The 246432-nt window shown below is 46.0% G+C and overlaps 2 protein-coding genes and 6 long non-coding RNA genes across 12 annotated transcripts; 6 read left to right on the top strand and 2 right to left on the bottom strand.

Annotated features, from left to right (window-relative positions):
* Window positions 1-4527: 4527 nt before the first annotated feature.
* LOC135921435 (uncharacterized) lies at window positions 4528-11555 on the bottom strand. Its single transcript, XR_010570545.1, has 2 exons — window positions 11416-11555; window positions 4528-5339 (listed from the first exon to the last, which is right to left on the bottom strand). It is a non-coding gene; the product is annotated as an uncharacterized lncRNA (long non-coding RNA).
* Window positions 11556-25273: 13718 nt separating this feature from the next.
* Window positions 25274-170862, top strand: LOC135921438 (acetylcholinesterase-like). 2 transcript variants are annotated; one of them, XM_065455802.1, is made up of 4 exons: window positions 25274-25372; window positions 85832-86117; window positions 93401-94623; window positions 170694-170862. In XM_065455802.1, the coding sequence occupies exons 2-4, from the start codon at window positions 85851-85853 to the stop codon at window positions 170833-170835; spliced, it is 1632 nt and encodes a 543-aa protein (XP_065311874.1). In that variant the 5' UTR covers window positions 25274-25372; window positions 85832-85850; the 3' UTR covers window positions 170836-170862. The 2 variants fall into 2 exon arrangements, with proteins under 2 accessions (XP_065311874.1, XP_065311873.1); XM_065455801.2 differs by lacking the exon at window positions 170694-170862 and adding an exon at window positions 106737-106904.
* On the top strand, window positions 69206-83661 carry LOC135921434 (uncharacterized). The gene is made up of 4 exons (XR_010570544.2): window positions 69206-69546; window positions 71326-71412; window positions 77554-77767; window positions 83376-83661. It is a non-coding gene; the product is annotated as an uncharacterized lncRNA (long non-coding RNA).
* On the top strand, window positions 110513-112589 carry LOC135921445 (uncharacterized). The gene is made up of 3 exons (XR_010570548.2): window positions 110513-110605; window positions 111445-111583; window positions 112477-112589. It is a non-coding gene; the product is annotated as an uncharacterized lncRNA (long non-coding RNA).
* LOC135921436 (acetylcholinesterase-like) lies at window positions 137278-163178 on the bottom strand. 3 transcript variants are annotated; one of them, XM_065455798.1, is made up of 4 exons: window positions 163021-163178; window positions 155473-155774; window positions 151777-152990; window positions 137278-137542 (listed from the first exon to the last, which is right to left on the bottom strand). In XM_065455798.1, the coding sequence occupies exons 2-4, from the start codon at window positions 155731-155733 to the stop codon at window positions 137401-137403; spliced, it is 1617 nt and encodes a 538-aa protein (XP_065311870.1). In that variant the 5' UTR covers window positions 155734-155774; window positions 163021-163178; the 3' UTR covers window positions 137278-137400. The 3 variants fall into 3 exon arrangements, with proteins under 3 accessions (XP_065311870.1, XP_065311871.1, XP_070384088.1); XM_065455799.1 differs by having other exon boundaries at window positions 163026-163178; XM_070527987.1 differs by lacking the exon at window positions 163021-163178 and adding an exon at window positions 158337-158355.
* Window positions 170863-183674: 12812 nt separating the features above from the next.
* On the top strand, window positions 183675-196265 carry LOC135921457 (uncharacterized). The gene is made up of 4 exons (XR_010570550.2): window positions 183675-183870; window positions 185416-185457; window positions 188020-188224; window positions 190911-196265. It is a non-coding gene; the product is annotated as an uncharacterized lncRNA (long non-coding RNA).
* Window positions 196266-215819: 19554 nt separating this feature from the next.
* Window positions 215820-218874, top strand: LOC139050794 (uncharacterized). The gene is made up of 3 exons (XR_011509084.1): window positions 215820-215988; window positions 217467-217560; window positions 217675-218874. It is a non-coding gene; the product is annotated as an uncharacterized lncRNA (long non-coding RNA).
* A 4971-nt stretch (window positions 218875-223845) lies between these two features.
* On the top strand, window positions 223846-237192 carry LOC135921447 (uncharacterized). 2 transcript variants are annotated; one of them, XR_010570549.2, is made up of 3 exons: window positions 223846-223987; window positions 234137-234341; window positions 237016-237192. It is a non-coding gene; the product is annotated as an uncharacterized lncRNA (long non-coding RNA). The 2 variants fall into 2 exon arrangements; XR_011509166.1 differs by lacking the exon at window positions 223846-223987 and adding an exon at window positions 231502-231536.
* Window positions 237193-246432: the final 9240 nt, after the last annotated feature.

Genomic DNA, 246432 nt, shown 5'->3' with positions numbered 1-246432 from the left:
GCAGTGAAGAAGAAGGAGAAGTGAAGAAGAAACTAGAAATTGGTAAGAATCAGATGTATGCGTTAAGAGACAAAGCCGGCAATATCATTACTGATATGAATGAGATAGTTCAAGTGGCCGAGGAGTTCTATAGAGATTTATACAGTACCAGTGGCACCCACGACGATAATGGAAGAGAGAATAGTCTAGAGGAATTCGAAATCCCGCAGGTAACGCCGGAAGAAGTAAAACAAGCCTTGGGAGCTGTGCAAAAGGGGAAGACAGCTGGGGAGGATAAGGTAACAGCAGATTTGTTGAAGGATGGTGGGCAGATTGTTCTACAGGAACTGGCCACCCTGTATACGCAATGCCTCATGACCTCGAGCGTACCAGAATCTTGGAAGAACGCTAACATAATCCTAATCCATATGAAAGGGGATGCCAAAGACTGGAAAATTTATAGACCGATCAGCTTACTGTCAATTGCCTACAAACTATTTACTAAGGTAATCGCAAATAGAATCAGGAACACATTAGACTTCTGTGAACCAAAGGACCAGGCAGAATTCCGTAAAGGCTACTAAACAATAGACCATATTCGCCCTATCAATCAGGTGATAGAGAAATGTGCAGAAAGTAACCAACCCATATATATAGCTTTCATTGATTACGTGAAAGCCTTTGATTCTGTCGAAACCTCAGCAGGCATGGAGGAATTACGGAATCAGGGTGTAGACGAGGCGTATGTAAAAATACTGAAACATATCTATAGCGGCTCCACAGCCACCCTAGTTTTCCATAAAGAAAGCAACAAAATCCCAATAAAGAAAGCGTCAGGCCGGGAGATACGACCTCTCCAATGCTATTCACAGCGTGTTCCAGGGGGGTATTCAGAGACCTGGATTGGGAAGAATTGGGGATAACAGTTAATAGAGAATACCTTAGTAACTTGCTATTCGCTGGTGATATTGCCTTCCTTAGTAACTCAGGGGACCAACTGCAGTGCATGCTCACTGACTTGGAGAGGCAAAGCAGAAGAGTGGGTCTAAAAATTAATCTGCAGAACACTAATGTAATGTTTAACAGTCTCGGAAGATAACAGCAATTTACAATAGGTAGCGAGGCAGCGGAAGTGGTAAGGGAATACATCTACTTAGAGCAGGTAGTGACGGCGGATGCGGATCATGAGACAGAAATAATCAGAAGAATAAGAATGGGCTGGGGTGCGTTTATCAGGCATTCTCAGATCATGAACTGCAGGTTGCCGTTATCCCTCAAGAGAAAAGTGTATAATAGCTGTGTCTTACCAGTACTCACCTACAGGGCAGAAACCTGGAGGCTTACGAAAAGGTTTCTACATAAATTGAGGACGACGCAACGAGTTATGGAAAGAATAATGATGGGTGTAACGTTAAGGGATAAGAAAAGAGCAGATTGGGTGAGGGAACAAACGCGAGTTAATGACATCCTAGTTGAAATCAAGAAAAAGAAATGGGCATGGGCAGGACATGTAATGAGGAGCGAAGGTTACCGATGGTCATTGAGGGTTACGGACTGGATTCCAAAGGAAGGGAAGCGCAGCAGGGGGCGGCAAAAAGTTACGTGGGCTGATGAGATTAAGAAGTTTGCATGGACGACATGGCCACAATTAGTACATGACCGGGGTTGTTGGAGAAGTATGGGAGAGGCCTTTGCCCTGCAGTGGGCGTAACCAGGCTGATGATGATGATGATGTAAAAGCGCGCTTGAACTATCCGCGATAGAAGCGAAAATTTTTCACTCTAAGCAAGCACGTTTCGGCAACGCGTTTCGGAAGTTGGCACGCTTAAATTCTCGTACCAATATTATGCCACGAAGTGCACACTTTCAACATCCATTCACCCATGAAGTTCTCCACATGCATATCTCTGCATGCATATCCGGTGGCTGAAAACTAAGACAGACGTGAGGGATTTTTCTATCTTATATTTTTGGGGGTTCTCACTGTCAAGTCAGCGTGAAGTGTGCCAATAGGGTCAGTCTAAGCCCCTCTTGTGAATTTTACATGCCTAAATTCTCGCTTGATCCATGCGCGATAAACGGCGTATGCAGATCGCGACGGGTAGCACAATACAGCATTATTTCTCAGTGGTTCTAATATCGTAGTATCAGAATCTCCCGCGCGTATGCGGCCATGTACGCGCTTAGGTATGCGGGACATTTTTCGACGAATTTGAACAGCACCTAAAACGTGTATAAGAAAGAAAGGACAGGTCTCATCTCTTACCGGAAAACCAGAAGTAGCGTTCGCGCTGGGATACATCTATCAGCTTTAATGTTAGCTTCAGCATTCCTCTGACATCGGAAAAATCTTTTCAAAACCAGTCGTTAACGAGTTGGGAATGTCTTATGCGCCGCCGAAGGCCGAGCCATTGCGTGTGACAAAGGTGTACTGGCATATACATATACCGAAATATATACGGAAACATTCTGCAGGTTTGGACAGCGCTTACACGATGCCTCATTTAAGCTACAGCAAACGGTTCTGCGATCAGTCAGACATGGTTGGTACACTTGGCGCAGGAAAGTAATTGAAGCGCCTCTTACCCCCGCACTCGCGATGCAGCAGTTGCGAATACAGGCTCGAGATCTACGGCGACACGAAAGGAATCACGTGAACACCAATGTAAGTGCAAATGCAGAAGAAATAATGCGATCCAGAAAGGCTTTCGAAAATTCTAGAAGACACTAAAGTATAGCTGAGACGGTTTTACACAATACAAATCAATATTCATGAACGGCTATAATTCCTACACATACTTTAATACACTATGACACGTTGCATAACGCCGCAATCACCTTGACATCTCATTTGGCGATGACAGTGCTTCCCCATTCTGACTCGTACTACACTGTTCAATTGTTAATTTTCTGGGTTAATTTATTAATAAGTGCGGAACAGTGAACCGTAACGTTTGTCGCACACATTTGTTGCTGCAAACTGTAATGATCCAGTGTTGATGGTGACGAGTAGAGTATCAAATAACATTCGTTTGCCGATGAAAAATGTCCAAAGATGCATGATCGTTATCAAAGAGTGGTTCATTATGCCTTATTTCTAAATAGCGCTCGTAAAATTGGTTATTTCTCTTCATTTCATTTCATTTTATTACCTTAAAGACCCCATTCGGGGTATTACATACGGGGTGGTTAACATGTGAACATAGGAAAAGGCAGGTGTTACATTGAAATACAAGTTTCAACAGTTTCTAGAAATTGTGAATGACATGTGATGGCAGCGACATTAATGGGTAAGTCGTTCCAGGCCTTGGCAGCTCGAGGAAAAAATGATGATTGAAAAGTGACAGTTCGTGTTCGAGGAGGAGAAACTTGGAGTTGATGGCTGGTGCGCTGTGACATGCGTGAAGATGATGGCGTGACGTAAGGCGGGCGGCTTAGTGAGCTGTAAAAAAATTTGTGACAAGGAGAGAGCGTGGCGATGCGACGACGAAAAGCAAGAGATGCCAAGCTAGATTGTGCCTTTAAGTGTGAAACGCTGATGTTATATGAATATGAAGAATGGATGAATCTAGTCGCACGATTCTGAACCGACTCGAGTGCATTGATGATATATGTTTGATGAGGGTTCCAGATGGCGGCAGCATATTCCAGTTGTGGCCTGACAAATGATTTGTATGCGAGTAGTTTGACGTGCTGTGGAGCATGACGAAGATGACGCCTCATGAACCCAAGGGACTTGTTTGCTGACGAGATTACGTTAGTAGCATGCGCATTCCAGGAAAGGTCGTGGGACAGGGTTACGCGTACGTACTTATAGGTTAGAACTGATTCTAGTGGGACGTTTGCAATTGTGTAAGTAGACAGATAAGGATTACGACGGCGGGAAATTGAAATAAATTTGCACTTGTTAGGGTTCAAGGCCATTTGCCAATGGTTGCACCAGTCCTGCACATTATTAAGGTCATTCTGGAGAGATGCTTGGTCAGAGATGTTAGTCACAGTACGATAAATCACACAGTCGTAAGCGAACATACGAATAGGACAAGATACATGCAGCGGAAGATCGTTAATGTATATTAGGAAAAGAAGCGGTCCTAAGACTGAGCCTTGAGACAATAGACTATAGACAATAGTCAATAGACAAGACTATAGACAATAGTAACCCTTTTAAACAATTAGGTGTTGTGTGCATAGGGGGCAACCTTAGCTACGAAGCCAATCGCTTTCCTTGAAGTCTGTATATATTGTTAATGTTAGCTGTCGTTGTACTTCCCCATACCCAGATGCTCAGTTTAGTTGGGATAAAAACAAGCAGGTATAAAGTATTATTTTAACCGAAATCTAAAACAAGGAAACCCTTTCATTTTAAGCATGCCCATACACATTTTGGAAGACTGCTAAACAAATGTTAATTTTCAGTTTCCGTGACAGTACGGTCAAAATACTTTTCTAGTATTTTAACGGTGGCTATAGTTTGATTTGCCGCGCTAGGTATATGTAATATGTCGTCATAGAAACAACCTCTTCCCACCGATGGAAAAATATGTCTTTTCCAAACACGCAGAACGTTGGCTTTAATAGATTACGCACGCAATAGACGTAGCGCTTAATAAACACACATTTTACCTCGTTTTACGCAAACAATGACCGTTAGGGCTTATTACCAAATGTAGCAAAATTTGCGGAGGAAACGTGAATTCCGCATTTAAACGCTGCATCTAAAGGTGAATTATTTAAATTTTCACCATTACAATAACTCTTTTACTTGGCTTCCGGGAAAGTCAGAAGGTCTAATAACACACTTTTTCGGGTACTCTCTGCCTTTTAGATCTTATATTTTCAAGTGTTTTGTTTAGTAGTGACTCGTTACATTTATTGTACGTGACTTCAACCTTTAATCTGCGAGAATGCTATCGAAGAGTGGAATTTGAAGAGTTGATTTCTTCTAATGCTTATCTTTTATGTAATGCTTAAAAAGGCATAGCGCTGTGAAGTAATGACTCAAACTTTTCAACAGGTTCACTAATCAGCAATCCTTGCTAGATATACTGTCTGCAAAAAGTGTACCAAATAACTTTAAAAAGAGAGCTTCGAATTTGTCGTACAACTAATTTCATTCCAGAGATTTACAGGGCGGCTTTAAGCACAATGAGGTAAAGCGCCGGCAGTGATGTAAAACAGTAACCATTCGGTGATATTCTTCAACGCCTTGACAACCCTAGAGGTAAGATCGCCAGGATTCACACTGTTCTTTACGAAAGCCCATGATAGTGGTGGTGTTTCTGTAGTCGATGTACACAGAAACAGCACTGTCGATGGCATACTTGGGCCATGGAGTTTGCATTGCCAGCTCCGGTACCCTGCGAGAACGAGAGGTATGAAACACATTTTTCCATATTATTTAGATCAATTTCAAGTGGGAATAACTTATAAAATAATTTATTGCGTAAAGCCTGAGGTCATGCGTATTTCATATTTCTTGCTTTTTTTTCTTATTTAAGTCTTTAATAAGTACGTTTCATCACGCGCATCTGCATCGTAACAGGGCATGCGAGCCAAAAGGATCAAACAATATACTAAAAGAACGGAACGTTTCTTCTGTATTGTCATCATTTGTCCGCTTTGTGTACCGTAAAACGCGGAATATAGGTTAACCCCCCGCCCCCTTCCTAACCTTTGAATTCTTGAACCATAAAGGAGAAAAAATGGTATAAACCGGTAAAAAATAACGAGTATTAATACATGCGTGGGCTTTTTAAGTTCGACCTCTATTCCCGTTTTGACCGTACACTTTGCATTTTCTTTGTACTATTCACATGCACTAGCATGACCAGTCCCTGATATTTCGTCATTCTCCTCTAATCCTGGCAATACAGTTACTAGCTGCAGAAAATCAAAGAATGGGAGCAAGTCTGTGCGCGTTACTAACGAAGGCTTTTGGAAAAGTTTATTGTCACTAAGGCAGATACCAACTCAGTGACACGATGAAGGCGTTGCAGCCAAGAAAAACTTTCTTTTTGTTACCCCTACAATGAACGCGCCAATGACGTCGAACGAAAAGAGCATATAACGAGACACGCTGTTCGACGGCAGGATTTGAACACAGGAGGTCTAGTAGAAAAACCCGATAAGGAAACCATTAGGCCACTTGGCTTTCTTTTTCGTCTTTATTACCAGTGTTGGACTTCTTACGCTTCCAAATGCTCATCAGAGGCCAGACTCAAACACCTGTGGTAAATGAATGATATAATGTACGTTACCTGTGTCTACCTCAAAGGCGTTACGCTCTGATTAAATATCTCCTTACCAGAGCTAAAGGTTACACCCTGTTTACCCACTCAGGAAAGTTGTTTCCTTTACTAAATAAACCATCCCCTACATTCTAGAATGTGAATACGAACTTATTTTGCACCCGAGCCGAAATATTAGCACGCCATTTTGGAGTGCCGCGAAAAGTGGAGGCCCTTAGGTATATTTAAATCATAGGGAAGCCTATCATCTCTGTTTATTGCGAAATACCTGATGTTGTGTAGATACGGCATGAACGCATGCATCGACAAGTGGCATAAAACGCCTTGATGAATTTCTTGCTGGCAAGGAAGCGCATTGATTCGCTTGTTGCGTTTTTAATAGAGTGCCTCGACAGGCAATTAGTATCCATGATGTCTGCTAATAGGGTTGTTTGCATTCATACAAGTATATATTGCATCAAAATTTAGGAGATTGAAGGCCTATAAAGCAAAATAAATAAAGCCATAAAACGTATTAAGCGAGAAACACGAAGATTGGAATAATCAATGTAATGACCATCATTCCCATGGTGGCTGCACGGTCGCAGCGACAAAATTCGCTCTTGTAATTATTGTAGGAAACTCTATGGTCAAGAATGTTGTGACATGTCTATGTAATTGTCTACACCTCAGTGGTGCCCAACTGTCGTGAAATCGACGTTTTAGTGTAGCGAATAACGTTATTTGCCTGCTTCGGCTGTTTTGAATCTATCTATCTATCTATCTATCTATCTATCTATCTATCTATCTATCTATCTATCTATCTATCTATCTATCTATCTATCTATCTATCTATCTATCTATCTATCTATCTATCTATCTATCTATCTATCTATCTATCTATCTATCTGTTTGCCTATCTATGTGTCCTTTTACGCCGACCCAGTGGCCCAAATTGTGTGCCTGATTGTGCCACTAGGTATCCGATATGTGCTGCCGCTATGCCGTCGTGGTTGTTCGGTCATTTCAGCTTCGCGATCTTAATCGCGTCATGTTGTCATCCAGCCTACTACCCTGGCCTAGTAGCCGAAGTTTTCTATTTGTTTCGGCCAATGGGTAAGCGTTCGTGGTTGTTATGGCGTCGTAGTCCTTGCGTCACCGTCATTTAAACTTTGTCAACTTAGTCTCGTCATGCCATCGTCATCACGCAATGGTGCTCACACAGTCATCACCATGCCGTCGTCGTCGCACTGTCAATTTATTATTGTCATCACTAAAGTAATGTACTCCCATTGTCATTGCACCGTCCTCATACCACCTTTGTAGTTATATCGACGTCAATGTTTCTTCATCGTTGTATTGTTATGATTCTGTCGTCATTCAATCGTGATTAGGCCACCCTTGTGATGGCGTCATTGTCATACATATGCTTTCACGTCTCCATTGTGCGACTGTCCTGGTAATACAGCCGTGGTTGTGCCGTCTTCGACACTCCAGCTTCGCCATCCGACTCACGTCAGTTCATCATCATCATTACAACATCATCATGTCAGTTTTATGATACAGTCATCGTTAAGTCATTGTCATCATATATTCGTCGTCATACTATTGTCATTTCGTAGTCGTTACGGTATTCGTCGGCTTACAGTCATCGTCCCGCATTTATCGTACCATCAAGTGCGACTCCGCACCCGTGGTTCTGCCGGCATCATGTAACTTTGACATTCGACTCTCATCATGCCACCGCCATCACGCTATCGTTTCGCCATCATCATCCCTTGAGTATCCTGATCCCATTGTCATCATAAAGTCGTCACCATAAGAACTTCGACGCCATTCCGTGTTCGCAATTGTATTGTAATCGTGCTGTCGTTATTCAATCGTGGTTATGCCGCTGTTGTCATGTCATTATCCTCATTGCGTCATCGCCACACAGACGCTATCATACATCCCTTCTCATACAGTGGTCGTCCCGCCGTCTTGGTAGTGCCATTGTCTTTTGCGCTTCCTCATTCGGTTGCATTAATACTGTGGTCATCTCATCATGTTCGTCATGCAGTAGTCATCGCATTGGCCGAAGGTGATGGAATGGGAAAACAACCGCGTAGTTATATTGAGATGCAGGTTAAAAAACCCGAGGTGGTCGAAATCATTTTGCAGTCCTCCATTACGGCATGCCGACCGCTTTTTGGGCAGGCAATCTTCGAGTGCCGGCTTATGCGACCTTCACACCAGAAAGCGATGAAGACGCTACTGAGGTTCCTCCGGTCAAGCGACCTGCTTAAACAGACTGTGACATTCCTGCGTTCCCTTTTGTGTGTGTGTGTTTTTTTCATGTTTTTTTCTTCATTTCCCCTGAGACTCTTTCCATGTTTTACACTTTATTTCTTCTCTTTTTAGACCCATCTGTATCCCCTTAGCCATTCCTCAGTGCAGAGTAGCAAACTGGATATCTATGTTCAGGGTAAGTTCCCTGCCTTTTTCTTCTCTTTTACTTCTCTCTCTCTCATCACCGTCAACAGTCGTCATACCATCGTCGTCATAACGTTATCGTTTTACCATCGTCAGCATTTCACAAAAGTCTTGCCACCATCGTCACGCTTTCTATGCTGACTCATTCGCCCCGCTGGTATTTGTATAATATCTTGGACATTATGTATGTGCTTGTGGTAGTGATTCCACCATGGTCCTTCTGTCAGCATCATTCCTACTGCGTCATATGACTGTTGTTATGCCTTCATCGTGACTCCTTATGCGTCGACTCAGTAGCCCAATTTATATGATAGGTTGGACCACTAGGCAGCGCTTTTGAACGTGATGCCATCGTGGTCATTGCATCGTCAACATTCGAATTTTGTCATCGGCTCTGGTCCCGGCATCGTCGTCGCTACTGTGTCGTCACAAAGTCGCCATGCACTAGTTGTGATACGGTCGTCATGAGGCCATCGTGATCGTTCCGTTGTCATCACGTCTGCTTCTTAGTTTAACTTTGGCCATGCCGTCGCCGTTGCACCATCGTCGGAACACAGTCTTCACGATATAGTCGTCGCCACGCCACCGTCATAATACACTCGTCGTCCCTCTATGGTCCTGTAGCTTTTGTCATGTCATCGTAGTCGTTGGCTAGTCGTCTTACTGTCGTTGCTAAAGCATTTGTTGTTTTACCGTCGCCGTGATGTCGCCGTTATTGTTCCATCACCTTCATTTTACCTTCATCCTCCATCTCTCACTATGCTATTCTCGTCACCCCATCGTCGTCTCAGTCTCACTGTCCCGCCGTTGTTATCAAGCCGCCATTGTAACGTTATCGTTTTTTTTTACCATCGTCATCACTTCAGAGACGTCATCTCATTCTTTTAATGCTGCTGTCGTCTTACCACCTTCATCGATCCCTTGAGGTTATCCCTTCGTCGTCATTAAGTTGTATTCATAATATCACCATTAATTCGCGGTTATGAAACCGTCCCCATACAATCGTTGATGTTGCTACGTCGTTAAACAGTCTGTAATGCATCTGCTCTCACACCGTCGGCTCGATGTGAGCATGGGCGAGCCGTCATCGACATTAGAATTCGTATATGGTTACAATGAAAATATAAGTGGCTGATCTAATACGCACACTTAGCATACTGTATAACAGTCACCTGGTTCCGAAATGTTTTTTTTTTTTGTTATCACACATAGGATGGTCACAACTACAAAATTAATTCTGGCAGTGACTTAAGCCACGGCCAAAACCTTCATAGTGCAATCAATGAAATTTTTTGAATTTAGAGCAGTTACACAGAAACAGAGCTAATAGTTTTAAAGTGTCAAATAATGAACTGTTATGGAATATGACGGTAAAAGGCCATGCGCCTGAAACAAAGGTACTGTTTACCATATAAGCACATTCTTATATTTTTGCTTACTTTCCTAGGCATTGCATCAAAGTTTGCTTACGTGTAAATTTTGCAACATGGCTGTGTCGTATTAGCCCTTATCTTTTCACCTTTGGCTTACTGCAGCTTTATGCACATGCATAAAGCTACTGCTGCTACTACCTTCTATACTACCTACACTACTACCTTCAGCTGTAGGCCAAACACTACGCTGTCCAACATACATGCATTTTACAACACCGAACAGTAGACAAAGAATGAGCAACTCTTTTAAAAAGTGCAGTACTTTGGAGACACATTGATATATATCCGGAAAACAGAGATTTTCGCTAAAATGATAACTTAATCTAATTGGTACTGAGCATAATGCATCATGCAAGAAACTTGCATTTACCGGACACCACTATAGACACTGCGAGCTCTGCAGCTTCTCCACAATCTGGCACAATGTGCGCAAGCTGCCTGTAAACCCTGGAAGGGGTCTATGATACCTTAAGAAGCTCAGCAAACATGAGAAGGACACAAAATGAAGGTCAGAGAAGCAAAGCGAATTTTTAACCATTCCTCTCGATGTTGCTATGAATGTGAAGGTGCCAGGAAATGATGTATTTGAACTGCGTTTTTAATCATGCAATACTAGAGAGAACATTTAGGCAATAATATTGTGATAAAGAAGAATGACAGAAATCAACCTAATGAATATTTTTCTAAACTTGCACGAGGTTTTCGTCATTATGCTGATGCACACACCTGCATACCTATACTGTGAAGTCTTGTTTCAGTTTCTTATTTTATTGTTACATAGTAATTGACATCATACACCTGTCTTGAAATACATTACGTTGGGCTCCTTCAGTATTTTTTTTCTTACTGGAACACAGATGCCTATACAGGGCAAGCACTCAAATACATGCAAGACTGCCACGGGACTGGCCACTCGAGGGCGACACGTTTGTACAGCGCAAAAGACGAGGACTGAAGGAAGAACACAACACAGGAGCTGTCACACACAAACACACTCAAGGCACTTTGCGAGATTTTCAGGCTTCTTTCATGCTCTAAAAACACATTATGTAGCACATATTGAGCCACAGATAGCTGTACTGGGAAATTTTCACGTTGCTCTGCAATTTTATAATTGAGACTTTTTATCTAAATATATTTGAGAAGTTGATTATTTGATTAGGACCAATTAGGTAATTAGGCAAAATGCAGAAAATCCAAGTACTTCCAAGAGACAGAAAACAACATTACCTAGGTTCTCTGTAGCTAGGTGGCATATTCATATTTTTTTGTTTGCTAAAGTTACGTGGAACGCTGCATACCTCCTATGGAACAGGTGTCACACCAATCACTCTAAGCGATGCCGCTAAACTTGCCATTGCGCTCAAAACATACAGGGTAAAAAAAGCAAACTCTAGGTAAAAGCATACCAAGGCCTCTATTACTGAAAAGGGAAACTGACGGGAGGCGTACGATCTCCGGCTTTGAAGCTGATGCATGCTCACAGCTGGCAATGAAAGGGCCGCAGCAGCAGTCCTGAAATAAAACAGAAAACTTTGACACTACAATGATCACATAGAATACGAAAAAGCTGGTCACAAGTTTATCTTGGAGAACATCTGCTGCTACATTAAGTTTTGTATATTGGTCAGCTTATTGTTAAACTAAGCTTGCCACTATTTTATATCTTAATGGCTTTGCTCTTCCAAACTAAAACCTTTGCCCAACTCATGCACTTGTGCACTACTTAAGCTATGAGATGTTCACGGATCCCTTACTATAAATGGCTTCTAAGACAAATTATTTCACCAAAAGGATGCATAACTTATGAGTGTTACTGACATAAAATACCTAGGTAGTGCCTCTTTATAATAGACAATGGCGGACTTCAAGCAAATTTTTCTCACAGATACAGGTTGATCGGTCTGCCTTTTTTTTTCACCAGCGGCAGAAATTTTGTTATTAATACTCGTGCAATATAGGATGACGCTGTGATGTGTGATATGATCCTGAGTTGAAAAGCACAACTCTTTTGAGTGAAATTTGCACCTAGAATTGAAAACAAAATATCTGTACCCAATACGCAATGGCACAGCAGCAAAGTAATTAAACATTAAACAAGTGCAGGTATCCAGTGCACAGCGCCAGCTGTTGAATAACAACATTGCACAAGCATCGACTACATAGATATAGCGTAGTATGTGCACCGCAGGCGTAGTGGCGGCCTCAGCAAAGAACACAGCCATGGAGCGACGCACCCGTATGACCTATCGCCGGCAATGCTATCGTGTAAATTGATATATCTCGTCACGGCACGGGCACCGTTCTCTGCCCGCCGAGGTGCCGGCGCCACTGGTACTCACCTGCTCTGGCTGCCGAGGTTCAAGTGACGGCGTATCCAGTAATCTGAACCCAAGCAGGACACCTGTTACCGCCAAGCAGTACGCTAACTGTAAAGAGTTTCTTATATTCTGACCGGCAGCTCATGCGGCGTTGACCCCTAGTGCTGTTGGAAGCTCACCACACGCTTTTAATACCACAAACGCGCCGTCGACATTTCACGCCCGCAGATCAAAGTCGACGGGCGCAGGCTCTACATGCTACGCGCCGCAGTCGCGCACTGCCTGCACAATCAGCGACGTGGGCGCGAAGATACACAGGCGATAGCAAGGAGCGTACTGGCAAATCTGCATAATGCGCGCTAAGTGGGCGACCGACTGCACACAATCGCACGAGCTTGGAGATTGGCGCCACGTACGCGCCAGCTAGCAAATACCACGCACAAAGAAGCGCCGCCGGTTATCGTTCAAATGATCGCTGTACAAACACTCACACACGCGCACCGCAGTAAACCCTTAACGAGCCGCCACATTTTCAGGCCGCGGTTAGGTGACGAAGCATAGCTCACCTCGCACTGCACGTAACTGTTATGGTAGTGGCTTGCGCTTCGGGGAACATGTCGAATGCTCACATCCACCCAATTAAAGACGCGGCAAAGTCCGTCATCATGTAAAATCCTAATATTTAAGTACACTCCCCTGACTCTGTGCACTCAAGTCACCTCGATTACGACAAAGCTCGAAGAAACACAGTGATCGTGCAAATTGGTTCTGGACGGCGAACTGTCGCGCCATGTTGTAATGAGACCTTAAATAAGTCATATCAGTGCGTCTCCTCACTTAGAACACATGCACACTCATAGAACATGTAATAATCGTTCAAAGTCACTCACCGTGGAGTCTTGGGGGTTCAAAGCAGTGAGAAACATCAACCACGGTAGAAGAATGTGCTGTCGCTGGCAATGGCTGCTGCTTCGCGGCTTTCAACGCGCGCGCACGCACTCCGAAGGCTTGTTCTCCTCCGCGCGTTGTTCCGACTTTCGGCTTCCTGTGCAGCGCCACTACTCCGAACAGAAAAACAGCGCTGACACACATTGCACGGGATATTTCGAATCTGACTGCAGAAATAAACCTACTGAAATTGTCGCTGCGGCTTACTGCCTTGTTGGTCACGGCTGAGTTATTCTTTCCTCTATTTGGCTCGTCTTAGATATGGGTGTATTTCAACACTCCCAATTTCCCGATACGCCACCGTTATTCCTTGAAAACCCCCATTTTACAACCGCTATGCCCATTCAAATGGGGTCGGGGGTACAATAATGGTTCTACCTTGTTTTACTTCTTCTCGTGGGAGTACACATCTTAAGCCAGGGGGGAAAATGGCATATCAACTGTTAAAACGCCCATATGGGCTCATTTGTGTTTACTGTGTTTATCAGTAATATAGGGAGACGTGTACTGAAAAAAATTGAAGCAATAATTTCAGTGAACTAACAAGTTCAGCTGGGAAAAAGCACTAACATAAGAAAATACTAGATGACGAAAAAGAAACATACTATAACACTTCAAATTTTTGAGGGTAGAAGAAGAAAGACGAAAAATGAGCAAGTATACTTCCATGAGTCAATCAGGTGTAAAGCTAAAGACCGTCTCAGATTTAGCATTTCGCTTTCAATGGCAGATAAAAACTGGGTAAGTGACGTACTTTTATTGTGTAGAGGAGGTTAATTGCATTCTCTTATTTTATAATGCTTATGTCTGGCTGGACATGTTGGGCAGCTCGAGATGTATTCAGTTGCGTCAATATTTGCTTGATCACGCGTGAGTAAGTACATCAAATTTAAGCAAGCTGTTCTGGCCATGTGTTGCCGTGTTCGTATTCCAGCCGTTTCCACCAACACGGTAGGTGACTTGTATGGCCCATACCTGTTAAATATAAATCTAACTACCTTTCTCTATATACCATCAAGTGTATTAATGTCTCGTTTAGTGAACGGGATCTACATGATGCTTGCGTATTTTAGTATCAATCTAAGAAATACATTCTAAGCGAACAGTTTATTATCTATGGGAGCTTTTTGGAGAAGGCGTCGGATATAGAGAGTTTTTGAGCGTTGAAGAAGTGATGTGTTTAAGATGGGTGCTGTGCCTGAGGCGCTCAGTATTTCTGAATCCAACGTACTTATGTTCAGTGATTGCAGTATATTCAATGGTATTAATTTTAAAAGTAAATAATAATTTCTTCAGTTTCCTCGAAATAATGAGTAAGGCCGACTCTTAAGCATTTAGTGACATTTGCCCATCGGAGCACCATTTGTTTACGGATTGTAAAGCGCAGTGAAGGATAAGAGGATCTTCGTGCGAGTTAACTGCGTTATAACCAATGCAATCGTTTGCGAACAATTTAATGTGAACTTGTATATTTGCAGGCAGATTGTCGATAGAGATTAGAAACAGAACAGGATCCAAAACGCAGACCTGGGGAAGGCCAGACACCACTTCTGCTGTGTCTGATGACTGAATATCAAATTCTACGACCCCACTGCAACCTTATACATAATCACTTATCTAGTTAATTATGCGGCCATTACCTACCGTTGATACGAGTTTACAAATGAATTTCTGGTGGGATACTTCATCGAAGGCCCTCAAAAATCTATTAGCAAAGGGTCAATTAGGTTTTTTGAAATCGGTGCTGAGAGGCAGGTCGTGGATAATTTCAAAAAGCTGGGTCTCTGTTGATAATCCACGGGCAAAACCATGCTGAAAAGGCGTTAGGATGGATTCAGCTGCAAGGTAAGATGTTAAATGTTTAAGAATGATGTGTTCTAGAATTTCGGAAACTGCACATATTATAGAAATAGGCCTGAACTTGGTTACATCTGACTCGCTTCTTGACTTGTGTATTGCAGTCATTCTAGCTATTTTCCACCCTTTCGGCAGTCCACCAGTTCACGATGATATCTCGAATATTATAGATAAATAACCTACCAATGCATTGTGCGTATTTCTTGAGGAACAGGTTAGCAATACTGCAGGCCCTGAACATTTTTGAGATATAGATTATTTAGTAGATTAAGAACACCCGACTCAGTGACTGTAATAGATTTCATGTGCCTGCTAGCACATGCCTCTAGATGTGGAATATTGGGGTCATCATGTGTAAAGACTGATTTGCAATAGTCATTAAGGGCTTTTGTAGTAGCTAAGCTTTCACTTGGAATCGCTGCTTTTTCTCGGATTCACTTTGGATTAAGACAGTTCCAGAATTTCCATGGCGCTGTCGTTATCAAGTAATTGGGCTTATTGGTAAAGAAATTGTTTTAACTGTCTTTAAATTTAACTTCGGCTTGTTCATAGTATCGCCGCAACTGTTTTTTGCTGTTACATTAACTTTTTATTCAGTGATTTCCTTAGCCGCTTTACTTTCCTTTTTGCGAGGATGATGTCTCACGTTATGCAAGGGGTATGTTTTCTTATATTTTGCGTTTTAGTTGGTACAGAATCGCGGTTCAGTAACTTTTCAACATATGTGGAGGCCTAACATGTAATTTGGTTGAATGATGATTATTCAAATGCAAGACGGTCAATAATGCTGTTTTCGTCGCTAGTATGGAAGTCTATCGTTCCACTACAAGGCCACTATGGCAACCTTCGTTATGAGCTGGTATAAATGAGGTTAAAATCTTGTAGTCAGATATTCCGTCGGTTACCCCTATTTCTGCTTGTTCATATGTAAGCAATTGCTCAGAAAAATGAGGTAGAGTACGTTAGCCCTGAAACATTGAAGGCGTGTAGGCGTTTTTACCACTTGGCTCAGGTTCAATCTTACATAATTTCAAAAATTGTGCTGGCAGGGGCAGAGTGGTGTACCATTATTAACCAATTTAGGTCCCGGAAGTTAAAATCCCCATTCATGGTTAGTCTGCCTTCTTGCAGATGGCGGTGCATGTAATGGTATAATGAAAGTATAGTGTCGTCATCCGAGGAAGGACTTTGATAAACACATCCGACAACAATTGCGTAGCAGCTAAGCATCAGCTTGCAAAATATTGCCTCGACTTTCTGGTCATCCGGTTGTCAGCCAAAGTTTATTTTTGCATTTATTAATAGCGCAACTCGGCCATCTCGTGTCTTTCTTTGAGCAATATCGCATAATTCGGGAAAGTAACATCTACATCTAAGATATCAGGCGACCACCAAGTTTCCCTGATTGCCACAAATTCCGCTTCAAGGGAGATGAGCAAATATTCCAGGCAGTATTTTTCGTTGAAAATGCTGAGTCCATTAATGTTTACAAATGTAATCTCTCATACGCGCATGGACACTGTGTCCGTTCGTTGTCTTGGAGGTGTTCTTTTTTTTTGTGTAGGCATCGCTAGTAGAACAAGGTGCCTCAGGAGTTATGTCATTCTGTTCGCTGTCCCAGGCAAAGAGCTCTCAGTGGTTTGTCGTAGCTGATAAAGACCCTATCACCATCTTGCTTGATTTTCTCTGCGCAGTTTCACAATTTATGTCCCGCATTCCTTCCTCTTGAAAAGTCCTCACTGATGGAAAACTTCGAGCCTTTAGTTTGTAGCAGTTTTTAAGTACTCGTTTTTTTTCTCTGTAATCAAGTAGCTTTACTAAAATTGGTCTGACTTTCTTTTTTCAGTGGCTTTGCCTAGTCTGATGATTCTGTCGATGGCGAGAGACTCAGTTTTCGGGATATCGTTCATTATGTCAATGTTACCAGCAATGGTAAGGGAATTATGTTCCTCATTCTTCCCTTCTGCGGTACCATGTATAATGAGGTTATTTCTTCTAGGCCGATTTTTCAAGTCAGCTATTTTCAATCCGAGGGTGAAAACAAGGAGTTTTAGAGAGGTGATTTCATTCAGGTACAACAATATCTTGTTATGAAGAGCTGGTAGGTTTTCTAACTTTTTATCGTTGGATGCTAGCCTTTCTTCCATGATTTTTTTAATGTCCATTGCAATTGGTACAAGCTGCTTCAAAATTTGATTGGTATCAGGTTAGAGTTAGCTTCTAAGTGACTAGCAAGAAATAGTAACTTTTTGATAGGCGATCCTAGATCACGTGGCACAGAAAAATCAGCCATGGGCACGGCAGCGCAAGTACGCCAGGTCTACTAATCACACGGCACTCAGACAGTTGGCAGCTCGCGCTTTTTACGACACCGGTGATCGCTGGGTAATCGCGGAGGAGTTTGAATGGAGTTATAATGCGCCAAAAGGATTCTCGATTTCATTGGGCACAAGAGTACACCATCTCAGTGTCTCCAGAGGCCACCGATGGCACAAGAAAGTACCGGCCACCAGGTAGGCCGAGTATACCGTTTCAATCGTTGAGCAGTGTATGTAAGCATTTGCCGCATTTTTTTCTCACCTACAGTAGATAGACGGCTTAATGAAGTGCATGCCAGCTGTGCTGTCGTGCCCATAACTGTCCGATGGTTTCATGCGATTTTACAGCGAAGCTTTATATGGCTAGCCGATTTGTCAGTCCGTTCATCTGTCTGTCGGTCGCCTGTCCACCGAAAATTCCTCCGGTGCAGCCACATACGCATACGCAAAAAACAGAGAAAGAGAGGCGTACGACTAGCCAACGCCACCTAGACAGCACAGGGCCTGTTTACTAAAACTCATGACGCAACGCTAGCTGGCTCTATATCTTCATTGACAAGGCTGGCGTGATGAAAGTCTTGACTATAAATTCCTTGTTCCCTACTCGGCAGCGTCATTTGGATTCAATGACAGTCGGGCAAGGTAGCATGGCGCCGTAAATCGGAGTGAAAAGGCCTTGTGCTATCTAGGCTGCGTTTGATTAGCTGGGCCAGTAGTGACGTCGTTCCCCTCCGTCGCATGCGAGTGCTGTCGCAGCAGTTTCATTACGGCTCCGAAATGGGTAGGCCACGCGTCATACGTACTCCTGAGGAGCAGGCAGTTTCGATCAGCAAAGCCGCATGCAGAACGGGGAGCGAGCTCGTCTACGCCGTGCCGATGCTGCTGCCCGGGCACAAAAGCAGGCTCGTGCAGGCGAGCGCAAGCAGCCACTCCGTACCGAGGATCCGACCGCCTACCAAGCCGTCGATTAATGAACCGTCCCGATTAAACCAGTGAGTGAGTGAGTGAGTGAGTGAGTGAGTGAGTGAGTGAGTGAGTGAGTGAGTGAGTGAGTGAGTGAGTGAGTGAGTGAGTGAGTGAGTGAGTGAGTGAGTGAGTGAGTGAGTGAGTGAGTGAGTGAGTGAGTGAGTGAGTGAGTGAGTGAGTGAGTGAGTGAGTGAGTGAGTGAGTGAGCTTTATTTGGTCCACAATACACGCTAGTAAAGTCAAGCTTCACCTCGCTAGGCACACCAGGGCACCATCAGGTGAAACCTGACGGCCCTCTCACGGGCCTTCTGGACTGCCAGGATTTGAGAGGTCTGGTCCTGGGCCCTAGTGAGCTTCATCATATCCTCTTGGGTGAAAGGAGAAGTGGCAGACGCGTAGCTCCACAGGACATGCTCGAAGTCTGCATAACCACCACAAGGGGCATTCCGGGCTTGGGAACCCTTCGGGGTACATGGTGTGCAGTGCCGCGGGGATCGGGTAAGTGCTTGTTTTTAGAAGTCTGAAAGTGTCTGCCTGGGCCCTGCACAGCGAGGACTGCGGCAAAGGCAGGATTCTTCTTGATAGATAATTATGCTTACTCGTTGTACGAGCAGTGATAAACACCGGGGCCACACGTTGCAGATTCGCTGGTTAACCATCTGTACGGAATTCTTGGGCGGCGGCTTTTTTCTTAGCGTCCTGGGTCAACTGCGTTACCGTGGTGGCGCTGAGATCATCCTTGCTTGTCAGCAGCCAGAGTCGACACATGTGCAGCAGCCTGTTGGTCACAAGTTCAAGCGGTTCATTTACCACGCACCAGTCATAGTTGTTTTTATAAAAATATGGGGTTTTACGTGCCAAAACCACTTTCTAATTATGAGTCACGCCGTTGTGGAGGACTCAGGAAATATTGGCCACCCGGGGTTATTTAACGCGCACCTAAACCTAAGTACACGGGTGTCTTCGCATTTCGCCACCATGGAAATGCGGCCGCCGTGACCGGGATTCGATCCCGCAACCTCATGCTCAGCAGCCCAACACCATAGCCACTGAGAAACCACGGCGGGTAGTCATTGTTGTTGATTTGTTTGGTGCAGGACGGATGCGTCAGAAGAACCGATCCATCGTGCTCCACTGAGAAGGTTGAGAATGAAGTGCTGCACGAGATAGACGAACGGATTAACGAAGTGCAACCCAGGTGTACTGCGGTTCCGATGAACTCCCCAAAGGACGTAATTAACTCTCCAATTCATAAACGATACATTGTAATTTAGCGACGTAATATGGTAAACAATAAAAATGTATTAAACGTAAAAAAGCAGCAGTAAGTCTGACGTACAACATATACACAGGCAGGACAAGCGATAAAGCCTAAAGAAACATGGCACAGTATTAGACATACAACGAATCACCTTATTTTCTTTGCCTCTCAAGTTGCACAAAAACATTTTTAAGAAGTTTGCATATAGTGAACATGCGAAGCGATCATCAAAGGCGCAGATGAAAGGGCGTCACCTATAAGTATATCTGAAATTATCCAAATACCACTGAAAGCAGCACAGTTATAATGGCAGCTGTTCACTCAATTTAGTAAGTTATTGCAGAAGCTGCGAAACAACCATGTCAGTATTCCATTGTAAATAGTATGCACCAAAAATTTATTATGAAAGTGCATGATGTAACCTGATGCCTGACCTAACTACTTTACACGAGAGCACACATGACTGAATTTCCGGCTCAGATTACCGTTCAGGAAGTTAATGCTGGACACTCAACATTTCGAATGTCCATGGTTGCTCCACGTGTGCAACAGGAATATTAATCACCACACTAACTTCACACAGCATATATGTGTAAGCAGCACGGCTAGTTCACAGCCGTGACATGACTTGCTCACATTCGCTCGGAACTCCACCGCCGCATCCGCACATACCAATACGACAATATGTTTAGGCAGCATGCGCGTACGTTGCAGAGAAACAAGGTCGAGCAGGTGCTGAAAATGATTTCTAACGGAACCGAAAAAACCTGGTACTCCGCGCCAATCGCGATACCTTTCCACAACGCCGCCGATATTGTAGAAGGCTAAAGCAGAAGCGAGAGTAATGCTCGTTAAGGTGTTATGGTGGAGTGAGTTATGTTATGAGTTAGAGAGATAGTTCTGGTGCAGAGATCGATGCTTTCTCGTTCCCCTTGCAAATTTCCCGCATCATGCCAAGGATGCTGGAGTGAACGCAGATCTAGGAGCAGAGCGGGAGGCAACGAGCAGGCAGGGCGGAACCAGACCCCGTACGTATCGACTGAACGTCGCGGGTGCTGAGACGGCTGTTATCAGACGCTATATAAAGCTCGCGCGCGCTCGTGTGTGTGTGTGTGTGTGTGTGTGTGTGTGTGTGTGTGTGTGTGTGTGTGTGTGTGTGTGTATGTGTGTGTGTGTGTGTGTGTGTGTGTGTGTGTGTGTGTGTGTTTACGCGCGTTTATGCGTCTGGTTCCGTGCCGGATGTTTTAATGCGGAAGCACAATATGCCCCATTCCGCGATAATCCTTCCTTGCAGTCGGAGGCGTGACCGAATAATGATGGCACCAAAAATGGCCGACGACAAAGAGTAAAACCTCGTCTAAAATTACTCGAAGTGACGCTAGATTTATCAAGGAGATTCCTGCAAACTAAGTAAATTATTTCACTTCAAAAGAGCATTAGCTAGGTTTCGGTCTTAGTGGGAATCCAGCCCGGGCCTCCGGTCCGAGGTGCCAGACGAGCATGGCTCCCCCACTCGATGGCGGCTCCACTGGTTGACGAAATGTGTGCCTAGTGTGCCCTTCGCTGGGCACTTCACGGCGCAGCCAATGGGTAGGAGGTGGCGCCACGTCTAGAGTATGTAAAATGAGTGTATAAAATAAAAACCGTTACTCTCCAATTGAACGGCGTTGAGACATTTTTCAAGATACGAGTTCCTCGCGGGCAAGCGAGCGCATTGAGACGCTTGGCGCGTTTTCATTTGGCCTTACCAAGCGGCAATTAAAACGCAGGCGAGAATTTGCGCGGACAAGCAACGCGCAGAAGAAAGGACATTTCACCAAAGCGACGCTAATGATTTCGCCTTCCCACACCTAAGTAGTCTGAAAAGTCTCTAACGCATTTCTTTATTGCGACAGAAAATATCGACACACCACGCGCATTTGTGCCGTCGCCGTCATCGTGCTATTCCCCATAAAATCCAAGTGCGATAACATCGTCGTCGCGTGCCGTAGGCCACACGTACGAGTGGAAGCGTGTGAGGGTGAGCCCACGATGACACTTCCATTTCGCATGCTTGAGGGACGAAAGCACAAGGCACCTGGGGGAGGGGGTGGAAGGGGGTGTTTTACTTCGGCGGCTACTGCGTATGGCGCGGCAGTGGGGGCCCTATCTTGAAAGCGATCTGCAATGGGACAGGGTGCGCGTCGAGTACTGTATGCTTAATAGGCGCTGTCTTTCGCCGCAGCACGAAGGGCCATTCGCTCACTGCTGCTGCCGTGCTTCTTCCAGGGTTTTGACAGCAACTTTCCGCGGTCTTCGAGTAAGTCGTTTTCATATTTGCATGGCCCATGTGACATTTTGCTTGTTAATTTGGTCAGTGAATGTTTACAAGTTTATACTGCTCATTAAAAATACTATCCTTACTTCGTATGGGTGTCTAGTAATTTTCTATCGCTATCGATGCTTTGCCGTTCGGACGAAACCGACATTTTATGCGAAGCATATTGCTAGAGCTCAACCCCGCTCCTCAGGCGCGGCGGTGTCGCCTTCAAGGCTGACCACGTGACACCGTGACGTCACGACAGAGGAGAAACGGGGCTCCAACTCGCGCCGTCGCTCGCGGCGTCGCGGCGGTATATAAGCAGCTGTGCTGGCCTCTGCTAGACATTCACGAGGTGAGATGCCTCCTGGAGATAGAGCTGCTCGTTGGAATGAGAAGCGAAGGTTGCGGCGTGCTACAGAGACTGTTTCTAGGTGGCTTTGCTACGGCGCAGCGACTACGCGCCCCGCATCGGACGCGGTGAGCGTCGAGCAACGCAGCGTTCGGCGCGACAACGAAATGTGCGCCTGAGCAAGCGCCGCACGCCTGAGCCGACGCCGACGACACCGGCTTTTCTGCGACACGAGCTCCTTAACGCTGTCGCGTTAAAATAAAGGCTAGTATGCTTCGCATCCTGGGCTCAACCTTAGCTAAGCCACAGCTATTTTTTTCGAGTGCGTAGGTGATAGCACACGAAGGACTCCAGAGAGGAATAGTGCTGAATAAGAGCGGCTGAGGTATCTTTTTTTCTTAGACAGCACCGGACAACAGAAACAAAAACGGGTGAAATAGAGAAGCACTGTGGAAAATAAAAGCTTTTAGTGCAACTTCCACGACCTTGTCACACATTGGGAGCATGGATCATTTTTATAACGTGCTATTTTCACTGCACTGGTCAGGAACTTCATTGTGCATCTTTAAGATCTCTCCACCGGTGCTAGCATGTTCAGTTAGCAGCACTAGCCATGCTGCGTGCACATCCACGCTTGTGTGCAGCTAGTGTCGTGGTTAGTACTCCTGTTGCACCCGTGGAGCAACCACGGACATTCAGTTGTCTGTTGAGATGTGCTGCCTTCCAGTCTTCGTCGATTCTTGCATCGCTATATTGACACCTGCACGCGCATACATTTTACGGGTGACCGCTTTTCACCGTCTAAGAAGTGTTATGGCGCAGCACAGGACGCGCCTGCATGTTTCGGAAGTTTCTGAAATGTGATCGATGGCTCTATCCACTGTCTGTTGTCGCCGAACCTCGTGTAATCTGATTGTATTATCCGCGACGCGACTGGCGTAGAACTTTCTGGAAGACACGCGGGCACCACCGATTACTCTGGAAAGATCCATGGCTCATATATAAAAGCTGACGTGCTTGACCCGCTGATCAGATTTCCAATGACGGCCGACTGTGTTGACCGCTATCGTTGTGCTTTAATTGCAGCCTGTTTTTGTGGACACAGTTTCGCTCAGCAAAAGTTAGTTTCGTCATTCATATTATTGCCACTGAGTTCTTTGCCTTATTAGATTCGTCGGACGACCCCACCGCTGTTGCTAGTTGTAGGAGTTGTCGGATGATCTCGCCGCTGCCACCATTGGTAAGTGTTGGAGGTTGTAGGGAGGAACTCGGGAGGAACTAGGTGAACAGGGTTTATTTACATTATTTACATTTGAACATGGGATACATTTACACAGTCTAGCGTGACTCCCAAATGGAGCCCGCAAGACGAAGCATACAGCAAACGAGCACACAACTTACGAGTACATTGACGCGCACAGAGCACGACGACGAGCACACTCTAGCAGCCGACAACCGCTGTTTATAAGCACTCCGTTCGACGTCATCGTTCGACGTCATCGTAAACTACCCACCCTTTTGGAGGAGGAGCACTCACACACACGTGCCGCACAGGTTTCAGTGCTCTCTCCGAGGGTAGACGACCTCTGCAGCGCAGTCGTCGTGGTATCCATTGTCCTGCGTCCCCGTAGTCAGGTGGTCACGCCCGAACCTAGCCGGAGCCCCTAAATTGCAGAGCTGCCGCAGTCTGCAGTTCTCCAAAGGAAGTTCACTGTTGGTTAGCGCTGTCCTCGCTGGTTCTCTGAAGGGCGCCACCAACCCGGATCGATCGACGCACCTGCAGCGGGCTGAAATAGCTGCAGGCCCATCCTAACAGCCGTCACAATTACGTGACAATATCAATAAAAGAAAAGGTAAACATCTCACTATCATCTCAAATGTTCAGATGCTACTGTTCGTGCATTAAACACAACAATGAATAATTGAACGTATTCTTAGAAGAGGTCTTAAACAGAAGAAGAACAAGAAATAAGCGTTAAAGAACTTTAATATACTGCCATTTTCCTTCATGTCATTTCAATGAACAAAAATATTTAACAATAACGCGAATGGAACAAGATCTTCTCAATGTGTAGTGAGAACAACCAATCTGCAAAACTGAAATGCAAGATGCAGGTATTTGCATATGCATGAGCAATTACCGCATTTATTTATACTACCCCGCTGATCTTGCATCATGTTCGGCACACATTCATCTTGATGCACCACAACGAATATAGATTTGGAATATTTTTAATAATCCCTTTTTTTGTTTCTTATCTTGTTTTCAAGGTTTCAGTAAACGAAATATCGGCCTCCCTCTGAAGAAGCAAAACTTGTGTTCTCTTCAAGAATACTGGCCGAAAACAATTTAGAAGCGGCGTGACATCCGGGTCGAAGTGTACGGTAGTGTGGTCCTGTACCTTAGACGCGGAGCACGGAATGTGTTTCGAAACTCGTTATTTCTACCATTCAGGTGCATCTTAGTAATTTAGAAATATTGCCCCAAAGTGATCAAAGTGTAAAAATTAAGCCGCTAGACGTATTTTCTTTAACCAGTATTTTGAGGGTCACCTCAAAGTCTCCAGTGGAAATCCCACTTAGGTTCCCACAAACCTCTAGGCAACGGGCATGCCACGAGCGCCAAGTTTTATCGCTGGATAGATACTATGACATTCCGGCGAAACATGTTTAACGGTGGGAGCTCCACTCTCTCGCGCTATGGACGCAATAGCGGAAGGCGCCGTTTCTCTCTTTTCTAATCTTATATCACTTGAACCTCCTCGCACAAGCGGCTTGTGTTCCACGGCCACGTTTTGTAGTAGCATACTTATTATCAACCACCCGCAGCCCACGTGCTAGCTTTTTCTAAATATGTACATTTTGTTGTTCTTGCACTGTATAGCCAGCATTGTGGTTTGGGCATCGCGGACATCAGACGCTATCCTCGGACGACGGTGAGTAGTAGACGCCGGAGCGAGGGCGGCTCTGTCTCTCGGTCGGGCTGCTTTAGCACAGTTGCTGCTAAAGTTTAGGTCTGTCTTGTTTGGGCAGTATACGGTGAAACGGGAAATTACTGTGTGAATTGCTGTCGGTTGCTCTTGCCGTTTTCACTAAAGCAGTTCTGTTTTCTATTTTTACCCCATGAAATGTGAAAGAGAATTATGCCCTTATTGTCGCCAATATTATTTGTGCTGTAGGGCTCGAGTTGTGTTATTTTTGGCGAATTGTCCTTTGCCTCCTCTTCTGGACTTGTGGTGACTGCTGGGTGATGCTTGCCGACGAAGCAGCGCGAGTGAGCGCCAGCTCCTTTCTCCACGAAAGTATTGTTTCCTGCATAACGGATTCACTCATTTAAATCAGTTCTGCTGCTGTAGCTGTTCGGTGTGTGACTACCTGGTCATTCCTCCGGAATGGTTACGTTCCACTGTGGTGTTCAGATCATCACCTTCGTAGTCGTCGTGATCATTATCATCATCACCATTAAACATTTATGTCGGCTCAGGGAAGAAGGTCGCTCGTTACGATCTCCAATGGCCCCTGTCTTGCGCGAGCTCATTCCAAATTGCGCCTACAGATTTCTTCATTTCATCAGCCCACCCCCCCCATCCCCCCTTAGTTTTCTGCTGTCCTGACTACGCTTGTCTTCCATTTGCATCTATTCTGTCACTCTAGTGGGCATTGATTATCTGGCCTACGCGCTACAGTGCGCCCGCAGCTCCATTTTTCCTCTTATTGTCTTCAGGAATATTGGCTAGCCCCATTCGCTCTCTGATCCACATCCCTCTATTTCTCTCCTTTAACGTCACGCATACAATATCTTTTCGCTGTATCGATCTTTGCGGGTCCTTAACTTGTTCTCAAGCTTCTTTGTTAACGTCCAAGTTTATGTCCCTATGTTAGCACCGACAGCGCACAATGATTGTGCACTTTCTTTTTTAACGACGATGGTAAGCTTCCAGTCAGGATTTGCTAATACCTGCCATATTAACTCCAACCCCGCTTTATTTTCCGATAATATTCTTCTGCAGGCGTAATTTTTAGTTGCGGGGCCATAGCGCATCTACATTATCTACGCAGACATGTCTGTGCGAAAGTGAAACTGCGCTTGAGTCTTGATATGGCGAATTATTTACAAATTGCTATCTGCTGGCGTAGTGTAGTGGTAATGTACTCGGCTTGGGATCAATAGGTCAGATGATCAAATAGGGTGGTGGAATATTTGTCTTAATTTTATTGCTTTAAACCGCTCTTTCTAGCTCTACGTATCCAAAACGATATATGCGGCAGTCAGGCACCGCGTATTTCTAGCTCTAGAGCTGGTTCTCGCTCCAGTACCTAGCGCCTCCAAGTATGCCGTGCCTGCTCAATGCCCCAGCATCCTACGCGCGACACTGTGGCCCTAATCTGGCTTGACACTGGATACTGGGTTTTGCACTAGAGCGAACACGACCTAACACATCCACCAAATTATCTCAGGTTTATCTAGTGAGCGTGCAGGTGAAGAGTAGACCAGTGAGTTTTCCAGCAGGGTGGAACAGATATTTGTGTTAGTAGTTCATTTAAAGATAAGAACAGTGCGCAATGATGGCGGTAATCCTGCGTTTACCTTCAAAGTTTCAGTTTACAATTCCTGCACTGCTGAAAAGAAGAAGGGTCACGTATTTCATATCACAAAGACACATTTCGCCCACGTTATGCCTGCAAACTTTCCATAACTTTATGCACTCGCAAAAGGAGAACTAAAGTACAAGGCAAGGCTTTAGGCACATTGTAAAACAAGCAATGACAAATTCATGACGTTTATACAGGCCAAATACCATCATTCCGCCCCTTGGTCTACCGGAAAGCTCCGTGGAGTAGTGATTTATTCGCTACTCCACGGCGTAATCAACGAAAGTGAGTTGTGCATGTTCGGGTAAACGGATATAGCCGGTCCGATATGTACGCTCTTCTATTTTTGGTCTTCCCAATTATTCAACTGCTGAGTTCTAACCCTCAGCATACGCACTCATCATACCGTACCCACCCTAGTGAAATATTCGCTATGGTATCGGCTATAACTCCGAGGACACTGGATTGAATCCTGACCGCATTTCGATGGCGGTGAAATGCAAAAGCGCCCCCGTACCATACAACGGGTGCACGTTAAAAAACCCCAGGTGGTCACGATTATTACCGATTCCCTCACTATGGCCTGCCTCATAGTTAAGTCGTGGTTATAGTAAGTAAGGCCCCGGAATTTATGGTTTAAGTTATGGCCTTTATTATTCATTAATAATTATGAATTTATGACAGTTAGATATGGTAAGTTCGTTTACTGATACGAATGCGGGTGTCAAAAGCAGAACTTGCTTAGAGAAAGTGCAGAATCCACAAGGTTAAAGCCCATTCTAATTGTCGTAAACAAAGGATAAATTTTCTTTTCGGAGAGAACAACACAAAGAATTTGTGCCTCCGCGCAATTAACCGCGCATATGTCCTGCGACAGCACTGACCTCCACCACTTTGTTATGCTTACAATGCCTATAGCCAATTTTGGCCGCCTTTCTGTAGCTTTTGAACAAAACGTCGCCCTCGAGAAATAATTTTTTGAGGCAAACATTTTTTTAACCTTGAATTCGACACAATTCCGCTAATAGATGTGCCACATCGGTAGAAAAATATGGTCGCTCGCTAAATATTTGTCGCTAAAGCAACCGCAAAGTAGGTAAATCTAGCGGAAAAAATTGTTGAAATAGAAACATTGTGCCTCAGTGAAGCTTCGTGTCACCTGGATTGCGCCTTGCGCGTTAGGTCTGCATAATTTTTTTTGTGTGCTTGGAACAGTAACTACACCGATGATCCTTTTTTTCGAACTTCTGTATTAATAGGCATTCTCTCTAATATTTTCAATGGCTATGCTCGTTGTTCTGTGGAGCTATAACTAATATTTTTTTGATAGTCAATGAATTTGAAAAAGAGTGGTGCGCGTTCAGATTCTTGCGCGTTCAGTGTATTGGAAAAGTTACCGCTCATGTCCGTGTGCTACAGCCTAGTAGGGCTCTTATAAGCCTAGCGATGTTGCTGATTCAACTTTTAGCGCTCGTTCTTAAAGTCCAGCTTTCGTTGCCTCTTTCTTCGGATTTTCAGCGTTTGCCGTATTCCATGAGGCTTTGTGAGGTGGTTCAATGTATGTAGACAGTTTGTGCGAAGAGATCGGGAGATTCGAAAATCGACGTCAGAAAGCAAGCATCATTTCGTTTACTTGTATAAAGAAAAAAACAAAAGTGTCTCTCGTGGCCAGATTCGAACCAGTGCATTTGCCGGATGCTCTACACGTTAGGTCACCGACATTTGGATCAAATCTTCCTTTGCCTATCTTCCCGGGTTTGAGGTGGTTGCCGTCTGCTTGACCGGTCACTATCTCTGCGAATACGTTTGCGCCCATACATATATGCACGCAGCATGAAATGCATCAGATGCACCACAACAAGTTTATTACGTGGCTTAACAGGAACAGTTAGTATCTTTTAAAACAGAACAAAACGAGAAACAGAATTCTTTATGTGATATCAAATGTGATTGCCTAGAGGGCGATACTGTTCATATGCGGTTTAAGTAGACTGCTCTTACATAGCCCGACCATTTTATGTATTTGAAGTTAAACAGTAAACTTGTATCAACAAGCTCCATCGTAGAACCCGGATAATTACATGTTTGGTTGGCTGTAAGTACTGCAGTGGCTGATGGCCGAACTGATTAATTAATGTTTTGCTGCACAGCTAAACGTAAAACTTTTTAGCAGCTCACCCTGGAGCCAAACATTCATGCTCTACTGTAGAATAACGTGTTTCTCTAGGCAGTACGTTGCGACTAGCATAAGAAACGGGATGCAAAACGTACTCAGTGCCGGACTGCAGGAGGAAAGCACCTATACTTATGTTTGAGGCATGCGTGGGAAACAGGAATGGCGTCTTGATGTCAGGTGCTTGAAGTATCACACTAGCGGCGAGCTAGTCCTTGAGCACATTAAATGCTCTTCCTGCGTCGGTCTCAACATACTGCATGGCTTTGAGGTTTCTTTGTTAGGTCAGTAACGGGCTTGGTAATTGTGGCGTGGTTTGGAGTAAATTTCCTATAGTAGCCGGTTGAACCAAGAAAAGATTGTACAGCTTCCCTAGTATTTGGAAACATTGTACGCGCTTTGTAGACGATCACAAGGAAGAAGACAGGACAGGTGCGAAACGATGGGACATCCGCCTGTCCCGTCTTCTTCCTTGTGGTCGTGTACAAAGCGCATCCAATCTTTCCAAATAAAATAAACCAACTTGCCCAACAACGCATTCTGCTAAGCTTTCTTAATAGTTGGGTGCTTCGCGGCTGGAATCTTGTGCAGAATTTTTAGCATTGGTTTTACTTTCCCCTCTTCAATGCATATCCGACGAATGTAATAGTACGATGTCCGATCTCACACTTGTTCGGTGTCATTGTGAGGTTTACACTCCTGGTTCTCTCGAAGGCAAGTCGCAAGGCCTCCATGTGTTCTTGCCAGGTGGTGGTAGCGATTACGACGTCGTCAAAGTAGCGGTGCAAGTTCAGTAGGTATGCATTTTTTCCTCGAGCTGCCAAGGACTGGAACGACCTACCCTTCAATGTCGCTGCCATCACATGTCCTTCACGATTTCTAGAAACTGTTCAAACTTGTATTTCAATGTAACACCTGCCTTTACTTGTATCCACAAGTTAACCACCCCTTATGTAATACTCCGAATGGGGTCTTTAAGGTAATAAAATGAAATGAAATGAAATGAGAACTTACCTCACAAGGCGTGGAAAGATCGCTGAGGCCGCCTTAATGCCAAAATGCATATACTTGAAGTGGCAGAGCACCGACATGCTTGAATATGCCTTCTTACGCGGCTGTCAGAGGCCCTGGGGACCTTACAGTGGCCCTATGTGAAATCAAATTTCGAGGACTTCTGCTTTCCTGCAGCGTAAGCAAATATCAGTTCTCGGAATCGGCTCACTGTAAAAGCAACAACAACAATAATAAAAAAAATGTGCGGCGGAATGGTTATAGTAGGTTCGTAGAGCAACGCCATATACAGCAAGAACAGGGTTAACAAAAAAGATGACACATAACTAACACAGAAAAAGAGGGAAAAACGCATGACCAGACGGTTGTAACAGGTTTGTACAACAACGCTATATACAACAAAAATAGCATTTGTGGAAAAGATTACATGTGGTTTGAAAAACGACAGAACAAAAAAGATACAAAACCATGACAGAAGACAGATTTTTGCAGTAATGTGAATGTACCCATCACGAATCATCAGTAAACATGTCGAACGCGGTAAAAATGCATCACACGACGGAATGGTTGTAACAGCAGGTTCGTGGAGCAAACAACGTTACAAAGTAAGGGTTTACAAAAGAGCTTACAAAAAGGTGTGTACAGAAGATTTCACAAAAATGTGGCACCAATTGTTCATGAGCATCCCTTGTCTTAGATTAAATACATAAAATGAGACATCGGAAACCAGCGAATTGTTTGGGGCGAAGCGCGCGCATGTGTGTCTGCGTGCGAACAGCTATTCTGGTGATGTGGCACAACGGATGCGATAAAAAAGGAGCTCTTTTTTTTCTCGTTGGACATGTACTGTTGATTCGTCACGAGTGGAAACTCCTTACCTCAAGGCTGTGTATTGACAGTGCGTAAATGCATAGGGGAGCCCCTGTCCCCATTTACTTATTTAAACACAACGCCTTACCATATCATGCAGTCCGTGACGAAGGCCGGATGGCGACCGAAACGTATGAAACAACGCAATCATTTCTTTTCGCATGTTCTTCGTGAATGTACAAGTGTGTGTGTATATACATAACTCTCTCTCTCTCTCTCTCTCTCTCTCTCTCTATATATATATATATATATATATATATATATATATATATATATATATATATATATATATATATATATATATATATATATATATATACTTCTGGGCGCCTCGGATTCTACCGCACGCTATGGAGGACACAGGACAGGTATTACTGGCGACGCCTGACCGCCCACGTCGCCCGTTCCGTCAAGACATGCCGAGACTGTGAGCGACGCAAGGGACCACCGACAAGGCGAGCGGGATTACTGCAGCGAATCGAGCCTCGTTGCCGACCATTTCAGAAGATCGGGTTGAATTTGCTGGGACCCTTTCCGACGTCAACATCCAAAAATAAGTGGATCGTCGTGGCAACGGAGTACCTCGCCCTATTCGCTGAAACGAAAGCTCTTCCGAAAGGCAGCGCAGCCGAAGTGGCAAAATTATTCGTCGAGTACATCCTGCTGCTACATGGTACCCCAGAAGACCTGATCACCGACGGAGGAACAGCCTTTGCAGCAGAACTCACCCATGTCATCGTGCAATACAGCCAGACAAGCCACAGGAGAACTGCGTACCACACGCAGACTTACTGAGGTCTTACGGAGCGCCTGAACTAGAAAGACCCTTGCCGATGTGCTAGCAATGTACGTCCACGTCGAACACAAGGCATCGGATGCGGTCCTGACTTACGTAACCTTCGCTTATAACGCGGCAATGCATGAAAGAACTCAAATGGCGCCGTTCAAACTGGTTGACGGAAGAGACCCGACGACGAATCTCGACGCCATGCTGCCGTACGTTACCGACGAAGAGAACCTCGATGTCGTCGCCCATCTCCAGCACGCCGGAGAATCCCGACAGCTCGCCCGGCAGCGCATCAAGAATCAGCAGAGGACCGATAGCCAGCACTACAATCTTCGCGGACGATGCGCCAAATACAAGCCTGGTGACCGCGTTTGGGTTTGGATCCCGATATGCCGACGATGACTTAGCGAGAACCTTTTACGCCTCCATTTCGGACTATACAAGATAGGTGCACTCGACTATGAGGTCGTGCCAGACGGCATTTCGTTTTCAGGGCGGCGGTGCTCACGACCTGAAATAATCGCTGTTGTGTGAGTTGAGCCGTTCTATCAGCGCTAACGAACTTTGGAACATTGCATAGCTGAACTTTGAACTTTCTTTTTTTTGCACTGTATTATGTAGACTTTGTCTCTTTGTTGTTCTGTTTAATAAGTTTGCTTTTATTTTTTCTCTCTTATGTTGTGTCTACAGCATCCAGACGACGATTTTTGAGAGGGGGGCACTGACACGTGTACTTGCTTATCTTTTTCGGGTGACCGCTGTTCACCGTCTAACAAATGTTATGGCTTAGCGCGGGACTCATCCGCACTTATAGGATGTTTCTCGAATATTACCGAAGGTTGTACCTGTTGGCTGTTGTCACCGAAGCTTGTATATTGTGATTGCACAAACAACGCGAATTGTGTAGAAATTTCTGGAAGGTACGCGGGCACCAGCGTTTATTCTGGAAACTTCGATGCCCCATGCAAAAAACCGGGGCGCTTTGCCGTCACGTCAGATTTCGACGATCGCCGCTATCGCGATGCTTTGTGTGCAACTTGCTTTTGTGGGCACAAGTTGTCACGGTAAAAGATAGTTTGGTGATACACACAATGGTCATTGTATTATTCGCCGTCACTGCTACGTGACCACATTGTATGATGCCTTATACAGAATTTTATATGACTTGTTCATTTTAAGTGATACACCATTGTGACGCGGAGACTTTGATTACTTAAATAGACCGCCATTTTACTTTAACAACGAAATCCATAGCCTCACCAGGACTCCAAGCACTTTGAAAACTCTAGGCCAAGCGTAAATGTTTATGCATGCTAGCGTATGAAATCGCGGTTCGATAAGTCATCGTCTGGTCTGTCCTCGTGTAAGTTCCACAGGGAAGTCTGTCGGATAGCAAGAGTCATTATTATGGAATAAGGTAATACCCAAATCAGCTCGTACAATGTTTAAGCGTGTAAAGTATACGTGTTTGAAGCACTGTTCAGAATTAAATGGAAATATGTGGAGAAACAGTGTTCCAGGTAATCAGGATAAGCTTACTAGAACACCTTTCTACGTAACCATTACGTTTTCTCAAGCATGGAATGGAATGGCGACTGTCGCTGAAATGAAGCGAGACACCAGCGTTCGATTCTAATGATATGAAGGATATCTTTCATTTATTGCTTTCATTGTCCACTTCATTTAGTGTCCAGAGTCTTTCTTGTTTCACTTCTTACCCACTCCCATGAGCCTCCATAACTTCCGGGTCGCGAAACATTTTTCTTCTCATCATCCAAGGGGGTCAAGATGTTGCTCTGGTTTGCGAAAGGGTTTTCCTTTGGTTTTTAAGAGACGCAGTGGTCGTTTTCCCCTCTGCTCCAGCGTATACTTCCAGCCAGCATTCAGAAGAATCTAGGGGTGGTTGCAGAGGTTAAAATGATATCCCCTCATTCAACTGTCGTTTCTTGCTCTCTTGTGTTGCTTTGCTCTCTATGTACGTTTAGGTATTTTCTGTTCCACCTTTACTACCAATCCTTTATGAATCTTTGTGTGTTTCTCCACAGTACTTATTTGCTCACTTTTTTTCAATTCGGTACTATTTTTCAGCCTATGTTTTTCACCTATTATATCAGCTGATACTCTAGGCAAATGCTCATGCAGTTCACTGTACACATCGGTCAACACTCTCTTAATAAGGATTGATTAATTTCCGTTGTGATTGTTTGCATTCCTTACTTGACAACAGTGTCTACTAATCATTTTACTCATTGCTGATTGCATTCCTGTTCTCTTTCGAAAATATACATCAATTTGATTTGATGTCCGTGGCGTCCTCTTGGAGATTTCTTCCTCTAGTTCCCCCACCATACGCAACACTTTCATCACGCATGATTTTCTCAGAAATACTACCATGTAATAAACGAACGGTACATACAATATACAAGGTAAATGTCTCCAGAGATATGTAGATAAAAGTCTCAAAAATACAAACGATAGTGTCGCGTGGTGACAAAGTCTCTAGTAAAAACAGTCAACATAATGCCAACATAAACATCAAGAGCTTAAACAAAAGAGCCAACATAACGTAATTCACAAATACATGCATATATACAGCGACAATGAAATGAAAGGAACAATAAAAGCGTTATTAACGTCCAAGAATACCGCTGTCTTCAAGAAAAGTCTTTAGTGCACTTAAAGCGCTCTTCTGCAAAGACGTTGTTGGCCAAGGACCCAAAAGTCTCTTTAAACTGAAAGGTCTGCGGTGTAATTTATTTAGGGTTGATTTAAGTCGGCATCTTGGTGTGTCGTGACGTGGGCAATCTAGCAGGAGGTGATATATATATTCGTCTACAAATCCACAATCACATTCGGTGGTTTGCGCACCGTCAATTTTGTGTAAGAAATGCTTTGTGTAGGCAGTGCCTAGCATTAATCGATGAATAAGGGTTTCTACAGTTCTGTCTAATGATAATGAAAATTTGAATTCAGTGAACGGATCAATGTGGTATAAGTGCGAGCTTTTGCAATTCAATTTTTGGACTTCCAAAAATCGAATTGTCAGTAGACGGGATATTCAGGAAAAGAGACATATTCATTCTTTTCGTTTTATTGCCTGCACTGCGCGTATCTTCTGTACCCTCAGTCTTCTTTTTTGTCTTGATGTCCACTCCCATGCGTTTCAAACACGACATTTGAATGACGCCCGTGAAAAGATGATGACTGAATTAGTGACGACGACAGATTGACGAGGCCGAAGTGACGACGGTAGAACCACCACTACACAACGACCACAGCTACATGGCGATTACGCTAAGCCGACGCTGCATGATTACAAAGGTGTCACCATGGCATGTCATGAATGACGTCAAGAATGCTGTCATTAATGACAATAATAAAGGATTAAAAAGTGGGATGACCGCAATCTAGTGGCCACGACTGATTGAGGACGTCAGAGTAACTACCACTTCATAACCACGATCACCATATAACCAGGACGGGAGTGACGAGTGCATAGTGAAGAACGCGGAACGGTGATGGTGTAACCACGGCATGTCCAAGACGCAATGTTGACAGCAGCATGACGTTAACGGCATTCCGACGACTTCACGATGACCCGAAGTCAACAGAATTGTAATGGCGTGACAAGGACGAGCTGACGGAGAGCGCAAGTGAACAAAATACGACAAAGAAATGATAACGTTAGAATGACGACAACTTAGCCATGACATCCGGTATCTAGCATTCACTGTACCTGGACCGACGTTGGTTCTATACAAGCATTGTCGAAAGTTACCTATCAAGAAAATTCTCAGGCAAGGAGACACATTCTCTCCAATGCTATTCACTGCATGCTTAGAGGTATTCAAGTTTAGAGTAAGGATCAACAGCGAATATCTCAGCAACGCTCGGCTTGCAGATGTCATTGTCTCATTCTGAAGCACTGAGGACAAATTAGAACAAATGTTTGGTGACCTTTATCGGCAAAGTGCAAGAGTGGGTTTGAAGAATAGTGTGCAGAAGACAGACAATGTTCAGTAGCCTGGCTCAGGAAACAAGAATGCAGGATCGCCAGTGAGCCTTTTGAGTCTTTAGAGGAGTACGATTATCTAGGTGAACCACCCCCACTGGGCACTGATCAACAGAAGTAAACTTACAGAAGAACAAAAATGGATTGGAGTGCATACGGCAGGCGCTACGAAATCCTAATTAGGAGCTTGCCACTGTCGCGATAAAGAAAAGTCTACAATCAGTGGGTTCTACCATTGCTGACATATTCGGCAGAGAGTTGGAGGATTACAATGAAGCTCTCCAACAAGTTAAGGACCATGCAAACGACCATCGAACGGAAAATGTTAGGGGAGACGTTGAGACAGGAAGAGAGGGGTGTGGATCAGATAGTAAATTGGGTAGCCGATATTCTAGTTGACATTCAGAGAAAAAAATAGAGCTCGGCTGGCCATGTAACGCATAGGGTAGGTAACCGGCGGGCATAAGAGGTGCACAATTGGTACTAAGGGAAGGGAAATGCAGTCGATGACGTCAAAAAATGAGGTGAGGTGATGAAGTCAAGAAATTTGCAGGTGCAAGCTGGAATCAGCTAGCGCAAAACACGGGCAATTGGAGATCGCAGGGAGAATGGTTTCCGTTATGCATTGAACCTAAATGTAGGCTGCTGCTGCTGCTGATCATGATGATGATGATCATGATACACGGAAGAGTAAGGAACGATGTCAACAAAGAGAATGAGAGAAGCTTTATTCTAATGTTGGGTCTAGTCCGGAGCTTTTGCTTTCTGATTGGCATTGCCTACCAAGAAGGCAACGACGTGACAACAAAAGTTTGTTTGTCTCAAATCACGTCAATGCTTGCGCATTTGCACTGATACGAGACGCGCACATGCCAGCTCTCCCTCTGCCGCAATCTCTGCCAACACTTCTTGGGGACGAGTGAGGAGTAGTGGCCAGGCATCCTCGGCTTCAGCATCGCTTCTGTTTACTAATATCAGAAGCGTCCTTAACAGGTGCAACTCGCATCAGCAATCGACACGTGTTCCGCTAAAATAATCGCGCTAGCGGAAACATGGCTCCCTGCGCATGTCTGCGACGCTGATATCTTTTTTAATGCTCATCGCTTCTCATCCATCCTGTCGTTCTGATCGTAGCCACCAGAGAGGCGGCGGCGTGCTTCTCGCAATTTCCGATGATATACCTTCATCATGTATACCCGTGTAGAATGATCTAGAATCAGTATGGTCAGCAATAACATTTAATCATCAGAAAGTTGTAATAGGGACATGCTACCGTCCGCCTTCGTGGTCACCTAACTTTAGTAACGAACTTTATGACGCTGGTAACGTCGTTGCGACACGCTTTCCTTCATCACCGCTGTTCGTACTTGGCGATAATAATTTACCAAACACAACATGGAATACCGACCTCCCTTTAATATCCGCACTCTCATCTCAAGCTCGCGACTTTTTATGTGCGTTCCGTATTCTCACACGTGCAGATGTGAGCTCAGACAACTAGAATAGCAGCTCACACGGCGAGTACACTAGATTTAGCCCTCACTAATCGACCCGACATAGAATCACCTGTAACGTACCCGCCAGGAATTAGGGACCCCTTGCTTCTGCAGTTTGATATTAAACTAGACCGTCCGGGAACTAACAAGAAGAAAAAAATAATACGAGACTACTACAGAGCAAATTATCAGGCCATAACTAATGCACTGTCTGTTTTGTCAGCGTTTTCATTGAGAGCTTTGAACACCGTAGTGTACAAAATAATTGGCACGTGTTCACAGCTATGGTCACCCATCTAACGGAACAGTACATTCCTCAACGCACCATTGCAACTCGCACAAACTCTCCGTGGTGCAGTAACCACATCAAGTGTTTATCAAATAAAAAGAAGCGCCTCTACCGCACTGAAAAGCTTTCATCCACAATTGAACGCTGGACATCATATAGTGCGGCGTCAAACGCATATGTGCAATCGCTCAAGGACTCCAAAAAGCACTTCCATTCACATATTCTCCCTTCAATGCTTGCCACCAATGTTAAAAAGTTTTGTCGTTCAATTATTCTTTCGATTGAAAACAGCCTTGTCTTAACTGACTCTTCCGGAGTTCCAATTCCCTACGACCGTTCTGTCACCATACTACACCATACATTTTCAGAAAGTTCACAGCTACATCTAGCGAACATATGCCAAGTACACAGCACGTTAATTATGTTAACATGGCCTCAATAATTGCTACTCAATCCGGTATCAGCAAGCTTATTGATGGACTATCCATTCATTCGGCCACAGAAAGTGCAAGGCCGGGAAACACAAGATGTGCCTCGCTCAGTACCTCCGCGCCCGTCAAGGAATGAGGCGTCATCCAACGTGCGTCCAACCTCTTCGTCCAGCCTCTTCGTCCAACCTCTATTGAGTGGCCTTCGCTACCACAATGGGCTTCAGGTAGAGATACTCCTTCGGCGCTCCCCAAGAGCCGGGAGGGCAATGAAAGGCTCGGATATGAAAAGGTTATATACATGCTTAAAGAGCTAGCAAAGACTATGCGTATATTGCTCTCAGGACTGGCAACGCCAACTGCACTATCTATTGTGAAAGCGTTAAATGCTATGGAGGCGCTATTAGCGGCTCTAAAATAAGGGGGGGGGGAAGTCATGACTCTCACGGTAAAACACTGGACATTGGAACAGAAGATGCATCACTCTGTTATAATGCCATGGAATGCTCGAGGTCTATGCGGCCGCATGTCTGACTTTAGGCAACCGGTTTTCAAATACCGCTTCCGAGTGATCATGATATTCGAGCCAAATCTCACGTCGGAATTTCGCCTTTCAGGATACGTTAAGCTCCACTCACGTGAAGATGGACACAATAGCAAAGTGTTAATGTGTATACGCAGTGACATGAGGTTTGTTCGGCACACGATCACTCCACATGACAGCAATGAATATGCGTTTGTGACACTAAAACATAAAATACATGTATTTTCGGTCATCGGCGCCTGCATACCTACTAGACAAAGACTTGACCTCTCCTACCTATCCACTGTGTTATAAGGTTCCCCAGGCCCCCATTTTGTTTTTGGAGACTTCAATGCTCATCATGCTTATTGGGGAAGGGCCGCAATGAACTGTCGGAGTAGGAAATTCATGGACTTCATAGACACTGAAGGTATGACTGAGATCAACGATGGGCCTCCAACTTACATCCGCGGCACTACCTATGGAAGTTGCCTAAAGCTCACTATCGTATCTCAGAGCCTCCTGTCCTCAATCAGCTGGTGCGTGGACATAGAAACGCATGGGAGTGATCATATACCAACATATGTGCAGACGAACTAGTTTGTGCAATCAGCTGCATCTGCTGTAGGTTGCACTGATTGGCCCACATTCTCTACATCTGTCGAAGAGTATTGCGAAGACATCACTTCACCATCTGAAATAGAATACCTTATTGTATCTTCAGTGCAGAAGGTAACTAAGTCTATTAGTGCTCCTACATCCAGAACGGCGATTGATATAGAATATTAATGGTGCCGCGCGATCCGTTTAGAGCGGTAAGGAAGGTAAGGCGAACTTAATCGTCATTAAACCTTGTCTTATGTCTACGATCTCAACGAAAAATACGGCGTCACCTTTGAAAACTGGGAAACCAACAGTGGACGACCATCTGTTCGTCTCTGGATTTTCGAAAGCCACTTTCTAGGATCTGGGAAGTAGTACGAAGCCTTCGTGCCCCTCCTCAGCAAAAACATCCTTTCCGTGCTCTAGCACTTCACTAATCTCTGACGGAACTGCAGGTTGCCGAAGACTTCTGGAAGAAAGTCACCCGTACCAATATTTCAACATGTCCAACATTGGATCGGCCCATGCCACCTCGTAAAGATGCACGTGTTCACCTTCCGTTCACGATGCCGGAATTGGAAGCTGCACATGCTGCTTCGAGACGATCATGTACACCGCTCTGTGCCGCCTTGGTGTGGTAGGTCGGAAAGTCCTGCTGTCGTAGTATGAGGCCACGTGGTCCTCGAATGCAATCCCGAAGCAATGGAAAACCAGCCGTTTGGTTGCCCTCCTAAAGGCAGCAAAATCGCCTTACGAAATGACGTCTTACCAGCCAGTAGCTTTAGCTAGCTGTGTCGGTAAGGTGATAGAAAGGATGGTGCTCACTAGATTAAAATGGTTCATGGAAAAGAGTTAGCCCTATCCTGAAATGATGACCGGATTTAGACGTGGACGGTCTACAATAGAGGGGGTCATTCATCTCGTGTACACGATCGTACACGGAAAAAGGCGACACCGACTTGTAGGATCAGTTTCCTTAGACATAAATGAGCCTATGCCAAGGTACTGCATGAAGCCATTCTTCATTCCCTAAGTAATTTGGGCATCGGCGGCCATCTCTACAGGTGGATTGAAAATTACCTAGATGGTCGAACAGTCTTCATGTCCACGAATGATGACGAAACGAGAAGACTCATTGTGGTCCGTAGAGTGCCTCAAGGAGGCGTGCTCAGCCCGACTCTTTTCAATGTTGCCCTTATTGTCCTTGCGCAAATAATTCCTGATACAGTACGCATCAGTACCTACGTAGACGACATTTGCATATGGGCGTCTGCAAATTCGTGCAAGATTGCAGCGAGCTGTTTTTTTTTAACGTCTCAGTACCTGCAGTGCCAAGGACTGCAACTACCCCAGATAAGTGCGCTGCGATAGCGTTCACATGGAAGCTTATGTGTTGGTGTCCAATTATGATCAATGGCAATGTCATCCCACAGGTCACCCACCGCAGATTCCTGGGCGTTTCATTGACCGCGGTGTTTCATGGTCGAAGCAAGTGGTAATGCTAAAGAAAAAAATTAACTCAAAGTTTTTCGCTTTCTGGCCGGTGTGAAGAGGGGTCGATCTGAGAATTCGCTACTCCGGGTATACGTGCGAACCTTCTTGTCTGATCGCACGCTTCGGGTGCGGGTTGGGGGTGTGTGCCGCGCAGTGTGTTTTCTGGTGTTACGCAGGGCAGTGTTTTGAGCCCCTTTTTGTTTAATCTTGCCCTCGCGCGACTTCCGGACTACATCCCAAAAGCGATGCCGCACGGAGCACGGGTAGACATCTACGCTGACGACATCGCCCTCTTTGCGACTGGTCCTACTGAAGTCGGCTATCAGGTGCGTGCATCCGTCCAGACTGCAATCGACGCGGTGGACCAGTATACATGGGAAGCATCGGCCTCCAGCTGTTGGCGACCAGAACAGAGGTACTGCAGGTACACCCACGAGGCACGCGAGCACGTTCCGAAGCGCCCCCGCTGACTCTGCGCCGTTGCCCTCTCCCTTGGGGCAAGAGCGTCCGTTACATCGGCCTGCAGATCGACTGCCGCGTCAACTTCAATCCGGCTGTCTCCCACATCTGCAAGCAATCAAGGAAAGTCGCCAGCGCCGCGCGCTCTCTTCTCGCGTGTGGACACGGATGCACGCCGCAACTCGCACTGTGCGTGTACAACTGTGGCCACATCGAGGGCACTCTACGCCCTCCCCACCACCAACGCTCGACCGGCGAATCGGAATGCTATTGACATGTCGCACCGTACTGCGGTGCAAGAATTATACGGCCTCCCTCGCTCCTCCCAAGTAGGCGCGACACTCGCGGAAGTGGAGCAAAAGGATAGACAGTTAGGCGAGTTGGTACGGTGCCATGGTCTTGGCTTGTAGCGCGAAGTGGACACGGACACTGTCCTGTCCTGTCTGCTCCTTTCTGTGACCGTGTCCACTTCGCGCTACAAGCCAAGGCCATGTCGCGGAATTGGGCAACTGGCCGCCATCCCTTCGTGCACGAAAGCAGGCGCTCCCCCATATTGAGCGCCTGCAGCGCTCATCACAGGGCCAGCGGCTTGTCTGCAGACCCCACTCCCTGACGAACTCGGGTATGGGCAAGCGCGCCACCCAGTTCTCAAAGCTCATCGGGTCGTCGCCACAATTCGTCTCCCTGCCGTACTACTCCAGACTGTTCGACGTGAACATGGCGATGCCTGGCGTCGCATCAAAGCGCCGAACTGTGGTGTGCGCCATGAGATAGGTGACCGCCTCCCTATTGCACGAGCGACTGGCAGGACGACTACTCGTCTACACCGATGGCTCGGTGTCACCAGACGGGTCTGGCGCTGCAGCTTGCACGGCACCGGACATCTCGGAAACGCACCAGTGCAGACTGACTGCGCTTTGCCGTGTCGTCGACATTGGCCGAACTCGCCGCCATCGGATCTCGCTGCCGACTGCCTTTTAGAACATCCGAACATTGTGTCAGCGCCCATTCTCACTGACTCTCGTGCGGCACTTTGCTTGCTAGCCAGGGACTACGCCGGAGTACCCCTTGTTGTTCGAGTTGGCTGCAAGCTGCGACACATCGTCAATCAAGGCTGCGACCTGGCGCTCCAATGGATACCCGCACACAACGGATTACCAGGCAACGAGGAGGCTGACTCCCTCGCCAAGGCGGCGCACGGTGAGCACTTCCCCTCACCCACTTGGCGACGAGCTTCGACGCGGCCAAGACAGCGGTTCTGCGCAGCCTCACTGCGCAACAGCCCGATCGGCACGTCGCGGCGGGAACGTCCCCGCGCCTGCTCCCGCGTGCGGGCCTCTCTCGGACTGACTGCGCCTTCCTTCTCCGCTTGCGCATCGGCTGCTACAAAACAGCGGCGCGCACACACAGGCTCACGGGAACCGGCAGCCCCGTGCGTGGTAGCTGCGACGGCGTGGAGACACTCGAGCATCTTCTGCGTCACTGCCCGGCCTTCGGGACCGAGAGGGAAGCTCTGTACACCTTCCACCGCCGATAGGGCTTGCCATCCACCACCCTGCAGTGCCTACTGCAGTGCCTACTCTTCCCTAATGCTCACAGTTCCATCACCAAGCGTGCATTTTCGGCATTGATGGAATTCTGTGAAGCAACACACCTCAGAGCGTGGCTGTAGGCCCCGCAAACGCTTCGATACATTGTCATTTTTCTATTCCGGTCTCTCTCTCCTTTTTACTTCAGCTCTGTATATCCTTCATCTTTTGCTCCCCATACCCCTTCCCCGTGCAGTGCTGTTGAGGTGTCCTCCTGTGAGAGACAGTTACGAGACTGCACTTATATCTTCCTTTTCTCTTTAAAAATCACTTCACACACATACTGTGAGTTGTGCAATGCGAATGAGACTATAGGCCATGTGCTTTGTGACTGCCCTAAGTACGTGGAAGAGGCTCGAAAGTTGAACAACGACCTTACGTGTCTCGACAACCCACCGTTGTCGAGGACGTTATTTTAGGCCCTTGGCAGGACGCTCAGTCGAGTTTCTAGGTCATCCAGGCGTTACTGAACTTTTTATAAAGAACGGGCCTGGACTGTAGGCATTCAGCATGCCAAATTGCTCGCCATATATTTTACATACTCCTGTCGTCATCGTCACCCATCATGCGCCTCTTTGTTCCCTTTTTCTCTCCCTCTTCCCCTTCCCCTAACGCAGAGTAGCTGGCTAGAGGAATATACCTCAGGCCGACGTCTCAGCATGTCGTATCATTAAACTTCTCTCTTTCTCTTTCTCTCTCTCTAACTCAAAATTCTTGAAAACACTTCAGATTATTCTTCTATCGTACTATCCAAACTTTTCCAGCAATCCCTTGATCATGGTACGCTACCTAATGAATGGAAAATAGGCAAGGCGATTCCAGTGTATAAATCCGGCAGCAAAGCATCCCCTAATCATTATCATCCAATCTCTCTCACCAGTACGTGCTGTAAAATGTTCGAACATATTATTTTTACCAACCTGGTCAATTTCATTGAATTCAAGTAATTTGTTACGTCAGCACAAAACGGTTTTCGGAAATCTTACTTCTGTGAAACCCAATTAATATCGTTTGCACATGCACTACACCATATTGTTCCCCAATCATCACTAACCGATTGTATATTCTTGGATTATTATAAAGCATTCGACAAGGTGTTTAACAAACTATTGCTTCACAAACTAAAACAACTTAACATTGACTGTAACCTTCTGAAATGGATTGAGTGTTTTCTTCTCAACCGCTCGCAATTTGTTTGTGCTAACGGCATTGACTCCGATTTTACAGAGGTCTACTCAGGTGCTCCTCAGGGCTCCGTGCTTGGACCCCTATTGTTCCTAATTTACATTAATGATCTTCCCTTGCTTATCAACTCCCATATCCATCTGTTCTCTGATGATTGCGTCATTTTCAGAGAAATTTCCAGTGGTAACGATATTGAATTACTTCGGTCGGACCTCACCACAATAGGAAACTGGTGCAATGAATGGTTCATGGAGCTGTGTGGCGGTCCCACTCCGGCGGCACGAGCCCGCCGTTTTCAGTACTTTTGGAGCAACCGTGCCGTATCTTCGACTTAGTATATAAAGTTGTCGTACGTACATTCCATAAAAAAGCTTAATTCTTGTATATTCCAACTATATATAATACAAAGAAATTGATTATCGTGATTTAGAAATAAATGTTCAAGAACAATCATGAGATACATGGTTTTCGCGAACTGTGTCTCAGTTGTGACCATATTTAGAAGAAAGGACCGCATCTACTGCATTGCGACTTGCTCTGTAGCTTTAGGACATATTTATCTATTTCCTAGACGCAGCAAAATAATGTTGAGTTTTTACTTTTTGGACAATTTGCTTTTGAAGATTGCCAAATATCGCAATTTCTGTTGTAAACAGCCCGGCAACTACACGCTCAAAGATGCTAAATTTTGGGTAAATTAGAGTTCAAGGAATTTACATTTAGGACCCAAAATTTCATTTATTTACCTTTATAAGTTGTCCTAATATTGAGACCGAAATTAGGCAATATTTAGCATTCTGGTCCTACTTATGCCCATTTTTTCGTGAAGGTACTAAAGCTATGAAGCTGCCGTTTTGGATAAGACATTTAGAAGCCTGAATTAACAATCCCAGCGTATACTTTTTCAATAAAGCAAAAAGAAACGCTGTACGGAACGCATGAATTTTACGATTTCTTTTTTCCACTGGTAACATCGATAAAGTCGACGCAATCTTCAAACCATACCACAATCTAAGGGCTCATATCTCAAACATTAGCAGCTATGGTCATTTGTTATTGTAATATGCTATAATCACAGCGACAAACTGCAAATAAAAGAAGTAATTTATACTATTCTTGCACTTGCATGCAAAATTTTCGCCTAGCGCCATCTATACGACTGTCACAAAAGTGCTGGACCGGGAAGATCACAGTTTCTCCGAATGTGGCGGGCCAAAACATTTTACCTCAGGAACGAACGCTTTAGACTTTTCCGCCGAAGGATTCCTGAGGTGAAATCTTATAAGGGTTCCGAAAGAGAAACGGTTCCCTTCGCACAATCTAAAGTTATGACAACGGCGTCTTTTTAATTTATATAAAGGAATGCACGCAAGGCGGCGCCTTGAAGTTTCCTCCAGCGGTGCGAGTGACCAACGAACTGAACAAGACATGGCAGCGCCGGCGTTTGCGTCGCGCTAGCGTATATCTCTGGCGCGCGCAATGCTATCGGTGATATGCGGCCGTTTCTCAGCCAGCCGAATTGGGCTGAGTTAGGCTAGATGCCTTCATTTCAGTTTCTTAGGCAAAACGTCAAGTTTGTGTAACATTACGAACGCAGGCGCCGGCGCTGCCATCTCTTGTTCGTTTCGCTGGTTACTCGCACCGCGGGAGGAAACGTTAAGGCGCCGCCTTGCGTGCATTTCTTTTTATAAATTAGAAAGAGGCCGTTGTCATAACTTGCGAATGTACGAAAAGGCATTAATCTTGATTACAACGCAAATGCAGCAGTGAAAAGTGGACACTATTGCCGAAAGTTTGCTATGTTCAACCAATATTATTTCGCATAAATGCGTTCTTTTAAAAAATTATGGCCCCAAACACAAATGCCAACACCACCCGAGAGCGATGCAAATACTATGAGCACGCGTTATGCACAAAAGATTTTCGTGGCGCCAAACGACGGGGAAAATGTGGCGATACGCATTCCTCTCGGCTGCCATTACATATGGCTGCTCATTAGCATAATTCGCGTGGCTCGACGCAGCAAAACTTTTGGCAGAAAATCTCAGCAATGGCGGCCCAGTGCAACGTCACGCATCGTCACAATGACGTTTACGAAACAGCCTTTCCTGTGACGCTCCTCACGAGATATTCCTTCAGCCAATCAGCAAGCTGGCATGGCGCATATCTTGGATCGCCACCACATATTCGCGCAATTGCAGCTGCATTGCATTGGCTTCTGCACGTACGCTATCGCTCACATTCTTTTTGAAGCGCTAACATCACAATATATCTGCCAAGGACCATAACAATGTATTAGTCCATAATATTTGCAGCTCCACGTCACGTGACGTGGAGCTGCAAAATGGCCGCAAGAACACGGCCAAATGACCATTCCGAAAAACGAACGCTGCGGAGATCGTATTTATCGATTACGACATCTTTTGGCAGACCATTCAAACCTGATGTGCAATTTCGCCTTTCAGTGTACTATTTTAACACTTCACTAAAATGACATTTCGCAAAACATCCGTTTCCCGGTACAAATTTCATGGCACGTGAGCTCTCCACAGCCAATCAGAGAGCCAACATGGCGGATAATGGCGGCCATGCAGCCGCCATGCGGGTCGAGAATAGCACCCCTAGAACCTGTGCTCATCACCACTGGTCGGTCGCGTACGTTGCCTCGAGGTAGAAAACAAGCGCGTTGGCACCAACGTACGATTACTCATTCTGTTTACCGGTTACACGCATCCTAGCTAATGAAGCAGACGACGACTTGTACACAGCAGACGACGGAAGCAAGAAGCGTTTTAGATGGAATAATCGTACGCTTTGATCTAGCTGCTTTAATTTAACTGGGGAGGAAAACTGCTTTGCTTTATCAGGAACGTTAGGTTAGATGCCTTCATTTCAGTTTCTTAGGCAAAACGTCAAGTTTGTGTCACATTACGAAAGCAAAACGGGGCTATCAGCGTCATTTTGAACGCGTCGCGTCAACGTCACGCCTCGAACAAAAATGGTGGAATGTCCAGAATAGCGGCCCGGGTTCGCATTTGGAACCGTTCTAAGATTGCACCCCTTGAGCCCCCCCCCCCCCCCAACAACGCCTGTCAATCATCCTGAATAGTTAGGGAACCACTCCCAGAAGCATAGCCAAGGCCGCGAGACACGCTGTTGTTTCCTGCTTTCTTTGGGCTAGCACGTGCATAGCAGCCACGGCGGAAGCCCGTGCCAGCCAAGCATGAGAGCCGCTTGTGTGGCCGAAGAAGGGAGGAGGCCTCACCTATGGTGCGCTAAAAGGTCTCCATGAAACTTCTGTTCAGTCGTCGACATTGTAGATGGCACGATTACAGTAGCACAATAGAGGAATCTTCCGCTTATCTTTTTTTCTTTTGCTGACACAACGCAGTGGAATGTAGTTGTATTGACACGTGTACTTGTTTAGCTTTCACCTGTTACAGCTTTTCACCGGGCGCAGGACGTGCCTGCATGTATCGTAAATTTCTCGAACGTTATGGATGCTTCTATCCGTTGTCTGTTGTCACCGACGCTTATGTAATGTGATTGTATGAGCGATGCGAAAAGTACGCATGGTCTAGTACTCAGCGCGCAGTAAGACGAGACTGTAGAGAACAAATTGCACCCCATCCACACCACGTGGTTTCACCCATTGGCCTGGGCCGTGATTATGTAGCGATGCCTTTCCGATGATAATGCCTTTTCGGGCTTTTCGCGCTTTGTCAGTGGTTAGAGCGATGGTCCGCTCACGTTATCAACGGGATCAGCCGGACGTGAGCGGTGGATAAGACTAGCATAGAATAAAGGATAACGCAATGTTGTGATCGGCATTTCGATCCTCCTGGCGCGCCTGGTACTACGAGCGGGAGCTGCGCCGACTGAGCAGCCAAGGCCTCTTCAATGGGCACCGATGAGCTGCCCCCTTTCGAGCCGGTGGACGGGCTGTTGTGATCGGTCGTTCACTCCGCGACACCCCTCGGCCACGGCTCGCACAATTATGGTGAAAGGGCCGACATCCTCGGACAAAATGGTTATCGACACGGATGAATTGTGACCAGCACGGGAATACTTTTCATGAGAGGTTTCAGAAATTAGCAATGACACGGCTGTCACCTCTCAGCAGCACAAACAGGCGTGTTCAAGCCAGAGACGCGCTCAGTACGATGATACTCGAACGTGTGTCCAACAGAATGTCTTCAGCATATTTTCTGAAAAAAAATATTATTGACTCGTGTGACGCGCGTGTCCGCCGCTGAAGTCAAGGTCGCCGGTTCTACACCAGGCCGTACTGGCTGCATTTTCATGGCGACGATCTGCAAAATTACCCTTGTTTGAAGCATTGTGAACTCTGGGTGACATAACAAAGGAAGCAGATGTGAAATATGCGCGAATCATATTCTACTAAGATTGTGGAGCCGGTGGCCAGTTTCATGCCTGCTCATCTGAAATTGGGCAAGAACACCGCCAAACGACCTAGCCTTTTATATACATATATAAATATTGTCACGAAAAGACAATTGAAGATGTACCCGGCGTCGGCGAGACAGACAGTTGTCCAAGATGGCGTACACAAAGGCTCAAGCTGGCGTCCTCAGCCTCTGCTTCTTCTTCTTCAGCGCCCACCTCTTGCCGAGCGCGCGTTCAAGTCACTTCTTTTTCAGCGCTGGCGCGTGACACCTAGCGGCATTATCCCCCCCGCCAAAAGAAAAGCATCGACCCGATGCTTACGAAACTACGATGCCTACTGAAAAAGTGGCAGTGTGGAAGTTGTATGAGATCAGGTTGGCGCCGCCTTAACGCGCGAAATACGGTTTGAGGCGAACAACATGCACTATCTCTGAGTGGTGCTGTCGACGCCGAGTCGACGCGGCACCGTCGGGAATGACCTCATAGTTCACTTCACTGATGCGGCGTATCACTTTGTAGGGTCCAAAGTATCTACTCAGCAGCTTCTCAGACAACCCCTGGCGACGAGTTGGAGTCCACACCCAAACTTGGTCACCTGGCTGGTACTCGACTTGCCGATGTCGAAGGTTGTAGCGTCGCGCGTCTGCACTCTGCTGCGTCGTGATGTCTATGCGCGCGAGTTGACGAGCTTCCTCTGCGTGTTGAGTAAGTTGCTCGGCGTCGGAAGTAAGTGATGCGTCGGTGTCGTGCGGGAGCATTGCGTCTAGCGTGGTCTGGACTTCGCGCCCGTGGAGAAGACGGAACGATGTGAAGCGTGTTGTTTCCTGAATGGCGGTGTTGTACGCGAATGTAACGTACGGCAGGACTTGATCCCATGTTTTATGGTGGACGTCTACATACATAGACAGCATGTCAGCGATGGTTTTGTTTAGCCGTTCCGTCAGTCCGTTGGTCTGCGGATGATAGGCAGTGGCCTTGCGATGCTGCGTGCAGCTCAGCTCGAATATGTCCTCTATCAGCTGGGCCGTAAAGGCAGTTCCTCTGTCGGTGATGACATGTAATGGGGCACCATGTCTTAGGACTATCTGATCGATAAAGAACTGGGCAACTTCGTAGGCGGTGGCACGTTGGACAGCTTTCGTCTCGGCGTAGCGTGTTAGATAGTCTGTGGCGACTATAATCCACTTGTTGCCGCTGGCTGACAAGGGAAAGGTCCCAGAAGATCCACACCGATTTGATCAAACGGTGCGCTAGGTGGTGCGATGGGTTGAAGTAACCCCCCGGGCTTCAAAGATGGCGATTTCCTGCGTTGACACGCACGGCAGCTTTGCACGTAACGCTTCACCGTGGTAGAAAGTCGGGGCCAGTAGTACGTCTGGCGTACTCTTGCAAGAGTGCGGGAAAATCCCAAGTGTCCAGACGTGGGCTCATCATGGCAGGCTAGGAGAATGTCATCACGGAGGGTGGCAGGTACGACCAATAGATACTCTTTGTCGCTGGCACTCGAGTTTTTCTTGTAGAGGACACCCTTTCGGAGGCAGAAGGTCGAGAGACTGCGAGAAAGGTGTCGTGGAATTGTAACATTCTTGCCTTCTAGGTGATCGATGAGAGGGCGTATATCGGCGTCCTCGCGCTGTCGTGTGATCAGGTCAGATGCTGTGAGGGCCCCAAGGAATGCGCCATCTTCGTTCATGCCCTTATCGCAAGTTTTGACGGGAGCGCGCGACAACGCGTCGGCATCTTCGTGTTTGTGGCCCGATTTGTAGACGATGGTAACATCGAACTCCTGCAGACGGAGACTCCATCGAGCAAGTCGCCCGGACGGGTCTCGTAGGTTGGCTAGCCAACACAAGGAATGGTGGTCTGTCACCACCTTGAAAGGGCGACCGTAGAGATAAGGCCGAAATTTCATGATGGCCCACACAACCGCTAGACACTCTTTCTCGGAAGTGGAGTAGTTAATTTCGGCACGTGAAAGGGTGCGACTGGCGTAAGCGATCACTCGCTCGATGCCTTCCTGGTGTTGAACGAGAACAGCGCCAAGACCGATGTTGCTTGCGTCGGTATGCACCTCGGTGTCAGCGTCCTCGTCAAAGTGAGCGAGCACGGGTGATTCCTGCAGGCGCTGCCGTAACTCGGTAAAAGCTGCGTCCTGCTCGTCCGTCCAAACGAAGGGTGTGTCGTCTCGCGTGAGCCGTGTGAGTGGTTCGGCGATCCGGGAGAAATTTGCGATGAAGCGACGATAGTACGCACACAGACCGAGAAAGCGGCGTACTGCTTTCTTGTCACGAGGAGTCGGAAAAGCAGCAACAGCGGATGTGTTGTCTGGGTCAGGCTGGACACCGTCGGCGTTCACGACATGACCGAGAAACTTCAACTCTTCGTAACCGAAGTGACACTTTTCTGGCTTTAGTGTGAGATTAGCGGAGCGGAGCGCCTCAAGTACCGCCTCTAAACGCTTCAGATGTTCTTCGAAGGTAGCCGCAAACACGACGACGTCATCTAAGTATACTAAACAACTGTGCCACTTCAGACCCGTAAGAACAGTGTCCATCATTCTCTGGAATGTGGCCGGTGCAGAACACAGGCCGAATGGAAGTACTTTAAATTCGTACAGTCCATCCGGGGTAACAAAGGCAGTTTTTTCGCGATCTCGTTCGTCCACTTCGATTTGCCAATATCCACTCTTCAAATCTATTGATGAAAAATACTTGGTTCGCAGCCGATCCAACGAATCATCGATCCGCGGAAGCGGATAAACGTCTTTTTTTTGTGACGTTATTCAACTTTCTATAACCAACACAGAACCTAAGCGTTCCGTCTTTCTTTTTGACAAGGACCACCGGCGACGACCAAGGGCTTTGGGATGGTTGTATGACGTCATCGTGAAGCATTTCTTGCACTTGTGCATTAATCACGTTGCGCTCTTTCGCCGATACGCGATAAGGCAGTTGTCGTATGGGACGAGAATCGTCATACGTGATTATTCGGTGTCTCGTGATGGGCGTCTGGCGTACCTTACAAGTAGATGCGAAGCACTCCTTGAACCGAAATAGCAACTCGCGCAGCGCTTTTTGCTTGTCCTCCGAAAGGCCTGAATTGATGTCGATGTTGCTGAGCGTCTGAGCTGGGTTGTTCTTTGTCATAGACGCAAAGCATTCAGCAACGTCTGCTATGGGCACAGCAAAAGCGATAGTAGTACGGCGAAACAGATGCCGATGTTCCTGGCTGAAGTTCGTCACGAGGAGCGCAGAATGTCCACCTCGAAGCATAATGAGACTGCGGGCTGCACATACATCGTGAGTCAGCATAAGGGAGGTATTGCCCTCTGCAAGAGCTTCGCCGTCCCCCAGATCATCGCATACGACCGCTACCAGGACACTTGCGCGTGGTGGTAAAGTTACACTGTCGGCGTAAACCCGAAGCGCGTTACGTCGGCAATTGTCGCGGCTGTTCGCTGCTCTCTCTGTCGAAAAAGTCACTGTGCGTGCCCGGAGGTCTATAACGGCAACATACGCGCGCAGAAAGTCGACGCCCAAGATGAGGTCCCGAGAACAATCGCGGAGTATAAGGCAGCTGGCTGGAAACGTGGACCCACGAATTTGTACTCTGACCGTGCACATGCCCAACGGTGTTACGGTATGCCCGCCAGCAGTACGAATTTGCGTTCCAGACCAAGGCGTGATAACTTTTCTAAGTTCCGTCGCTAGTTTGCCGCACAAGATCGAGTAGTCGGCACCCGTATCCAATAACGCACTAACGTGGCGGCCGTCGAGCACAACAGGTATGTCTAGCGAGAGTCTGTCACTGAGTTCGGCTGCTGTCGTCGCTGAATCGTGCTGAATAGACCGTGCTCGCGTCGATGGGAGGTCTTCGGAAGGGCGATTATCAGCGGCCTCGCCCCCGAAGGTCGCTGCTCTTAGTTTTCCCGGCGAGGGCTTGGCGATCGTCCCTGCGCTGCCATTGGAAGGCTTCTAGGAGCTGGGGAAGATCGCCTGGGGGACGGCGAGCGCGACTGCCGCCGCGGGAACAGTGGCATACCCTGCTGGTTCAAGTACTCTTCAATCGCCCTAGGCCTTTCGCCATATCTGGGCCTTGGTGAATTCGCGGCGAAACCTTGCAGTCCAAGGCGGCGGTGTGGGCATTCGCGGTATACGTGACCGGCTTCTCCACAGTGATAGCACAGAGGCCCTCTGTCCGGGGTACGCCAGATGTCAGATTTCCTTTCGAGCGGGCGCCGATCCTCCATACGTTGGATCGGTTGCATTGATGGGAGCGGCGGGACGTATGATGCGGCGTAAGACGTGGCGGGGATGAAATGGGTCGGAGCGCGGACAGGGACTCGCCCCAAAACCTCCGCATACGACGGCCGTTGCAACTGTGCTGTCACAGGCGGCGCATTGTTGCTTGCGACGGGACCTCGGATCGCTTGCTGCACTTCACTTCTCACGAGGGCAGAAATGGAACCCAGCGTGGGCTGAGGTGGGCAGCTGAGCCGTTGAAGCTCCTCACGAACCACAGAGCGGATAAGGTCTCGGAGAACGTCCAGGTTTTCAAAGGCAACCGCGTCCGTCAGTGAAGCAGCATTCGCGTGTCTGTCATACGTAGCTGAGCGCTGGTCCGAAGGTGAATCAGCGTTCATTTGCCTTTCATAGAACGCTGAGCGATGGTGCAGCATCTTTTCCATCGTGGTGGCTTCGGTTAAGAATTCACCCACGGCCTTGGGCGGGCTTCGAACCAGGCCAGCAAATAGCTGTTCTTTAACTCCCCGCATTAGATGGCGCAGCTTCTTTTCCTCTGACATGTTAGGGTCCACCCGACGGAAGAGGCGCGTCATATCCTCTACGTACGACGTCACGCTCTCATTCGGCAGATGAATGCGGGATTGGAGCGCCCGTTCGGCTCGTTCGCGGCGATCAGGATTTGTGTATGTCTCCAGCAAGGCATGGCGGAACTCGAGCCACGATTTCAGGAGCCCGTCTCGGTTCTCGTACCAAGTGCGAGCACCGTCCTCCAAGCTGAAGTACACGTTTCTCAGCTTCGCCTCGTCACTCCATTGGTTTATCTCTGCAACGCGCTCAAACTGGGCTAACCAGTCTTCAACATCCTCGAAGACATCCCCGTGAAACACTTTCGGCACTCTGAGATTCTGGAGCAGGTACGGAGTTGCCGTTGTGGCCGTACCTTGCATAATGGTCGATGGAGACGTCGATGTTTCTTCCATACTGGTCCGTGGGGGCGTCGATGTTGTTGCGGAGATGTGATCAAGCTCCGGAGGTAATCCTCGGATTCTCCTGCTGGCCCGGTGAACAGGGGTGTCCACTAGTATAGGGCTGGTACTCCTGCTAGCAGGAGGAGTTTGTGGCATCGGATGAACCGTACCCAGCACCTCCACCAGTTTTGTCACGAAAAGACAATTGAAGATGTACCCGGCGTCGGCGAGACAGACAGTTGTCCAAGATGGCGTACACAAAGACTCAAGCTGGCGTCCGCAGCCTCTGCTTCTTCTTCTTCTTCAGCGCCCACCTTTAGCCGAGCGCGCGTTCAAGTCACTTCTTTTTCAGCGCTGGCGCGTGACACCTAGTGGCATTATATATATATATATATATATATATATATATATATATAATGTGTGTGTGTTTGTGCGTGAGTGTGTGCGTAATATTGCTGTGATGACAGTGTGCAGTATACTATGGGTTTTTTGCTGTACGTACGCTCTTTCCTTTGTCCTTCGTTTGGACACATAAATTGTAATAGATGACCTCAAGGTCTAGTTCCCGAAGCGAGAGAAAGAAAATTAAAAGAGAATGCTGTCAAAGGTTCCACCCTGTCGTGTTTTAGATAATGGGGTGCTGCCTATCTTGACGCACGTTTCTAATCGATACCTTGTTTTTTGTCATTTGCGCATGTGCGCCCTGGCAGTGTTTCGGTATTAAAATCGCCCCGACTATGCACTGCTGAAGTGGGGATCGCACACGCCCTACGATTTGATTTGTGACTACAAACGAACCTAACAGACGATTTGCAAATATGTGGGAGTTGGTGGCTTTACAACGCCCTACCTTCTCAAGAAAACTCACAACAGTCGACCATTCCGAAAAACGAACGCCGCGGAGATCGTATTTATCGATTACGCCATCTTTTGGCAGACTATTCAAACCTGATGTGCGATTTCTTTCAGTGTACTATTCTAACACTTCACTAAAAGTCGAGCGTGAACTTATTGCACAAAGTTTCGCATATTGCATTGTCATAATAAGTAACGTCAAGGAGAGAACATGTGACGAAGCGCGCAAAGAAGAGCAGCTCATATTTTGATAATGATGAATACATAATTAAGCATCAGTTTAGTACGATTATGAGCAATATGAAAGGGAACACAGAACGGGTAGAAAACACCCTCAGACCCAGCTATGTGGGTGATACGCAGCGGCCGCCGTCGGAAACAAAGTCGAAATGGGGACGCTGTTCTAACAGCTGTTTGCACTCCAACTGTTCGCCCTCCCGCCGTGCGTCTGCAAAGTGCGGAACTTTGCATCGCCAGCAAGCGGCGATAACACTGTTAGATATTGCGCCACTGATAACTTTTCGCGCCGAATCGTTAAAAAAGGTAGCACTGTTCCTGACTTCGATATTGATTTATGGTAGATCTTGTAAATCAGGAAAAGTGGTCTTCAAGGTTGAGTTCAAAATACGTTGATTGGCGCTTGCCGAATATTAAAGAGATATTGAAGAAAATGAATTAAGGCAATAGCGTCGTCGCAGCTTACGCTCGTCCTTTGTTTTGTTCCTTGGTGGCCTAATAACGCGTCATGCCACCATCGACTTGAACGACGGCCTCCATTCTTTGGGGCAGAGACGCGTAGACAGCAACGATGAATGCGGTATCACGATGAAGTCGCTTCCACTCATGTTCTATTGCATCCCATAGTTGGTCGGAGTCCGCCAATTCTAGGGACCTCTTCGAAAGGTTCACTTTCATACGGCCCCAAACGTGCTCCATAATGTTCATGTCGGCACCCTTCGCGCACCACTGAAGTTGAATTACCCATCGCTATTCCAAAAGGCGCGCCACGTATTTCGACGTGTGAACGGGAGACAAGTCCTGCTGGAAAAAATAACACCTATCCAAGTGCGGCCTGTTCAACACATAGGGGATCATCTGGTGCTCGAGCAGAGTGGAATACGCCGCACTGGTGAACCTCCCATCAATTCTCACCAGTGGTCCTAGGCCTTCGTGGGAGATCACCCCCCAGACGTTCACAGACACGCATCCGCTGGCGGCCACCTCCTGGATATTCTGCGGACTAAGTCGTGTGTTTGCGGTCCGCCACACTCTCTTTCGTTGGTCCCAGCGGCTCGAGAACGTGGACTCATCAGAGAAAACTGCATACTTCCACTCGCTCTCGCTCCAGCTGCGGTGTTCAGTAGCAAACCTCAGGCGAGCTGCTTTGTTGGCTGCGGTGAGCAGAGGTTTCTGTACGGCGATGAGACTTCGCAGTCCTGCTTCTCTAAGCCTTCGTCGTACCTTGCTGTCGCTCAAGTTGTCCAAGCCAAGAGCACCTCGAACGTCCTTTGCACTTAGAAATGGTTTGTCGCTGACGGCAGCCACGATGCAAAGGTCTTGGTCGTTCATTGTTGATCGCGGTCATCTGCGGTGCGGCGCATCGTTTATGAGTGCTTCGTCTCGGTAAGCCTGGATAATCCTGTTGACCGTTTCAAATGGGCGGCCTGTCACGAGGGCAATATTGCGCTGCGTATAACCCCTTTTAGACATTTCTATTATATCTTCCCGCTCTTTAAGAGGCACTCGAGGCATCTTGAGGCTGCAAAATCAGAGTTGATTGCTCTGCGTGGGCCTCTACAGTGTGCTACGTGAATTTTTCTGAACGAACTTCATGCAACAAAGTCCTTCGTCTCGGTAAGCCTGGATAATCCTGTTGACCGTTTGAAATGGGCGGCCTGTCACGAGGGCAATATTGCGCTGCGTATAACCTCTTTTAGACATTTCTATTATATCTTCCCGCTCTTTAAGAGGCACTCGAGGTATCTTGAGGCTGCAAAATCAGAGTTGATTGCTCTGCGTGGGCCACTACAGTGTGCTACGTGAATTTTTTTGAACGAACTTCGTGCAACAAAGTCCTTCGTCTCGGTAAGCCTGGATAATGCTGTTGACCGTTTCAAATGGGCGGCCTGTCACGAGGGCAATATTGCGCTGCGTATAACCTCTTTTAGACATTTCTATTATATCTTCCCGCTCTTTAAGAGGCACTCGACGCATCTTGAGGCTGCAAATTCAGAGTTGATTGCTCTGCGTGGGCCACTACAGTGTGCTACGTGAATTTTTCTGAACGAACTTCGTGCAACAAAGTCCTTCGTCTCGGTAAGCCTGGATAATCCTGTTGACCGTTTCAAATGGGCGGCCTGTCACGAGGGCAATATTGCGCTGCGTATAACCTCTTTTAGACATTTCTATTATATCTTCCCGCTCTTTAAGAGGCACTCGAGGCATCTTGAGGCTGCAAAATCAGAGTTGATTGCTCTGCGTGGGCCACTACAGTGTGCTATGTGAATTTTTCTGAACGAACTTCGTGCAACAAAGTCGCACGAGAGACAGTTTATCAAAGTTCTTTTTTAAAAGTTTTATTTATTTTATTCCTCTGTCGTCATTGGTTCGAGCGCCGCCGCTGCTCGAGGTGCCACTGAAGACCACGTGCGTCGATTCAAATAATAAATCGGTTTGAAATACAGGGCAAACTTCGTGTAAGAGTTCTATCAAGCGGTTGAGCTATGAAAAAAAAAAGAACGAAAGGAAAATGAATCGGTGTGAGTCACTGGCGACGATTACCGTCTTATCGGCTGTCGGACGATCCATGACGTAAGCTGCTCCTTTGTAGAAATGCCAGCGTGGTGGCAGTGCGAACAGTTAGCGGAAGAGCGCCCTCCTTGCCCTCTTTGATTTTCACAGCACCATCGGCGTATCGCTCCGAATCTGTTTCGAGGCTGTTTGCCACACGTTCCTGTGTTCCCTTTCATATTTGTCATGATAGTACATACAGTATGCAGACGAGGGTCCCGAAATGAACGGACGAGAAAGATGAAAAAGGAGCCTCGTGGCCAGCTTTATTGCGAATGCCCCGTCTATTTGTTCCTTCTCGCTAGCTCATACCCCCCTGCTCCCGATACATGTAAATAATGACGGGAACCGAAATATAGCCTTATTAGTTATAGTGTCTCGTTCATGTATTGTTTTGCACAATACCATACGTATCGAGAAAGTGTGACAAAGAACATCGTAACGTGCTTCCGTTATCTTCACTTTTCTGTACCTCAATCTATTGTAGCGAGTTTTTACGACTTTGAAGTAAGTTAGGAATGAAATAGAGTGAAAACCTTACATGCATCACATATCAGTAAAGAAGACGAACGCCTGCTTTAGCAAAGCCTTCAAATAAAGAAAGGGAAGAAAGCAGCAATAGCGAAATTTGCTCTAGAAGAATGCGCCTTTTTGACGAGATACCTTCAAATTTTCGACGTGTACGAGAACAGCACCCTCTCGGCAGACGAAAGCGCACGTGCGCACTTTTGTCCATGGCCTGCATGTCGCGCGCAACAAGACAGCGCTGGCCACGCAATGCGAGAGTGCGCTGAGTTATCACTTTCCCTCCTCTCTACTATTTACCCTATGCTCCTGCTGGCCGATGTACAGCTGTCAGCCATGCGGATTGTCAGGCCAGCAAAACTTCCCTCAGCCTTTTCTTCTCGCAGCCACGAATAAAATCCACGCCTTGTCATCTGCACATGGTAAGTGCGTCGGGACGGCCAGGCCAACGGTCGCAAATGCAAGGAAAGGAGAAAAAGAACATAGGACACGGATGCATTCGTCCTTCCGGTAATGTCTCATTGTCGCGGAGACACTGAGGTCGACAGACTACCCTTGTTTTCTTCTGTGTCGTGTTCCTTCACGCTACTGAGTTTCCTAAATAGACACTAATCAAGTGGCGCTGCAAAGGCAACCTCCAATTAGCTTCATGGTGTGAAGGAATTTGTCATACTATTGTTCCGTTGTATTCCACGAAGTAGCGACGGTGAAGAAAACAGTCGCAAAACTGCGAATGACGAAACGGACTTTATTGGGCGAACCTGTGCCCACAAAACCAAGGGCGCTATAACGTAAAACTATTCCAAACTTTTCTATTCCAATTCTGCTATCAGCCCTGCACGATTGGTCAAAAACTTTTTTCGACCACTCCCACTTCACCTGTCTGTCACGCGACTTCGCGAAAACCGCGATACCTCCCCATCTGATATGATGTGTACACACTGATTAGGCATGATTTGACACAAAAAAGAAAAACAGTTATTTCTTATTCGACCCCTTTTCGCCGTTAGCCCTCGGCTATTGGTAAGGAGTTTTCGGGCTGCACCCACTTCACCTGCCTGTCACCCACCTGCCGGAGAGCATGGGTGTATTTGCGAATAATAAAACTTCTTGCGTGGCCGTGTAAAGTTTTCGAGCACTTTCGGCACGTTTACCCCCTCATTCTGCCAACTCTTCTTTGCTGAGGGTCCCTTTTAGCGTCATTCTTAAGCTTTCGTTGCATGCCGCCACGATTTTCGACCAGCCACCGCAAGCTAAGTAAGGGAAAGCCGACCAATCGTAGACGCCGGCACCACCCTCTTCATCCGGTTATCGACTTTCAGTGCAGTGGCTCGGCCCCATCGAATCCCTCTTGAGCGTTCTCCTCGCCTCTTGTCAGCCAATTCGATACGACAAGCCGCTCAGTGTAGGCAATGTTATTCGTTTTTCAAGCAAACAAAAGTGACCTCCTATGAACGATGAGAGCGTTTGATTGGTCTGTTCAGACAACCCTGCGGGTGACCGCCCGGTGCTTGCGTTGGCGGTTACGCAAATTTGACGTCAGGAGATTGGAATAGAAACATATTGGAATATTTTTACGTTATAGGGCCCCAAGTTGCACTCGAAGCACAATAATAGCAGCGAACACAGTGGGCGATCGTAGAAATCTGACCAGCGGCGAAACGCGTCGGCTTTTATACATGAGTCATCGAAGGTTCAAGATTAATTCGTGCTTCCCGCGTGTCTTCCAGTAAGTATTAGACAATTTGTGTCACTCATACAATCACATTTCATAAGCTTCGCTGACAACAGACGACGGATGAAAGCATCGACAACGTTCCAGAAACTTCCGATACATGCAGGCGTGTCCTGCTCCGAGCGAACGCTGCGCTGCATCGGAAAAGAGCCTCCCTTCAATCATGACTCAGTGGCGTCGGTTGGTGGGGGAATATGAACTACTCGCAAGATGGGTGCCGTAGTACCCCCACCTTAACAAATGCAAAGTCGTGCGTGTGTCTAGGAAAACCTCTACCATACTGTCGTACTACATTGACATGTCATTCGAATCAGTTTCTTATATTTACATCAAATTTAACCACAGCTCGTCTCTTCATACTGAGAACACAATTGAAAACGCTAATCGCATGCTTGGCTACCTACGTGGGAACTTTTTCAACGTGCCTACTAGGTTGAAACATTTGTTATACAAAACTTTATCACGACCCAAACTACGCCAAATACGAATACGCCACTCCGGTGTGGGACACTGTTCAAGAAAACCTAATCACTGACCTCGATATGGTTCAAAATAACACTCTACGTTTTATTCTTGCTAACTACAACTGCAAAGCGAGTATAACTAACGTGAAATCTAATATTTGCCTCCCATCGCTGGCATCTCGCAGAAAAGTGTCTCGTATTGCCCTCTTCCACAAGCTGTACTTCATCATAAACCATGAGATCACCTCATCCTCCATCCAATTTATGTATCCCGTCGCATTGATCATCAGTACAAATTCAGTACAGTACAAATACAAATCAGTACATGCAACACTAAAAGTTTCTCACATTCATTCCTGCCGCGAACCTCACGTGACTGGAACCATCTTCCTGATGAAGTTGTAGGCCTTACTAATTATGAACAGTTCCGTGAAGCCGTAGCTAATATGCTACACGCGTGTGATATTTGATTGCTTGATTGATTGTTTGATTGTTGATTGCGTCAGTGGCATTTCTCACAAGCAGCTACGTATCTTCGAACGGAGCGAGCGAGCCCTGGCCAAAAGAAGCGCCGGCGGATCCGGTCGTAGGTACGTGACACACCCAGGTGACCGGCACTGGGGAGGTCGTGAAGTTCGTGGAGAACAGCCGAGTGAAGGTGTTTAGGGATCACAAGGAGTAATGCAGGGCCGTCGGGGTGAACGTCATGGTGGAAGATTACGCCATTTTGAAGTGTGAATAACCGAAGGGAACTGTCGACAAGTGATGATTCCAGGCGGTCAATGATGATATGCAAGAACGGGTCATGGCGCTGCTCGTCGGCGACATGGAGCAGTGGAAAAACAAAGAGAACACAGGCGTCGGTGTCAGTATCAGACGCTGAGGTCGCCTCTTCGACTGGGTAGCGAGAGAGGCAATCTGCGTCCTGGTGTTGGGGTCCCGACTTGTAAGTCACTGTGTAATGATATTCTTGTAGTCGGAGTGCCCAACGACCGAGCCGGCCAGTGGGATCCTTGAGCGACGAAAGCCAACGGAGCGCATGATGGTCCGTGATTGCTGAGAGGGCTTGCCATATAAATATGGACGTAACTGTGAAACAGCCCAGACGAGAGCAAGACATTCGCGCTGCGTAATCAAATGGTTGCACTCTGCAGTTGTCAGGAGCCGCCTTGCGTAGGCTATAAGGCGGTCGTGTCCGTGTGGGCGTTTCGATAAGACGGCGCCGATCCCATAACCACTGGCATGGTTTCGGACCTCCGTAGGTGCGGACAGGTCAAAGTGGGCCAAGACCGGTGGATTGCTGAGAATCGTGATAAGGCGTGAAAATGCGGCAGCCTGAGGGGAACCCCAAGTAAAAGGCACGTCTTTCTTCAGAAGTTCAGTGAGTGGTCAAGCGACTGCCGCGAAATCTTTGACCAACCATCGGAAATAAGAACAGAGCCCCACAACACTCCGGACGTCTTTGACAGACTGATTTACAGGAAAAGCCGTTGCTGCTTGAAACATTTTCTGGTCGGTTTGTACTACGGAAGCATAGACGAGATGGCCTAGCACTGTAATCTGTCGGCACCCAAAGTGGCCCTATGAGGAGTTTACAGGAGCCCAGCTTTGGGGAAGACGTCAAAGATAGCTGCGATGCGCTCAAGGTGCGTCTCAAATGTAGGAGAGAACACAAGGACAACGACGAGGTAACAAAGGCATGTTGACCCTTCGAAACCTTGAAGCAGGGAGTCGGTCATCCGTTCGAACGTCGCGGGGGCATTCCATAAACCGAACGGCATAACCTTTAATTGGTAGAGGGCATCTGAAGTGACGAAAGCGGCCTTTTCTTCGTCTTGCTCATCGACGGAAATCTGCCAATAACCACATCGAAGGTCGACTGACGAAAAGTATTCGGCCCCGTGAAGACAATAAAGAGCGCCGTCGATTTATGGTAAAGGGTAAACGTCATTTTTGGTAATTCGGTTTCGGTTGCGGTAATCAACGCAGAAATGTCACGTGCCATCTTTCTTTTTTACGAGCATGACCGGCGACGCCCAAGGACTCGACGAGGGCTCAACAGTGCCTCTGGAGAGCATCTTGTTTACTTCCTGCTGAATAACTTGCCGCTCTGCCGTGGACACGCGATATAGTCAGTGGTGAATTGGAACGACATCACCATTGTTTATCCCATGCTTAGAAAGGGACGTCTGACAACGTGGTTGATTGTCAGTGTCAACTTTGTCTTGGTAGGAAACCAAAAGGCGAATTAGGGAGGCTGCTTAATCAGCAGCGAGGTCCGGCGCGACCATGGGACGTAATGGGCCATTGAGGTTCAAGGCATCCTGCGGGTAATTAGGAGGATCTGGAGACTCGTCGGCTGCAAAAGCGGTGACGTGGTCGTCTGTCACAGACCGGAACATGACGACCGCTGTGCCTTCAGGTAACACTTGCTTCGTCGAGGCAAAATTAATAACCGGAACACACATCTGTTTAGCGGCAAGGGTTACAACGGAGTGTGGCACAGGGATGTCGCGCACCAGGAGGACATCATGAATGGGTGCGACGACATAGTCGCGATCAGGCACGGTTGCCGTTGAGGCCAATTCGATGAAGGTTAGGGCTTAAGGAGGTAAGCGAACAAACACGATAGGGCTGAGGGTGTTCGGTTGTTCGGGGCGAACGTCTTAAGGAAGAGGAAGCTCAAGACATAGCGTACCGGTGGAACAGTCAATGAGGGCAGAATGCGTCATCAGAAAGTCGAGCCCGAAGATTAGGTCATGAGGGCAACTGGTCAGCATGGTGAACAGGACTGGAACTTGGAGGGCAGCAATTCCTATGCGAGCAGTGCACATACCCCTAACGGCTACAGTGACTCCATTGGTGACGCGTACAGCTCGAGTGACGGCAGGCGTAAGAACTTTTTTGAGGCAGCGACATAGATTAGCGCTCATTATTGTTACTTGGGCTCCAGTATCAATTAATGTCGTCTACGGAACACCATCTACCTCTACTTCAATCAGGTTCGTGTTGGTGAGGAGCGTCAACGGAGGATTCGGGCCGGACGAACGTGATGCAGCACTTCCTCCAAGATCTACATGGCCTAGTTTTCCGTCTGGCTTGGTCCATAATTGGTCGACGACGAATAGCGACATGGCTGGGGTGACGCGGAGCGATGGCGCTAAGGTGACGGCGAGCGAGCAGGACTACTGACATTGACGGATACGTCAGAAGTAGGCGGCATACGGCGAGGAAAGTAACGGCGCGGGTCGGCATATGGACGAGGAGACGGGGAAAAGGAGCTTGAATACGGCGACGTTCAGGTGTTGCGGTAATGGCGAACGACGTGGCCAATGCAGAGACAATGGAATCAAATGAGCCTGTCGTCCGGAGTTCTCCTCTAGGCAGGGTTGAGGTATATGACAGGGGGGAATACAGATCGCCGTGAGGCGGAGCAGCCGGCACCGGAAGGGCATCAGGGCGGCAGACGGAGCAGGCAGCAGGGAAACCTAGGTTTGCAAATTCTTTTCAATTCATTTGCAATTCTTTTGCAAATTCATTTTCAAATGAGGGAGGTCGCTGGAGTTGGTTTGTCAATGGTGGTTTCAAGTGGGCGTGAATGGAACAGCGCAAGACTCGCGGCGAACAATACGTGGGATGTGCTCAATTAAAGGTGGTGAAGCGGTCAGGTCGGCGCAAGACGACATGGTAGCCGTGTTAGGGAGCCGGGAGAACTGTGAAATGACGTGGCGGCATTCATTGACAATGACGTCGATGGTGGACACACTGTTGAAGACCAACGAGTTGAAGGCGTCATCCGTGATCCCTTTAAGTACGTGGCCGACTTTGTCAACCTCAGCCATTTTCTCGTCGACTTTCCGGCAAAGAGCGAGCACGTCTCATATGTACCAGACACGATTCAGTGGAAAACTGAACTCGGATAGTAAGCTCTTTTCTAGCAGCCAGCTGCCGACCGGTGGGATTTCCAAAGAGGTCGACGAGCTTCTTCAAAGCCTCTCAGCTAGAGATCTCGTCCTCGTGTGTGCGGAACCAGACACGAGGAGTTCCACCCAAGTGGAATAGGAGATTGGCTAGCATAATGGTAGGGTCCCAGCGGTTGGTTTACCTATTACACTCATATAAGTTGAGCGTGTCCTCAACGTCGACATTATCTTGGCCGGAGAATATGCCAAGATCGCGGGGATATGTAACCGTAACCTACCTTGTTGTCGGGGTCGCAGGATTAGAGGGAGTCGAGATGTCGTCAATGGAAGCCATTGCGGAAAGCGAAAGAGTGCGGCCGCTGCGGAGCTCCGTGGTGAGGACGGGGAACGGCACCCTCCACCACAATATTACGCGAAGGACGAGTCAGTTAGACGAGCAACTACTTACAGCTTATATTTACAACAGCGGTCGCAGCACTGACAGGTTAGATTCACAGCGCGAGCCCAGTTCAAACAATCAAATATCACACGCGTGTAGCAATATTTTATGTACAAGGGCCATATAAACACTCATGTAACCAACTGCGTCTGTCTTCTTCATGTTTTTGTATTTACCACTCCCCCTCTGTAATACCCTTGGCCCTGAGGGGTATAATAAAATGAAAAAAAATTAAATATGACATGCCACCGCTGGCCGCCTTATTTCGCACTATATCTCACACTGTTCTGCACTACACCAGAAACGGCAATCTTGCGAGGAAGCGGCTGACACAATAGTCTTTGGCATAGTGATCCAAGTTCCACGCGTATACTTGGCTCATACCAGAAGTCAGTAGCCTAAATCTAGGGAGAACAGTCAAGAAAATCATTTCATTAAAATTATGCAGATCTTACGCACCGTGGGAATTGACGCTATGCGAAGCATTTTGCAGGTACCTGTCTACCCAGCATGGCTCGAGGTTCAGTAGATCGTTACTATGCGGAACAACGTGCTCCTAATGACAGCAGTTGTGTGTGCAACACAAGCTTGTGCCTAACAACACTACCGGATTTTGAGATCTTCATACCTGCTGGACGGGCATGTGCTAGACAAACATGGTTTGAGGCGTCATCTTTGTCATGTTACGATTTATGAAATGATAGGTTAAATTAATTGTTCTTGTTCGGCAAAAACCATCATCTCAACATGTGGAAAGCCGTACTGGGGGACTACGTATTAATTTTGACCTTCTGGGATAATTTACCGTGCACCAAATTCTTAATCGACGAGCTTTTTAACATAAATGTGTTTTGCATTTCTCCCCATCGAAAGGCGGCCACCGCGTCAACATCGAGGTTAGCACGCACCGCCACAGCCACTAAGAAACAGCGGCGGGTCGTCATAGGATGTTAATCTATGTCTATGTCACATGGTTTTAACGCGATAGCGTTAAGGAGCTCGTGTCGCAGAAAAGCCGGTGTCGTCGGCGTCGGTGTCGGGTGTCGGCGTCGGTGTCGGCGTTTGTGGCGTTGACCGTGAGCGATAAATCACGGCAGGCGCTTCATAAATAAAAAGCAACTTCCAAGATTGGCCCGGTGGGAATCGAACCAGGGTCTCCGGAGTGTGAGACGGAGACGCTACCACTCAGCCACGAGTTCGATGCTTCCAAGCGGTGCAAACGCGCCTCTAGTGAATGCGGTGTTGCCTTCGAAACGAGCCGTGGAAAGTTATACTGCGGTGTATATCGGTAATTATGAACATGTAACGTACAGAAGTCACAATTACACGAGTTGCGAAGTGCGTTTCCGCTGCATTTCTTCTGCGCTTTCCGCACACGCAGAGCCATCTTGCGGCAAACACAGAAGACCCCCCTCCTCTCAATGTACGGCGCTGCCCCGACAGGAGGCGCGCCGCGCGCGCATTGGGACCGCTGCCAGGCGCGTCGCGGGACTCCCTCTCCCCTGACGACGCTTCGCCGTGCTCCCGGTTTAGATAACGATCTATCTCTCTGCCCGTGCCGATCACGACGTTTGGCTGGCGCAGATCGTTTCCCCTCCGAGACACCGAGTTCTTTGGTTCGTTCCGTTCGCTCAGGCGCACGTTTCGTTGCCACGCCGAACGCTGCGTTGCTCGACGCTCACCGCGTGATAGGTGGGCGCTAAGTCCGATGCGGGGCGCATCGTAAGTGATCGCTGTGCCGTAGCGCATTGTCGACCCCTTGGCGGGTCGACGGGAACGCTGTCGCGTCCCACTCTTGAAGGCGAAGCTTAAGCGTCCTCCAATTTTTCACAATTACTTTCGTACTCCTGCGAGGAAAAGACAAAACCTCCCTATTGAAAATCCCAGCATTGCCCATCATGAATTTTATGCTGGGCATGATGGAAAATGTGCTGGGCATGATGGAAGACATGGTGGTTATGGTGGAATTCATCGTGGGTATAATGGGTGGATGGTGGGTACAGTGGTAGATGGTGGGATGTATTGGTGGGATACATACTGGGTGACTTGTCTCAATGGTGGGCGGGCTGGGTGAATGGTGGGTGTAGTGGGTGGATGGTGGGATGACTACTGGGTGACCTGTGTAAATGGTGGGTGAATGCTGGGCGTGCTGGGAGGATGGTGGGTACATACTGGGTGAACTGTGGGAATGGTGGGTGAATGATGGATGTGCTGGGTGAATACTGCATGTACATACTGGGTGAAATGTAAATGGTGTGCATGCTGGGTGAATGGTGCGTGTACTCGGTGGTTCGTGAAACACATAGTGAAGAAAAATTTTGCTTTATAGTACGATTTCTACAGCTTGATTGCTATGATATTTCAACCACACTAGAGGCATTTTACTGTCAAGCAGGAACAGGGCACTTATTGAAGAAGGCAAAGAAGACAAAATTAGTCACAATGTGACGTCATGTCCCACTTTGAAAACACAACCTGATGAATATTTATTTAAAAATTGAGAGACCTCTTTAAGAAAATGTAAATTTCTTAGTAAAAAAAGTATAAAAAAATATTTCCTCAACCGGGATTCGAACTTGGGACCTTAGGATCACGAGCCTAGCATCTTACCACTGCACCACGACTGTGGTAAGAAGCCTAGCAACTTACCACTGCACCACGACGCTGTTACGTTTTAGCGTGCATTTTGGCTATGTCAACAGTAAAAATCGCGGTCTGCGTTTCTGTTTACATTTGTATTTTAAAAGCCAAGATGCGGGTTCCCTCCACCGCGTCAGCTGCCGCATCTCTAGAAGAGCACAAGTGTTGTTACCATCGACAGGTAGTACATCGTGGAGTGATAGAACATCGCTTTTGCTGTACGATATGCATATTGAATAAGAAATTCGGAAATAGACAACGGTGACCGGGGGCATAGTTAGGGTTGTTACTGCTAATTTCGACAGTTGTCTCTCGCTCTTTACACTTTTGAGCGCGCACATAATTCGTGTGCTCAACGCAAAATAGTTACATAAACATTCGTGGATGAGTCTTCATTCTGACAGCATACTGGCTTCTCACGGCAGCGCTGTACCAGATTAATGAGACTCGAGCGAGACAGGTTTTCACGCAACTTTGTGGAACAACCGAAAACTTCTTTTCCGCTTCGCATAAGCTTGTGCAATAATTCTGGGAAATTAACTAATGTGACAGTGTATATAAGTCCACAGGCTTGTGTGCCACATCTTACCAAATAAAACAAAACGGATACGCAGCCATTCCCGCAGATGGTATGATTTTGATCAGCGGCCGATTTTGAGGAGGCGGGTAGGTGCCGCGTCGTCACGGCACAATTATAACAATTGGCCACGTCGACTTTAATACCGGTGTCGGTGCTATGAGCATTGCCGGCTTGAGAGAAGCACGGTTGAATACCGCGCAAGAGAAAAGTACAGTGCACACCACCGATGCGAAACTGACAAACAATTTTAAAGGGCAGCGACGGAAAGCGCTTCTGTTGCGACTTCAGGACTCTTGGCCGTCGCGAACGGATGTTTCTGTTGCGACGTCAGAATTGCTGTCGTAATGTCAGAGTCGCTGTCATGATAGAAAGCTGTTGTTCCGACTTCAGAACTCTTGTTGTCGCGACAGAACGTTTCTGTTGCGACTTCAGAGATCTTGGTCTTCGCGACAGAATGCTTCTGTTGCAACATCAGACTTTCTGTCGTAACGTCAGGAATGTCTGTCAACTACGGAAACGTGAGGAACTTCTGTCGTACAACAGAAATTTCTCTAGTTGCGACATGAATTCCTGTTGTCTTTTTCAACTGGTACCTTGTGGATTCTATCGCAGACGCAAGTAAATCACAAAGCTAATGAAGAAACACTGAATAAAACCGTGCATAAGCAGCCGCGTCTATCCGCTGGAATGCACGGTAGCACTTGGCTGCGAACATATTGTACACCGCCGCACATTTCTGGCACCCACCACATAGGACACATTCACGCGGCAGAGACATGCGGCTTTTTCCAGGAATATTCGTGGGCCGCACGATAAATACAGAAGGCATGGACGACAGGAGCGCAATACGCACACATTCACCACACCAACACGAAAGCAATGCGGGTGACACGGGTGTAACCCGCGCCAACCGAGTGCTTAATCCTCGTAGATTTGATGCTTTCTGACTGAATAAGTTACAACGCGCACGGAAACATCGCACACTGGACGTGTACCTCCGAGATCATGTCAACAATTTCTAATGCTACAGTAGAGGGTGACGAAAGCAACAAGTCGTTTAAAACGAAGTGACGGCGCAGGTAGCACGGGTCAATGCACGGGCAGTAGCGCAAGGCGTCGTGGGTGGGCATGGATGGGCTTCAAAACAGCTGAAAGTAGGCGGCAAACTTTCCGGAAGGGAGCAAAGACTTGGCTCGCCAGCATCGACCAGGCACGGCGGACCGCACAAGCCAGTGGAGTTCTGGGCTAGGGGCTCCACCCCCTCGCTTTCCACACCGTTTTTTTTTCTTTTTTACTAAACCTTTTTATACATATTTCTTCAAATTACAGCCCAGAGAAGGCGTCCTAAGAATGGCATACGCGAATCTCGAAGGCCATCTTTTTACTGCCCGCATGCGGCGGAAGCTCCTGGAAATCGAAAATACGTCATAGAATTTCTTTCTGCGCTAAAGTATAGCGGATAATATAAACTGTGCGATGGTTGTTTATGTATTGCAACATTTATATGCAGTTCGGTGCAACAAGGCACAAAGCGAGTGTGTGCTGGTTATTATTTTAGTCATCGCGGAGGCCAACCAAACTCCCAAGTTCACAGATGGCGCCACCCACCATCCCATTTCAAAGTCGTTGCTTATAGTATCCATCCACCAGTCTTGTTCCCTTGTTTACATGTGTTGTCGGTCGTACGAGTTGCTACGATGTGTTTGTTTGATCGTGTTTTTGCGTTTGGTGTAATGAATTGTGACTTAGTTCGCGTGCACAAAAGTGCCAGAAGATAGCTTGTGTCTCGCTGCAAACTCGCGGTATGCGTGGTGCGCCAGGCAAACGTGGACCAACGATTTTCATGCCATGGAGTGCGTTCCCTTTGTCCGTGGTGGTTGTGGAGAGTTCGGTGGACGCCGCAAAGAAATGATGCGCATTATTAGCGTTCCGAAGGTCGTCCACTACGCAACTGCACGTATGCGGGAATAACTTTGCAGCTCCGGCAACTTGGAGGGCGCTTTTCGACCGCATCGTACCATTTAAAAGGTGAGTACAGGCATGCTGTGCTTGCTTCTCGTGTGTGCCTAGAGTGCCTTGCGGGCGCAAGAAATCGAACTCCCACGACGACATTGACTGTGCCGATGCTTGCTGAGCGTTGGTTGACATAATTTGCTTGCGCAAGTTTATTGGCTTAATGCTAAATTTAAAGTCTTGGTGAGCGCTTCCTTCCGATGAGAGGGATTAGGTTCGGCAACAGTCCTCATTTGCGCGAGCTGCCACTTTTCTGCTGAAGTTGGATAATAAAGACTCATCTGCCTCTTTACCTATTCTTACTGCAATGACGTTTCCTCTCTTACTTATGCTTCGAGGTTGTAAATGTCTGTCTAAGCGGCTGTTGGTTTGTGAGCAGTTATTGGGAAAAAGTATAAACACCATGCAAGTGATCTTTCGCGCGACAGCGACGCGATGTAGATGGCTGTCGCGCTCGCTCGTTCCCTACAAGTCGTACCCCATGCGAGCGGTCTTGCGCGCGACAGAGACGCGATGTAGATGGCTGTCGCGCTAGCTCGTTCCCTACAAGTCGTACCCCATGCGAGCGGTCTTGCGCGCGACAGAGACGCGATGTAGATGGCTGTCGCGCTAGCTCGTTCCCTACAAGTCGTACCCCATGCGAGCGGTCTTGCGCGCGACAGAGACGCGATGTAGATGGCTGTCGCGCTAGCTCGTTCCCTACAAGTCGTACCCCATGCGAGCGGTCTTGCGCGCGACAGAGACGCGATGTAGATGGCTGTCGCGCTCGCTCATTCCCTACAAGTCGTACCCCATGCGAGCGGTCTTGCGCACTACAGAGACGCGATGTAGATGGCTGTCACGCTCGCTCGTTCCCTACAAGTCGTACCCCATGCGAGCGGTCTTGCGCGCGACAGAGACGCGATGTAGATGGCTGTCGCGCTCGCTCGTTCCCTACAAGTCGTACCCCATGCGAGCGGTCTTGCGCGCGACAGAGACGCGATGTAGATGGCTGTCGCGCTAGCTCATTCCCTACAAGTCGTACCCTATGCGAGCGACGACATTGAGAGCCGTATCCCCGGTGTTGCCGCTATGAGGGCAGCAAATACGCGCCAAAAGTGTGCATTATTAATTTAGTTTGCTGTGTTTTACTCAAAGGAGCAGCGTAAAACATTTCTTTAAAGTCTTGCAGTAGGTTCTTAACCTTGCACGTATGAAAATAGTCGTTTGCTTGTTCCGTGCAACAAGCGGTAGTACTCGCCTGATGTAGTACATCCAGTTCCGGCTTCGCGCTATTGTCTGTTCGCTCATAGCACTTCTGGGCGACGAGCGACGAATTCTAGATTTCCAGAACCAGGCGACAAAGAACGAGCGATATGTTCGCGCGACGGCCCGTTTTCTCGCTCAAAGCCGTCGCGCGTCGCCGTTGCGCATAAAATCTCCCTCATAGGGTTCGGGCAAAAAAATTTAAGCAATTGCGGCTTGCTACTACTACAGCTTACGTTTTGAGACAAGGTGTTTTGACATAACTAGAGATTACAAGGGAAAGTTGCTTAACCGATAGAAAAAAATGAATTGTTACGTAAACAAACATTTGTTTGTAATGTACTGTAGCTGTAGGTCTTAAAAATTTTATTGTCATGAAGAGGTCCCTATTATCACAACATTCATCAGTAACTTTGACCTTGTGCTTTGTTCCCACCCTGCAGTGGTGCAAACATTGTTTTTGTGACTTTTTCTGTGCTCCTTGCATGTGTTCACAATGACTTCTTTAAAGTGCCACTGCTATAAGTTAACACAGAACCTATCTTGCAGTGGCAAGGCCGTGACCAACAACAGTGTCCACGTCAGGGAGGAGCTATGGCTGCAGCAGCACTGTGTGTAATCGGATGGTCTGGTCAGGTATGACTGAAGTGTAAGTGTTTGCAAAAGTAGGATCTCGGTATCATTCGTCAATAAGTTTATGGACATATTACTCAGCAGTGCTTACTAAATAGGCTAAATATCTGCTCAACTTTATTCAACTTGCTGCTTATTTGTGTTTGTATACATTATGTACACATTACCTTGTTCACTTTAAAGCTAGATCTAACATGTCTGAGGTATATTTTTTCTTGCATCAATCACTTCGCTGTGCGTTACATGTTATTTTGCTTAGTACACATTATATCTACCTCTTTTTATTTTGTTTTATTGATTTGAAACTTTCCTGTGTTATACCTTTTATATCCACTTTTTTTTTTCGTTTAGGCTACACGCTTGTGCAGTTTCTGCACACATAAGGATTAAAAGTGTAATGGGCCAAATATGTCACAGGTCTAAGTATGCAGCATGCTTACCATTGTTTAACATTGGTATTACAATTATTGTGAGGGTTACTTGCACGAACAAGACTAATTGAAAAAAGTTGGACAAGACAGTGCACTAGATTTCAACTTACAAGCTTTATTCAGAAAACACGCAATGAGGCCCCACCTTATGCTCAAAAATATCTGCAGACAGATGCATAAATAAATGTGCCACATGGGAGGAAACCAAATGCACAACAAAGCCAATACCGCCCACCACAACAAGCCATTACAAAGCACTCAGCAGGTTCTTCTCAAGGTACAACAAACACTCCTTTATCAGTGAGTTCCAGTGAAGCAGTGCTTACACATTCATCAACAGCCTTTGAAATGCCAAACACCAAATATTTCCTTATCTAACTGCCTGCCAAACCATCTGAACACTTGCTTGTTTTGAAAACACAGGTAGCATTTACGAGCACATCTTCGGCAGTGGTCAGCCAAACGGGCAGTGCCTGCTAGAGCGTTTACAGCGTTCCGGTGCTCCCTAAGCCTCTCATTCAAGAACCTGCCCTTTTGTCCAATACAGCACGTTCTACAGGGAAGTGAAATCCTGTATACCACCCCCACATTGCAGTTAAAAAAGTGGATGACATGCTCCTTAGTGCATGTACCCTGATTCCCGGCGTTGCTTACCAACCTGCACATTCTTGCGAGCTCTAGTGGTGCTGAAGAAAACACCTACACTGCACTTGTTTGCCACGTTGTTTAGGTGGTGGGACACCCCATGTACAGATGGCACAGCCACAGGGCGCCCACTGGGACGTGCATTATTGCACCGAGCAGCTGCCAGATCTGTTTTTACCTCTTTAATGAGGCTCCCACTAATTGACACCAAGGTGTTATCGAGATACCCGGCCCTACATAAATGGCTCGCTTATTGCTGAGCGCTGCAGGAAACCTGGTGCACAAGATTTAACCAGAACAGCTCTCGGGCAGCTAGGAGCTATGCATCCTTTAACATGGAATATGCCAAACGGTAGTCGAGCAAGGGCTTCTTTTTCCTAAGAGAGTATATATAATAAAGGAAAGTATGATTTAAAATTATACGAATATCGAATGATTGCAGGCGATCATCTTCTGGCAACTCATGTGTGAACTTGAGTCCTACTGAACACTGTTCGAAAACACCCACAATGTTTTCAACAGCAAAGCCAGCACAACAAGAAAGTCATTGGCACTACCACATTGCCCACTAGATGTGCAGTAACGCATGTCCCAGTGGTAGCCGTGCAGTGCTGCCATACGTACACAGGGTGTCTCACCGTCTAGAAGAAAGGTGGCGAACAAGTTTGGTGTAGGCATTTTTTCAGCACCGCTAACGCTCACAAGAATATGCAAGTTGGTAAACATTGCCGGGCGTCAAGGTACATGCACTAAGGAGCATGTCACCTGCTTTGTTAACTGAAATGTAGTGGTGGTATACTACATTTCACTTCCCTGTGGAAAGTGGTATATTGAACAAACAGGTGCCTGAATGAGTGGCTTGGGGAGTACCGGAACGCTGTAAATGCTCTCACAGGCGCTGGCTACTTGGCTGATCACTGTTAAAGTACCCATAAATGCTCCCCATGTTTTCATAACACACCAGTGCTCAGTCAGTTTGCCAGGCAGTTATATAGGGAAATGTTTGGGGTGTTTTGCATTTCGAAAGCTGCTGATCAATGCATAAGCACTCCATCACTGGTACCAGCTGATAAATAAGTGTTGTGTCTTCAGAAAAATCTGGTGAATGCTTTGTAATGGCTTCTTGTGGATGCTTATCAGCTTCTATGTGCATTTCGTTATCCCCCTATGTGGCACATTCGTTTATGCATCTGTCTCCACATTAACTGAGCATGCGGTGGCCTGTTTGCGTGTTTCTTCTGAATAAAGCTTGTCAGTTGAAGTCTACCGCTTTGGCTAGTCCGACCTTTATTCCATACACCTTGTTTGTGCTAGTAACTATGTCACAGGAGCTGTGTCAACGCCAACTAGCCCAACCTTCTCCATTAATTTCACAATTATTTCTCAAGTTCCCAGAACAATGGACACGAGCTTGAATTTCTTTAAATGGTACATGAAGGCCAGTATTCACTGTGCTGTAAGTACTACAGCAGTGAGGAGTTTTCTAGTAAGCTTGCTTTCTTTACATTTTTTTATATTCTTCTTAAGCTATACCCATTCATGCAAGTAGGCATTGTGGCAGAGTCTGTGTCCAGTTGCATCGTTTCCGACTTTGTCTATACTGCATAGACCACATAGTTGGTACGTAGTTCAGTCTATTGATGCACTATCATTAAATAAGCATGCAGTTTTGCACATGCAAGATTGCCTGCTCGCTATTGCTAAAGCATTTGCTGGTTATTGCTATGTTGCTCATCAAGTGAACTTGATTTCAACAGCACCACACACAACATCTGCTTGGCAGTGGTGTAATTTTAATAGTGATTATCAGCCAACAAGCTCTAAGTCTACAGCTGTCCAGAAATAATTCTATTACTTTGGGTCTCTCCACATATTTGGTTAGCACAGTGGGCAGTTTTCTATTTATTCTGCTTGGTGCTGTTCAGGTGAGAATATTTTCAACTAGCAAGTACAAAGTGTAATGCTGTCAAACGCCTTTGATTACTGGGCAGATGAATTGAAAGCATTGTACGTAACCCAAAAAGTATTTTTCACAAAATACTAGTGTCATGAACAAGCATCATATGCACTGCAACTCATGGCTTTATGTTGGTATGCAGGTATTTCAAGTTAAGGGTGCTTGTGCATGTATTTTCCACATATTAGCTAATGCTTTAGCTATATGAAACTGCCTATGTTCTGGCTGCTGAAGTCAAACTTGTGGTTGATGAACCTGCTTGTTTTTGCTGTGCACTTACATTTCTGTTGTTTCTTAAGGGTTGTAGCCATGTGACAACTGATGTATTGCAGCAATGTCAAAGGTAGCTTCCACCCATTATTGCTACAGTGTGCCAACAGACACCTGTCGCCGTATTTGTGCATTTTCTGAGAACCAGCTGTATCCTCCAGGTGAAATTTGTAGTGTCGTTTTGAGTTTGCCAGTGAGTTCATATAACTCTTGAGGACAAAATTTACACAGTGAAGGAAGGGAGACCATACAACATGATCAGTGATGACTGAATATTTTGATAGAAGGAATAAAATTAACACTGAATGTGTGCTTATATTGTGCACAAGTTCCTTCAGAAGGAAAATGTGAGTTGTAATACAAAGGTGAAAAATCACAATAAACAGTATTTGCGTAAAAAAAGGTGAATAGTCAGACTAATTTCTATCCCTTGTCATCTAGAAAGGACGCCTTTTTTCATGCATTCATAATGGGGGCTTGCTGACACGTCTTGTGGTATGCCTCTCTGATTTCTCTTGTCAATTTTTCACCGTGGGTGGAAATAGATAAACTAATTTAATCTGGCCTCAAGCCCTATCGCGGCAATGCACGGCCAAGTCAGACGAGCATGCCGGTCTTCTCAGTAAAATGTGGTGATTTCTTTGGTACATATTTAGTTCCTGGCCTGTCAGCTTCCTAACATTAGAATGCAGTACACTGCCCCTAACACGCACTAGACATATTTCGTAGTATGTTTAACCAAGCGTACCTCGCTTGCCTGCTCGCTTTTCTCAGTTCACCTGTGGATTGTGCTGCATACCTGCCTACTTCATTTTTTTCGCTCGAAATATGTGTGCATAGCATTCCACAAGCGCATTGAGAAAGGCGTCCAGACAAGGGAGATTTGTATAAATTACCACTAAATGTCTTGTGTCCGTCATTAGTAGTGTAGTCTATGCCTCTGTTCATGTGTATGTTTGGTCAAATGTACAGGGTCGTCAACTCTTGGCACGAACACGACTCAGCGTGACCACGCCCCGCGGAGTGCCAGCGTGCATGGCGCAGGGGGGATGTGGAGCTTCGTGTCATCTGCTAAAGTGCGGGAGCACGCCATGCTTTAGCGGATGACACACGACATGAAGTCCCACCTCTAAGCCCCTGTGCGCCTGCGCCGCTTAGCTCCGTTGCACAGCCATGCCATGCGCGCTGGCAATCCGCGGAGTTCGGCCACTCTGCACCATCTTCGTACTAAGAATGGACGGTCTTGTACATGGGGCAGACTGGCCGGTGTATAAGCATGTGCCCAGGAGAGCACCATTATTCACTCAAGGGACAAGCATGCTCATCCCACTTGACAATGCATTGACACAACTGGTGATGTACGCCAGATTTAGATTGTTCATCTCTTTTGTTTACTTAAGGCAACCGATTGATCAACAATATCACTGAGGCATACCATTTAAAAAAGAGGGACATCTGTCAGCCAGTACTCATTATGATTGCATTACAAAGAGGAATACTCTCTAAATGACACAGAATAGTGATCACTCTGTGCTTATTTGTTCTATTTTTATGCAAGTACTGTTTATCATGATTTTATACATTTGTATTGCAACTTGTGCCCTTTGTTTTAAAAGATCGCTTGTGCAGTGCAAGGGCACACGCAGTATAAATATTATCTTTAATTTTTGCATCAAAATTAATGTTGAATTGGTAGTTTTCGTGTCTTGTTGTCTTCTTTCTGTCCCTTGTGTCACTCAAAAGGTAAACATTAACGTACACCAACTTTCTTAATTACTTGCCCGTCAGTGTTGATAAACATGAAATGTTGTTTTCAGCCAGAATATTCTTACCATTTCTCATTTCCGGTCAGCATAGTGCTAATCCTTTGGCTTTTTATAAAGCGTGCTAATATGTACTTCTGATTAATGCAAAACTTAGTTCTAGTTGGTGGTAGCTGAACTTGGACATCATGACAAGTGCAAGGGCACACACACACACAAAGAGACACAGTCTGAACGGGCGCTAGACATCAACTGAAGGGCTTAATGACAAAAAGCAGCAACGCACATATTGCGCAAAAACCTACAAAAAGATGTAGAAGGTGCAATTGTCCCTAAAGAGAATTCCGCTGCCGCTGTACTAGCGCTGTACTGTTACAACAAACATTTCAAACCTGGTCGCAGTAAAAGGAGCGTGCACACCAAGTTCTGAAGTTTGAAGTTGTGACGGGACTTGGCGCATTCATTGCTGCAGTTTAGTCATGACGAAAATATAACTGCTGAGATCAGTGAGTGGTGCGAGTGGTTTTCAGAGCCCACAAAAGAGTTCACTTGTTTTCAACCATGCAAGGGTAATCATACTTTCAAGGCATGTCTCCAGAGTTCTTTAGAACAAGGCCATGTAGTGTGTGATGGTGGTGGATTTTGGAGACTGGCGCGCGTAGGTCTCTAGGTAACATGTGCTGCACTGTTCTCCGTGTGACACTGCAATCTTGGAGGCCTTGACGTCACTCGTTCTTGCACTGTTCTCTGCATGGCGGTGTGCCTATTTGAATCAATTGTTTCGCTTTCTCTGTTAATTTCATTATTGAAAGGTTAGACTGTACGAGATATCAGTGTTTGCTGCCCTTAAAATGGAAAAATTTTATTAGTTTATACCTTTACACAAAAATGAATTTCTTGGTGAGGTTGGGTTTAACCCCAGTTTCTTTTAAAACTTGTTCGAGGGGCAGAAATTGGAAATTATAGAGTTGCATCAGAAATTGACGGACCTAATTAACCTATATCATATTGTTTTATACAAGTGCGTTTTAGTGTTAAGAATACTGCTCAGGAAAAAAACACTTCATATCTATTGCAGGTACAGATTGGTGTGGGATTTGTGATGCCACTCGACAAGTGGCATTACATATTCAAGTCTGCTTCCGACGGAAAGTGCCCATTAGAGGTGGCATGGCACCTGTGGACACCAGTGCAAGCAGGTGAAAGCAGCCTGACTAGACAGGCCTGCCGAACAATGTGCCGCGCATCTGGGAAGCTTCCGGCAACACCGGAGAAAGTGGCTGCTTTGAAAAGTAAGTCAACAGTCACCTCATTTAAGAAACATAACTGCATATCTGCAAGTTATCTGAATGAGTTAGCATTACATGATGTATACAGAGCGACAAGAAATGCCAAAGCAAGAATGAGGCAAGTGCCTATATATTATATCTTTTTCTTCTGCTGTATATGCACTGTGTCTCGACACACAATTTGAATGTCTCTGTGCGTATGAAAAGCAGCACAAGATAATTTCGGGATATGGGTTTCCTGCGAAAACCGCCCACAAAGCTTCCCCCATAATCAGTTTCAATTAAAAACAATCAAGAAAGTCGGGTGGCTACACGAGCGGTTAATTTTGACAGGACCTTAACAGCTTGCATTCACCTGCTGCTCATTGTCTTAACAGAAGTGAACATTTAAGCACCTCATTGTCTTTGAAATTTCTAATGTAGACTTGGCATGCGTTATTGTAGCTTTTCACGCTTCAGCTTTCATTTCACTTTTTTGAAATAATGCTTCCCAAGAAAATTGGGTTCCGACACAGCTTGGCAAATTGTATGGTCTAAAAGAAGCTTTTTAAACCACTGCCTTCTTAAGTGTTGACTGTGGTCACCTGATGTGCTGCTTTACAATCTGCAGCGTTCACAGCCATGCAATTTCAAAACACTATTCTCATTATTGGGATGTAAAGTTATAAACAGGGATAAAGTGCCTCAGAAAGGGTAGCCAACGTTTCGTTAGGAAGACCTATCTTCTCAAAGGCTGCCTCGTCATCCCCGGCATGTTAGTTTTAAAGTGTTAGTGGAGTGACGTCACATGCAGTTGTCGAGAGTGGCTGGTTGTAAAGGGAGAGACTTGAAGGAGAATGAGCGCAGTCACCTGATGTCTGTAAGCATGATTCCTAAGACGTATGAACAATAGTGGGAGTGGGAAGGCGGGGAGAAAAGGAGAAAAAAAGACACCAAGAGGGAAAGAAAGAACAAGAAAAGAAAAAGAAGGGCAAAGGAAGGTGTTGGGGAAGCAAGAGGTTAGGGAGCATTCAGGGGTGTCTTTGGCAGCATGTTCTTGTGGCTTTAAAGGAGCCGGTGAGGCGGTCAGTGCTCGAGTAACAAAAACAACCCGAAAAGACATTAGTTGAAAGAATGACTTGAGTAGCATAGCAGCAATGCGTCGGATAATTTAGAAGGAGTTAAGATGGCAACAAGGAGTCCGGAATGCAGTGCATAGGGCAGCTGGAAGGCAGCGGCATGGTCTTTCTAGGGACGTTAGTCCCAGTAGCTCAACGTACGTGTCGTCACAGCGGTACACAGAAGTGGCGATACCCTGTGTGGCTGAGGCACCGAAGAAGGTATCCTGGCGCCTGGGACTTTGGAGTGTGTTGGTGAGGGTGTTTCGAAAAAATATAATAAAGAACAGACAAATATAGGGGTGAACTGAAACTGGAATAACAAATAAGAGGGTGGCATGAGCAAAAGCGGGCGGAAGCAGATGTACATGGGAAAACATATTTATGCGAACATATTCATGGGGATTCTACAGACTTCCTATTGCGCTGCACTGACAGGCCCCACACATACCTACGATACATAGATGACATATTCATAATATGGTGACATGGTCAAGACAGCCTAGATAAATATGTAGGATTTCTAAATTCTTTTCACCCAACAATAAAATTCACATCAAAATCTTCAATGGAGCGCATAAACATTCTGGACACAACAATATACATTGACACTGGGACACTAATGACAATGCTGTATGGAAACCTTTGACAAACAACAGTACCTAGAATATACAAGCCACCATCAAGCCACATTGCAAAGAAGGCATCTTTAAAGGCCAAGCACATGGCTACGTCACATGTGTGTTGAAAACCAAGACTACAAGATAGACTTGATCACCTTAAAGAAACCCTATCAAACGGGAACCACCCAAAGAGTGCCCTTCAGAAAGTCTGCACCAATGCAACCAAACCTGACTGAGCCGAGGTGCTCAAGCCCCACCCTAGGATCACAAGAACAGCGCCTCTTCTTACTACTAAATTCTCAAACACACTCCCAAACGTGAACAACATCCTCAATAAATACTACCCAATTCTCGCCAGCAACCAGAAACAAGATTTTTCCCGCCCTGCCCAGAGTAGTCTTGAGATGCAACACTATAATATTAAGGATATTCTTGTACGTGCCAAACTAAAAACAACAACGAAGTTGGGAACCAGTCCCTGTGGCTGCCCGGGTGCTCTACATGCAAACACATTTAATCTACTACTACAGTAATAAGTACAGCATCAAATTACTTAAACAAGGTAATTTCGAGTTTCATCTGCACATCAAGCAATGTAGTCTACTGTCTAGAATGTGCCACTTGTAGCAAATAATACATAGGTGAGACAGGACAAAAAATTCATAAAAGACTGAACGGTCATCGCGCAGATACAAAACAATTTACCTAAAGCAGTAGCCAGCCACTTCAATGAACATGTCATATGTGAAAAAGCAAGGCTCTATAGACTACAAATTTCCGCTCACCTCGCTAGAGGAAATATATGGAATCATACCTCACACACAAGTTTAAATGCCTACATCCAGTGGAAATCAATTTAACACATAGCAACTTAGAATCTTCAAAAACTTTAAAGCTGTAACTTAAATCGGAAAGCCTCATGTCATCAACCAAGGCACAAAACACATTGTGCCACCACCTAAACTTAATTCTTAACCTCACCTATTCCACCGTTTCTAATTTTTACCTGCTTACTACTCAATTTATTATATTCTTTCATGTTTTAATGTTTATATCAACTGTATGACCCCTTTTCCCATGTACACCTGCCTCCGCCCGCTTTTGCTCATGTAACCCTCCAATTTGTTATTCCACTTTCAGTTCCCCCCTTTTGTCTGTTTTCTATCATATTTTTTTAACACCCTCACCACCACAATCCAAAATCCCAGATGCCAGGATACCTTTTTCTGCGCATCAGTCACACAGGGTATCACCAGCTCTATATACCACTGTGACGACACCTGCGTTGAGCTACTGAGGCTGACATCCCTAAAACACCATGCTTCTTCCTGCCAGCTACCACATGCATTGCATCCCAGACTCCTTGTCGCCATCTTAATTTCTTACGCGTTGCTGCTACGCTACTCAAGTCATTCTTTCAACTGATGTCTTTTGGGGTGTTTTTTGTTACTCGCACACTGACCGCCTGACCAGTTCTAAAACGGCAGAAACATGCCGCCAATGACACTCCTGAATGCTCCCTAACCCCTCACTTCCTTAACACGCTCCCATGCCCGTCTTTTTCTTGTCTTTCTTTTTTTGCCTCTTGGCATGTCTTTTTTTTCTCCTTTTCTTTCGTTTCTTTTCTCGCCGCCTTCCTATCCTCACGGTCTTGTGCGCTCGTCTTAGGAACCATGCTTACAGACGTCAGACGACAGCGCTCATTCTCTTTAAAGTCTCTCCCTTTACAACCAGCTGCCACTGACAACAACTGCACGTGACGTCACCCTACTAGTCCTTTAAAACTAACATGCCAAGGCTGACCAGGCCAATTTTGACGAAGATAGCTCCTATCGAAACGTTGGCCAGCCATTCTGAGGCACCTCATCCGTGTTTATAACCTTCATACCACAGTGTGCTATTCCATCTGTCAGCCGCTTTCTTGATTTTAGAAGTTCTGATTATTGAAGTTTGTAAGACATGGCCTATCAGCACTTTCGGCATACTTTCAGTGATCTCATTTTATTTAAGCATAAGATTGAGGAAAGAACTGCTACACAAAGAAAGCACCTCGTACATTATTCGCATGTACGCTCTGATCTGCATAGCTGATCTTGTTCTACGCAAAGCATCCTAAAATTTTCATGCCTCTCTTCGGTGCCAAGAAAAGCAAGGTGCTGGGCATCTTGCGGAATTCCAGCGATTGCCGCCAGGCTGGATTAGAAAGGACTGTATAGTGTGGCTGTAACTGGCATTCTTCTGCCAAGATGCAATTGTTTTATGGATCAAAGTACCAGGTACTCTTGTAGTCGCATCAACACTCTGCTGAAGATTTCATTTCCTACAGAAATATGCTTTTTTTTAAACAGACGAGCATGAAAGATTGCCCTGTATTACGTTAACATGCTTCTTTAGGCTTTTTTACATTGAAGATGTAGGTTAGCTTAGCAAAGTAGCAATATGGAGATTGAAAAGTAGAAAAAAAATGGCAGATCCCATGCCCTGTGAGAATCGATGTACACGAAGCACACATTGTTTGCATTGATTGACAATAATTAACGGTGATGTTAGTAGCAAGTTTGTAATTTTTTCAGCGTTTAGTCCAATACGAAAGTGGCGAGTTGATGTTAAGCTTTACCTTGCATGCACCACTTCTGTTTGTCTGCATAGTCCGCAGAACACACAGAGAGATGTGTTTGCTTGAGGTGTTGTTGCGAGTCATTGTTCATAATCTCTGAGAGGGAATTGAGCGTTGTCATTGCCTCACATGACGCAGCGCATCATGGCAGAAATATTAAACTTTAATTGAATTATGAGGCTGTGCATACTTCAATTAGGTATTGTAATTGTATGTATACATAAGTTCGCGGTCTGCACTACATTTCACTGCATAGCGAAGACGCTCCTGTTCTGTGTGACACTTCTTTCAAGTCTGGGTGTCCTCGACGTCGAGTGCACGCCTTGCTGACGCGTGTTAATGGGCTCCTTCTACATACATGGCCAACACACTGTTGAGATTCCAGCTCAAAGCGCTCTCTTCAGACTAAGGACGATTCTAATGTTTACACTATCACAGCCCAGCGTCTGCATTTTTCTCGCATAGAAATTAAAACCAGCACAGTACGTGCAATACACCCTAACGGTGAAATGCTGGGGCAGCAGCGCCGGTCAGGATGTGCAGAGGTGAGCGCCATCTGGTAATGTTGCAAGAAATCCAACGGCATGCATGACAAGACCATAGCAGCTGCAGCGCCCGTAATGTTGGGAGAAGAGGCAAAAAAAGCTTCACTTTAAAACATTAGTTGCCATCATTTGCAGCTAAATAAAGCTTGCAAGCCAGCCATTATACAGCTTTTACATGAAATCTTTTATGCCTATATGGCAAATGCTAAAGTTACGACTTCCTCACCAACCGCATGAGCAACAAGTAAAGCTAACAAATGATAGAATGGACAAACCAGACAGCTTGCACCTTGCAGCTCTCCTGCATGCGTTAGAGACAGTGTAGCCAAATTGTGGTTCTCCGAATTTGACAGGAATTTGGGTGGTCGAAGAGCAGACAAATTATGCAAAATCAGAAGCCAAATATCCACCCCATGAGGCTTTGAGTACAGCTCCCATGTGTCTAAATTTTGCAGTTAAGCCAACCTCCAGATGAGAAGAGGCGTGGCTTTGGCAAAAAACATACAAAAATTCCATGTAAATCTGCAAAACAATGTGATGCATGTGTATGCATTCTCACTGCAAATAAACCTGTGCTGGCTTGCGCCCTGGGTTTGTGTGTGACATTTGCTGCATTTTGTTATCTGAAACTTTTTTTGAAGTGATAAGAGCAGATTTTCTTCATTCACTTATTGCTGGAAATCATTGGAAAAACAATTTACTTATATATTTATTGCACTCTCCTTTTAGACTGCCTGGAGAAATACATCAGTGACCATCCAATGATGCCACCTACACCACATCCAGAGAACCACCTTGCTTCCCTGCGAAAGCACCTTTGGAGCTTTCTTTTACACAAGCAGGACGCCAGGGCAAGCGAGTGGAAAAGTAAATACAGTACAAGTCCAGTGATGCTTTTTCAATAAAGTGTGATGATATGCTACGTAGTATGGTGCTTTACAGATTGATTCGTTATGGCATGAAAATAGCCGCATCTTGGCAACATGTATATACAGACTGTACACTTCATAAGACTCAACATCACATATAAAGATAGCCCGTCATGAGCTTCCGTATAGCAATGGCTGCTCCTTCAATTCATCACACAACTTGCCTTTGACGTGCTGCGCCCACGATGATATCCAACCAAGTGCCCACCGTGCCACCCATCACCCACCGTGCCACCCATCACCCACCGTGCCACCCATCACCCACCGTGCCGCCCAGCACCCGCTGTGCCCAGCAACCAGCATGCTGCCCAGCACCCACCATGCCACCCGTCACCCGGCATGCCACCCAGCACCCACCGTGCCACCCGTCACCCGGCATGCCACCCATCACCATAATCCACCATGATGATGGATGATGGATTCCACTATGCCCAGCATCGGGCAAATTTTCAATAGGGCTGTTCGACCTGGGCCGACCATTAAGGTGGTACAATGTCTCACAGCTTCCACGTAGCGTTAGCTGTTCCGAGGAAAGGACTGGAGCATGTGGGTCGATCGCGAAGTTGCACTTCCATGTAACACATCGTCTCAAAGCCTTGGCTGGCGCGAGGGACGAATGCGAGTAGCTGGCACGTGACGCACCCGCCAAGCATATAAAGGAGTCTGGTTTTCTTTGGAACGATGAATGTGCGCCTGCGACTGCGGCCTATTGATCAGAGCATTGTACTTCTGTGCTGGAGGGCAGACGTTTGATTCCACCGTCGGCCTTGCATTTCCTTTAATGGAAGAGACCTGGAACTAAGCAAGGAACGAACCGACCTACCAACCTATCATAAAGAGCCTTGAATGAGGCAAAAAAAAATACTTTGCTTTAACGTAACACTGTAGGGTAACGTCACGGCGCCTCACATAGCGTACCGTAGGCCTTGTATTTATTCGGAAAGGCAAAGGCCAAGCGGTGAGCGAAGTGGCGGCCACGGACAAGTTTGGTTTTGGTTTCAGAGGATGAGCCATGAATCGAGCGGCAGTAGCCGGTCGGTGCGGAAAGCGCGTTGCATTCGCGGCTCGCGACTCTAACTACAAACCACAGTCTCCTAGATAACTTCTGTGCCTGTCGGATGACCGAAAAACGGCCGTCGTTTGTGGAAATGCCACATACTTAGGGTGAAAATGAGCATATTGGGGGTAGTGGCAACACTCACCAGGCGCTAGGCGACCAGGGCATGGCGTTACCGCAGAGTAGCGGCAGCAGACCACCAAAGTTATTTGCACTCTTCACATAATAATGATATTGAGTAGCGGTTTCGGGTGGCTCAAGTGCCGTGCCTGTGTGGGGTGACCTACCCGGAGACCTCAACGTAAGTGGCGCATCTCTGTAGAAATTCAAACAGCGGCTGGTATTTATTGATTCGCTATAGCTTCGCTAATAATTCGGCAATCAGATGTATGCTGCTGCTCTTTTATAGATGCACATGCTTTTTGTTGTCAGCAGCGAGCACCAAAAACGTAAGTATGCTCGATAAAACCCTACGTGATCGGCGCCACAGCCATAGTTCCAACTACGGCCGCTTTCCATTGGTTCACCCATCATCGGGCAGGAACAGAGGTTATATAGGAGGCTGTGTACAGGCATGTACACGACGCTGATGATGATGGCACGTGATGTAAGGCGTGGTGTTGAAAATGACAACAGAAAGGATTCCTTCCACTAGCCGCACTAACCATGACAAGAGCCTGGTTGAATCAGAATTGTCTTAAAATGATATTGGAGCACCAACTCCCTCTAGTGACACCTGTGATAACAGCGCTTACTCGCATCCAACTTTTTAAAATAAAAAAGGGCTACACTGTATACTAACCAAAGAAAGCATGGCTGAGGTGGTTTCAGATACTTTTCCTGTGCCAAAACGGCCCAAGTAATCGAAAATGCGGGCCATATGAAATCAGCGACGCCACATTGACGTGTCGAAGCTGAGTTGCCACCGAAAGATTTTGCAAGTGAGACGTCTCGCGTCGGGTCTCTCGACTAGAATTCAACTTTGCTCAGTCAAATGAATACTGGAAATTTTAGAAATAATAGAAATACTAGAAATGAATAATAGAAATACTAGAAAAGGAGGATATTTCGCAAACATAACCTGACCAAGTGTCGCTCTCAGTGTCCCTTTAAAAGCAGGGCAATCAATCGACCAATGTAACAAATTATCACTGTGTTTATTCGCGTAATTTATTTTCACGAAATCTTTTTACGTGCAGGTAAGCAGAGTCTAGAGCAATGGCATTCAAAGCAGCGTTGTTGGCGCTCCTTGCCCTTACGGCCCTTCTGAGTGCCATGGCTGAAGACACGCACGTCGAGAGGCAGACAACGGAGGGCCGTGTTCGTGGCAAGGTTGTGCGCAGCCTTGGCAAGATTGTGGAGGAGTACCGCGGCATCCCTTTCGCCGAGCCTCCCGTAGGCACGCTCAGGTTCCGTCCTCCACAACCAAAGGCACCGTGGGAAGGAACGTTAGATGCCACTGCAGGATCTACAGCGTGCCCTCAGGTACGTGTATAGAAGACTGCTATAATGTGCGACAGGGGCAGGTGGCTTAATATTGTTACGTGTGGAAAGACACGCGTAACAGGAAATCATGCAGCAAATCAAAAACTGACAAAAGGGGCACGTGCTTAGTATTGTCACATTGTAGTGTAGATGAAGGCTGCAGTCGCAAAAAACTGTTAATGACGAAACTGACTTTTTATTGGACGAACCTGTGCCCACAAAAGAAACCTACACTCAAAGCAGAACAATAGCGGCGAACACAGTCGGCGATCGTCGAAAATCTGATGAGTGGGTCAAGCGCGTCGGCTTTTATACATGAGTAATCGAAAGTACCAGAGAAACGGCTGGTGCCCGCGTGTCTTCCGGAAATTACTACACAATTCGCGTAGCGCATACATGCAATCAGATTACACAAAGTTCGGTGACACCAGACAACGGATAGACCCATCGATAACATTCCAGAAACTTCCAATACACACAGGTGCGCACTGCGCCAAGCAATGACATTTGTTGGACGATGAAACGCGGTCACCCCATCAAGATGAACAAGTACACGTTTCAGTACTTCATACCGCGGGAGCTCAATAGTAATAGAACAAGGAACGTCGCTTGAGCCAGCATCTCAACAAACGGACTTGATTTCATCAGAGCAGCAAGTGCTTTCTTTAGCCTTTATGTGCTCCCAGCTCGCAATCCCCCGCCATCAGTGCAGGAGGAGTAGGAGTAGAAAAGGCTTGTCTGACACACGCATATTGCACTCTCCTATTGAGTACAGGGGGAGTTAACTACGCGGACGTTAACGCTAAGGAAAGCAGTTGCTGCATTGACGTAATCAAGTCCTTGGAGGAAATGTTGGCCCCAGCGACATACCGTGTTCAACAAACTCTTGATCACTTCGACCTCATACCTCCTGGTCAGCTACTGTTTTGTTTGCATTCCGTGAGAGTCAAATTCATAGTAAACATTTAAATGATAATGCAGAAGAAAAACAACATGCATAGTAGACTTTTGCGTCCTTGTGGCGTCACAGCTTAAGTTTCAACGAGGAGTTTCTTTTTTGCAAAAAGTTCTATTGAACATTTTGGCGGCCCCTATTTAGACAACACACTCTAACGCTCTAACCCAAGGCACTGTGCGCTATTTTCTTTAAGTTTAAACTCAATCTGGCTTTTTGTTCTCCCTGGACGCCAGTAAAACATGGGCATAACGCTTGTAAATGCCGCATCATTCACACATACTTACTAAGCTTAGCATACGCATCAGACGTGCCAAAAGAGCTACAAATTTTAGATTGGTCCACCGCCAGAGTCTGTCTCAACTATGTTGTGTGGAGAACTTATAGGTCGATTAAAACGCATGCCAATAATTAACTTTTCATTTTATAGGGTAATACAGAAACAACGCCGTCAACTCACGAAGCTGGCCTTCCTTCTACGGAAACCTGAATAAAAGCGCTTGACATCAGACGCACCAGAAGACAATGACGCCATTCGTTTTCGTATTTCGTGGGCTTTCTACCGAGTCCAGCAACATTACCCTCATAAATGATAACGCGCGAAGAGAGTATTTCTTTAGGTGTTGCTAAAGACGAATACAGTCTGCGTCATTTCCAATCATGCCAACCTGCTTAAATGACCACTAAAAATTTGCTCGAATACATTTACGTACCTTGAAAACTCATCGAACATTAAAATTTAATCTGCCTGACTCCTGATGAAAACAAGCAATATATCGCTGCTGTAAGATGGATAGCCTGGCTAAAGTGTAACATTTATTATGAGAACCTTTAAAGCGCAATAAAGACATGGCAAACCACACGACAAGGCTTTCACTCCAAATGAAAGGATGTATTGAAGAAGCATCACAACTATGCACATATAAGTCAGCGCACATACCAAACAAGGCACGGAATGAAAATAAAAACGATACACCGATACTTACACGCTAAAGACCCGAAAGCACAAATATGAAAATACATATGTGCCAACATTCGTGAAATGTTAGCACCACAAAGGGATGGCTTGACGCAAGCATCCCCTCTTTTCCTAATATGGAAGGCCTATGATAATTCTCGCGTGATTTGGTTAAAAAGCTTTAAACACAATCTCTGTCCCACATAAAACGGGAACGCTCCCACGCCCTCCGAAATGGACAACAAATGCCACATCCCAGATTATTTTATGACGTCTGATGATGTTTTATACGTACGGGGATACAATGACCAAATAAGCCTACGCGAACCTTGTGACAGCTAAACCGCATAGGTAAAGGTTATGCGTGGCTCTGCAGTCGCAAACACGAGAGACTAGCGGCGCCGGGGGAAGGCCAGTCAAATAGTGCCAAGTTGCAAACACGACACACGAGTGCCGGCGACGCGTCCCTAAGGTTTCCGCCAAATGGTTGTTTCGCATGGCGCGATTTTCAGTCAGCGACACAGCGAATTCCGTCGCTCAGCTACCGCCGCAACGTGGTGGGTTCTCCGCGGCCGGATTCCAACAAGTTGGTCATGCCGTCGCCGTGTCTCAGCGATCGGCGCGATGTGAGAAGGGCAATGTGGGAGGAAACAAAGCGCCGTCAAAATAGGCACTCTCCTGTTTTACGGCGCGTTGTTAGCTCTGTGGAGCAATGTCGCTCGCCTGTTTTCGTTATGTTTTAATAGGGCGTACCCCCCAGCGCCTGCGGCTCAGGAGCTTCATAGGCATTTTACGGCGTCTTACGCCTACACGATTCGTTTAAAAGAAGAAGCTGCGCGCTATCATGGTCGGGAGCGGACGCTACCTCAACATACGGCACGTGCCCACTTGATCGTCACCGTCGTCAACCTCCTCACCGCTACAAATTGTGCCAGCTGCTTGTACTTGCACACTCAATAGTAGCATGTTCTTCTGCAAAAGCAAATACTCCTCCAGGAAAGAAGTTGTGGCTTCCATAGTAACAACAAAACTAGAGTGTGCTAAATGAATCCACCCCACCGACGCTGCACGAGCCGCACGCTCATACTTGCGGTGTTGTGCAATGTCTCACTCACCGCATCTGCAGGCTACAGTGAAGTCTCAACGCTATTAAACATTAAAATATGGTGTACTTATTTTATTATAGACGAATAATAGAAAAAAAATCTAATATAGGACTAGTTTCCATGTTGCTTTTATTCAATGGTACAGGCATGGATAGTTCGTGAGCAAGGGGCAACATTGCACCTCGCTGCGACGGAAATCGCGCTGTCGCAGACGCATGTGAAAGCTGTCAGCGAAAATCGATTTGCGACGTGCGCGGCAGAATGATTTTTTTCGTCCCAATTGCGCCATGTGAGACAACCTAAAGGCGTCCACTACGGGGTCCGCGATACGCGTGGCCAACTCCGTAGTAGACGCCGCGGTTGTCTGAACGCTGTATGGAGCGGCGTGCGATGCGGACATCAATGCACCCTAGCAGCAGCCGGAGGAGAACCCCCCTCCTCCCTCGCCTCACGCCCTGGCCTCGCGTGCCACAGGAGGGGGCATGCATCCGGGTTGCGTTCCTCGCTCGCGTACGCACCGCTGCTTCTCCCCCGCTAGGCTCCATCCACTCTCGCCGCGTCGCTGTGCTGCGCAATGCTATTTTTATGCTTTGCTTTCACTCTCGTAGCTCTCTCTCTCCCCTAACTCGGGTAAGCTGCGGACGTCAAGAGAAACCCAGCGAGGCTCTAACAGCTCCACTGTAATAGAGTGCATGAAATATATTCGAGAAATTCTTCGCTGTGTACAGTAGTAAAGCTATGGAACTTTCTATGATCGCGGGAAAAATACATTGAAACAGGACGTCAATATTAAGTGCAGCTCCTAAGCGCTTCACTTTATAAGTTATCCTGCGTAGGTACGGAGTAACTGCAAATTTTGTTTTACGATCATCTCTAAGGCTGCGCACCTTTCTCTGGGTGCCTTTCAATTTCTTAATAAATTTAGCACCGTTTAATGTGGTAACAGCCTGCGCATAGCTAGCTCGCTGTGACTTGTCGACCTGTGATTGTAAGGCCATTTCGGTTAGGGGTTCGCACAATTTTTTCTACCTTGAACCACCACTGATGTGCACGATTCCTATTTTCGCCAGTTTAAAGGGCACTTAACTGTAAACAAGAATAGCATTAACATAGCTGAGTAGTTGATGCAAGCAGAGATGATGCGCGTTAAAGGGCTATCTTGGTTCGATGAACTGTAACTAATAATCATAGAGCAAATAAAAAATTATTTAACTTTATGCCTTGTCTCTCAATTTTTCTTCAAATGTGTGCGACATCACGTTAGGCATTAGTCACGTTACGGCGCAATACAGAAATTATCTACATATCTAAATGCATCTTCAACAAGCTCAGAAAAATTGGCTTCCTACTCCGTACCAAGCTTGTTCTGAAATATGTCGCTCCACATGGGAGTTACAAATGGTCTGTGCATTTAAATAAAGATAGAAGAAATTGGGAAGGTGAAATTATAATATTTGATACCACATGAGATGCTTTCAAGCGATATGTTTATTAAATTCTACCCTACTGAAGCCAATCGACCCAAAGTGCATTGAACCATGAGTGCAAACCGACTAAGTAATGGATATGTCACAGTGGATCAGATCCATGTAGTAAATCGAGTAATTAAGAAACCTGGGGTGTGGTACTGCTCCTAGTTGATATCACAGAATACAGAACGGCGTTCGATTCAGTAAGGATACAATCAGTCACCGCGGCCCTGTCTATAGTCAAGGAGTACGGGAATCACATGTAAATATCCTTGTGAATGTGTATAAATATTACTCAACTACCTCAATTCTTCACAAAGAAGCGGAAAAATACTACATAAGAAAGGGGTCAGGCTGGCACATGCAGACAACTTCTACAATGTTATTCACTGCATGCTTAGGAGCTTTAGGGTGGTTAGAGTGGGAACAGTTAGGAGTGAGGTTAAAAGGAGACCATATCTTCCGCGTACAGTCTGCAAATGACAGTCTCTTTTTCCACCATTGCAATAAATGACTAGCAAGAAATTATTGAGTGCTTTAGGTGATAAAGTTTAAGAGTACGTTTGAAAACAGTTTTCAAACATGCTGACTACAATTGAGAATTGTAGAGCACGAGAACTTGTGATTAACACTCAATCTCTAAAATATATCCACAAGTAACATTTACAATACAAATTACTCACAGGTGAGCGGGGCAACAGGAAATAAGTTTACAAAAGAATGCTGATGGGACAGACCGCTTAGGGCAGGCATTAACAAATCATGACCGCAAGCCTGCAATCAATGCATTCTACCGGCACTAAGGAATAGGAAAAAACTGGGGATCAGTCAACGAGTGATTCAACGTAAAATGTAGGCATATCGTTAAGAGATAGCAAGACAGCGGTGTTGATTAAAGAGCGAACTTTCGTAACCTATATTGTAGTTCATTTTAAGAAAAAGAAATGGAGATGGCTTGATCATATGTGATACACAATACAGATGAGGGATGGTCTACTACAATTACAAAGTAAGCGCCTAGAGAAAGCAAGTAAAGGCAAGTACAGCACGTTACTAAGTGTTGAGAAGAAGTCAGGAAATTTGCAGGCGTGACCTAATGTCGATTGCGCTAAAGAGGGTAATTGGAGATCGCCGGGAGAAGTCTCCACCTTGAACTAAGCATAAGTAGGCTGACGATGATGATGATTCTGCTCTAAATACCTTCTTGTTTCACGCCTCTAATCTGCTTGTAAAATGTCCAAAGGGCAAATAGGATGCGAGTAATTTTGTCGCGGTAGATGTTCGCCGTTACGGGCATAACTGATGAAATTTGTACAGGTGCCCTTAACTTTATTCCAGCGTCAGTGCCAGATAAATATGAAAACTCGCTGCAAGCATTACATTAAATTAGATGTAATTAGAAATTACATTAAATTAAATAGTAAAATGGATAACCGCGTACCTCCGGAGCAGAACCCTATACGTAGAAGTGGAACACACTAAATCAAAGCCGTTGAACATAACGTCTGGCGTCCCTCAGGGGTCTGTGTTAGGGCCTGTACTATTTTTAGTATATATTAATGACATTTCCTCAGCAATTGACGAAGGTATCATGGTGCGACTTTTCGCCGACGATTGCTTACTATACAAAGAAATTAATAGCACAGAAGATCAGAAATTACTCAGTGACGCTCTTAGGGCTATAGAAAAATGGTGTGACAAATGGAAAATGAAAATAAATGAGAGTAAAACTGTTGTATTGCGCATAACGAATAAAATAAATCATATTTTTGATTTTATTTACACAGTGAATTCTTCGGTGCTTTCCACGGTTGACGTGCTGAAATACTTAGGCATACATATATCCGCGAATTTAAGCTGGTCCAACCATGTTACAAAAATATGCCAAACTGCGGAAAGGAAGCTTTGGTTCTTACGACGGAAATTGCAGTTAGCCTCACAGTCAGTAAAACTAACAGCTTATTTGACGTACGTTCGACCCACGTTAGAATATGCCAGCATAATCTGGGACCCTTATCAGTCAGGGCTATTTGAGAGCCTGGAAAGAGTTCAACGTCGAGCAGCAAGGTTTATCCTATCGCGTTATTGTCGCACAGATCCAGTCTCCGAAATGCTCGGATTGCTGCACTTGCCTACGCTCGCTGAACGCAGGTGCATAGCTAGGTTAAAGTTCCTTTTTCTTCTCACTAAGAACACAATCAACATTAATAGCGAACAGTATTTGATAGCACGACAAGGTAGAACACTACGGAAAAGCAAATATAATACTTTTCAAATACCTCAGATACACATTAACGCCTACGCATTTTCCTTCTTCCCAAGAACCATTAAAGAATAGAATGAGTTAGCGGTGTTAACGCGAGAAAGCATCAGTGCGGAAGAATTCGAGAAAAACTTCAGGCAACTTTGAAGGAAGCACGCACGTATTCGCGTTTTTTTTTCTTCTTTTTCTTTGGGAGGGGAGAGTGTATGAACTCGTTTATTAACACTGCGTTTATAGTCATATTTATCCGAGTATATGTATTATATTTCGCTTACGTATCTTCTTTGTTCACTTATGTTCTCCTATTAAAACACTATTCATGTACTGCCTTCATGTACTGTACTAATTGCCGAAATACTGCTACTAACTTGGTTTTTTCTTGTTTGTTTTTTTGCTATATGTATAATTGTAATACCATGTATTGTACTGATTGTCCAAGTGCTGCTTTGACCCACCCTGTAACGGCCGACAGGCCAACAGTATTCGTAAATAAATAAAATTACACCTCGGTGCCTACGTTTTTGGTGTGCAGGTAACCTATCCGGGCTTCGGCATGGACCACCTCAACATTACGGAGGACTGCCTTCATCTCAACGTATGGGTCCCCGAACTGGCCAGGAACGCCAGTTCGAGTCGACCGGTCTTGATCTGGATCCACGGAGGGGGCTTCGCGTTCGGCAGCGCCAATGAGGCGAACTACAGCGGAGCCGTGTTGACTGCGTTCGCGGAGGTCCTCGTCGTGTCCATGAATTACCGCCTAAGCATCCTCGGCTTCCTCAACGCGAACTCTCCAGATGCGCCGGGGAACGTTGGTCTTCTAGACCAGGTCATGGCGTTGCAGTGGGTGCGGCGCAACATCGAATTTTTCGGGGGTGACCCACAGCAAGTCACGTTGTTCGGAGAGAGTGCGGGGTCATGGAGCGTGCACGCACACATCATGTCGCCCATGAGCGAGGGTCTCTTCAAGAGAGCACTCTTGATGAGTGGCACTATGTACAGCATCGACACGTGGGACACGGTACATGAGAGCATGGTCAAGGGTGACAAGGTGGCTGGCATCGTCGGCTGCTCCGAGGGTGGTGCAATCAACCTGTTTTCAAATCCTGAGGACGTCATAAGTTGCCTCCGCAACAAGTCCACAGATGAGCTCGTTGCCGCGGCTGGACAGAGCACGGCCCCCAAACTTATGGCTTTCTTTCCAACCTATCACGACGCCTTCCTCCCGAGGAATCCAATTGAGGCACTGAAGCGCGGTTTTTTCACGCCTGTCGATGTCATGGCGGGAGTCACTTCCGACGAAGCGGCTATCTTGTTCCTGTTCCCGCCGGTGCCTGACTTCATAATTGAAGACCTTGTTTCGGTGTCTCCAAATAGAATCACTGAGTCTCTTGAAGCCTGTTTGTCACGTTTGTGGAAGCAAGACACACCAGACGTGCTACGCATGTACGTTGACGACGCTCCGCAAGGTGACAACAACGCTCTGAAGAGGCAGTACGTCGACTTCTCGTCGGACAGGGTGTTCAACTGTCCGTTACGGTTCATGGCAGACAAGCACAGCGAACGGGGAGGAAAAGTGTTCGCCTACGTCTTCGCCCACAAGTCGGCGACAGTACCGCTGCCTGGCTGGATGGGGACGCCCCATGCCTTCGAAATATCGTTCGTTTTCGGAGAGAAGTACGCCGCGGAGCCAGCATCGCGGGACGGCCGCATGAGTGAGGCCTTCATGCGGATGGTGGCCACCTTCTCTGAAGAAGGGTTTGTTACGTTTTCTCACCTTCGCTTGACTAAGAACCAATCTATGTTTAGTGTGAGCATGTCCGGAGGCATATATTCAACTGAAATATAAGGTATTTGTTTTCACTTACCGAAAGTGCACAGGAATGAAGTAATCATGAACACCGTCATGGCGCATGCACTCCCCATTACGTTGACCGCTTTGAGTTCCGCAAAGTGCACCTAAATGTCAAAACGCAAATTTTGCACTCCGAACACCTTCGTACTGCGGCTGACAGGAGTGGGAAGGAAACCTGTGATCTCGTTTTCAGACGATATAATGCATTTTCGTCTCGTGTGTTTGTAAACATTATAACTAAGTTTCAACAACTCGAGTAAAACAAGAATAAACAGAGATACGAATAACTGAGAGAAAGCGCTGCCAAAATACTGACTTTTTCTTTGAAGCACGCCAGCTGTTATATTTATTGCTCAGAATATGCATTGGTACAGCCCCCCCCCCCCCCGATACGTATAGACCGTTTCATCGGGCGAGGAGGATAGGGCGCGCGGAGAGCTTTTCACCCCCTCTGGCTTGGGCGATCCGGCGCGGCGCTGCTTGAAAGTATTGCTGTCGCGCGCTGCGGAACGATTTTGGAGCGTTTTAGATCGTACTTTGCGAAATTTACGCCATGTCCGTTCATATAAGGTCGTCAGGGAACCCTTTCGGTGCATCGGTAACTACAGTAGGCGGTAATATCTCTTGGGGGCGCAAAAATGTGACGCGTTTTATCAGCCGCGGTGTACGCACATTATCACTCGCGGTGTGTGTATGTGTTGTGAACTATTTTACCTATATCGTTTTTAATTCAACAAAGGAAACCGGTGTCTCTGTATTAGCAGCATGAAATGGTAAATCTGCTCACTATCGAATCGCTTGACGTAGGGAGTAAAACATAAAGCATAAGAGCGCATGCTCGTGCACGGCCAACCTTAGGCAACCACGAAACATCTAAGCGGCAGGCGCTATCAAATATTTGTGATTCACCGGCATCGTTCTCGCGCATTTCAAGTCTAGTAGGCTTCAAATTACCATATGTCTACGCTAGCCTTCCGGCATGAGGCCGATGGCGCTGCTCAACACAGCGATCACTGCGGTTGGTGAACCAGCACGATACATATGTAAGCTGTGCGCTGCGGCATTGCCTTTTTGGCCTGCATACAGCCATAATATATGAGAGGGATCGCATAAAAAGAATGCGATGCCTATTTTTGAGGACAAAATTTCCGTAATACGTGTGAGTGCGTCGTAGAGAACGGAACGAACACAACCGAAATAAAAATTCGGTTATCATCTTCTTTCTCGAAAAAGCAAAAGAAAACGGGCTAAAGCTGCAATAGGACCTCGCATAGTCACGCCGCACAGCGTTTATAAATACATAACTGCTGATGCCGTATGCTTGTGCCATGCGGCATATAGAACAAAGATATATGTAATCCATTACCTACCACTGCTTAGGACGCTCGCGCAGTTCGTAAACAGACCATTTGCTGGACAAGCCTAATTCAGACTGTAAGGTATGCTGCTATTACTTGCCAAAACTATTTTATTCAGGGGCGGAAACCTCATCCATCGAACCAAGTATTCACGCTATGTAACCTGCAGCGAACAGTTTGAACGCTTGTCAAAGTATAACATCACAGCTCCTATCGTAGCACAACGGTACCCACGTTGTTACAATCGTCGCGTATGTTTCATGGCTCCTAAACCGCAGCTTATAAATAGAGGGTAAGGTCAGATTCATGATTGGAACAATCAGAAATACGCAAGTGATCTCCGGGGCTGATTGTAAGCTCAGATATGCGCGCACACATCGCGCTGCGTGTTCCGTCCACCTCAACGCCAGCAGAAGTTCCGGCCATGATGCCTTAAACCACTTCAGCACGTCTCACAGAACCGTTTACCACGTAGAATACGCGCGTCATATTAAACAGACCGCTAGACCGCGAGAACAAACGCCAGAACCTACCGCCGAGCGTATACCTGCCATGCAAACGACCGCTTTCACCCAAGCCAGTATGACGCTGCTCCTAGGCGGCGCCACTGCGTTCACAATATGGCGGCGCCTACGAAAAAACGGTCTATACGTTATACAGTCATAGCCTGCTATACAAAAAATGGCATTTCTCTTTGTGACAGAGCGCTAGAGGCGCGCTTGCACAGCTATGTCCAAACTTTCTAATATAAAAGGCCTCCGTTATTTCGACTCCCCTCTTAGTTTTTCTGCTCCCTAGGAACGCATGTGTGTGTGTGTGTGTGTGTGTGTGTGTGTGTGTGTGTGTGTGTGTGTGTGTGTGTGTGTATGTATGTATGTATGTATGTATGTATGTATGTATGTATGTATGTATGTATGTATGTTTCGATATTCTCATACATGGGGTGCATGAGTGCGTTTTTCCGGCTCGCATACCAATCCGCAAGGCAAGATAGTGTAATCGTTCTTGCCATCCACGACAGTTACTGCGATACTGTTTGACTCTGTAGTTAATAAAAGATCTAAAAGTGAATTTCCACATGTTGAAGCAGACAGCACTTGGTCTAATTCAAATGACGACAGTACGTCACAAAAATCTTGTCATTCACGCTTAAGCTACCTACAGACCTGCATGGCTTACATTAAATAGCTGGATAATTGAAATACACAGCTAAAATATTGACGAAGTTGGGTACTTGTTTTGGATGAAAGTTCAGGTACTCAAAGTTCCTCAGATGAATCAGGTGGGCCATAGCAGACGCGAATTACACAGGTGACGCGCGAGGACAACCATAGGGCTGCCCACAAAATTTCGAGGCACGAATGAATATGAAAATTTTAAGTTTTCTTAATGTTTTTTACTGCCAGTTAGCGCACCGTCACCTCACAACTTCACCCTATATTTTCAGCATAGTGTAAATTGACGACATAATGACAACTCGCAGTCTACACTATCTGGTGATAGCCAGATTTCTGCGTCTAAAACTGTATCTGCTGAAGATGATTCAACGTAGCAACACAGCTTATCTGGCTTATGATACAGACAACGGAAGGCTGACACAAGAATTGACAGAGAAGAGTCCTGGCTTTCGTGTTTTCGTCGCTGGGTTTTAGAGGGTGCAGGGTGCTTCGAAAAAGCCGCTACCCTGCTTATGGTACGGCCGAGGGAGTATGTTTTGTTCTCTGGGACAATCTTTTGAAATACAAGCTTGGCTTTGTAGCCACACTTTCACTCAGTACAAGCTAAGTCTCTTAGCTTCTGCCTTATAAGTTACATCCTGGTCGAAAAGTCCTCTTCAGTCTACACACCTGGGAATTTTAGGTTTGCCAGTTTAGGTGCATTTATCAGTGTGGTACTTTTGTCATTGAACTGGAGGAACTTCACAATGATCGACCGAGGGTAATCTGGCATTTGCGTCCCTATTCTATAGACACACTCAATTTCTTAACTCCGTCACAACAACTTCCGTGTCCTTCCATGGCTCTGAAGATTGCTTAAGGATTCCTTTTAAAATAAGGTTAATGCGACGCATTCTGTTATTGAGGTCTTCGAATACTAAGCTTTACTATATGTAGCACTTCACTAATAAGCACATGTATTTAATTTTGCATCCCCTGTACCCGTAAAACAGTCCCAGCTGCCTAGGAAAAATATATTCAGCATTACCGCTCAGCTGTACGAAATATTTTACATCAGTTTGCTTTCTTTTATTGATTTTCTTCCTTCTTTACGGTCGAGGTATGATTCAACACTTGGAATGGAATCAGGAATAGACCACGGCTATATTGTGATACCTCTGTAAATGGGTAATATAAGGCGTAAAGGGGAGGGGGGCTTATATAATAAACATTGACCCATCCATTGGCAGTGGGCGTTCCGGACAAACAAAGATAAATATTCGACCACTCAAAAGAGCGCAATGTCGGGCTATCTCTTTGTTAAATACCATGTGACTGTCACAAGCCCACATAATGATTTCATAGCTTGTGCGAGTAGCTGGAAGGCGTGTGTTTGGGGTTGAGGGCTTGCGCTATACCATACATGTAGTATGAGGACTTCGTTCACAATCAATGCTCGTTTATTTCCGCTTTTCGGCGTTGCCACTATTACATTCAACCGTCGTATTGGCGCACGGTCAAACTTAGGCTTATTATGCAGCTTAAAGCTTCGAGCATAATCACCATTGCATGGTGTTATGAAAGGGTCTCATACAAACTCAATAGCTTGAACTGAAACGGCAGCTCCGGCCTTCCACAAAACAAGCCACTCCTTTTCGGCCTTAAATGAAAGCGTACGGAGATCATTACTCTTGCACGTTGGCATAAGATCCACTACAAAAATCAATTAATAACTTCCCAATGCAGCCACCCAGATATGACAAGCCACGCTAGGTCACCGACTGCGGAGCGGCTCTTTAACTTTCCCCCAGGTCGTCAATTTCCTTTCCAGACATGTTAATGGCTAGTTCTTCAGCACTGATGTCGGCCATCTTGGCTATATTCAAGCTAGGTGACTTAGATTGCGCAATTTGACCAAGAACAGCGGTCAATTCGTTTCCGCGGCAAATGAGTCCAACTCTGCCGAATATTCCCTCTTCAGCAGATAAGAAACACTTTTCTGCAGTACGATGGCTGGCGCTTTTTCAGTAAATTGTATTGTATTAGGCAAAGTTCGTAAAGCTACTTCCCCGAGTGCGACTCCTTCAGGCGACTGATCTTATTTGAACCTCCTGTAGTATATGAACAGTGAACTTGTTCTCGAGCCACAGCAAGTGTTGTTCATCCTCATCACAGATGCGTGCCATGTATCGGCTTCATAGGAAATGTCATGGACGTGAAAACGTTCATCAATCTTTTTCCTTTAGTGGCTGCTAGTGCATGCTTCTGGATTAACATACATGGCACGCTCTCCAGTTGAGCGATGCTGCTTATAAATTCGCCTTATAATGCGATGTAATTAGATATTTTTGCACACTAGCAGCATGATTAGTTCGTGGTATGATCACTAGGTCCATACCTATAGATTGAAGAGAACGATGACGAAATTTCCTATCAGTAATTTTATAGCGAAGCTGTTAAGGGCTACTTTCTCCAGTATCGTGTCGGTCTTTAGAAAAAAAAACTATCTTCATGATTTGCTCCGGCATCGTCGTCTTCTTCCACAGCTGGCTCATTAGTGCCCGTCGGCGATACTACGCAAACGCGCTCGTGCCACTGCTACCGCGTTCGTCGTAGTGATTAAATAGTTATTTACCAAGAACACAAACACGTAACCCAAAATTGAGAAATATTTGGGAATAATTGAGATGTAATAACAATGATAGCAATACGAAGAAGAAGAACATAATTGAGAAATAATGAACCGTCGGGATTTACCCAGTAATAAACACCGGGGCCGCACGCTTAAGCTTCTCTTGTTAACAACCTGTACGGAGTACTTGGGCTGATCGTTCTTTAGGTGTTTCTCAATTAATTCACTGAATAAACAGAACACAATATATACATTCAATCGTGCAAGGTGACTGCAAAAAAAAAAACATCGAGGCTTGCCGATCAAGATTAGACTGTTATTTGCGGCATACTGGCTGGCGTTTACTGTGGAAAACCAATATGCATAGATCACTTTGCGGCAGACAAGGAATTGCTCTTGATTTCCTAATTGCAGTGCATTTTTTCCGCGTGTGTTTAAACAGTAAGCGTGCACTTATTTCTTCAGCCAGCAGTGTTTTCATTTTAAATCACTTGTATCCACTGAATAAGATTATTTTTGTTCAGCCGTGGGGGAAGCATCTCTGCTGCAGAATGTTCTCGACTTCGTCATGGCGCCTTCCATGGTGCTGTTCCGTGCACTGTACAGCACCTCCTAGGAGGTGCGTAGTTCCTGTACGGAAGAAACGGACATGGTTTGACGCCTTTTGAGTCACGTCGTAAATAAAAACCCGAAAACAAGCCGAAAACTTCCTAAACGATTGCGATGCTTCCTAATGCGAAATTTCAACGCAGCTCCATACATGTTTTCATTTCGCATCTGCCACAGGCCATCTGTCTCACGCGGCAGGTTGCGAACGGAGCGAAGTGTGGCACCGCTGCCTTGCTAATCGGTAGATCGCGAGTGCGAGCGCGTGGGTGACGCGCGGGCGCAATTCACAGCAGCCGCCGCCGACAGACCTCCCAGACGATCCGCGCAACTATGGCGCTTTTCATCTCACTCTTTCTACAGAGCATCCTCTTCCGCTTTCAGCCTCATGGTTCCGCTGCACCTCCTCCTCCGAATTCCTCCTCGCGTCTTTCGTCCCCCTCTGCGTACCGCGTTCGCTTTGTTCTGTCGCTGTGCTCCTCTGCTCGGTTACAAGAGGCGACGGCGACGTCCGTGCTATGTCAGGGAGTCAGACATTTATCTCCAATATAATTACTGTGCACACATTTTACGTAAAGGAAGGCTTTTCTGGGCAACGACAAAACAACATAAAGAGGGAGGTAGGAAGGCAATTGTTGTTGACGACAAACTTCGTGTTGAGAGTACCCTGTAATACTGGGATGTTTTATCAAACGCGTGTAGGGACGCGTCACAAGACAGAAGCACTGATCAAGGCAGATAGCGTGTAGGGGAACACCAACTTCGGTTACTTTGCTTTAACGCACGAAGCGCAGTTAGGAAAATCGACAAACTGGAACACATTTTGCTCACACATGACGGACAAATATGTGTGATAACTGAGTCTTAGTTGTATGATGCCATTATCAAGGCGCGATCGTAACACCTGGTTATCAATTTTACTAAAGGAGTTTCCTACAATAACTACTAGAGGGAACTATGGCGCTGTAGCCGTTGAGCCACCATGGGGATGATGGGTAATATACGCATTTGTCTGATCTTCCTGTTTGTTATTTCCTACGTCCTTGTGGCTTTCTTTGTTACACTTTATCTCATGACTGTCTATACGTTTCTAAGTGCCGAAGACTGCAAACACGTTCAATCGCTGCTTATTGCAGTAGTTCGGCCTGTAATAGTAGACAAATCGAAAGACGCCAAGCGTCCGAATGCGCCGGCTTGTCCGCGAGAATCTCACAAGGGCGTTTTATGCCACTTCTCAATGTATACTTTCGTGCCGTGATGGTCGGAACAGCGGTCTCCTGTGGTAAAGGTCCACTGTTCAAATCAAATCCTGCCGTCGTACAATTTGGTTATCTTTATTTAACTTAATTATTTATGACACGGTATTTTGGCAAGAAACGACGCGTTTACAATGTCAAGAAGCCTTGAGAAGCCAGAAGGATGAAGTTTAGGCAAATCCATGTACTACACTTCATTCATATGCTGGCTGAATTACCGTGCTTGTGGCTGCCGTAGACGCTGGCGCCAAAGTTCCCTCTAGTAATTAGTGTATGAAACTCTATGGCTTTACCGTTGTGACCACAAATCTCTTTGCGGTGGTGTCACCGTCGTTACAAAGCATGTCTATGAACTCTCAGTTGCTGAGCGATTTCTTCCGCATGAGTGTTTGCTTTCAAACTTTCAGTTTTTGGTGCTTCATTATTTCTGTGTGTGCTGTATCGAAGACCTGAGGCTGATGACTACTATCTTTTTCTACGATTACCTTTTGCAGCTCAGTAAGAACTTAATATTACTGGCTGACTTCAATGTTCCAGCAATTGACTAGAATGCGATTAATTATGGATTCTCTAATCCATATGGGAGAGTTTTAGGCATATTTTTTTCACTTAGCCCTGACCAAATGGTCAAGGAATCCACACGCGGGACTTGAATACTACTTGTATTTGTAACGGAATTGTTTGCTGGAGGGTCGGTTCCAATTTACCCTTATATTTCAGACCCCAAACTAATATTTTGTGTGGGATGGACAAGGCAGGTAAGCTATTAGGAAGAAGTCAACTACGGCAGTGACATTAGTCCACCAGAATGCGTTGCGATAGATTGTTTGCACATGCATATTTCCACAAATTAGAGCGATGTTGAGAGTGCCTAGCGCCACTTTCGCAACTGCAGATTTCTGTACTAAAACAAGGTTCGACCTAACAAACTACATGTTCGCAGCAGCACGCCCCGCCACACCGCACCACACCGCACTACGCCATACTGTGCACTAGTACGTATGGACGTTGCCCGGCTAGAATAAGAAAACCGGGTGATGGTGGCACAACCGGCAGCGACAGACGCCAGGGATACAGAGCGCACCGACCAGATAGAAGATGAAATGCGCCTGACGAAGGCACCACGCAGCGTGGCGCCATCTCTCGAGGAGACGCAAAACGCGCGCGCAGGCTGGTTTGTCTCAGCGCCAAAAATAGAGACAGAGAGAGAGAGAGAACCTCTTTATTACAAAAACAGAGAATTTTGCCGGCCCGCATGCAACCGTGGGCATGCTGAAAAGATGACAGTGAAGTATGTGGTGCCCTCTATGTGCCTTTTGAACGTCGCTATTGGAAATGACAAATAATTCTTCAGCGTACCAAAAGTTACTGCTTCAGTGATATTGTGAACAAGCGTTAGAGAGAACTCGGAAGCAATATCTTTTCTAACTTGTTTTCGCAGAAACTCACGCATATAATGCGGTATTGTACAAAGGGGCAGAGCCAAGCATTGGGGAATAAAAATTTAGGAGGGGCTAAGTGAAGCCGGAAATTGGCATTGCTGCGGCATTATATCGGGTCAATTCTCCTATCTTGTTTACCATCATCATCAGCAGCAGCAGCCTGGTTCCGCCCACTGCAGGGCAAAGGTCTCTCCCATACTTCTCCAACTACCCCGGTCATGTATTCATTGCCATGTCGTCCCTGCAAACTTCTTAGTCTCATCCGCCCACCTAACTTTCTGCCGCCCCCTGCTACGCTTCCCTTCACTTGGAATCCAGTCCGTAACGCTTATTGACGATCGGTTATATTCCCTCCTCATTACATGTCCTGCCACTGCCCGTTTTTTTCTTGATTTCAACTAAGATGTCATTAACTCGCGTTTGTTCCCTCACCCAATCTGCTCCTTTCTTATCCCTTAACGTTACACCCATCATTCTTCTTTCCATAGCTCGTTGCGTCATCCTCAATTTAAGTAGAACCCTTTTCTTAAGCCTCCTGGTTTCTGCTTGTTCTGTTCTGCTCCACATTTCTCTTGTTTACATTTCTCGTGAAACCACGCCACGCTGCGCGCAACCGGGCTGCTCGGAAGCGCGCGCTCCGCAGCCGTACTAAACAAAAGGATGCAATTGCGACGTCTCATTGCATTACCGTTGCCGAAATCATGTTGAAGGAAGTTCATCATGAACTTAAGAAATTGGCCGTGAGCTCGAATCGGCTGCTTTTACCAGCTTTAAGGAAAAGAAACATGCTTTTTAAGGTCAGCCAACCGAACTGTTCTCATCAACTGCAGGTACCGGCTGCTTCCCAGTTCTCCCGTGTTTTAAAAAGAGGTTGCCTTAATCACTGCCTTTTACTTGCTTTCTTTTACATGGGCTTACTGGGGCTCTCAGACGGACTTGCAAGCTAGGCGTGTGGCGATACGAAAAAAAAAATGTACGCATTCTCACTGCACTGCAAGAACGCACTGGAGACACGTACGACATACCGACCCATTTGCGACCCATTCATAGTTTATAAGCACCAACACGTATTCTCGCTGTGACTTTAGGAATTGTCGTGCTTTATTGAACAAATTTCGGGTGGCCGCGCATCACCACGACAGCACGCCGGCGTAGAGGCACAATGCCATTTCTTACTCCGCGTTTCGATTCATTGACTGCGGCCTGAGGTGTCTTCTTCCAACGGTAAGTGAAGCTTCACGGAACCAAAGCTTTGCAATGGCCGGTGCAGCGTGCAGAACAGTTTACGCGCGTAAAACGGGTCTACGTGCGACCATGGAACAGCTGTTTGATGTGTTCTCAGGAGAACGTTCTCCGGAGCCTCCTTACTCTTGCAGCGTATCCGCTAATCTTCACTTCGCTGCTCTTCTCGCGTGCACAGATAAGATACGCCTGCAGCAGGGAAGATTTGTCCCCAAATCAAAACAGCTGCTTCTTTCCGATATTTCCGGATGAAGCGTCGACTGGCCAGCGCCCGGTGCCGATGGCATCAAAATGCACATATTCTGCTCAACGCTCTCTCAGCACGTATATCGTGTTAAACCTGTGCAGGTGTGCGTGAACCTCGAACTCACTCTGCTTAAAATACTATGTGCTGTCACTAGTACTGCGAGAAACAAGCAACAGTTAAGCAACATATGTTTTAATTTGCGCAAACGCAAGTTACTGAACACTATATAATCCCATGCACCATGCGGGGTAAAAAGCAGGAATCACTGACCTGCAAGGCGTTCATTGTATAGATTCTGAAACGCATCGGTTTCGGTTTGCGCTTGCATGTTAGAATGATTCCGCCTAAAGGGGCAAAATTTCTCGCGGATAATCCTTCTTCCGTTCCTTTTGCCGTGGCGCGGTACATTGCCTAAAGTGTTGCATGCGCGTTCATTTCACGAGCTTTAATATTAGTCCCTCGTGTCCCACGTGGGCGCAGCAACATCCGGGAGAGCATGGTCCTGATGACACAGCGCAACAAAACACGGAGGCGAACGCAAACCTGCTCAAACGGCGCCTTTTGCCGCGGTACGAAACCTACGGAGCAACACGTGCGGGCGCGCAGAATCATAACAAAGCCGCCATCGTGGCCCCAAAGCGTGGCCGCGACAGCAAAAGAAACAAAAGAAGAGCAAAAAAAAAAAGAGACGAACCTAATACGTCATTTTCTACACACGTTTCTCCTAGCGCGCGGAGAGGGTAGGGCCTCTCCTCAGTTTTGCTTCCTCCATGGAGGCCAGAGACCACATATTGTCAAGTTTTGACTCGTTGCCCGGATGATCTTGTTTTGTTCTTGAAACTCAGGATCACTTGAAGGTCGCCGACAACGAGGGCTACAAGCGTTTCACGCTTAAAAATATTTTCCCCCAGTATAGAGAGAGCACATAGAAAAGCAGTTAGGTTTATTGGCGGCAAGTACAGGAGACATGATTCGCTGACACACCTTAATAAACTAAATGGCGTAGCAGCGTTACTAAAACTCAAGAAAAATCAATTGCCTACCGTTTGTACATCAATTTTATTTTCTAGTCAAATCTCACTGGATTTACAGAGTGTGTAAAACAAAACCGGACCTGTTCATTGGCACCCACTTTTGCTCAAATTATAGCATTCCTACAACAGTGAATGATTGGAACTCCCTGCCAGTAAGTCTTTTTGAGTGCTATAAATTTGCTGACCAGCTCGATAACATTATTTTGTTATTGTGTACACTACGCTCCGGCAGAATGTGATCGTAATTTGGGTTACTTATTGTACTTATTTATGCTGCTTTATTTTTTGTAGTATAATTGTCTCTGTTAATTTGTATCTTCAGTTCTCTATGATATGTATTGTGTACAATCGTACTTTACCAATTTCTGCTGCAAGGTTTACTCATTCTCATGTACTGTTGCTTGCGATGTTTGAATTATTTGGTTGCGTTCATTCTAGGGTTACAGAAGAGCTGCAGTATTTTTGAATAAATAAAACTTTAAAAAACTCGCCATCCTGGCCCTGAAAATGTGGATGTCCAGCGAAGCTGTTGAAAACCACCAGTGCAACTGCTGAGGGTTGTGTGCAATGCTTTATGGCTTTAGTGTGATGGTTGCAGTGCTATTTTAAAGTAATGGTAGGAATGGGAGTAATCCTAATTCCGAAGGCACGCCTCCACCAATGGCGGTGCCGCAACAACATTGAAATCAGTTGCTAGGCTGCTCATTTTATATACGAAAGGCTGGGGACATCATTCCCCACGTTGCAAGCTAGCGTCGCTGCGACAGCTTGCGCAGGAGTAATCTTCATCAGGCAACGGATACGGGGAGCGTCACGTGCTTCGCATTGCTATCTTAAGCGCCTTGTCATGAATTATGTGGTTCGGATGCTTCTTTTCACCTTGTTCTTCATTGAAACATATGTTGTTCTTTGTGTTGTATGAGTGATCCCAAAGAATGTATGCGCCGTTCGCTGCACTTTGCTTTGCCTTGCCCTTTCTCTTATTGTTATTTTTTTACGTAAATAAGTTGCCGTGACAAGGACAATATCTCTCGTCTTCTAGGGTTCCAGAATTACCAAACAACCAGCAATGGCCACCGTACACGCAGAGTTCTCCCATTATGATGGTGATGGACCACGATACCTTCAACCACACGCAGGATTTCCGTGCAAGTCACTGCGAGCGATGGAGGCCACTGTTCTAAAAGAAATTAAAGAAGTGGTTTACTTATTTATGTGTATTATTATTGATCAAACCTACATTCTATGACGATAGTGGTTAAGTTGGCAAATTTGCTAGTCTTTTTCCCCTCTGGAAGAAGTAAAATTCGCTTGTTCATAAATAATTTCTGCACCATTAGAAGGGCTCAGTTTCAGAGCTAATAGCAACGACAACGCATATAGTCTCCTTACAAGTATTGCAACAGTTCAGTATGAATTTTCATTCCCCTGAATTTTTCTTTGGAGCATACACTAGATTGAATTTGCTGTAGGACGCGATGGAATACTGTTGCGGAAGAAAACGACAAATCTCAAAAGTGCGATTGTCACGCACCCGGTTGTGCAAATGAAAGCTACATGGTTTTTTCTTAAAGAAATCTTCACAGCCGAACGAATACGGGCCCTTGTCCGGCAATCGAACTTGCGATGAACGCGCTTACGGGCTGGTCACTCTAACCTCTGAGCTAACCAGGAGGCTAACAGATCGCGAAGCGACGCCTAATTAAACTTGAATTCGAAGCGCTGGGACAACAAATATATCCAATCAATTCTTCTAACATCCGCAAGGTGGATGAATTTTCATTAAAGGAAATAATTTTCCTCCATCCACTTCGAGTTGCGGAATAATTCTGTGCTGCTTCGGCACAGTGTTAGCCTGCTGGTTAGCAGATCGTCGGGTAGCTTCGGTCTGTAATTGTTTCATTAAATGGTATTTGACCTCTCTAGATTTCGTCTCTAACGCTTGCGAAGTTTGATGTAGGTGGCGCTTCAGAATTGGGAAATATTCCATGGGAACAAAGGTATTCGAAGAAGGCGCCTCTAGGACTGGACATGTGGGGAAATAGGAGTGTAAATGTACAAATGTAATAGTGTAGAGCACGTTGTAATAAAATCAGATGTTCTTAAGCATGCTGCTCTCCCATGGACAAAAAGGTGCTGATATCGCGTACGGGGATCACCTTGAACCAGTGGTGGTAGGTGGCACTTACGCCGAAATGTCCTAAAAACAGCTGAATTTGGTAGCCATCTACAGGAAAAGTAAGTGTGCACATAAAATAACTAGGGACTGAATAACAGGGATGGCAGTCATCTATTCATGAAACGGTGGTGTCATGGAATAGTACAGTAAGTTGAACAGTTCTGTAATCGCTGAAGAAGAAACGAGAAAGGTAGGGTGTGTTAATAAACGAATCACTTAGCACTTCTAGTTAAGAACAGATGAAAAAAAATTACCGACGATTACGTTACTTCCTAATGCGAAATTTGAGCGCAGCAAATAAGCTGTTTCACCTTTTCGATAGATTGAGGCAAAGAAATCGAGCAACACATGTATGCGCTATCACAGAATTTTTATTTTTTATTTTTCACACGTATTCCTTTAACAAAGACTCCACTAACAGTTCTTGACAGTCATGAAGGAAGCTTTGTGGTCAGAGAAATAGACTGATATATGTTCGACTTGGTACACCAATGCTTGATCCTCAAAGATGTTCTCGGCGGCGGCGATGAGCTTCTGCTTCAGCCTCGCTTACTGTTGGTTGCTCTCGACGGCGGCGATGAGCCTCCGCTTCGGCGGCGCGAACTGCAGGGTCTTCTCGGCGGCGGCGATGAGCTTCTGCTTCAGCCTCGCTTACTGCTGGTTGCTCTCGACGGCGGCGATGAGCCTCCGCTTCGGCGGCGCGAACGGCAGGGTCTTCTCGGCGGCGGCGATGAGCTTCTGCTTCAGCCTCGCTTACTGCTGGTTGCTCTCGACGGCGGCGATGAGCCTCCGCTTCGGCGGCGCGAACGGCAGGGTCTTCTCGGCGGCGGCGCTTAGCCTCTGCTTCGGCGACGCGTACTCCTGGATCATCTCGAAGGCGGCGACGGTAAGCTTCTGCTTCGGCGGCACGCACCTCTGGATTCTGACGGCGACGGCGCTGGGCCTCTGCTCTGGCAGCTCGTTTAGCAGCAGCAGCAGCAGCAGCAGACGGAGGACTTCCATCGGTCGTCTCGCTCATGGCTCAGAAAGAACTGGCAGATAATTTCGCAGTGGCGAACGGTAGCGGCAATTTCGGCTCGGGCGGTGCACATATACAGATCCGCCGCCACCGATCTGGCTCTCTGATTGCCACCGCACAGGGCGAACGGCAGCGGCAATTTCGGCTCGGGCGGTGCACATATACAGATCCGCCGCCACCGATCTGGCTCTCTGATTGCCACCGCACAGGGGTTGCATTGGAGGAGGAGCGAAGAAAGGAATTAAGTTCGAGCCGGCGCTTTGACAACCGGAGACTCGCAGGAAGAGGGGGGAGGGGGGCGGCGTGTACACCCAGCGGCAAACGATGGGGGCAGAAGCGCGCGCAGCAAGCGGACAACACGATAAAGGGAGGAGGGAAGAGATAGCAGCGACTGACTGATGCCGCTGACGCCGATAGTGAGTCAACCCCAGCTGTGGAGTTGGTTTCAGGGACAACGCCGCCGATGCCGACACAAACAATATGATACCCTCGCTTCCGCAGAGCTAAGAACCAGGTCTAGCCGTGGGAAGGTGGTCACGTATTCGTCGACGTGTTGGGGCCTACAAGAAATAACCGGCGCGTCGGCAACTGAAGAGCACCCTATCCGCCACACAAGAACAGGGGGGGGGGGGACCCTTTCCTCCTCTTTCTGCATGGCGGCGACGGTGTTCTATGCAGTCACGTTATCTTGACTCTCTAGCGGCGTCAGCGGCATCCAGCGGTATCAGTCGGTCGCTGCTAGCGCTGGGGGGATGAAAGGGGGACGGAGCTGGTTACGAGGCCGACGACAACGCCGACGACGACGCGAAATCCAGGAATGGACGCCAAAGAGCTGCGCTCTAAAAGCACTAGAAAAACGTACCAGGGGCCGTATTCTGTAGCGGTTCCTTTGGGAACCGGTTCCTTTCGGCTGTTGCCATTGGTCGGCGCTTCGATGTCGTCATCCCTGGTGGGCGGGACGACAAATTTTGATGACGTCACACAGGTTGCCACTCTTCTGGAAAGGAACCGGTTCCCTGCTAGGAGCGGAACCGCGGAGAAGTGGTTCGTTTGAGAGTCGCGCGCGGGGGCGAGCATGATGACGAGAGTTGCTAGGGCAACCGCGGCTGCCGGCTAATCTCGCGCCAGCTGACGAGCCGGCACCTAGACGAGACGAGACAGAGACGGCAATGGCGGCTCCCTTGGTTGTGCTGCTGGCGAGTGCCGAAAGACAACGACGCGACGAGAGGCAACGACGCGACGCGTTCGGCATGGCCGAAGAAGAGTTTCGAAGGCATTTTAGTCTCTCCAAAGACATAGTGCGACGTCTTTGCGATGAGCTGGAAGGAGATCTCGGACCTCAAAGATTGCGTGGTGTCGACACTACGATGAAAGTGCTGTGCGCGCTGCGGTTTTTTGCCACCGGGAGCTTTCAACAGTGCGTCGGGAATGAAGAAGCGATTGCACTGTCGTAGCCTTCGGTCAGCCGGATCATTACAGCCGTCGCCAAGGCCATTACGGTTGTGGGCAAGGAAAAAGGATGGGTTAGATTCCCATCCACGGCGCAACAGAAAGCCGCCGTCAAGGAAGGCTTTCTTAGCCGTGGAAAAATTCCAGGAGTTCTAGGATGTGTGGACGGGAGCTGATAGCCATCGTTCGCCCTAAGAAGCTCGGCCACGGCGAAACGGAATCGTACTGGAGCCGTAAAGGGTATTACACCCTCAACTGCATGGTCGTGAGTATTGTTCATTGACAAATATTTTCGATATGTGTTTGCGCGAGTGCACGTTGTAAAAAACTTCGTTTCGTTATTTTTCATCAATTGCCGGCAATACTTGCGTTCCTATTAGAGAAAGTAGCGTTTGTGTTGTATGTGTAATGACGACTTTGATCTTTGCATAGAACACGGCCGCACTTTTTCAGTGCTCTCCAATCACAGTTGAATAGCCTTTTCGATGCTACAATGTAAACACATTACGCGCGACTTAAACCGGAATAGACGCCGTAGCAGTGAAGGGAGTCTTCGTCTGCGAGCGATCCTAACAGAAGACGAGCCCTTGTGATTCTTATTTGACGTAAAACTAAAGCATTGTGACCAACAGACTGTAAACGCGAAAAGGAGCATCCCATCAATGAAAATGGTGTGAGGGAGAATGAGAATGTGTGGACACCCATTTGCTCTAGCTGTCAATACGGCACATGCTGTTTCCGCGTTCTTTCGCTTGTAATAGGCCCTTTGTCTGAAAAAAAAAAAACATAGGTTCACTCTTTAGCAGAATCTTATACAATATGGACGGAAGAAACCAAAGGAATTATTTTCCGCATTGTGTTGTTACCGCACACCATACATGAGCATGTGAACACATGCCAACATTGCATTTGTAGGTTAAGATGACACTGTTATCATGCTGATCATTAGTTCAACTGCCTACTGCGTATGTTGATATCTCCTTTTCTGTAATTGTGTTCACTGACTGAACAGTAACTGTTTGGCAAGTAGTGTTGTAAGCAAAAGGTTGTGCCACATATTTGTTGCAGTGGCACTGACACCTTCTCTTTGCTTTCCCTTATGAGGTGTGCGACGCGAAGCTGAATATCCTGGAAATTGACCCACGGTTTCCGGGATCGTGCCACGATTCATTCGTCTGGAGGCATTCTACATTTCGCCGCCGCCTCACTCGTGGCCTGTTACTTCATGGAGAAGTCTTGCTTGGTAAGTGCACCTGAAGTAGCAGTGCTTCTCTCACATGTAAAACATACACAGTCAAATAGTTTTGCATCCTAGCAAACTTTAAGAAAGCGTGATTTGCTAGAAATGTGTTGTGAATGCAGCGGTACCTAATGAACCTGCAGCGACTATCGAGAGAAACAAGTCTCTCTTAAAAGGCAGATATTTGTACCAGCATGTATACAACAGCTGACATGTTATGCTGTTTATTTATTAATTTCAATACACTGAATGCCAAGTGGAGCGCTACAGGCAGGGGTGGAATTCTACAGAACACGTCGAAATGGCAGTTTTCAAGTATGGTGGAAAAGGGTTGGTGACAATGGACTCGGGGACCTGGTCCCTGGTCACTGTCCTTGGAACAAAGGAATTTTTTTTTGTTGCAGCGACATGTGGTGCTGGAGTGATTAGAAAGGATCAAACGGGTAGCTCGATTTTGGGTACCTTCATGAGAAGAGGTACGAAAGGTAGAGCAAGGATCCCAGATACTGGCAGCATATTCGAGAGTAGACATTAGAAGTGTTTTATAAAATAACACTTCTGAAGAGAGAAGAGCTAATAAGTTTTAGTGGAAGATGTACATTTAGGGAGGGGCAAATGGGATGAACGGAGCAGAAAACCACGAGTATGAAATAAATATTACATGTCCAACTTAACCTGAGATAGAGATTTGCAGCCAAGACAACAGGTGAAATAGGGCTTTTCTTTAAAATGAGTTGAACTTTCTTTACAACTTTCCGGGAAGGTCAATGTTTGATAGATATTGCAACAATAAATCCAAGACCCGCTACTGTTGTAAAAGGGCCCTGGCGTAGACTGTGTTCTTGCATTGCGCCTTAATGTATCCATTTCGTTCACTAACATGCAACACTTTACAGGGGACTCTGGGTACCGGCTAGCGCCATGGATCATGACTCCTGTGCCTGGTCACCCAAATCGCCTCACGGCAGAGGGGCGCTATAATGAGGCACACGCATCAATGCGAAATGCCTTTGAGCGGTGCATAGGAGTCGTCAAGAGCCGCTTCCGATGCCTGCAGATGTGTCGGGTGCTCCACTACTCGCCTCAGAAAGCAGCCACTATTGTTGCAGCTTGTGCAGCGCTGCATAACCTCTGCCTTGCAGCAGGCGTGCCTCTGCCAGACGACCCAGATGATGACGGTGCACATGACGACAGCGCACAGCGGCCAGCCCAGGCGCACCCTGTACAGCCTTCTCGAGCTTTGTTTCAATGAGGCCGTGCGGTGGGCGAATCCATAGTTGGTGTGTTTCGGCTGCCCAGAAATCTGCGCATTGCCTACCTGCAAAGTGTGCGCCGGCGCATTCGCTGACAAATGAGGCGGAGACATGTGCTGGTGGAACATGTTTTATTTTTCTTTTCATGAAGTAAATAGGCCGTGCACTTCAACATAACACATTGCGTGTGCTCACATGTGGCTAATCGTAGTATGCTGCATACTGCGGTAGTGAAAAGCACATGATTTGTCTATTTCGAGCATGACAGATACACATGCAGTGACAAATAGCCATGTGCCATTATGTTACTCCTTTGCTTTGTTCACTGTGCTTTTGAATACTGTCTTGCCAGGGAATTTTCTTTAAATAAAGGTTATTTCCAAAGTGAATGGCAACCAATCTTGCATAGTTGAATATTGCTTTGCGATGCCTATTTTACTGTGCAGTATGCATTGTTCCAAAGCTGAAGGTGTCTGTTCATGTGTGACACACAAGCACAGCACAAGTTGCACAGCAACTGAAATGTCGTTCAAAGCAATCTGTATAGCACATATTGAAACATATAGCAACAAACGAGACATGCCAAGCACTTTTTGGAGCAGGATTTCTTTAAATAGCAGACACTCATGCTTACTACTGCTTTGTTTAAACTCAAGAGTTGCTTCAACATTGCATTTCTTGCACGCATGATTTCACATAATGCTCATAATTGCTGCTTAACAAGGTGCAACTACGCTATAACACATTATAAACAAAATCATGACAATGAAACATTTCTTTATTTTATTCACTGGGTACCTGCTTCGCCATTCAGGCATTACAGCAGGGAGGGTACAACTCATATAAATGAACACTCAAAATTACATTAATAAAGCATGGAAGAAATCATCATTTGAACAAATACAGTGTCAGGTGGTAGAGTATTTCAATCTCTTATAGTACGAACATAGAAAGAGTAGCGGAAAGCGTCGCTTTTAACCTTCTATTGCATGGCGTCCCATATTTGGCACATACCAGTTACCATTCTTTTTCGCGTGTGTGAGATTCCCAGTTGAGAATGTGATACCATCAGAGTAAATCTCATAGTTATGCGCACTTATTATGGGCAAGTGCTGCCATCTCTTGAGCGATACGCAAAACAGAGGTGAAGTAGATTTTGGGATGCAACGTGAAACTTGGAGGGGGCAAACACGAGCAATTGGTTTTTTTTTCTCTGAAAATTTCGACCGCAGAAGCATAGAAAAATTATTTTGGCATATTTTATGGTCTCGTCAATTCAAGGCAGTTACTAGTTTTCTCAATTTTGCCTGCAACTACAGCAGAGAAACCGAAATCGGTGTGTGCCATATTTGGCACAGTATGAAACTGAAATACAAAATATGGTAACGTGCTGCCATCTGTTCAATAGCCCGAAGTTGCAGGTCACTCTATCACAAGATGGAATTTTGACGATCGGTACGGTAAGGGCGAATTGTCTACCAAACAGCCGCCTGAAAAGCGAAAAGGAACTGAAATGTAAAGGACGTGGTGCTTCAGAGGCACTCACAAACGCGATACATGACGTGGAGTTATCGTGTGTGCGTTGATACGATAACTGCGCAGTGACATTTCTGCCGAGCTTTGTTGGGAGAGATCCAGTCCAAAAGACTAAGCGCTGGTTTACCTCCGCCAAGATGTATCGCGAAATTGATTGCCCCAGTGTAGTAAAGGTCCATAACAGGCACATGGGTGGTGTTGACGTGCTGCACTCACTGTTAGGACTTTACTGCATACATATCAGAGGTCGAAGAAATGGCACGTTCGAATTTTTACGCCTATGCTAGACTTATTGGTAGTAACAGCATGGGTCTTGTACAGGAGGGTGCAGGAGCAGCTTAGGAGGAGACAAGTACTACCGCTGGCTCATTTAAAAGCAGAAATTGCAGAATGCCTTACCTCGCATAACAAGTGCCTACCCAACTAGCGACCAGGAAGGACTTCTAGTCAGGACATCGAATTCCAGGTTCAAGTCAAAAAAGCACAGGGACCAGCGGCCGCAATGCCACCCAAAGACGACCGATCTGACGAAGTCGGCCACTGGCCAAATTGAATTTGACGAGAAGAAACAATGTAAGCGGCCACCTTGCACAAACAAGTCGTTGGTAAGATAGAGGAAGTGCAACATTCATCTGTGCCTGAACGCAGCAAACAACTGTTTCATTTCATTCCCCACATCGCACTAAAAAGACCACCGTCCCTGAAGGTTTGTTTTCCGCCCATGGCAGCAAGAGCGCTCAGCCATCTTCATGGTGTGCCATATTTGGCACAAAGCTTTATCTTTATTATTACAGTCGTGTTTGCTCATTCAATCAATAATGAAAGCTGAAAAAATGACTTTTCATAATTCATACAATAGAGCGTCAAAAGGAATTTCACATATTTTTAATTTGTCATCTCGCCTTTGAGAAACATGTGGGCGGCTGAAAATACAATTACCTGGCTATCCCCGCATTAGAGTGGTATATGTTATGAAGAAATTTTAATCTGAGGTTTCGGCGACGGTGTTCGAGAAGATGCCAATTTAATGCCTTTTTGCTTTCTGTCATGCTAAGCATCCTGTCATAATTGCCAAGGACAAACCGAACTGCCCTGTTCTGCACTTTTTCTCGTTTATCTACAAGTTCTGTAGTATATGGATCCCAGCAAACACACGCATACTCTAGTGTACTGCGCACATGTGTGAAATACAGTTGCTCCCTAAGTTTCTGTGGCAAGCTACTAAAGATACGTTTCAAGAAACCTAATGCTCCGACAGCCTTGTTCCTAACATGAGTAACGTGTCTGTTCCACCTTAGATCAGCAGAAAAAAATACACCTAAGTATTTATATTCTCACACTTGTTCAAGAGTAGCATTATTTATAGTGTTACGATTGCTGTCATATGAGTGCTTCCCGGTAAAGGTGACGTGGACACTCTTTTGCTCATTCAGTGACATTTTCCATTTTTCACACCATGTGGCAATCAAATCCAAATCATATTGTAGTGCTTGTTGGTCAGATTCGCTGTTGATGACCTTATATACTATACAGTCATCTGCAAACATTCTAAATATTTATTTATTTACGTGTACCTTACAGGCCTTCGAGAAGGCATAGTCATAGTGTAAGGGGGAAATACGGTAACATATTAGTATGGAATCGGGAAAGAAATAAACATCAGCATAATGAAAGGAGTGCACACAGAACATGGAAAATTAATACATTAGCAAATACAATATGTAGAGCAATAACAATAAATGGTAAACAACAACATAATAGCATAATAACATTGTAAACGTTTTTACATGTTATACAGTAGTAAGTATTGTAAAAAAATTGGGAGCGCTGAAATTCTTTAACTTGTAGAAAAAAATGCAAGTAAATTACAAAAGACATGACGTGTTTAGACGATTGAAACGGCATATTGATTGCTTAGCAGATTGCGAAATGCAGTGTGTTTAGATTGGCATGCAATGGTATCTGGTAGTGCGTTCCATAAACGGACCGCACAGGGCAAAGTTGAAAAATTAAAAGCGTTGTGTGTTGCCATAAATTCGGGTGTAGCTGAACTGATTGTTCAGTCGTTGTGACGTCGAGGATGCTTCTTTCAGGTTTGATAAGGTTAGGCCAACTGTGTGAACAAATCTGTGAAATAATAATCGTACAGAAGATGATATATTGTTCGGCAAGTCGTTAATGTAAATTAAAAAGAGAAGAGGCCCAAGTAAACTGCCTTGAGGTACACCAGAGGTGACGTCAAAGAGGCCAGAGGAAAAGTTAGCAACAACAGTGAACTGTTCGCGATTAGTAAGAAAATTACGAATCCATGATAGGGTTAGTGAGTTGAGTTTAATTGCTGAGAGCTTTGATATCGGGTGACTATGGGCTACACGATCGAATGCTTTCGAGAAATCCAAAAAGATGCAGTCAATTTGTTTATTACTGTTCATATGAGAGTGCAAGTCTGACGTGAATTCTAGTAGTTCGGTTTCGCAAGAAAATCCTTTTTGGAAACCATGCTGTAAATGATGATGTAATGCCTGAAGTGGTGCCATGAATGTGACTTCTGGGGAACCCCAGAAGTCACAGGTACGTATTCAGAGGAACATCCGTTGAGAGCCACAGACATCTGTCTTGAGCGAAGATACTCGGCAATACATGCGATAACCTTCTCATCCAATTTGTAAAGTAAAAGTTTAGCGATCAGTAGACTATGCGTAACGACGTCAAAAGCTTTTTTGAAATACAGAAATATACAATGAACAATTTGTTTCTTGTCGACTGCTGAGACTAGCTCATGAGTGAATGCAACCAATTGTGTCGTACACGAAAAACCCTGCCGAAACCCATGCTGACTAGGATGAAGAAGGTTATTGTTATCAAGATGAGACATGATGCAGGTATACACATGTGCCATAACCTTACATACATAAAATGCTAGTTAAGGATACTGGTCCGTAATTCTCAACTCTGTTCCTCTGTCCACTCTTATGAATTGGCACCACTCGCGCTAGTTTCCAATCACCAGGAACAACGCTGTTATTTAAGAAATTTTAAAATAAGCGACAGAAGTACAAAGATGCCCGAGCAATTTATAAGGAATGATGTAGGGATATCATCCGGACCACACACTTTTGTTCGTTTCAAACTCTGTATTAATCACTCGATGCTCGTCACACTAAATACAACCTCAGACATTTCGCCGGCTCCGACCGGAAAATCAACTCTATTAACCACCCTAATGTTTGAATGAGTAGACTGAAATACTGATGAAAGGTATTAAACAAAAATGTCGACCTTACTTGACGCAAGCGATAGTAAATAGCTTGACGATTTCCGCTCAAGCTCGGGCCATCTTCTGAGCGGCAACACGAGCGCGCGACCACACATCAGCCATAACGGCGGTGACTGAGCGAATCGCGACAGCACGTCGACTTGGCGTTGACCTATTGAAACCCATGCGCCTGATGTTCACCTCTTCGTCGGGCTCAAAGAACGGCGGGCAGACTCCGATGGCGCTCGCCCGCCCTCGCGGTCCGGGCAGGCTGCTTCCTCCGGTTCCTCTGTGATTAACACGTTTGTTAGAAAATGGTGCGCAAAAGCTCCGTCAACGAGTGTGCTTACCTGGCTGCATCACGGCGGGCGTTATACACGTCTTTCTTCCACACGCCGCGCCATTGGGCTGCAGTTTTCACTGCCGGGCCCTCAGCGTTCAGCAAGGCAATCACTTGCTGCGAGAACTCCTCCTTGCGCGCCGCCGTCAGCTGTTGACCCAGCACACACGACGCCTTCGCAAGGTAGGGGTGCTCTTCAACAAATGACACGAGTATATCGCGTTGCCTCGCTGAAGCATGAGGACCCAGCAGCCTAACCTTCTGCGAGGACATCGTTTTTGATCCGGGGCGCGCAAACTGGCAAGTCCAAAACGTAAACAAAGCGAGGCAACTTGTTTGCATAGCGTATGGCACACCACCTAGCGACTAAATAAGAAAACAACACAAATAAACTTACAACTCCCAGTAGCGGTCTGCGCCGCAAGCTCACATTTATTACTGAAAATGTATTTGCAAGTGTTCTGTAGAAACCAATGTTTTTTTATCAAACCAGCAACATCCTTTAATTGCTATACCGTCCCCCAAGTACAAACAAAAATGATGACGTGATCTTCCGGCAGACCGCCGCTCGTTGATTGGTTCCCCTCACGCCGCCCCGTTCCACTCTTTCTCCGAGTTACGTAATCCCGACGTAACAGCCAAAAGGAACCGGTTCCCAAAGGAACCGTTACAGAATACGGCCCCAGGCTAAATTTTATAGACGAAGAGATAACAAGCACAGCAGCTAGCATTTGGAAGACAACAGAAAGTAAGAAAAACTCGATAGTTCCGGCCTACATGCAAGATGATCACTGATGTTATGAGCAATTATTGTATACGCTTTTTTGTATTGGCGAGATTCCCCTTTTTTTCTGCTACGCGGAACCACATAGATTTCACTTCCATCGACAGGAAGGCAAGATAGGTGAAAACCACCAAGAACTTTGACAGCCGCTAAGTCGCACTATGTTTCAAATGCCGAACAGTGATAAACACAAAAATCTTTGTTTTAGCATCTAAGAGTTGCACATATGATTTCCGGTTTAGGAGCGAATAAGAAGCAAAAGAAAAGTCATATAATACTTGGATGAATTGCGCCTTCTTTGTTTACAATTAAAATGACGTTTCTTGAAGAAAAACTGCCAGATCCTTCAAAAACATGCTGAAGCAATATTTTGCAGGAAGCGTGCGGTTTCTATCGTTTTCAATAAGCACAACCGTTTTTTTTTCTCTGACAAGAGGCTAACCCAGGCATTCACAAATGCACTTCGGCTCGACCCTCCACTAAAAATGCTCTTTGAGGGCGCTTATTCACTTCACAAATCGGCCTCCACGGGAAATGCAACTTGAGTGAAGGAAAGCTCTAGCGACTTACTCGAGAGTCTCAACGACTACCCGCCTCTACATTGAATCGCTCTTCGTGTGCAGTTAGTGCGTAAAAATCGCTGCCTTGTGATCTGTCGCTCGCTTCGTCTGCTTTTTCAGATGGACGCCAGTTGCCTTCTCAGCTTTTCTTTGGTTAAAGATGCTGCGCATTTCCGAGGACAGTGTTTTACGGACCGATGCGACCCTCTGGAACGCTTTGTCACCGCAGAAATTCTACTGCTGCGCCGAGACAGATTGGTCATCCTGTCATGAAGACCATGGTCTATTCCGTTCATGAACCACTTGGTGACGTGTACACGAATATTCTTTGCGCGAGTGCTCCGAAACTGATATAGGTGCTAGTGCTTTCACCTGTTTCTTGCCGATGAAAACATAGTCTCTCAAATGCGACTAAGCATCTGGTAGCCATCTAATAAAATCAAAGCTATTAAAAACGTTACATTTCTCGTAGTGCTTTAGGCGTCAGAATGTTGAATTCCGAGCTTCGAGCACTCCGAAGCCACCTTTTGTGACTTTTTTTAAGTTCCAGTTGTCTGTGCTATTACAGGAATACATCCCCCCCTGCCCCCCCCCCCCAAAAAAAAAGAAAGAACAAGTATACTACACAATTATGTCTACTTAGGGAAATATAATTAGGAACACAGAATCTGTGCAGGCATGGTTTTTGGAAGTCTACAAGAAAGTGTAATAATAAACGTAACCAAAGCCCTTCAGCTCACTTCCGGCAACACATAGGGAGATATAAAAGGATATGCGTGCCTCGCAAGACAGTCCCGAAAAAATTATATGCCACAGTATAGTCAAAACGAGAAGAAAGTGGGTTAACCGAGGGGCCCGATTTTTATTAGTCATATCATAAGAAGCCAACAAACACTGACACCAAGTACAACATAGGGGAAATTACTTGGGCTTAGCTCAATTGGTAGAGCATCGCACGCGAAATGCGAAGGTCGTGGGTTCAGTCCCCACCTGCGGCAAGTTGTTTTTTCATCCACTTTAATTTCCATTAATTTATCGTTTCTTTATTTCATTTACTAAGCACAAGTATCTTCCCCTATGTTGTACTTGGTGTCAGTGTTTGTTGGCTTCTTATGATATGACTAATAGACAAGAACGGCACCGAGAGCGGCGCTGCTGCGCCGGCGTTGAGAGCGCCGCATGCGGAGCAAAATTCTATTAGCCGGTGGTACCCCTCTCCCATCTCTCGTTCGCGCCGCCTTGATTGCCTCCTGCACTGCGCGTGTTTGCGCACGTTTCGCGCCGCGCGCGGTGTGTGCGCGTGGACATTTCTTTCGAAGGGCGGTGTACAGTCTCTCTCACATTTAGGGGAAAACTCGAAGCGCAGCAGCTCGCGCAGATGCTCGAGGGGCGGGATCTTGAACGGCGTCGTCTGCTACGGCGGCGCACGCTGGCCGCATTGTCGAGAAACGTTCTACTGTCAGGTGCAGGGCGCTGATCACATCGTTACTGCGTGAAAGGAGCCGGTATTCTTTGCTAAGCGTTGCGCGACGCCCACTGATACGCCTCGAATGTAAGTTCATCGCCGCATGGCAGTCATAGACGACGTACTGATTCCATACATTCTTGAGGGCCCGTTTCTGGAAGGCGACTATATATTCTAACACGATAGGACGCCGATCCACACTGCTCGTGCTGTGCAAGAACTGCTAGAAGAGCGCGCAGTCACTCTCTTGGAGCGGCCGCCTCAATCCCCGGGCGCCAACATCATTTAAAATGTCTGGGGCTCGTTGAAAGTATCGCTGGCGCAACATCCCCTCTATCAGTCGCCCGAGGATAGGCTTCGATCCACCATCGTCAGTGACTGAGACGTGCAGCGAATGAACACATCCCTGATCAAGTCATTCTACACTTCACTGCCTTCCAGGATGAGCGCTGTCATCGCTGCCGCTGGGGACATGACGAGATACTAACTGAAGTTCCGAGCGTGACGTGTCCAATTCCCCACCGGCGGGCAGGGTCTGTCTGGTGTAGCGAATGATTATCGAGAAAAATCACTTCCAGCTCATTGTCTGAATCTAAAACGTTCATTTAATCGTGTCCGTTTGTTTCACCGTGTTCGACTCCCATTGTTGAGTGCTTTGTTTTCCTTTCGAGTCAAACAAAGACTGAGCACGTTGCGCGCACATCTTGGTGCGTTTTGTCGCTGCTCATTACGGTAGCACACACAGTGAAGAAATATACGTGCACACGCTCAGTACTCCGGCCCTTCGAAAGAACAAATGAACCAATATTGTCAAAAGAAGTTTGTGGAACTCCATTATCGCCAATGAAGGATCAGAGTGTGGCGACGCACAATGTTTAGTAAAGAATATCAGCTCAGTTCCCGCAGTACCGATGAAATCGGTGCACTGCCCCTGACAGTACCACGCTTCCTGAAAATGCGGCCAGCGCGCGCCGCCGTAGCAGACGACGCAGATCACGACACTGCCCCTCAGGCCTGTGCGCCTGCTCGAGCTGCTGCCGCCGCACGACTCATTGCTTGCCGCATCGCGACGCAATACGTTCCGAGTTTTCCCCCTAGTGTGAAACAAGCTGCACACGCTATATTTGCCTTTAAGAAGATCGGTACGCTTCACGAATATTTTTATGGCTGCAATGCGGCGAAAGGGCAGCGTCTGCTTAACCATGTAAGGGACGCTGAACAGGTAATTGGAAACGACATCGTATGTGCCGCCGGAAAAATCGTCAGCACATACGATGCGGCACATACATACAGCACCAACGAGCTAAAGTCATTTTTGCAGTTTCTCACATTAGGTTTGCTACAAATCCGTGTTGTCTCTGATGGCGACAACGGACTTCTATCGATACTGTGCGGAAATAAACAAGATATAGCGCTGCATAGCACAAGTACGACATGCGCACACAACTTTAACTACATATAGAAACCATCATACACTCAGGAGGGATCAATGAACGAGCTCGCTTCGTTTGCCAGATGTTTACTTCGCTCGGCGCACCGCAGTAATCCATGTCTGTCGTCTGCTTCTTTCGTACCATTTTCTTGTGAATCGGCAGAATTTCACTGGTGGCATCAACCTTTTCATGTTTACATTGCTGTCGTGACAGTTAACAACACAATAATAATTTCCGGTCATCCGAAGAGGTGCCGTCGCAAACAAGAGACGTTTCGCGCGCAGCGCGAACTGAACGCGGGCGCGACCGTGAAGGGAAGCGGCGACGGAAACCCCCGCTGGAGATGAAATCGCTCCGCCAGGGGAGAAACGAGCGCTATATAATCGTCTATAAAAATCGGGCCCCTCGGTTAATCCCCTTTCTTCTCGTTATTACATAACGAGGGTCTCGAATCCGGCAACATTGTTGCCTTCAGGTAGCATATGTGGGTTTATTGACCAGTTGCCTTCACCCTAAAAGATCACGTTCTCGTGACGCCTGCGGCAAAAAAGACGTTCCACGTCCACCGCCAAGGTCTGTGAATGGTGGCACTGGTTAACACTCCGAGGGTTCTACTAGGACACATAAATACACAAGAGAGTAGATGGGAAAACGGCGCCGCGGTAGCTCAATTGGTAGAGCATCGCACGCGAAATGCGAAGGTTGTGGGTTCGGTCCCCACCTGCGGCAAATTGTTTTTTCATCCACTTTAATTTCCATTAATTTGTCGTTTCCTTATTTCATTTACTAAGCACAAGTAATTTCCCCTATGTTGTACTTGGTATCAGTGTTTGTTGGCTTCTTAGCATAGACAAAAGGAATATATACAAGTAGGGATACATACAGTCAGGCATATATGCAATATCCTCCAAATATAAACTCAGAGGTGGCTCCTTAAACTGATTAAATTGAAGAAGGGCCCAATTCTAAATATACGATTCAAGCAGACCGACTGAAAGTTATGAATATGACACCTACTGCAAAGGTGTTGTACATTATCATATCTGCGAGCATGTGCACTTTATATTTTGGAAGGATCCTGCAGACAAAAAAATTCATGTTTCAGCACACATTATTTTCAAAGCTTTCTCTCAGTACCTGCATTGTTGGTCACGTACAAACTTTATAGACCTATATTTAACTTGACGTGCTGCACACAAAGCAGCAGTCAACTTTACACACCAGATACTAACATTGCTTCTAGTTCGCAGAGCGCTTTCTCAGTACTTTTGCTGCTGCCGATTTAGCCTGCATGATGTATTTATATGAACAATTTTCCCTAAAGCAAAACCTCCTATAATGTATTCGTTAGACATTTACAGTTGCTGATAAAAAAAATTACCGACGATTACGTTACTTCCTAATGCGAAATTTGAGCGCAGCAAATAAGCTGTTTCACCTTTTCGATAGATTGAGGCAAAGAAATCGAGCAACACATGTATGCGCTATTACAGAATTTTTTTTTATTTTTCACACGTATTCCTTTAACAAAGACTCCACTAACAGTTCTTGACAGTCATGAAGGAAGCTTTGTGGTCGGAGAAATAGACTGATATATGTTCGACTTGGTACACCAATGCTTGATTCTCAAAGACGAGATCTATACAAGTGCCTCGCGAGGTTGTCACAGCCGTGGGACGCGTTACGAGCGAGAGGAACGGGATGTTCTCCCGCATAAGTGTTAGGAAATTGCTGTTTGTCTTTATGTCAACATTAAAGTCCCCCACTACTAACATCGGTGTGGATCGATGGACGGTTAATGCGAGTTGCAGGAAGTGCACAACGTCTTTCGTGAGTGCGGTAGCGGACTCACGAAAGCGATATCAGTCGGTCGCTGCTAGCGCTGGGGGGATGAAAGGGGGGCGGAGCTGGTTACGAGGCCGACGATAACGCCGACGACGACGCGAAACCCAGGAACGGACGCCAAAGAGCCATTTGTGTAGCCAGCCCTCCTCCACAGTCTCTCCTCCTCCCTTCCATCATCCTCCCTCGCCCGGAGAGCCGACAGCGCGCATGCGCGGCGGCGGAGCAGATTCGTCGGCGAGCTGGTTACGAGGCCGACGACAACGCCGACGACGACGCCGACGACGACGCGAAACCCAGGAACGGACGCCAAAGAGCCATTTGTGTAGCCAGCCCTCCTCCACAGTCTCTCCTCCTCCCTTCCATCATCCTCCCTCGCCCGGAGAGCCGACAGCGCGCATGCGCGGCGGCGGAGCAGCAGATTCGTCGGCGAGCTGGTTACGAGGCCGACGACAACGACGACGACGACGACGCGAAACCCAGGAACGGACGCCAAAGAGCTGCGCTCTAAAAGCAGCAAAAATACCATTACAATTAATTTTTGCGTGCATTTTACCAATCAACCCATGTCTTAACTGGTTTAAAAGATCTTGGCCTACTTATCTTCGTTCTCATTCTAATGCGACATTCGTAAAATTGTGGAATGAGCTCAAATTTGAAAATTCTGGAAAAATTCAGGAGAGTTGTTCTGTATGAATTATGTCAACAACAACTACAACTCCCGTAGGTGGCAGTGATCGCTTTGTCCACGCCTTGTCCCAGCGTGCAGATCCTATGATTTTCCGTACTGTTCAGGCTGCAGGGTCATATATGGTGTAGAGATGCCTCTGGCTCACGAAAATCATGAAATCCCTATGCAATGATAAATGTTCAATCTATTGTAATCCCTGCTGAAACTGCCAAGTGAACTTGTCATATCATCACAAGAGCACGTTACATTCTGAAAAGTTTCGTACAACAATCCTAGGCCTACATGAAGCTGCATATGGTTGTACAAATATCTGATATATATATATATATATATATATATATATAAATATATATGTATATATATATATATATATATATATATATATATATATATATATATATATATATATATATATATATATAACAGCTAGTTATTTACATATAAATAGACGTCCAGCACAATTGATCTACTATCAAAAACATCACACAAACGCACACTTGTATAAAGCGAAAAGTGAATTACACTATAAAGAAAATGCCTTAGCACATGAAAAGCGTTCCGAAACCTAATTTGCTTATGCTGTGGAACAAAGCACTGTCCCAGATGACGATACGCTCAAAATGCAACAGACCACCTGAATTTCTAGAGATTTAATAAAAGCGGTTTTTTTCGTTTAAAATCAAACATTGCTGTGGTAATCTTGGCTTCTCTACAAAATCGGAAACCTTTAGAAATACTCGAAAACGCGCAGCAAACCATAGCAGGGTATAGAGCGTTGTCAGACACTTTTTAAATAGAAGAATTTGCATACAAGCTAAAAATCTGGCCATGCGCTAGGCAAAGCAATCGGGTGCCATCACGCGCAGCCATTAGCTGGGACGACGACACATCTACATACTTCTAGAAATGTCTATGCGATTTCTTGCTGGGAGATTATGTACAAAAACTGTAAATTTCCCTGCTTGAATCTTTGTGCCCATTCATATGGAGTAGTCAGGTGTGCTAGCATGATTCGTAGAAAAAAAGCAAACAAATGCTAGATAAAGCTCTTGGCAACATGAACACGTCTAAGAGCAATTTTCATGAAATTGTTCGCTAAATCTGCAGTGTGACATGAAGAACGAACATTCGAAAAGCACATTTACCATTTTAGTCACTTTATAAATCATCTTGTGATCCTTATAACAGCGCACACTCACCGAACTATAGACTACACGAATGCGTGCAAGCGCCGGGCTTATCTTTCCAGGCGTAATATGCTCGGCAAGTGCTCCTTCGCGTCGGAGGTGCCGGGACATCGACTGCACCGACGGTCCTTTCGGCGTAAACATTGTTGAACGGATCAACTACTGAACGTGATAGGACAACTTTCAGCAAATGCTTCCGTGCACTGTGATCCGATGCGAGATTGCCCGAGCCGAGAACAAAGGAACCACGAACGGGCCATCACTACAATAATCGACATCGGCGCACCACACGAGAAATACTACGAGCTACATTACGCTCTTCCAAGAATTTTGCGATAATTTAAGCACCAAAAGCACCTTCTATCGGCACAGCGTACACACGATAAACTGCCACATCTGCCGGAATTAATACAGCACGCTCACGTAGAAGCTATAGACGGGAAAATAATATACTCTGTAATTTCACCGGTGATGTCCTTGTGGCAGTGACTCCTGGGACTCGATTACTTCTCTCCACCTTGCGGATTTCCGCGGAACTACTACGTCAAACACTTACCTTTGCTTCGTGTGTTGTCGACAAATTCGACTTCGCCCTGCCATCTACTAGCCGCCTGGTTAGCTGAGATGGTAGAGCGGCTGCCCCGGAAAGGCGGTGGTCCCAGGTTCGAGTCCCAGACCAGGACGAATTTTTCTTCAACCCTGAGGCTTTTTTTTTTCGAGGAACCCGTATCGGTTTCCTTTGTAGCAATTGCTACGAACGGGCTTGTTCTTGTGTGTCGTTCTGCGTGTGCGTGCTGTTCAGGAGTAGTGCCCTCCACGTATCGGACGATGTTGCTATGGTGCCTTGATTTGCTTTGTTCTGAACGTGTCTGTGCTCAATGTAAGAATGTCCGTGCTAAAAATAAATTAAATTATGAGGTTTCACGTGCCAAAACCACGATCCAATTATCAGGCCCGCCGTAGTGGAGGACTCCGGAAATTTGGACCACTTGGGGTTCTTTAACGTGCACCTAAATCTAAGCACAGTTGTTCCTTTGTCAGAGGGTCTTTTTTAAAGCTTTTGTGTGCTAAACAAGCCAAATTTTAGACCTGTTTCTGTGTCGGAGGGCCCAGTTTGAACCTGTTTGCGTGTGAACCTCACCCCAGATTAGAGCTATTTTTGTGTCAGAGGGTCCAGTCTAAACGTGTTTGCGTGCAAAACCGGACTCCGTTCAGACCTCCCTGGGTGCACACAGGTCCTGTTTATAACTGTTTCTTGCCGAGCAGGTCTATGTTAACCCTGTTTTATTCCTGCATAGCCCTGTTTGAATTTAAACAAAATTTTCCAATAGGACATTGTATTTTTTACAAATTTGCGCACGCAGAGAGTCAAAATAACGAGATAATATGGGCTTTTCTGAGCTTTTATTCGTCGCCGGAAGCCGCAACCCCATCGCAGTGCCTCCTTGCAGACGGCTTTAGCGGCGTTCCCATACTTTCGCTCGATGATCTCTTTTTAACTGTCTACGTCGACTGTCTCCGATGCCGGCCTGTACTGGGACGCACCTCACATCATCGCTGAGAGACAACACAAATGACCGTCACCTCAAAAGGGTCTGCACTCGAGCTTGTTGGTACCGTTGCATGACTAAACCAGCAGTAGCCTGTCATCTCTTGTTTAGCTTTTCACGCCAAGAGACTATCACCCACAAAACTTTCTCCACACAGTCTGCCGACTGCAAGAACTTGAACTAGAACTTGAACTTGAGCTTGAAGAGCCGCTACTGGCTATTTGTCACAATATCCGATAGCCTCATTCACTCCACCTCTTGAAAATGTTGCTACGGACCAGTATTCCCGCTGTTCAATGACGGAGAAGCCAATGGGGAGAAGACGACGGTTATGATTAGCGGCTACTGATGTTACTGGTTACTGATGTGTAAATACACTTTTGTATAGCATCTCGTCAGCATCCTCCCACGTAACAATATTGCAACTAATGTAGGTGCCAAGGCCGTTGCTTTCGAGCTATCTATGTTGCTTACTCACTATATATTTTTATCCCTTATTCTAAGTTCAAAGCATTAGGGTGAGCTATCGGAAAAAAATCACATTTATCTGTAGGCAACATCGACCGTTCGTGAGCAGCACATTTAAAGGCACTAATTATGCATTACTAGTGCATTCACTTAATTTATTCTCCCGCAGCCCTCTCGCTAGGAACGTACTTTGCTTCCAACAGCGCTCCCGCATTGCTGAAAATCCGAAAGTGGCCACCGAACACCACCAGCGCACCTATTATGATGCTGATAGAATACCGCCGCTTCAACAAGACGCAGGAGTTCCGCGCCAGTCGCTGCGAAAGGTGCATGCCATTCTACTAACGGATAAAAAAATGGCTTGCCAATGTTCCCGCATTGTAATGAATCAAACATGAGGCACTTCTAACCGATGAAACATCGACGAGCAAGGTTAGTATCTTTTAATTGAAATCAAGCTTCCTTTTATCACAATGACGAGGGTAGACTAAAGATAACTGACTCACCCGCCATGGCGACGTAGTGGCTATGGCGGTGCGCTGCTAAGCCCAAGGTACCAGGATCAAACCCCTACCCGCAGCGGTTGTACTTCGAAGAGGGCTAAATACAAAAACACCTCTGTATCGTCTATTCAGTGCACGTCAAAAAACGCAAGTCGGTCAAAATAATCCGCAGTTGCTTACTACGACGTGCCGAATAATGACGTTACAGTTTTGCCAAGTGAAAACGCGGAATTCAGTTTTGCTTTTTTGTGTGTGGAAAAGAGGGGCGGGGGTACAGCTGGGACTTTTGTCACGAGGTGAATTCGATACTCCTTGATACATGGAAAAGAAAGGGGCCATAAGGGGCTTCGTCACAGAACATCATGACCATTAAGAATACATGAGCAAGGTATCATCATCACCACGATCATCATCATCAGCCTACTTTAAATCCGCTGCAGGACGAAGGCCTATCCCTGCGATCTCCAATTACCCCTCTCCTTCGCCAACCGATTTCAAGTAGCGCCTGCAAATTTTGTAATTATGTCATCCCACCTAGTCGTCTGCGGTCCTCGGCTGCGTCTTCTATCTCTTAGCACCCATTCTGTAACCCGAATGGTCCACCGGTTATCTAACCTACGCATTACATGACATGCCCAGCTTCATTTTTTCCTGTTAATGTCAATTATAATATCGGCTATCCCGTTTTCTCTCTGATCCACAACGCTATTTTCCTTTCTCTTAACGTTACGCCTAACATTCTTCGTTGCTTCGCTCTTTGCGCGCTCCTTAACTTGTTCCCGAGATTCTTTTCAGACTCCAAGTCTGTCTCTTATGTTAGCACCGGTAGTATGCACTCATTAAACACCTTCTTTAGGATGTGAAAATCTCTTCCGTATGCAACCCATTTTTATTCTTCTGTGTATTTCCTTCTGGTCACCAAGGTTTCCTGTGAGTTATTCACCTAGGTAAACGGTGTGTCCCTTCCCAGACCCTAGAGGCTGGCCGGCCATCCTGAACTCTTGTTGCTTTGCCAGGGTATTGATCATTATCTTTATTTTTCGCATAATGATCTTCAACTCTACTCTTACACTCTCTCTGTTAAGATCCTGAATCTTTTGTCGTAACTTGTCCCCAGTGTGGCTGAACAGGACAAAGTGATCTGCAAACCGAAGGCCGCTGAGATATTCGCTGTTGATCCTTACTATTAAGCCTTCCCCAGTTTAATAGCTTGAATACTTCTTCCAACCATGCAGTGAATAGCATTGGATCGATTGTGTCTCCTTGTCTGTCCTCTTTTTTATAGCTATTTTCCTACTTTTCTTGTCGACAATTAAGGTAGCCGTGGAATCTCTGTAGATGTTTTCCAAGATATTTATGTATCCGGTCTGTACTCCTTGATTGCGTAATGCCTATAATACTGATGGCACCTGTACTGAATCAAATGCTTTTTCGTAATCTATGAATGCTATACAGATAGGTTGAGCCTACTCTGCAGATTTTTCGATTACCTGATTGATCACATGGATGTGATCCATTGTAGAGTATCCCTTAGTGAAGCCAGCCTGTTATCGTGGTTGACTGATTTGCAGGGTTGCCCTTATTCTATTGAAAATTATCTTGTTTAATATTTTATACAATGCATGTAAGCTAATTGGCCTATTATTGTTCACTTCTTTAACATCGCCCTTTTTGTTGATTAGTATAATGTTGGCATTCTTCCAGTTCTCTTCGACCCTTGAAGTCATGAGACAGTTCGTATAGAGGGGCGCCAGCTTTTCAAGCATGATTTCTCTTCCATCTTCGATTATATCGGCTGTTATTCCATGTTCTCTAGCCGCTTTTTAGTGTTTCATGTCTTGCAAGGCCCTCCTAATTTCATCGTTAGTTATAGAAGGAATCTCTATAACCTGTTCATTACTGCTTCGAATGGAGGTGTCGTACACATGTATACATGTACAGCAGGTATGCAGGTACCGTACATATGTACAGCACCCAGAGCTACGTAGCTCTGGGTGCTGTACATGTGTGCATGGAATTCTTCTGCTGCTTTTACAATATGTTCGAAATTCCTGATGAAATAACCCTGCTTATCTTTCAGTGCATACATCTTGGCTTGTCCTGGGCCAAGTTTTCTTCTGCTTGATTTCATGCTGCGTCAATTTGTAGTCCTTCGTCAATTTTTCTAGTGTTATAATTTCTAATATGCCTTAGTTTCTCCTCGTTGATCAGTTTTGCCAGTCCAGTGAATTCTATCTCTTGAGTTGGACACTTTCATTCGATGTCATTTCTTCCTTAGGTCCTTTATTACTTGAACGAGCTTACCTATTGGTTATCCTGATGCGTTACCATCCATTTCAATTGCTGCTTCTGAAGGCAGCCCAGTTACGGCTTATTTCATTGCCTGTATGTCGTCGTCATCTCTCCTGTTCTAAGGCTGCATATTTGTTACCAAGTACCCGCCTGAATTGATCTGCTTTCACCTTTATTGCGTCTAGGTTGTCCTGTTCCTTGTCGACCAATTTTAATCTTTCACTCTTCAAATTAAGGTACATCCTACACCTAACCTATGATCACTGCACTTTACTCTAACACTTCTACATCCTGCACTACATCTACATCCTACATCCTGCAGAAATAATGAAATCAATTTCAGTTCTTGTTTCACCATTAGGGCTTTTTCAGGTCCACTTTCTGTTGCTACGCTTCCTGAAGAAGGTGATCATTATCCGCAGCTTATTGCCTTCCGTGAATTTCACCAGGATTTCTCCTCTAGTGTTCCTAGAATCAGCGCCGTAGCTGCCAAATGCTTGTTCACGAGCCTCCTTTTTCTCGACTTTTGCATTGAAGTACTAGAGTATACTGAGTTTTCACTTATTTTATCGCTAATTTAACATTTTCATAAAATATATCTATTCCGTCATCATCATGACTGTTGGTTGGAGCGTAGGCTTGTACCAGCTTTAATTTATACCTGTTAATAAGTTTTGTTACCATTACCGCTAGCCTCTCTTTAATTCTGCAGAATTCGTAGATGTTCCACCTTATGTCCTTATGGATCAGTTATCCTACTCCGCAGTGCTTCTTATCAAGAATTCCTCTATAGTAGAGGACGTGTCCATTAGTAATCACTATATAAGCGATGTGATCTTTTGGTTCAATAAGGTGTATGATATCCCAAACAGTGCCTGATAGTTCCTCAAATAGTCCTGCTAAGCTAGGTTCACTCGAAAGATTTCGTGTGGTAAACATTGCCATGGTCAGTTTCTATGGGCGACCTGTCCGGCTCCAGACTCTTAATACCCTCTGCTGCGTTACAGGTCTGACCGCCGCCATGTTGAGGTGCTCCGCAGCTGCTGGGTATTCAAGCCCATTGTTTCATCGAAGGAGTCATGAGGGAGGTAGTGGGCAAATACTGCACCAGGGAGGTGAATTCCTGTTCTGGTGAAGTAGTGCTTTTTGTAGAAGCTTAGTGGGCCTTTGTAATTTGGTTGTACCTGGATTAGTATAGCCCCACCGGCTATCTCCATTTTTAGCGGTGTCAGACGCCCCTGCAGGCCTGGAGATCTAGTGCACTAGACGAGGTAAATTCGAGCTTACGACCTTGAGATCAAAAAAAAAAAAACCCGAAGGTTCGAACTTCTGACTTTTGCCCCCTCTGAGCAAGCACGTTTCGACAACGCGCTTCGGAACTTGCTGCGGTTAAATTCTCGTACCATTATTAGGTCATGAATTGCACAGTGCCAACGTACATTCATGCATGAAGTTCTCCAATTACGTCCGTGAGACAGGTATAAGGAAACTAGCAAGTGTTTAAGCTTACCAAGGGGACAACATCATCTCTGCATGTATATCCGGCGGATGAATACTTAGACAGATGTTAGAGATTTTTCCATGTTATATTTTTGGGGGTTCTCACTGTAAAGTCAGCGCGAAGTGTGTCAGTAGTGTTAGTCAAAGCCCCTCTCGTGAATATTACATGATTAATACTCGATTGGTTCAAGCGCCATAGACGGCGTTTGCTGATCGCGACAGGTAGCACAATACAGCATTATTTCTCAGTGGTTCTAATATCATAGTATCAGAATTTCTCGTGCGTGTGCGGCCATGAACATGCTTAGGTATACGAGACATTTTTCGACGAATTTGAACAGCACTTAAATCGTGTGTAGGAAAAAAAAACAGGTCTCATATCCTACCGTAAAACCACAAGTAGCGTACGCACGGAGGTGCATCCATCAGCTTTAAAGCGGCTTCAGCATTCCTCTGACATCGGAGAAATCTTTTCAAAACCGGTAGTTAACGGGTCGGGAATGTCTTATGCACCGCCGAAGGCCGAGCCATTGGGTGTGACAAAGGTGTACTGGCATATACATATACCGAAACATATACGGAAACATTCTGCAGGTTTGGACAGCGCTTACACGATGCCTCATTTAAGCTACAGCAAACGGTTCTGCAATCAGTCAGCCATGGTTTGTACACTTCGCGCAGGGAAAGTAATTGACGCGTCTCTTACCCCCGCACTCGCGATGAAGCAGTTGCGAATACAGGCTCGAGATCTCCGGCGACACGAAAGGAAACACGTGAACACCAATGTAAGTGCAAATGCAGAAGAAATAATGCGACCCAGAAACGCTTTCGAAAATTCTAGAAGACACTAAAGTATAGCTGAGACGGTTTTACACAATACAAATCAATATTCATGAATGGCTATAATTCCTACACATACTTTAATACAGTATGACACGTTGCATAACGCCGCAATCACCTTGACATCTCATTTGGCGATGACAGTGCTTCCCCATTCTGACTCGTACTACACTGTTCAATTGTTAATTTTCTGGGTTAATTTATTAATAAGTGTGGAACAGTGAACCGTAACGTTTGTCGCCCACATTTGTTGCTGCAAACTGTAATGATCGAGTGTTGACGGTGAAGAGTAGAGTAACAAATAGCATTCGTTTCCAGGTGAAAAATGCCCAAAGATGCATGATCGTTATCAAAGAGTGGTTCATTATGCCTTATTTCTAGATAACGCTCGTAAAATTGGTTATGTTAGACAATAGTAACCCTTTTAAACAATTAGGTGTTGTGTGCATAGGGGGCAACCTTAGCTACGAAGCCAATCGCTTTCCTTGAAGTCGGTATATATTGTTAGTGTTAGCTGTCGTTGTACTTCCCCATACCCAGATGCACAGTTTAGTTGGGATAAAAACAAGCAGGCATAAAGTATTATTTTAACCGAAACTTAAAACAAGGAAACCCTTTCATTTTAAGCATGCCCATACACATTTTGGAAGACTGCTAAACAAATGTTAATTTTCAGTTTCCGTGACAGTACGGTTAAAATAATTTGCTAGTATTTTAACGGTCGCTTTGGTTTCATTTGCCGCGCTACGCATCTGTAATATTTCGTCAAAAAAACAATCTCTTTCCGTGGATGGAAAAATATGTCTTTTCCAAACACGCAGAATGTTGGCTTTAATAGATTACGCACGCAATAGACGTAGCGCTTGATAAACACACATTTTACCTCGTTTCGCGCAAACAATGACAGTTAGGGCTTACTACCAAAAGTAGCAAAATATGCGGAGGAAACGTTAATTCCGCATTTAAACGCTGCATTTAAAGCTGAATTATTTAAACTTTCGCCATTAAAATAACTCTTTCACTTCGCTTCCGGGAAACTCAGAAGCTCTATTAACACACTTTTTCGGGAACTCTCTGCCTTTTAGGTCTCATATTTTCAAGTGTTTGGTGTTCGTAGTGACTCGCTACACTTATTGTACGCGACTTCAACCTTTAATCTGCGAGAATGCTATCGAAGAGTGGAACATGAAGAGTTGATTTCTTCTAATGCTTATCATTTCATCATCATCATCATCAGCCTGGTTACGCCCACTGCAGGGCAAAGGCCTCTCCCATATTTCTCCAACAACCCCGGTCATGTACTAATTGCGGCCATGCCGTCCCTGCAAACTTCTTAATCTCATCCGCCCATCTAACTTTCTGCCGCCCGCTGCTACGCTTCCCTTACCTTGGAATTCAGTCCGTAACCCTTAATGACCATCGGTTATCTTCCCTCCTCATTACATGTCCTGCCCATGCCCATTTCTTTTTCTTGATTTCAACTAAGATATCATTAATTCGCGTTTGTTCCCTCACCCAATCTGCTCTTTTCTTATCCCTTAACGTTACACCTATCATTCTTCTTTCTATAGCTCGTTGCGTCGTCCTCAATTTGAGTAGAACCCTTTTCGTAAGCCTCCAGGTTTCTGCCCCGTAGGTGAGTACTGTTAAGACGCAGCTATTATACACTTTTCTCTTGAGGGATAATGGCAACCTGCTGTTCATGATCTGAGAATGCCTGCCAAACGCACCCCAGCCCATTCTTATTCTTCTGATTATTTCTGTCTCATGATCCGGATCCGCAGTCACTACCTGCCCTAAGTAGATGTATTCCCTTACGACTTCCAGTGCCTCGCTGCCTATTGTAAACTTCTCTTCTCTTCCGAGACTGTTAAACGTTACTTTAGTTTTCTGCAGATTAATTTTTAGACCCACTCTTCTGCTTTGCCTCTCCAGGTCAGTGAGCATGCATTGCAGTTGGTCCCCTGAGTTACTAAGCAAGGCAATATCATCAGCGAATCGCAAGTTACTAAGGTATTCTCCATTAACTTTTATCCCCAATTCATCCCAATCCAAGTCTCTGAATACCTCCTGTAAACACGCTGTGAATAGCATTGGAGAGATCGTATCTCCCTGTCTGACGCCTTTCTTTATTGGGATTTTGTTGCTTTCTTTATGGAGGAGTACGGTGGCTGTGGAGCCGCTATAGATATCTTTCAGTATTTTTACATACGGCTCGTCTACACCCTGATTCCGTAATGCCTCCATGACTGCTGAGGTCTCGACAGAATCAAATGCTTTCTCGTAATCAATGAAAGCTATATATAAGGGTTGGTTATATTCCGCACATTTCTCTATCAGCTGATTGATAGTGTGAATATGATCTATTGTTGAGTAGCCTTTACGGAATCCTGCCTGGTCCTTTGCTTGACAGAAGTCTAAGGTGTTCCTGATTCTATTTGCGATAACCTTTGTAAATAGTTTGTAGGCAACGGACAGTAAGCTGATCGGTCTATAATTTTTCAAGTCTTTGGCGTCCCCTTCTTATAGATTAGGATTATGTTAGCATTTTTCCAAGATTCGGGTACGGTCGAAGTCATGAGGCATTGCGTATACAGGGTGGCCAGTTTCTCTAGAACAATCTGCCCACCATCCTTCAACAAATCTGCTGTTACCTGATCCTACCCAGCTGCCTTCCCCCTTTGCATATCTCCCAAGGCTTTCTTTACTTCTTCCGGCGTTACCTGTGGGATCTCGAATTCCTCTAGACTATTTTCTCTTCCATTATCGTCGTGGGTGGCACTGGTACTGTATAAATCTCTATAGAACTCCTCAGCCACTTGTACTATCTCATCCATATTAGTAATGATATTGCCGGCTTTGTCTCTTAACGCATACATCTGATTCTTGCCAATTCCTAGTTTCTTCTTCACTGCTTTTAGGCTTTCTCCGTTCCTGAGAGCATGTTCAATTCTATCCATATTATACTTCCTTATGTCAGCTGTCTTACGCTTGTTGATTAACTTCCAAAGTTCTGCCAGTTCGATTCTAGCTGTAGGGTTAGAGGCTTTCATACATTGGCGTTTCTTGATCGGATCTTTCGTCTCCTGCGATAGTTTACTGGTATCCTGCCTAACGGAGTTACCACCGACTTCCATTGCACACTCCTTAATGATGTCCACAAGATTGTCGTTCATTGCTTCAACACTAAGGTCCTCTTTCTGAGTTAAAGCCGAATACCTGTTCTGTAGCTTGATCTGGAATTGCTCTATTTTCCCTCTTACCGCTAACTCATTGATCGGCTTCTTATGTACCAGTTTCTTCTGTTCCCTTCTCAGGTCTCGGCTAATTCGAGTTCTTACCATCCTGTGGTCACTGCAGCGCACGTTGCCGAGCACGTCCACATCTTTTATGATGCCAGGGTTAGCGCAGAGTATAAAGTCTATTTCATATCTAGTCTCGCCGTTCGGGCCCCTCCACGTCCACTTTCGGCTATCCCGCTTGCGGAAGAAGGTATTCATTATCCTCATATTATTCTGTTCCGCAAACTCTACTAATAACTCCCCCCTGATATTCCTATTGCCTATGCCATATTCCCCCACTGCCTTGTCTCCAGCCTGCTTTTTGCCTACCTTGGCATTAAAGTCACCCATTAGTATAGTGTATTTAGTTTTCACTCTACCCATCGCAGATTCCACGTCTTCATAGAAGCTTTCGACTTCCTGGTCATCATGACTGGATGTAGGGGCGTAGACCTGTACAATCTTCATTTTGTACCTCTTATTAAGTTTCACAACAAGACCTGCCGCCCTCTCGTTAATGCTATAGAATTCCTGTATGTTACCAGCTATATTCTTATTAATCAGGAATCCGACGCCTAGTTCCCTTCTCTCCGCTAAGCCCCGGTAGCACAAGACGTGCCCGCTTTTTAGCACTGTATATGCTTCTTTTGGCCTCCTAACTTCACTGAGCCCTATTATATCCCATTTACTGCCCTCTAATTCCTCCAATAGCACTGCTAGACTCGCCTCACTAGATAACGTTCTAGCGTTAAACGTTGCCAGGTTCATATTCCAATTGCGGCCTGTAAGCTTAAAAAGGCAGAGCGCTGTGAAGTAATGACTCCAACTTTTCAACAGGTTCACTAATCAGCAATCCCTGCTAGATATACCGTCTGCATGAAGTGTACAAAAATCCCTTTAAAAAGAGAACTTCCAATTTCTCGTTCAAATAATTTCATTCCAGAGATTTACCGGGCGTCTTTAAACACAATGAGGTAAAGTGCCAGCAGTGATGTAAAACAGTAACCAATCGGTGATGTTCTTCAACGTCTTGGCAACCTTAGAGGCAAGATCTCCAGGATTCACACTGTTCTTTGCGAAAGCCCTTGATAGTGGTGATGTTTCTGTAGTCGATGTACACAGAAACAGGACTGTCGATGGCATACTTCGGCCATGGAGTTTGCATAGGTAGCTCCGGTACCCTGTGAGAACGAGAGGTTTGAAATACATTTTTCCATATTATTTATATCAATCTCGACTTGTAATAACTTCTAAACTAATTTATTACGTAAAGCCTGAGGTCATGAGTATTTCATATTTCTTTATTTTTATTGTTGTTTTTGATAAATACGTTCCATCACGCGCATCTGCATCGTAACAGGCCATGTCAGCCAAAAGGAACAAACACTATACTAAAAGAAAAAGAGCGTTTCTTCTGTATTGTATTATTTATCCGCTTTGTGTACCATATAAAGCGGAATATAGGTCAACCTCCCCCCCCACCCACCACTTGAATTCTTAAACCATGAAGGAGAGAAAATGGTAAAAACCGGTAAAAAATAACCAGTATAAAGACGGGCGTGGGCTTTTTAAGTTCGACCTGTATTCCCATTTTTGCGGTACACTTTGCATTTTTTTTTACTATTCACATGCACTAGCATGGCCAGTCCCTAATATTTCGTCATTCTCCTCTAATCCTGGCAATGCAGTTACTACCTGCAGAAAATCAAAGAATGGGAGCATGTTTGTGCGCGTTACTAACGAAGGCTTTTGGGAAAGTTTATTGTCTCTAAGGCAGATCTCAACTCACTGAGACGATGAAGGCGTTGCAGCCAACAAGAACTTTCTTTTTATCACCCCTACAATGAACAGACCAATGACGTCGAACGAAAAGAGCAAATAACGAGACACGCAGTTCGACGGCAGGATTTGAACACACGACGTAGTACAAAAACCCGATAATGAAACCATTAGTCCACGGACGCTTTTTTTTTTCGTCTTCATTACCAGTGTTGGACTTCTTACGGTTCCAAATTCTCATCAGTGGTCATACACAAGCAACTGTGTTAAATGGAGGATACAATGTAAATTACGTGCGTCTGCCTCAGAGGCGGTATGCTGTCATTAAATATCTCTTTACTAGAGCTAAAGTTTACACCCTGTTTACCCACCCAGAAAAGTATTTTAGTTGTTTCTGTTACTAAATAAACCGTGCCACATATTCTATAAAGTAAATACGAACTGGTGTTGCAGCCTGGTCGCAATATTAGCGCGCCATTTTAGAGCGCCGCAGACAGTGTAGGCCCTTAAGTGTATTTAAATCACAGGGAAGCCTATCATCTTTGTTTATTGCGAAATACGTCATGTTGTGTAGATACGGCAAGGACGCATGCATCGACAAGTGGCATAAAACGCATTTATGAATTGGTTGCTGGCAAGGAAGCGCGTTGATACGTTTGGTGCGTTTTGAATAGAGTGCCTCAACAGGCAATTAGTATTGATGATGCCTGCTCATAGGGTCTTTCGCATTTATACAAGTATATATTGCATCAAAGTTTAGCAGACTGAAGGCCTATAAAGCAAAATAAATAAAGCCATAAAGACGTCTTAAGCGACAAACACGAAGATTGAAATAATCCATGTAATGTCCATCATTCCCCTGGTGGCTGAAAGGTCGCAGCGAAAAAATTCGTTCTAGTAATTATAGCAGAAAACCCTATCGTCCAGACTAGTGCGACACTTCTATGTCATTGTTTATTAAGCAACGCGTCTCGGATTTTGTTATCCTGACTCCGGCTTAGTGTGCCACTGCGTTGCTTGCATGCTAATCACAATACGATCGGCAGTGGTCGTAGGATGGGTTCTTCAGCAATTTTAATGCGTTACCATTCTTAGTCTCGCAATGACCAGCACGGATGTTAAACAAGTTCACTGAAGCAATCCGTTGTGTTCCTAAATTTGTCAAGGCTACTCGCATTGCCGTCGACAGTGATCGCTTGTGAAGGGCGGCCGTAATTTTATTCCTTCATCACAATACTTATTCGCTATTCAGAATTCTGAATAACCTAGATTCCCGCACTTAATGCACAAGCACACTCAAATCAGTTTCTAGGAGCTTTGGTTCTTTCAAGAAAAAAACTCAACTATGTTAAAGAAAAGAATATAATCCAACAAACCTACTAGAAGGCAAACGATAATTGATTTAACAGCCCAATGACGAAGCAACGTGGCACGGCCGCACAAATCCAAATAAGAAACACAATGATATTTTGTTCGTCTAGTGACAGACCTGGCAAGCTACTGCTGACGGGATCATCATCATCATCATCATCATCAGCAGCAGCAGCAGCAGCAGCAGCAGCAGCAGCAGCAGCAGCAGCAGCAGCAGCAGCCTGCTTACTCCCAGGAGGAGGAGGAGGAGGAGGAGCAACATTTATTAAAAAGAAAGGACAAGCAGGTGTTTTTCTGCTTGTGCGGGAGGCGTCCTTAGTCCAGGGCTCCTGCGGCTCTTGCTGTCTCCCGGGCCCGCCGCACCAGTTGCTGCTGGTTACGAGGGTCCGAACTAGTCAGCACGGCCTCCCACTGCTCGGGTGTGGGGTTGGGTATTTGCGGGGCCGCCTTCACGTTGGAGCACGCCCATGTGGTGTGACATAGGGAGGCGTATTCATTACAAAGGGGACATTTGTATGAATATAGTGTAGGGTGTATTGCGTGTAGTCTGCTTAAATGGGGGTATGTGTTGGTTTGTAGTTGTCGCCATGTTACGGCATCTTCACGTGAGAGGGTCTTGTGTGGAGGCGGGTATTGTCGTCTGTTCAATCTGTGGTGTTGTAGTATGGCGTTGTATTGTAAAGGTACGGGCTCCATGGATGCGGCCGTATCCCTCTCTTGTGGTGCCCGGGAGGCATGAGCTCGGGCTACAGCATGCGCACGCTGATTTCCACGGAGGGACTCGTGTCCTGGGGTGCTATGCAGGATGCGCCGAGTTTGGCGAAACTCGGAATTTTCACGAGCTCTGGCGACACCCCAAGATGAAAGCACGAATGGTACCGAGACACAGTTTATCTTTCGACAAGCCTCCAGTTTCATTGGTTTATCTAGATTCACTCTGGCTGGCTATCATTCCTTGGGCGTTGCCTTCTGGGCAGTCGACAAACTGGGGCTCACGTGATCATACCATCGGTGCATGGTCGTGCCTTCTTTCACTTGTTTGTCGTTCCACCGAGTGCATTACATGCACAAGCGAGTTATAAAACAAACGCATTTAGTACGATATTATTAGTTAGGTTGACGTGGTTTAGAAGCATTTTAAAGCTTACAACATGTACACTGAATGTGCATTAGACTAATTTGTAAGTTAGTACGCTTCGCATTATACCAGGAGGGAACGCTGTGGTGGCGTCATCACATCGATTCACCAAGCGAGCATGGCGGCTAAGCATTGGAGGCGCCCAGTGTAAACAAACTCGTACAACGAGCTTGCAGTGCGCGACGTAGTGATCAGGCTCGACGATGACCACTATTTCTTGGATATTTCTGTTCCTCCGTGAGCAATCTTTCCGTGCACCCCAAAAGACTGCTAATAGCTTCGGCTATTTTACAGATCGCAACGCGCACCTACTATTCACGGCGCAGTGCTGAAGAAACAACTTGTCCGGTGCCGCTTCTGCGAGTGCGCTGAGTTCCTCCACTCTGCGTGACTGCGAGCCTCACGAATATTACATAGTGTGTACAAAAGGAAGGCGGCCTATATAGCTACGATGCGACAAGGAGGTGGTACCGACGATCGATCTCGCTACCAACACAGTGAATAAGACATCGACAAGCTGCAGATAAGTATGGTTCTACTGTTTCATATTTAGCATAAAAAGAGTGCACGGATTAAGTCACTTTCGTAGTAACGAACTGAATGCCCAGCAGTTTAAAGAAGGCAGTGAGAACCAGTGAGTGTTCGTGCTCTTACATGCAAGTGGGCCCGCGAAAATATGGAGAAGATGAAGGTGACCTTCACTAACTTGGTGAGATAACAGAAATTCATGAGTGACATTAAGCCCGCAAAATTTACGGAAGAGTATCTTTATCCAGTGAAATATCAATAGCAGGTACTGATATAAAGCAGGAAACTCATACAAAAATTTCATGGGTTGAACAGCACATGGAAGGCATTACCGAATCGTTTTCGCCACGTTACCGATATCCATGAAAAAAAGTCTAGAATCATTGCATTCTACCGGTTATGCAATGTGGGACATAAACCTGGAGGTTAACAAAGAAACTTGATATGTCAAGGACTGTGCAGAAAGTGAAGTAACAAAAATTGTTGGAGATAGCATTAAGGCAGGAAGACAGTGGTGTAGTAAACCATGGCAACTGATATGCTAGTTGAGATTAAGAAAAAAAAAGGAATCGGCAGGCAGGCCATGCGCGTATTCGAGCACTTGTTGCCCATTCATAACAGGTGATTACATAAGCGTGACAGAATGGATGTCAAGGAGAGAGAACTACAGCCGAGGATGGTAGAAAATTGCATAATGGGACAAAAATATGATGTTTGTAGGCGTAGGATGCAATCAGCTCGTATAAGACAGGATTGTAGGGTGAGGCATTTGTTTTGCAGCGAACAAAAATAGGTGTGTGGTGCTGACAGTAGAGACTCGTGAAGGTGCGGGGCCACCTCAGCTGCTGGCACACTAATCAACATGACAATTGGCTCTGAAAAAGAAAACCCCAGTTATGAAAAATAAAGCAACGTTGTCCCAACCCATTGTTTTATTATGCATACTACACTAGAGGCTTCCACAGTTAAGGGCACTTAGTACTAATAGTGCAACGAGCATTTTTCTTTGTAAATAATGGTTTGTATGCGGCTGATTCATTCCAATACACTTTTTTGCAGCAAAAGATTCTGCTGCTGGAGGCACTCAACCGCCTGGTGGCAGTAGGCAAGCGCCAGGCACGTGCTCTTGAGAGTGTGGCAGAGGTCCAGAGGGCTGCTCTGCAACAGTAGTATCGGTGCCCTCACTGCTCTCCTGTCGAGCCTACAGAAGGCACCTTATAAAGGAGCTTTCAGTTTAATATTTTGTTTATTATTCAAGAACATGAATAAAATTATTGCAGTAAACATTGTGCTGTGCATATTAGGAGACTTGCAACATGCACTTCGTGTCACTTCAAAATATGCAAAAACGTAAGCCAACCTGTGCCACTCTTGGACCATGTAAATAAGAAGTACACTAATGCAGCATACACGTCATTGTGCTGTTTGTTCTTTTTATGTGCAAGAATACAGCGTGTGTTGATTAGCCACAAGATGAACGATGTGTGTAATTCACTATAAAGACAGGAAACAGAAGGAGCCTAATAATGCTATCACCTACAGACTGTGCATATGACTGCAACACTCCCCGATTCAAATGTGCCATTACATGCCTGTTCGATACCACATATTCTTTAACATTGTCTTGTAATTGCATGTACTATATTTCACACATCTTAAGCTCTTGCACAGCACACTTCTGGTGTATCCATTTCATAGGCCAAATAATTGTACACTTTGTCCTTTTGTGTCTTATGAAAAGCAGCATCCTTTACAGTCCGCTAAAACTTCAGAAGACAGGAGAGGCCCCGCCCAGATGACCAAAGCGCAGCAGCCGATTGCCTCCACGTCTAAAGAAACAGTCCCTCTTCAACGAGCAGGTTGGAGAGGGACTATCTGTCCGGCGGCACGATGTCAATCTAGAGTGCGTGCCCATTGGTGCAGAGGCTTGTGTTCACCTGCCTTAAAGTGCAGATTCCGCAGCCTCCTAAAGTTGTATCTGACTATAGAAACACGTAATGCCTTGCACCAGTTGCATAGACTTCTGCTACTTGATAGCACACAATGATTAGGAGCAGAAATCTATAAAAGCATCCAAGCAAAGCTGGCTGGCCACACTTCCATTATGAAGGGCTGCAAAAAGGTCTCGCCAAATATTCCCATGACGTCCTTGAAAAAGAGGTGGTGTTTGGCACTTCTTTAGAATCAAGAACAGATTACAGTGAACGTTGTGTAGCATATCAAAACAAACTGAGCTTGGTTATCTGCAAAGCATGTAATGGGAGGTTGTGCTTCACATAGGAAACAAACTTCTCTGTCCAGTACAATTTTGAGGCCGGTATGGCACCTATTATGTCAACAGTGTCGATATACAAATTACACTTTTCACAGGCCATTGATTTCACCATTATTTTTGTATCATGGTTCTTTGAATCAGTGCTTGTATTACATGAGCAGGTGGATTTGAAAGCAAAGCTTTGTTTGCAAACCTTCCGACTTCCGTAATTGTTTGGCAAGGCACTGGCATGTTGTCGAATAGCTCACACTTCCTCGGTCCTGCACCAAAGAAGCCCAATGCTCTATTTGAAGTTAGATCGCACAACAATTCAACGGCACACAAAGTAGAGTAACACACACAGCAAAGCATTCTGCTGTGTGTATGTCTCTTCTGTGTGTCCCGTCGAATTGTTGTGCAATTAAACTTCAAGCTTCTATACCAATACACCGTCTTCAACGTCACCAATGTTCTAGTTATTAGGCCACAATGGTGCACATCTTTGAAATTTCCCAACACAAATTAGCTCTCCAAAAAACCACAAATGTTAAATTTTGCAGCAGAGGTGTATGTATGCACGTGTCATATTCTTTACCACTAAACTCACAGGAATCAAAGGGGCAAGCATTAACCAGCCTTGCTGCTGCCGTTACCATTATCATCATGACACCAATGGAAAGACAGTGCCACGTTTCGGTAAAGGGAGTGCCAGAGGGAAAGGTGTGACAGCGAGGGCTTACAATAAAAACGGTTACGAGACATGTTCAATGCCAATATATGCTGCATGTCGCTCAGCCTACTCTGGCATTGCGGCAAGCGTTACTCGTTTGAGCATATCACGTTTTGTGTAATCATTGCTCTAAAGCTGTACAAATGGGCTATTTGCTCTGCAATTTTATTTTTATCATGGTGGGTTAAAGACCCACTTTTCATAGGCATCTGCACCACATTTCTTCCGATATCCTTGGTGGTTCATGACATCTTCACGTACAGAGAGTTCTGCAGAGCATTGGATGTGCATTTTTTACTCCTTAAGAATTGGAGCCCCATTATGAGACTAAAATATACAATTTATCCATCCAGAATAACGCCGCCCCTCCAAAAAAAGAAAATACACTGAAACTCTGCCACATGCATCGACAGAGAACAGAGCAAAAATCTGAAGTATTTTCTTCATGCAAGCCAACACGCTACGATCCTCAATGCATTTTCATTTCGCCACAAATGCATAGGCACAACCGGCTTGGCGCAACATCCACATCTCGCGCTGCAACAAATTCTGCAATGCCTCGCTGTTTCATAGTGCGGCCGATAGATTACGCATGACCAAAATTCAGCATTGTGCATACTAAGTAACTTTACCAATGAAGAACCCCAAGTTTTTTATGGTATTAGGATTCATAGGTTACTTCACACAATTTCTGATATCCATTTATCTATTTATACTTGACTTCTTTCCCAGGAAAGTGAGCCATTTGGAAGGCACCCTAACAGACAAGTAGAACAATCGGCAAAAAGTCATCAACCAGCGAAAAAGTCAGTATCATAAGCAGCCGCATGTGAGATGTCGCTAACACAAAATTTAAGTCGGCTAATCAGAAGTCACAAATTTGGCAATATGGAGTGTCTAAACATTGCTTCAATGTTAATCACAGTAACGCTGACATTCAATGCGCCTTAATTCCTACGTACGCTCCGTCGACACACCCGACTACGTTCGTAATGTTCCCACGAAGTAGGAAGCATTATTTTATATATGCCCGCTCAGCCGCAATATTCTGGAAAGCTAGCCGCCGCTTACGCACTGCCGCATCGATAAGCGCGTCAGACACATCTCTGACGCAGTTGCTAACAGTAGTTTGATGGCGTCCAATGTAACGCTCGGCGCCGCCGCTTCCCTGAAAACTCCCAGTTCCGTAGAAATGTAGGGCACAGATGACTTGCTCTACCACGGTGAGCGAATGAAGCCCGCCACGCTGTCTCCGCAGACGAGAGTCTTCGCCTAGCTCGTCACGCTAAGGGACTTAACGTCACGCGAATGAAGCCCGCCACGCTGTCTCCGCAGACGAGAGTCTTCGCCTAGCTCGTCACACAGCCAGCGCACTGATGTCTTCGAGAGGCGAAAATGACGCTGAAACTCCCCGTCGGTCATGTAGGTGAACGGGTCCGGACGGTCATACTGACGCTTGCTGCCGCTGGATGCAATGAAACAGGCTGCTGCTGCCGCCGCCATGTTCCCGAGTTGAACTCGGAGGGGGTTTCGCGACGTACGAGTTTAGCACGACTTCACCTGTCAATCAAAACCAGAGGTCACGCCCCGCGCGAGGCGTGCAACTCTTGTGCGCGCACCCACTACAGTTAAGCCACGCGCAACTTATCTTCCGGCAACAGCGACGCGGTGTCGAGCTGAGAAGCATCAACAATCTTAACTGCCGACATAAAACACGCACAACACACTGTCATCGGTGATGTACTGAGCACCACTATCAAAAACAAAGCGTTGACTGTCGCTGGCTTATGCACACATCTTCTCGGGCTGAGATGGCCGCACAACACGGTTTCATTGCCTGCATTGTGGCGCGTAGCGCACAGTAAATAATTATCGGCACGTCACTGTAGCTGCTTGCAAGGCGTCGATGCACCGAGGGGGACGACGATGCTGAGGAGTGCGTATTGCAGCAGTCGTTTGAGATGCCTGCTGTGTCATCGGTGATGAAACGGAGCCACAGCGTCGTAAACACGATCAGCGTCCGAGAAGCGCTCGCTATTCTAGGTCCAGTGCAATGGCATTTCTTCATCACAAGCACTGCGCACTCAACAGTTCCAACACCTCTCTCCGTTCGAAATCTGATTTCATAACTGCACACAAGAGCCCTCACCTGCCAAAATGCGAGTGCTGCGGTGTCGTTACGATATCCATCAGCGATCGCTGCTGGCTCCAGCAGACGTAATCCGCAAGCACCTTCGACTACACAACACACTGGTATACTGCGTACATGCGCTCAGAGGCACGTTCACTGGGCAAGCGATGACAAGCGATGAATTGTGTCGCTGGGGAAGCACGCACTTTTCACAATGTATCGCAGAGGCTTCCCGCACAAAGATAAACTGGTACATTTTCACTGAACTGCGTCACTACGCACTCTAAAATAACCTACCGCCATGTTGCAGCGACAGCCGTTTTGTCGTTTTTAGTTGGTAAAGCGGGGGCCTTAATAGCCTAGTGAAGCGCCTGCGATGAACAGCTGCACCACGGCGCTGCGTTTCTATTCCCCTAATAGAGAAAGAGTGTCCATGACCCTCCATGGATCATGACCGACTTTATAGAGAATAGCACTGCAGCGCCCCTAGGCGACTTATCACCGTATAAATGCTCTCGTGCGTGCGACCTGATTCCATGTACCGCTTCTAAGCTTTCGCCTCACTGTTGCCACTCGCGGCAAGAAGTGCAAAATTTAATAATTTGCTCGATCTCCGTTTATCATCACAAATTTCTAGCGCTGAAAACGAAAAACAGATACTTAAAGAAATAAAAATGTTCATTATTTTATTTGTTGTATTTTAACGTATTCGTTTGAGTGAAAGTGTAGGTGCACAAATGCGCCGCATGTACCCTGTTCGCATTCGATGGTGAAAAGACAGATAGTGCTCGAAAGAGGAGGCACGCCCTTGACGCGCCCGGGAAAGGCGTGGCAAGCGGCTCACGGCAAGTGTGCAGACAGACAGCGGGACAGTCACGGTATCGCTAAGTTGTGATAATCCGTTGACAACAATACGCGGCGCTGGCGCGTTTCGTTGTGCAGCCTTCTGCGCTTGAAACGTGGAAGCAGCGTGGCACGCAGGGTGCGCTCATGTTGTCATACGCGGCTTTTTGTGTACATATTTTTTTGCCTGCACCTTCGGCGCGTTCCGCGCTATCTCCGTTCACTGACTGCCGTCGAGCAAACTCGGGTAAAACTCGGGTGACGAGAAACTCGGCGCATCCTGCATGGCACCCCTGGAGTCCACACTATTTCAACGTCCGGGAATTGGGAGGCTTGCTTGAGGAGTCGGTGGGCGATTGAAGATATTCTGCCTCTCGCGTAGCTACGGCAAGCTGCCTGGGAGTCAGTAATAATTGTGACGTACTCGTTGGTTGGACTAGAGGTGATGGCCAACGCGATGGCTGTCTCCTCCGCTACGAGGGCGCTGGCAGTGCGGACCGTCATCGAGACCACCTCTTGTAGGTTATTGTCGACAACGCTGGCCGTCATGGCTGCTTTTTGGGGGTACTGCGCGGCATCTGTGTATAGTGTGGTGGGGAGACTGCCATATTTTGTCTGTAGAGTTTTTGCGCGAGCTTGGCGACGATCGGCATGATGTTCCGGGTGCCTGCTTCTGGGGATAGGGGCTACCTTGATGTGTTCCCGGAAGTTGAGGGCCTGATGAATTGCTTGTTCGTGGCCTTTGCCGTGTGTGGGGTAGCCTAGGCGCGCTAGGACTGTTCTTCCTGTTGGTGTAAGGGCTAGTCGTTCTCGTTGGCTTGTGAGGTGGGCGTCTATAATTTCTCTTATATTATTATGGACTCCTAGGGCTTCAAGCTTGAGTGTCGCTGTTCCCGGTGGTAGGCCGAGCGCTTGCTTGTAGGCTTTCCGAAGAATTACGTCTAATTGATCTAGTTCCTTGGGAGTGAGGGGCAAGTACGGGGCAGCGTAGGCAATGCGGCTGTTTATCAGGGCCTGGACGAGCTGTATAATGTCTTCTTTCAGTCCGTATTGTTTGGTTTTGATACGGCTGACCATTCGTATGATTTGGAAGGTGGTCTGCTTGAGACGTTGGATGGTGTATGCGCCTCCGCCGTCTTGTTGTATGTGGAGTCCCAGAATGCGGACGCGGTTTACTGTGGGTATTTCTTTGTCGTCGAGGGTGAGTGTGATGCGGGATAGTTCATTGAGTTTTCTTCGTGATTTCTGTCGAACGACTAACAGTTCTGACTTCTCGGGGGAGCACCGGAGAACACTTGTGTTTGCATATTGCTGGACGACGTCCGTCACTTGTTGAAGGGCGTCTTGTTTCTCTCCTTCGGAACCAGTGGTGGTCCAGATAGTGATGTCATCGGCGTATATTGCATGCCTGATTCCTGGTATTGCGTTGAGTTTGTCAGGTAATTTCATCATAGCAATATTGAAAAGGGTGGGTGATAGAACAGCACCTTGTGGGGTTCCTTTGTTGCGAGTAGGTAACGTCGGGGTTCTGAGTGCGCCAATGCCTATTGTGGCCGTGCGGTTGCTTAGAAAGGCGCGTATATAATTGTAAGTATTACGACCACAGTTCGTGAGGCTTAGGTTTGTAAGGATGGTATGATGAGCCACATTGTCGAAAGCGCCCTTGAGATCGAGTGCTAAAATCGCTCCGGTGTTGTGCGGTGAGATGTGTTCAAGGACTTGTTCCTTCAGCTGAAGAAGGATGTCGTGGGTAGAAAGGTGGGGCCGGAATCCGAACATTGTTTCGGGAAAGAGGTCGCTGGATTCTAGGTAAGGTTGAAGCCGGTTCAGAATGACATGTTCCAGAAGCTTGCCTAGGCATGAAGTCAGTGAGATTGGTATCATATTTTCTAAGCTGGAGAGTTTGCCTGGCTTCGGAATGAGTATGATGTCCGCGTGCTTCCAGTCTGCTGGTACCGTACCCGCTTCCCAGTGATGATTAAAGAGGTCAGTAAGAGATTGAATGGTGCCATCATCCAGATTGCGCAAGAGCTTGTTATTTATTTTGTCCTTGCCTGGGGTGGTGTTTCGTGTGAGTGCATGGAGTGCTTGTTTAACCACAGTGATAGTGATCGGCTTGTCGAGGTCGTAATGGTCGCTCCCGCTGTAGGTTGGAGGTTGTCCTTGTGGGGGTTCGAAATCGCCTATGTACCACGCCCGCAACTCCTCCAGGATTTCGTCATCAGAACCCAACTTCTCCAACTCCTCCAACTACTCCGGTCATGTACTAATTGTAGCCATGGTTTCCCTGCAAACTTCTTAATCTCATCCGCCCACCTAACTTTCTTCCGCCCCCTGCTACGCTTCCCTTCCCTTGGAATCCAGTCCGTAACCCTTAATGACCATCGGTTATCTTCCCTCCTCATTACATGTCCTGCCCATGCCCATTTCTTTTTCTTGATTTCAACTAAGATGTAATTAACTCGCGTTTCTTCCCTGACCCAATCTGCTCTTTTCTTATCCCTTAACGTTACACCCATCATTCTGCTTTCCATAGTTCGTTGCGTCGCCCGCAATTTAAGTAGAACCCTCTTCGCAAGCCACCAAGTTTCTGCCCCGTAGGTGAGTATTGGTAAGACACATCTATTATACACTTTTCTCTGGAGGGATAATGGCAACCTGCTGTTGATGATTTGAGAATGCCTGCCAAACGCACCGCAGCCCATTCTTATTCTGCTGATTATTTCCGCGGTCACTACCTGCCCTAAGTATATTTATTCCCTTACCACTTCCAGTGCCTCGTTACCTATCGTAAACAGCTGTTCACTTTTGAGAATGTTAAACATTACTTTAGTTTTCTGCGGATTAATTTTTTAGACCAACCTTTCTGCTTAGCCGCTCCAATCAGTGAGCATGCATTGCAATTGGTCCCCTGAGTTCGAGGCAATATCATCAGCGAATCGCTAACTACTAAGGTATTCTCTATTAACTCTTATCCCTAATTCTTCCCAATCCAGGTCTCTGAATAACTCCTGTAAACACGATGTGACTAGCATTGGAGAGATCGTATATCCCTGCCTGACGCCTTTCTTTCCCTGCCTGACGCCTTCCTTTGGGCTGATGGGATAGGGCGAAAGTAAAAAAGACAAGAACACGACAAATAAGAGAGCCACAAAGAAAACAGTCAGAGAGGAGAATAAGAATGGTTTGGAATGGGAATAAAAAGAAAGGTGTTTGCCAGCGTTTCGGGCCCTCTACTAAAGACATCGGCTTCGGAGCTTGTAGCCTTCTATTCGTACGACGCACCTTTTCGGAGGAGGTTCCTTACCCCTGTTCAGAAATGCATCTTATGTGGAATACCGCGCTTGACTTGATTTCAATGACCCCTGTTGTGAACGCACCAAAGGAAACGCAATGAGCGTCTTGGGCGAGTTCATACCTGCCGTCGTTTATATCAAGTAAAGCATGAGCTTCAGCTTAAGATGCATTTCTGAATACGGGGCTAAGTCTCGCTTGCCTGCTTTCAAAAAGGTAGCTTCCCAACTACATCAGAAGTGGAAGCCACAGTGACGGGGCCGGAGGTGAATTCGGACGTCCTCAACGTTATCAACAGTACCACTACTAGAGCCCAGGCAACGTTCCGCTGCTTATGGCACCACAGTAGGGGTCCCGTTGTGTTTTGGTACCGACGCAGAATTTTGGTTTGTGTGCACCTTTAGGACTATCTCGTTTGAGAGCACCAAATTTTTTTAAAGATTGTTTAATATAATGTCATCTTTGCCGCAGCAAATGCACCGGTCTGCATCGGTACCGATAACCTTTTTCAGGGACTATTCATAAGAGCATTCAAGACCGCTAATTCAAAGGTATCATCTGGATGTTTGCAGTGTCATTTGTGCTTGGTCACAGTACGGGATATAATGCTGTGCTGCAAGTCTTGAACACATAGTTCTTGTTTACCGCTGTTATTCTTGCGACAAATACGGCTCGGTATTTATCTCGCGATGTCACGAAGAATCATATACAGTCCCGCACCGTAGAAATTGGAAGCAATTTTTTTGTAAATACATTAGATGTTCTTGGATGAGCTTGCACCTATGCATCGCTTTAGGAAGGAGTTCCGATTGGTTAACCTCGCAGACTAGTCATCGAGTGGACTTAATGCGAATAAGCCTTTCTGACATACTAGCACCACTTAATTTTCATCACCTCCTGGAAAAATTTGCCCCGGAGGTTCCTCACATACGTGAATGGCGAATTTCAATTGTCTGCATGCACAGTGGTGAGCTAGCAGGAACTAAACCCTTGTTAACGCACAAAATTTCCCCAAGCAGATACGTAATACGTCATCATGCATCAGATATCTAGTTCTTCCCTCTATTTCATGTTTCACTTATTTGCCTATAACCGTTATTGTTACTGCACCTCATTTTATGCTTCTACATTCGCAGTTCTCGTGTATTTAATAACAAGATGTATAACTTTATTATCCTGTATTATGCGGTGGGACTTCTCTCTGTGTACGGCTTTAGTATGTCAATATGTTTAAAACACAGATAAAACACATTTACAAGTACAGTTACTACCACTACCACATTGCCGACATACTCCACGAAGCTACAAATGCTGAAAATGGGAAACCGAAGATAACACCTCACTCACCCTGTCTCAGCGAAGGTCTTCAGCGCCGTAAGCACAACTTCAGACACATCAGCATCTTCAGCATCGAAGCGGTCCTGGTCAATAAGAGGAACACCGAAGATGTAGTTCATGTCGAAAGCGTGCGGCGTCCCCATCCAAGAAGGAAGAGGGTTCTTTGATGACTTGTGGCCAAAGACGTACGCGTATACGTTCTGACCACGCTCCACATGTTTCTCTGCCGTGAAGTGCATCGGGCAGACGAGTGCAGAGTCAGAAATGTAGTCAACATAGCCGCGCCTCAAAGACGCTTTGTCCTGGGCATCAGCTGTGTACTTTTCCAGCATTTCCGGAAAGTCCATCTTTAGCCACGAAAATATGCCCTCGTGCAGCGAGTGCTTAAACATTTTATCTTCCAAACCTTCCACCTCGTCCGGCAGGAGCTCGCTTCTAAGAGGATACATGAGCGCTAGCACTCCTTCGTCCTCGGTGACTCCAAGGACGATGTCGGCGGCATTGAAGAATCCCTTGCTGATTGCCACGGTAGGCACCTTCGGCAGGAATTCATTGTGGTAGGTTGGCAAGAACGTAAATATCTTGGGCGCCAGTGCTTCGCTTGCCGCCAGTAGGATTTCGTCGTCGCTCTTGGTTCTCAAGCAGTCGATCACAGCCTCAGGGTGGGAAGCCAAGCTACGATCTCCACCCGAACAGCCTACAACTGCGGCAACAGTATCACCTTTGATGATGCTCTCGTGTGCGCCATCAAAGAAATCTACAGCGTGCATAGTTCCGCTCATCATGTACACCCTTTGGAAAAGACCGCGGCTCATGGGAGACAGCACGTGCGCGTGGGCACTCATTCCTCCAGCACTTTCTCCAAGTATAGTCACTCTAGACGGGTCTCCACCGAACTCGCGGATGTTCTCTTGGATCCACTTGAGAGCCAAGTTCTGATCTAAAAGACCCATGTTTCCAGGCGCTTCTGGGCTGTTGGCGTCCAGGAAACCCAGAAGTCCAAGGCGGTAATTAACCGAGACCACAACGAGGCCAGTCTTGGCAGCAAGGGTTGCCCCGGTGTAGTTGTCGTAGCTCGCGCAGCCCTGCGTAAAGCCGCCTCCGTGAATCCACACAACTACTGGCGCAACGTCTTCGTAACGTGCAACTTGGCTCCAGACGTTCAGGTGCAGGCAGTCTTCTGTATATTCAACCTCACCGGCCATGAAGTTGCTCAGCACAACCTGCAAAGAGAGACAGTAGTCATATATGGATTAATTTTGGGGACGCACTAAAAACGTAGCTACTATTAGCGACGTACCACATACCATGACAATGTGGCACTATGCCCCGAACACCTGCAGTAACGTACCCAACCGAATACCAGGCACCAAAATTCACGCATTGCCTCAGCGTGGTTTTTCGGCCAGCTTTTTATTAAAGTTTAGTTTTGCCACCCAAACATTTAGGCATTGAGAAATAATAGGCTCAAACGCAAAGTTCCCAAATTGTGCAAATAGCCCCCCTGCGTCTTATGAAAGAATTCATGTAGCATTCTCATTTTCATAAAGTTACGAGGATTAATTAACAGGCTGATTGACTAGCGATATGTAGGAGGGCGAATAGTTTTAGACAAAAGAGTTACAAACGAACCATAGGGAGAAACGATTAAACCTGTTCTAATTCTAACACAACGCTATCGTGGTGCTGCACTGTGCAACGTGTCATATCTGAAACAACAACGAGGTGTGCCTGATAACCAGGAGCATTAATCGGCCCACAGTTTTCGTGTTCACACTTCGAGTTCTATTCTTTTTAATTTGTTTTGTGCATACTGCCACAACACCATGGTAAAAACAGCGAACTATAGATGTTTGACTTGATAACTTATTCGTGTACTGTGCACTCAAACTTTTTAAGATCGCACGACCTACGGAAGCATTCAAATCTGCAGCTGTAGTTTCTGTAGCTACTGGCAGGCGGCGAAACGAGCTTATGCTTGCTAGAGTTACTGTGTGCATGCATAGTCACTATGAAAGCAGCATTGCGCGCAGGTCCGCCATCTTGCTGCCGACGCAGGTTTATTAGGTAGCGAATTGACTTCTCTTGAAACCCGCCATAATAGCTCAGTGGCTATTGTATTGGGCTGCTGAAAATGAGGTCGCGGGATCGAATCCCGGCCACGGCGGCCACATTTCGATGTAGGCGAAAACAGCCATCTGCTTAGAGTTAGGTGCACGTTAAAGAATTCAGTTGATCAAAATTTTCGGACTCCTCCACTACGGCGTGCCTCATAATCAGGAAGTGGCTTTGGCGCGTAAAACCCCATGACTCATCTCCTCTTGAATGCAGGAGACGGGGCGGCTCAGCGGCCGAGTGTGCTTGCTCGTTCATTCCGCGTGGTTCGCAGCAACAACATTTACACTTCAAAGAAATAAGGGCGACACGAAGAAACAACGAGTTTAGACAACATTCATTCTATATGTTGTTCACTGCTAGTCACTATTGGCAGAATTTTTTTTATATATATTTAAGAAAACTAGATAAAGTAGGTTCTACAAATCACTCGCTCCACGTCGTTTTTGACACAACGCTTTCAAAGATAAAAAAAAAGTAAACTGCGCAAACTGCCGTTTCGGATAAAACAAGTGCTGCAAATTATCTGTGCTACTTAAAGGGACACTAAAGCAAAAAATTATTTCTTCTGCATCAGTAAATTACCTTTCTACAACACCAAAAACACCACTCTTACAACGATAACACGTTTGGTAAGCCAGAAAAAGCGCAAGAACGAAATACGGGTAGTGACGCCTACTAAAGTTTCCGCACAGGGTGGCTGTGACGTAATGGATTTTTATGGCATCTTCTAGGGCCTACTAATTATATATAGCGGTACAGATAGACCACATTGTGTTCTAATGGAACCAAATATTAAACATGGCATGTTTCGGGAACCTTTACTCAGCCAACGCGGCCCAAATGCTGTGTATGTCGTCTTCGCAGTCCTTGTCTTTCGCGCTGTACATTATTTTTGATCGCGAAAACACACTTTGGATTCCCTGACGTCACGCTGACGTACCGGCGCTGGGGTTTCGGCGCCAAATTCAAACACTGGTACTTGGACCTTCATTTTCTCATCTAATAACCAAAAATATGTTTTTAAATGACGGCCTGCAGGGTTCTGAAACAATTCTTCATTAGTCTAAACTGATTTATTGCTTCGCTTTAGTGGCCCTTTAAGGAAAATTCCCTCAGATCGAAATGGGTCTGGCGTAATAGAAGCTGGATATGGCACCAAATTTTCATACCTGGTAGATCAACGGACCAAGAGTGTATATATATATATATATATATATATATATATATATATATATATATATATATATATATATATATATATATATATATATATATATATATATATATATATATATATATATATATATATATATATATACACACACACCCGGACATTGGCCTCTTACGCTTCAGTTTTTTCACCGCCTAAACAGCTGTTCAGCTGTTACATAGCGCTAGAGGAGTCATATATGTCCTAAATGTTATCACCGATTCTTATCTAAATATATCGCCAGTGAGATTTATACAGACTCTATATTATCAGATTTCGTGCGCGACAGAACAGAAGTGATCACCATTGGTAGAAGCCTCCGCGCTTCAGTTTAGATAAGTAGGCTGATGGAGATGGCGGAAAGAGGGTGTTTGTACCTGCGGGCAGGCGGTCCTCCTGCTCGTTGCATCCAGGATTCCGTCCCAAGGCTTCGCCGGTTGGGGTGGGAGGAATCGAAGTCGGCCCACGGGTGGCTGCGCGAATGGGATACCGCGGTACTCTTCGACTTTTCGCCCCAACAGCTCCAGCCGGTTTCCTCCGACTCTCCCTAGGCGAGTCGCTCTCTCCACATCGTACGCACGGCCGCAGCTTGCCGCCGCAGCCAACAGCAGCAACACGTAACACCGTGCCACGCACATTTCGCCGAAGGTCTGTTCTTTATGGAGTGCGCCGTGGCCACCTGCAGAAAATTAAAGTAATGTTTAATAGTCTCGGAAGAGAACAGCAATTTACAATAGGCAGCGAGGCACTGGAAGTCGTAAGGGAATACACCTACTTGGGGCAGGTAGTGACGGCGGATCCGGATCATGAGACGGAAATAATCAGGAGAATAAGAATGGGCTGGGGTGCGTTTGGCAGGCATTCTCAGATCATGAACAGCAGGTTTCCATTATCCCTCAAGAGAAAAGTATATAATAGCTGTGTCTTACCAGTACTCACCTACGGGGCAGAAACCTGGAGGCTTACGAAAAGAGTTCTACTCAAATTGAGGACGACGCAACGAGCTATGGAAAGAAGAATTATAGGTGTAACGTTAAGGGATAAGGAAAGGGCAGATTGGGTCAGGGAACAAACGCGAGTTAATGACATCTTAGTTGAAATCAAGAAAAAGAAATGGGCATGGGCAGGACATGTAATGAGGAGGGAAGATAACCGATGGTCATTAAGGGTTACGGACTGGATCCCAAGGGAAGGGAAGCGTAGCAGAGGGCGGCAGAAAGTTAGGTGGGCGGATGAGATTAAGAAGTTTGCAGGAACGGCGTGGCCACAATTAGTACATGACCGGGGTTGTTGGAGAAATATGGGAGAGGCCTTTGCCCTGCAGTGGGCGTAACCAGGCTGATGATGATGATAATGGTGATGATGATAGTGAGAAGGTCACGCGATAGGGTCGACACGTCGCGGTTGTACTGCCGTGTTCGCTGCTGCAGTGTCTTTTCCAGTGATGTGGCTTCCGCGAGAAACTCTGCAACGGTATTCGGTGGGTTGTGTATTAGGCCACCGAATCACTCTTGCTTGACACAGCGCATCAAGTTCCTGAGCTTTTCTTTTGGCATGGACGGATTCCCCCGTCGGAAAAGTCGGTACATATCTTCAACAAACATTGCGACGCTTTCGTTCGGCCTCTGTACTGTCGCCTAAATTGCAGATTCAGCTTGCTCCTTGGGATCGAGGCTGGCGTATGTGCCGATTAGCTGCCGTCGCAATTCGTCCCATGTTGATATGGCCGCCTCACGGTTCTCAAACCATGTCCGCGCATAGTCTTCGAGGGCGAAGTAAGCGTTGCGTAGTTTGCGCTGAGGAGTCCAGCCGTTGTGTTCTGCGACACGCTCAAAGTGATTGAGCCAGTCCTCTATATCCTCGAAGGTGTCCCCATGGAAGGACGTGGGGATTCGCGGCTGGTTGAGGACGACCTCGGTCGGCGCGGTCGAGGAAGAAGATGAAACCGACGTACTCTTCCTTCTTACTTATTAGGGTAGCGGGTAGTGCTCAGGTGGCAGTCCTTGAAGTCGGCGGCTTGTCCGTACGTGCACAGGAGTCAGCTCGACCGGACTTCGTACTGGGCTTGTAGACTGTGTTCGATCTGGGAGTGGTAGCATGTTTGCCGCACCTCCACCAGAAAAATGTGACGTGTATTGGACATGGATTGTTACAAAATAGACGTTTCTCTTTGACGGCGGGCCAGAAGAAAAGCGTGCAGCTTACGCACGTCATCCTCTCTCATGGCGCCGACCTTTGACAGCACCATCCTGCGGTGCGGGAGCCCCACAAAGGCATGCCCAATGGTTCCATGCTAAAATCGCAGCGCGTTGAAGCAGACCTTGTGTTTTTTTCACGTGCTTGTAATGAAAAAATACGTTGCATAGACCTCATTTCGAAAATTCGCGTTACAGTTCCGCGGGAAATATGTCAGTCACAGAATTATTTTTGTTGCGTCCTCATGTGATAGCAAATATAGCTGAATCTTACTTCTTTGAGCATCAAAAGCGACACATTCCCACACAGACTATTGCAACTAACGTATGTATACCCACAAGACAAGGACTGTTGCCGCTAATAAATATAGTGCCCCATGCGCATCGTCAAGAAGAGCAATATTGCCATAATTTCAAAAGAGAGGCAATTATATCATCTGATGTAATCAAAGACAATGCCTCAAAATATCACCACAACTAAGAAGTTTTCGACACAAACAAAGCTCATGTATCGATGTATTGATTTGAAGGTTATCGGTAGTTTAAGGAAAATGAACCACTTGTCTGCAGAATGATGAACACTTCATTTTGACTCCCATCTTTAGATGTTGCTTATTCTTTGTTTATGATTTGCACATGTTCGTCCATGCTCCTAAGATATTTTCAGTGGCCTCTTAGACTAGCGTTCAGACCATCGTATGCCTTCGTGCCCTGTAAATATAGACAGTGGTCATCAGTGCTTGCTAGGATTACAGTTTGTTTGCCTTGAAGCGTGGAGTACCCGTTGCCACGCAAAGGCGCCAACGTCTACTGTAATATCATGTAATTTTGAAAAAAATAAAAAGAGCAACCGGCCATTTCTTTAAAACAGTATTACCCAAATAAGCAATTCCTTTAAAAATGAATGATTGTCGTAGCGTTACAAAAAAGTCGCTGTTTCGCCACAGAAACGAAGGATTGATTGCGACAGCAAATTATGAAACAGCTATACGGGGTAAGGTTAGCTGTTTCGTCAGCTGAACAGTTGTAAACATTCGCTAACTTACTAAATGACGAGCACGGTTTCAGCGCACATGAAACCACGAGATATTTCGTCTCGGCTCGTCTTCGGACCCGTCGCTGATTACCTCCTAGAACCCACACGGCCGTGCTCAGTGAAACCATTTGCAGCCGCGGCAGCAGTACAAGCGCAGACACGCGCTACGCTGACCCCCCTCCCCCATTCCTAGCCTGCGCACGCTTCCCCCCCCCCTCCCCCTCCCCCTTACGCGCGCCACAAGTCAGCGCTCACTCTCCCCGCCGTCCTCCGTTGCGCGCGCTAAACAGGCACCGGCACGCCAAGCCCCCATCCTATTCTGCTATGCCTCGCATGCTTTCCCTAGCATATACAGCATGCGGTGCGCGGCCGCGATGTTGTCGCACTTGGAGTTTGAACGGGACGTCACGGCGACGTCGACTGTTTGCCTGAACTGCCCATGTAATTCGCAACTAAAGCATATATCAATATATTCTAGCGAAAACAAGCCTAAATTTATGTTGCAACAAAGTGCCTGCTTTCGAGGAAAGATGCTTTGTGGAACTCTAGCAAATCAAGTACCCGCCGAGGTAACTTGGTTTCTGTAGCATTGCACTGCTAAGCACGATGTCGTGGGTTCATTGTTGAACCAGACGGCCGTATTCAGGAGGGGCCAGAATGGGAAAAAAGCGTGTACCGCGCACTGTGGGCAGGTTAAAGAACCCCGGGTGGTCAAAATGTATTTGCACAACCCCACTATGACGTGCCTCATGGTCAAATTGTGGTTCGTGCACGTAAAAGACAAGAAATATTAAAGAAAGTTGGGATGAACTATGTTACTGTCATCCCTTTGATTTATATTGAATACTTTTATAATATGGCAGAAAATGTAGAATGTGTTTGCTCCAGTAGGAGGAGAATTCATTGCCTTTCCAACCGTCTATGTTACTCGAGCCATTCGAAGAATAAACATGGTATTTCAATAGACTCGTGTGCAAGTTAGGTCCTGGACTTACAGTTCAGCTACTTTCTGGGAACTACCTTATATATTGTTGAAACCATTGCTTTCACTTTAAGTTGATTGTTAGCTTCTTATTTATCACACCACTACGTATTTACATAAATATCGTAAAGCATTGCGCCCGTTATTACGCAAAATATAAAAAGAAATGGATCTCTTTCATCTGACTTGTTTCAATCCAGAATTGTGCCTAATGCAACGCAAGCTGCAAGTAGTTGGTCAAATGCACTATGCGCGCACGATGAATTGAGTGGCTAATGTTACATCCTGCGCAGTTGTTCTTTCTTTATTAGAACATAAAACACACAAATCAAATGTTTTATCAGCCCGCCAATCCAATGATGAGTTATTCAATCATTCTGTGAAACATACGGACACCCGTGATTTTATGCCTAGATACAGGCGTAAATATTGCCAAAGGAGCGACAACTATACGTTAAAAGTAGTGGAGCAACTGAAAACTCAGAACTGTATTTATCTGATTATGCACATGCACATATATGTAAATGTTTTCGCCCGTGCCTATCTTGCCCGATATGACCGTTGTACTATCCAGACGCCAGAAGAGCAAGTGCACTACAATAGCTCGTTGAGATATCACTTATCGCTCTTTTTGGTCAAAGTCTCGAGTGAACCGACAGAAAAGAAATGGTAAACACACTCGAGCAAGCAAATCACGTGGCAGTGCTGTGAACTTTCAATGTGTTTTCAAAGCACGAAAACAGCATGAACTCACAGTTACCGGACATGTTCGACAGGGCGTCGCCGTAGACAATAGCCTTGTTGTTATTAAGGGTAACTTACTATCACTGTTTTCTTCGTCCAACCTTGGCACGAGGGCAAATGTCTTTGCTTTTATCGCGAAAACTAAATCAGGAAAGAAACAATTTATGGTTACTCAAAGGGAATCTCATTACTTTTCGAAGCGAGATCACGATGCCATAGTACACGCACCTATAAAGCGAGATATTAGAAGGAAGAGGAAGCATGTGCTTGCTACTGTAAAGCTAGGGAAAGGATGGAGCGTGTTTCATTAGAATGTGAAGATATCTTCCCTGTGGTCAAATTAGGCACCACTGGCCTCCTTGAGGCCCTTGGGTTCAGCGAGAGCAGGGTAAAAGTAAACATGTCCGCAGTAGAGGTTAGTTAGAGGCGACTGCAAGATTGGTGGAAAAGAAGTAGGGAAACGACGAAAAGCGGAGACTTGCAAAAACAAAGTTCACAATAGGGGGTCAGGTAATGTGGTTATGGGAATTCATTGTGGGTGGGTGTTTTTCTTTTTCTTTTTTGCCTAGATAGGATATTAGGCAGTAAGGAGAGATAGGATATTAGGAGGTTGGTGGCGCAACCCACCGCCCCGTTCCAAAGGGGACGCCTCTAATACCATCCGTCCATCCATCCATCCATCCATCCATCCATCCATCCATGCATCAATTCATCCATCCATCCATCCATCTATCGATCCTGAAAGTGCTCCTTGGTACTTTCCCCGGTACGTGATTCTCTTCACTTTCAGGTGCCTTCCTCGTTCGCTTGCTTCGTGGCTTCAGAGGGACAACACCGATTTGAACAGCTGGCCAGGTATACTTGCGTGTGAAAGCGAATCAAAATTGTGCACGAATGGCGACGCAGCACGTGAATATTCAGTCTTTCAAAAAGAGATGTCCTCAGAAAGCGGAGGAGAGCGTTGACGTCTGTTGTGCCGAGGACGGCTCGAGCCAGTGTCTGAATTCTCCGCTACGACAACGGGCAATCGTTCGCTGATTTTTACACAGTCGAGAGTGTTTTCGGTGCGCACTGTATGGCAGGCAGGCAACGAAAATATGCCTGATCGCCTCCTCACATGTCAGTTGTCTTAAGCAGGCTGAAGGGAAGTACAGATGTGAAGACAGCGCAGTGGCCATGTTACGAAGGTCCTTTCCGTCTGCGTCTTGGAAGTCGCAAGCATGCATGTTTCAAATACTCCGAGGATGCGGATACCTCTTGCAATCATAAGCCGAGTGCACCTTTCTCGCTGCCTTCCTGTGTACCTGCCACGACCATAGCATCGCTCACACGCCCATTTCTTTGGCGTATATGTCACTTGCCACAGCACACTTAGATGTGGAATACCGGCCCCATTTTGCAGCACTCATGCGCAAGAGAATAATTTCAGACCTACTGTATCAATATAAAGTATTTATATGACATATGCGTCATCAGTGTGTATAGTCCTGTCGAAAAAATATGGCTTTATATCCCTGTTATCCCTGTTATCAACAAGCCCTGTTATCACGTTCGAAGATGTTAGTACCCGGTGTGAATTATTTTGTGTGCTTACAGCGCAAAGCTAGTTCTGTGTTTACTATAAAGTATTGTTGAGTAACGTTAATGTTTAATTCCGGAACTTCACGTGCCAAGATCACGATCTCATATTGAGGCAGGCAGGATTCTTTTCTACACCTTTGGTTCTTTAACGTGCAACTATATCTATGTGCACCACCTTCTTGCATCTGGGATTTGGGTATCTTGTAGCCACATTTAGAAAGGGTCGGTTAGGTGACTTGTAGATGCCGTATGAGAGCGACTATGGTCAGAAATTATACTTAGTCGTACCGAGAAGACGTAGTCATAGTCAACAACTTCGACCATGTCTATCCTGTTGTTTTCAACTGATTATTATTCACTCACTGACGTCTGACGTTTTTTTTTTACTGACCAATTTTAGTGTACTCTGTAAATGTACAACCCTGCCCCCCCCCCTCTTTCTGTAGTAGGCTAAGCAGGGGAATTTAAGAGAATAATAAATTACTTTGCTTTAGTGAAAACGAGTGTAAGGAGTCCTAAAAGGGGTCGACGATGCAGTCGCCCCCTCCCATACCATCGCTAAGTGCGTTCTAGTTTATCTGGCACACCCTCCAGCACATGGCGACCAGAGCCCGAGGCGTTTCCTACAACAGTCTAGCAATATAAGGAACTAGTAAAAGTTATGCAGCGGTGGATATGGCATACACGGCAAAAAGAATTGTTCAGTTAGAAAGACGAAACCGCCTAAGTGGCGGAACAATGAAATAAAGCCAGCTAAAGAAGAGCGTAAGCAGGCATCAAGGAATTACCGAGAAGCCAATGAAGTCGGAGTTTCTAAAACTGCGCTTTTGCCCGAAAAGTTGGCCCCGAAGAAGAAGCATCGATTGCAATAGCAAATTGGTGGACAGGTGTACGAATGATAGTACTTTTATCGCTCGTATAAGCCTGTAAACATAGGCATGCTATACTCGCTCACACCTTTCTGTGGCTATAAAGGAAAATTGGCACGGGCACGTGGCTGCTGTACATGCGTTAACGAACCAAATAGTCGGGCAAGGATTTGACAGTGGGTTTGGTTGCTCGGAACAAACGTTGAATCGACGCAGCTTCCACGTGCGACCGGTTCGCGCTACCCCAGACGCGGAAGGGAAAAGCCACAAAATACTTAAGCCCTTATATTTAGTTGTGTGCTCTGTCCTAGGTAAGTGTTCCTTATAAGGTGCTTGTGTTTTGTCTTCCTTAGCCTAAACTAGCGTCGATTAAGGCGCGTTATTCTCTTTTCAGAAGCGCTCTCACTTGTGCTGCGCTTTGCCTGCACATCTTTCCGTTCATAGCTGGAGAACGTTGTCCGCGAGTACAACTAAATTAACAAGCTCGCTGACACGCGCACAAGCCAACATGAACATACCTTACCCGATGACCGCTGAAAGTCGCCGTCTAAACGATGCAGTGAAGAAACGCGGCAGCTGCAGCGAGCAAATTGAGCTTCGTGCAGCCGCACGCATCAACGCGAACTAGGCCTTGAACACACAGCGCAGCGCGGACACTGCACCCGTCGCAGGTCGCTTTCAAGATGGCCGGCCGGGGGTGCGCGGCCGCCTGGACCCCCCCCCCCCCTCCCCTCCCCCCTTTCCCCCCCGAAGCGTTGCGCGCGATGGAAGGCGGCGCGATTCGTCCCCGCTTTCCGACGTTGCGTGCGCGCGATTGAGCCGTGTCGCCAACTCAGCGTCGCAAGCTTTCACTCGCACATACAGCACACGGCGCGTGGTGAAGATTTTATCGCGCGCGGAATTTATGCGGACGCTCACGGCGACGCCTACGGCAGAAATGCGTCTGGGGTGTCCAATTAATTGCTAAAGCAATAAAAGTTGGGATTACACAAAAAGTGGTACTCCTTAAATTGAGTAACTAACGAGAAAATAAAGGGCTGGAACTCGTGGCCGAAAAAATTGAATGCACAGGTGAACGTTGGATGCGCAACATTCGCAACAGAGACAAAGGCGCACCCAAAAAAAAATTTACCGATGATTACGATACTTCCTAATGTGCAATTTGAGTGTAGTTCTAGGCGTGTTTTCATTTCGCGTGTCAATATTTGAAATATGATTATATAGGTACACGGCTTATATTAGGAAGAGTACACTGTGAGTAGCGTGGGAGGCGCGGACTATCTGTTTCGTGCAGCATATTGCAAACGGAGCGAAATGCGGTGCGATTGCCTCCCCAGTCGCTAGATCGCGAGATGCACCGCGTGGGTGACGCGTGGTCTCGATTTGCAGTAGACACCGCAGACAGGCCTCTGCTTATGCAGCGCTTTCTTTCCGTACAGAACACGCGCGCTACTCTGCCGCCATATTGTAGCCATCGCCGCTGCACAGCGCGTTTGCGCGGCAATAAGCACGGTGTCTAGCAAGTTGACATTTCCAAATTCCGTGAGTTTTCCAGGTTTTCCCTGAGGTCGTTTGCAAAATCCCCTGAATGAGACAGTTGTTTTATGTGTATTACTGGCTGACACCATGCTGTCGGTGCTGTTACTCTCTAGTAAGGTTGTTGAAACAAGAAATTACTCAATCCAGTTTGAATAGTAAGGAGTCATATAATTTTTTTTCAAAAACGGAAGAAAGGTGTTACCTAAATGCACGGCGAATAAAATATATTCGGAAAAAATGTAAAACCTATTCCAAATCGAGTCGAGCATTATTAAATAGGAATGAAAAGGAGATGCATGCATAGGCAAATATTTTCCAATATGAGCTATTTCTGCCTACTGATAGCAAGCTCATCGGTATGAGGCCTGAACTTTCTCACAACTAACATTCTATCTCAAAAGCTGGAAGGTCAACCTCAACTCTCCTGACATACTCTCAACCCGTACACAACAAATCAGTGCTCGGTTTAACAGCTTTTAAAGAGTTTATTTTGGCTTGGATGAGGGGCACCTGCATCTCGGCATGAGCCAGCACGTTGTTTTTTGAGCTCAAGCTTCTTCAAAAAAGAGACGGTATGCTTCCTTCCCCGTTCATTCCTCAATACGACGGTCACTTCTGTTTTCTTCTTCCTTCCGCCACGCGTTCGCTCCATGGAGCTTTTGAAGCATCCTCTTGGTCAGTTGTACAATCAACGTCCGATTTTTTGCACTCTCTAGGGGTCGCGAAAACGTCCGAAAAATCCGACAGTGCGAAAAAAAAAATGAACGGATCTGTTTAACTGCCTTGAAGGCTCGAACTGCCAGAAGCACGTCCAAAAAAGCTCTTAAAGCCTGCCGGTACACTGAATAGGCATATCGTGCTGTGACAGGAGATAGGGACGCAGGCTTGTATAATTAAGGAATACGTATTGTGTCCCGTGACAATTACCTCTTCCCCCGCTTGTTAAGCTCACGCGATACGTTGCGTACGCGTCACCACGTACCACTCCTGTATTGAGGCGAAGCTTACTTTCGGAAACGGGCACTTTTGAAAGAATGCTTTGTGCTTTCCGAGCAGTCGACGCGAATCGCGTGCATTACAAAGGCGGAGTCATTGCCCTTACTGAGAGCGGCAAATTCTTTCATAAAAAACACGGAACCACACGGCAAGAACCTTAACTCAAATATCCTTCAAATATCCTTTATAGCGCTGCTCTTTAAGAGCCAGTTCCTTGCGTTGAGCGTCGGAGTACCTCGGCGGTACGCCGCGAGGCTGCAGTTAACGCGAGGAGGCAAGTGGAGGAGGATGATACAGTGAAAGCGTGAGGCGGAAAGCAGAAGAAGAACGGAGGGTGACGGCCTGCGCATGCGATGAGTTGCCGGCGGCCACGGCATTCGCAACCGCGTGGGCGATCTCACCTACGATTTCGGAGCGGGAGGAAAGGGTGGATCGGACAGGTGGGCGTGTGATGGGGAGGGCTTCGCTCGTCCGCGGCTTTCGCTGCTGAGTTCAGTTCGCGTACCAGCATGTGTGACGGGGATCATTGCTTCAGCAAGGGGCGATGGTGGGCGGCTACGAGTAAGGTCCAGTGTTATGCTCCTTTGGGTGTTGTCACTGGTGACACACTGGCACGACGAAAGGCTGCTCTCGTCGTTGGTGCAACGTATGCGTGAGAAAAAAAAATCGTAGTCAGGGAGCCTACGAACCAGGAAAACCGAGAATTCTCCGGGAATTTGAATAGTCTGCAATTAATCAGGCAAAACTCAGGAAATTTGTGCTTCTATCAGGGAAATTTAACTGTAACTTTATTGAAAGGGAAAGAGTCACGTCAATGCTGGCTCCATTAACAGAGGAATCGCTACGAAATGTCACTGACTCCGTATAATCGGCTAGAGCTGTTGCCAGAGTACAGGTGACGACCGATTTTCCAGACGACCAAGTTTTCGGACATGCCCACTATTTCGCACGGCTTCGCGGCACCAACATGCACCCCATAAAGTCTGTGTATAAGAATGCCTGAAATTTAGGAAGCAAGAACACTTCGCCGTCCGATATTCCGGACTTTCAGCTCTGTCGGCAGGTTCGAAGTGGCATTAATAAAACCCACGACCGCCGCCATTTTTATTTTGTCGCCGCCTCGAACCGGCGCTCTCGCACGCAGATCCGCTGGCAGCCGTAGCTACCACCGCGGCTACGCAAGACGTAGCTGCTTCTATGTTGCTAAATCTTCCTCTTAAGAGGAAGCTTTAGCACGGGTGTTCCTATCTTAATACATATAAAAGGAGAATTCGCTTTTCTCGGCAACCACTGTACCAAATTTGACGAGGTTTGTTGCATTTAAGAGAAGAACTTAAAATCTAGTGATTGTTGTTTGGAAATTTTTGATTTAGGTTGTGAACTTTTCAGCAAAAATTGGTGAAAATCAAAGATTTTCAGAAAACGGAACTATCAAGTTCATAACTTTGTAACTCATCAAGGAGAAATGACAATACAAGTCTGTAAAATGAATCTAATAGTACATCCAAAGCGGACAAAATTTATATGTTACACATGAATCTCAAAAAATTTAATAACATGGAAATACAGCTTTTGCAGAACCCTCGTAAACAACGTAACAAATTCACCTATCATGTAAAATGACACAACGAATTCGTCTGCTTTCAATGATCTAATGGATGCCGTTCACAGAACCGCGATGTCTGTTCTTGATGCAGAGGTATAAATTTTTAAACCTCGTGCTCCCTTTTTTTTTCAAACTTCCGAATTTTTGAAAATTCTTTTAACAAAATTTGGGCCCTAAATCGAAATTCGGCTTCAAGCAGTCACTAAAATTTAGCATTCTCTCTCAAAAGCACCAAATTTCATTAAAATCGGTCCAGGAGTGATCTCAGAAAAAACGTTTTTGCGTTTTACATGTATTTGAATAGGCCGCGTCGGAGTTGGGCCCGAGCTAAAGCTTCTTCTTAACATACAATTGTAACTCTGGGGAGACAAACGATTAGTCTAACTAGAGTTCGCGTATGCACGGGTAAGGAAGTAACAGTGTAAACAAACTAAATAAAAACAATAATACTCAGAAAAAACTCTTTCCCTGTGGTGAAGGCATCTTATTGTGATGAGGGCTTCGTGAGCATATGACAAAATTTGTAGCGGTGCTTGAAAAATGTAGTGATATCGGCCAGTGAATTTCACGGTCCAATAACACGAGAGAAGAACAACGATATTGAAACTAATTTGATACATAAATTAGAATATCTCGTGATAGGCATATTTTTGGGTTATTAGTAGCTCCAACCATAAAAGCTTCACAGAAAAGGAGCAACAGATCTCCTGAATTTAAAGTGACGAAAAAGGCTTGTGATTAGAATACTCACCATTTTTTTGCTTCAACAGGAAAATAAAGAACGCCTACTTTTGAGCGCCATTTCTAAACTTGTAATTTTTGTAGGCGTAGCAATGCATTCATCCTTACTACTGTCAAGGCTAACGAAGAGTCGACTGTTCAACTTACGATCCTTCTCCGTGTGCGCAGCAACACTGGTCGTAACGCCCATTATCGGCATGTTACCGGGCCGAAATACTAAAGAGGGCACTGAATTTTAACATTTCACGTGTACTTCCGTCAAAGCCTTTTTCTTGATTTTCCTGAGCATACTGTCCATACGTAGCCCGCAAAACTCAGTTTTATTTATTATATCCTTGTTGTGGCGGCCACATTTAGATCAGGGGAAAATGCAAAAATGCTTTTGAATGTTGATTTATGGGCACCTTAAAGAAGCCTCAGATGGTCAAAATTAACCCCAACACCAACCTACGGAGTGCTTTATAATAAGATCGTGTGTTTGGCTTCCCAAACGAAAGCACAGTTTATTTCGATTCGATTCAGTTTCACTCTCTATTGTAATTCGCCGTGGTGGCGTTGTCTTCTTAACCGCAAGGTTCGTTGTCCGATTCCCAGTTTTGGCAACGACAATCCGGGCCAGAATGCAGAAACACTCGTTAGGCGTGTTGTGGGTGCGCGGTAAAAGAACTTGTATAGTTTAAATAATGCGGAACCCACCGCTACGGCGTCGCACATAGCCCACTGTGCAGTTTGAGGAAGTTAACAACGTCATTCAATAAGCATTTATTACGAACTACGCTTTTGAGCGAGTGAAGCTATCATTCTGAAAACTACACTCTATATTGAACCGATACCGTTCCTGCATAGTCTCAGGAAAACCTCAACATGAAAGCTGAGTTTAGTACACCCTAAAATTTTAGGTCTACGGAATAGTCCTCCTGAGATTCTCTCTGATATGGTAACTTTTTTTTTCAATTACGCCTAGCTACATTTTTACCTAAGCGCAGTTCTTTAGCGCAGTTCCTTCTCAAGCTCACAAACAGTATTTTTAAACCCAGCATTTTGTTCTCGTGGGCCTCGTAGCATTGCCTATATCTGTGTCTGAAGAAATGATTACAGTCAGCGCGAAACTGGCTAAGCGTACTGCGGGTGAAAAATTTGCTGTAAAAAGCGAAATAGCTCCTGGATCAATTGCGCACTCACCTTCTTTGCAGCAGGAACGACAAATTGTCGCCAAACGGCCAGAATGCCGTCGAGGGAGCCCTGTGGCTTTCGGCCTGCGCTGGTAGGTTAGCATGATTCCGCCGAAGGGGGCAAAATTTCCCCGGATAATCCTTCGTCCGTTCCTATTGCCGTGGCGCGGTACATTGCCTACAGCGTTGCGTGCGCGTTCATTTCACGAGCTTTTGTCCCTCCTGTCCCACCTGGCCACAGCAACATACGGGAGAGCATGGTCCAGATGACCCAGCGCAACAAAACATGGAGAAGAACGCAAACCTGCCCACACGGCGCCTTTGCTACGGTACGAAACCTACGGAGCACACGTGCGGGCGCGCAGAATCATAACAAAGCTGCCATTGTGTCCAAAAAGCGTGGCCGCTACAGCAAGAGAAACAAAAGAACAGCAAAAAAAGGGGAACGTACTACGCCATTTTCTCCACACTTTTCTCCAAGCGCGCGGGGAGGGTAGGGCCTCTCCTCAGTTTTCCTTCCTCCAGGGAGGCCAAAGAACACATATTATCAAGTTTTGTCTGGTTGCCCGGATGACCTTGTTTTGTTCTTGAAACTCAAGGCCACTTGAAGGTCGCCGACAACGAGAGTTACAAGTGATTCATGCTTAAAAAGATTTTGCCCCAGTAGAGAGACCCCACAGAAAACCAGTTAGGTTTATTAGCGGCAAGTACAGGAGACATTCCAGCAAACTGATTTGTGTATATATATTGCGTGCTTCCGCCATTAAAGCATCAGTTGTCAGTAAGCGCTCGTCCGTGTCTCTTCTTCCCGTGTCGTCTGTTTGGCGCTATAGTACTTCAACAGGAGACATGATTCGCTGACACACCTTAATAAACTAAATGGCATAGCAGCGTTACTAAAACGCAAAAAAAAATCAATTGCCTACCGTTTGTAAATCAATTTTATTTTCTAGAGAAATCTCACTGAATTTACAGAGTGTGTAAAACAATACCCGAGATATTCATTGGCACTCACATTTGCTCTAACTATAGCATTCCTACAACAGTGAATGATTGGAACTCCCTGCCAGTAAGCCTTTTTGAGTCCTAAAAATTCGCTGACCAGCTCGATAACATTATTTTGTTATTGTGTACACTACGCTCCGGCAGAATGTGATCGTAATTTGGGTTACTTACTGAACATATTTATGCTGCTTTATTCTTTGTAGTATACTTGTCTCTGTCAACTTGTATCTTAAGTTCTCTATGATATGTATTGTGTACAATGGTATTTTACCAATTTCTGCTGCCAGGTTTACTCATTCTCATGTACTGTTGCTTGTGATGTTTTAATTATTTGGTTGCGTTCATTCTAGGGTCAAAGAAGGCCTGCAGTATTTGTGAGTAAATAAAACTAAAAAATTCGCCATCCTGGCACTGCAAATGTGGATGTCCAGCGAAGCTGTTGAAAAGCACCAGTGCAACTGCTGATGGTTGTGTGTAGTGCTTTATGGCTTTAGAGTAATGGTTGTAGTGCTATTTTAAAGTAATTGTAGGAATGGGAGTAATCGTAATTCCGAAGGGACGCCTCCACCAATGGCGGTGCCGCAACAACTTCGAAATAAGTTGCTAGGCTGCTCATTTTATATACGAAAGGCTAGGGACGTCACACCCACGTCGCAAGCTAGCGTCGCTGCGGCAGCTTGCGCAGCAGTAATCTTTATCAGGAAACGTATACGGGGAGCGCCACGTGCTTGGCGTTGCTATCATAAGCGCGTTGTCATGAATTATGTGGTTCGGATGCTTGTTTTGAGCTTGCTCTTTATTGAAACATATGCTGTTCTTTGTGTTGTACGAGTCATTCCAAAGAATGTGTGCACCATTCGCTGCACTTTGCTGAGTGCTTGTAAGATCTGCCTTACGGGGGTATGAGCCATTACATTTTCGCTTGCTTACGGGGGTATGAGCCATTGATGGTGACAGTTTCCTGTCGACGGCTGCGAAGGAATCTCGGAATCGTAGCCATATACATGTTCACTGAAACCAAAAATACACCGATACCATGGACTGCTCACATTACAAGCCTTGTCATTTTTCTTATCGTTATTTTTTGCGTAAATAAGTTGCCGCGACATGGGCAATATCTCTCTTCTCTCAGGGTTCCCGAATTACCGAACAACCGGCAATGGCCACCGTACACGCAGAGTTCACCCATCATGGTGGCGATGAACCACGATACCTTCAACCAGACGCAGGATTTCCGTGCAAGTCACTGCGAGCGATGGAGGCCACTGTTCTAAAAGAAATTAAAGATGGGTTCACTTATCCATGTGTATTATCACTGATCAAACCTACATTCTATGACGATATTGGTTAATTTAGCGAATTTGCTAGTCTTTTTCCCTACTGGAAAAAGTAAAGTTCGCTTGTTCATAAATAAGTTATGTACCTTTAGAAGTGTTTAGTTTTAGAGCTAATGGCAGCGACAGCGCACAGTCTCCGTACAGGTATTGCAACAGTTCAATGTGGATTTTCCTTCCCCTGAGTTTCTTTTTTTTTTTAGCATACACTTAATTGAATTGGCTGTCGGACGCAATGGAGCACTGTTGCGGAAGAAAACTAGAAGTTTCAAAAGTGCGATTGTCACGCACCACGCTGCACAAATGAAATCGACATGATTTTGTCTTAAAGAAATCTTCGCAACCGAACAAAAACGGACGCTTGTCCGGCAGTCAAACTCTCGACGAACGCGCTTACGGGCTGGTCACTTTAACCTCTCAGCTAACCAGAAGGCTAATTGATCGCATAGCGAAGCCGAATTAAACGACTACTCGAAGCACTTTGACAACAACTATATCAGATGAATTCTTCGAACATCCGCAATGTGGCTGAGTTTTCATGAAAGGAAATGATTTTCCTCCATCCGCTTCGAGTTGAATAATTCTCTACTGCTTTGACACAGTGTTAGCCTCCTGGTTAGCAGATTCAGTCTGTTAGCAGGTTAGCAGCTTCGGTCTGTAATGATTTCACTAAATTGTATTTGACCTCCCTAGATTTCGTCTCTGACGCTTGCGAAGTTTATGTAGGTGACGCTTCAGAATCGTCAAGTATTCCGTGCGAACAAACGTATTCGAAGAAGGCGCCTCTAGGACCGGACATGGGGGGAAAGAGGAGGAGCGTCAATGTAGCAGTGCAATAGTGTAGGCTACGTTGTAATAAAATCAGATGTTCTTAAACATGCTACTGTCCCATGGACAAGAAGGTGATGAGATCGCGTACGGGGATCACCTTGAACCAGTGGTGGTCTGTGGCACTTAAGCCGAAATGTCCTAAAAAATAGCTGAATTTGGTGGCCATCAACAGGAAAATAAGTGTGCACATAAAATAACCTGGGACTAAATAACAGCGATGGCAGTCGTCTATTCATGAAACGGTGGTGTTAAAGAATAGTACAGTAAGTTGAATAATTCTGTAATCGCTGAGGAAGAAAATAGAAAGGTAGGTTGCGTTAATAAATGCATCACATAGAACGTTGGTTTAAGAACAGATGAATAAAGTAAACGAAAAACGTACCAGGCTAAATTTTATAGACGAACAGGTAGGAAGCATAGCAGCTAGCATTCGGAAGACAACAGAAAGTAAAAAAAAAGCAATAGTTGCGGCCTAGATGCAAGATGATCACTGGTGTTATAGCAATTACGAAGAAGATGCAGCGCTATATATAAAAGGAAATATAGCTGCTTCATTCGACGGCTTTGCCGAGCAACCTGGGAGAAGGGAAGAAATTCAACTGATGCTAAAATTAAATTTCTCTACCACAACAGCCGGCTTGCTCCGGCATGCTGCCAGCATGGTTACCCAAAATGCTGAAACGGCCGAGGAAGTGGCCATCACCCTGGCCACTCTTGACCCAGCCTGTCACACCATACTGAATGATTCTCGCGCAGCAATCAACAACTACATCAAGGGTCGTATTTCTCAGCAATCACTCCGTATCTTACAACAAGCTGCGCATTCGTCTGAAAATCAAATCTCCTTCGTCTGGATCCCAGCACACGCCGGCGTTGTCCACCCGCACCTCACCAACCTCAACGAGGCTACACACTCCGTAGCACGAGGACTAGTCAACCGTGCCCGAGACGGTGCAGATTCCCCTGCAGGATGCGACCTCCTTACAAGATACAACGACCTTGTGAAGTCATTTTACCTCGCAAGAAGAACCTTCCCCACCCCTCACCGCAAGTTAAACAGAGCACAGGCAACCGCCCTTCGCGTGTTACAGGCCAACGGATACCCCTCCCTCACACGCTATCACACCATATACCCCGAAATCTACCCGAGCCAGACGTGCAAGGTCTGTAAAACTCAATCAGCAACACTCCCCCACATGCTACGGAAGTGCAAACATCAATACCAACATCACACCACCACAGCGCTGGCCGTACACCATGCTCTTCATGCCTGTGGACCCAGTGTCCAATCTGCGACTCCTAAACAGGCAAGTCCTTTCTGCGTTTCTTGAGGGAATCGCGCCAAACGAGATAAAGGACGTGAGAATAAACTCACGGAAGAATGCCCTAGCAGTAGATGTTCTACGCCGTAGTGCACTGCAAAGCCTACGGCACCTAACGGAGATCGACAAAGTACAAGTTCTATCCATGATACCTACAGGCTGCAATGGCACTGTCGGCGTCATTTATGATATCGATATTTCTATACCAACCGACGACTTACCTATATTAATAAAGCCAACTACAGAAGGCACTCTTATCACGCACATCACGAGACTTGGCAACACACGTTGCCTGAAGCTGTGGTTTGAGAGAGACAGCCTTCCCTCACACGTCAATGTTGGCCACGTCCGCCATCCAGTCCGCCCATACGTACCGAAGCCCCTGCAGTGCTACAAATGCTGCAAGATGGGACACGTAAAAGGTGTCTGTAGGAATAACCTCGTGTGCCCATGGTGCGGTGAATCCCATTCAGCAGATGCCTGCCGCGCAACTGTGTTGAAGTGCCCTAACTGCCATGGTACTCATGAGGCCTCATCCAATGATTGCCCGCGGGTGAGGAACGAGCGAGCAGTGCTCAAACGTATGGTACGGGACCATTCAACACACAGAGAGGCTGCCGCTACTCTCAGGTGACGACGACATCGCCATCGAAGAGCATCACGAAGAGTAACATCGACTGAAAGACATACACCATCATCTTCCAGCAAAGCGGCTACCGTATCAACGCCGACTTCCACAAAGACAGACACTGCGAAAACAAAGAAAGGGGCAAGACTCGCACCTCCTGAAGAGTGGTCAACACTTCCGCGAGCACAACCTGCATCGGAGTCACATCAAATTGCGCCGCCCTCAATGACCTCACGAACCAAAGATGCGACGACGACTGAGGATCGCCGAGTCATAGTGATGCTGAAGTCACTTATGGACGCCATGCGCATTCTACTGAGCAGCATGAAAACCCCGTCGGCACAGAGCGCACTGCAGGTGCTGGACACTTGAGTCCGGTGCTTGCGGCTCTAGAGCAAAACCACCGCCCGAAAACTGCCGTCGTTTCAAGAGGAGGTGCCAAATGGCTTAAGTCACGCATGTCCGACTTCAGACAGTTTGTATTTACGCACCAATTCCCCATTATCGTGATTTGCGAGCCCAACCTGTCAGCTCCCATCAGACTGTCCGGGTATGAGTGCTTTATGTCTTCTGCCCACGGAGAGTGCAGCAAGGTCGTTGTGTTTATACGCCGTGACTTGACTTATGTACAACACACAGTGCCTCCTGACGAAGCAAATCAATACGTTTGCTTAACAGTAAAGAAGAAAAAGCTCTCGTTCGCAATTCTTGGAGCCTATTTATCTCCAACAAGCCGTCTAGATTGTGAGCGCTTACGGGGAATGTTGACATCGACTCCACAGCCGATGGGGGCTCACTGGGGACTTTAACGCCCACCATTACCTATGGGGAAGCTCCAGAGTGAACTCTAGAGGCAGAACGTTGGTGTCCTTTGCCTATGAACTAGAATTTTGCCTGTCAAACGATGGAAGCCTTACTTATCTGCGTGTATCAGCGTATAGTAGCTGCTTGGACCTTACCTTCGTTTCACGCTCGCTTTCGAAAAGAGTGCACTGGTTTTCGGATTTAGAAACGCGGGGTAGCGACCACATCCCCACCTATTTGAAGATCGAAGGTTTGACTAGCTCCAAGTCCTCCAGAACCGTCCAGTGCACCGATTGGCCTAAATACAAAATAATAATGGAAGACTGTTGTCGTGACGGCACCTCCTATAACCTAGAGGGCGCGGTAAAAGATGCCATACAAACAACCACGCATTTGCTTTCGAAGAGTTCTTCCCGCGCCGATTTCGACATCGAACTAGCGAAACTTCGAGCAATTCGCCGTCTTTCGCACGAAGCAATCCGCACGAAGTCCAATTATGATTTGAGATTAGCTAGACGAGCACAAAAGAAAATACAGCGTCACATAAACAAGCTGGCTTCGCGACAATGGGTATCCTTTTGCGAGTCCCTGGATCCGCGAAAACCTTTGTCGCTTATATGGAGGACTGTTCGTGGCCTTCGCACAACCTTTGGTCAGCGCCACCCGTTTAAATCTCTGGCACTGCATCTACAATGTAGAGATATTGACGTCGCTGAATCTTTCTGCAGAAAGATTGCTGGCGAAGCAAATTCCGATGGAATGGGTACGGGAACGCTCGACCACCCACCGTTCTCACGTGACCCCCGCATGGAATGCCCCTTTTCTATGGAAGAACTAGAAGCTGCACTGGCTTTGTGCAGGCGTTCTTCAGCGCCAGGACCTGACGGCATTACATACCGTGCCCTGTGTAAGCTAGAAGACCAAGCTCGGAAGGCACTCTTGCTCCTGTACAACTCCTGGCAGACGGGTACGGTTCCGCAAGAATGGAAGTCAACTCACCTCATTCCACTTGTGAAAGCTGGCAAGTTGCCTTTGGACATTTCCTCATACCGTCCGATAGCACTTGTAAGCTGTGTCGGAAAAACAATGGAAAGAATGATTTTAACACGTCTGGAGTGGTACTTAGAGTACTATGAAATCTACCCAGATGCTATGGCCGGATTCAGACATGGCCGTTCGTCAACAGACAACGTTGTTGACTTGATAACATTTGTGCAACACCAAAAGGCCTGTAAGCGACTATCTACTGCTGTGTTTCTAGACGTTAAAGGGGCTTATGATAAGGTCACACATAAAGCCATCCTTAGCACGTTAGAAGCCGTTCGACTTGGTGGTAAGATGTATATGTGGGTGTGCAGCTACTTACGGAGGAGACCATTCTATGTAGGCACAGAAAATGGCCCGACATCCGTGCATTACGGTAGCCGAGGAGTCCCTCAAGGCGGAGTGCTTAGCCCGACTCTTTTCAATTTCACCCTCTGTGGATTAGTTGACAACCTGCCAAGCACCGTACGACTTTCCATCTATGCGGACGACATCTGCATTTGGACATCAAGCGGGACACGACTTCAGCTTCGCGCTCGGCTTCAGAATGCTGCGACAATGACATCTTGCTACCTTCGTGAACAAGGACTTGAAATTTCATGCGGAAAGTGCGCAATGGTGGCATTCATGAGGAAGCCAATGTCTGGTTACGGCGTATCTATTAACGGACAACTTGTACCATACAGCAGAAGTCACAGAGTCTCGGGAGTCGTAATTGACAGAGACCTGTCTTGGACTCCGCACGTCAATTACATGAAAAAGCGGCTGACTGCTATCTGTCACCTGTTCAGGTTCCTTGCAGAAAAAAGTTGGGGAGTATCTGTACACGCTATATTACAGCTGTACATGGCGTTGTTCGTTGGATTCCTGCGATACAGCCTGCCTGCAATATCCAACACGTGCAAGTCTAACCTGCGTACGATACAGAGTATTCAAGCTCAAGCCCTTAAGATATGTCTTGGGTTACCACGCAGTGCATCAACTGCTGAAACCATTGCCCTTGCGCAGGATTACCCAATCGCTACGCACATTACCGTTGAGACAATGCGCATGCATCTCAGCCATTATGCTAGGACCCCTTCCCACCAGTTGGCGAGCCTCACTGCTGCAAAGCCCTGCTCGACATTTAGCGGCATTGTCAGCGCACATCGTGCGTCGTTTACTTCAGGGTACGCACCTGCGGCCAAGCCAGCGTTTCCTCCATGGTGTTTTAGCCGTCCACAAGTACATCTCATGATTCCAGGACTACAGAAGAAGACAGATCTACCGGCCTCTGCTCTAAAACAGTTGACCTTACTTCTTTTGTATGAAAAGTACAACAACCACGTGCACATCTATACCGATGGGTCAGCTACGTCGTGCAGTTCAGGTGGTGCCGTGGTGGTACCAACGCCAGGAATGACACTGCGCTTCAAGACATCGCATGTCACGACCTCAACGGCGGCAGAACTAACGGCCTTGCGTCGAGCACTGGAATTCATGGAATCTGAAAGAGCTAGAAAATGGGCTGTGTTCTGTGATTCAAAACCGGCATTACAGTGCACGCAGTCAGTTTTCCGACACGGATGCCATGACAAACTGACATGCGAAATCGCGAAACTTTGCCATCATGTCCAACAAAAAGGTCACGAGGTCGTTTTTCAATGGGTACCTGGCCATTGTGGAATCAGTGGCAACGATTCCGCCGATAACGCTGCTCGTACAGCATATCATGAAGAGCAGAGCGTTCCAATTCCGCTTTCGAGGACAGACGCCGCTAGGCAGCTTCGACACCTGGCACGCAGTCTCACACTGACGGAGTGGAACTCGCCAAACTTACGACTCACACGACTGCATCGACTAAACCCCTCCCTGCAACTCCGGCCTCCACTCGGACTTCATCGACGTGAAGCCACGCTTCTCTGTTGCCTTTGGTTAGGAGCTGCCTTCACAAAGGCATACTCTACATTAATAGGAGTAACTGACAGTGTAGCATGCGAGGTCTGTGGCACGGAAGAAAACATCGACCACCTGCTGTGCCACTGTCCACGATACACCCCCGAGAGACAAGAACTTGCCAAAGCTTTTCAAAAACTGGACAATCGGCCGCTTTCTGTGCAGGTGCTGCTGGAACACCACCCCCATTGCCCGTCGGCCCATAAAGCGGTGAAGGCACGTTTGTGCTTCTTAAGGACGACGGGCTTGTGCGACCATTTGTGACTATTAATGCAATTTCTGTAAGGCCACACACGTCATCAAACTCACTGCAATTTCCTTCCCTCCTCTCTCTCCCTGTTATCTTTGTTTTCTCCCTTTCCCATTCCCCCGGTGTAGGGTAGCCAAACAGACGTGATTCTGGTTAACTTCCATGCCTTCTTCTTATCTCTTTCCCTCCTTCAATACCCAGACTTTAATTCCGTGAGCCTCTCGTCGAAATGGCACGCCGCCCTGCGCAGATCCCATCTCGACCACCAACTCTGGGTGACCGCCTACGAAGCGGTGAAAAGGCAAGACCTCCACGTCCCATCGTGGGAGGCCTAGGCCCTGCCGACTAAACTGCTGGTGCTCATTAAAGTTCACTCTCTCTCATAACCTCAAATAGGATAGGACGGTAGAGGAAAGTCATAGCTCCACAGCAATCGAATTGCAGAGAACGCCGATTTCAAATAATGAGAGCGAGAAAGAAGCGTTTACTATTCCATACAGTGCCCCGAGTGAGGCTCGGTGTCACCCTGAGGTGGTAGCCTCCTTAGTCTAGGAACCATGTGTCTTTCACTACGCTCTTGACCCTGGCGACTAGTTGTAGTTGGTCTTTCAAGTCCCCGAAGGCGTGCTTGGCCTCCCACGTTTCGAACAGGTTGTCTTCGTTTGCTTGTTGTGCTGGTTTCGGATCCGTTTTCGGCTGCATTTCATTGCCTTCCTGCCAAAGGCATTCCAGGGGCAAGTGTGCCGATGTGTCAGAACGTTGCAGCGTTGGCAGAGGTAGCCGTGGAGGGTCGGGTAGACGCGGTGCATTATCGTTTCGTGAGTGTGCGTGTTACTTTGTTGGCGACTGAGGATCGTGCTTTCTTGTCTGCCGAGTTTAGGGCGCGGTGGACGGTACACTCGATGCTCCGGCTGGTAGTGTTCTAATATGGCCGAATAGTTGGTGGGTGTGGCCTCCGCCTCTTCTGCCGCGGGTCGGAGAGCGCAGGGGCCGAGTGAAGCCCGGCTGACGTGCTCGCAGGCCGCGGGGTGGGCCGCTCCGTTCCCCTCTAGTCTCTCATGTCCGGGTTACGCAGGTGTAAGAGAGCGCGGTGCTTAGCATTTTGAGTGTATCGCCGGGATGTGGCCCCTCGAGAAGTTTCTGCAGGTGGCCTGAGTGTCGGTAAACATAAGGACTACGTCTGTGCATGTAGTGGCGGCGAGAGCGATTGCCGCTTCAGCCGCTACCGGGTAGCGTGCTTTGATGTTTGCCGATGCCAACTCGCAGCATCGGGTGGCTACGACGCTGAGAACATACTTTGCAGAGTATGTGTAGTGGCCTTCCGGGTCTTGCTTCAACATTCGTTTGATGAATCCGGCTCTAGCCTGTCTTCCACTCTTGTGGTATATGGGATGGATGTTGTGCGGGCCACGTGCGGTACAATTGAACTTTCGAACGTACCCTGGGATTCCCCATTTCCTGCCCGTGTCTGCGACGTACAGGCGCCCAAATCTTTAATTAGCGTGCGCGAGCGGCGACTTTTCCGTGCGTCAGCGCCGTATGACGGGGCGAGGCTGGAAACAGTCTGAGGCTAAGCGCATGGGCCCAAAGCGCGCTCAGCGGGGTCCATCGTCTGCTAGGCTGTTTCCAGCCTCGCCCCGTCACACGGCGCTGACGCCCGGAAAAGTCGCCGCTCCCGCACGCCAGTTAAAGATTTGGGCGCCTGTACATCTCGCAGTATTTAAAGTGTCGAAGTACTGATCTCTCGGTGGACATGAGCTGGAGACGTTCCAGTTGGCTGTTGTTCTGCGCTTTGTGTTGTGGACGCTCATCTTAAGGAGACGTGTAGTGGAGGCCATGGGGGGAGGGAGGGGTCGAAAGGCGACTTTGATTGCCTTTCTTATCATGATGTTGAGCTCTCATATTTCAGCGTTTTTAGAGCTAAGTACAGCGTGCCGTATGTAATGCGGCTGGTGAGCAGTGCTTGTGTTATTCTTAGCATGCATTGTTTCTTGAGCCATATTCATTAGCTTGAGATCCTCTCGACGTGGTGTGGGAGTTGCGAAAGGGCGCGTTGTAGTCTCGGTAGGCTGACAGATCCCGATCCGTCATTGTGGATGTGGAGTCGAAGTATTCGTAGAGTATCGCCTTTGAGATGGTTGTCCCTTTGACGATGACGCGGTGGTCGTGCTCTTCGTAGCTGAGTGCCCGGGCTCTCGGTCTTGCTTTCAGGACGAGGTGCTCAGACTTCTCGGGGGCGTAGCGGAAGGCGCAGTTCCAGAGATAGCTTTCAATTGTGTCTACTGCTTCTTGTACGCTATTTGCCTACCTTCAAATGTTGGTATCTCTGGTCCAGAGTGTGACACGCATCTGGTATGGCCTCGAGGAGTTTGGGTAGCTCGATCATAGCCCCAATGAACAGCAGCAGTAAGATGACGAACCCTTGTGGGGTACTTCTGTTTGGAAATTGGACACTTTAACTGTGGATGTTGCCGATTGCGACGGTTGCAGTAAGGCCCGTCAGAGATTTCTGACGTACGCGTCGGTCTTAGTGCCGCAACCGATGCCTTCGAGGTAGATGAGGATCACGTCGTTGCTCACGTTGTTCCTGCACGTCTACTACCACTATGGAGTACTTTCTTCGAATGTTTATTTGGTACAGGAGGTCTTCTTTCTGTTGTTAGAGTGTATCCTGCGTTGAGAGGTGCTGCCTCAAGCCGAACATGGTGTCCGGTAAGTGGCCGTTATCTTCGAACTTTTGGGTAATGCGGTCGTACACCATATGTTCGCAAAGCTTTCCGACGTACGAGATGAGGGATATTTGGAGTAGCTTGTCCACGCTGAGAGGTATGTTGGGCTTGGGGATCATGGTGACCTCCGAGTGCTTCCATATTGCGGGCAGTTCTCCTTTCTCCCAGAACCCGTTGTAGTACCCTATGAATAATGAGGAAATGATGACAATATTGAGAAATAATGAATTGAGGCTAAAATTCAAGGGGCGTCAGTGACATCGGTGGATAATATAAACAGGGGGAGGAAATCTCATATATTTCGTAAAAGTAGGAATAATGGAAAACTATGGAGTTTCAATGAATTCAAAGGTTTTGTAATCATGTGCTTACACTAGGACAGTAGAGGCATCCGAAAATAGCATTAAGCTTCCTCCTGTCACAAAATGCGGTTTACTAATCTCCTATCAACCTTGCCTCTTCATAATCTCATGTCCAGTGCATTTGTCCTCCCACAGCAGAATGTGAAATTGTTCTCGCAGCACACGTGCCAAGGAGAGCATTTTCGCTTCGCATTCCCTTATGAAAATGACTGTTGAAATGTTGTTGGCATATTGTTGACGAATTGTTGACTCAATAGCCTTTCAACAATACCTCAACAAATATTGAAACCACAGAGCAATAATTCAACAGTAAAGTTGTTGGGCAGTTTACAACAAAAAAGTCGTTGACTAAATTCTGTTGGTATATTGTTGAATAGTGTTGAGTATTATTGAGCCATTGTTGAGTAGTTTTCAACAATAAAGTCGTTGACTAAATTCTTTTGATATATCATTGAATAGTATTGAGTATTATTGAGCCATTGTTGAGTAGTTTCCAACAATAAAGTCGTTGACTAAATTCTGTTGATATACTGTTGAATAGTATTGACTATTATTGAGCCAATGTTGAGTAATTTTCAACAATAAAGTCGTTGACTAAATTCTCTTGACATATTGTTGAATAGTATTGAGTATTGAACCATTGTTGAATAGTTTTCAACAATAAAGTCGTTTACTAAATGTTGTTAACTTATTGTTGAATAAGATTGAGTCACGAGCAATATTGAGTTTCGAACTATATGTGAAAAACACACGAACATGCGTATGTGTGCATTTTTTGCATATATATGTTGCTTTACTGATCACTTGTCACCATTGCATATATACAGGGTGTTGTTTCACGTTACTTGAACCATAGATGTATATACACGTGTTTCAGCTAACTTTACTCAGAGTTTAAAAATATGCCGATGCACCATAAGACGATGTGACCAAATGCATGTTGCTCACTCTTGTATGTGTTACGCTATTCTTGTATTTTTCCTAAGTAGTTAATTAGTCAAGAAAATTAGCCATTCTGAAGGAACAAAGTTAGGCGAAAAATTCCAATTAGAAAGTTCTAGAGCACTTTGTAAAACGTCCGATTAGGCCATTTCTAACTTTCTATCTATTAAGTGTTATTGTTTTTCAGCTTACTGCGGATGCCCGCGAAATACAAAAAATATCACCTGACATACCCGCTTGCGCGCCGTGCTTGCAGCGCTCTCAAAAGAGCATACCATCGAGCAGGGTGTGCTGCCGCTTAAAAGGCGACAGGGCAGTGACGAAGGCGTTGGCTGAGGTATTATAATTGACGCCAGCGACGTGCTTCCCTCGCTGCGGTTCATGATGGCGATAAGCAGACGAGTGTTCACACCGGTTAAATGGTATGTTTTCGTTTGTGCGCGGAAGGCTTAGGAGCAGTGCAATCACGACTCGCAGGCGGGCATGTCATGTGGTGCTTTTTGTATTTCGCGAGCATACGCAGTAAGCTGAAAAACACTAATGCTTAACACATAGAAAGACAGAAACGGTTTATTCGTACGTGTTGCCAACTGCTCTGCAACTTGCTAATTGGAATTTTTTTCCTAACTTCCTTGCTTCAGAAGTTGGTTAATTATCCTTGACTAATTAGCTAATTAAGCAAAACACAGAAATAGCGCGACACGCTACATACCAAAGGGAGCAACATGCATTTAGTCGCGTCGTCATAGAATGCATAGAGTTTACACTCGGCCTAAAGTTAGCAGGAAGAAACACCCTGCATATATATATATATATATATATATATATATATATATATATATATATATGCAGTTTGAGAAGACAAACGTCTCTACTAGCAGTGACAAACAACCGATGATTGGACGCATCCTGCATTTCCATCGGCGTCCATTATAAGGGGGCAGTGCCCTGGCTGTGTGTTAGGAAACGGCATTGCATGCCTCCATGTTAAATATGGTCAAGGTGGCGGAGAACGTTAACAAAATTCAAGTCTGGGGTTTGACGTGCCAGATCCACGCTTTGATTATGAGCCGCACCGTAGTAAGAAACTCCATATTTATTTTCACCATCTGGGGTCCTTTAACCTGCACCGAACGCACAGTACACGGACGTTCTTGCATTTCACCTCCATCGAAATGCAGCCGCCCCGAGCGGCATTAGATCCCAAGCACTCGGGTTATTAGCGCAACACCTCAGGCCACTATGCCACCACGGCGGGTGCGGCGGATAAAGGAGTGAACATCGTTTTTACAGAGTGCGTATCGCTTAGATGTTACCCGTTAGCACGCACAGAACGAAACGAAAAGCTTGGCTGATATGTATGTCATCGTGCTCATATTTCACATGGAGGCCACATTCTTTTCTGTGACGTAGACGGGGTGCTGGCGAATGTGTTGGGAATCTGCTCGGCCACCAAGCAGAATCTGCGCTGCTATACGTTCTCGGTGACAAATCGCACAGCGCAGAAGCACACACACAAATGTTTAAAAGAATGGGACGACAGACCGCCTGCAGTTTGCTGTGACGTCGAAATAAGAAGCACAAACAGCGACGTTTCTGTACTTTTCTGGTCAATAGTTCAGTTCGCATGGTTGCGGCACGCATTACTTTTTTTTTAAATCCAAACGACGAAAACTGTGCGCGCACAAATTAGCACGGCGTTTGCGACGTTTGAATTTGGCGCCTTTTCCCGCGCACTCCATTAGCTCCGGCCGGTGCACCGCGTTACTGCGCCAAAGAAAGTAGTTCATCAAAGAAGTGAAGCAAAAAACTTTCATACACATGCAAAGCGCAACAATTGTTCTGTAATAACATGACATCACAGAATTTGTTATCAAATAGTACAATTTATGATAATATAAGCGTGTATTTGTATGAGTGTACATGTATGATTGCGCCTTTGCGGTGTTGATGCTTGGAGCATTCCGGCGAGTTCGTGTACGCTGTTCGCTTGAAAGCTTCCTGCTTTTCTGCGTTCTTTGTGTGCTTCGCTGTGACATCTTTGGAATATTCCTGCGTGTTGCTCGCTTTTTATGGGCTTGTTGCCTCGAAGATCGCCATGATCGCCTCCGACTCAGCGTCATCAAAGGTGAGTTGATGTTTCGAATTCCCCTTGTTCGTCCATTGCGAAGCGGTGTACGGGAGCCCGGAAATGAGTTCAGCGCCTGTGCGTGTTTTCCGCGGGCCTCTTTTCTAGTTTTCATTCCTAGCACTATCCTTCCGTTGCGAGAATTGGTTGTACAGCACTAGATTTGTGATATATAACGTGGAGCTTTGTCCTGGTTTAACTTTACTCTCCGCTTGTGGTGACGTAAGGCAGCTATGTGGTGCCAGCTAAAACAGGGCTGTTGTACGCCATGATTTCTGATACGGTGTTCGAGCACCGATTGAGTTAGCCTTATTAATGAGCGCATAACAATGCGACCTGAAACCATCCGATCTGTACTGTAATCGAAGATATTTCGTTTGCGCCACGCTAGTACAAGGCGTGTGAGTGAGCTGTAGCAACAAAGGGAGGGGGTGGCGGTGGGATCAGCGAAAATGTATTGTGTTGCGCTGTTGCCTTCAGGATCGAGTGACACCGCGGTGTTTCAACGCCACTATCTGTCACGCCGTGCGGCCGACGTTCGCGCGACCGGAAAACACAGAGGAGGCTGTCTCGCAATAATAAAAAATTTCAAGTGTGTACACGCGATTCTATGCGATACGTGACATACAATAGGGGTGATGCCACAGAGTGCTGCGAAATCACCGAGTTATACGCCTTGCCAACCGCGTGTGTTATGTTTTCCACCTGTTAGCGCGCATTCAACTTTCTTTTATTATCTTCTCTGTTCGGTGCCATCGAGTGCTTCGCCCAAACGGCTTCGCGTAGGTGCTCTGCATTCACGGAAAGGCAGATTTCATGGCACTCCAGGTCCTACTTTACTGGGATAGAACATTAAAAAAATGTAACAGCGTGAAATTTCAGCTTTTCGCACTTTAGTAACTGATTGATGTAACAAAGTTTTAAAATCAGTAAAGGAACGAGATAAATGCCTGGCATATCTGCCTTGTCGTCCCACTGTGTTTCGAGGCGGCATGTATATGTTATCGGCAACATAAACATCAATAATTAGCATTGTTTCTTGTGACCATAGAAGTAGCTAGTTATGTCGCAAAGCCATTTTTGCTTTGAATCCGAGCACTACACAGTGAGCAGATTGAAAGGGGAGCGCATCGTTGTGAACTAAATGACGACGCTTTGCCACAAGCTTGGAATAATGTTTTTTGTCGAAAGAGCAGGTCTGTGAAATTCTTTCTTTGAGTGTAAGCAAAACTTCAGTAGCATCAGGTAGACGGGGAGTAAAAGAATGTAACACTGGGGCCTTATATGAAGGAGCTGCCTTTAATATGTGGCCATAACAGTTAAGTAGATGCGTGGAAATAATTGTTAATATAAGTAGAGGAATGTGAAATAAATTATTTGACAAGCTCACACTGCCATTGGCAAGAGCAGCCACACTTTCGTGTATTCGATGACTAGTCATTTGTATCCGTCCATTTATGTCAGCCTAATGGTCCATGTAGCTCTTTTGATTGTCGCTTTTGCTGCATCGTGGCTTCACGTTTTAATACTGACATCTTTTTTCAGATTCAAAGTGAGCTGGGAGACGCCCCAGCTGGCACGCTAAAGGTGAATTCTTTGGTCATCCATTCTGTAGCGTCACCATGATCAAATACAGTGATGCCGTGAAAATGTATTGCAAGAAGCAGGGAAAAAAAACATTGCTGATGCAACTGCAAGGCATTTGCTCCAGTGATCAACTGGTGCAGAGTGCCTTCATTAGGAGACATGGTGCCTTTAAGCACTCAGCTGAAAGACTTAACTGCACCGGGACTGGGAGTGAATTCAGTGTCACTTGTGAACATATTAAACGCAGAATGTGTCTTTTTCAGTGTATATGCCTGATATGAAACTTAGTGTGGACATTAGTGGTCTACATGAGTGAACATCTTTATAGTTTTACCAGAACGAAGGTATAATGGCCTATGTCATACAGCAGTGCACTGCTAGATGTATCAAACCAGAACAGCAGCACCCTTCGAGAAAGTTGGCTGAAGAACGAGCAATGATCGGGGCTTTCTGCATTTCAAGGGCCAAATTCCAAGAAGATTGATGCCGAGCTGGATGGTGCGAAGTGCCGGTCACCACATGCTCTATCTTGGCATTACGTCTTGTTAAGATACAGAAATTGCATCACTGCTCATAAATTGGAAATTGGAAGGTTGAGGGGAAGTGGAAGGGCTCCCCTCTGGAGCAGCCAGTGCATGCCCTTTGCTATACTGATAATCCTACCTTAATGAGAACCAGTGATGCATGTTAACCTATTACGCAGCCAAGTGCATTCCTTGTTTTGTATTAAGGGGACACTAATGACACCCTAAATGAATTTTAAATAAAGCATCGTCTTAAATAACTACTTCTGTAAATTTCTTGGTAGTTGCTTGATTATTAGAGAAAATAAAGCTCAAAGTTTAATTTTCTGAGTATCGCCCCAAAATCTTCGTGCTGACACCTCATTGTCACATCATGGATTCCAAGTATTTTTTCATACTTTGGTTGTATTGGTTCTGTAAATGTTCCTGACGCTTTTTATTTGGGTTTTTGGAATATGATGAAGAACATCTTTATTTGTAAAAAAAATTGCTACACCTGAACAGACGTCATCTAAATCCATGACGTCACAGCAAGCGGGTGTGGTAACTTCAAGGCAGCACTGCCACCAATCTTTCCTCTTGCTGCTTTTACAGTTTACTCGGCCTCTTGTCACGGTATGAGTGAATCTCTTGAATTGTAGGAAGGTCATGTACAGATACATCTAAAATAATTTTTCTCTATAGTGCTTTCATGCCGTAGTTGCTTAGGGGTGTTGGCACAGCTCCGCTAAGCACGATGTCACAGGATCAAACAACCGCATTTTGATGGAGGGTAAATACAAAACTGCCCAGGTACCTTGCAGCCTAATTTAGTAAAAAGTAGTCCAGAGTTCCCCACTATGGCGTGCCTAAACATCAGATTGTCATTTTGGCACTTAAAATGCCAGAATTTAATTAATTTATATTTCTTTAGTGCTCCTTTAAGCTGTAGAATTCATGATCTCTGCAAAAACTCATGCTCAAAGTATTCTCCATAAAGATTAAATAAACAGTAGATATAAGTGTCTATTTATATATTGAATTGTGGTGATACGTGATGACTATTAGAACGGTGGTACAACAAGACAGGCAGAATTGTAATACAATGTGTGATGGCACGATGATGCACATCGAGGAAATGACCGAGTCTCCCTAGAAGTCCCTGACATGGACATCAACTGACTGTCCACAAACTTCTGAGTTCACTCCGTGATCTTGTGCAGCCTGTGCTTTGCGAGTCGATTAATTTAATTGAGGTGGTGGTTGGCACATACTGTCCTTGCAACTTATGTACATTTCATACAGTGGAGTGGAATCCTCACACATTACATCTGGAGCACAGCAAGTGAACATGATGTGTAGTGGTAATCTTAGTAATGATCGACAATCATGTCCCTCTTCGAGCTCCTAATGCTGCTTGACAACACAAGCAGCAGCAGTTGCCCAAGATAGCGGGAAAGAGATTCATTGAAAAGTGGCATATGCCCAGGGTCGCATAACCAGTCACCCAAGCTGTTGTGACGGTTGATTTTGAACTCTTCCCTCAACATAGCAGCCCAATCTCCCCATTAGACCATGGGCTACCTATTGACACAAATGGATGGGAAAATAGAGACCTGAAAATATGAAGTATCCTAAGAATGGTAATCACAATAAATAGTACTAGATGTGCATTAGCTCAAGCTCTTGGGCCAGTTGGTGCATGATGAACTTAAAAAGGGAGGTACCAGCAAAACAAAGGACGCGCACACACGGAAGAGGCGTTAGACAGGGAGTCCGTGTCTAATGCCGTTTCCTTGTGTGCGTGTCATTTGTGTTTCACTGGTACTCCCCTTTTTCAAGTACTAGATGTTTGGATACTTTGGTTTATTATTCTTGTTTGTGCTGGATTGTTCTTCTGAAACGTGGCATCCGGACAGCATAAGAAGCTTGTAAGAAGTCCAGTTTAGCATTCTAGATTTGCAACAGGTACTTTTTAAATTTATTTGCAGTAGGGCTGTTGTGTGAATGTGCTTGAAAGGCTTAAAACTGTTTTGCTAACATTTACTTAAACGTGCAGGTTCACATAGGTTGAAGGAGTGCACATTGAGAAGGTTATCCTGGCACAGCTTACCATGGCCTGCCATGGTGGACCAGGAAAGTTTGCAAGGGCCTTGCTTCACCATGTGTTCACAGAGGAGGAGCTCATGGGCCATTTGGCCTTTGGAAATAACACCAAGGGGCAAAAAGGGCTCTTGACCCCACCAGGGTCAGTGCTGTTATAGGCAAGTACCATATATCCTTTCTGGTTGCATTTTTACATTCACATTTTTTTCTAAAATTATGAACTTGCCATTGGCATAACAAACGACTTTCAAGTAGCCCGTGTGTGCAGTTGTGTGCTACGATAGCCTACTATTTGGAATGACTGTTCATATGATCATAAGTGCGTAATGCCGCCATACACAAATGCTTCTAAAATTTAAAAGCTGCCTTCACTGCTGAAAGTTTTTAGTGGCTCCACCACATAACATGAGCTGCATTGGCGCATTAGCAGTGCTACATGGCTGTCATTGCAAGGAATAGTTGTCTGTGAAGCACGCTCCAAATCTATTGGCATGGACGACATGTTTAATTAGCCTGAAAGTGTTATTCTAATACACGAATTGCGGAGAAGCTATGCTCAAGTGTGGTTACTGCTCAGCTCGAGCAGGAGCACGTTCACCAAATTGCAGAAATCAAAACAGCTCACCAGGTTCTGAGATGTGAAACAGTAGATTCACCAATTTTAACAGACCACATCGAATTAAGGTTGCTCCTATCTTGAAGGAGGTCCATGTGATGCCAGACAGCAGCCTTTTAGCAGAGGGAACCTGAGTGGTGTGGCAATTTTCTTTTGGTTGTTTCAATCAAAGAAACAACATGGATAGAGTTGCAAGCATTGCTGTCAACAGTACTACGTTTAGTGGGCGCTTACTCATTCTAAGCACTTAACCTATGACTCGTATTTATTAATGCACACTTTATCACTTTGTATTCTAAGATATGAAAAAAAAATATTTATGTGGCTTTTCCCCATATACTTCAATAAATTGAAAATAGGCTCTTGGGGCCTAATGTATAAAGCTTCTTACAGTCCATCAGACATGTCCACTACTCCCATTCTGAAATTGTTAGAATTGATTCCTGCTTCCTTACTTCACCTACCTGTTAACAGGGTTATTATGAACCATTGCCAAGTAGATTATGGGCTTAAAATAATCAAAAAGATGAATGGGCTTTTCTGTCGCTCTTGTTTAGCCCGTTGAGGGTCACATTTTGGGGAGAAATATGCCTCTCTAATTTAGGAGTTAATATTTTTTGTGGTTTGCAAATGCTCAAAACTTTCGAATTGAATAGTGTCCTATTCAATTTAGTCTTTGAATGGTCACTATTTGTAAATGTGAGTATTCTAATATTTCGAAACACCAATAAAACATGAAATTTGAGCCAAAGTACGGTAAATTTTCACGTCCAATAACATAGTATAGACATAAAACGTAAGAACTTGTAAGAATAGCAGACCAGGCTACATTACTTAAGTAGCTGTACTTTAGAGGCTGTACAGCAATCATTTATGCTTACTGAAGAGTCCTGTGCATGTGAAGAAACCTTTCGCTGCTCCATTTGTGCTTTTAATAAACAGCTCTTCATAACATAACAATGACAGAAACTTGCAAACATTAATAATACTAGGTTGTGAGCCTCATCTTACATTAATTGTGATATCAGCTGTTCATTATTCAGAAGCTATCCATTATTTGAATTGCTTCTAGCATTATTCGGTTCAGCCTCAAAAATCACTTTTCGTGCACTCTTAATATTTTTATTGCAGATTTAAGTTCTTCAGAGTGATGTTCCGAGAAAATGAAGTGGTAAATAATATTTTTAAATAACGATGAAGTGGCAATACCATTTCAGTATTTGCAGTTTTAGATGTTTTATTTTTTTATGCAGGATAAAGCAGCATAATTTTTTTGTGTAATGAAACTTACAAAAACTTGTGGCAACACTCCCAAATTACTGCAATGACAGACACCAAGGAGCTAAGTGAAAATCAGTTTTGGAGAAACCCATGGAGCGACCGCACTTAAAGAATATTTTCTAGAAGCCTCAGAAGGTTGCAGCACCTCCAGTGGGATGCTAGGCAACACTTTGTTCTGAAACGGCAAATTTTTTCAGAACGTTCCGTCACAGCCACAGATGTACGGCAGTAAACCCTAAAAGGGTTAAAGAAGTCAGTCCTATGGCATATGGCTCTTAAAAGACAGCATTTCTTCGTATCTGTCGCATTCTGCATGTTTCGTGCTAAGCAGCTTGGTGCACAACTACATGGAATCCTCATTATAACAGTAATTCAATCGTTGAGGCAGAAAACATACTTTGCTGTAAGCAGTGTCTTCTTTAATGTAGAAAGTCCTAAGTCATTGTAAGGCGAGAAGTACATTCCGATTGCATGTGAACTCAGGAAACCTAACTTCAAATGAAGCTACACTCAATTGTAGTGACATGACAGTATTGTATTTGGAGCATGGAAAAGCACAGTTAAATGCTGCACATTTTAATTATGAAAGTTACAAGAAATAATTTAATTGTCAGTTCAGGTTTATTTATGAACAACATGAATTTTTTTCACCATTTTGTTTCTCAGCAAGCAAAGTTCACATCTTCGACATTGAGGATATTCGTAAAGTTATTTTGCTACAGTGTTTTGTTCCTCTTTGCCCTTTCCTGCATTTGACACTTAGTTGAGTCCCGTGCCACACAGAATCAATTTAAATGGTCATGCTGCAAAGCTGTACCCGTGGAAAGTTGGAATTAAGCTACACAAATACATAAATCAATTTCATTATAACAAGGGCATATTGCATGCCATTCTTTTGCATGTAGAAGTTGCTTTTTAAAACTTGTTCTGGCTTCTTGTTGTTGCAGGCTTCACGTGTCACAAGTTTCCTGGTACCAACATGCCCTATGTAAAGAACTCTGGCCTCGCTTCTCGCATGGGACCAATAGCCTCTCAAGAGCCCAAGTTGGACAGCTCAAACCAAAACACAAGTGTTGTGCTTTTGTAACTCTCGACATTTTTATGTTTTATGTTAGTTTCCTGAAGGGCTCAATTTGGATTTCTCAAATGAGCATACAAATGTTGTGCCTTTCTATGCCTTGACATTTTTATGTTAATTTTATTTATGCTAATTATGCAAGTCCCCTGAGAAGCCCACATTGGATTGCTTAATCCAGAATACAAGTGCTGTGCTTTGTTATAGTTCACTACATTTTTATGTTAGTTTTTGATATGGTTCCAGTAAGGATAGTGTTTCCTTATTAATATATTTTTTAAGTATCTTAAGTCATTTCATGCCAAACCACCCAATTTTGTCAAGAACTGTTCCACTATGGCAAAGCATTTCAAGTTTGCTTGATTTTGAGTAGGTACAATAAGAAAATTTTTGAGAAAATTTGCTTTCATACATACACTTGAGTCATTCCAGGGCAACCAACCAGCGTTTTTTTGACCATCACAGATATAGTTGAAACTCCGAACTCTTGCTCCCCATTTATTTTCCTTCGCAAAAATTTTTTTGAATTTTGGCAAAAATTTATTGTTCTTGCCCAGCTAAGCTAGAAGGCACTGATACACGTTTCTTTTGAAAGGGAAATTGTATGATCCAGATATTCAGATGATGTTCATGTCAAGAGACAAGTGGTGTGACTGCCAAAATTTGCAAAGTTTGAATTTTCTTCTAATGTAGGGAAATACAGAAGGCACAAAATAAATATAAAATCAGACTGGTTGACTTGGGATAGCTGCAAAATATTTCAAGCCTTGTAGGTTCAGTTGATCAGCTAAAAAAACTGAAAGTTCCAATTTTTTGCAAGAAGCTTCGTGTTGAAGGTAAAAAATTAGCTTTGGAGGTTGGCACAAAAGTATGTCGCCCATCGTTACACAGCCCTACATGTCTGCTATTCATGTGACAAGTAACAAAAAGGTATTCTTTAAGTGCAATAAATTATTTTCTCTAATGTTCATTTGTGGATCACACATACAGCATAAATATAGCATAAATATATGAAGCTATGTCAGCTAGCAAGGAAAGATTGTTAATATAATTAGCCACAAAAACTACTCAACAAACTGACTGCCTTTTTTATCATTGCGAAGGCAGGTGACGTCAAGCGCTACAGCTGCAGTCTCAACTTGTATTTTTTTAACATGAATGCAAAAAGTTGTCGCCAGTGGTGTCTGACCACATCAGACTGAACAAGGCAAATATGACTTTTATAGGTGAACACGTTCTGGCTCTGAAACAGTGGTAGCAAACAACACCACAAGAATTTGTTCACACTTATGTAGGTTTTCAGTCTTAATTATGAAGGTGTTTTCTACTTGCATCATCATTGGGCTCCAGGGAGCACGGCACGAAGTGTCCTGCTCCCTCTGTGTTGCATTGCAGTGCGACATGCCCTTTAAAATGCTTTGTATGAACAATATCAGCGCTCTTCCTGGATTTACTGTCTACATAATAGCCGATATTTCTTTTTGTAAACTGCATGAAAGATATCTTTTAACACTGCAGGATTCCCTCACATATTAATACGTACGAGGTCTGTTAGAAAAGTATTTGACTTTTTTTTGCAGACACCTGATGAATATGAAACAAGCGCGTTTTCATCAGCCACCCTTGAACCTTTTCGCGCATGCACGAATTTTTTCCCGCCTGCCAATAGCGTGAATTGCTGGGACGCAGCATTTGAATGAGGTAGTACACAGAGCTCTCGTCGTTTTTTTATTGCAAGGAAAATGGCGGAGCGACTGGAGCAGTGCTACTGCGTCAAATTTTGCCAGAAACTGGGCGACAGCCACGTGGAAACCATTCGGAAGATTCAGGCTGCTTTCGGTGACTGCGCTATGAGCAGCACACAGATTAAGGAGTGGTACAACCAGTTTAAAGACGACCACGCATCGGTGGCGAGCGAGCCACTCTCCAGTCGGCCATCAATATGCCGAAATGACCAGGTCATTGCCTAAGTGAACCCTGTGGTGATGCGGGACCGTCGTGTGACTATCCAAGAAATTGTGGAAGAGGTGGGCATCAGCACATTTTATCCACATTCCATTATCACCGAAGATTTGGCCATGAAGAGATTTGCCCCGAAATTCCTTCCCAAGCTGCTCATGGTGGAGCAAAAGCAACTTCGTGTTGAAGTCTCACAGACATGCTGGATTCCACAAACAGTGACCTCAACTTCACGAACACCATAATCACTGGTGACAAGTCTTGGATGTATGTTTATGACCGGGAAACCAAATCCCAGTCATTACAGTGGAAGCATTCCACGTCACCAACCAAAGACCGCTAAGTGCGCATCAACGTTAAAGTGTTACTGACTGCTTTCTTTGACTCCCGCAGTGTGGTACACCACGGGTACGCACCACAGGGTCAAACAATCACTAAAGACTACTACAGGGATGTCCTCCATGGCCTATGTGATGCTGTGTGGCGCAAGATACCAAAGTTGTCAACAGGAAATTGGCGCATCCATCACGACAATGCTTTTCTCGCACTTGATTCAGACTCTTTTGGCGAAAAACCAGACTCCTGTAGTTCAACAGGCTCCTTACTCTCCTTATATAGCCGCCTGCGGCTTCTGGCTATTTCCCAAAATCAAGAGGCCATTGAAAGAAGCACAATTGCAGACAAGAGAGGACATTATGGCTGCAACGACAGCTGAGCTAAACTCCATTCGGAAAGAGGCCTTCTCGGAATGCTTCTAACAATGGCAGCACCGCTGGGAGAAGTGGCTGGAGTCCCAAGGAGACTACTTTGAGAGTGATTAGGTTTCCAACGCTCCAGTTATCCCAGTTTTTTTTTTTCTTGAGCCAAAGGTCGGATACTTTTCTAACAGACCTCGTATTGATATTTTATGTGTAATGGCTGTATGGTTTACCTGGCCCACACCAAACACAAGCCTCGTTGCGTTAGAGCATGTGTCCCTTGGCAATAAAATGCAGACACTAACACCGCTTCTCTGTCATCTGTGTGGAGACGAAGCCAGCTTTGTGGTCTGCATTCCCAGCCGGCAAGCAGTGCGCACATCCGAGAAAAGTCGGTGCTGACAAAATTTCAAAAAAGAATTTCTCGCATTTAAAAATAATGCCCTTTTTAACTTCACACATGCATAGCAGACATGTAGAGCTATCCAATAATGTATCACATACTTTTTGGCCAACCATGAAAGCTGTTTTTTCCTTCAACATGAAGCTTCTTGCAAAAGATTAAAATTTGTTTTTTTTTTACAGGCGATTAGCTGAACCTTCAAATCTTCACATTTTTTTGCTATACTATGTCACCTGGGCTACCATTCTGTATTTAATTTCTGTCCTGTGAATTTTCGTAACGAAAAAAAAAAACTAACGGATTGCAATTTGACTCATTTTTGCCGGTGCCGAAAGCAATTGAAGTATTCAAATATTTAAAAAATTGGCTATTTTGGCAGTTGCATCACTTCACCGTATTTCCACGCACACCATTTGAAGGCCTCGATCAATACAATGTGCATTTGAAGAAGAATGTTGATTGATGTCCTCTAGCTCAGCTGAGCAGGAAAACTAAACTGTCACCAAAGTGCTACAAAATATCTGGCAAAAATAAATAAAAGTGGGTAACGAGTTTTGAACTCTAGTAAACATATAGTAATGTTTCAGCTATATGTGTGCTGTCAAAAAAACGCTGGTCGATTCGGCATGGAATCGCACACCTGCAAGTGCATCTGTGCCATTGTCAGAGTTCAATAAAAACTGCATTTGACATAACTTTATAAAAATAACTTATTGCTTTCTAAAATACATGAGTAAAATTAATAGGTATAGGTCGGCTTAAATTTAAAATGCAACGAAAGATCTCTGGTAATGGCATGATGTGCCTTTCATGTTTGCATGAAACCATATCTTTTTCTGAATTCTTTCGTTATTTTTTTGTGGCAGTGAATAAACTTGTAATGGAACTCTCACAACGAGTAACTTTGATTCCAGCACATCACTAATAGCTGTTTTTTTTTTCCATATAAAAATCTGAAGTAGTTAATATGAATGTCGCTTGATATGGAACGACCTGCGCAGGAACGTTATCATGGCGGAAAACACAACTGGATCATGCAACAGCAATGCAGCATAATAAATTGCTCCCATCAGCATCACTTATTGTGATTGCCATGTTTCAGAAGTATGTAACGTTTACCGAAATTGGCACATACCATTCAAGCAACAAATAAGGATTGTACAGTGATCCTTTTTCAGTTTTACAGATCTTTAAGTTGTCTGTGCCAGGTAGCATAATTTTTTTTCTTGAGCTGGATTATTCAGAGGTGGACATTACTAGCACAAGAAATGGAAACATTAAACTGATTCTCATAAATTTATTAATTCACTTATCACATCACGGCACATATTTCAGTTTGCAAATTGTAGCCGTATTCCTTGGGGCACATATTTCAGTTTGCAAATTGTAGCCAGTGATTTTGAAAGACATATTCACTTGAAATTAATTTCCAGGATGACACCAGTTGCGAAATTTTTCCATAAATGTGAGAAATACATGGGCATTCCGGTTACTTTTGTGCTTCAATGCATAACAGTGCGTTCTGTTAAAAAAAAGTAAGTGCTACAGCAGTGCATTTCTACAGCCAGTTTAATGCCATGTGTCTCGTTACTGGTGTCATTCTGGAAGTTCGTTCTAAGTGCATACACCTTGTAAAATTACCGTCTACAATTTGAAAAGCTTTATTAGGAACTGAGTTTTTCTTAATCAGCTGACTATGGTGTCTTGATTTCTCATGCAAATAATGTTTGGCACTCTCTATCTAGAATTATGTTAGCTGCAACAGTCCGTGTTTAATAAATTCCATGAAACTTAAAGATAACCACCCTGCATATCAGGTCTCAGTTGAGTGCTGTGGGCTCAAGCAAATCGTGCCGTGGTAATAGTACCACTGGCTCCCAAATAGAGAAAGCAAGTGCCTTTTTTGAGTGCTCTTATTAACTCATGTCAGTCTGCTTCTACATTTAATTTAGGTATTTATTTTTAAAAATTTATTTCTTTTGAGAAATGTGTTTTACTTGAGGGCCACACAGACTACATCTTCAGTATTCTGTTTTGTTATGGTGTCAAGCTGCAGGAAGTTTGTACTGTGCAATAGTTTTTAAGAAGTTTCTGATGTGCTCAAACTACAAATGGTTGTACATTTACACAGATGTTTGTTTACAAATAAACAGTTCACCTAGAAAAATGGTTTTTGTCTGCATCAGTTCAGCACTCTTAATATTGTGGAGGTCCATCCACTCTGACAATTGAAAAAAGTGGCATAACAGTACTGCTAGCAGTTTTACAATATGGTTTATTACAGGCGATCTGGGAGCATGCTTTTGAGCCCAGGGTGGCAGAGGCCTGTGATACAAAACCCCTGTATTTAAATTTTATCCCTGCCCTCTCACAGCAAACATACCAATGTGACATCAAAGGTAATTATATGCAACATAGCTCAGCAGTATTTTAAGAAAAGTGCAGGTTTAAACTGGTAAATACCCAGTGGGGCATAAAGGGCTTTCAACATAATTTGTGTTGATGTTCAACAGATCTGCAACAATTCTTCCATGGGCTTTCAATATGAATGAACAACACATTTCAACAACACATCAATGGGCTTTCAATTTTGAAACAACACATCTTCAACAATGCTTCAATGGGCTTTCAACATTGACAAACAACACATTTCAACAATACGTCAATGGGCTTTCAAGTTTGAGCTTCAACAATGCTTCAATGGGCTTTCAACATTGACAAACGACACATTTCAACAATACGTCAATTAGCTTTCAATATTGACAGGCAACACATCTTCAACAATGCTTCAATGGGCTTTCAACATTGAAATACAACATAGTTTCAACGATATGCCTATGATCTTTCAAATTGAGAGGCCACAATGATGTTTCGACAGAATGTCGCGGGCCAATTATCAACACTGGTCAACAATTTCCTCAATGCTGTTTCAACAATTCCCCAATGATCTTTCAAGGTCATTTGTTGACGTTGAACAATGATATCTCAATAACCTTTCAACAATTTTTTTTGTAAGGGTTGTCGCCGTGATTGTTGTTTTCACGGTCGCCAGGCATGGTATCATCGTGGGATGGTGAGTACCAGTGGATGCCGAAGTGACACGACTTTCTACCTCAAACGCAGTAAGTTGTGAATGTACGGAAAGAGAGGTTTGCTTTTGTAGCGTAAAGCTACACCACGCGGGCTGGAGCCGGCCTTCGCGTGCCTGTGCGCCTGCCATACTGCTCATGCGTCGCCCTTGCCGCCGCCGACCTCGGCGCGTTGCAGAGGTGTGACGTCGCAGTCTCCGCAGACGCACCGGCGCCGTGTGCACCCGCTGCTGCATTTACGATTGCAGCGCCGCGCGGCAGTGCGCGTGAGCGAGGAGGCCTCACCGTGCGTCTAAATGCGTGGGACAGACAGTTGATGCAGCGCGCTCGACATGGAGGTTAAGGAGAATCAAGCCGCTGCCATTCGGCGCAAAAGACGGGAAAACCTAAACTCTTCAGACCCCGAGGTTGTCGCTTGGCAGTTGGCCGTCGAGAGTCGAAAGAACGTGTGTGCCAAGGCAAAACGTGTTGTCGAGACACCCGAGCAACGCGAAGAACGCCTAGCGAAAAGACGTCGTCAAGAAGCTCAACGCCGTGCTATGGCCTCCCAACAACAGCGGCAGGATCAAGAGACTGTAACAGACGATCCCAAAGCTCGTCGTTGCATTGAAAATGCTACGAAACGCGGTGAAAGTGCGAGTGCGTCTACACTCTTCCTCTCGCACTTTGTGGACAATCTGTTTGGACACATTTCTGACGCATGTGAAAGACTGTGGCATTTGAATTACAAGGCCAAACAGGGCCATATCCGGATAAGCTAAGGTGAGCAAGCAAGGCAAGAGATTAACCAAGTATAACCGCACCTTTACGCTACGTATATCCTGGGATAGCTGAGCTAAGCCACTGCCATTTTTTTTTGTGTTTGTCGATCTGACGAAAAACGAAGCAAGGTAAATGGACACGTTTTGTGTGTCTTGGAGCGTTGATCCACACCTTTCTGTTCTCTGCAAGCAGATTTTAGCTTTCTTTTAGGCCTTGGCAAACATATCGGCACAGGAATGTACAATCAGGCCTCCCAGCTATAACTTGATTAAAACTATAATTGTACGCGCTTTTTTGCACCGGTGAATTGCCCCTTTTCTTTCTGCAGCGCAGAACCACATAAATTTCGCCTCCTTTGACAGGAAGAAAAAATAGGTTAAAGCCACCAGGAACTTCGCTAGCAACTAAATCGCACTTTGTTTTAAATGCCGAACATTGATAAAGACAAAAAAACTTTGTTTAAGGAGCTAAAAGTTCCAAATAAGATTTCCGGTTTAGGAGCGAATAGGGTGCAAAAGAAAAGTTATATAATACTTAGGTGAAGTTCGCCTTCATTGATCAGAAATAAAATGACGTTTTTTGAAGCAAAAGTGCTAGGCCATTCCAAAACATGCTGAACCAATATTTTCCAGCAAGCGTGAGTTTCTATCGTGTTGAATGAGCACAACCGCATTTTTTCTCTGACGAGAGGCTTACCCCCGCATTCATAAATACACTTCGACTCGACCCTCCAGTAAAAATGCTCCTTGAGGCACTTATTCACTTCACAAATCGTCCTCCACAGGAACGCTACTTCAGTAAAGGAAAGCTCGAGCGGCTTACTCGAGTGTCTCAAGGTCGACCCGCATCTACCTTGAATCGCTCTTCGTGTGTTAGTGCATAAAAATCGCTGCCTTGTGATCTGTCGCTCGCTTCGTCGGATTTTTCAGATGTACGCCAGTTGCCTTCCCAGCCTTTCCTTCGTTAATGATGCTGCGCATTTTTTAGGACATCGTTTTACGGACCGATACGACGCTCTGGAACGCTTCGGCAACGCCGAAATTCTACTGCGGCGCCGAGACAGGTCGCTCTGCGGTGCCGCACAAGACCGCCGTCTATTCCGTGCATAAACCGGTTGGTGACGTGCACACGGATATTCTTTGCGCGAATGCTCCGAAACTGCTATAGGTGCCAGTGCATTCACCTGTTTCTTGCCGATGAAAACTTATTCTCTCAAATGCGACTAGGCATCTAGTAGCCAGCTAATAAAAGCAAAGCTATTAAAAAAGTTTTCTTTCAGGTAGTGCGTTAGGAGTCAGAATGTTGAATTTCGAGCTTCGAACAATCCTAAGGCAGCTTTTGTGACTTTTTGTTTTGAGTTCCAGTTCTCTGTGGCATTACGGGAATAAATCCCTCCTCCCTCCCAAAGAAAGGAACGAAAAATATAATCCACATTTACGTCTACTTAGGGAAATATAATCAAGAACATAGAATCTGCGCAGGCACGGTTTTCGGAAGTCTAAAAGAAAGCGTACTAATAAAGGTAGCCAAAGCCCTTCAGCTTACGTCGGGTAACTCATAGGGAGATATAAAAGGATATGCGTCCCTTACAAGACAGTCCCTAAAAATTATCTGTCACAGTTGAGTCAGTAGGGATCATATCCGGCACATATATATATATATTTGTTATTATTATTACGATATTATCGGTGAAAAGAGCAGATTGGGTGAGTGAACAAACCCGAGGTAATGACATCTTAGTTGAAATCAAGAAAAAGAAATGGGCATGGGCAGGACATGTAATGAGGAGGGAAGATAACCGATGGTCATTAAGGGTTACGGAATGGATTCCAAGGGAAGGGAAGCGTAGCTGACGGCGGCAGAAAGTTAGGTGGGCGGATGAGATTAAGAAGTTTACAGGCACGGCATGGCCATAATTAGTACATGACCGGGGTTGTTGGAGAAGTACGGGAGAGGCCTTTGCCCTGCAGTGGGCGTAACCAGGCTGATGATAATGATGATGATGATGATGACGATGATGATGATGATGATGACATTATCGGTAGGTACCCGAGAGACGAGCCGCCGTGAGAACGACGACGAAGTGGGTCTGTGCCCTTGGCGCGAGTGAGTGTCGGCCTGGCGCTCGGGTGTAAATAGTCTGTAAATAGCCTCTTTTGTCTGTGCCTTTATACACGGAACATTCTGGTGGAGGTGCGGGGTAAGTGGCGGAGTATGTCCGAGGAGGCGGAGGACATCGGTTGCGGCAGTGACGAGCGGTCATGGCCTAGGCGCCGTCTTAGCTCAGCGTCAGCGTGGCCAGGATCGCGTTATTGCTTATGCGAGCCGCCTGCTCACACCACCCGAGAGCAGCTATTCCATTACGGAACGAGAATGCCTTGCTGTAGTCTGGGCGGTTATGAAGTTCCTTCCTTACCTTTACGATGACCCTTTTTCCGTAGTCACTGACCATCATGCTCTCTGCTGGCTCTCATCGCTAAGAGATCCTACAGGCCGGCTTGGTTGATGGACTTTGAGGCTACAAGAAGTTTTATATTCCGTGATCTACAAGTCTGGCCGCGTGCACCAAGACGCTCACAGCTTGTCACGTTACCCTCTTGACGACCCTGACTCCTCCAATATTACCAGTGCTGCTTGCGTATTCTCTGTGTCGCAGCTGCTTCATTTCGCCGACGAGCAACGTCGTGACGCCTACATCAGAGCACTCATCGACCATTTTGAACACTCTCCGAACGACGCCACAGTACGCCTCTTCGTCCTCCGCAACGGTACTCTGTGCCGTCGTAACCTTTATCTGGACGGCTCTGAGTTCCTACTTGTCATACCTAAACACCTCCGCTCAACCGTTTTAGAAGAGCTCCACGACGCACCAACGGCAGGACACGTCGGCGTATCTCGAACCTATGACCGTGTACGCCACCGTTTTTTCTGGCCGGGCCTTGCCCGCTCCGTACGACGTTACGTCGCCCCCTGTGAACTTTGCCAACGACGCAAGAAGCCTTCCCAGCTCTCAGCTGGTTACCTGCAGCCGCTCGACATCCCTGCCGAGCCCTTCCATCGTGTCGGCTTAGACCTTCTCGGTCCATTTCCGGAATCTACATCAGGAAACAAGTGGGTTGCAGTCGCGGCGGACTACGCGACCCGCTATGCCGTAACCCGCGCTCTTCCGACCAGTTGCGCAACTGATGTTGCGGACTTCCTCCTGCATGATATCATTTTGATTCATGGTGCTCCACGTCAATTGCTCACAGACCGTGGCCGTACGTTCTTAGCCAAAGTCATTGACGGCATCATGCGTGCCTGCTCATTACAGCATAAGTTTACCACCTCCTACCACCCTCAAACGAACGGCCTCACTGAGCGTTTGAACCGCACCCTTACAGACATGCTATCCAAATACGTTTCAGACGACCACCGTGACTGGGACCAGGCTCTACCTTACATCACCTTTGCGTATAACTCTTCCCGTCTCGACACTGCTGGCTTTTCTCCTTTTTACCTCTTGTATGGCCGTGAACGGACGCTACCACTGGACACTGTGCTTCCGTCCACCACAGCATCAACTAGTGCTTACGCCCGTGATGCTATCGCCCATGCTGACCATGCTCGCCAACTTGCGCGCGATCGTCTACAAGTCTCTCAAGACAAACAAAAGCAGCGCTACGACCTCCGTCACCATGATGTCAATTTTGTCCCAGGCACCCTCGTGTTGCTTTGGTCACCATCGCGTAAAGTGGGCCTTTGTCAAAAACTGCTTTCCTGCTACATGGGCCCATATCGCGTGCTTCGCCAAGTGACAGATGTCACCTACAAAATCGTTCTCGCCACGCCCACTACGTCCTCTGCTGTGACCTCCAGTGACATTGTCCACGTCGCCCGACTCAAGCCCTACAACTCTCCACGTGCCTTGGATATTTAACAGCACCGTGACGGCGCTTTCGCCGCCGGGGGGTAGTATTACGATATTATCGGTAGATACCCGAGAGACGAGCCGCCGTGAGAACGACGACGAAGTGGGTCTGTGCGCTTGGCGCGAGTGAATGTCGGCCTGGCGCTCTGGTGTAAATAGTCTGTAAATAGCCTCTTTTGTGTGTGTCTTTCTACACGTCACAACATATATATATATATATATATATATATATATGCGATATGACCCCATTATAAACTCAGAGGTGGCTCCTTAAGCAAATCATGAAATTGAAGACAGTCCGTATTCTAAATATACGATTCACGCAGACCGACTGAAAGTTATGAATACGACATCTACTGCAAAAGTGTTGTACATTATCATATCTGCCAGCATGTGAACTTTATATTTTGTAAGAATCCTGCAAAGACAATATTCCTTCTTGGGCAGATAGCACACATATTTTTCAAAGCTTTCTCTCAGTAACTGCATTGTTGGTGACATAAAAACTTTATTAACCATTATTCACTTGATGTGCTGCAAACAAAGCAGCAGTTAACTTTAAACACCAGATACTGACAACATTGCTTCTAGTTCACAGAGAGTTTTCTCAGTGCTTTTGCTGCTGCCGATTTAACCTGCTTGAGGTATCTATATGACCAGTTTTGCCCAAAGTGAAACCTCCTAGAATGTATTCGTTAGAGATTTAACGTTGCTGATAAATAAGCAGCACAAGTACCATCACAATTTATTTTTACATGCATTTTACTAATCCATCCATGCCTCAACTGCTTCAGAACATCTTAACTAACAGAACTTCGTTCTCGTTTTAATGCGACATTCGTGAAATTGTACAATGAGTTCAAATTTGTAAATTCATGAACAATTCAGGAGAGTTGACATGTATGAATCATACCTACAAAACCTAAACCTCGCGTAAGGGACAGTGATCGCTTTGTACACGCCTTGTTGCAGCGTGCAGATCATATTGTCACGTGGTAGTGACGGTGACGAAAGAAGCAGTACTGTGAAATACAAAACTAGCTTTTATTGGGCGAACCTGTGCCCACAAAACAGGCTACACTTATAGCACAACGAAAGCGGCGAACACGCTCGGCGATCGTCGAAAATCTGATCAGCGGGTCAAGAGCGTCGGCTTTTATAGATCAGTCGTCGAATGTTCCAGATTAACTGACGGGACCCGCGTGTCTTCCACAAAGTTCTACACCATTCGTGTCACGCGATGAAATCTGATAACACAAGGTTCGGCGACAACAGACACGCGGATAGAAGCGTCGATAACTTTCCAGAAACGTCGGATACATGCAGGCGCGTCCCTCGCTCTGCGATTACAGTTGTTAAGCGGCGAAACGTAGTTGCGCGATAAAGATAAGTACACGTGTCATTACCCCCCTCTTAAAAAGCATCGACCCGATGCTGCAAACAAACGAAAGTAACAAAGAAAAGCACTCGTAGCAAAGAAAACAACAAACTAAGGAAGTTCATCAGAGTCCGTAAAATGGTTTAAGGCGCACCACGTGGACCACTTCAGATCGTGCGCGGCGCCGCTGTGAGTGCGAAATGCCGTCTGGCACGACCTCATAGTCTAGTGCGCCAATACGTCGGATGACCTTGTAGGGTCCGAAATAGCGTCGCAGCAGCTTTTCACTGAGTCCTCGCCGGCGTATCGGGGTCCATACCCAAACACGGTCGCCGGGCTGGTACTCGACGAAGCGTCTTCGGAGGTTGTAGTGTCGGCTGTCGGTACGCTGCTGGGTCTTGATCCGTAGGCGGGCGAGCTGTCGGGCTTCTTCGGCGCGCTGGAGATAGCTAGCGACGTCAACATTCTCTTTGTCAGTGATGTGGGGCAGCATGGCGTCGAGCGTCGTTGTCGGGTTCCTGCCGTAAACCAGCTTAAACGGCGTGATCTGTGTTGTTGCTTGCACCGCCGTGTTGTAAGCGAATGTTACGTACGGCAGGACGGCATCCCAGGTCTTGTGTTCGACGTCGACGAATATCGCTAGCATGTCGGCGAGGGTCTTATTCAGCCGCTCCGTAAGGCCATTCGTCTGCGGGTGGTAGGCCGTGGTCCTCCTGTGCCTTGTATGACTGTATTTCAGAATGGCTTGGGTAAGCTCCGCTGTAAAGGCCGTTCCTCTGTCGGTGATGAGGACTTCTGGGGCGCCATGTCGAAGCAGGATGTTTTCGACAAAGAATTTCGCCACTTCGGCTGCGCTACCTTTCGGCAGTGCTTTAGTTTCAGCGAAGCGGGTGAGGTAGTCTGTCGCCACGACGATCCACTTATTTCCGGTTGTTGACGTCGGAAAGGGTCCCAGCAAGTCCATCCCTATCTGCTGGAATGGTCGGCAAGGAGGCTCGATTGGCTGTAGTAATCCGGCTGGCCTTGTCGGCGGTGTCTTGCGTCGCTGACAGTCTCGGCATGTTCTGACATAACGGGCGACGTCGGCGGTCAGGCGCGGCCAATAATACTTTTCTTGAATCCTCGATAGTGTCCGGGAAAAACCGAGGTGTCCAGCGGTCGGATCATCATGTAGGGCGTGCAATACTTCTGGACGAAGTCCTGACGGGACAACAAGAAGGTAATTGGCGCGGACTGGTGAGAAGTTCTTCTTCACGAGTAGACTGTCTTGAAGCGTGAAGGAAGATAATCCGCGCTTAAATGCCCTGGGGACAACGTCGGTGTGCCCTTCCAAATAATCGACGAGGCCTTTAAGTTCCGGGTGCGCTCGTTGTTGTTAGGCGAAGTCTTCCGCGCTTATTATACCAAGGAAGGCGTCGTCATCCTCGCCATCTTGCGGCGGCGGGTCAATGGGGGCGGGTGATAGGCAATCGGCGTCTGAGTGTTTTCGTCCGGACTTGTATGTTACAGTGATGTCGTATTCTTGTAGTCTGAGGCTCCACCCTGCCAGCCGTCCTGAGGGATCCTTTAAATTCGCTAGCCAGCACAAGGCGTGATGGTCGCTGACGACTTTGAATGGCCTGCCATATAGGTAAGGGCGAAATTTCGCTGTAGCCCAAACGATGGCGAGGCATTCCTTTTCGGTTGTAGAATAATTGCCTTCCGCTTTTGACAACCACCGGCTAGCGTAAGCTATCACGTGTTCATGTCCATCTTTTCTCTGGACCAGGACGGCGCCGAGGCCTAGGCTACTGGCGTCAATGTGGATTTCGGTATCGGCGTTCTCGTCGAAGTGCGCAAGTACGGGCGGCGAATGCATGCGTCGTTTGAGTTCTTGAAATGCCTCGGCCTGCGGCGTTTCCCACTTGAACTCGACGTCACATTTAGTTAGCTGCGTCAGCGGCTCAGCGATCCGTGAAAAGTTCTTGACAAATCGCCTGTAGTAGGCGCACATGCCAAGAAATCTACGCACTGCCTTCTTGTCGATGGGCTGTGGGAACTTTGCTATGGCAGCTGTCTTCTGCGGGTCGGGGCGGACTCCAGATTTGCTGATGACGTGGCCTAAAAATAGAAGCTCCTCGTAAGCGAAGCGGCACTTTTCCGGCTTCAGAGTAAGTCCTGATGTCCTGATGGCCTCTAGTACTCGTGAACGTCGAAATTTTCGGCGAAGACGGCGACGTCATCCAAGTATACGAGACAGGTCTGCCAGTTCAATCCTGCTAAAACCGTGTCCATCACGCGCTGGAACCGTTGCAGGCGCCGAGCACAGTCCGAATGGCATAACCTTGAACTCGTAGAGGCCGTCTGGGGTGATGAAGGCGGTCTTTTCGCGATCTCTTTCGTCGACTTCTATTTGCCAATAGCCAGACTTGAGATCCATGGACGAGAAGTATTTAGCGTTGCAGAGCCGATCCAATGCGTCGTCTATCCGTGGGAGGGGGTATACGTCCTTCTTCGTGATCTTGTTCAGACGCCGATAATCGACGCAGAAACGTAGGGTTCCGTCCTTTTTCTTTACCAGAACAACAGGGGATGCCCACGGGCTTTTCGATGGCTGGATGATGTCGTCGCGCAGCATTTCGTCGACTTGTTCTCTTATAGCATCACGTTCTCGCGCCGAAACTCGGTAAGGGCTCTGACGGAGTGGTCGAGCGCATTCCTCGGCGATTATGCGATGCTTGGCGACTGGTGTTTGTCGAATCCTCGATGACGTCGAAAAGCAGCCTTTGTATCGTCGGAGCAGACTTCTCAGCTGCTGTTGCTTAATCATAGGGAGATTTGGATTCATGCCGTAGTCTGGTTCGGGAACCATGGTCGTCGGGGTAGATGCGGCGGAATCCGATAGGACAAACGCATTACTTGTTTCCAGAATTTCCTCGATGTACGCGATCGTCGTGCCCTTGTTGACGTGCTTGAACTCCTGGCTGAAGTTTGTCAGCAACACTTCAGTTTTCCCTCCATGCAGTCGAGCGATCCCTCTTGCGACGCAAATTTCACGGTCTAGCAGTAGACGTTGGTCGCCTTCGATGACGCCTTCTACGTCAGCGGGTGTTTCGGTGCTGACCGAAATAACAATGCTGCAGCGAGGCGGGATGCTCACTTGATCTTCAAGCACACTCAAGGCGTGGTGAATACGAGGGCTCTCCGGCGGCATTGCTTTATCTTCCGACAGCGTTACTGACTTCGACTTGAGGTTGATGATTGCGCCGTGTTGGTCCAGGAAGTCCATACCGAGAATGACGTCTCGTGAACACTGTTGGAGGATAACGAAGGTGGCAGGGTAAGTCCGGTCATGAATGGTTATTCTTGCCGTGCAGATCCCAGTCGGCGTGATGAGGTGTCCTCCAGCGGTGCGAATCTGAGGGCCTTCCCATGCGGTCTTCACTTTCTTCAACTGGGCGGCGATGTGTCCACTCATTACGGAGTAATCGGCCCCTGTGTCGACTAAGGCAGTGACTTTGTGGCCGTCGAGAAGCACGTCGAGGTCGGTTGTTCTTTGTCTGGCATTGCAGTTAGGTCTTGGCGTCGGATCACGGCTGCATCGTGTTGAAATGAAGTTGGAACGTCGCGTCGTCAAGTCGTCTTTCGTCGGTGTAGTTTTGGCTTCCAGACTTCGTCGGGACGGCGGCGTGTCGTCATTAGGTCGTCGAGATGGTTTCTTCGTCGTCTTCGTCGGCGGCGGAGGATCTTGGTCAGTTCGACGAACAGCAACCGCACCTCCATCGGTTGCTGCTTTTAGTTTTCCGGGTATGGGCTCGCTGACCGGCCCCGGGCTGGGCCAGTGTATGGTCGGCGCTGCGGCGGCAGGTAGCGGCCTGGTGATGGCGAACGGGACGGCCGTCGAGGGCTCCACTGAGTAGCGGCGAGGTAATCGGCAATGTCACGTGGGCGCTCGCCAAGCTGTGGACGCGGCGCGTTGACGGCGAAACCTCGCAGTCCCATCTCCCTGTACGGACATCGTCGGTAGACGTGACCCGCTTCTCCGCAGTGGTAGCAGAGCGGGCGGTGGTGAGGAGCACGCCAGATGTCCGTCTTCCTCGCGTAGGTGCGCTGGGCGACGGGTGGTCGTGCTGGCGGCGGCGGCGGCGGACGACGAAACTGTGGCGTGACAGGGCCCTGGCGCGGTCGCGGAGGGGGTCCTTGACGGCGTGTGACGGCGGCGTAGGTCATCGCTTGCGGCTCACGCTGCGGCGATTCAGGGGCTACTCCAAGTTGTTGTTGGAGCTCCTCACGCACGGCGTCGGCAATCGAAGCCACTTGAGGCTGTGATGATGGGAACAGCTTTTGTAGCTCCTCCCGCACGACAGCTCGGATAGTCTCGCGTAGGTCGTCGACGGCGAGTGACTGAACTCCGGCGTAGTGGGTAGAGCTTGTACGGCGGTTGAATTGCCGGTTCCGCATTTCGAGTGTCTTCTCGATGCTGGTGGCCTCGCGAAGGAACTCTTCTACGGTCTTCGGTGGGCTTCGTATCATTGCGCCGAAAAGTTCTTCCTTCACACCACGCATGAGAAGGCGGACTTTCTTCTCCTCAGGCATATCCGGTTCGGCATGGCGGAACAGACGTTTCATTTCTTCCGTGAAGATGGCGACGTTCTCGTTAGGTAGCTGCACTCGGGCGTCCAGCATGGCTTCGGCCCTTTCCTTGCGCACGACGCTCGTAAAGGTGCGCAGGAAGCCGGTACGGAAGAGGTCCCATGTCGTCAAGGTCGACTCCCGGTTCTCAAACCACGTGCTGGCGGCATCTTCTAAGGCAAAGTATACATGCCGCAGCTTGTCGTCGGAGTCCCAGTTGTTAAAAGTCGCGATTCGTTCGTAGGTCTCCAACCAGGATTCTGGGTCTTCAGTCGCTGCTCCATGGAAGGTCGGTGGGTCCCGAGGTTGTTGTAGGATAACGGGGGACGCTGGGGCAGCCATTGGGGTTGTTTTGACCACGATCTTCTTTGTCGACTCAGGTAGAAGTCCGTGCTCTGGGGGCAGTCCTTGCAGTCTGCGGCTAGCACGCTGGTCTTCGGCGATGTTAGTTTTGTCGTCGGGCTTTGGGCTTGGATCGCGGCTTTGCGGGGGCGTTCGGTACATGAACGCACAACCACCTCCACCAGATGTCACGTGGTAGTGACGGTGACGAAAGAAGCAGTACGGTGAAATACAAAACTAGCTTTTATTGGGCGAACCTGTGCCCACAAAACAGGCTACACTTATAGCACAACGAAAGCGGCGAACACGCTCGGCGATCGTCGAAAATCTGATCAGCGGGTCAAGAGCGTCGGCTTTTATAGATCAGTCGTCGAATGTTCCAGATTAACTGACGGGACCCGCGTGTCTTCCACAAAGTTCTACACCATTCGTGTCACGCGATGAAATCTGATAACACAAGGTTCGGCGACAACAGACACGCGGATAGAAGCGTCGATAACTTTCCAGAAACGTCGGATACATGCAGGCGCGTCCCTCGCTCTGCGATTACAGTTGTTAAGCGGCGAAACGTGGTTGCGCGATAAAAATAAGTACACGTGTCAATATGCTTTGCCGTAGTGTTCAGGCTGCAGAAGAGCCGCAGATTCATATATGGTGTACAGGCGCCTCTGGCTCACCGAAGTCGTGAAACGCCTAAGAAATGTTCAATATATTGTAATCCCCACTGAAACTGCAAGGTTGTAATATCACAATATCCCGTTAGATTCTGGGACGTTTCGTACAACCGGCTACATGAAGCTGCATATGCTTGAACAAATATGTGATAGATATATCACACGCAGTTATTTGACTATTAAGTAGAAGTTCAGCAACATTATTCTATTATCAAAAGAATCACGCAAACGAACATCTGTAGGAAGTGAAAAGTGAATTGCACTACTAAGAAAATGCCTTAGCATATTGTTACGGAAGGATGAAAGAAGAGAGAGGAAGAAGATCATGGTACGCTGGCTGCTTCGTGTTATTGGTGGTCAGCCACCTTAACCACCCTGACTCATTCTGTATACATGTAGTAAATACGCTCTTTCTAGACTACCAGCGTCCCTGTAACATATTGGTGAAAGGTGCGGGGAGCCACGGCTGGAAACGGAGCTCCGCAGTCGACGTCGCATCAGCGTCCGCACCGTGAATGACTGTGAGCACGCGGGATCAACGCCGCTGCCGCCTCTTACGTCACCGTAGGTAGCTACGTCGTTGTCACCTTCGGCTGTCGTTGTGCAACCTAAGGATCCTGGAACTTTCTGCGGGGCCGATGCCGCCGACGTTGAAGAGCGGGTGCCCAGGTACGAACGCGTGAGTGAAATCAATGGATGGGACCCTACGCTTATGCGAGCTAACCTGTTGTTCTTCCTCAGAGGCGCGGCAAAGGTGCGGCACGAGAACCACGAAGAGGAGCTAATCAGCTGGGACCAATGCAAGTAGAAGTTGACAGAGTTGTTTGCCAAACCAGCCGGCCGCAATATTGCTGCAAACAGGAACAGGCCACTCGTGCCCAATCCCCTACGGAGTCCTATGTCTCTTACATCTAGGACGTGCTGGCACTTTCTCGTAAAGCCCATCACGACACGACAGAAGTTGAAAAGGTCGGGCACGAGCTTCAGGGCATGCTGGCGACGTGTTTAATCTGCTCATATGCAAAAGCTTCTCTACAGTTTATGCTATCAATAACGAGCACAGACAATTCAAGCAGGCCAAAAGCCGACGCGTCCTGCAGCCATTCGCCTGATTTCCCAGTACTGCCCCAACGTCACCGCGTGAAGATTAACTCGCACAGCAGCATGCGTCGCCATCAGAGGACGTGGTGCGAATCGTTCGACGTGAACTGCATGCGATGGTTTCGATGGCGATGAGTTTTAATGCTACGACATCTTCAGTACTACTCGTACAAGACATCGTTCGCCAGGAACTTGAAAACATTGCTTTACATTCTGTCTGTGCTGTCGCCAATCCTAGAGCTAACGAACACCCTTCTACTATTTTCTCTGCACCCCAACGCTTCTATTCGCATTATCGCAACCCGACTTAGTGAAGAACTGGGGACGACGAGCCGATATGTTTCCCCTGTCGTCGCATTGGTCATGTCGCCTCATACTGTCGCAACTCGTGGCCCTCAACACCTCACACGTCGACCAACCTGAGCCGTTTTAATGGACGTACCAACACTCTTTCGCCCACCGCCGAGTCTATCAGCGCCGAAAACTCTGCTGTGAACACGTGGTACAGCAACTCACCATCGCCGCGCGGACACCAGTCTCGTTCCCCGCAAAGGCGTCGCCCATCTTCCCGTTCGCTGCTGCAACGTCGCCTTTCGTTCCCTGTGGCTTTTGGCCGCACCCTTTTGGAAAAATAAGGAATGCAGCCCTCGCAGATGGTGCTCCATTGCCTACTGCTGCAGCAAATCCTCTGTCCGTGCCCACAAAGAGAAGTGTAATTGACGTTAAAATAGACAGCGTACCTGTACAACCACTCATTGACGCTGGACCCCACGTATACGTAGACGTATAAAGGAGCCTACGTAGACGTTTAAAGAAAGTCCTCATCCCAGCAGCTGCCCCAGTCCTTCGCGTGGCCAACGGCGGCGTGCTGGTCGTTCTTCGAACGTGTACTGCACGTTTAAATGTAGCCGGCCGCCCTACTTCTGTGCTCTTTGCTGTGATCGACAACTGCCCTCACAAAGTTATCCTTGGATTGGATTTTTATCCCGTGATTCCGCTCCATCGACTGCGCAACCGGCGTTCTTCAGTTGGAACTGCTTCAAGTCGCCGATACTCAGAGCAGCGCTCCACCGCACTTGTGTTCACTTCACGATGTGCGTCTGTCATCTGAGGCAGTCACTTACGTCAATTTGACCGCACAGCCACAGATTCTTGACGGTGAATATGTCCTTCGCCCCAGCCTCGACATAGTTTTGAACCAGAACCTTGCTCTTCCACATACGCTGGTGACGATTACTAATAACGGCGTCGCTCTTCCCCTTACGAATTTCAGCCTCTGCCCTCAAGTGCTTCCACCCAGCCTGTTCTTGGCCAGCGTTTCTAATACGTCCGAATTTGACATTGAAAGTCTGGATGCCGAGAGCGGCTTCTTAGCGTCAACTAGAGTTCTCAGCACTGGTTCCCTAACCGATGACTTGGTGAAGATGGTTGCACATGACCTCACCTCTACACAGGCCACGGACATACGTCTCCTCCTCAAATCGTTCCGTTACATATTTGATTTCGGCGATAGGCCTTCGGGACAAACATCTGTTGTTCACCACCGTATCAACACTGAAGACATGAATCGTATTCGTCAGCGTCCCTATCATGTATCGCGTGCTGAAAGTACAGTCATCCAATCAGAAGTGGACAAAATGCTTCCGAAAAAAGGTCATCGAGCCATCAGCCAGCCCTGGGCTTCGCCTGTCATCCTGGAGAAAAAAAATATGGGACGTGGCTTTCCGCATCTATTATCGCCATTCAATTAAGAACACCCGAAAAGACGTCTACCCACTAACAGGCATCGATGACGCCTTGGACTGCTTGCACGGAGCTAAATACTTCTCGTCTTTCGATATTCAATCCGGCTACTGGCAGATCTCAGTTGATGAAATGGACCGCGAGAAGACGGCCTTCATCACGCCCGATGGCTTATATCAGTGCAAAGTCTTGCCCTTTGGCATATGCGATGCTCCTGCGACGTTTTAACGTATGATGGAATCTCTTCTGCGAGGCTACAAATGGACCACGTGTCTCGGTTTCCTTGACGACGTTATTGTTTTTTCTCCCACATTCGGCAGCCACCTTGCCAGACTCGCTGTCATTCTTGCGGTCTTCCGAAAAGCCGCCCTGCAACTGCACTCAACGAAATTTAAGTTCAGGCGCCTTCAGATTACCGTGTTGGGACACCTCGCTGAGGCATTCGGTGTCCGAACAGATCCGGAAAAAGTATCCCTGTGATATGTTCCGCTTCTGACATGCGCTGCTTCACCGGCTTGTGTTCTTACTTTCGCCGTTTCGTCAAAAACTTCGCCGATGTTGCTCTGCCTTTGACAGATCTGAAAAAGAAGAACACGCCGTTTTCACGGGGCGCTGAGCTAGGTCACGCGTTCACCGCTCTCATCGGATTTCTGACCACCCCGCCCATGCTTGACCACTTTGATCCATCTGCACCGACCGAAGTCCACACAGACGCAAGCGGCCATGGCATCGGCGCTGTTCTCGCCGAACAACACAATCGTACCGAGTGCGTGATAGGTTACCCCGCCGTCTGCTGTCACCTGGCGAGAGATACTACTGCACCACCAAGCGGGAGTGGTTGGCTTTGTTTTGGGCTGTCGCCAAATTCCGGCCATAATTGACGGCCGCACATTTTCAGTCGTTACAGACCACCACGCACTCTGCTGGCTGTCTTCCCTCCAGGACCCAACAGGACGGCTTGATGCTGGGCTTTGCGGCTCCCGGAATTTTCATTTATTGTCAACTATAAGTCTGGACGTCTGCACAAGGACGCTTATGGCCTCTCTCGTCACCCCGTGGATCCTTCCGATCCTGCTGCGCATGATCCGGTGACCTGTGCGATGGCTTTGACTGACATGACCAACATGCGCGCTGAACAATAATGCGACGCGTCCTTAAACTCCATCATCGCCGGAGTTCAGTCTGGCAGCACCGACGGCATGTGCCACATTTTCGTGCTTAACGACGGCATCCTTTAGTGCCCCCTCGTCATCTGGGATCCGTCGTTCTCGAACTACTTCCCGATACACCGACGGTGAGACACCTTGGAGTTTTGCGTACATACGACCGCGTACGACACGACACCGGTTGTTCTGGCCGGGTCTCTACCGCTCTGTGCGTCGTTATGTCGCAACTTGCGAATTGCGTCAGCGCCGGTGGAAACCTCCCCTGCCACCTGTCGGATGACTCCATCCTACTGAAGTTCCCTGTGAACCATTCTTTCGCGTAGGCCTTCACCTGCTTGGCCTGTTTCTGACGACGACTAGAGGTGATAAGTGGATCGCCGTATATACTGATTACGCCACACACTACGCGATAAAAAAGGCGTTGCCGACTGGTTGCGAAAAGATGTCGCCGATCTTCTCCCCCACGACGCCGTTCTCCACCATGGTGCACCTCGACAGTTACTTACATACCGCGGCCGCTCACCCTTATCTCGAGTTGTCGACGATCTCCTCCACTCTTGTGCCACTGAGAACAAGCTGTTCGCAGCCTACCACCCACAAATGAACGGTCTTACGGAAGGTCTCAACCAAGCCATCACAGAGATGCTGTTGATGCACGTGTCCAACAGTCACCGCAACTGGGACGCCACGCTGGCATACGTGACGTTCACGAACAACTCGACCCCACATCACACAGCAGGATATTCACCCTTTTATCTTTTGTACGGTCGCGACCTCCATTACCGTTTGACACCATCCTCCCTTCTGTGCCACGTGTTGCAATTATGTACGCTCGTGAGGTCAAGGCAAGTTATGTCGCCCGATCTCATTCATTAGCCTCGCTGCATATACAAAAAGAGCGTTACGACCGGTGTCATCGCTATGTTATGTCCGCGCCTGGTGCTTGGGTGCTCCTTTGGTCACCATGTCGTCGGGTTGGCCTCTCCCAGAAGCTTCTCTCTCGCCACACGGGACCTTACGAAATCCTACGTCAAGTTAACGACGTAAATTACGAGATTTCGTTGCTACAGTTTGATGCATCCTCAAGACCGACGCCTGTTGACGTCGTGCACGTTTCGCGGCAGAAGCCCTACTTCGCTCGCAATTCTTCGCCTACCATGCGCCGAGACGGCACTTTACCCCTTGGCGGTCTTGTTACAGAAGGGTGAAAGAAGAGAGAAGCAGAAGAACATCGCGGGACACTGGCGGCTGCGTGTTGTTGGTGGTCAGCCTTCTCAACCACTCTGACTCATTTTGTATATACATTGTAAGTACACTCTTTCTATGCTACCGACATCCCGGTAACAATATAAAAAGCGTTCTGAAACCTAATTTCCTTATATGAGGGAACAAAGCACTGTCCCTGATGACGACACGCTGAAAATTGCAACAGACCACCCGAACTTCTGAACATATAATAAAAAAAGTTTTTTCGATTAAAAATGAACATTGCTGTTGTAATCTTGGCTTCTCTGCAAAATCGGAAACATTTACAAACACACGAAAACGCGCAGGACACGAAAGCAGGCTATAGAGCTTTGTAAGACAATTTATAAATAGAAGAATTTCAAACACGTTACAAACTGTCTATGGCCAAGGCACAGCGATCGAGTGCTATTTGGTGCAGCGAATAGCTCTGAAGACGACACAGCGACACACTTCTAGAAATGCCTATACGATTTCTCGCTGAGAAATTATGTACACAAAGAGTAAATTTCCTTGCACGAACTGTTGTGGCCATGCGGATGAAACAATCACCTGTGTTAGAATACTTCGTAGAAGAAAGCAAATAAACGCTAGATAAGGCTCTTGGCAACATGAATACGTCTGAGCGCAATTTTCATAAAACACTTCGCGAAATGTGCACTGCGACATGAACAACGAACATTCGAAAAGCCCATGTATCATTTTTGTCGTTTTAGTAATAATCTTGTTATCCCTATAGCAGGGCACACTTCACGAATTATTGACAAGAATGCGCGCAAGCGCCAGGCTTACCTTTGCAGGCGCACTCCGCAAAAGCTCCTTCGCGTCGCAGGTGCCACGGCATCGACTGCACCGACGGTCCTTCCGGCGTAAAGATTGTTGATTTCGGTTAAACTACTGAACGTGATAAGACAATTTTCAACGAATGTTTCAGTGCGTTGTGATTCGATGCGAGATTGCCCGAGGTTTTTCATGAGCCGGAAACAAAGGAACCTCGAACGGCCCATTACTACAATCATCGATATCGGCACACCACACGTGAAATACTGCGAGCTACGTTACGCGGTCCCTGGGGTTTTGTGATCTTTTATGCACCCAAAAGCACCACACTTTTTATCGACAAAGCGTACACACCGTAAACTATCACATCGGCCGGCATCAATACAGCGTGCTCACGCGCAAGCTGATGACGGCAAAATAATATTGTCTGTAATATTACCGGTCATGCCCCTGGGGCAGCGATTTCTGGGGGCACCGAAAGCACTCATGCTTTTGGTTGACTTAGCCGCGGTGTAATTTCGATATTATGCGACTTATACGGTGTGTTTCAGCAACGTTGCTCTCAACTGCGAGTACAGCAATCTGCGGAACAGCCGCATGGACCTCTCACGGCCGGGAAGTCGGTTTGAAGTTCGCAGTATATTGTCGTTTGGTTTGTGATCGTTCCAAGATGTTCCTGCCTTAGAGCGAAAACTCCACTCCTCGAGGTACAACTCCCAAGGTCAATCTCGGCGCGCATTTGACCTTCAGCAACTGGCGGGCAAGTGTGAAGTTGTGAGGTCAGGTCACGTGATTCACTGCTGAGAGGCGTCGCAGCTCCGCTCGCTCGTGCCTTGCCGCTGTGCAGCACGTGATTGTGGCGAGGGTTTAACAGCTTCTTCGCGGGCGCTTGGACGCTCAGTCGCGCCATGGATTAAGCACGTACCAGATCGAGCGCGTCCACTCTTCGCCGCAGGCGCCAGGCTGAGGCTGAGCACGCTGTCGATACAGCTCGCCGGGAAGAAGAACTTAACAATAAGCGTACCTAATTAGCGACAGAGACAAATGAGCGAGAAGGTCGACTCGAGAAGAAACGCAAGTATGACCGAGGCAAGACTTTAATGTGTTATAAAATATTGAAAGACGAAAACATTAAGAAGCTTAACAGAGCTTTCGCTCGCATAGCTAAGTTCTAGCCATGTCGAACCCTAGCCACTCTTTTTCTTTGGTGCAATAAATGACGCATTTGGAGTAGAGTGGTCCCATCATTACACTTTGTTTCGGCTTGTCATTTTGTGTCGTGATGCGTGTGCGTACTGTTCATGAGTAGGGCCCTAGCTCCAGACATCGGACGCTGCGGCAGCGGTGCCTTAATTTGCTTTGTTGTGAACGTGTTTGTACTCAATGTAAGAATGTCCGTACTAAAAAAAAAACTAAACTATGCTCCTCTACGTGCCAGAACTACGATCTGATGATGACCGACGCCGTAGTGGGGGACTCGGGAAACTTGGACCACCTGGGGTTCTTTAACATGCACCTAAATCTAAGTACACGGGTTTTCTCGCATTTGGCCCCCCTCGAAATGCGGCCGCCGTGGCCGGGTTTCGATCCCACGACCTCGTGCGTACTAGCCCAATATTATGGCCACTAAGCAACTCCAGCGGGTAGAAGGTGAGTATTGCCGGTCGCCGGCGCTTTGGGACGCTGCTTGCATTCTGTGGCGTAGCGTGCGTGTGTGCGCGCGCGATATGCGTCGTTGGTGCGTCAGCGCTTTTCGATGAGCAAGGACAGCGAAATCGTTTTCGGTGTGTGTATGTGGGTGTACAGGCAGCATTGTTAAAAGATAATAATGCCAGCTATTGGTCGCGCAATTTTACCACAGTTCGAAAATGGCCCCGGGCATATTTTACTAGGTGTTAAATTATGTGCATAGCAAAAACAAAGTTCTTGCCCGAAGCTGGTCAAGCAATAAACTGCTATGGATGATTCCATTCAATATGGATGCCAGGAATGTTCAGATTAAACCAGTTTTTGTGCCAAGCAGGCGCCCTTGTTTCGTGCCAGTGTGTCCAGTATTAGCCAGTTTAGTTCCTTTACAGGGCCTTTCTTAAGGCCTATTTATTTGTCAGAGGGTGTTGTTTAAACCTGCTTAGGTGCTAAACAGGCCCCATTTTCGACCTATTTCTGTTTCGGGGCGCCATGTTTGAATCTGTTCGCATGCTAAATGGACACTTGTTCCGGCCTATTTCTGTGTCGGAGGGTCCTGTTTAAACCTGTCTCCGTGCCAAACAGGACTCCGTTCAGACCTCTTTGGGTGCAAATGGGTCTTGTTTCTACCTGTTTCTTGCCAACCAGGTCTATATTAAACCTGTTTTATTCCTGTATAGCCTTGTTTCAATTTAAACAAGATTTTCCAATAGAACGTTGTGTTTTTCATGGGTTTGTACACGCAGAGAGTCACAATAACGAGATAATATTGGCTTTTCTGAGCTTTTATTCGTCGCCGCAAGCTGCAACCTCATAGCAGTGCCATTTTGCAGACGGCTTCAGGGGCGTTCCAATAATTTGGCTCGATGCTCTCTTTTTAGCTGTCTCCGTCGACTGCCTCCGACGCCGGCCTGTATTGGGACGCACCTCAGATCATCGCTGAGAGACAACACAAATGACCGTCACCTCAAAAGGGTATGCACTCGAATTTGTTAGTACCGTTACATGGCCATACCAGAAGTGGCCTGTCATCTCTTGTTCAGATTTTTGCGCCAAGAGACTATCACCCACAAAAATTTCTCCACACAGTGTACCGACTGCAAGAACACTCACGGAGCTTGAAGAGCTGCTACGGGCTATTTGTCACAATATCCGATAGTCTCATTCACTCCACCCCGTCAAAATATTGCTACGGACCAGTATTCCAGCTGTCCAATGACGAAGAGGCCAGTGGGGCGAAGAGGACGATGACGATAAGCGGCTAGCGAGGGCTGTTGCATTTTGGCCAAGTGCAGCGTTCTGATCTGTAAATATACTTGTATATAGCGTCGCGTCGGCATCATCCCACGTAACAATATTGTAACCAATGCAGATGCCAAGGCCAATGCTTTTGATCTATCTATCTTGCTTACTCACCGTATATTTTTATTCCTTATTCTAAGTTCCAAGCATTAGGTTTAGCTATCGGAAAAAAATCACATTTGTCTGTAGGCAACATCGGCCGTTCGTGAGAAGCACATTTGAAGGCACTAATTATGCATTGCTAGCGCGTTCACTTAATTTATGCTCCCGCATCCCTCTCGCTAAGAACGTACTTTATTCCAACAGCGCTCCCGCATTACTGAAAAGCCGAAACACCACCATCGCTCTTATCATGATGCTGATAGACTATCGCCGCTTCACCAAGACGCAGGAGTTCAGCACCAGTCGCTGCGAAAGGTGGATGCCATTCTACTAACGAATACAAAAATGGCTTGCCAATGTTCCCGCATTGTAATGAATCAAACATGAGGCACTTCGAACCGACAAAACATCGGCAAGCAAGGTTACTATCTTTTAATTAAAATGAAGCGTCTTTTCATCACAAGGACGAGGGTAGACTATGGATAACAGGCTCACCCGCCACAGCAACGTAGTGGCTATGGTGGTGTGCTGCTTAGCCCAAGGTATCAGGATCAAACTCATGCCCGCAGCGGTTGTACTTCGAAGGGCGCTAAAAGCAATAACAGCTCTGTATCGTCTATTCAGCGCACGTTAAAACACGCAAGTTGGTCAAAATAATCCGCAGTTTCTTACTATGGCGTGCCGAATAATGAGGTTATGGCTTAGGCAAGGAAAAACACGGAATTCAGCTTTGATTTTGCGTGTGGAAAAAAGGGGCGGGGGTACAGATGGGAATTTTTTCACGAGGTGAATTCGATACTCCTTGACAGATGGAAAACAGTGGTGCCTTAAGGGGCTTGTTCACAGAACATCATGGACATTAAGAATATATGAGCAAGATATCATCATCACCACCATCATCATCATAAGCCTAGTTTAAGTCCGCTGCAGGACGAAGGGCTCTCGCTGCGATCTCCCATTATCACTGTCCTGCGCCAACCGATTCCAACTAGCGCCTGCAAATTTTGTAATTTTATCACCGCTCCTGGTCTTCTGCGGCCCCCCGCTGCACCTTCCATCTCTTGACACCCATTCTGTAACCCTAACCCTCACCCTAGCGTTACGCCTAACATTCTTCGTTCCGTCGTTCTTTGCGCGGTCCTTGACTTGTTCTCGTGCTTCTTTGTCAGCCTCCTACTCTCTGTTTCGTATGTTAGCACCTGTAGTATGCACTCATTGAACACCTTTTAATTGATAAGCGAAAGCTTCCAGTTGGGATTTGAAAATCTTTTCCGTATGCACCCCAACCCATTTTTACACTTATGTGTATCTCCTCGTCGCCACCAGGGTTTCCCGTGAGTTATTAACCTAGCTAAACGCACTCATTCCCAGACCCTAGAGACTGGCTGACGATCCTGAACTCTTATTCCTTTGCCAGGCTATTGATCATCATCTTTATTTTCTGCATATTAATCTTCAACTCTACTCTTACACTCTCTCTGTTAAGATCCTGAAGCGTTTGTTGTAACTCCTCCCCAGTGTTGCTGAACAGGACAATGGGATCTGCAAACCGAAAGTCGCTGAGATATTCGCTGTTGATCCTTACTATTAAGCCTTCCCCAGTTTAATAGCTTGAATACTTCTTCCAGCCGTGCAGTGAAAAGCACTGGATAGATTTTGTCTCCTTGCCTGAGCGCTTTCTTTATAGGTATCTTCCTACTTTTCTTGTGGACAATTGAGGTAGCTGTGGAATCTCTGTAGATATTTTCCAAGATATTTATGTATCTCGTGTGTACTCCTTGATTGCGTAATGCCTCTGTTACTGCTGGCATCTGTAGTGAATCAAATGCCTTTTCATAATCTATGAATGCTATAAAGGGAGATTGAGCGTACTCTGCAGATTTCTCAATTACTTGATTGATCACATGGATGTAATCCATTGTAGAGTACCCTTAGTGAAGCCAGCCTGTTCTCGTGGTTGACTCAATTGCACGGTTGCCCTTACTCTATTGAAAATTATCTTGTTTATTATTTTATGCAAGAAATGCAAACTAATTGTCCTATAATTGTTCAATTCTTTAACGTCGCCATTTTTGTTGATTAGTATTATGTTGGCATTCTTCCAGCTCTCTACGACCCTTGAAGTCATGAGACACTTTGTATAAAGGGCCGCCAGCTTTTCAAGCATGCTTTCTCCTCCATCTTGGATTAAATCGGCTGTTATTCCATCTTCTCCTGCCGCTTTTCCCCCTTTCATGTCTCGCAAGGCCCTCCTAACTTCATTGTGTTATAGAAGGAATTTCTGTAACCTGTTCATTACTACTTCGAATGGAGGTATCGTAGCTGCTCTGGGTGCTGTACAGGTTTGTATGGAATTCTTCTGCTGCTTTTACACTATATGTTCGAAATTCCTGATGATATAACCCACCTTATTTTTCAGTACATATATCTTGGTTTGTTATGGGCCAAGTATTCTTCAGGTTGATTTCATGCTGCGTCAATTTTTACTGCTTCCTCAGTTTTTCTAGAGTTATAATTTCGAATATGCCTTATTTTCTCCTCGTTGATCAGTTTTGACAGCCCAGTGAATTCTATCGCTGCAGTTGGACACTTTCATTCATGTCATTTCTTTATTAGGCCCTTCGTTACTTGAGAGAGCTTACCTATTGATTATCTTGATACGTTATTATCCACTTGAATTGCTGCTTCTGAAGGCAGTCTAGTTACGGTTTAATTGATTGCCTGTATGTCATCGTCACCTCTCCTTCCTAAGGCTGCACAATTCTTTGCAAGTACCAGCCTGAATTGGTCTACTTTTACCCTTATTGTGTCTAGGTTGGTCTGTTCCTTCTCGACCATTTTTACTCTTTCACTCTTCAAATTAAGGTGAATCCTGCACCTAACCTATGATCACTGCACTTTACCCTATCTAACATTTCTACATCCTGCACTATGCTGGGACCGGCAGAAATTATGAAATCATTTTCCATTCTTGCTTCATCATTAGGGATTTTTCAGGTGCAATTTCTGTTGCTGCACTTCCTGAAGAAGGTGATCATTATGCGCAGCTTATTCCTTTCCGCGAATTTTACCAGCATTTCTTCTCTACCCTTATGAAAATGACTGTTGAAATGTTGTTGGCATATTGTTGACGAATTGTTGACTCAATAGCCTTTCAACAATACCTCAACAAGTATTGAAACCACAGAGCAATAATTCAACAGTAAAGTTGTTGGGCAGTTCACAACAAAAAAGTCGTTGACTAAATTCTGTTGGTATATTGTTTAATAGTGTTGAGTATTATTGAGCCATTGTTGAGTAATTTTCAACAATAAAGTCGTTGACTAAATTCTTTTGATATATTATCGAATAGTATTGAGTATTATTGAGTCATTGTTGAGTAGTTTCCAACAATAAAGTCGTTGACTAAATTCTGTTGATATATTGTTGAATAGTATTGAGTATTATTGAGCCAATGTTGAGTAGTTTTCAACAATAAAGTCGTTGACTAAATTCTCTTGACATATTGTTGAATAGTGTTGAGTATTGAACCATTGTTGAGTAGTTTCCAACAATAAAGTCGTTTACTAAATGTTGTTAACTTATTGTTGAATAACATTGAGTCACGAGCAATATTGAGTTTCGAAGTATATGTGAAAAACACAAGAACATACATATGTGTGCGTTTTTTTCATATATATGTTGCTTTACTGATCACTTATTACCATTACATATATACAGGGTGTTGTTTCACGTTACTTGAACCATAGACGTATATACACGTGTTTCAGCTAACTTTACTCAGAGTTTAAAAATATGCCGATGCACCATAAGACGATGCGACCAAATGCATGTTGCTCACTCTTGTATGTGTTACGCTATTCTTGTATTTTTCCTAAGTAGTTAAGTTGTCAAGAAAATTAGCCATTCTGAAAGAACAAAGTTAGGCGAAAAATTTCAACTAGAAAGTTCTAGAGCACTTTGTAAAACGTCCGATTAGGCCATTTCTCACTTTCTATCTATTAGTGTTATTGTTTTTCAGCTTACTGCGGATGCCCGCGAAATACAAAAAATATCACCTGACATACCCGCTTGCGCGCCGTGCTTGCAGCGCTCTCAAACGAGCATACCATCGAGCAGGGTGTATTGCCGCTTAAAAGGCGACAGGGCAGTGACGAAGGCGTTGGCTGTGGTATTGACGCCAGCGACGTGCTTCCCTCGCTGCGGTTCATGATGGCGATAAGCAGGTACGGGTGTTCACACCGGTCAAATGGTATGTTTTCGTTTGTGCGCGGGAGGCTTAGGAGCAGTGCAATCACGACTCGCAGGCGGGCATGTCACGTGGTGCTTTTTGTATTTCGCGAGCATCCGCAGTAAGCTGAAAAACACTAATACTTAACACATAGAAAGACAGAAACGGTTTATTCGTACGGATTGCCAACTGCTCTGCAACTTTCTAATTGGAATTTTTTTCCTAACTTCTTTGCTTCAGAAGTTGGTTAATTATCCTTGACTAATTAGCTAATTAAGCAAAACACAGAAATAGCGCGACACGCTACATACCAAAGGGAGCAACATGCATTTAGTCGCGTCGTCATAGAGTGCATATAGAGTTTATACACTCGGCCTAAAGTTAGCAGAAAGAAACACCCTGCATATATATATATATATATATATATATATATATATATATATATATATATATATATATATATATATATATATATATATATATGCAGTTTGAGAAGACAAACATCCCTACAAGCAGTGACAAACAACCGACGATTGGACGCATCCTGCATTTCCATCGGCGTCCATTATAAGGGGGCAGTGCCCTGGCTGTGTGTTAGGAAACGGCATTGCATGCCTCCGTGTTAAGTATGGTCAAGGTGGCGGAGAACGTTAACAAAATTAAAATCTGGGGTTTGACGTGCCAAAAACACGCTTTGATTATGAGCCGCACCGTAGTAAGAAACTCCATATTTATTTTGACCATCTGGGGTCCTTTAACCTGCACCGAACGCACAGTACACGGGCGTTTTTGAATTTCACCTCCATCGAAATGCAGCCGCCCCGGCCGGCATTAGATCCCAAGCACTCGGGTTATTAGCGCAACACCTCAGGCCACTATGCCACCATGGCGAGTGCGGCGGATAAAGGAGTAAACATCGTTTTTACAGAGTGCGTATCGCTTAGATGTTACTCGTTTGCGCGCTACAGAACGAAACGAAAAGCTTGGCTGATATGGACGTCATCGTGCTCATATTTCACATGGAGGCCAAATTCTTTTCTGTGACCTAGACGGGGTGCTGGCGAATATGTTTGGAATCTGCTCGGCCACCAAGCAGAATCTGCGCTGCTATACGTTCTCGGTGACAAATCGCACAGCGCAGAAGCACACGCACAAATGTTTAAAAGAATGGGACGACAGACCGCCTGCAGTTTGCCGTGACGTCGAAATAAGAAGCACAAACAGCGACGTTTCTGTACTTTTCTGGTCAATAGTTCAGTCCGCATGGTTGCGGCACGCATTACTTTTTTTTTTTTAATCCAAACGACGAAAACTGTGCGCGCACAAATTAGCACGGCGTTTGCGACGTTTGAATTTGGCGCCTTTTCCCGCGCACTCCATTAGCTCCGGCCGGTGCACCGCGCTACTGCGCTAAAGAAAGTAGTTCATCAAAGAAGTGAAGCAAAAAACTTTTATACACTTCCAAAGCGCTACAATTTTTCTGTAATAACATGGCATCACAGAATTTGTTATCAAATGGTACAATTTATGATAATATAAGCGTGTATTTGATTGAGTGTACATGTATGATTGCGCGTTTGCGCTGTTGAGGTTTGTAGCATTCCGGCGAGATCGTGCACGCCGCTTGTTTGAAAACTTCCTGCGTTTTCTGCGTTCTTTGTGTGCTTCGCTGTGACATCTTTGGAATATTCCTGCGTGTTGCTCGCTTTTTATGGGCTTGTTGCCTCGAAGATCGCCATGATCGCCTCCGACTCAGCGACATCAAAGGTGAGTTAGTGTTTCGAATTCCCCTTGTTCGTCCGCGCCGCACAGGCGCGGACGAACAAGGGGAATTTCAGCGCCTGTGCGTGTTTTCCGTGCGCCTCTTTTCTAGTTTTCATTCCTAGCACTATCCTTCCGTTGCGAGAATTGGTTGTACAGCACTAGATTTGTGGTATTTAACGTGGAGCTTTGTCCTGGTTTAACTTTACTCTCCGCTTGTGGTGACGTAAGGCAGCTATGTGGTGCCAGCTAAAGCAGGGCATGTTGTACGCCATGATTTCTGATACGGTGTTCGAGCACCGATTGAGTTAGCCTTATTAATGAGCGCATAACAATGCGACGTGAAACCATCCGATCTGTACTGTAATCGAAGATATTTTGTTTGCGCCACGCTAGTACAAGGCGTGTGAATGAGCTGTAGCGACGGAGGGGGGGGGGCGCGGTGGGATCAGCGAAAATATATTCTGTTGCGTTGTTGCCTTCAGGATCGAGTGACTCCGCGGTGCTTCAACGCCACTATCTGTCACGCCGTGCGGCCGACGTTCGCGCGACTGGAAAACACAGAGGAGGCTGTCTCGCAATAATAAAAAATGTCAAGCGTGTACAGTGGTGAGCAGCCTTGTCTAGAGCGCGCCGACGGTGCCCTGCTGAGTAAGTCAGCGCCACCTAACGTTGCGCTCTGGGTTTGAGTTATCCGTCCCGCGCGCATACGCGGCAGAAACAGAGGCATGCCTGCTCATCGCGTCCTTGTCCAGCAACCGCCTTGCGAGTTCGTCTCGTGCCGCCAGGGACGCGCTGCCTGCAATTGTGACGCTGTGACAGCGGCGAGGGCGTCGCCATGCCGCCGTGTTTCACGAGTGTAACGAGACCGCCAGGCAAGCAAGCGCGAGTGATAGCAGATCACCGCGCATTTCTGCGCAGGCACCACTCGCCGCGGCCATAATGTCTTTCGGCGTGTATCTGCACTGGGTATTTAGCTGAGGGCGACAGCCGACGAAAGTAGGCGACGAGAATAGACACCAAACAACCATATAGGCCCAATTCTCGCACTCTTAGCCTGGTCTGCGCCTGAAACGCGCGATCACCCGCTATCACTTGGACATGCTTCAGAAACGCGCGATCACCCGATATCACTTGCACTTGCTTGCCTAGCCGCCTCGTGATTCGCGCGAAACGCGTTGGTTTTCCGGCCGCTGTTACATATTGCTACGGCATGAGCCGGGCGAAGAGAAGAAGAAGTGAGCTGGTGCAGCCTCAGGACGCCATCTTGACTTTACCGTCCATCTCGTCGCTTGAATAAAGCCGGTTTAACATTAACCGTAACAGTTTTGTGGTGGAGGTGCCGGGGTACTTCGACGAAGACGACGGAGCTGCTGCAGCAAGTGCCACGCCGGAGCCGACGCCTCGCTCGACTGCCTCCAACACCACTTGAGATCCCGATGTCCCACAGCCGCGACGAACAGCCTTCTCTGGCTGCTCCAGTGCGAACAACCGGCGCCTGGATGCATCAGATGGAGCCCCGCCCTTTCTCTGGAAAATTCGGCGAGGACGTGGAGGAATGGCTCACCCACTACAAGCGTGTGAGCAAGTACAACGGCTGGAACTCCACGACTCAGCTCGACAATGTGGTTCTGTTCCTCACAGACACGGCGCTGGTGTGGTTCGAGAACCATGAAGATACGTTCACAACGTGGGACAGCTTCGTTACTCACCTCACAGTGTGCTTTGGCGATTCCACCACGAAACGGAAGCGGGCGGAGCAGACATTGCTTCAGCGCGCTCAAGTCCCAGGTGAGACCTGTACTACGTACATAGAGGCGATCCTGAAGCTTTGCAAGACTGTCAATCCTCGAATGTCGGAAGAGGACAAGGTTGGACACCTTCTCAAAGGCATAGCCGAGGATGTTTACAATTATTTAATCGGAAAGGAGAGTCTCGCCTCGGTCGCCGACCTCATCAAGCATTGCCGCACATTTGAGGCCCTGAAGCTGCGCCGTATCACGCCAAAGTTTGGCAGGCTAGCCAATGTCACCACGGTGGCAAGCGTTGACGAAAACAACTACAGCTTTCAATTTGACCTTGCGGCAACTATAAGGCAAATTGTCCGTGAAGAACTTGAACGACACACCAAAGGGGCGGATGTCGAACAGCTTGGTTGCGCTTCCAACCAACCTCAAGAACATGCATCTGCTGTGTCAGCATTGTCTGCCATGCCAGGCGTTGCAGACTGTCGAGTTGATCAGCTGCGACAGCACCGACGTACCTTTCCCGACGACATGACGCACGATCAACGAACTCGTCGAGCTACCACCACGAATCGCAATTCGGAAGATCGCGTTTATTATTCGCAGCGTCCCAGGGTTGACTCCGAGGCATACAACGTCGGTCGCGCATCTCCTGTATGTTACAGCTGTGGCGCCTCAGGACACATTGCTCGTTTTTGTCGCCGGCGCCGACAGACAACAACATATGGCCCACCACCAACTTGGCCTAATTTTGGACATGATAGTTGTGACGACCGTTGGCCGATAGACCCTGCAAACACCACAGGCGCGCCACCTCGGAATACCTTCCGTCAGTATAGTAGAAGGAGTGGCTCGCCAGCTTCTGACCGCAGCCTGACGCCCCCAACCAGTCGCCAACGCCGTTCACCGTCACCACGGCGACGTGCTACGTCTCCACCGCCGTCGGGAAACTAGCCGGCGCGGCCGATGGAGGTAAGGTCGCCGGACAGTCTGTGTATCTGCGAAATACTCCTCTGCCTATTATGATGGTGAAGAACAAAGTGCGTGTGTTCATTGATAGTATACCTGCAACAGCATTAGTGGACACTGGTGCTACCGTTTCCGTCATGAGTGTGACTTTCAAAGAGAGACTGGGTAGGAAAGTTATGTTCCCGTGGAATGATGGTGTGACGTTTCGTGGTGTCAGCGGAGAGTGCCTAGTTCCCCTTGGTATTTGTGTTGCAAGTGTTTTATTCGGAGGAGCAGATCTTAAAACAGAATTTCTCGTACTACCGCGATGCACTCACGATGTGATTCTCGGGATTGACTTTCTTCAGGATTGTGGTGCATCCGTTAACTGTGGCACAGGCGAAATTACTTTGAATAGCGCGCTTCTCGCCACCCTTGCCGACACATCCTTACCAGTGAAAAACTATTGTGTTGTTTCGAACGATTTGCTGCTACCGCCTTGGTCGCTGTCACGTATCCCTGTCAATTTCGCTGCTGCCGACCTTTCCTCGTTTGACGCGCAAGTCCAGCCACTTACGTCGAGCTGCGCAAAGAAAGATGTACTTGTTCCACGCTCTGTCGTGAGAGTAGTGAATGGCGCTTCCAATTTGTGGGCTTTCAATTGTTCTTGCGTCCCTGCCGTTCTCCCGCGTGATATGAAGCTTGCTGAATTTGACGAGATTACTTACAGCTCCATTACAGTTCTAAGCGAGGAGGAGCAATCTCATACTAGCGATCCCCAAAGAAGCATTTCTGAAGAGCAGATCCTACGAATGATCAACAAGGCACTGCCCTCACATGAGCGCCGCGCTCTCGCACAAGTTTTGTGGGCACATCTTTCTGTGTTCGATTTCACACAAGGCGACAAGCAGGCTTCACTCCCGCGTTCTCGTACTCGCCACAGAATTGACACCGGATCTGCGCACCCCATTCGGCAAAAGCCTTACCGCGTTTCTTCAACCGCAGGACAGTTATTGCTGAACAGGTGAAAGACATGCTGCGGAAAAGTGTTGTCCAAGAGTCTTCTAGTCCGTGGGCAGCACCAGTAATCTTAGTAAAGAAGAAGGATGGATCGTGGCGGTTTTGCGTTGATTACAGGAAACTGAATGCGGTCACCAAAAAGGATGTGTATCCGCTTCCTAGAATTGATGATGTCATCGACTGTCTACATTCCGCTGCCTACTTTTCATCACTGGATTTGCGATCAGGGTATTGGCAGATACCCATGCACCCAGACGATAAGGAGAAAACGGCCTTCGTGACACCAGACGGTCTTTATGAATTCAACGTTATGCCGTTCGGCCTTTGTAAAGCGCCAGCAACATTCGAACGATTCATGGATACTATCCTCCGAGGACTTAAATGGGAAATTTGTTTGTGCTACCTCGATGATGTGGTGATTTTTGGCAGCACATTGAGTGAACATAACAGCCGTCTCAATCTTGTTCTGGATTGTGTCAAACAAGCCGGCTTGATCCTAAATTCCAAGAAATGTCGTTTTGGAGAAACCGAGACGTTAGTACTTGGGCATCTGGTCGACAAAAACGGTGTGAGGCCAGATCCACGGAAGATTGAGGCAGTCAGCTCCTTCGAAGCACCGAAGTCAGTGCGGGAGTTGAGGAGTTTCATGGGCCTGTGCTCGTATTTTCGGCGCTTCGTCCCAAGATTCGCCGACGTGGTGTACCCCCTAACATGTCTTCTCCGAAAAGCCGTCCCTTTCAACTGGACATCGGCTTGCGACGACGCGTTCCGTCAGCTAAAATTTCTACTAACATCAGGACCCATATTGCGTCACTTCGATGCATCCGCACCTACGGAAGTGCAAGCTGATCCAGTAGCATCGGCATTGGTGCCGTACTTGTGCAACGTCATCAAGGAGCTGAACACGTTGTGGCTTATGCTAGTCGCTCTTTGACTAAGGTTGAACGCAATTACACTGTGACCGAGCAAGAATGCTTGGCAGCTGTTTTCGCTGTCCACAAATTTCGACCTTATATCTACGGACGCCCGTTCACTATCATTACTGACCACCACGCGTTGTGCTGGTTGGTGAATCTCCGTGACCCGAGTGGACGACTGGCACGTTGGGCTCTTCGACTGCAGGAGTACGACTTCGTTATTTCCTACAAGTCCGGGCGTCGCCACGCAGATGCGGACTGTCTCTCCCGCCTTCCTCTGACGACGACGGAGTGTGACGAAGACAATTTTGATGACTGTTTTGCTCCCATTTCTTCTACATTCCTAGACTCGATGACTTTCAAAGCAGAGCAGGAAAATGACATTGGTTTGGAACCTATATTTGTAACCGCATCGCGTCCTGGAGCCACCGGTAGATTTTGTGTCCGTGACGGCCTGCTTTAAAAGACCAATTATTCGGTTAAAGGCGCACGCTTCCTTCTGGTGGTGCCGCAGAGTCTGCGAACGGACATACTGAGAGCCATGCACAACGATGTGACCTCTGGCCATCTAGGATTCATAAGAACTTTGAACCGGACACAGGAGCGTTTTTACTGGCCCAGAATGCGGGACACGGTCAAGCACTACGTCGCCAGTTGCGAACAATGTCAACGCTACAAGCGCCCTACGACCGCTCCGCCCGGTCTTCTCCAACCTCTGCCGCCGCCTCACCTGCCATTTGAACAAGTGGGTATTGATCTTCTGGGCCCATTTCCCCGATCATCTAACGACAACCGATGGGTGATCGTATGTGTCGACCATCTGACCCGTTACGCGGAAACGGCGGCCGTGCCATCTTCAACAGCTGCGTCCGTTGCAACGTTTTTGCTTCGATTCATTATTCTTCGACATGGTCCCCCCGTGTGATCATTAGCGATCGCGGTCGTCAGTTCGTTGCGGACGCCGTAGAAGAACTGCTTCGTCTCTGCAGTTCGCAGTTCCATCATTCAACGCCTTATCACCCTCAGACAAATGGGCTTGTAGAACGTACGAACAGAACTCTAACATGGTGGCCATGTACGTATCTTCCGATCACAAGGACTGGGATGACGTACTCCCCTTCACCACCTATGCGTATAATACTGCAAAGCATGAGACGACCGATTACAGTCCTTTTTATCTCCTTTACGCCCGTTCACCGCTAAGCTTCATTGACACTATACTACCGTTTGACTTTCACAGCAAGTACTCTGTTGCCAAGACGCTTTGTCTTGCCGAAGAATCCCGGCGTATCGCTCGTCTTCGTACTGTGGCATCGCAAGACCGATCGAAAGAGCGCTATGACAGCCGACACCAGTCTGTCTCGTACTCCAAAGGAGACTTTGTGTGGTTGTGGACTCCGCAACGTAAACGTGGCTTATGCGAAAAGTTTTTACCCCAGTACACGGGCCCATTGGTCATTGTAGATCGCTTGAGTGACTTGACGTACGTAGTGGCACGCTTGACGTCGACTGGTCGTCGGTCTAGCCGGACCCAGTTAGTACATGTTGCCCGTCTTAAGCGGTTTCACCCTACGCTTTCCGAGTGATTTGGACTTGCCCAGCGGGCTTCGTCTGGCAACCGGGGATTGCTACGGCATGAACCGGGCGAAGAGAAGAAGAAGAAGAAGTGAGCTGGTGCAGCCTCAGGACGCCATCTTGACTTTACCATCCATCTCGTCCCTTGAATAAAGCCGGTTTAACATTAACCGTAACAATATCATTCAGCGCGGCCCTGGCGGACTGAAGCGCAAGCACTGAGGCCGAGAACCCACGAGCTAGCACCGCTTTATTTTGGCCGCGCATGCGCACGAGACGCATAGCTCAAACCCAGAGCGTAACGTTAGGTGGCGCTGATTTGCTCCGCAGAGCACCGTCGCCGCGCTCTAGACAAGGCTGCGCACCACTGTACATGCGATTCTATGCGATACGTGACATACGATAGGGGTGATGCCACAGAGTGCTGCGAAATCATCGAGTTATACGCCTTGCCAACCGCGTGTGTTTCGTTTTCCACCTTTTAGCGCGCATTCAACTTCCTTTCTTTATCTTCTCCGTTCGATGCCATCGAGTGCTTCGCCCAAACGGCTTCGCGTAGGCGCTCTGCATTCACGGAAAGGCAGATTTTATGGCACTCCAGGTCCTACTTTACTGGGATAGAACATTAAAAAAATGTAACAGCGTGAAATTTCAGCTTTTCGCACTTTAGTAACTGATTGACGTAACAAAGTTTTAAAATCAGTAAAGGAACGAGATGCCTGGCATATCTGCCTTGTCGTCCCACTGTGTTTCGAGGCGGAATGTATATGTTATCGGCAACATAAACATCAATAATTAGCATTGTTTCTTGTGACCATAGGAGTAGCTAGTTATGTCGAAAAGCCATTTTTGCTTTGAATCCGAGCACTACAGAGTGAGCAGATTGAAAGGGGAGCGCATCGTTGTGAACTAAATGACGACGCTTTGCCACAAGCTTGGAATAATGCTTTGTCGAAAGAGCAGGTCTGTGAAATTCTTTGAGTGTAAGCAAAACTTCAGTAGCATCAGGTAGACGGGGAGTAAAAGAATGTAACACTGTGGCTTTATATGAAGGAGCTGCCTTTAATATGTGGCCATACCAGTTAAGCAGATGCATGGAAATAATTTTTAAAATAAGTAGAGGAATGTGAAATGAATTATTTGACAATCTCACACTGCCATTGGCAAGAGCGGCCACACTTTCGTGTATTCAATGACTAGTCATTTGTATCCGTCCATTTATGTCAGCCTAATGGTCCATGTAGCTTCTTTGATTGTCGCTTTTGCTGCATCGTGGCTTCACGTTTTAATACTGACATCTTTTTTCAGGTTCAAAGTGAGCTGGGAGACGCCCCAGCTGGAACGCTAAAGGTGAATTCTTTGGTCATCCATTCTGTAGCGTCACCATGATCAAATACAGTGATGCCGTGAAAATGTATTGCAGGAAGCAGAAAAACAACAACATTGCTGATGCAACTGCAAGGCATTTGCTCCAGTGATCAATTTGTGCAGAGTGTCTTCATTAGGAGACATGGTGCCTTTAAGCACTCAGCTGAAAGATTTAACATCTGCACCGGGACTGGGAGTGAATTGCAGTGTCACTTGTGAACATATTAAACGCAGAATGTGCCTTTTTCAGTGTATACGCCTGATATGAGAAGGGCGTTCAGAAACTTAGTGTGGACATTAGTGGTCTACATGAGTGAACATCTTTATAGTTTTACCAGAACGAAGGTATAATGACCTATGTCATACAGCAGTGCACTGCTAGAGGTATCAAACCACAACAGCAGCACCATTTGAGAAAGTTGGCTGAATAACGAGCAATAATCGGGGCTTTCTGCATTTCAAGGGCCAAATTCCAAAAAGATTGATGCCGAGCTGGATGGTGTGAAGTGCCGGTCACCACATGCTCTATCTTGGCATTATGTCTTGTTAAGATACAGAAATTGCATCACTGCTCATAAAGAAATTGGGAATTCGGAGGTTGAGGGGAAGTGGAAGGGCTCCCCTCTGGAGCAGCCAGTGCAGGCCCTTTGCTATACTGATAATCCTACCTTAATGAGAACCAGTGATGCATGTTAACCTATTACGCAGCCAAGTGCATTCCTTGTTTTGTATTAAGGGGACACTAATCACACCCTAAATGAATTTTAAATAAAGCATCGTCTTAAATAACTACTTCTGTAAATTTCTTGGTAGTTGCTTGATTATTAGAGAAAATAAAGCTCAAAGTTTAATTTTCTGAGTATCACCCCAAAATCTTCGTGCTGACACCTCATTGTCACATCATGGATTCCAAGTATTTTTTCAAACTTGGGTTGTATTGGTACTGTAAATGTTCCTGACGCTTTTTATTTTGGGTTTTTGGAATACGATGAAGAACATGTTTATTTGTAAAAAAATTGCTACATCTGAACAGACATCATCTAAATCCATGACGTCACAGCAAGCGGGTGTGGTAACTTCAAGGCAGCACTGCCACCAATCTTTCCTCTTGCTGCTTTTACAGTTTACTCAGCCTCTTGTCACGGTATGAGTGAATCTCTTGAATTGTAGGAAGGTCATGTACAGATACATCTAAAATAATTTTTCTCTTTAGTGCTTTCATGCCGTAGTTGCTTAGGGGTGTCGGCACAGCTCCACTAAGCACGAGGTCACAGGATCAAACAACCGCATTTTGATGGAGGTTAAACACAAAACTGCCCAGGTACCTTGCAGCCTGATTTGGTAAAAATTAGTCCAGAGTTCCCCACTATGGCGTGCCTAAACATCGGATTGTCATTTTGCCACTTAAAATGGCAGAATTTAATTAATTTAATTTTGCTTTAGTGCCCCTTTAAGCTGTAGAATTCATGATCTCTGCAAAAACTCCTGCTCAAAGTATTCTCCATAAAGATTAAATAAACAGTAGATATAAGTGTCTATTTATATACTGAATTGTGGTGATACGTGATGACTATTAGAACGGGGGTACAATGAGACAGACAGAATTGTAATACAATGTCTGACGGCACGATAATGCACATCGACGAAATGACTGAGTCTCCCTAGAAGTCCCTGACATGGACATCAACTGACTGTCCACAAACTTCTGAGCTCACTCCGTGATCTTGTGCAGCCTGTGCTTTGCGAGTCGATTAATTTAATTGAGGTGGTGGTTGGCACATACTGTCCTTGCAGCATATGTATACATTTCATACAGTGGAGTGGAATCTCACATATTACATCTGGAGCACAGCAAGTGAACATGATGTGTAGTGGTAATCTTAGTAATGATCGACAATCATGTCCCTCTTCGAGCTCCTACGGCTGCTTGCCAACACAAGCAGCAGCAGCAGTTGCCCAAGATAGCGGGAAAGAGATTCATTGAAAAGTGGCATATGCCCAGGGTTGCATAACCAGTCAGCCAAGCTGTTCTGACCAGAACATTTTGAAGTCTTCCCTCAACATAGCAGCCCAATCTCCCCATTAGTCCATGGGCTACATATTGACACAAATGGATGGGAAAATAGAGACAAACACCTGAAAATATGAAGTATCCTAAGAATGGTAATCACAATAAATAGTACTAGATGTGCATTAGCACAAGTTCTTGGGCCAGTTGGTGCATGAAGAACTTGAAAAGGGGGGGTACCAGCAAAACAAAGGATGCGCACACACGGAAGAGGCGTTAGACAGGGAGTCCGTGTCTAATGCCGTTTCCTTGTGTGCGTGTCATTTGTGTTTCGCTGGTACTCCCCTTCTTCAAGTACTAGATGTTTGGATACTTTGGTTTACTATTCTTGTTTGTGCTGGATTGTTTTTTCTGAAACAAGTGGCATCCAGACGGCATAAGAAGCTTGTAAGAAGTCAAGTTTAGCATTCTAGATTTGCAACAGATACTTTGTAATTTATTTGCAGTAGGGCTGTTGTGTGAATGTGCTTGAAAGGCTTAAAACTGTTTTGCTAACATTTACTTAAACGTGCAGGTTCACATAGGTTGAAGGAGTGCACATTGAGAAGGTTATCCTGGCACAGCTTACCATGGCCTGCCATGGTGGACCAGGAAAGTATGCAATGGCCTTGCTTCACCATGTGTTCACAGAGGAGGAGCTCATGGGCCATTTGGGCTTTGGAAATAACACCAAGGGGCAAGAAAGGCTCTTGACCCCACCAGGGTCAGTGCTGTTATAGGCAAGTACCATATATCCTTTCTACATTCACATTTTTTTCTAAAATTATGAACTTGCCATTGGCATAACAAACGACTTTCAAGTAGCCCGTGTGTGCAGTTGTGTGCTACAATAGCCTATTATTTGGAATGACTGTTCATATGATCATGAGTGCGTAATGCCGCCATACGCAAATGCTTCTATAATTTGAAAGCTGCCTTCACTGCTGAAAGATTTTAGTGGCTCCACCACATAACACGAGCTGAATTGGCGCATTAGCAGTGCTACTTGGCTGTCATTGCAAGGAATAGTTGTCTGTGAAGCACGCTCCAAATCTATTGGCATGGAGGACATGTTTAATTAGCCTGAAAGTGTTATTCTAATACACGAATTGCGGAGAAGCTATGCTCAAGTGTGGTTACTGCTCAGCTCGAGCAGGAGCACGTTCACCAAATTGCAGAAATCAAAACAGCTCTCCAGGTTCTGAGAAGTGAAACAGTAGTTTCACCTATTTTAACAGACCACATCGAATTAAGGTTGCTCCTATATTGAAGGAGGTCCATGTGATGCCAGACAGCAGCCTTTTAGCAGAGGGAACGTGAGTGGTGTGGCAATTTTCTTCTGGTTGTTTCAATCAAAGAAACAACATGTACAGAGTTGCAAGCATTGCTGTCAACAGTACTACGTTTAGTGGGTGCTTACTCATTCTAAGCACTTAACCTATGACTCGTGTTTATTAACGCACACTTTATCACTTTGTATTCTAAGATATGAAAAAAATATTTATGTGGCTTTTCCCCATATACTTCAATAAATTGAAAATAGGCTCTTGGGGCCTAATGTATAAAGCTTCTTACAGTCCATTGGACATGTCCACTACTCCCATGCTGAAATTGTTAGAATTGATTCCTGCTTCCCTACTTCACCTACCTGTTAACAGGGTTATTATGAACCATTACCAAGTAGATTATGGGCTTAAATTAATCAAAAAGATGAATGGGCTTTTCTGTCGCTCTTGTTTAGCCCGTTGAGGGTCACATTTTGGGGAGAAATATGCCTCTCTAATTTAGGAGTTATATATTTTTGTGGTGTGCAAATGTTCAAAACTTTCGAATTGAATAGTGTCCTATTCAATTTAGACTTTGAATGGTCACTATTTGTAAATGCGAGTATTATTCTAATATTTCGAAAGACCAATAAAATATGCAATTTGAGCCAAAGTACGGTAAATTTTCACCTCCAATAACATAGTATAGACATAAAACGTAAGAACTTGTAAGAATAGCAGACCAGGCTACATTACTTAAGTAGCTGTACTTTAGAGGCTGTACAGCGATCATTTATGTTTACTGAAGAGTCCTGTGCATGTGAAGAAACTTTTTTCTGCTCCATTTCTGCTTCTAATAAACAGCTCTTCATAACATAACAATGACAGAAACTTGCAAACATTAATAATACTAGGATGTGAGCCTCATCTTACATTAATTGTGATATCAGCTGTTCATTATTCAGAAGCTATCCATTATTTGATTTGCTTCTAGCATTATTCGGTTCAGCCTCAAAAATCACTTTTCGCGCACCGTTAATATTTTTATTGCAGATTTAAGTTCTTCAGAGTGACTTTCCGAAAAAATAAAGTGGTAAATAATATTTTTAAATAACGATGAAATGGCAATACCATTTCAGTCTTTGCAGTTTTAGATGTTTTATTTTTTTATGCAGGATAAAGCAGCATAATTTTTTGTGTAATGAAACTTACAAAAACTTGTGGCAACGCTCCCAAATTACTGCAGTGACAGACACCAAGGAGCTAAGTGGAAATCGGTTTTCGAGAAACCCATGGAGCGACAGCAATTTAAGACTATTTTGTAGAAGTCTCAGAAGGTTGCAGCACCTCTAGTGGCATGCTAGGCAACACTTTGTTCTGAAAAGGCAAATTTTTTCAGAACGTTCCGTCACAGCCACAGATGTACGGCAGTAAACCCTAAAAGGGTTAAAGAAGTCAGTCCTATGGCATATGGCTCTTAAAAGACAGCATTTCTTCGTATCTGTCACATTCTGCATGTGTCATGCTAAGCAGCTTGGTGCACAACTACATGGAATTCTCATTATAGCAGTAATTCAGTCGTTGAGGCAGAAAACATACTTTGCTGTAAGCAGTGTCTTCTTTTATGTAGAAAGTCCTAAGTCATTGTAAGGCGAGAAGTACATTCCGATTGCATGTGAACTCAGGAAACCTAACTTCAAATGAAGCTACACTCAATTGTAGTGACATGACAGTATTGTCTTTGGAGCATGGAAAAGCACAGTTAAGTGCTGCACATTTTAATTATGAAAGTTACAAGAAATAATTTAATTGTCAATTCAGGTTTATTTATGAACAACATGAATTTTTTTCACCATTTTGTTTCTCAGCAAGCAATGTTCACATCTTCGACATTGAGGATATTCGTAAAGTTCTTTTGCTACAGTGTTTTGTTCCTCTTTGCCCTTTCCTGCATTTGACACTTAGTGGAGTCCTGTGCCACACAGAATAAATTTAAATGGTCAAGCTGTAAAGCTGTACCCGTGGAAAGTTGTAATTAAGCAACACAAATACATAAATCAATTTCATTATAACAAGGGCATATTGCATGCCATTCTTTTGCATGTAGAAGTTGCTTTTTAAAACTTGTTCTGGCTTCTTGTTTTTGCAGGCTTCACGTGTCACAAGTTTCCTGGTACCAACATGCCCTATGTAAAGAACTCTGGCCTCGCTTCTCGCATGGGACCAATAGCCTCTCAAGAGCCCAAGTTGGACAGCTCAAACCAAAACACAAGTGTCGTGCTTTTGTAACTCTCGACATTCTTATGTTTCATGTTAGTCTCCTGAAGGGCCCAATTTGGATTTCTCAAATGAGCATACACATGTTGTGCCATTCTATGCCTTGACACTTTTATGTTAATTTTATTTATGTTAATTATGGTAGTCTCCTGAGAAGTCCACATTGGATTGCTCAATCCAGAATACAAGTACTGTGCTTTGTTATAGTTCACTACATTTTTATGTTAGTTTTTTATATGGTTCCAGTAAGGATAGGATTTTTTAAGTATCTTAAGTCATTTCATGCCAAACCACCCAATTTTGTCAAGAACTGTTCCACTATGGCAAAGCATTTCAAGTTTGCTTGATTTTGAGTACGTACAATGAGAAAATTTTTGAGAAAATTTGCTTTCATACATACACTTGAGTCATTCCAGGGCAACCAACCAGCGTTTTTTTTTACCATCGCAGATATAGTTGAAGCCCCGAACTCTTGCTCCCCATTTATTTTCCTTCGCAAAATTTTTTTTTTAATTTTGGCAAAAATTTATTGTTCTTTCCCAGCTAAACTAGAAGGCACTGATACACGTTTCTTTTGAAAGGGAAATTGTATGATCCAGATATTCAGATGATGTTCATGTCAAGAGACTGAAGTGGTGTGACTGCCAAAATTTGCAAATTTGAATTTTCTTCTAATGTAGGGAAATACAGAAGGCACAAAATGCATATAAAATCAGAGTGGTTGGCTTGGGATAGCTGCGAAATATCTCAAGCCTTGTAGGTTCAGTTGATCAGCTAAAAGAACTGTAAAGTTCCAATTTTTTGCAAGAAGCTTCGTGTTGAAGTTAAACATTAGCTTTGGTGGTTGGCACAAAAGTATATGTCACCCATCATTACGCAGCCCTACATGTCTGCTATGCATGTGACAAGTAACAAAAAGGTATTATTCTTTAAGTGCGATAAATTATTTTTATAATGTTCATTTGTGGATCACACATACAGCATAAATATATGAAGCCGTCATCTAGCAAGGAAAGATTGTTAATATAATTAGCCACAAGAACTACTCAACAAACTGACTGCCTTTTTTATCATTACGAAGGCAGGTGACGTCAAGCGCTGCAGCTGTAGTCTCAACTCGTATTTTTTTCAACATGAATGCAAAAAGTGGTTGCCAATGGTGTCTGGCCACATCAGACTGAACATGGCACATATGACTTTTATAGATGAGCATGTTCCGGCTCTGAAACAGTGGTAGCAAACAACACCACAAGAATTTGTTCATACTCATGTAGGTTTTCAGTCTTTTTTTTTATTGATATGATATAAGGAGATGTTGGCGCACAATTTAAGGCGCCGGCTACTCCTCATCTCTTGAGTGGTTCCGTCACACATCGTACAAGGTTCAAGGTTACATATCAAATAGTCTTTTCACACAAGCACCATGACTTATCACGCAGCGTTTCCACAGGAAGACTATAACGTAAGGAACACATGGTACATACAAAATACAATGTATATGTCTCCACACTTATGTATATGAAAGTCTCAAAAGTAGAAAAGATATTTCCGCCTAATAACACATTGTCTAGTCAGCGGGTGGTACATACATCATGTAAATGCATTATCACATACAGTCACAACAGAACAGTCAACATAACATAATTCACAAACAGATGGATATACACAGTGACAATGAAATGAAGAGAACAATGAAAGCGCTAATAACTTCCAGCAATGCCGCTGTCTTCAAGAAAACTCTTTAGTGCTTTTAAAGCACTCTTCTGCAAGGCCGTTGTTGGCCAAGGGCCCAAAATTTTCCTTAAACTGAAAGGTCTGCGGTCTAATTTAATTAGCGCTGATTTAAGTCGGCTTCTTGGTGTGTCGTGATGTGGGCAATCTAGAAGGAGGTGATATATATCTTCGTCTACAAATCCACAATCACATTCGGGGGTTTCCGCACGGCCAATTCTGTGTAAGAAATGCTTTGTGTAGGCAGTGCCTAGCCTTAATCGATGAATAGGGGTTTCCATAGTTCTATCTAATGACAATGAAAATTTGAATTCAATAAATGGATCAATATGGTATAAGTCCGAGCTCATAGAATTCTGGTCAAACCAAGTGTTTCTAGACATTTTGAGAGACGTTGTCCTTATAATGCAGCGCAATTCATCCTTTGATATTGGGAGCGGAGATGTATCATCTTTGAGGTGTGCTTGTCGTGCTACTTCATCGGCTGCTGTGTTGCCAGGAATGTCACAATGCCCTGGTATCCACTGGAATGCTATTGCATGTTTCGCTTAGCTTGCCTTTGTGAGGTTTTTAAGTGTTTCATATATTATACTGTCACTGAATGTTTTCCCCTTTGTGTTGCAGAGTGATGTTAGAGCCGCCTGTGAATCACTGAAAATTACCCATTTTTGCGCATCTCTTACTGACAATATAAATTTTATCGCACCTAGGATTGCGAACAGTACAGCCGTTGTAGACAAAGTCGCACGAGTTAACTTAAATGATTCTTGTTTGTTGAGGTGTGGTATAATGAATGATGAAGTTGAAGAGGTTGCTGTACTGGAGCCATCTGTATAGACGTGTGTGTATCCTGAATAACGCATATATATCTGGTACAGCGCTAGTTGTTGAGCAGCTCGAATGAACATGTCTCTTTTGCTGAATATCCCATCTACTGACAATTCGATTTTTGGAACTGTAAGCAGCCATGGAGGATATTCGATGTCTGAGTTCCAAAATTCATTTCTTGGCAATATGTGAAGATTTTTTTGAATTTCTATATGAACATAACTTCTATCTCGTTTCATTATGTCTAGAGCCAATGGGTGGTTTTTATGCTGGGTTTGAAGACGGAAATAATGCCGGCATGTTTCTGCAGTTCGCATAACTGGAAATGGTGATTGGCGAGCCTCAGCTATTACAAGAGAACTAGAAGTCGCTCGTGGAACTCCTAGACATAGGCGTAGTCCTCTAGCTAAAAGTCTTTGAAGTCGCTCTTCTGAAGTGTGGGAAAGTCCGTGTAAGATGGGCGCGGAATACGCAACTTTTTGTCGTATTAATGCATTGTAAACAGTCAGCATGGACGATACTGATCCGCCCCATGATGTGCCTGCAAGTCTGCGAAGTACAGTCACTACGGCATTGACCTCGTTTTCGAGTTTCTTTATATGGGGTGCCCAGGATAGCTGCCTATCAAGTATTATGCCTAGAAATCGATGCTGTTTGACAATCATTAGAGGGTGTCCTTCCAGATTAAGAGTGAAATTTTTTAACTGCCTTCGAGTGAAGGGCAATACAGCTGTCTTTGCGTGTGATAGTACCATTCCTCTCTCTCTCAAAAATTTGTTGATTATATTTATGCCGTCTTGCAATGCCATTTGAAGTAGTTGAGCATTAGACCCAGATGTCCAAATACACACATCATCTGCATACAGTGAAAATTTTAATTGTGATGGCAGCCTTCTTGGTAAATCAGCCATGACGCAGTTAAAAAGGAAGGGGCTGAGTACGCTTCCCTGTGGTACTCCCTGTTTGACAACATGTTCAGCACTCTTTCCTTCACCCGTCTGAACAAAGATTTTGCGACCTGATAGAAATTCAGAAATCCATCGCAAGGACCTGCCAGACAGTCCAAGTTCCAACATGCTTCGCAAAACATGAACGTGACTAACAGTGTCAAATGCCCTCTTGATGTCTAGGAATACCGCTATAGTCATGTTCCCACGTGCACGCTCGTGCTCCACACAAGTTACTATATCTAATATTGCATCCATTGTGCATCTATGTTTTCTAAAACCTACTAAGTAGTTGGACAGCACATTCGTTTCATTACACCACCATTGAAGTCGCGCGTCAATCATTTTCTCCATTACTTTGCATAAACAACTTGTCAAACTAACAGGGCGGAAGGATTCAAGGCACAAGGGCGTCTTACCAGGTTTTAAAATTGGTATGATTCGAGCGACTTTCCAAGAGTCAGGTACAGTTTCCTCTATCCATAAGTTATTATAGATGTCTAAGAGAGCATTTGTACCTGTCGGTCCGAGGTTTCTTAGCATATTGTACGTAATGCCGTCCGGCCCAGCAGCGGACTTTTGGCGACATGATGCAATTGCACATTGAAGCTCGCTTAATGTGAAAGTATGATCTAATTGAGGATGTTGGGCCCAGTAGCAAGCAGTAATTTTGCGCTTAGCCAACACTACTGAAATATCAAACTCTGCACATTGCGATGAGAAAGCAGGTCTGGAAATAAGCTCACAAAATTCATCTGCAACTATTATTTCACACGTGTCCCGTGCTACAGCGAGAGCATGAAATGGGAAGCTCTGTGTTACAGGTCCGCTTAAAGAACGAATTACTAGAAAAATTCGTGGGACAGCCGTGTGAGGAGACAGCGTGCCGCAGAAGTCGCGCCAGCGGCGTTTGCCTAGATTTTCCATTCGTCTGCGCATTACATTGTGTATTTTCTGAGCATTTCTGTATGCTTCTAAACTTCCGCTCCGTCGGTAAGCTCTTTCGGATCGGCGTCGGATCGCTCTTAGGTGTTCATATTCTCCGTCAACTGCAGCATAATCTTTTGGAATTGGGACCTTCCTTGTGCATATGTTCATATTGTCCTGCAAAAATTCTGTAAATTTTTCCACTGTTGCATGTTGATTAATTTGATCCGTTAGGTGGTACCGAAAAGCTTGCCAGTTGGTTAGTCTGCTGTAACGCCTGATATCACAGTACATGCTAGGGTGGTTAACAAGGATGGGAAAATGATCACTTCCGCGCGTTTCCATATCTGTTGTCCATCCCACACCATTCACTAGATCATGTGAACACAGGGTAACATCTATGCAGCTTGAGTAATTATATCCACGAAGGAATGTTGGCGACCCATCGTTTAAAACAGTCAAGTTGCATTTATCTATGGCACACTCAATAACGTTACCCCGTGCATCACAATGATCACTGCCCCAGAAGATGTTGTGTGCATTGAAGTCGCCACATATAAATACATTAGAATGAGCTATCTTGAAGATATCCACTAGCGCTTCTACTGAAATGCGGTTTGAAGGTTGTAGATATAGATTAATCACTGTTATACAGAGCTTGCCAAAGGATACTTTACATGCGATGAATTCCGGGAAGTCTGAATCACTGGACTGAATTTGATAAGATGGTAGGTCCTTTCTGACACACAGGAGCACTCTGCTCACAGCACCTTGACGAGAAGTCTTGTATATCACATAATTTGAGAGGCGAAAGTCGTCATTGATTCCCGCCTCTTGAATACAAAGTATTGGGAAGTTGTATTGCACAAGTAGTTTACGAAAGTCAGCACACTTCCTTCGAAGACTGTTGGCATTCCACTGAAATATGGAGACATTTTTGTAGTGGTTATTCATGTAGTGCCTGCCGCAGTTTGGGCCCGGATTGTTGACACAATAGTGCTTCGAGAGGTAACAAGGCTTTCACTTCTGGTAGGTTGTTTGCTTCCGGCAGAGCAGATAGGATTGCCTTAAGAGCTGCGAAAAGCATTGGCAAAATCAGTTGTGTCACCGATGCTGTGGTATGCTCGCTATTAGCTGGTGTTACTTCTGCAGTAGATGAGTAAGGTCGCTGAGAGAAATGTGTGCGAGTACTGGAGCTTTCTTGTGTATTACTTTCTGCCTGTTGTCGTCTGGGTTTCCGTAGCACTGATGCATAAGACTGGGAACTTGACTGTGATCCTCTTGATTGGTCTCTTGATTGCCCTGTTGGTTGTTCTCTAGAGGAGGAATAGCTTGTTGGTGCTCTTGGCTGTGGTGGTTTCGGTGCCCGCTGAGGTGGGTGATCTGGCACTGGATGAACAATCTCAAGGTTTGGGGCGGGTTCATTGCGTCGCGGTTGTCTTCCATGGATAAGCTCATGTCGACGCATTTGTGCCGCTGCTTTTTTCTGAGGACAGCCTGAGAAGGAGGCTGCATGGTTCCCCGCACAGTTTGCACATTTAGGTTGAAGAACTAATTTGCACTCCTTGTGGTCATGATCCTCTGAGCAGATTTTACATCGACGTGTGCTACGGCAGGTTTTCGCCATGTGCCCAAATCTCTGGCAATTATAGCAGCGAAGTGCTGGTCCCAGGTATTCCTCGACAGGGTGACTGGTGAAACCCAAGTAAATTCTTCCTGGAATAGGGCGATCGTCTCTGAAAGTAAGAATTACCGTGTGAAGTGGATGTGACTGTACTGCTCCATCTTCTTGGCGGGAATACCTTATCTATCTGCGTGCCGATATAACTCCTGCGTCTTTCAAGAAGTCTAGGAGTTGTTCGTCTGTATACTGCAGAGGCACATGCTTTACTTTGCCAACGTTTCGCGTGTATGACTCTGGGATGAAGGGCTTGACTTCCAGGCCGCCTACACTTGAGAGCGTCAAAAGGCGTTTCGCCGACGCTAAGGAAGCAACGCTGACGCTGAAACTTCCATCTCTGTTCGTCCTGAAAGACTGCACTTTTTCATTGGCAGCGGAAACTATTTCGGCAGACACTCGGTTTGGATTTACTTGCCAAAAGGTAGTACCTTCACTTGGGCGAAAGACAACCGGAATGCCTTCGGCTCGCTTTTTCTTGTACGTGACCAAAGTAAATGGTGCGTCTTCACCCATTTCTTCTTCATCACTTAACTCATAATTCGATGTTGTGTCATCGTACTTGTCTTCTAGGCGAGGCTTCTTGCTCTCGAATTCACCGTCAGCCATTATTCCTGAATTCCCTGAAGTTGATTCCGAGTTGTGGAGAACCAAACGTGCCGGCTTTATGAAGCTTTGTGACGCTTGCAAGGCCCCAGGCTTTTCATTACGGCCCGTAGCATCATTCATATGGCTTGTTACGTTTGGACGAGCATAAGGCTCGTGACGATGTTCTCGGCTTCCGACCACCGTAGCGGCAGGGTAATAGCCAGGTTCTCAAAAAAGAAATGTCGTACCTGTAAGGCGCCTGGCGCGTTGAACCTTCGCCCGACGTCTTGTTGGTCAATCGCCGTCAATGGTAGCCGTAAATGTCCAAAAACCAGAAAACTCAGAGCACCGCACAAAAACAGCGACCGAGCAGATACACTTCTTCTTCTTCTTCCGTTTTCAGTCTTAATTATGAAGGTGTTTTCTACATGCATCATCATTGGGCTTCAGGGAGCAGGGCACGAAGTGTTCTGCTACCTCTATGTTGCATTGCAATGCGACATGCCCTTCAAAATGCTTTGTATGAACAATATCAGCGCTCTTTCTGGATTAACTGTCTACATAATAACTGATATTTCATTTTGTAAACTGCATGAAACATATCTTTTAGCACTGCAGGATTCCCTCACATATTTAATACGTACGAGGTCTGTTAGAAAAGTATTTGACCTTTTTTTGCGAACACCTGATGAATATGAAACAAGCGCATTTTCATCAGCCACCCTTGAACCTTTGTGCGCATGCACAAATTTTTTCCCGCCTACCAATAGCGTGAATCGCTGGGACGCAGCGTTTGAATGAGGTAGTACAGTGCTCTCGTCGATTTATTATTGGAAGGAAAATGGCGGAGCGACTGGAGCAGTGCTACTGCATCAAATTTTGCCAGAAACTGGGCGACAGCCAAGTGGAAACCATTCGGAAGAATAAGACTGCTTTCGGTGACTATGCTATGAGCAGCACACAGATTAAGGAGTGGTACAACCAGCTTAAAGACGGCCACACATCGGTGGAGAGCGAGCCATGCTCCAGTCAGCCATCAACATGCCGAAATGACCAGGTCATTGCCGAAGTGAACCCTGTGGTGATGCGGGACCGTCGTGTGATTATCCAAGAAATTGCGGAAGAGGTGGGCATCAGCACATTTTATCCACATTCCATTATCACCGAAGATTTGGCCATGAAGAGAGTTGCGCCGAAATTCGTTCCCAAACTGCTCATGGTGGAGCAAAAGCAACTTCGTGTTGAAATCTCACAGACATGCTGGATTCCACAAACAGTGACCCCAAATTCATGAACACCGTAATCACTGGTGACAAGTCTTGGGTGTATGTTTACGACCCAGAAACCAAATCCCAGTCGTTACAGCGGAAGCATTCCACGTCACCAACCAAAGACCGCTAAGTGTGCAGCAAGGTCAAAGTGTTGCTGACTGCTTTCTTTGACTCCCGCAGTGTGGTACACCACGGATACGCACCACAGGGTCAAACAATCACTAAAGCCTACTACAGGGATGTCGTCCATGGCCTATGTGATGCGGTATGGCGCAAGATACCGAAGTTGTCAACAGGAAATTGGCACATCCATCACGACAATGCTTTTTCGCCTCGCACTTGATTCAGACTTTTTTGGCGAAAAACCAGACTCCTGTAGTTCGACAGGCTCCTTACTCTCCTGGTATGGCCGCCTGCGACTTCTGGCTGTTCCCCAAACCAAGAGGCCATTGAAACAAGCGCGATTTCAGACAAGAGAAGACATTATAGCTGCAACGACACCTGAGCTAAACTCCATTCGGAAAGAGGCCTTCTCGGAATGCCTCTAACTATGGCAGCACCGCTGGGAGAAGTGGCTGGATTGCCAAGGAGACTACTTTGAGGGTGATTAGGTTTCCAATGCTCCAGTTATGCCAGTTTTTTCTTCTTCAGCCAAAGGTCGGATACTTTTCACACAGACCTCGTATTGATATTTTATGTGCAATGGCTATATGGTTTACCTGGCGCACAGCAAACACAAGCCTCGTTGCGTTAAAGCATGTGCCCCTTGGCAATAAAATGCAGCCCCTAACACCGCTTCTATGTTATCTGTGTTGCATACGAAGCCAGCTTTGTCGTCTGCATTCCCGGCTGGCACGCTGTGCGCACATCTGAGAAAAGTCGGTGCTGACAAAATTTCAAAAAAGAATTTCTCGCATTTAAACATGCCTTTTTTAACTTCACACCGGCATAGCAGACATGTAGAGCTATCCAGTAATGTATCATATATTTTTTGGCCAACTATGAAAGCTGTTTTGTCCTTGAACATGAAGCTTCTTGCAAAAGATTAGAATTTGTTTTTTTTACAGCCGATCAGCTCAACTTTCTGAGCTTCATATATTTTTCTGCTATACTATGTCACCTGGGCTACCATTTATTTAAGTTCTGTCCTGTGAGTTTTTTCTTATGAAAAAAAAATCTAACGGTTTGCAATTTGACTCATTTTTGCCGGTGCCAAAAGCAATTGTATTCAAATATTTGAAAAATGGGCTATTTTGGCAGCTGCATCACTTCACCGTATTTCCACGCACACCATTTGAAGACCTCGATTAATACAATGT

The sequence above is a fragment of the Dermacentor albipictus genome, chromosome 10 (genome assembly GCF_038994185.2).
Source record: "Dermacentor albipictus isolate Rhodes 1998 colony chromosome 10, USDA_Dalb.pri_finalv2, whole genome shotgun sequence".
NCBI lineage: Eukaryota > Metazoa > Arthropoda > Arachnida > Ixodida > Ixodidae > Dermacentor > Dermacentor albipictus.
This window is presented reverse-complemented; position numbering and strand designations above follow the sequence as displayed.

Bases quoted from the DNA above. Each gene is read 5' to 3' on its own strand.
- LOC135921438 (XM_065455802.1), top strand. From the start codon at position 85,851: ATGGCATTCAAAGCAGCGTTGTTGGCGCTCCTTGCCCTTACGGCCCTT. The intron at 86,118-93,400 runs GTACGTGTATAG...TTTGGTGTGCAG, and splicing joins GATCTACAGCGTGCCCTCAG to GTAACCTATCCGGGCTTCGG. The intron at 94,624-170,693 runs GTTTGTTACGTT...CTCTTCTCTCAG, and splicing joins GCCACCTTCTCTGAAGAAGG to GGTTCCCGAATTACCGAACA.
- LOC135921436 (XM_065455798.1), bottom strand. From the start codon at position 155,733: ATGTGCGTGGCACGGTGTTACGTGTTGCTGCTGTTGGCTGCGGCGGCA. The intron at 152,991-155,472 runs GTACAAACACCC...CTCTCTTTGCAG, and splicing joins GGAGGACCGCCTGCCCGCAG to GTTGTGCTGAGCAACTTCAT. The intron at 137,543-151,776 runs GTGAGTGAGGTG...TCGTTCTCACAG, and splicing joins AAGACCTTCGCTGAGACAGG to GGTACCGGAGCTACCTATGC.